Below are 288358 nucleotides of genomic sequence, written 5' to 3'. Positions count from 1 at the left end.
CTTGGCCCTTTCCTCATAGTCTTGTGCTATAGTTGGGTTATAGCCTTCAGGTGAAAGCTATAATTTAGTTTCATAGTAGGGCTGAGTACATTGGATACTTTTTCTTCCATTCCTGAGATACTTTGCTAAGAAGAATATGTTCCAGCTCCATCCATGTAAACATGAAAGAGGTAGAGTCTCCATAATTTTTTTACTTTTAATACAGATGGGGTCTTGCTCTTGCTCAGGCTGGTCCCAAACTCCTGAACTCAAGCAATCCTCCCAAAGTGCTAGGATTACCTGGCTCTTAGTATTTCCTACTTATACACTTTATAAACACTGTACATTTAGGCTAATCAAATTTATTTAAAAGATTTCTTCTTTTTTTAATAATAAATTAATCTTAGCTCACCATAATTTTTTTACTTTATAAACTTTAAATTTTTTAAAACTTTTTGACTCTTTTGTAATAACACAACTTAAAATACAAACACATTGTATAGCTGTAAAAAAAATTTTTTTTTCTGGGCAGCACATGTGGCTCAAAGGGATAGGGTGCCAGCCCCATGTTCCAGAGGTGGCGGGTTCAAACCCAGCCCCGGCCAAAAAAAAAAAAAAATCTTTTCTTTGTATCCTTATTCTACAAACTTTTTTATATTTAAAAAAAAATTTTTTTTTTTTTTTTTTTTTGAGACAGAGTCTCAAACTGTGACCCTGGGTAGAGTTCTGTAACATCATAGCTCACAGCAACCTCAAATTCTTGGGTTCAAGTGATCTCCTTGCCGCAGTTTTTCTATTTTTAGTAGAGACAGCGTCTTGCTTTTGCTCAGGCTGGTCTTGAATTCACGAGCTCAAGCAATCCACCCGCCTCGGCCTCCCAGAATGCTAGGATTACAGGCATGAGCCACCACATCTGGCCATATATATTTTTAAATTTGTAACTTTTAAATGTTTTTGTTGTGAATGAAGACAAAAACATATGCATTAGCCTGGCCTACACAAGGTCAGGATCATCAAGAATCACTAAGCGATAGGAATTTTTTACCACTGCATGTGTGATCTGTCGTTGACTGAAACTTCTTTAACCAGCACATGATTGTATACCCGAAGCTAGTATATTGCTGCATTGGTTTGGGTTTGCTGAGAAGCAGCCCCTGACACAAGTATCTGAGTGCAAATGGTTTATTTGAGAGGTGAAAGAGATGAACAGGGAGCTGGGGATGCAAAACAGACAAGAGCAGGCAGTTAATAAAGGGGTAGTCATCAGCCAGCTCCCACTCCAGGCAACAGGAGCTGACTCTTACGGGGATTTTTGCAGGTACCGGGAGCCCATAAAGACTATACCTCTAAACTCTCAAAAGTAGGGAATTATGTAAATTATAGTCTATGCCCTCCATAGAAAATCATGAAAAACAAACAAAAATAGATAATAGAAGTTATACCCAAGCAATTTTTCCACAACAAATCTTTAACTTACCTCTTCTTTCTCAGATTTTTTTCATAGTGAACATAGATCGCACATTGAATAAGAAGGGTAGGCATTTCAAAAAGGAAAAAGTGCAATTCTAAAAAATATTAAGAAATTCTAAGCCAAATCCTTCTGGAAAACAAAGGCTTTCTCCAATAAAGGTGCCCTAGTTTATCTTTAGCACAAAGGTACAATTTTAAAGGGGGCTGGAATACTTCTATATGGAGAGCTGGCTGATAGGCAGATGTACCTCCCTACCTGTCACCTAAGGAAGCCAGGTATTTGCTGATGCCTGTGAAATTCTGGTTGGCAGTGCTGTTTTTATATTATAGCTAAGAACTCAGTTTTCTGTTGCTAAGTGGTAGGGTTTGGGATTTTTCTAGAAAGGAAAAAAAAAAAAAATCTCTGCCCACTGGCCTGCAACCAAATGGTAAAATTCAGCTGTTAGAGATTCATTCCTTTGGGTAAACATATAACTTCTGATCACCTTTTGTTATCCCAGGATGGGGAGCTACTTCTCAGTGTGCCCCAGTCCGTTTGTAGCACCTGAGAAGCCAAGCTGGGGCCATTTGCTTTACCCTTCACATCAGGCCCATGGCCCAGGCAAGTGGGAGCCTGTTTGCCCAGGCCTTCCTGAGTAGAAGCTTCTGCTGTGAGGAGTGGAGGATCTTGTTGAGCAAGACCAACTGGATGAGCCACCTGCTCATTGCCAATGAAAGGTGGGGTCAGGGAGCAGATTCTCCTCACTGAGACGACGAAACTACGTGGCCCAAGGGAGTTTGGGAAAATCCTTGCTCCTCCATCATTCAAAGGCATAGAGTTCCTTGCTGTTTGGATGGTGGCCATGGTGGCTTTGAATAATCCTGCACAGCCTGAACTCATTTAAGGATCACAATGGGTAAAACTGGAGGGTGAACTTTCCTTCAGGTGTACCAGATAGAAAATCTCTCCGCTCCAAGCTCAGCAGGAAAGCATGGAAAGTGCCTTCCCCTACCAGCTGAAACAATCCAACCTCCCTGCTCCTTCCCCATCCTCCATGGCCAGCCCAAACCTATCCTCTCTTATTGGCATCTTTCCTTCCCCTGTAAAACTATCGATCAAAGTTTGCATTTTTTCAGTGCCTATACCCCTAAATTCTCAAATTTTTTTTTGTTTGTTTGTTTTTGTTCATGTTTTGGAGACATGAACATGTTTTGTTCATGTTTTATCACCCCTGATTGAGTGCTGTGGTGTCATAGCTCACAGCAACCTCAAACTTTTGGGCTCAAGCCATTCTCTCGCCTCAGTCTCCCAAGTAGCTGGGACTACAGGTGCCCACCACAACACCCAGCTGCTTTTAGAGACAAGGTCTCACTCTGGCTCAGACTGGTGTTGGACCTGTGAGCTCAAGCAATCAGCCCTTCTCAGCCTCCCAGAGTGCTAGGATTACAGGTGTGAGCCACCGCGCTCAGCCGTAAATTCTCAAAATGATCTTCATGGAAGGAAAGGATCTGATCAACCATTTCAAACTATTAATGAATTCAAACAAGTATTAATGAATAAGAACAACTTAATGTACTTTGCCAAAGAAATGAATTTCTAACAGCTGAAACATACCATTTTGTTGCAAGCATAAAGTGGGTATAAAGATTTGTTTTGTTTCATTTAATGCCTTTCTAGAAAAATTCTAAACCAGACCACTTAGCAACTGAAAACTGAGTTCTCAGAACATAAAAACAGCCCTGCCAGCCAGAATCTCACAGATACATAATCTATGAAAATTTTGAGACTACGTAATAAAAATAGAAAATATGTATTAAGTAATTTTGATGCTCTCCAAATCATATCATCTCATTTAATCCACTTGCGAAATTTATAAAGTAGGAGCTGTTGTTCTCACCCCCATCTTATAGATGAAGATGCTGTGGTGTGAAGAGGTTAAAAAACTTTCTGGAACTTTCTGAAGCTCACACTGCAACTGGAAGATGGGTTTGAACCCTGAATGTCTAGCTTCAGAGTATGAACCCTTCTACTAGGCATTATTGCCGTCCACTCCCTGTGTACAGACTAGGAAACTGAATCTGCATGGCGTTGCAGGTGCACAGAGTGATGAGTGAATGGCCAAAGCCAGAGTCTTCCTACTTCTTGGCATAGTTCTCCTTCACCAGAAAGCAGGAAGTTCAATTCTCTGAGTCACAGAAGGCAGAAGGAGGCAGGGAGAGCCTGTTAAATACTTTTAATTGGCAGTCAAATGTTTTTTTTAACCATGAAACATTTGTTCAAATGAAATCTTACTGGGTAGTCCAATATATCCTTCAGATAAAAGTGAGTTACTCCGGTGGAAGGTGGGAGAGGACAGCCCAAACTTTAATCTTAACCCTGCAGTAGCCCCAGAGGCCCTTCCACAGAAGCCCTAGCCTTTGAGAAGCAGATTTGGAAAACTCCCTGCTATTGACTGCAGAAATGGTAAAAATGCTAAAGAAGTGGAGCCCATTTATCCCCTCCTAAAACTGGGGCTGGCCTGTGACTTGCTTTGATCAGTAGAATGCAGCGGGAATGACGTCATGCCAGCTCTGAGTCTAGGCCTCAAGAGACTTTGGGCTCTTCCGTACTTGCTCTTGGGGCCCTTCTGCCACCATAGGAACAAGCCCAGGCTGGCCCACTGGATGATGAGGGCCCATGTGGCCCCAGCTATTCTAGCCAAGACCATCATAAGCCAGGCTGACCATGCCCATCTGAGAGCAGCCCAGCCCAGCACAGACCAGAAGGACTGCCCAGCTGGCTGAATCAGGCCAAATAGCTAACTTACAGCATCGTGCTAATGGTCAGTTAATGCTGTTGTTTTGTTTTGTTTTGTTTTGTTTTTTTGTAGAGACAGAGTCTCACTTTATTGCCCTCGGTAGAGTGCCGTGGCGTCACACAGCTCACAGCAACCTCCAGCTCCTGGGCTTAAGCAATTCTCTTGCCTCAGCCTCCCAAGTAGCTGGGATCACAGGTGCCTGCCACAATGCCCGGCTATTTTTTGATGCAGTTTGGCAGGGGCTGGGTTTGAACCCGTCACCCTCAGTATATGGGGCCCGCGCCCTACCCACTGAGCCACAGGCGCCGCCCAATGCTGTTGTTTTAAACTATTAAGTTTGGAGTGGTTTGTTATGCAGCAATAACTAACTGATGCAGTTTCCTAATAGAAAAAGCTCAAAATGATACCATAGACTTCTCCTCAGGTCTCAAAATCTGGGTAAATGGCATAGCTAGGCATCACTCCCCAGAATGTGCCCTAGCTCCAGGCCTAACCATAGCCCCCACCAGTCCACCTATGCCTTGGGCCAGTGGTTCTCAACCTTCCTAATGCTGTGGCCCTTTAATACAGTTCCTGCGGGTTGTGACCCACAGGTTGACAACTGGTGCCTTAGGCGGTAATGGGCAAAGGATAGACATGTTCCCATCTGCCTTTTTTCTAAACCGAATTACAATTGTGGAGGGACGAATCAGACTCCATTACTTGGTTCCAAGAAGGCCACATCTCCATCTAAAGATCTCAGTTCAGAATCCACTTCTGCGGTGAAAGGATGACACACTGTTCCGGACAGGTGCCTCTAGGTTTGTGGCAGTCTCAAAGCCTGGGTTGGGGGCTGGGCGAAAAGAAGGGAGAAGGTCTTAAAAGGTTAAACCTGGCACATTAAAGCTGCTCAGAAAACACCCAAAAAAGGTAAATGAAAATATTCAGCCATAGTGGGAGAAATCCAGCTCTGAGGCCCGGGGTTGATCTTTCTAAGGATCGGGCACGCTGCAAAGCTGTCTCCATTTATTTACTTCTAATTGAAAGCTGGCGTGCTGAGGGTTACTCCACCCAGGCGTGAAGCGTAGCCATCCGTGAAAGATTTCCCAAGACCTCTCCCTCCGCAGAAGCATCCTTCATGTGCTTGAAAGGGAAAATGTCAAGGGGGCACTAAATTAAAACTCGGTTTTGTCTTTGAAAAATAGATTCAATCCTCGGTAGGACTTGGTTGGAGAGATACTAGCATTAGCATAATTTCTCAGTGCATTTTATAGGCCAGTCAGGAAAAAAAAAAAAAGGATGTTCAGAAAATCTACCAGCAAAAAAGGTCTCCTGGGCCCCACATGCTATTTTTCACAGATAGAAACTCCTGGGACTCTGGTTGACAATGGGTGGTTTTCTCAGTGAAATTTTACCTCTTACAGGGATGGTTTCAATACAATTGGTGGTAAATACCATAGAGGAAAAATAAGTTGGCTTGCTTTCAAGATTGTTAGCTATATCCAAGTTCATTAGTCCACTCCCTCCCTCCCCCACTTCATTCATACAACAAATGCTTATTGAATCCCTGTAATGTTCAAAGCCTGTGTTGGCTACCGTGCATACAACTGTATACAAGACAGCTCAGAGCCTACAGTCTACCAGAAAAGAAAGACAAACCAGTAAGTTAACACATGAGGATGCCCTCTGGAAAAACTTCCATGAGTCACTTTTGAACCTGAGCCAGGTAGAGTAAAACTCTACCCCATTCAGCAGGTGCCCATGAAGCAGCAGAGAAAACATGTGAACATGCATGGGACTGCCTGCTTGGGTTTCTGCCTCTCTTCTTAGGCAAACTTTATCATTAGCAAACAGAAGTAAGAACATGGGGCTTTGGATTGGTGTTCGTGCAAGGGCAGGCTTTGCCTTACCATGGATGTACCTTGTCTTGGACAAGATGCCTGACTCTCAGAGCCTCGGCTTCCTTATTGCTAAAATGAGGACAACCGCAGCACCAGGGCAGAAACTACCTGCCTCATATTCATTCCTCCTTTTATTCTTAGGAACACAGCCTTGCCATTACTGAGCACTGCAGTAAGACCAACTAAAAGACTAGCCTTCCTTGTGGCTAGGTGTTTCCACAAGAGCACTCTCCAGCCAATGAGATGTAAGCAGAGTTGTTTGGTGGGGCTTCTGGGAAAGTCTTGTTAAGGGAGATACTACATTTATTGTGCTGGCACTTAAAAAACTTTATAGTCTTGCTCCCTTGTCAGGAATGATGTAGACTTAATGGCTGGAGCTACAGCAGCTATATTGAACCATGAGGTAACCTTGAAGAAAGAACCCCTAACCAAGAAAGACAAAAGGAACTTGAGACTGGTGATCTTGGAGCTACTATGAAGCTCATAGCTGCCAAGCTCCAGGCTTCTTTTATGTGTGAGAAGAATTAAGTATTTGTTAAAATCACTGTCGTTCCTGGTCTCTTAAAAGCAATTCCTAACACAAGCAGTAGTAAGTGTTATTGTGGTAATTGAGTGAGGTCATTCACATAGAAGGCTTAGCACAGTCTCTGGCCCACAGTGAGCTCTTAGTGCTGAAGACTTCACACAGCCATTATACACATGAAACATTTACATTGTCTTTTCAGCTCAGCCTGCTGTAACAAAGTACTACAGACTGAGTGGCTTAAACAATAGACATTCGTGTCTTACAGATCTGAGGGCTGGGAAGTCCAAGGCCAAAGTGCTGGCCTATTGGGTTCCCTAGTGAGAGCTCTCATCCTAGCTTGCAGATGGCTGTGTTCTCACTGTCTGTTCATGTGGAGAAGAGAAAGAACTTCAGCCCCTCTTCCTCTTCTTATAAGGATGCTAATCCCATCGTGGAGACCCCACTATCACGACTTCACCTAAACCTAATTATTTCTCCAAAGCCCCACCTCCAAATATCATCACTTTGGGGATTAAGGCTGCAACTGGGGTGGGAGGACAAAAATGTTCAGTCCACAACATACCTACATAGAGGGTACAAGTGAGTTTGCTTAAGTTAGGTTAGCATAAGTAGGAAATCTCCCGGGTTATAGTTAGAGTCCTGAGAGCTATGATAAGGGGAGATCAGAATACTCAGGCACTGAGAGTCTAATGCAATGTCTGGGGATTGGAGATTGTGCCTTTAACCCACTCTTTCTGGCTGCACTTAGATGGGAGGGTCATTCATCCATCAAAGCCACTTCTAATTCAAGAGAGTAAAACCACAACATCTGATTAAGAAAAAAAGACCTTGAACGATGAAATTGATGGTCAAACCACACATCCATCATGCATATGATCTTTTGCTTTGTAGCTGACACAATAACAATAGTAGGAGACTGCATTGAGTGTGTGCCTGGTGCTGTCTGGGGTCTTACTGAGGGAGTGACTCCGTCAGTAGCCAGCAAAAGCACGGGGCATGCTCAAATTGGGAGCTTTGAGCAGAGCTCAAACAGAGCTCAAAAGAGAGCCCATTTTCTTGTGCGGGCAAGATGGAGAGAAACCACAGGGACAGTGCAGTGCCCCAGGGCACAGTAACAGTGGGGCTGTCAGCCTCCCGGCCAAAGCAACAAGGAGAAAGAACAGGTGCCAGCTCCTGTGGAGAGGGCTGCCTGGCAGGATAGGGCCCTTCATGAGGAAACACAGCCAGCTCACCCTTACCCCATAGGAGTGAGCCTGATCTTAGTTCTCTCCTGCTCCAGCTCCACGTTTCCCACAGTGGGAGACTAATCAGAATCAGAGGGCAGTGAGTCCATGGCTACTGCCTGCTCAACCTCCCAGACACAGAGCAGGGTCAGGAGAGTGGAGAGGGACTCTGGAGGGGGCGCTGGGCTTTATCCATTTCCTCTTCAAAACTACCTTATGAGCCAGGTACTGTCATATCCCCATTTTACAAATGAGGAAACTGAGGTGCAGAGAGAGCACTTATTTAGTTAGTTATTCATTCATTTATTCACTTATTTATTTATTTATAGAGACAGGGTCTCGCTCATTTCCCCAGGCTAGAGTGCCATGGTTCTATCACAGCTCACTGTAATCTTGAACTCCTGCGCTCAAGCAATCCTCCCCCTTCAGCCTCCCAAGTAGCCAGGACTACAGCCATGCCACTCTGCCATTTATGTATGTAATATACATAATTTTGTAAAGAAGTCCTACTTGGGCCCTCTAAAATAAGATGGTAAACTCCTGTTATCCAACTATTCAAAATAAGCTATTTCTATTTTATTTATTTATTTATTTATTTGAGATAGAGTCTTACTATGTCGCCCTTAGTAGAGTGCTGTGATGTCACAGCTCACAGCAACTTCCAACTCTTGGTCTTAAGCGATTCTCTTGACTCAGCCTCCCAAGTAGCTGGGACTATAGGCGCCCACCACAACGCCTGGCTATATTTTGTTGCAGTTGTTATTGTTGTTTAGCTGGCCCTGGCCGGTTTTGAACCTGCCAGCCTCAGTGTATGTGGCTGGTGCTGTAACCACTGTACTACAGGCACCGACCCTCTATTGGGTCTTAAATGCAAGTCTGTATCAGACATTAACAGACATGGCACTTCCACAAGCTGCACATTCTGATTATCTCTGTTTTACTGGTAAAGAAGTAGAGGCTTAATGAGGTTGAACTATGTGACTTCTAGCATCCTTTCAAATTAAATACACTATACTCCCTAATTGAGTGACTATTTAAATCATTACTTTTCACTTATAAGAACAAAACCATAAAAAGTCCCTACCCCCACCAACAAAAATTTGTGCTGAAATAATAAAACTCTCCCGGCTAAAGAGTTACATACCACTGCAGTGAATCCTTCCACTGAGTGACACTAAGGTGGTTGGCAATGGTGAGAATAGCACAAACAGTTGAAAATCTGGGGCAACTATCTTCTGCCCCTCCCAACTTGCGTTCCTGGCCATCACACCTGAAATTCTCATTTTCATTCCTCCTTTGCATCCTAAAGCCAAAGTTTCTAAGGTAAAAAGAAAAAAATTTTCTGGAGCAATGACATCTCACAATGTTACTGGCTGGGGCATAGCAGATATTCTGTTAATAGAAGCCACAGGAACGCCAACTCAAACTAGCTAAAGCTAAAAAGTCATTTTATTGGATAACGACATAGCATAAGACTGGCTTCAGGTAGCAGTTGAGCCAGGATTCAGCTTCCCTCTCTGTCTTGACTCTAATTCCTTGGTGTTAGTGCCATTCTAAGCCTCAAATAGTTACAAAGTAGCTGCCAACAGCCCCTGGGACCACACCCTGCCCAGCATCACATCCCACAGAAAAGCAGGATTCTATTTGTTCAGTAATTAAAACAAAATTCCTAGAGTTGAGTCTCTTGGGGCCTGAACGACAGAGCATGGACCATATGACTACTATGGCCAAGGGTGGTATTTCCATGGTGGGGCGGTGGGTTGACCCTATTCTACACCACCTGGACTGAAATCAGAAAAAGGAGGATCTTATCAGAGCTGTTGCTAAAAGAATAGATGCTGGGGAGAAAAACTGCCCATGTCTACCATGGTCATCAATACCATATCAATAGAGACTGGGGAACTTCTACAGCCCAGAAACTGGCCGCATAGATTCTAAAGTAGTCCAAGCCACCGAAGGATCTGGGGACATGTTTGTAATCTTGTCTCCACTCTTACCCAGCTGTTCCTACCTATCTCAACCTTTTTCCTCACTTTAGAAGGAGGTCATACACGTGTTGCCTTCCAACACCTTTACTTTTCCACACAGTTCTTAGGGAATTCCTTCCCTTGCCCCTCACGTCTGGGTTTAAATGTAACCTTCCTGAAGCCGTTTCTAATAAATTATATATCTCCATGAAGGGAACAGAGTGGCTCACGCCTATAAATCCTAGCACTCTGGGAGGCCAAGGTAGGAGGATCCCTTAGCTCAGGTGTTCAAGACCAGCCTGAGCAAAGCAAGACCCCCGTCTCTACTAAAAAACAAATAAATAAATAAATAGAAAAATTAGCTGGACACAGGGAAGTGCACCTATAGTCCCAGCTACACAGGAGGCAGGAGTATTGCTTGAGCCCAGGAGTTTGAGGTTGCCATGAGCATGGCTGAGTCCATGACACTCTAGATAGAGCAAGACTCTTAAAACAAAACAAAACAAAATAAAACAAAACAAAAAAAACTCCTCACCTTCCCACTTTCCCAAGAATTAAGAGTCAAATGTCCCTCTTTTATGCGCTCACAATACTTTGCACACATATAGCCTTGAAAGTAGTTATTTACACACACCCCTCCCCCATGTTCCACACTGCACACACTCACAACTAACCTGAATAGAAGCTGTGGGAGGGCAGAGATTTGCTTTTGTTCATCTCTGTGTCCCTAATTTGCCATATAACATCTGGGATGGTATCAGAAATGTTGAATGAATGAACACTTTCTATAGCTCTTTACTATTAAACAAAAATCACAACTCTCACTGGAGGTGCTTAGTCAATCCACAGTATTTAGTAAACACCTATTGTGTATACAATGGGCATAAGCAAATTGTGGAAAATAAAATTAAATCAATAAAGAGAAAAGAAATAGTATGCATGTTTTAAATAGAAAAGTTTTGAAATAAAGAGAATGTGGGTTGCATCTGCATTCCTGTGCTCTATCTGCAGGCAGGGCAAAGGGGACCCAAAGGGCTGAGAAACCACAATGATGTCTGGGGGAGGGAATGTACTGGCCTTGCTCGCACAGGTGGAAGGGCCTGGGGCACACCAGGGAGAGAGTCCTGGGCTTGAGTCTTGACTTTGCGCCTTCTCATGGGATCTCTGAGGTTACTCAAGCTCTCTGGGCCTCCTCTTTCTTACTCAGAAAATGGGCACAACCACACCCTAAGCTGCCCAGGCTGCTCAAGCCTCTACCAACCTCCACCAACCTGCCTGCCGTGTTTGACTCCTCCCTTCTTTCCTCCACACCCACAATCTGTCAGTAAGTCCGCCTGCTAAAGCATGTCTAGAATCCCACGTCCCTGCTGCCACATCCGTCTGGCCCACCACTAAGACAAGACCCCCTTGGTGCGCAAAGGTCCTCAGTTCACTCACCATTAGCGAGTGCTGGAGTCAGGACAGCAGGCCCCATCTCAAGTGATTGTCAGCACCTGAGTTGCTGGGGGGGGGGGGGACTCCTACCCTGTTCATTTCAGCAGAAGCATCCCCATCAGTTTTCTTCCTTCTTGCTCCAGCTTATCCCCTCCAATCTCTTCTTTATCCAACCCCCAGGGCAACAATGTGAACTTGGACACAACAATGTGAGCTCAAGTCCTGGCCTCTCCTTCCTAAACTCCAGGGTTTCTCTGTGGCCCCAAAGCTGTCCATGCATGGCCCAGCTCCCTCTCTGGCCACGGCACTCTGCTTCCCACCATCCATTCCCTCAGCTCTCTGCACCTGCGCGAGGTGCTGTGTCTTGGGACTTGGCAGCTGCTGTTCCCTGTGCAGGAGAGCCCTGCTCCCTTTACCCTTGGTGTCATGCAGACCTCAGCTCATTAAGGCCGTCCCTGGCCAGCCATCTAGCCTAAATCAAACAGACCTCAAGCTCTCTGTCACCTTCTTCTTTTACTTTCTTCATACACCGATCAGTACTTCAAACCACCTTATTCATTTGCTTGACTACACGTAAACCCTTTCTTTTCTAAGGGAATGTAAGCTCCATAAAGGCAGGGATGGGATTTGTCTTATTCACCACTGTGCCTCCAGACCCTGGAATAGCACCTGATGCATAATAAATACTTGATAAATATTTGATGTGTGAAAGGAGGACAGAAAGAAAGGAGGGAAGGAAAGAGGGAAGGAAGGAGCACATCTCTGAGAGAGTGATTATGAAGACTCAATGAGCATTCACAAAAATCACTAAGCACAGTGCCCGCTCCTTCAGGAGTACGTAATACATGGCCATGACCACTTGTTATTAGGACGGAAGAATGAGCAGAGCATGCACACTCACACACACACACTCTCACACACACACTCTCTCACATACACACACTCTCACACACACACACACACTCACACACACACACTCACTCACACACACACACACACACACAAAGCAAAAGCAGTGCCCCCTCACCCTGCCTGGACTTAGCTGGCCTCTGAGGAGACTATTCAAAGCCCCTGACTAAGCAACATCCCTCTCAGCTCCTCTGGATCTGATGCTTGAACCCCGTTCAAGCCTTGAGGGTTTGGAGTTCATTTGGTTTTGGCAAACCGTCAGCTTTTCTTTTCTAAGGGAAAATATAATATACATAAAGACACTCACATAACATCTTGAAGATCAAATGGGTCTTGGAAATCTGCATTTTGATGAGTGTGAGAAGCAAAACCATATGGATTAAATTCTCCTTAGATCTCCTAGGGGGGACTGGGAGCGGGGGGCGCAGGGTTAGGGGGTCCATGGAGGCAGAGCCCAGCACAAAGACAGAGCTGGAAGGATAGGCTGAAGTGTGGCAGGTCCTCCAAAGAAGTTTGTTGATCACCTTACAGCTGGCTGAACAGAAAGGGAAATAGGAACTTAAAAATCATTTTTTTAAGCATCTTGTTTTTTTGCTTCTGATTTCCTCTATCCTGTCAGGTGGAGGGTCAAGGGCTTGTTAGTGACCAGCAGAAGGATAGTGGGTTGGACATTAAGTTCGTACAATTTATCCCAGAAAGCAACCTCCAACTTTCTCCCTGAGGAAAGGGCCCAAGATACCTGCTGAAGCCAAGTATTTGCAACCAGGTACTGGGGTGAGTGTTCGTTTTCTTAATGGCCATGGTCCTGTCTCCATTTTGCTGACTCTGGCCACCTGCAGAGGGCAGACTCAAGACACTGGATTAAGCGTGATCATGCTGTCATCTGCTGTGAGAGGTCATCAAGGGGAGCACGTGCATCCAAGTTTCTCACCGAAAACCAGAGACAACACAGCAGCTGTTTCCTTTGTTCTTCTCACCCTGATCTCCAGGGAGCTCACGACACTATGGGCCACCAGCCTGTGTGGTGTGGTGAATGGAGACAGTGATCTTGGAGCCCTTACACTGCCCAGGGCCTGGAATCGTCTTATTTCCTCCTCCCAAGCCACTTCAAGGGAGCTGCTAGTCTTCTTATTTAACACAAAAGGAAACTGAAACACAGAGAGGTTAAGCAACTTAACCAAGGTCATAGTTGGCAGAGCCGGGATTTTTTTTTTGAGACATCTTACTTTGTTGCTCAGGCTCCCGTACCGTGCCATCAGCCTATCTCTCAGCAACCTCAAACTCCTGGACTGAAGCGATCCTCTTGCCTCAGCCTCCTGACTAGCTGGGACTACAGGTGCCTACTACAATACTCAGCTAATTTTTCTATTTTTAATATAGACAAGGTCTCACTGTTGCTCAGGCTGGTTTCAAACTCCTGAGCTCAAATGATCCTCTGGCCTTGGCCTCCCAAAGTGTTGGGATTATAGGCGTGAGCCACTGTGCCTGGTCTAGAGCCGGGATTTTTGAACCAAAGGTTTTAGAGCCTGTACTCCTAGTTCTTATTTCCTTCAAAAATCTATCCTATGCTTTTGGAATCATGCCTTTGCTTTTGATGTTCCATTTATCTAAAAAGCCTTTCTCTCTATTCCTACATTTCTTCCAGACACCTGATGAAAACCTTCTCCACCCTCCAAACCAGGTTTCATATGTCCATGAAGTCTTTTTGGGAACCCCCAAATCAGTTGGGACTTCTGCCCCCTGAACTCCAAATGTTTCCTGCCAGTCTGAGGCTGTCCAGCCCATTCTGCCGTTATAAAGCAGCTTAGCATGACAATTAGGAGCCATAGCTTTAAATGAGACAATCCTGCATTTAATCCCCTGCTGGGACACTATCAATTTACAAACCACACCAAGATTCTTCATCTACAAAAGTGGGAGAAGGAAAGGACCAGTGTGAGCAAGCTAACACCAGCATAGAGCAGGTGTGCCACCCACCTCAGCTATTGCTTTCTGGCTATTCGGGCACTTGTTTGAGCTCCTTTACTTGCCTGTAAATTCTCCCTGGAATTTGAGAGTCACTGATTCAGGCAGTGATTGGATTAGGCATCTCACTAACTAAGTTTAGAGAGGAAGAGAGGAGAGGGGGATGGCAGGTCAGCAGCTGGCAGTGAGCTCAGAGGGAACAAACACAGCCACTGTGGATGGAGCACTTGCCACGTGGCGGGCTTCCCAGAAGGAATCCATTACTATTTAAACCTCACGACAACCCTGATAGGTAAGGGTTGTTATTATCCCATTCTAGAGTTGAAGAAACCGAGGCCCAGGGAGGTTGAGTGACTCAACCCAAAGCCATGTTATTGGTAAGTGCAGAGTCAGGAATCAAACCTAGACATTGTGGCTCCAGGATTCAAGGTTTTACCCACTAAACTAGATTATGGCCCTTCAACAAGGAGATTTTAACAACAAAACAAAAAGGCTGGATTGGTGGGTTTCTGTCAGGCACAAATGTTGGAACAAGTTTGCCATCACTTTCCTGGGAGTTTATCCAATTGGGGAAGTGGTGGGGACTCCCCCCAAAAGGCCTGGGGACTTTATGGTTGAGTATAGACTTGGTAATAAAAGAGGTAAAATGCTAATTAAGGTAGGGAGGCTTCAGGTGAGATCTGTATATATTTTATCATGGATATCCATAATTTTCTGTTTTTTCTTGTAGGACTTGATTTAATGAATACCTCAAGGTGAGGGTAAGCAAATAAGACTAGGGAAAACTTCAGAGGCCTATGTGATGGTGAAACATCTAGTTTCCAAAAGGTAAGGGATCAAAGAAGCCTTCTAAGCTGAGACTAGAGGGTGAGTCAGAGTTGACCTAATAAGGAAGACACTCTGGGTAGGTTCATTCAATAGTCATTTACAAACACCTATTCTGCCTTGTTGTCCTCCACTGTGGAAGCTAGTGTCCCAGCCTTTTTTGAAGCTAGAGGTGTCTGTGAGCCCAAGTTCAGCCAAGGCAACTCCAACAGAAGTCTGTTGGAGGTGTTTCTAGAGGAAAAAAATTTACTTTTCTCGTGAAAGAGACAAATGATTGGCTTAGTCCTGTTCCATTCTTCCTGCCTTGAATTTGGATGTAATACCTGGAGCTGCAGCAGCCATCTTATGACCATGAGGTAACAAGATTGAGACCAAAGAAAATGGTACAGAACCAGCCCTGGCTTTGTCATGCTGCTGAAGCAATGCTACCAGCGATGAGCTGCTACTTGAATTAGTACAAGTTCAGTACTTTTTTTCATCACTTACAATTGAAAACATTTCTAACTTGTACACTAGGCAAACTTGGAAATATAGTTAGGTAGAAAGATGAGCTAAGGGCGGCGCCTGTGGCTCAGTGAGTAGGGCGCCGGCCCCATATGCCGAGGGTGGCGGGTTCAAACCCAGCCCCGGCCAAACTGCAACAACAACAAAAAAAAATAGCCAGGCGTTGTGGCGGGCGCCTGTAGTCCCCACTGCTCGGGAGGCTGAGGCAAGAGAATCACATAAGCCCAAGAGTTAGAGGTTGCTGTGAGCTGTGACGCCACAGCACTCTACCTGAGGGTGGTACAGTGAGACTCTGTCTCTACAAAAAAAAGAAAGATGAGCTAAAATGTTCTAGGCTGATGCTCTAATATATGGAAAAACCTAGAGAAAAGAAAGACAGTGGCATATTTGAAGAAAAGAGAACCAGTGTTGCTGGTGCTGCTGGCAGGTAGCAGGTGCTGGCAGTGGTGGGCAATGAGGCTGGACAGTCACACGGAGGCTATGTTTTGCAGGGCCTTGTGCATCTTATAAGTTTAGAGTTTGGACATTATACCAGTGGGGCACTGTGAAAGGTTGTGTGTGTGTGTGTGTGTGTGTGTGTGTGTGTGCGCGCGCGCGCGCGCGCATGCGTGTGTGTCTAATCAGGACAATGACTGGGATAGTTAAGTCCTCAAAGACCTTCCTGGCCTGAGTTTATTTATTCAGCAAATACCTTACCAGCATGGGAAAATAAATTGGTACAACCACTTTGAAAAACTGTTCTAAAGTATCCCTTCATACCATGATAAACATTCACTACTCTAAAACCTGACAATCCCACCACCCAGTGCACACCCCAAAGAAAGGAATGCACGTGTTCCACCAAAAGATGAGTCCAACCATGTTCATAGCAGCTTTATTCATAATAGCCCAACACAGGTAAAACCCAAATGCCCATCAAATCTAGAAGAGCTGGCTCGGCACCTGTAGCTCAGCAGCCAGGGCGCCAGCCACATATACTGGAGCTGGTGGGTTTGAATCCAGTCTGGGTCTGCCAAACAACAATGACAACTACATCCAAAAAAATAGCTGGAAAGGGCCAAGGAAGGGGAAGGGAGTCGGGAGGTTTTGGTGTAGGGAGGGTAATGGGTGGGGCCACACCTACGGTGCATCTTAGAATGGGTACAGGCGAAACTTAGTAAATGCAGAATATAAATGCCTACATACAGTAACTAAGAAAATGCCATGAAGGCTACGTTGAACAGTTTGATAAGAATATTTCAGATTGTATATGAAACCAGCACGTTGTACCCCTTGATTGCACTAATGTACACAGCTATGATTTAACAATAAAAATAAATAAATTAAAAAAAAATAGCTGGGCGTTTTGGTGGGCACCTGTAGTCCCAGGTACTTGGGAGGGTGAGCCAAGAGAACCTCTTATGCCCAAGAATTAGAGATTGCTGTGAGCTGTGATGCCACAGCACTCTACCCAGGGTGACAGCTTGAGACTCTGTCTCAAAAAAAAAAAAACTAGAAGAGCTTAACTGTGGGCATAGTTCTACAATGGAATCCTCCCCGACAATAAAGAAACACAACCAGAGTGAAAATCAAGGGCTAATGACAAGCAAAAGAAGCCCACAGTGAAGAGTTCTCATGCACGTTGATTTGGGTCCTCTAAGAAGCAGATGCCAAGACTGAATGTCTGAGAGATGTACTACGTGGAACACCAGTGTGGGAAAATGGGGAGGAAGCCAGGAGAGGCCAGGCATTGCCAGACTCTGCCGCAGTTCTGCCCCTTGTGACAAAGAGAGGGACGGAAGGAACATCTACTTCTGTGCAGGTCTAAGGAAGGTCAGCAAGGCCAAGGGTATCCTTGAGCCCAAACTGCCCGTCAGAGGAGCTCTCCATCTCCCAGGAGCAGGCCTAGGCTGTGCCCAGGCTATGGGAGGAGCAGCCTATGGGAAGAATATCCTCACACAAATGCGATGACGGATTTCAGAGCACAGCACAACTGGCCATTGGTCAATCTTCACAGTCATAAATCTGAGAGATGTATCTCCATGGCCACCACAACAGTGAACCATTCCATATATAAAGGTTAACAAAAGGCAAAACCAATGCAATACAATAGGACAAAATCAGGATTGTCATTACTTCCAGAACTGAGCAGGGGTGGGGAGCCAACAAAAAGAGGGCATGAGGAAGTCTGCTGGGGTGGCTGGAAATGCTCAATATTTGATGCAGGTGGCGACTGTATGGGTAGAAACCTTTTGAAATGTCACCTGAGGTTTGTACACCTGTGTACCTCTATGTCAGATGCTGTGCTCAGCCCTGGGCACACAGGAGTGAGGGGCACAGTCAGGGTGCTATCCCTGGGGGACATGCTGCAAGGATAATAACCTAGAACCCAGGGGACGGTGAAAAGGCTGGCGCAGCAGCACTGCCCCTGGGGTGGGGAAGGAGGACAGCAGCGCTAGTGAGCCTGGACACAGGAGACTGTCTGCAGGCGGTCAAGCCCAAGAAACAGTTCTCTAAATACTCTTAAAGAAGAGAGCAAAGCAAAATGACCGACTTGCTAGAAATGAGGACTAGGGATATGAAAGCAAGTCGAGCATCATCAGAGCTGCTTACCAAAGGAAACGTTTAGGGAGAGATCAGTTACAGCAAAATCTTAGCATGACTTCACTGCTGGGACCTCAGGGAGCCCTGAGCCCTGGGAATCACATCTTTCCTCAAGTCAAGCTCATTTCCCTCTGCCCAGCAATCGGTTTCATTTGGTTTAAAGGGATCCACTGGGAAATTATGTCTGATATTTTTCAAAGCCAGAAAGGGACTTCACACCTTTGCTGTGCAGCAGGTACAAGGATGTAGCCTCTCTCAGGGGAGGGAGTGCCAATTAGGGCCAATTAGAATGAAATTGGCCTGTCATTTGGCAGAAATGCGTAACAATGCACCCTGCCCTAGAAAACTGAGGTTGTCTCCTGTGAGTTCATTTGCTCTGAGAAAGTTCCTTATGGGAAAAGTGCTGGTATTGATCACTCCTGAAAAAAGATCAAAAAAAAGAAGCAAACATCCCAAATGGCTTTTGTGTTTTCCTTTGTTTCTATTATCACTAGTTAATTGACACCCATTTTCAATTTGAGACTGTGATGTTGACTGTCAGGCTCTGAAACCAAATATGTAAATATGTATGTGTGTGTGTGCGTGTGTATATACATATATTTTTTTTTTCAAACCAGCATGCTCTCAAAATGTGAGTTCTATGTAGTTTTCCAGAAGGATGAACTATAAATAGAACATTTTACACTTGTCTAACTTTTCCTAGGTTTTTTTGTTTGTTTGAACTGTCCTATCTTTTCAGTCTGTGATAAATGCAAAAAAAAAATAGTTATCCAATAATTTACCATGTGGAGATGGGAGCATAGCTGAGTCCCCTAAGTCAAGTGCTTTAGGAAAATTTCCATCAGGTGTCATCATGCTCTCTGGCCTAAGCTTTATTTAACCTCATTGGATCAATTTGACTCAATTTGACATGTACACACTTCAGGGCATGGTTAGTTTAAAATCAATTATGACTTTATGATTAAGAACCCAAGGTTATAAAACGTTAATATAAAAATCACAAATTATAAAGTGAAAAGTAAAATCTCCACCTAAGGTTTTGGAAAGATCACCAGAGTTATTATGTAAGCTTCATTAAACAAACAAGGTAAGAGTAATTAGGTGGTAAATTAAGTACAGTGGTTTCAAGTGACTTTAATTGAGACAGACCAAACACTTTAATGAAACTAAGGAAGCCAGGGTCCAGCAAGGTCTTGGGCAGGATTCAAATCTGAAAGGAACCTCTCAGAAGTCTGGCAGAAGTCCCCTTGCAGGCAGAGTACCACGGCGCTGTGAGAAGCAACGAGTGGGGTCCAGAAATTGGCCAACCTGCCCTGCATCATAGAGAACAAGGTAAGAACCCACTCTCGGCTGGAGCCGGCAGCAGCCATGTGAAACCATTTTTAGGATGCAATGAAATGTGATTCCTGCCTCCTAGAGTTGTATGGAATTTTTGTCTCCTGGTCTTGGAGGTCAGGGAAGGATAATAAGGAGTATGGAGTAAATTAGCATTTATATTAAAATAACATAATTGTTTTACTTTTAATTATTATGGGTACATAATAGTTGTATGTCCTTATAGGTACATGGGATGTTTTGATACAGGCACACAATGTGAATTAATCAAATCAGGGTAATTGGAGTATCCATCACCTCAAGCATTTATCATTTCTTTGTGTTAGGAACATTCCAGATCTGCTCTTTTAGTTATTTTAAAGTCTACCCTAACTTATTGTGTACTACAGTCACTTTGCTGTGCTGTCAAATATTGTTCGTTCTAGCTAACAATTTGACAATGTTTTTGCACCCATTAACTATCCCCACTTTATTCCCCTCTTCCCTTCCCAGCCTCTACTGTCATTCTACTCTCCGTCTCCATGAGATCAGTTATAAAATGACACAATTAATTAAAATGTTGCAGAGACCTGTCCTCCTATGTACTCCAGAACTGTTCACAATAGGTGATCTACATACCCATCCATGGGTAAGAGGACAAAGAAAATTTGGTACACATACACAATGGAATACTATTCAGCTATAAAAAAGAATGAAATCCCATCATTTGCAACAACATAGGACAACCTGGAAGGTGTTAAGTGAAATGAGACGGGCACAGAAAGACAAATGCTGCATGATCTCACAGAATTTTAAAAGTTGAGCTTGCAGAAGTGGAGAGTCTGTAATCCTAGCACTCTGGAGGACCGAGGCGGGTAGATTGCCTCAGTTCACAGGTTCAAGACCAGCCTGAGCAAAGCAAGACCCCCATCTCTACAAAAAACAGAAAAAAAAGCAGGGTGTTGTGGTGGGTGCCTGTAATCCCAGCTACTAGGGAGGCTAAGGAAAGAGGATCTCTTGAGCTCAGTAGTTTGAGGTTGCTGTGAGCGAGGCTGAGGTCGTGGCACTGAGCAACAGAGTGTGACAGAGTTTCCCGGTTGGAAATCTTACCCCACCTGCACCCAGGTGGAATAAAGCCACTTCCATTGCACAAACCAGACCTCCATTTTCCTTTCGTCTCGCACCTCAGAATAATCTTTCATCTTTGGCTCCATAACCTTTCACTGGGTCATTTGATAAATTAGATATAGAGCTTTCTATTGGTGTGTTCAACTTCTCCATGAAAATGAGGTAAGCACCCTTAATTATCATTCTGTTTTAAAGACTGAAGCACAGATAAGTTAGGTAACTTCCCTCAGGATCACACGAGGAAGAATAAGAATCCGGGTCTGAGCAATTCCCAAGGTCTTCACCTCCACAGGGTAAAGAGGACTCTAGCACTTATTTATCCAGTTTGTGTTGACTGGGCCCCTCTGTCTACTCTGTACCAGGTGTTCTAGATGCTAAAAATCCAGTGTAAACAAAATGGCCAGGTTCCTGCACTCCTAGGGCTTTTCATTCCAGTTACAAGAGACAAGTGATAAGCACATACTTAAACAAAGTCATAGAGTGCCAATGCTTTGCAGAGAATATTTAAAGGAAATATTTAAAGAAAACAAGAGTTCTAACCCTTCCAAGTCACAGGGATATGTAGAGATCCATGTGGAAAAGTCAAATGGACTGAAAAGACCTGGCGTTCTAAGACAAGTTCACCACGGGAGAGATTGGGAGTTATGGGAAAACCGAGTTATTTGAAGCTATGGATCTAGAGAGAATGCTTATATAGATAAGAAGAAGGGGCTCTGAGCTGAGCCCGAGGGCGCTCTGATATGTGGTATTTGAAGATGAGAGAGGGGAGATTTAGCCACAGAAGCAAAGGAATATCTAGTGAGGTAGGAAGAAAACCCAGAGTCTGTGGGTCGCAGAAGCCCGGGGGATAAAGTGACTAGAAGGGGGAATCAAATGGAGCCAAATAAGATAAGGACAGGCATGACCGTTGGTTCAGACAACACAAAAGTCAACACAGAGGTGACTCACGACAGGAAGCACCAGGAGAATCCTGCATTTCAGAAGATAGCAGCATAGAACAGAAATTGGTTCCCATTTCTCCCTAATCAATACCAGGAGCTCCCTAAGTTTTTTTTTTGTTTGTTTTGCAGTTTTTGGCCAGGGCTGGGTGTGAACCCGCCACCTCTGGCATATGGGGCCAGCACCCTACCCCTTTGAGCTACAGGCGCCACCCGGAGCTCCCTAAGTTTTTGTTTAATCAAAGCAGGAAAGGAAAGAAAATAAAAGGATCCTGAATTGATTGAGTTTAAACTGAAAAGGAGAGAGTTTTCTTACAGATGTCATTGGGAAGACCGAAGAATATATAGAAATTAGTTATAGGACTGGGAAACAGAAATAGAAAGTATGTTAAATTCGCTGTGCAACTTGAATATATGGCTCCAAACTATTGTACCTGCTGCTTTGCTATCCAGATCCTCCCAGGAGAAGGATTGGCCTTGGCCTTGGTAGGACCTGCAACAGTGGTACTCAACTGGGGATGATCCCCCAGGGGACATTTGGCAATGTCTGGGGACACATGGGATTGTCACAACCTGGGAGGAGGCTACTAGCATCTAATAGGTGGATGTAGGGGATACTGCTGAACATCCTACAAAACACAGGACAGCCTCCAACAGCATGGACATAGCTGGCCTAAAACATCCATAGTGTTCAAGTGGAGAAATTTTGGTCTATGGGAAGCCCCCGCTAAATAGAAAGAAATTAATCTACCATAAAGTACTAGGAAAGAAAACTAGGAGGCCTGGGTGCAGTGGCTCACCCCTGTAATCCTAGCAATCTCAGGGGTTCAGGACCAGCCTGAGCAGGAGCAAGAGCCTGTCTCTATTAAAATGGAAATTAGCAGGCCTTTTGGCAGGCACCTGCAGTCCCAGCTACTCAGGAGGCTGAGGCAGGACAATCACTTGAACCCAGGAGTTTGGGGTTGCTATGAACTATCATGATGCCATTGTACTCTAGTCAGGCAGCAACAGAGCAAAACTCTGTCTCCAATAAAAAAGAAAACCAGAAGCCTGATTGCCCTGCTCATCTAGCTAACCACCTCCAGCTTAGCTTATGCTGTTGATCAAATTGTAGATTTAGCAAAGGCCAGGGGACTTGGCTCAGCCTCTTACTGATCCTCCAGCGGTGCTCTCTGGGGTGCCCTATATCCCAAGCTCCACACCCCTCTTACCCTGCACCAGGACAGCCTGTGACCAGCCTGTCTGGGCAGTGGTTCCAGGGCTTTCAGATATCAAGAACCTTTTTAATGTCAAGCACTTATACAGGCCTTTACATCTTAGTAGCTGAACTTGTGGCTTCTGTTAGTTGGAGAAATAACTAGAAGCCACCATATCTCCAGTACAACTTGAAAAGAATTGTGAAAGAATTCTTTTTATTGGTAGTATTACACCTAATGCAATAGGTTGGTGTTAATGGCTGACTGGAATTTTTCCTGTTGTTCTGAAATTTCTGCTGATTTCAGCTGAGGATAATTCAATTAGTTAATTAAAACCGAGAACACAGGATATTAACACCCATATTCCAAGTTCGGAGATCTGACTCTGAGAGTCAAAAGGCCCAGCCACCTCCCGTCAGAGCTTTCTTTTAGGGTGGCTGTGTAGGACAATCACCACCCTCACTGTCACTGCCATCCTCACCATTGCCATCTTCAGTATCTCCACCACCATCTCTACCACTATCACCACGGGCACCACTGTCCCCATGGTGGAGAGAGGAAGTCATGTTTGGAGTAGGGCAGCACTTGTGAAGAGAAGCCCTCTCCTTTCCTCTTTTCCCTTAGAAAGAAGTGTGTTCTCACCTTCACAGATAGGAGAGAGAGACCCAGAGAGAACCCTCTGGTTGCTATGGATGAGGGTGATTGGAATTGCATTTCCTAATCAGAGGATCTACTGTGTGACCAGAAAGAGGGTGATAGAATTGGGCTAGAATGGCATAGTGGAGTCCACAAGGAAGAGTCCCTACTTCACTCTAAGTCTCTACTTCCTTTGCTTGGAGGCCCAAAAGTTGGCCACCGAAAATAAATGGGTAAAGATCCTTTATCCTCACACAGAGGGCTATTGTGGCGTCAGCTAGAAGGTACGGTGAGACCTAGGAAGGAACCAGCAAAGCCCAGAGAAGTGCTGGGAAGTGAGCTCCACACCAGGCCAACCACATGGAGCCCCTGGAGATGCCTACAACCTCCCCAACAGGTCCAGGAGATGTGGAGGAATTTCCTCTCCTTCCTGATGGGCCCCAGCTTGAGAAAGCAGCAAAAGGAGGAAAGGGAGAGGTTAAGGGGAAGGGGAGAACATCCTCACTTCCCCTCCAGGCCCCTAGGATCATAGTTCATGCCTGCACCAGGGCAAGGGCAGGAAAAGAGCTTTCAATATAATATGAGACTGAAGTTTTACAACAACCAGAAGATTGGCAAGTGACATTAAAAGCAACCAGAAGACAGCCTAAAAAAAAAACTAAAGCAATGGTTTTGGTAAAGGAACTAGTAAATTATAGAATCTGGCCGAACCACTAATAAGGATGTTTCCCAGTGGAAAATGCTACTGTAGCTGGGGTGAGGGTAATTACTGGAAACAATAAAACCGTTTCTCAGCAGGGCACTGGCTCACACCTGCAATCCTAAGCACTCTGGGAGGCTGAGGCCGGAGGAACCCTTGCGCTCAGGAGTTTGAGACTAGCCTGAACAAAGTGAGACACTGTCTCTACTAAAAATAGAAAAATTAGCGGGGCATTGTGGTGGGCACATGTAGTTCCAGCTACCCAGGAGGCTGAGGCAGGAGGATTGCTTGAACCCAACGTTTGAGGTTGCTGTGAGTTAGGCTGAGGCCACAGCATCTAGCCTGGGCAACAGAGTGAGAGACTGTCTCAAAAATATTGATTTTTCTTATTTATCCACTAAGGCATGAAGACAAACAGATGTAGTCAAGAGCTGCCCAGTGCTGGGCACTGCGGCAGGCATTTTCCGCACATGGCTTCGTCTCATGCTCACACCACCCTGTTTGGTGGCACAGTTAGTGTTCTCAGCCCTATTTTGCTGATTACAAATTAAGGCTCACACCAAAGCCACTAAGCAACTGACAGTTTAGAGATCAAACCCAAGGATCAAACTTAGATTTAAAAATCTAATATTCTAACTGGGACCCTGATTCCCTTAGGATGCCTTATTAATTCAGCAGCAGAAACCATAGCACACTGTCACGCATGTAGAGCTGCAAACTCGACCATGAAGGAACATTTCTTTCTTCTTATTATTTTTTTTTCCTGACAACTGAAATGAATTTATCAGCTCCCCAATCCTGGGAGTGGCAGAAACGAAATCATTCTCATGTAAGAGTTTCCCCGACTCTCCCACAGAATGAGTCCCAGTCCTAGAGGCCGCAGGAGTGCCCAGGCACAGGAGGTGGTGGTGGCTGCCGTCCACTGGAGGCTTCCATGCTCCTTTCGTGGCCTTCCGTCCACCCCAAGTTGCCTAACCAGTCTGTGCCTCAATTTTCCCATTTGTAAAATTAATTCTTTCACAGGGACCAGGCACAGTGGTTCATGTTTATAATCTCAGCATTTTGGGAGGCTGTGGCAGAAGGATCCCTTGAGTCCAGGGGTTTGAGACCAGCCTGGGCAACATATCAAGACTCTGATCAAGACTCTCATCTCTACCCCCCACTCTGCCAAAAAAAATATATATTTTTTAATTAGCCAGGCATGGTGGTGCACTGGAGGCTGAAGCAGGAGGATCCCTTGAGCCTGGGATTTGGAGGTTGGAGTGAGATGTGATCAGGCCACTGTACTTCAATCTGGCTGACAGAGCAAAACCCTGTCTCAAAAAAAAAAATGGCGTAAAAAATAAAAATAATTATCTCATAGGGTTGTTACAGGATTTAAAAAGACAATATTTGGGCAGTGCCTGTGGCTCAGTGAGTAGGGCGCCGGCCCCATATGCCGAGGGTGGTGGGTTCAAACCCAGCCCCGGCCAAACTGCAACAAAAAAATAGCCGGGCGTTGTGGCGGGCGCCTGTAGTCCCAGCTGCTCGAGAGGCTGAGGCAGGAGAATCACGTAAGCCCAAGAGTTAGAGGTTGCTGTGAGCCATGTGATGCCACGGCACTCTACCCGAGGGCGGTACAGTGAGACCCTGTCTCTACAAAAAAAAAAAAAAAGACAATATTTGTTCAATGCTTAAAACAGTGCCTAGCTCGTCATAAGTACTTGACTAAAGTTAACGGTCATTTGGGAGGGTCAGAGGAAGGGATAAAAATGACTCTCACTAATCAAGTCTATTTCTTAGCCCTGGACAGCAGCTTTCAAACTTGAAAACACCAAAATTTTAGCTCTTTTATTCACTGGATTCTGAGGTGCCCTTTCTTCCCCTAGACAATGTAGGCAAATTGTCTGACTTCACAGATTGGGGAGTCTGGAGTTGGGATGTGGTTAATATCTCAAAATTATACCCAAAATGTCACAGGTAGACATTTCTGTTTGAGACTCATGAGCTGCCCTGCAACAACCCCCAAAACATGCACACACCACCTCAATTATCACAATTCACAGGTTAGAATGTCCTGGCATATAACTCTTCTACAATAACTGAGTTTATCCTGCAGCCACATTTATTCACTCTATCCTTATCATGCCTTTGAAAACAAAGAAAAGGCTGAGTGCCCGTAGCACAGTGGTTGCGGCACCAGCCACATACACCAAAGTTGGTGGGTTCAAACCTGGCCCGGGACAGCTAACCAACAACCTAAAAACAGCCTTCCGTCCACCCTGGGACTTGTGGCATTGTGGGGGCACCTGTGGTCCCAGCGACTTGGGAAGCTGAGGCAAGAGAATCGCTTAAGCACAAGAGTTTGAGGTTGCTGTGAGCTGTGATGGCACTCTACCGAGGACAACATAGTAAGACTCTGTCTCCAAAAAAATGCAGATTTGGTTTTCAGCCACCATTTTTTTCTACTAACAAAAATTTTTGCTTTCATAGAAAACTTTCAGCATTTACAAAAGGAGATAGAACAGGATTATGAACATTCATGGATCCACTACCAATTCAGTTTCATCTATCCCCCACCTATACATTTTTAAGCATATCTCAGAGATAAAATTATTTCATTTGTAAACGTCAGCCTTCCCTTCCTTTCCCTTCCCTTCCCTACCTCTGACAGTCTCACTTTGTCACCCTGGTTACAGTGCATGGCATCATAGCTCCAACCTCAGCTGGGACTCCAGTTGCTTGCCACAGCACTCTGCTAATGTTTTCTGTTTTTAGTAGAGATGGCATCTTGATCTTGCTCAGGCTGGTCTCCAACTCCTGAGCTCAGGCAGTCCACCCACCTTGGCCTCCTAGAGTGCCAGTATGTGTTTCTAAAAGCTAAGAATGCTCTTTTAAAACACAGTACCATAATCACAACTTCAATAAAAACTAACAATGATTTCTTTATATCGTCAAATTGGCTTAAATCCAATCAGTGTTCACACTTTCAACAAAACCATGTTGACACATCACAGGGTTAGGGCTCCTAAATCCTCTAGGGCAGAAATGCACCTCTAAAATTGTCTTGGGAGAGCCTGAGGCCTCTGCAAGAATGATTCAGTCCTTTGATTTCCTTGACAGACGAGAATGAAATAGCCAAACCCACCACTGGTTTTGCCGAGAACTCCAAAAAAGACGATCATGTGTCCAATAACCATGGAGACGGATGACAAAAGGAACTTCTGCCTTCCTCCCTTGTTTAGAAGGAGCTTTCAAGAGGCTGTGGGGCACGGAGGGAGGAGGCAGCGGGCAGTGGCACGCACCTGACTCTCGGACCATCAGTGCCCACGACTAACACATGGGCCTCTGGGGGCGTTGGAAGAATCGGAATCTCCAAACTTTTCTTGTTAGTTTCTTCTGATGGTTCAGCCTACAATTTTGAGCTGAATCCAGTGGACTCGGTGGAGGTATTTTTTTTTTTTTTTTAGTAGTGGTAGTAGTAGTAGTATTTCATCCGATTACGATGTAGGTCATTTACATGGCGAGGCCTGTGATATGATTAACCCAAGGGCAATTCCAAGCCTGGACCCTTGAAATGACTGCAGTATTAGATTTGTGGTCTGGAATGTCTTTCCTTTAGGCACCTTCCATAAATCAAGGTGCCGATAAATCAAGAATGGAGTGATCTTGTTTTTATTTTTTTTAATGTGTACATAATGTTCTCATAGCAGATGCTACTGGTGCACTGCAGTCACCCCCTTGGCAGGGCTGCTCCTGCGTCTCTCTGCCCCAGGCTTTTCCAGGGCTGCAGGAGGTGGGCCCGCCTGCAGGCTAGGAGTGCCAGTGACTGGGCAGGGACCTGCTCCTGGGGGATGGGGGGGGGGCAAAGTTGGGGCAGGGTGGGGAGGTGGAGGGGGGAAAGCCCACTGGGCGGGACGTTCTAGACTAGACTGCCCTCCCAAAGTCCCATGGAAGGCGTGCTCTAACTGTCCTCTGGGCCAGTCACTTCATTACTTCATTACCGGCTGCCTGCCCTTGTCTCATTTCCTACTTTTCTCTTGACCTGCAGAGATTACCTCCCCTAGAGGGCCACCTGGGAACCCAGCCCCAGGCAAACCAGGATAGTGGGTCCCCTTACCTCCTACATAAAACACTTGCTCTGAAATCGTACTTGCTTCTGGGCACCTCCACCTAAGGTAATAGACATCTGTAGAGGTGAGTGTTCAGCCAGAGGCCTCTTACCTGGGGACTGATTCTTTGTGAGCTGAGCCCTCTGGAAGTGGATAATGGGGAAGTGCTGGGCTCCTTGGGCATTTGGTAGGAATAAAGATAGGCTTTTCTTTTTTCTTTTCTTTTCTTTTTTTTTTTTTGTGACGGAGTCTCACTCTGTGGCCCTTCAGTAAAGTGCTGTGGCATCACAGCTCACAGCAACCTCCAACTTTTAGGCTTAGGCGATTCTCTTGCCTCAGCCTCCTTAGTAGCTGGGACTACCGGCACCTGCCACAACGCCAGCTATTTTTTGTTGCAGTTTGGCCAGGGCCGGGTTCGAACTCGCCACCCTCGGTATATGGGCAGTGCCCTACCCACTGAGCCACCGGTGCTGCCCACAGATAGGCTCTTCATCAAATCTGTATTTGATAGTTTTACAAAGGACATATATGCCTTTCTTTAAAAAAAAAAAAAGTGGGTTCCCCCCACAACAATTAGCAAACATAATGTTTTATAATTTTTTAGAGTCATTTCATTTAAGTTTTTTTTTAAAGAAGGAAAGAAATTAGGTTAAAAAAAAGATTTTAGCTGGCCTGTAGTCCCAACTATTCAGGAAAGGAGGTGGGGAAGATTGCTTGAGGTCAAGAGTTTGAAATCAGCCTGAGCAACACAGCAAGACCCCTTCTTAAAAATAAATATTTTAATGATGACATAAGGCAACGATTTTCAAATATTTTAAGCCTCTTGATCCTTTTCTGATAGAATCTTACATGGACCTCCAGTTACAACCAAACATGAGTGGGGCTGTAGGACCTAAAGCTGTTATCTGTTTGGCCTCCACAACTAAGTCCTCCCAGCTCCTGTTCTAGGAAGACATTTCTTTTTTTTTTTTTTTTGGCCGGGCTGGAACCCGCCACCTCCACATATGGGGCTGGCACCCTACTCCTTGAGTCACAGGCACCGCCCACCAGCAAGGCATTTCTAAGGAACCCTGAGCATTTTGCCCTTCCCAGCATAAAAACCACTGTTGTAGAGGAATATTTAATGGACTTGAAAAAATATTAACTTTTTACTTTTTTTTTTAGAGACAGAGTCTCACTTTGTTGCCCTCGGTACAGTGCCGTGGTGTCACAGCTCACAGCAACCTCCAGCTCTTGGGCTAGGGCGATTCTCTTGCCTCAGTCTCCCGAGTTTCTGGGACTACAGGCACCCACCACAAAGACCAACTATTTTTGTTGCAGTTGCCATTGCTGTTTTAGCTGGCCAGGGCCAGGTTCGAACCTGCCACCCTCGATATATGGGGCTGGGGCCCCACCCACTGAGCCACAGGCACTGCCCATTAACTTCTTACTTTAAAAACATGTTCTTAAATGAAAAGAACAGGTCAAAAAAAAAAAAAGCACTTAAAGTACTATCTGGATTTTGTGAACAAAATAAATAAATACATGTATTCATGTTCATAGAAAAAAGACTGGAAGGAAATATACCAAAAACATTAATGGTGATTATCTCAAGAGGGCTGGATTACTCTTTTTACTTTATTTTCTGGGCCAATATTATATTATCTCCATCATCTGCATTGCATCTTTTTTTTTTTTTTTTTTTTTTTTAGGCAAACAAAAGCACAGTGCATGATTTCAAGGAGGGAAAGAGCAGGGGGAAAAACGGTTCCAAAGTCACATGCAGTCAGTAGCAGCCTCCACAGTAGACGTTCATCGTCCTTGGGTGCAGATCTAAGGAGCAGAGCCTTTCTCAAGTTTAGAGGATTTAGCTACTGAAGACTTCATAACTCAAGTTGTAGCCTGTCAATTTGGTGCTCAGGGAAGTCTTTGAAGTTTCTGATAATGATGTATGAGCACTGCCTATAAAATAAGTAAAACAAGGAGTAATTCTCCCTGCCCCCCTTGCCATGGAGTGGTTAAGGGTGGAAAGAAGGCCGTACCGCCTACAACTGTGGGTGCAGTCAGCCCAAACTCATGACCAAGGAAGCTTTGAAGAGAGACTGAAGCCTCGCCAACCCTGAGGCCACAGAGAATTACAGTGTTTAAGTCAGGGGTTCCCCAACCTGGCTGCCCAGAGAATCACCTGGGGACCTTATTAAAGGTGAGTTCCTGCCCACCGCCCTACACACACTGATCCTCTGATTTGAGATGTCTGGACACTTACAATCTGCATATTTAACAAGCACATCAAAGGATTCTCATGCATGGGCTTCAAAAAGTTCAACATCACTGTTAGAGTGTGAAATCCAGGAAACTACATTCTGTCTGCTGCTGTAACCCTGACACCATGTACAGAGCCCCTGATTGTAAATATTCAGGGAGGGCAGCCATTTATTGAGAGTAACTCTGTGTGGGATATTTGGTTAAGTGGTTTCATTTCCCTTCACTTTAATCAAAACTCAAAGGAAAATATTTGAATACTTATTTCTAAGATGAAACTGTGGACTCAGAGAGGTTAAAAAACATGCCCAAGTTTGCTTAGAAAGAGGGGCTGACGTCTGAGTCCTGGTCTGAGGTACAAACTCTAGCTGATCATATTCAGCTGTGCCACTTCTAGAATGTTCCATGGAGTTCCTCATCTTTTCCTGGGAAAAAAATGGAATCAGAATTCTTCATTCACATTCCTTTTCTTCTGTCCTCTAATTGCTCCTCCATTTGTCTACACACACACACACACACACACACACACACACACACACACCCTTCTAAGTTTGGCTCACATCTAAAACAACACTGGAATTCCACCCCAGGACATGCTATCCAGAGGTTTATTCTCATACTTTTTTGACTCCTTGTCATAACATGTCTTTTCTAAGCTAGAGGAAACCAATTATTCCTTGATTCAGTTGTAAATCTCTTGCTTACTTGAAAGCAATTGTTGCAAACTAGTCTGAGAAATGTGGCTATTCAAACCATGAGGTGTTTTGGGGATTGCTTTTCTTTGTTTTTGTTTTTGAGACTGAATCTTGCCTCTGTTGCCCTGGGTAGAGTGCCTTGGTGTCACCATAGCTCATAGCAACCTCAAACTCCTGCCTTAGCCTCTCGAGTAGCTGGGTCTACAGGCCCCTGCCACAGTGGCCCGCTAGTTTTTTCTATTTTTAGTAGAGATGGGGTCTCAAATCTTGCTCTAGCTGGTCTCCAACTCCTGAACCCAAGTGATCCACTTACCTTGATGGTGGCTTCCCTATCCTCCAACAATTAGAGGTCTATGAAGGCCACAGGTCTCCCCTGACCAACCAACCAGATGGCATGTTACAAAGAAAACCCTTCTCAGATCAAATTCCACCACATACGGAAAAGCAAACTGGCACATCAACTTTCTCTCCACCTGGAGCATCTCAGCCCTCTCTCTTTTAGATACTTTTATGGCCTCTTTCATGAAGAGTTTAGTCAAGGCAGATGTGCCAACATTGTCAGTGCAGTATTTAGTAACCTGGTGAGGCGGATGATAAAATCCATCCTTTAAAATCTACACACAGGACTGGTTGGACTTCAAGGCCAGCACCTTTCTAAGAGAATAAGCAACGTGTCTGCCTAGATTTGTTTGCAATGCTCAAGTGAGGCAAATGCACCATGAAACATTTCCAGCCACCTACCTTTCCTGAATGCGATTCTTTTCATCAATGAAAAACCATTTTAGAAATCCATTATGCTAATTAACACACCCTTGGATGCTGAGCAAGGACAGATAATTGAAGCACTTACGGGAACTTCCTTTGGAGTGTGGGGCTGTGATCTTTTCAGTGTTAACTAACTAGCTTTCACGGTATGAAAGCTAACACACACGTATGCACACACAGTAGAGTATCTATGCTTTAGGTTTAGACAATACATCAGCCTTCACAGCCACCATTTAATAAGAACTTATGGTATATCCTGTACTGTCCTAAATGTTTGAGCAAAAAGGGAGAATATATCTCATTTAAAGAAACTGAGGCCCAGGAAAGCCAGCTGGGAATTAGGAGCCAGCCTGGCACTAGGGCTGACTTGAAAGCTATCAATCTTAACCACTCTGGGAGGTTAGTTGCCTGCAAGTTCTTCTAGGCCTCCTGGGAATCCTGCCCTGCCCCTGTCATCATCATCAACAAAAAGTTTTCATTCTTGGCTCAAAACTTTGAGCAATAAACAAAATCCCGACCCCGAGAAAGTACTCCACAGCATGACTCCTGAGCATCATTGATTCTGAAGCAGGCTTGAGAATTTCTCCTGCATGACAATGTATTATATGGAGAAATGTGCCAGGCAGCTGGATCGGTGAGCCCACCAAGTTCAGGGGTGGCAAGAACATTAGTGTCCTCGCTGCCTTTCTGGCCTCTGTGTGGGAGTCCCCTTTTCTGCCACCTTCTGTTTGAATTTATCAGCTACCCATGGGGTACAAAGGCTAAAGAAGAGGGCAGCCCACCCTGCCCGGGAGCTGGGGCAAGAACTAGGCCATCGCCATAATAAACTACAGCACTGTCGGGGCAGAAAGGGAGGGGCAGGTCCATGAGGGTGTTGAGAAGTAGTCAGGATCTGGAGACATGATGGAGGGAGTCAAAAGAATTGCTGATGGCATGACAAAGGGCTTACAAGACGCGGAGGAGTCCAGGCTGACTAAGATTGTTGGCCTGAGCCAGGAAGAACTGAGCTCCTGTTGACCACATAGGGAAGACTGCCAGGAATCGGTCTGGGGGAAACAGCTGGACACACAGGGTTCGAGAGGCCTCTTAGAATGGTGGTTCTCAACCTCCCTAATGCCGTGACCCTTTAATACAGTTCCTCATGTTGTGGTGACCCCCACACATGAGGAGTGGTGTCTTGGTTCCTAAGAGCATCAGAAATATGTGTTTTCCAATGGTCTTAGGAGACCCCTGTGAAAGGGGAAAGGGTCGTTTGACCCCCAAAGGGGTTGCGAACCACAGATTGAGAACCACTATTTAGATATTTGTGTTTATTTTCTATTCCTGTACAACAAGCACACTTAGCCGTTTAAAACAATGCCCATGTCTTAGCTCATAGTTCTAGAGGTCAGCAGTCCTGCTCAGGTTACCAGAGGCTGAAACCCAGGTGCATTCTCCTGTGAAGACTCTGAGGAAGAAGCCAATTGCAAGCTTACTCTCCTTGCACTCCTTGCAGTCGTGGGGCTGAGCTCCCTGTTCCCTCTCTGGCTGTCAGCTGAGGGCCATGCTTAGCTTTCGGAAGCTGCCCACAGTCCTTGCCACAGGGCTCCCTCAGTCTCCAAGCCAGAAAGGGTGGGTCATATCCTTTTGCTACCAACCAGATAAAAATCTGCCTTTAAAGGGTTTGATGGGTTTAGATCAAGTCCCCTTGGTTAATGTCCCTTTCTTAGCATAGAGTGTGTCCTAGAATGTCACTAATCATGGGAGTAAAGTCCACTACACTCTGTCTTAGTTCTGGAGATTGAGGTATGCACACCAGGGCGGTGTGTGGAGCCAGAGAATCTTGGGACTTTTCTTAGAATTCTGCCTGTCACTCAGGGGACATGGAGAGATGTTCTTTTTCAGAAACTCCCTGGGCTGAAGGATGGGGCGGAAGGAGGAGGGGCGGAGCCTATCTGGAGCACTGAGGAAAGACATCCTGGCCCTTTGAAGTTGCCCTGCCGAGCTGCCTCCCCAGGCCCCACAATAGGCGAGCCCTGCCAAACCCCCTGCTCGGGCCCACAGGCATCTTGGCTGGAGCATCCCTGCGTCTGGCAGGTGAGTCAACATTTGGCTCCTCTCCTGGGCTTTCTTGGAAAGGGCTGTGTTCCAGGTTGGCAGCTGTACTCACCAGGAAGGAGGAAAGAAAAGAGCCAAGTTCTGTGGGCCTTGCTGCCAGGCAGGACACCTGGGCCTTCTCTCCTTCAGTCCCTGAAAATGGCAGGAGGGAACCCAGAGAGGCCAGAGCAGTAGTAAAGCAGAGTGGTAAACATCTCAGTTTCTGCATCCCTAAAATGGGGGTAGTCATTAGTCACTACCATATAAGGATGTGTGGTAATTGAACAGCTTGTGACCTGTACATCACTGAGCACAGGGGCTAGCATATAGAAAGCATGGATAAAACCTGCACGATGGAGATTATTAACTGGAGGGAAATGCCTGGCAGGTAAGGGTTGTTCAACCAGATGTGATTAAAAAGGAAGAAGGGATTAGGCAAAGAGGTTGAGGGGATGGCCAACCCCTTTTATAAGTAACTCTCATAACATTGGAATGCAAGTTGGTTATTTCTATAATAGCCTATGAATGTACAAAGCCAAGTTGCTAAACCCAAGTTGCATGATGGATTTTGAGTGGGCCACACAATAAATCTGGATATGTTGTTCCCAAGACTACTGCATAGCCAGATAGGGTTTTACTTCCTGAAGAAATTCAGGAGGGAAGGAAGGGAAAGCAAGGGGAAGGCTATTGTGGTCAGGTGTTATGTGCCACATTTGGTTGCAAAAAATGGGAATCTGCCCACACTGGTGGGGTGGGGTAATATTTGGGGGCATTAATGGTGGATTTGCTCCATCCTCTGCACACACCACTTTTCTTTGCTACATCCTGAGGGCCTCTTTCCCTCCCCATTCCCCACCCTCTACCTCTTCAGCAAGAATTGAATGGGTTACTCTGTAGGGTAACAAAGCAAGGACTGCATTTATTCACAGGTAGCACAGTGAGTGAATGAAGGTTGCCATGTCCAGTAGGCTTGCTCCTAGGAGCTGGGAGTTCCTTGAGTCATGATCAAAGCAAGGACAACAAGGCTCGGTGCCTGTAGCTCAGCGGCTAGGGCACCAGCCACATACACTGGAGCTGGAGGTTTGAACCCAGCCTAGGCCTGACAAACAGCAATGACAACTACAACCAAAAAACAGCTGGGCATTGTGGTGGGCACTTGTAGTCCCAGCTACTTGGGAGGCTCAGGCAAGAGAATCACTGAAGCCCAAGAGTTTGAGGTTGCTGTGAGCTGGGATGCCACAGCACTCTCCCAAGGGCAGCATAGTGAGACTCTGTCTCAAAAAAAAAAAAAAAAACAAACAGCAAGGACAAAAAGATCTCATCAATCATGCAGTTTGCAGTGATATGTCCCATGGACAACACCCTTCCTCTGTCCAATGGACAAAAGCCCTCCATGATAGAGAAGCCAGCTGAGACCACTAGACCCACTGAGAGTAGCAATACCATAAAAATAAGGTCTTGTTCCTGCTCAGGGTGGATAAGTTGGGACCAGTTTGAAATTCCCACTGAGGAGGGATCCTGGATATCCTTATTCTAGGAATGCAACAGAGAATCCCAGGGGTGCCCATCAATGGACAATCAAGAGAACCAGGCCCCACCACTGCTTGATAGTCAGTCATCCCTTTTCCCTGTACACACTGGCACGCCCTCTCTACCTTTTTTTTTTGCAGTTTATGGCCGGGGTTGTGTTCAAACCTGCCACCTCCAGCGTATGAGGCTAGCGCCCTACTCCTTTGAGCCACAGGTGCCACCCAAATTGTATACAGTGGGGGGTTTTTTGTTTTGTTTTGTTTTGCAGTTTTTGGCCAGGGCTGGATTTGAACCCGCCACCTCCGGCATATGGGGCCAGCACCCCACTCCATTGAACCACAGGCACCACCCCTCTCTGCCTTCTTAAGAGACTGAACCCTGCACTAAAGTTGCTGCCCCAGTCTGATCCTATATGATGTTTCAGGTCAAGTGCTGAGCCGTAGTTAAATAGTGTCTCTTGGGTTCACATGTTTGAAAGACCCCTTGTCGTTTATCTTTGATACGGTGGGGGGTAGAAGTTCACATGGCACACACAGCTGCTTAGACCTGCCTCTTTCTTCAAGTAGATTTCTTTTGTTTGGGGGGTTTTTTGGGTGGGGGGGGATAGAGTCTATGTCACCCTGGGTAGAGTGCTGTGGCATCTCAGCTCACAGCAACCTCAAACTCCTGGGCTTAAGCCATTCACTTGCATCAGCCTCCCAAGTAGCTGGGACTACAGGTGCCCGCCACAACACCCAGCTAAAAACATTATTCTCTAATTTTTTTTTTTTTTTGAGACATTGTCTCACTTTGTCACCCTCAGTAGACTACTGTGGCATCATAGCTCACAGCAACCTCCAGCTCTTGGGCTCAAGTGATTCTCTGGCCTTAGCCTACTGAGTAGCTGGGACTATAGATGCCTGCCACATGCCCAGATATATTTTTTAGAGCTGGGGTCTTGCTCTTGCTCAGGCTGGTCTCGAACCTGTGAGCTCAGCCTCCCATAGTGCTAGGATTACAGGCGTGGGCCACTGTACCCAGCCTCTTCTAGGAGGTGTTGGGTGACTAAACTCTCAGAGGTGGGTCAAGGACTTGGCAGGTACCCCAAATACATCAGCCACAAACAACTCCCAACCCAGTTCAGATTTTACAAGCTCCATCTGATTCATCATTATAGAGTTGAAATCTAATCTATTACAGAACATTCCCAGGTGGACTAGAAGAAAACTGACCTATCTTTATATCTGCTGTTTCTTTCAGAATCAAATGTTCACTGTTATTTCAAAACTAGGTATACAGAGATCCCATCTTGCAAAACAAAGTCTCTTGTGGTTAATTAAATAATTATCTAGCGTTTATCTTTTCAACGAGTCTCAGTTTTCATAGAGCAGGCTCATTTAACGCAGGGTACACCACATGGGTGTTTCTGGGGCAACCGTGTGTCTCACAACGACCCAATTAATTACAGGACAATTAATGGCCTTGTCCAGGTTAATAGTAAAGCCAAGTGCCACTTGCTGATTCTTCACTTCTTCATTAACTCAAATCTCAGTTGTAACTTTCCACTAGGGCTGTGAGTTCTGACTTTCCTTCATCACCAGATAGAAGCGGAGCAACAGCAGAGGCTGTAAATATTCTGTCAAGGTATGAAGAATAACAACAATAAGGCATTCATATCAGGAGAGAAGATTCATTCATCACGGTTTGTTTACCCTCTCAACAACCCAGTAGATTTGCTGTCACAGTCTCTGGGGAAGCAGCTGGTGTAAGGAAATCAAATTGCGGTGGAAAGAATGTGAGCTTTGCAGTCAAACAGGCCTCATTTCAAATCCTGGCCAAGGACTTCACTTCTCTAATGGGACAAATCTCTGTGGCAGCTCTGACTGGTCAGTGTCCATGCCCTAACCCTAATTAAAGAGTTTGAATATCGACCCTACTTTTTTGGTCCTCAGTTTTTCTTCAAAAAAAATGGAGGAATTATAATACCTACTTCAAAGGATGATTGTGAAGATTACATAAGCTCATGTATGTGAAAGTCCCTTGTATCTAACAGGTGCTCATTCTGTATATCCTTTCCCATTGTAACTGACTTTCTCCAGGTGTGGGTCAATCTTCTATTAACATTTCTCCAATGAGTACCGGTGACTGACCAATTCAACATAAAAAGAATTAATGAGGAAAGCCGGGCTTTCTCCAATCTCCTGAGGAAAAAAGTCCCTCTCAGGTAGGACCTGCCTCAGGCTGGGATCCCTTCCTCCATTCCAGACCTTTCCGTCACTGTGGCAGAGGTGTTTTGTTAGCCCCTAATAAAAAGCCCTTTCCTAAGTAGGGAGAGTCCTCAAAGAACTAAAAGACCTTCCATTTGATCCTGAAGTCCTGTTACTAGGTATCTCCCCAAAAGAAAACAAGTCATTCTACCATAAGGACATTTACACTGCAATGTTTATAGCAGCCAATTCACAATTGCAAAGGTGTGGAAATAACTGAAATAGATTAATAAACTGTGGAGCGGCACCTGTGGCTCAAGGAGTAGGGCGCCGGTCTCATATGCCGGAGGTGGCGGGTTCAAACCCAGCCCCGGCCAAAAACCACAAAAAAATAAAAAAAATAAAAAATAAACTGTGGGTAGCACCTGTGGCTCAGTGAGTAGAGCCCTATATACTGAGGGTGGCAGGTTCAAACCCAGCCCTGGCCAAACTGTAACAAAGAAAATAGCTGGGCATTGTGGCAGCCTCCCAGTAGTCCCAGCTACTTGGGAGTCTGAGGCAAGAGAATCGCCTAAGCCCAAGAGCTAGAGGTTGCCGTGAGCTGTGATGCCACAGCACTCTGCTTGAGAGCAACAGAGTGAGACTTTGTCTCTAAAAAAAAAAAATTAATAAACTGTGATATATGTATACCATATATCACCAATACTATTCAGCCATAAAAAGATGGAGATTTTGTATCTCTTGTAACTACCTATATGGATTAGGAGAACACTCTCTTGAGTAAAGTATCATAGGAATGGAAAACAAGCATCACATGTGCTCAATACTAAACTGAAATTAGTAGATTAACAACTACATGCTCACTTGAGGGAAAAATTCAAGTTCAAGGAGGGGGAAGGGGGCAGATGGTTCAGCAAGTTCCCACCCAAAGGGAACGGTGCCTGGGTACAAGGCACACTTCCTGAGCGAAGGAAACAACTACAACTCGGACTTCACCTTACAAAGGCAAACAACGTGACCTAATCGTGTGTACCCTTATATCGATCTGAAATTAAAAAAATAATAAATGAAAACTTGATCTCATAGGAAAAAAGCCCTGTCCTAATTATGTAGTAATTGAATTTTCAAATTTAAGCTGAACATATGGCCTACTAGGGAGAGGAAAAGGAGAAAGAGAGAGAGGCTACATTTCCCAGCATCCCTTGCAGCTAGGCATGACCGTAACTACATTCTCACCAATGGGACGTGAAAGGAAGGGAACGTATGATTATCAGATCTGAAGCTTAAAATGACTGATCCTCTCTTTCTCCTTTCATACTAGCTGGAATGTGGACAAAGGAGATGGTGAGCCAGTTTCGACCCCACACATGAAGACAACACTCTGGGCAACAAGATAGAAGGAACCCGGGGCCTGGACAACCTCAGACAGTACAGCTGTCCTGGACCATCACCTACTTTTAGACCATTACATGAGAAAGCAACACACTTTTGTCTGGGTACCAACACTGTATTTGGGGGTCTTTTTATTACATTCATTCAGTCTACTCCTAAATAATACATTCGCCTTCCCTTATCAAAATTCATCTTTGGAGTTTTCCTTGAGCAGGAACAATCTGTAGCCAAGATCAGCCTTTAGGGTAGATTGGATTTCATAATCTGGCTGCTTATAAACTGGATCCAGCCCACAGACATGCTTTGGTTGGCTCCTACAGTGTATTTTTTAAAATTTGAATTTGTCATCAACATTTACAAATTGAGAAATTTCACACAAAAATCTAAATATCTAGCTTCTCTTAAGAAATCCAAAGGTCTGACAACCCTGGGCCCACATTCTCGCTTGGCAATATTCAGCTAATGCTAAATTGCCCCTTGAGGTGGGGTGAGTGCATTTCAGTCCACACTGTCGGTGCCCCTGGCAGGTGCTGCTGTGCCGTGGAATCTTGTAATTTTAGGGCCTGATGGCCTGACTTCCCACCTCCAAGGCCTCCTTTGCATGAGGGCTTTTACTGTTCTTCTGGAGCCCTTGGCAGAGGGGCCAGAGAATTAAATTAAAGCACTAGTGCATATTAAAGCATCACAGAAACCCCAAACCAACAACGGGAGGTGACGTATGACAACCCCAGGTCCCCTTACTCAGATGGGCAGCTGAAGGGCCCCTTTGACTCTCATCCCAGAATTAGAGTTCCAGTTGCCCACAGTGGTTTAACTTACTCAAAAAGGGCACTTTATTTACCCGAATCACCTTCCAGATGAACTACAGTAGAAACTCCATAGCTGACCACCTTCCTACACAGACCACCTCCATACGGTGACCTTATTTTCACAGACCGGACATGCACCACATGTGCATATCAGTATCATAGGCTTGGTTCCTGTGACCACCTCTGCATGTTGACCAGTTTGTTGTAGTTCCTTAGGCAGTCACCAATGGGATGAAAGAGAGACTACACTTGCCTTCAAATCCTTGTCTCAGATTCTGCTTCTCTGGGAGCCTAAGTCACTGGTCCTTTGGTTTTCCACGTGATATCAGCATTTATTTTTACCCTACACTGTTATTTTTATCCTGGTAGAGAAATGTTTATCTGAGTTTTTGTTTTTGTTTTTGTTTTGGGGGACGGGGGGTGTTTCTACCTGATGTCGAACCATATTTATATCTAATATTCATTAAAAATGAATAGAAAATTTAAAGATAGACCCAAAGGACAATGTGTTTCAGGAAAAAAAATAATAGGTAAGAATGTCTATCTTTGTGGAAGTAAAGAATATTCCTACATATGTACATCCAAATACTGGTCTGCTTAGTGCCTTGGCGTTATCTGCTGGACCTGCAGCCATTTGTGTTTGTAATCCTTGGCGCACAGAACTGGTAACTCTTGTTGAAACTCAGGAGTCATTAACCCGTTTTGAATGAGGTTGAGATTAGTGAGTTGGCCATCTAGCGGCATGCTGAGAGAAAAAGCAGGAAGACATAAAAGTTTCAATTGGAGGAAGGACCAAAGGAAACCCTGGCACTTGGGCTGGCATGAGGTAGAGGATCTGAAGAGGGTGGGGGTGGGAACCAGACCTTGTCATGATCTTGTTAAAGTCCTTTCCCCCACAACTTCTGCAGGGCTTTCAGTCCACACCCTTCATCAGAGCTTGGCTCTCCTTATATTGACACACCTGTGGGCGTGTCTCTCCTGACTACACGGGAATACCTGGAGGGTAGAAGTTATACTTCACTCTACCCTTTAATCCTAATGGCTGGCAGAGAGCTGGCCATATATTGGATACCTAATAAAGATATGTCTTGAATTTCTGTAGGACTTGAGCAGATCAGAATTGCTGATGTAAGCCAGGGGGCGCTGTAGTGCAATATTCATTTCTCAATTGGAAAGCGCTAAAATGAGTTTTTATTTGTATGTTGCAGTAAAGGGTGTACTAGCTGGCCTCCTGACACTTAGGGCCAATGGCATGGCTTCTTTGAAAAACTAGCTATCTCGTATCTGGTTTATAATCAGCTCATAAGAAAGTGGACTCTGGAGTCAGCCTGCCTAGGTTCTAATCCCAGCTTCCCCACTTACTAGCTGTGTGACTTTAGACAAGTCACTTAACCTCTCTGTGCCTCCATAAAAAAGTGAGAATATAATGAGTTAATGCAAGTAAAGTGCTTTGCTCTGTGCCTGCACAGAGAAAGTGCTTAAAACATGTTAGCTATTGTTGCTTTTGTGGCAAATAATAGGGTTTTGACAAAAACAGAGCCAAGATAAAAAAGTATCTAGAAGGATATGGGCCTAAATACTAACAGTGATTGTATTCAGATCTAGTGATAATTTCCTTTTTTTTTTGAGACAGAGTCTCACTTTGTCACTGTTGGTAGAGTGTGCTGGCCTCATAGTTCACAGCAACCCAAACTCTTGGGCTCAAGCTTGTCTCAGCCTCCTGAGTAGCTGGGACTACAGGTGCCCACCACAATGCTGGGCTGTTTTTAGGGACGGGGTCTCACTCTTGCTCAGGCTGATTTCTAACTCCTGAGTTCAAGCAATCCACCTGCCTCAGCCTTCTAGAGTGCTAGGATTACAGGCCTGAGCCATTATGCCTGGCCTTAGTGATAATTTCATATTCCCCCTTTTCAACTTAATTAAAATTTGTGATTTTTTTTTTTTTTTTTTTGGCCAGGGCTGGGTTTGAACCCACCACCTCCAGCATATGGGACCGGCGCCCTACTCCTTGAGCCACAGGCGCCACCCAAAATTTGTGATTATTTTTGACAATAAAGTTATGTTACCTTTATAATTTTAAAAGCTATAAGAGTAACAAAGAAGAAGGAAAAGAAAGCTGGACTACAGTGGGCTTTGTGAGTCACTCCCTGCTAGCCCCGAGAAGACATTGTAGAGTCCAGGATTCTCTGAAAGCATCATACAGACTGGCTTTGCCTGTGTTCCCCAGATCCCTAAGTCAAGAGTGTTCCCTTCTGTCTTCAACATAACAAAGGAGAGGAGCCCTGAACCAAGTTTTCTACATTCTTAGTGGTCTGTGGAGTCCCAAAAATTCACAGTGCAAGACCTCTTGGCATCCACGTTCTGCACAAGGCAAGCCCACCAGTTCTGTCCAACACCTTCCCCGTGGCCAGGCACACAGCCCCAGCACGAGAAAAGCCAGCACAGCCTTTTCTGCTAGCAGGTAGGGTGTGCATTCATGTGTGCATTCAGTGTCTATCTAATGAGCCTTTTATGGGCCAGGCCTGATCAAGGAATGGGCTGCCGTGAGGACTGAACGCGCTAGTGCTGAGCAATCTACCCCAGGGGTCACGCGAGGGTGGTCTCCTGTTTGCCTCTGGGTCCAGGCCTTGCCCTTCTTCACCCCACTGCATGCCCAGGAGGCCGGCCAGGGACCGGGTTAATGTGCCCGCTTGCCTCTCCCTTCCTGTGGGTTGGATCAGAGGTGACCCTGTCAGGAAAGTGAGGGAGGAAAGGCAGGGGCTGGGGTATTATCATGTCCCTTCCTCTGCTGGACCTGTTCCTCCACCAGAGGTTACTAAAGGTCTCACATGGCTTCCCTACAGGACCCTTCCTCCCCTTCCTGGTGTCCATTCTCACCTGTCCCTCCTGGGCTAGAATGTGGCTACTGTTGGGAGCTGGGGGTCAGAGTGGGGCTTCGCCTCCCCTTATGCTTCCCCATACCCAGACCCTTTGTAAATAAGCTCTCCCAGAGTCATCCTCACTGGGGTGGGCATCTGTCTCCTGTTGGGACACTGCTTGACAGATACTACTAACCCCCATTCCACAGTCAAGGAAACTGAGGCTCAAAGAGGCATATTTGGCTGGGCCCGGTGGCTCTCGCCTGTAATTCTAACACTCTGGAAGGCCAAAGTGGGTGGATCGCCTGACCTCAGGAGTTTGAGACCAGCTTGAGCAAGAGAGAGATCCCATCTCTATTAAAAATAGAAAAACTAGGCTCAGCGCCTGTAGCTCAAGTGGCTAAGGTGCCAGCCACATACACCAGAGCTGGTGGGTTCAAATCCAGCCTGGGGCCTGCCAAACAACGACAACTACAATCAAAAAATAGCAGGGCGTTGTGACAGGCACCTATAATCCCAGCTACTTGGAAGGCTGAGGCAAGAGAATCACTTAAGCCCAAGAGCTGGTGGTTGCTGTGAGCTGTGATGCCACAGCACTCTACCCAGGGCAGCAGCTTGAGGCTCTGTCTCAAAAAATAAAATAAAATAAAAATAGAAAAACTAGCCAGGCATGATGATGCATGCCAGTAGTCCCAGCTACTTGGGAGACTGCTCAAGCCCGAGGGTTTGAGGTTGCTGTGAGCTATGATGACACCATGGCACTCTACCCAGGGCAACAGAGCAAGACTTTGTCTTTTTTGAGACTTCTGTCTCAAAAAAAAAAAAAAAGAGGCATACTCACCCGAGGAAGCTCAGAGGGAGAAGAGCAGCCAGGCAGTGTGGCGAGTAAGTGTCTAAGCCCTGGAGCAGGGTCTGTGACTTCTTCAGATGCCTTTCTCCCTCTAGCTTGGGAGGGGCTGCAGGAAGAATGAAGACTTGGCAGGGAGCAATGCTCGCTCTGTTAGGGGACTCACCACCTGGGCATTTCTACCCTTCCGAGTACAACCAAGTTCAGGGCCAACTTAAGGAGCATTTCAAGGGCCACAGGTCACAGCACTCAGCTATCCGCTTTGGGTCTGGCAACTGCAGCCAGCCTTGTTTGGAAACTCTTCTTCAGGGACCTTGGGGGACTGAGCGGGGCCAAGTACTCTCATTGCTGCAAATCCTTCTCCCCACTTCTCAAGTTCTACTCTCTCCAGGTCCTGCCCACTATTCAGGAATGCAATCTGAAAAAGCCATTCAAACTCAGACTCACTGCATTCACCTCCCACACACATATAGCTGCACACACACATACACACACACAAAGCCCCCTCACACAATCCACCACTACATTTTAAACAAGATCCTACAGCAAATGCTTAAACTCAAAGAATAGTGAGATTTCAAGCACTGGGTAAGGAAGTGATCTGATGGCCTTTGTCCAATCATACCATAAACATGAGTGAACAACCACCCACACACCCCAAACCGGGATGACTTTATGAGTGAAAGGAGGCACTATGAAAAATGAAGTTCAGACAGCTGGAGTAAACATCTGTGTCCCAGGCACACTGTGACACAGGGTCATCCTGCCTACCGTGTGTGGAAGACAACTTTTCCCTCAACCTAGACATTTGACAAAAGAACCACATGTTCCAGAGCAGGGCTCTGGCCTTTCCTGTGCCATGCACCCCACTGGTGTCAGGGAAGTAATGGAGCCCTTTCAGAATAATGGTTTTACATGCACAAAATAAAATTCATAGGATTACAGAGATCTAGCTATATGTCTATCAAAATGTTAAGCAAATGTATAATAAAGTAATGCTAATGCTTCTTTATTAACACATTAAATAATAAGATCTAGCAGTGAGTCTAATTACTACTATAATTCTTCAATAGAGATGACATAAAAGGTCAGTTTCAGGTATCTGTGAGTGTGACATGCAAAATATCTCTTATTTTGATGGGTGACAGAGTCAAAGTCACAATTAATACTATTGAGGGGGATTGATGTCTATATTTTGAACAGAAAGAAATGCTCACGTTCAGTTAAAGGTTAGCAAGTATAAAAAAATAAATAAATCTTTTCCCATCCCAGGTTCTAGTCCTGAAGTAAAAACCCTTTTCCTAAAGGGATCCATGAAGGGGCCATGAGTGTATCCAGATTTACGAAGAGGTGCCCAAGTTGGCCCAGCCACCCTCACTTCCTTCCCTCCCTCAATCCTGCATCAACAGACATTGGGACCCAGCAGAGCAGGGACTTCTGGCAAGAGGGAAGTTGTCAGAAGTGGTAACTATCATCTCCTTCCTCAAATTGAGGGAGGAATGCTCCAGAAGTGCAGTTTGTGGGATGTTGGGTTATTTTTAAGTAAAGCCAGGCAGCTCGTTTCCTGGGTGGACTCCCATTAACAATAGGATTTTCAGATCTATTCTAGCAGGAGCAGAGGAGGAGTGGATACAGGGAGGCAGAGAAAGGGTACAGTCAGCCTGTGCCATGCCCCCAGGATGTTGTTAAGGGACAAGAAAAGGAGACAGACCCTGTGGAGGAAAATAACCCAATTCTGATCATCTTTAGACTTACCAAGGCATAAAGTGCGGCTGGCATTAGAATCACATCTAGGACAACCCCCAAGTGCATTTACAGACATAAAAAGTCATGGGGAGACTTCTTCCTTCCTATTCCTGGGAATATCAATACTCTTCCTCTTAACAGACTGATTACCAGAGACAGAAACACATCAGAATTGGCTGGCTAGACGTCCCCGTCTCTGTAAGGACCCAATTATCCTTCTGGTAGAGACACCAGCTGCAGCCACACCCCAGGGCCTTTAAAAGAAGACAAAGAAATCAAGGAGTATGCACCCCAAAGGACCGCCCGAAACTCAGGGAGCCGTGTATGTGTGACCAGCGGCAGCAGACATCTGGTTCTCCAAGTTACATCTCTGCAGCCCACTTGGTTTCCGCAAAGCTCTGATGGAGAGATCTGCAGATGTTTTATGAAGTCCCACCTTGAACTCATGCAGAAGTTTCCTCCAAAGCCAGGAAAGGTCACTTGGTGGTACAAGCACAGGCACATGTGCAGGGAAGTTAGTTTTCCCAGGATAACCCTTCAGAATTGGAGGCTGGGGTTGGGAGTCAGTGGAGAAGTGTTCCAGGCTCTCCTCCCATCCAAGGCAAAGGCACATTCTGCATTTACAGTGCCCTGCAAGTCACCCAGCGGGTAACCAGCAAACAAAGCACCCTTGGTGGCTTTTCTCTCTTCCTTCTCTCCCTCCCCCTCACGCCTGCTTCCTAGGTCACCTCCCAGATAAACTATTATACCCAAGCCTCATCTAGGAGCCCCAATTGGAGGAACCCCAATTAAGCCTGTGGTTCTTTACATAGTGGAATAATTCAGGCTTCCTTAAAGGGTCCCTGGTACCCACAGCTCCCTGGCAAAGAAGCTAAAAGCACTTGAAAGAAAGTTGGGGAGTAGAGATGGAGAAGAATCACAGAAGGCGAGGAACATCATTGGGAAGTCTAAAATTCACTCGGTTTACAGAGAGCAGAAGCCGGGCTGAGGAATCACTGGAACAGCATGCACTGAAAAATGTGTCTGTGACAGTTGAGAATCTGTCAACTGACAAGAGAGGGCTTTGTGAAGAATAGGAACCTGAGCGGGGTGTCAAGTGGACAGATTGGCCCAATTAAGGGCAGGGAGGCTGGGGAGGCGCAGTGAGTTATGCCACCCTGGCGTGGCCTGTGTGGGGGATCCAGAGGAACCATTTCCAGCAGGGTCAAGACAGTGAGTCCCCGAGGACAAAGAGAAGAGGACCTTGCAAGAGCTGTCTACCCCGTTGCCTGCTCCTGAGGGGGCTTTGTTCCCAGGAGGCAGGGATGAACTCAGCATTTCCTAATGTGCAGTCTGTGGGACACTGATTCTGTAAGACTGTCTGGACAAAAGGGGATTTTGTAGGCAGCCCCCTCTCAGAGAATCATTCATTCACCGAAGTGCTTCTTGAGCTCCTAATCCGTTTCAGGTGTAGGGCCGGACAGCAGGGTTATAACAGTGGACCAGACAGACGGACGACGTTCCTGCCCCAGGAACCTTGCCGTGGGCATTGCCTGTTTTGGAAACAAGCATTAAATAAGTAAACATGGAACTCAGAAATTCTCACTGCATGGTGAGCACAATACTGGACCACACATACTACCCCAGGGAATCCTCACAACTGCCAATGGCGTTAGGAACTGTGTGGTTGTTATTTTGGAGACAAGGACACAGGGGCACAGAAGAGTTGGGTCGATTGGCCAAAGACAAAACAGCAGTAAGTGGTGGAGCTGTGACCCAAACCCAGGCAGGCCAGCTCCCAAGTCTGATTCTGACCTACTATACTTAAAAACCTTCTACATTAAAGGATCTGATAAGTCCTGCAGGCAGGACTGGCTACATAATTTGCAGGACTCAATGCAAAGTGAAAATACACAGCCCTGGCTGGCGGTGAGGAGGTCGTTCTCCCAGGGGGACATCCTCTTCCCACAGGTGCTCCAACCCATAGCAGACACAATCCCTAAGGGGTTGCAACTTTATCGGTACCTGAGTCAGAAGTAGGTGAGAAACCCTTGGCAAGCTTCCTGCTAAGTGACTGTGCCATGGTGCTCCCAGCCATAGAAGGGCAGCTGCCTTGCCCTGACCTGAAATGATACTGGATCCCAGCCTTGTCCTCACCTACACACAGGTCCCTGCAGGAAGCAGAGGATAACAACAGAGTGGGGCCTCCCCTGCATTCCTCCCCTGAATGCCATGGTCTGGTGTCATAGGTGGTGTGGTCTCAGGGAAGGGGCAGTCAATGGGACCCAGAGTGCCCCGGAGAGAGGGACAGGTCACCGAGCCCTCCTAGGGAGATGGGAGAAGAGGGTTGCATGTGAGTTGAGACTCCAGGCCCCGCGACACAGACTTCATTGTTTCCTCAGACTTTATTTGCAGAAGGTACCATTATTGAGGATTTCAAGACAGCAACTGCAAAGCATTAGACTCCAAGTGCAGGCACTTCTGAGCACTGAGTCCTATCCAGCTACACTGGGTGCCCACCCATGAAGCTGGTCCTGCCTGCAGGCCAGAAAGGCAAGCAGAGGTTGAGCTTTGTTTAACACAGTTCCTCATGCTCACTTCAGCACAGAACCCCCTTTGGGATTAACAGTCCACCGTGCAATCATTCCACAGCTCACCCTTTTAGAAATGCTGCCTCTTTTCATCCAAAATTTTTCATGGCCCCATGAATCAGGAAAATCCAGGACTATCATCACATTTTCCAGAGAGAGAAACTGAGGCAAAGAGAGGAAAGCGTTTTACTTGAAATACAGTGGTGGTTAAGAGGCACAAAGACCTCTCTCTCAAACCCAGGCATCCGATGTGCTTTTCCCTCCACCTGACACCCTTCCAGACCTCCAAGATGCTTTTACACGTTCCTTGTTTGTCACTCGGGAGAGGGCTATAATGCTGGCGAATTGCCAGCTCGCAGCCAGTATTTATTAGGAAATCTCCAGACATGCCAGGAAATTACAGACCAGCAAATTAGTTTAGTCATTTCACTAGTTTATTTAAGGAGCTCTTTGCAAGCTCTGCAAAAAGCTCTTTCAAGCACAAGTTGTAGGAAGGGGTGATTTTTTGGTGCCTCGGTGATGCCCTGTTATCCTAAGCATCCAAAGACCTCCTTGGGGAAGAAAAGTCCTACCAGAGGCTCCTTCTTAAAAGGATTTGCTCTGAAAATTTGGATTCAGTCAAAAGGCCACACTCAAGGATCCAGAGGCCACAGGTTCATCACCACATAACATCACCACCCCCTTTAAAGTGTGGCAGCCAACCTCCAAGATGACCTCTGGACCTCCCAGGATCATGCTCTAGTGCAGCCTCCTTCCACACTGAAGAGAGCCCATGCATGAACCAGTAGATTACTGTAGAAATGACAGAGTGTGACTCCTGCAGTTAGGTCACCAAAAGTATGGTGACCTCCACCTTCCTCTCACTTCAATCACTTGCTCTGGGGGAAGCCAGCAGCCATGTTGTGAGGATACTCAAGCAGCCCTGTAGAGAGGTTCCCATGTCAAGGATCTGAGGTCTTCTTCCAACAGCCACATATGTGTTCTAACTTAGCAGTGAATCTTCCAGCCCCAGTCAAGCCTTCAGATGACTGCAGCCCAGGCCAACATCTTAACTTCACCCTCATGAAAGCCAGAACCACCTAGCTAAGCTTTTCTGAATTCCTGCCCCTCCAAAGCTTTGAGATAATAGATTTGTGTTGTTATAAGCCACTATGTTTAGGGCTAATTTGCTACACAGCAATAGGTAACTAGTATACTTTATTAAAAAGTGGTAAATCCGTTAGGAGAGGACTGGCCTTATGGAATTAGATCTAAATGCCATCACATCCTTCAGGTCATTCTCTAGTGGCTGCCACTGTCACTTTGAGATAGACATAGGGGACACGAGAGCCACAGATGTTGAGGGGAGATGGGGAGGCAGAGAAGGAAAACTGGAATCACTGTCTGAGACTTTCAAACAGGATCTCTTGCTGACTCAGGGCCCTTTGAGGGGCAACACAGGACCGCACCCCAGGGGTGAGAAGCAAGCTGTCCCCTGTCAGTGCATTCCACAGCTATGAGTTGTTACCAAAACAATGACGACAGTGATGACTGAGCTCCCTGCATGCTCAGCACTTTACATGGACTTTCTGGGCTTTACCTCAATTAGCCTGATGACTTGAAGCATTAGTCAGAACACATCCATTGTGAGTGACAACCCAAATCAAAGTGACTTAAGCCAAAAAGGATGTTTATGAGCTCATTAATTAAGAAACTCGAGGGGTGTTCTGGCTTCAGAACTTCAGAACTTTGAATCCAGAGTCTCAACCAAGGTAACAAGGTTTTACTCTCACACATGTGCCCTGTTTTCCCCTCTCTGCCTTCCCTACTTATCTCCCAGTTTTTTCTCTTTTCCCAGAAAATTGGACACAAGTCTACATATATATATATACACACACACAGACTTACAGCCCATAGTCTAAAAGCAAGAGACCCTCTCTTCCAATGGCTCATATCATATCTCATGGAGGGACGCTGATGGACCCTGCTTGGGCCACTCCCTTAAACCAATTACTGTGGACGGGTGCAGGGGCACAGTGACTGTCTGGGCAGTGATCCCATGCCACTCCCCTCACACTCCCTTCATCCGGGGGTGGGAGGTGCACAGTGATTGCCAGTGCCACCATGGCCACATGGGATGGTCACTTCCTAATTGATAAAGGTATGCTCAGCAGAGCATATTCATTACTATTAATAACTCATACTCATATTCATAAAAATAATGCATATTCATTACTATTAATACTCCCATTTTACAGATAAGGAAAATGAGGTTAGAGAAGATGGAAACTTTGCTATATCCAGTTGCAAAGCTCTTTTCAGTACTTGATGATAAGCTTCTGACCCACACGAGAAGTCCACATGAAGAATTAGCTCCCTTTCCATAAGCCAGAACAGAAACCTGACCCCAACACAGACCCTGGGATGAATAGCCTATCCACCCCAACTACTCTTTCCCAGCACACGCAGGTCACCGAAGGCTGACCCAAAGATCCTCCCTTTCTGACCCTGACTGCACCAAGAGCCAGGCTGCTGGTGCCGATGCTGAAGATTATACCCAACTGTACCCCTAGGTGAAATCCTTTCATGGAATTGCCCTGTGTTTGGAAGGGCCCTGAACACCTTCCCTGCCCACCTCTCTGGCTTCGTCTCCTCCTTTCTTCGTCTCTCCTTACCCTGTCCTTCCTGCATCCCATGAAAGTCCCTTGTTTTCTCTCATCCCAGGACTTTTTGCACATTCTGTTCCCTCTGTTTGGAATGTTCTCTCTTCTCTTTACCTAGAGAATTCATCCTTCATATCCGTCCTTCAAGGAAGCCTTCGTGCCTTCATAGTCAGGGTGAGTGTCTCTGTTTAGACCATCAAGGAAACTCCAAGCATTCATTGAAGTTATGAGAATACATTTATGCATAGTTTTCTGGTGAAAATCTGTCTCTTCTACTGACAGCTCATTGGAAGTGATCATGTTTCTATTCACCATTCCTAGCACTTAGCCAAGACCTGGCCCAGAATAGACCCTTGAAAACAATTATTGAATAAATGAAATGAAGAGAGAAAGGGATAGTAAGAAGGAAAGAGGGAGGGGAGGAGGGAGGGAGGGAGGGGCTTTTTGTGTCTCAGATTGAAGCTCCATGGAGTAAACCGCAAGTATTTCAGAGACGTTGATTAAACTCTTAAACTAGGATGAACATGTAGAAAATAAAACTGTTACAAGCATTAGAGGATTTACTGGCTGAGCCTAGCTGCTTTTCAGTATTATTTCCTAACTTTCATTTTTCTGAAACCACAGGATGGAAGTCTTGTGGAGAGATGGGAAGTGGAAGAAAAAGAATAAAAGAAAGAGAGAAGGAAAGACAGGCAGATGAGAAGAATGAAATAGAGAGAGGGAGGAAGAGAGGGATGAACAGGGAGGAAGAGAGCCCACACTGACACACTCAGGCCTCGCCACGCCCCAGAGCTGCCAGGCTATGGTCCACGACCGTGACAGGCCATCAGATGAGAGCTGGACAGAAAAGGTGATGCAAGCGATCGGAGGCCCCAAATACGAGGCGTGTTCCGCAGTCAAAATCAAGAACAAAGATCACAGCATCTGTGGGGAGGAAGGAGGTGGACAGAACGGAGCATGTCAGGACCTTCCTCTGCCACAGTGACCACAGAGTCCCCTTGTCACCTCTGAGTCTTCTGGACTCTGCTTTCCCCTTAGGTTATGTTGACAGTGTGAAGGGATATTTATTGCTAACACAGTGAAATGTGGTCTGGAAGTTGGGAATTTCTGCAGCACAATGAATTCGAGTTCTGAACAAATGAACAAGAGCTTGCATTGTTGGAGCAGTTGCTGTGCACGTGGGCTGTAGGCCACAGGGCCAGGGATCTGGTATCTGGCATTTGCTGTCAGCAAGTCACCAGAGGGAGGCACAGACATCACACATGGATGAAGTCCCTGCAAAATCCCCACCTCCCAACTAGGCTTCTGAGAGTCCAAGGGGAATGAAGTACCCACCTCAGTTTTACTATAAAGAATTGTAGGGCGGTGCCTGTGGCTCAGTGGGCAAGGCGCTGGCCCCATATACAGAGGGTGGAGGGTTCAAACCCAGCCCCGGCCAAACTGCAACAAAAACAACAACAAAAATAGCCGGGCGTTGTGGCGGGCGCCTGTAGTCCCAGCCACTCCGGAGGCTAAGGCAAGGGAATCACCTAAGCCCAGGAGTTGGAGGTTGCTGTGAGCTGTGTGATGCCACAGCACTCTACCCAGGGCGATAAAGTGAAACTCTGTCCCTATTAAAAAAAAAAAGAATTGTCAGTGTTTGCGTGGCCTCTGGAGGTGGGGGAACCTCAAGCCAGCATTGGTGCAAGGAGGAGTTGAAAAACAGGTAGGGATGCAAGAGGAAATAATGGACAGAATGACTATGAAAAGAAGGGAAGAATTCCTAAAGTAGCAGCTCAGTGGATGATGTGTCTGGTGAAATGTCTGAGAGAAAAGCTTCTTCACCAACTCCTCTCCTGTGCTTAGGAATTTGTTCCTGTTGGGACCGCTTATTCAATGCTAGAAGTCATGGCCCTTTCTGACAAAAATGGGAAATTTATTGGCTTATATAGCTGAAAGTCCAGGGATTAATTGCCTTCAGGCGTGGCTGGATCCAGGAGCTCAAGAAGTGTCTTCAAGACTGCTTTTCTCTGTCTCCTACACAGTGGCAGGATATCTCCACTCCTGCCTAAACAATGCTTCTTTTTCCAAATAGTTTCCCCCAAATCTCAGGCCTGAGTTTTATTGCTCATGCCTATGACATGAGCCACCCCTGGAACAGGGGATAAGGGGACATTCCCACCCAGACCAGGGTTCTGTTAGCCAAATGCCGATGAATGCTGGTTATGCAGACAAAAACAACACATGTGACCACGGAAGCTGTATTGACAGTCACAAGATGACACCACCCCTCCCCCAAATTTTAAACACAGATTGCTGGTTGCTAGGGAGGGATGCTAAGGTCAACCCACACATTGGTTCTTTTCTGACACAAAGAGGGCTGAGTGGAAAAGATCCCTCTTGGCTGGTCTACTTTAGGAGTTTTTTTGGCAAAGACATTGCTAGAATGCTTTTCACTCATCCATCACTCGCTTTCTCACTTCCTTTTTATCCCTCAACTCTGCTGCCTGACTAATCTTCCCCCCACAGCTCGTAGGGGGAATAGTCCTTATGAAAGTTGCCAATGACATCTCTTTCTGATGAACAAGTTTCCTCCTTTCCTTCCTGGATCTTTCAGGAGATCCTTCTTTTATGAGACAGAGCCTCAAGCTGTCACCCTGGGTAGAGTGCCATGGTGTCACAGCTCACAGCAACCTCAAACACTCGGGCTTAAGAGATTCTCTTGCCTCAGGCTCCCAAGTAGCTGGGACTATAGGCACCTGACACAACGCCCGGCTATTTTTCTGTTGCAGTTGTCATTGTGGTTTAGCTGGTCCAGGCTGGGTTCAAACGTGCCAGCCTTGGTGTATGTGGCCGGCGCCCTACCCACTGAGCTATGGGTGCCGCCCAGGAGATCCCTCTTGAAACCTGCATCCCCATGGCTCTGCCTACATTCTGCACATCCTCCAGCTCTTGTGGCTTCAGTTTCCACCTCTATTGTTTCCAAATCCAGGTTTATAACCCAGACCATTCTGCTGAGTTTTGGCTTCACAAATCTAAGCATCTAACTGAACCTCCACTCAGTCCCACTGGCATCTCAGTTCAGCATGTCCAACACATTGAACTTCTTCTCGGTGCCATTCCCAAGCTTGCTCCTGCTCTAGCATCCCTTGGCTGAGCGTGTAGCACCACCATCCACTCACCTCCCAGAACCAGAGAGTGAGGCCTAGCCCAGCCCCACCATGGGCCAACATTCAGCCAATCCTAGATCCTCCCAGGACGTGACACACCCACTCTCCCCTCCACCCTCTCCTGTGGCTCTGCCTCCCCTCATCTTACACTGAAATCTCTACCAACAATGTCCCCACTTCCTCCTATGCCCTACAATGTCCTAACCATCCTGTCCCCCCACCTGCAGTTAGAGCCTTCAGGCACAAACCTCACTGTGCCACTTCCTCAGTGGGGCTTCCCAGTGCTCTTAGGGACAGGTAAGGCCTCGTTATAACCCAGGCTCTTCTTGCCCCACCAGCCTACTTTCCTTTTGCCACTCAGCTCTCAAACTCTACATTGTGTCTGCCACACGGAACTCGGTGCCTCCCACCTTTGCAAAGGCTGTTCCTTCTGCCTGGGGCGCCCTTCCTCCTGCCTCTCCACTTGGCTTCCTTTCCTCATCCTCCAGGATGACAACACTGACCACCCCAAGACAAAGCTAAGTACCTCTCCCAATCAAGAAGTCACCCAGTTCTCTAGGGAAGATGGTGGTGGTGTTCAGGTTCTTGATGACTAGGACAGTTTCCAAGAGGAGAAGGGAAATCTACGAATGTATTTTTAGCCAATGAAGACTTTCTTTTTGATACTCACATTCCAAACAAAAATGTACTAACTTCTTACCATGAGTCAGCTGTAGCAGTTCTGAACACTTAGGTACAGCAGCCAGGAAGACAGATCCATGCCCATTAAGAGGTCATAAGCTAGTAGGAAAGACAGATACTAAGTAAATAACTTGGCAATTTTTTTTTTAAGGGTAGTCAAGTGAACCAGTGAGAGCAGAGAAGGAACAAAGGAATCTGTAGCTGGTTCTGATCAATTAGTTGTAAACATCACTGCACTCAGATCAGCCTTTTTTCTTTTTTAGAGATAGACTCTCACTATGTTACTCAGGTTGGTCTCTAACTTCTGGCCTCAAGTGATCCTTCTGCCTTGGCCTCCCAAAGTGCAAGTATTACAGGCATCAGCCACCTCACCCAGCTATCGGCAAAATGTAATGTGTCCTATTTCTGTCTTGTAGCAGATTGCATTCTCCAAAGATGGCTACACCAGTCTGTATCTCATTCAGTATGCTCTCTTCCATGTGACTGACACCCCTCCATTGAAGATGTAGGGTCTTTACTTTCTCCTTGAAATGAGATGGACTGGGCTTTGTAACTGCTATGATCCACAGAATGTTGTAGAAGTAACTGAGTAACTTTTTTTTTTTTTTTTAGACAGAGTCTCAAGCTATTGCCCTCAGTAGAGTGCTGTGGCATCACAGCTCACAGCAACCTCCAACTCCCGGGCTCAAGCGATTCTCTTGCCTCAGCCTCCCGAGTAGCTGGGACTACAGGCACCCCCAAAATGCCCGGCTATTTTTTTATTTTAGCAGGCCTGGGCTGGGTTCAAATCCACCAGCCCTAGCAGCCCTGGGGCATGTAGCCAGCACCCTACCCACTGAGCTACCCGACATCGTGTAACTTTTAAGTCCATAAAAGTTTCCACAAATTTTTCTTTCCCTTTCTCTCTTCCCCTTTGGAAGGGGAGAGTCTTACTGTTAGGAAGTATGACCACATGGAGAGGCCACATATAGATCTTGTAGCCAACAACCCCAGCTAAGGTCTCGGGCAAGAGACAGCATCTACTCCTGTGAGTGAGAAGATCTTCAGAAGACCCTTCCTCAAGCCTTTGACCCTCCCAGCTGAGTCCCCAGACACCACGAAGCACAGAGAATCCGACTCCTTTGCACCCTGTTAAATTACTACCTCAGAATCCAAGAGGAAAATCCATGAGTGGTTGTTTTATGCCACTAGGTTTTGGAGCAATTAGTTCTGCAGCCAAGGCAACTATTTTACCCCACTAAGCCTCTTTGCAGAAAAGAATACTGAACTTGAAATAAAGTGGGTGGAATGCATTCCCATCCCTGTCCCCTCCTAGCTATGTGAACTTGGGTATGTCATTTCCTATCTCTGGGTTCTTACTCTTCCCATGTACCAAGCATGGAGATGAGGCTGGATGATTTCTAAAACCCCGGAAAGCTTGAAAATTCTAACAACAGACTCTTTGTGGAATGACCCTATTAAAACCATGTCGATTGATATGGCACGAGGTGAACTTTTTAATTGAAATTTTTGATTTTTTGTTTTATCTTTCTAGGAGGTGAACTCAACTAAAGCCATCAGAGAAGCAAAAGGACTCCTCTAATGCATAATTCATGAAAGGGGAGTGGGTTTGACCTAGCAGATCATTGGGAATAAAAATGCCATAAAAATAAAATATATTCTCTCTCCCCTTCTGCCTCCCCCATCCCTTACACTAGCTAATGGATGAGAAAGAGTGAATTAAACTGGAGTTCAGGTCAAAGGTTTAGTTGATTTATTCCAGAATGGTCATTTCCTCCAGCTGCTGGGTAACAATAGATAGTGCAGATGTTCAGAGTTTTGTCCCCACCCTGAGGTCCCCTGTCCTGAGTGATCAGGTCTCTTTTCTTTCTCCAGGGAGATGACCTCACCTTCTAATGGCCTGCCCAATTAGGAAGCATGTGAGCCTGGCAGAAGACACCTTGTCCGCTTCAAAAGCTTTGGGGAAATTCCCCAAGGGGCCAACCTGTTTCACAGAGGCAAAGGGAAAAAAGAGTTGACAGCCTGTAATTAGTATAATAACCTGTTCAGATTCACCTGCCTGTGATTTCCCCAGCTTGTTCATCCATTCATGTATTCATTCACTCAGGCAACAAATATTTACAGAGCAGCTGTGATGTGTAAGCCCTGGTGACACGACAGGTCCCCCAGAAGGAGCTAACGACTTGTGTGCAAGCGATTGATTAAGGAATTGCTCCCAGGGGTGTCTGACAGGGAGTGGGGGGAGCAGGCCAGGGAAGGGAAGTTACTAAGTGAAGCTTGATTTCAAGCAAAGTCCAGGCTTCAGCTTGATCCTGCAGGAGCTTTGGAGTATAAAGTGTGCCTCAGAGTCTGTCCCAATTTAAAGTAAAGGAGCTGGCTTTCAGACTTCTACACCAGACAAGCTATTAGTAAGGGCTGCCCTGTTGGAAATGCACAACCTAGGCAATTCTGATGGTGCACATGCCAGCCATGTGGCTCCAGTAGCCTGTGGACAGTCCTTCACAAAAAGCCACAGGTGCAGGCTAGTGTAACAGAAGTGAAACAATCCAGAAGCCAGGGGCAGACGTTTTTCTACTCTGGCATCTTTGCTCTATTTACAATATCTCGCCTTATGGCTGCAAAGATGGCTGCAGCTGCTCCAAACATACCATCCTCTTACAAAAATCTCTAAGGGCAAGAGCAACTGACAGGGAGATAGCCCCACCCCTAAAGAGCTGACTTGTCAGGGAGAACGTTTCTCCAGAGGCCTCCAGGATACTTTGCATCATACTCTATTTGGCAGAAGAGCCAATGCACACTTTAAAGCCAATCACCATCAAAAGGGAACAGGATGACCATGAGTGACTTCTGGGATTGAGGACTGAGAATCTTGCCCACCCACCTGATGCTTGATGGGTTCTTGCTAGTGAGGAAGTAGGGAGGGATGGCTTTTGGGTGAGCAATGATCCACGTGTGCCACACTGGCCAATCAGAGCACCCTGCTACCTGAGCTACGGTGATTGGTTCAGGGATGGGCACATTATGGAAGCCAAGCCAATCAGAGTTAAGCTGAGAATTTTGCTGTAGTCACCAGGAGGAAGAGCTTACTCCTTCCTGAAAGCATTTGAGGCAAGAGCTACATGTCATCTTGACACCATGAAAACCCTGAGAATAAAGCCAACACCAAGAGGAAAGTGAAGTGGCTGAAAGAGAGGGAGAGAGATCAAATTTATTATTAGTTTTTTGTACCCTTTGTTACAAATTTGGATGACTAATTTAGAATCCCTGAATCCAGCCTCTCCTGAGACCAAATCTAAGCTTGGGCAGAAAAAAGTCCCTTTTGCTTAATTAAGCTTGGGTTGGGTCTTCCTTTCCTTGCAACCAAAGGATTCCTAAGGGATACAAGTGCTGAACAAGGGAAACCCAGCCTCCATCCTTATGCATTTCACAGTTAAATTCGAGAAGCAGGTCCTGGACAAAGTATCACAAGTATAAATCTGGACTGCAAAGGCCAAGTGCAGGGACTCACAGACCACATCAACAAAGGGGCCAGCCTGGTCTCAGGGTCTGAGAAGTCTCAGTGAAACATGGTTCAGGCTGAGCTTGAAGGGGAAAAGGCTGCATCCCAGCATCAGACTGTGACATTCCCCATGGCTTTACAGTGGTAGCAGGGGACAGGCACTCCCTCTGAGAGCCCCCACTGTTTCCTTAGGACTGTGGGACCACCCTGCAGCTCTCAGGGCTCTCCGACATACCCCTTGCTCTTTCATCCATTCTTCCAACACTCTAATTTGTTCAAAAGCTGCCAAGAATGATTAGATTTTTTCCCCACACTCTTATAAAAGCCTTTAGTTCTGGAGAAAGACTGTGGTTTCTTTCATGTACGGGAGTGTTTTCTTTTCTTCTTAATTTCTTCACTCCCTGTATAAACTGGAGCGGTCAGATCAGGTCTTGAGATAGGGGAGAGGCAGAAAGCACTCCCAGCCAGGGGCAGTGGCCCGTGTAGCTGAGCAGCACCGCCAGGGGAGAAGTTCTCCAGGAAGCACGGACCTCACACTTCCCCAGAGAGAAAAACCACTGGCCACTCTGTTCTAACCTTGCCCAGGGATGTTTGTTCTCTGCTTCATTCGCTGACTCAAAAGGGAGAAGAACTTAGGTCCAAATGCCCCAGTGCCACTCTTTCTTCCTAACTACGTAGTCTCAAGCAAGTCCTAAGAGCCTCAGTTTCCTCATTGCAAAATGGAAGTAATAAATTTTGAGCCTTACCTGCCTCAGAGGGTTTGGAAGCATGGAAGGCAATGCTGTGAGTGAATTGGCAGTGAACACACTCTACTATACCATCGTGGTCTGTAGTCTCAGACCTTCACGTGACCCATTCTCCAGTCCCAAGCACAGGGACCAAACCTCCCAGTTCTCTTCCCTTGTGGTTCCTGACACCCACACCCCCATCTAGTGTCCACCACAACGGCTTCCAGAGCAGGTAGAGAACACATGGCTAATAGGAAGGGTCACTGTTGTGCTTTGCCATCTTGGGTCAAAAGGCTTGTACTCAAGGGCCAATTGCTTCCATGCTGGACACTGACCAATCTGCTCCTTTGAGATCCAACTTCACCTTGATTCCAAAATTGCAGAGCTTCAGTGGGTCCTTGGAGCTTCACTGCTCTAGAAATGATCGTCTTGGCTGGATGTGGTGGCTCGCACCTGTAATCCTAGTGCTTTGAGAGGCTGAGGCAGGTGGATTCCTTGAGCTCAGGAGTTCAAGAGCAGCCTGAGCAAGAGCAACACCCTGTTTCTACTAAAAATAGAAAAACTAGCTGTTCGTGGTGGTGGGCACCTGTAGCTCTAGCTACTTGGGAGGCTGAGGCAGAGGATGGCTTGAACCCAGGAGTTTGAAGTTGCCGTGAGGTATGATGCTGTGGCACTCTCCCCAGGGCAACAGAGTGAGACTGTGGAAAGAAAAGGAAAGAAAAGAATCACCATCACCTTGTAATGTATTTGAGTAATGCCCTTCGAAGCCAACTCCACCATATGTACCCTGGAATTATGCCACCCAGGGTAGGGCACCTGTGAGGTGACATTTGAACATAGTAACTCTACCAAGATTTGAAATCATCATTTGTGCTGGGGAGTGTCTTATCACATGAGGACGGCCATGTAAAGCAGCACCACATTAGTCTTTATAACTAGAGGTGTACGGCAGGGGCTGGTCTTGCCACCAGGTGGCTGGATGGCCATGAGAAATCATGGCCTCTTCTCTTCTCAAATATCCACAGCTTTCAAACTTTGTTTCCAAGGTTGTTTGGAGTCTCTAGAGAGAGGAAGGGGACTTCCAGGGGCCTCTCAACTCTACACACATAGTTACCTTCTCCCAATTCCAGATAGAGCAGTCCCACCTCTTATGTTTTAGAAGTGGAATTCTGAATAAGAGTTCAAAAGATGGGGCGGCGCCTGTGGCTCAGTGAGTAGGGCGCCGGCCCCATATGCCGAGGGTGGCGGGTTCAAGCCCAGCCCCGGCCAAACTGCAACAAAAAGAAAAAATAGCTGGGCGTTGTGGCGGGCGCCTGTAGTCCCAGCTGCTCAGGAGGCTGAGGCAAGAGAATCACGTAAGCCCAAGAGTTAGAGGTTGCTGTGAGCCGTGTGACGCCACGGCACTCTACCCGAGGGCGGTACAGTGAGACTCTGTCTCTACAAAAAAAAAAAAAGAAAGAAAAAGAGTTCAAAAGATGGCTTTCAAAGAAAGAAAGAGAGGGCTTGGCACCCGTAGCTCAGTGGTTAGGATGCTGGCCACGTACACCAAGGCCCGGGCCTGCTAAACAACAATGACAACTGCGACAAAAAAATAGCCGGGTGTTGTGGCAGTGCGTGTAGTCCCAACTACTTGGGAGGCTGAGGCAAGAGAATCGCTTAAGCCTAAGAGATTGAGATTGCTGTGAGCTGTGATGCAATGGCACTCTACCGAGGGTAACATAATGAGACTTTGTAGAAAGAAAGAGAGAGAGAGAGGAAGGGAGGGAAGGAAGGAGGGTGGGAGGAAGGGGAAGGACAATTAGGCTAGTGGGTTGTCAAATCCCATCTACTTTCTACACGTGACAACTTACCTACAGCTGAGAATCACAGATAATGTATTTGCTCTAATGACTTCAAGGAGACATAGTTTTTTCATAGCTGATATGGAGTAAAGAGACAAAAGGATCAGCTATTTCTTAATTCAAAACAATGCAAGTGTCTCTGAGATAAAAGATTAAAAGTCTAGGCACTTCACTGTACACACACGGACTGCCTGAGGAGCTTGTTAAACATCCAGACTCCTGAGACCCCAAGCTGTCCGGGCAGTGACGGCCAAGGCAGACTTGGAGCCAAGTACCAGAGCTAGAGTCCCGTCCACCACCTGGCAACTCTGTGACTGGAGCACACTGGTTCACCTCCCTGTGCTCAGCTTTCTCATCAGTGAAATGGGTATAATTATGCACACATCTTAGGGTTTGTGAGGATTGTGTGAGTTAGTGAATGTATAGCACTTAGAACAACAGCCAGCACATGGCAAGTGCTCAGGGAATGTGAGAAGCTGCATTTTAACCAGTAGTCCTGGTGATTCCGATGCAGCAGATCCATGGGCCACATTTTAAGGACCTCGACCCCACAGGAACATGGAGCGGCCTTCATAACCTGCCAGTGCCTCCTTCTCCTTTCACAAGAAGGGAGGAGTAAGGCACTTTTATGTCTGCCATCTGCGTGTCTGAAGAGGCAGTAGCTATGTCTCTCTCAAGTGGAAATGGCTGGTTATTCCAATTAGACATGGACTACATGCTAATTAATCCCCCCAGAATCAGAAAGGTCAGAGAGATGGAAAGAAAAATAAAAAACTATAAATAACCCCCAAACCCAGAGAAAACAACTAGTAATGTGCTGTTTCTATGCCTACACACAGAGAGAGAAAGAGAGGGAGAAAAATTTTTTTTTACCTTAATCATCCTTTTCCCTTTAAAATATGTGATAGCACTAGGAACATCTTTCCATGTCAATAAACATAGCCCTGTGACATTTATTTTAATGCTGCTCACTATTCCAAAGTGTGGACATAATGTAATCTATTTAGCCAAACCCTAATTGTCAGAGGTTTAAATTATTTCTTTTCTTGTCAGACTGATAATTAACGATTCCAGGAACATCTGAGTCACACGTTCCTGTGGCACCCTGCACGCTTCCTTCAGTAACAATGAGCACGTGTTCACATCGCTCTATGTCGGCCTCACCTGGAAGGCAGAAAGCCCTGTGCCTGCCTCACCCCACCCCGCCACCCTCTGCATAACGGAACACTTAGGAACCAACAGGGGCTAATGCTCTCAGCCCTCTCTGCAGTTAGCTCTGAGTTTAGGCAGCTAATTAACCTCCAGAGGCTTGGGTTTTCTCATCTACAAATGGTGATGTCGATAGTGGCATCGCGCCACTCACTGAGCAAGTTGCCCCGAGCAGGCTATGTTTACGTAACACGGGTGAAGTCTTAGCACAGTGCCTAGCACCTATTATGTCTTAGTTGCTTACAAAGGCACTTACCAAGTATTTAGCAAACTCACATGTAGGGCCTTAATTCTTAAATTCATACACTTCTTTGATTCATACTATAATTTATCCTCCAGAAATGTTGGACCACCCACAAAATATAACCATCTGATTTCTCCGCCCCATTACAAACACAGCAGGGAAATTGGAGCGAATTGGTCCCTCTCTTTGATGAGATGGGGGACCTGGGTCATCATAGCAATTGCTGGAGGCCATTTGTGTACCACTGTTCTGAGTCACGTCCCTCTAAGGAAAGAGGGAGACAGTGATGTCCATGGGGCAGAGAAGCATCCACCCTCTCTTGCTCTGTGACTGCACGGAGTTAGACTTGCCTGGACATTGGAGTCAGGTCTGCCCAGGTGCATCACTGGAATACTTAGGCATCTCTATCCTGGACCTGCAGACCCTGTGCCTGTGGGCAGATGGTCTCTCTTGGAGAGGGTAGGGGAAACACCCAGAACCAGCTGGTGGCAGTCATCCCTTCCCAATGGGGACAGATTGGGTTCTGTGCTGCTGATCCTTTGGGTGCCCCAGCAATGGGGGTCCAGGCTTCCTTCTGGGCCTTTCTCTTGTCCCAGCTGTGACCAGCTGTGTCTGTTTTTCAGCCACCAATGTCTAATTCCAGGATTACACTTTCTAAATTGATGTAACATAATATCCAGAGTGTAAAAGCGTTAGCCTTGCTTCCAGCCATGACGCATGGGCCATCTCTCCAGAGGCTGACAACCACATTCAGCTCATGCTGGGGCAGGGCCCAAGTGCTCTCTCTCATGACACACAGCTCCATGAAAAGTGAGGGAAAATCTTTGCTGAGAGGTATAAACTTTATGGCAACGTGTTTTCAGCTCCCAAGAAATTGAAAAATCCATCCTGGGTCATGTTCTCTCAATGTGTAGAAAGGATGGGGCGGAGGGGCATTTCTTCCAGGTGCTATGACATTTTCTCCTCAAGGTTTCAGAGCACATTTAGGGAAGGGTATTTAGGGGTCAGAGAAAGAAAATGAGCTTTTTTTTTTTTTGAGACAGAGCCTCAAGCTGTTGCCCTGGGTAGAGTGCTGTGGCATCACAGCTCACAGCAACCTCCAACTCTGGGACTCAAGCAATTCTCCTGCCTCAGCCTCCCAAGTAGCTGGGACTACAGGCACCTGCCACAATGCCCAGCTATTTTATGGTTGTAGTTGTCATTGTTGTTTGGCGGGCCTGGGCTGAATTCGAACCTGCCAGCTCTGGTACATGTGGCTGGCGCCTTAGCCACTGAGCTACAGGTGCCGAACCAAAATGACCATTTTTTAAAATGGAGCTATTTTTCATTTCTGCAGTGACTTGACACCACAAAATAATTTCAACCCACAGAAGGGCCTTTTTTTAGGACTGTTTTAAAATTTCTTTCTCATCTGAATAATAATATCTTCCTGAGATTGTTAAAAAAAATTAGGCACTGAAAGAAATCTAAAAAAAGCAATTATTAACAATTAAAATCATAACAATAATCATAGCTATCATTTACGAAGCATCTAATATACACTAGTTTCTGATAATGTTCATATTCATTAAATCTCAATATGACCATATCTCAATGACTAAGGACATATTTTGTTTTTGTTTTTGTTTGGAGGGTTGCCCTGTTGCCCAAACTAGAGTGCTGTGGCACAATCATACTTCATTGCAGCCTTAAACTCCTGGGCTCAAGCAATCCTCCCACCCCGGCCTCCTGAGTTGCTGGCAGTACAGGCACGCATTGCCACATCCAGCTAATTTTTCTTTTGTTTTGTAGCAACAGGGCCTCTCTGTTGCCCAGGCTGGTTTTGAACTCCTGGCCTTGAGCAGCCTTCCCACTTCAGCCTCCCAAAGTGCTGAGATAATAAGAGTGAGCTACTGCAACCAGCCATATCTGTTTTGTAGATGAGGAAACCAAGCTTAAAGAGGCAAAAACAATTTGATCCAAGTTGGATAACATTTTCCTAACCTCTTTTTATTTTTTTTCTTTCTTTTTTTTTTTTTTATTGTTGGGGATTCATTGAGGGTACAATAAGCCAGGTTACACTGATTGCAATTGTCCTAACCTCTTTTTAAAATGTGCCTCAGAAAAATATACACATTCTAAGTAAATAGATGGATTGATTTCACCAAGTGAACACATCGTGTAACCAGCATCCCAACCAAGAAACAGGATGTCCCTGCCAGCCTCCAGCAGCCCCTATCCTGCACCACCTCAACTCCCTAATTTCCAGGGGTGACTACAACCCTGAATTACACCATCCACTTGTTTTGCCTCTTTAAAAACCACATCAATGGAATCACACAGTATTTACTCTCTTATTTGTAACATCCTTCCCGCAGCATCGTGTCTGTGAGGTTCAGCCACGTTGGTGCGTATAGTACTGGTTTCTTCATTCTCATTGCAGCATCAGAGTCCATAGTTGATGAGCATGTGGGTTGTTGCTGGTTGGTGGCTCCTGCAAACGGTGTAGCTATGCACATTCTCGGGCATTTCATTTGGAGCACTTAGGAAACATTTAGCTTTCCAAAGTGGTTGAATCAGTAAGTGCCCCCATCAGCCACATATAAGAGCTCCAATTGCTTTATTGCACCATTAAGACATGAGATTGGTGGCCAGGAGTGTGGTGGCTCACACCTGCAATCCCAGCACTTTGCGAGGCTGAAGCTGGAGGGTTTCTTGAGGCTATGAAGTCAACCCCAACCTTATGCAACACATCAAGTCCTTGTCTCTACAAAAAATTCTATAAATTAGCCAGGCATGGTGGCACACATCTGCAATCCCAGTTACCTGTGCAGGAGGCTGAGGCAGGAGGATCACTTGAGTTCAGCAGTTTGAAGTTGTAGTGAGTTATGATCGTGCTATTTCATTCTAGTCTGGGACACGGAGTGAGACTCTGTCTCAGAAAGAAAAAATGATGGATTGTCTATTTTTTTGTTTTAGCCATTCTACAGGTGAATGCTGAATAGAATTTAGGTTGAGGAATGGCTGTAAGACCCAAATGTTTCCAGCTTACTGCCTCACCTGGTGCCTGGTACTTAGTGGGTCCTCAGAGATACTTGTTGAATTAATCGATGAACGGCCCCAAAGCTCACAGTGGTTCTTCTACACAATTCGGCTGTTGCACCCGCCTCAGTCCCAGACCCTTCCATATCTCAGGCCCCCATCTCTATAAAACCACTCAGCCAAACTGCCTTATGCAACATATTCCATCTCTAAGACTGAGAATCAGGAAGCCACTTGTGAGCTATAGACTGTGGAACGCAGGCATAGCTTGCAGAGAGGGGGTCCCAGCCTGCTGACCAAATCAAAACTCCACGACTCTCCCTGCACCCAGAAGATCAGCAGCAAATGTTCCCCTCAGAGCAGGTGTCACTGCCCCCACCATTAGGGTAAATCCCTGGAGCAAAAGGAGAAAAGAAAAGCAAGAAGGAGGTGGCGAGAGCAGCCCCATGCATGTGCGCTAACCCATCCAGGACAGAGGCGGTGGGAGGTGACTTAGAGACAGAGATGAGCATCTTAATTCCCACGCCAAATGTGTGGGTTCACCAGGGCCACTTTTTCAGAGAGAATCACATAAATTACCATTCCATTCTGTTTTCTTCTATTTTTTTTTTTTTTTTAAGAGACAGAGTCTCACTTATTATCACCCTTGGTAGAGTGCATGGCATCACAGCTCACACCAACCTCCAACTCCTGGGCTTAGGTGATTCTCTTGCCTCAGCCTCCTGAGTAGCTGGGACTACAGGTGCCTGCCACAACACCTGGCTATTTTTTATGTTGCAGTTTGGCCGAGGCTGGGTTCGAACCCACCACACTCGGTATATGGGGCCAGCGCCCTACCCACTGAGCCACAGGTGCCACCCTCTAATTTTATTATTTATTTATTTATTTAGAGACAGAGTCTTACTATGTTGCCCTCGGTACAGTGCTGTGGAGTCACAGCTCACAGCAACCTCAAACTCTTGGGCTTATGCAATTCTCTTGCCTCAGCCTCCTGAGTGTGCCCACCACAACACCTGACTGTTTTTTTGTTGCAGTTGTCATTGTTGTTTAGCAGGCCCAGGCCGGGTTCGAACCTGCCACCCGGTGCATGTGGCCGGCGCTGTAACCACTATGCTATGGGAGCCGAGCCACCATTCCAATTTTAAACGCCTTCATGAGAACAGTATTTAAGTATTATTAAGATAATCCTATTCCTTGGGAAAGAGAGAGTGGTCCAGGGCCTACTGTTCTCCAGTGTACATGCCCTGAGGACTTTTTCATTTTGCCCCAAAGCCTGGGGAAGAAATAAGAACAGTGGAAGTTAGCATTTCTGAGGGCTTGCTATGTACTAGGCCCCACCCCAAGCACTTTGCTGGAGTTACCTCATTTAATTTCCCTGAAATCCTACAAGGCAGCGACTGTTCCCATCCCCCATTTAAAGGATACTGGAGCTTAGAGAGGTCATCTCCAAAGATCCTAGAGCTAGTTAGCAACCCTTAAGGGAAGAACTCAAAACTTGGTGTTCCAGTTATCTACCATTGTGTCACAAATTGTCCCCAAACATGCTGATGTAAAACAACCAGAATTTGGGCAGAATCAGCTCCAGGCAGCGTTGACCAGGGTCACTTTGCAGTATTCAGCTGGCAGAGGGGTTCAGCTGGAGGGTTCAGGATGGCTTCTCTCGCGTGACTGGTGCCTCGTCAGGGAGAGAGAGCTGAGACTGTCACCTGCAGCACCCTGGCACAATCCCTCCAGTGATGCCTCCAGGATGCCTTACACCTGCCCGTGGCGGCTCAGGGCTACCAAGCGACTCCAGGAGAGAGCAGGTGGAAGCTGCCTCAGGCCTTGGCCCACAAGCCAACAAAGTATCACTTCCAACTCTGAGAGCACAGCCAGATTCAAGGGGAGGGGATACAGCTCAGCCTTTCAATGGGAGGAGTTTCAAGAGTTTGTAGCCATCTCTATCATGGGTCCTTTTTGTTTGATTCTGGAGCCAGCAGTCACAACCACAAACTTACACTGCATCACTGACCATTGTTGAGTAGATCCTCTGTGCCAGGCACTTCACACACGTACATATCTTGTTTTACTTCTTAAAGAAAGGAAGAGAGAATGAGAGAGAGAGAGGGCAGGGAGGGGAGGAAGTCTAGGAGGCATATATTTCCACCATTTTATAGATGAAGAAACTGAGGCTTGGAGAAGGGAAGTGTCTTGTCTGAGATTTCATGGATAATGAGGGTCACAGTCAGGATCAGAAGCCCCTCTTCTCTCCCTCCTTCCCACCCCCTGCTCACTGGCAAGTCGGCAGTTACATAACTTTCTTCCCAGTTCCCAAAGGTCACCCAGGGTGTGTGAAGGGTGTCTCTTGGTCCTTCACCCTTGCTTAAAGATACTTCAGTTTCCAAAAGGGATCCCCTGATTCCTTCTCTCAGGGGCAGTTCTGGGGGTCAGCTCCAGTGGCAGAGAAGGGTCAGCTCCGATGGCAGAGGTGATCCTCTTCCACCTGTTCACCCTGAGGCCCACTTTCCTCCAAAATGCTCTGCAGGGGATATTGAAACTATCAGGTGCCACTCAGAAACAAAAAATACATACTCATCCCAGCGGCTCTCCAGTGCAGTGGGCAGCTGTGAAGACACGCACGCAGGCCCCAGAAAACGGCTGACTAAAGCTCGGAGCCCTGGGCACACGACCCCGTATCCCTCACCCAGGCAGCGCTGTTTATTGCGGTAATGTGTCAGGGTGGGTAACAGGAAGCGGGCAAGGAAGGCTTAATTATAAAAAGCAATCTTTTCAAGACACTTTAATTCCCTCAATTTTTTTCCTGACAAGAACTCACACATGTACACAAAAATGTGAATTTAGTTTAATTTTGAGCTCTCAAAATTACTGCAAATGTGATTACTTAATCCCCCTTGGTTGAATCTTAGAATTTCAAAAATTTCTTACTGATTTTCTTTTGCTGGAGGCAGAATAGCAAGGAGATTGAAAACGTGGCTTCCAGAGACAGCCTGCCTGCTCGGCCATCAGGGGCGGGGATGGGCAACTTATTTCCAGTGCCTCAGTTTCCTCATGTGTCGCTGGGGGGGGTTAAATGAAGCAAACATGAAAAAGAACTTAACACAGTATCTGATAGTTACATACTAAGTGTTCATGCTTACTAAATATTAGCTAGTTCCATATCTTAACTCATTAAAGTAGCCCAAACAATTCAAAGTATCTAAAAAGCCACACACACCACACGTGTGTGTGCATGTCTGAGTGTATACATACACACACACATGCCTCTGTCAACCATTCTTAAGCATTCTAATTTTTATAAACGTATTTTATATTTATTGTGTAAAATTTTTTAAATATAGGAAAACAGAGAGAAAAAATAAATACCGCCTATTATCCAACTATCCACAGACAAACATTTTTTAACATTTTGGCCTATATTCTTCCAGGTTTTTTTAGTGAGGATAAATATATATCTTTTTTCATAAAGTACTTGCTTTTCTATATTTTTTCTTTTTCTTCAGATTTATTGACGTTGTATAACTTTTTTCTATACACTAATAATACATCATAAATACAGTCGGATGTCATTAAATGTTCCTGGATGACATTTTACTGAGCAGCTGTGCAGTCTTCCATCTTCTGGATATACTATTTTTTATTTATGTGATCTCCTGCTGATGGACATTTAGGTTATTTCCATCACTTTTTGTGATACTAAAACAATACTGAAATGAAGATTATTAAAAATAAGCTAATGTGTGTTTCCACGGTCTATTTCCATACTATAAATTCCTAAAAATAAAATTTCTGGGTTAAAAGTTCTGCACATTTTTAAGGTTTTATATATAAGCCATAGCATCCTTCAGAAGGAATATATCACTGCCAACAGCAGTGAATGAACATTCTTCTCCCCTACATTTAACACTCCTGAGCATTCCTTTGCTCAATTATTTTAGTGAGTTTTTAATGATCACCTATTGTTTTCTAGGCACTGCTGGAGATGACTAAAATAAATCTTTTTCCTCTCTATGTTCCATCTTCAAGGATTTCCTGTACTCAACTCTGAGAATATGGCTTCAATCTGGCTCTTTTATCTTTGTTGTACTATCAGAGGAATGGGACTGTCTGGCCAGTGGAACAGAGTTGGAGACACAGCTTTAGTCTCTGAGTCTGCAAAGGCCCCACTCTTTCTGTCTCTTTACAAGCATGTGCCAGTCCTCACACCTCTTCCTTACTATTCTGTGTCTGCTATGCTTTGATCTGCTCTTCTGGTCCAAGTCTTCTAAGACTTAGTGTATGCCTAAGTGTATGGCAGGAGCTGATAACCCAGCCAAGAAGAATAGTTCAACTCAAATATCAGCTTGGTAGATCAGAGGTGATAACCTAGATTACTAGATTGAGAAGGTTCTGAGGCTATGTTTGAGCCCCGTTGAAAGACTGCTGTGTTTGATTAGTGATGTCTGCCACAGATACAGGAATGGAAAATTGTAGTATGTATGCCTAAAGATTCTGTCATTTACTCCACGTCCAGGATTTAGCCACCCTTAGGACTGATCCTTCCGGGTTCATGTGCCATTTTCCTGTACTTCTGCTTTATTTTGCTCCTTTCTTCTTCACATTTACTCCACTTGCTTTCTCTTCTTTTTGTTTTTGTACTTCACACACATTTGTGATTTCTATAAATCTTGTGTTTTCTCCAGATTGCATCTTAGCTGTGTGAAGCTTGCCAAGAGAGCTCAGTCTGGTGCTCTTTTTCTCCTTGTCTGTCCCCACAATTCATCAAGTTTACCCGCTCTGTGTTACCAAAAGCTGTTGGTCATAAACAACATTCCCTGGGCCAGCAATTCATTCTTGATGAACTGGCCACAGGAGGGGCTGTTTCTCTCAGGAAGCCCCACCGTTTAGGCATGAGAGACCTGGGTCACTGATAGTCACTAGGAAACCACCCCCACAGGAAACAAAGCACATCATTTATGGAGCCTTGTTCATGTTAAAGCATTCCCTAACGGTACTTCACAAGCTCTCAGGGACTAATGAAATGTCGCTTTTGGAATTAACTCCATGCTACCCCAGGCCTATGGATGGCAATTGAAACACTTAGCCTTAAAGGATTAATGGTTTTTGGGCATAGTATTACATTTTCCATTAACAACCTCCATTTGCTGAGCACTATCAATTGGACATTGTGCTAAGGGCTTATGCGCATTACCTCACTGAATTTTCCCACTAGTCTGGAAGTTGGTTACTATCATTCTCCCCATTTCACAGACGAGAAAAGCGAGGGTCAGGAATCTAAGTAATTTGCCTAAGGTTAGACTCTGGTAGGAAGTGGAGAAGCATTGAGCTGGGTCTCTGAAGCTCTGTGCTATATAGTAGTGAATACAGTAAATGGCTCTTTGGGCTCTTTGACATCCCATGTACCCAGCAAAGAACCTGGAAATGAGGAAGATAAAATTGCCTTCTGGAAGTAAAACCACAGTTAGTCCACAATGGAACAGATCAGCAAACTGCAAAGTGGTTCTAAAGAGATATCCTGGTTCCTAGGCCTGTGACAATGAAAATACTAATGCATTTAAAGAAAAAAATTGTGTCTGTCTGATAGAGACTCGGCTACTGGAGGAAGCCCTCAAAAAGGACCTCAAAGGCTACCCACTCAAACACTATCCAGGAGAAAGACAAATACTCCAACGTGTGCTTGCCTAACTGGCATGTCCCAGTTAGGCCTATTCATTTATTGAACTATTATTTATGGAGCAACTACTGTGTGTCAGCCCCTGCACTGGGCACTGTCCTGGTACCTTTGACTATGTCCTAGTTGGGCAGATGGAGGCAGATTCCTCATGCTTTAGGGCCTGGACCCCTCCCAAGAACCCTAATAGAGCGTTCGTGTGGTCCCTTGATTTTGTAAAATTTGCCAGTATAACATACTTCATTGGCCACAGTTAAGTCTACCGCCTCCACTTTTATTTCTTCTCTGTATTTACGATAAATATTCACTTTTGTGCTGACTTAATTTTGTTCCTCTGGAGGCAGCCCCTGGAACAAGCATGGGACTATGGCTGGCTTATTGGGGAGGTGCAGGAAACATCGGCTGGCAAGTGGGGACACAGAGAAGGAAGGACAGGCTGCCAGCAGTGGCTGCGTTAGGGAGCCGGCGCCCACTGTGGGCACCTGTGGGAGACAGGATGTTTTACAATGTAGATTTTATTATTTAGCTATCAGAAATCAGATCAGGAGACAGTTGCTGTGGAAAAATTGTCTTATATTCACAGCTCCCAGGAGGAGGGGTTCATGCCCTGGCATGGGCGCCACCTGGAAAAGCACTAATGTTTGCTGGGAGGCAGAAAACAGGAGCAATGCATGAGCCAGAGCCTTTATTGTGGTTTCCATGAGAAGCCTCTGCCAAGGCAGGGTAAGCAGGTTTAGGGTTAGCTAGTTTGAACACCTCAGCAGGCTCCAGGGCATAGGGAGGATCCCTGGTTGTCTGGTACTTACTTGGTCCTGGGGCAATTATGCTAGCTGGATAGTGGCACCGAGTGTCAGAGCTTAGTAATGCAGTTGGGAGGTCTGGGCTCTGGATTGGCTGATTTGCATTTGAAAGGCACCAGTGGACACCAGTGGGCTGAGTTGTTCAGGATCTCTAAGAATTGGCTGAGCCTGGGAGGGGCAGCCCCTCCAGGGTCAGCAAGACCTCAGATGTCAAAGCATCAAAAATATAGAAAATAATGGCGGAGTGCAGTGGTTCATGCCTGTGATCCTAACACTTTTGGGAGGCCAAGGTGGGACGATCATTTGAGGTTAGGAATTCAAAACTGGCCTGAGAAAAGCAAGATCCTGTCTCTACTAAAAATGAAAAAAAACATGATGGGCGGTGCCTGTGGCTCAGTGTGTAGGGCGCCGGCCCCATATACTGAGGGTGGCGGTTCAAACCCAGCCCCGGCCAAACTGCAACAAAAAATAGCTGGGCATTGTGGCAGGTGCCTGTAGTCCCAGCTACTCGGGAGGCTGAGGCAAGAGAATCACTTAAGCCCAGGAGTTGGAGGTTGCTGTGAGCTATCACACCATGGCACTCTACCAAGGGCAACAAAGTAAGACTCTGTCTCTAAAACAAAAAGAAAAAGAACTGTATATTGTATCATTTAGATATTGATCTCAGTAAAGAATATAAAAAAAAATCAAATAGGCTCGGCGCCTGTGGCTCAAGCGGATAAGGCGCCAGCCACATACACCTGAGCTGGTGGGTTTGAATCTAGCCCAGGCCTGCCAAATAACAATGACAGCTGCAACCAAAAAATAGCCGGGCGTTGTGGCGGCTGTAATCCCAGCTACTTGGGAGGCAGAGGTAGGAGAATCGCTTGAGCCCAGGAGTTGGAGGTTGCTGTGAGCTGTGATGCCACAGCACTCTACCCAAGGCAACAGCTTGAGGCTCTGTCTCAAAAAAAAAAAAAAATGATTTGGGTATGGTGGTGGGCACCTGTAGTCCCTGCTAGTCAGGAGACTGAGGCAGGAGGATCACTTGAATGCAGGAGTTTGAGGTTGCTGTGAGCTAGACTAAGGCCATGGCACTCCAGCCCAGGCAACAGAGGGAAACTGTCTCAAGGAGAGGAGTGGAAAGCGGAGGAGAGGAGAGGGGAGATACAGAAAGTATATAGACAGTATATAGATAGAAAGTAAAAGTAAAGATACAGAAAGTAAAGTCATGGTTAAAATACTAGGCAGAGCACACACCTCAGAGCCATCCCAGCCAAGGGGCAAAGGAGTCAGTGGCAGAGGGCTGGGGGTGTGGGGAGTTATCTCGCAGCACTTTTGGTGGGCACGAGGCTGAGGAAGCTGCTGATTCTAGCTGCTGAAGTGTCTGGAACATGCTGAAGGGCCGGAACCTGTGGAATAGTGGTGGTGTACAAATAGCCCTGCTCCCTGTACCTAATTTTACACTTATACTTGTATATTCATTTTCATAAAGAAGCCCCCCCCCTCCAATTGCTTCCAACCCTACAAAACTGGATCTACCCTTATGGGAAGACAATTAATACCTGAATGTTATAGGCTGAATTATGTCCCCCTCAATTATATATATTGAAGTCTTAAACACCCAATCCCTTGGAATGTGACTGTATTTAGAGGAAAAGTCTTTAATGAGGTAATTAAGGTTAAATGAGGTCATTAGGGTGAACTGTAATCCAATCTGACTGGTGTCTTTTCTTTTTTGAGACCGAGTCTTACTCTGTTGCCATGAGTAGAGTGCCACGGCACCATCATAGCTCACAGCAACCTTAAACTCTTGGCCACTTACTAGCAGTGGGAGTTTGCCTCTTGTGCCTCAGTTTCCTCATGAGGAGTTTGCCTCTCTTGCCTCAGTCTTCTGAGTAGTTGGGACTACAGGTGCCCTCTATTTTTAGTAGAGATGGGGGGGGGTCTCACTCTTGCTCAGGCTGGTCTCCAACTCCTGAGCTCAGACGCCACCTCCTTAGCCTCCCAGAGTGCTAGGATTGCAGGCATGAGGCGCTGCACCCAGCCTGACTGGTGTCTTTAGGAGAGGAACTATATTTTTTTAAGTTCTTCTTTTTTTAAATTTCAGATTAATATGAGGGTACAGATGGCTGGGTTACATAGCACTTGTCAGGCAGAGAGTCCAAGTTGTAGTTGTGCTCCTCACCAAAGAAGTACGCCATAGACCTTTACATTGTGCCTGTTAGGTGAGAGCACACCAGTCCCCTCCCTGCTCCCTCTTCCCCTCTCTCCTCCCCATGTTAGAGTTTAATTGGTTTTCTATGAGAGGAATTCTAAATGCAGACACTGAGGGGAAGACGGTGTGGGGGCACAGGGAAAAGGCCAAGGAGAAAGGCCTCAGAAGAGACCAGTGCTGCTGACACCTCGATCCTGGACTTCTCACACCCAGAACTGTGAGCAAACACATTTCTGTTGTTTGGTCCTTTATGATAGCAGCCCCAGCCAACTAGCACACTGGCAGAGATCTGACAGGCTGGGCTCCTTACCAGTATTGGAGAACTTCTCCTGGCTAAGATCTGCCTCCTCTGCAGCCTTGGGGTCATCTTGCCCCCATCAAGCAGGGCCCAGGTCGATGGGGGCTACAGCACTCTGGAGGGCTTGAATCCCTCCTAAAGGGGCCGTGGCTCTCTGCCTCAGCTGGCTTTTCCCAGATCTTCTGGGTTCCCAAAAGCAGCCAGAAATCTACATTCTATGTGAAAATTCCCTGCTGTTAAAAGGTGATAATGAATTCAAATTTTTCCCCAAAACCCTCTTCAAGCCAAACAAAACATTTCTGCAGGCGGGACTAGGTTATAAATCCAAAGTTAGTAACTTGAAGCTGTATTTCTTCTTTGCAAGGAGCCGCAAAAGTCCGGTGTGCTGGACATTTCTATTTCTTGTAGTTGGTGAATCACTTGGTATTGACTTAAAAGCCAGAGCAACCCGGGTTAGACATCCCAGCTCTGCCACTTCCTAGCAGTGGGAGTTTGCCTCTCATGCCTCCGTTTCCTCATGTGGAAAGCTGAGACGAGGGGCAGGTGAGCTGTGCTGGAGGCATGGCCTGTATAGAGATAGGTGTGCAGTGAGTGTCCGGGAAGTGGCAGCTCCTTGTGTCACCCACATCCATCCTTCCTGCTTGGTTGGCTGGTGTCAGCCTCTCAGGAATGCTGCTCCTGTCAGGACAAAGACTTGGGGCCTGGGAGGCCTGTGCAGGCCTGACCCTACGACAAATGAATCACAAGGCAAATATCTCCTGGCCATGACCATGGCCGGCCATAATCCTCTCTGGGGATGGCCTGACCTTGGCACAGTCTCCTCTCTGATGTCTGCACACTGGAATAGATGACTGTCGGATTGGTCTCATGGGTCGATGAGGCAGAGGGTTAAGATTCCTTCCCTGGGAAGTCAGGTGCCTCATTGGTGTCTATCAGGGCCACCCTAATACTCACTTCCCCAGCATTGGTTCATGCTGTCCAAGGGCTCCAAAAAGATCCGAGGGTCTGCCATAGACTCACTACACCACGCACATTTTTAATTCCCTTCCAGCGCATCAGGACAGGAAGACATTCTGCTAAGTATCCATCCCAGGGAAGGTGACACCAGTCAAGCTTAATTCCATACACCCAGACCCCGTTCCTAAAGGTGAGTGAGAAAGGATGAGGGGAGGCTGCATTTCCCCATTTTGCACTTTTCATAAAGTAAAACTCATTGTTGGGCTGGGGAATCCATCTGAGAAAACAGTGCAGCTGCAATGACCATGTTTTGACATGGAACTGGGGGAAGAGGTGGCCGTTAGACCTCCCATGAGTGTCTAGTAGATGGGAAACGGCACAGCCAGGCTGTGGAACGAGAGGCCTCCCTCCTTGCTTTTATTTCCTTGCCACGTGAAGACTGCGAACAAACTCTCAGAGCCTCGATTTCCTTCTCTTCAAAATGGGCAGACAGTAATGCCCACCTCGCTGAGAAGGTAAGAGGAACAGGGAGAAAATGTGAAATGCTTAGTTAGCACAGGGCTGCACTCAGTTGCTAAAACATGCCAACCCCAAGCTAAGCACTTTACATGGACTAATTTAATCCTCCCAGCACCCCATGTTCAGATTCTCTTGGATTGTTTTTCTCTCTCTGGCTGATGAGGTTCTGGGAAGGACAATGAACATCTCTGTGCTTTTTCTATAAAATTATTGGGTAAGTTTCACCATATGTTTGCAGAGCAGGACAGGTCCAAAAGCAGTGTTTAGGAGGAACTGATGTTTCCAGGAAAGACAGGAGTGTAGACAAGATGTGTCTTTAATCCCTGCTTCTGTGAAGGAGCCTGATGGCATTAAGCAGGCCAGGTGAGGAGGCTCACGCCTATCCTACGACTCCAGGAGGCCAAGGCAGGAGGGTCCTTTGATATCAGGAGTTTGAGACCATCTGAGCAAGAATAAGACCCCATCTCTACTAAAACTAGCTGGGCATTGTGGCAGGTGCCAATAGTCCCAGCTACTCAGGAGGCTGAGGCAGGAAGATCCTTCAGCCCAGGAGTTTGAGGTTCCTATGAGCTATGACACCAGGGCACTCTAGCCTAGGCAGCAGAGTGAAACTCTATCTCAAGAAAAAGAAAATCAGGCCGGGCGCAGTGGCTCATGCCTGTAGTCCCAGCACTTCAGAGGCTGAGGCAGGTGGATTGAGACCAGCCTGAGCTAGAGTGAGACCCTGTCTCTAAAAATACCTGGGCACTGTGGCTACAGCCTATAGTCCCAGTTACTTGGGAGGCGGAGGCAAGAATTGCTTGAACCCAAGAGTTAGAGGTTGCTGTGAGCTATGACGGTATGACACTCTACTGAGGGTAACTGAGACTCTGTCTCAAAAAGAAAGAAAGAAAAAAATAATCACTGTAACAATTCAAAACATTCCAAAAAAAAAAAAAGACAAAGTATTTACAGCATGATCAGACAATCGAATCCACTAATGGGTGGCTCAGGGAGTTCCCAAGTCTCTTTGTAAATATTTCCAGTATTCTGTAGATGCTGCACTGAATATTTTTCTTTATTAACTTGCTAAAACTTCGTGATGGTTTGCAGGGATGGATGCTTTTTTTAACCCCAGGAGATACAGCAGTGATTTTCAACTACTGTGCCGTGAGAGGATCTTAGGTGTGCTGTGAAAATTTTTAAAGATCATTAATTAAATTATTATTAAAAAAGTTCAAATCACAGTAAGTATATATATATTATCAACATAATTTAAGTGTGTTGTGGAAGTTTAACTATAGGTTCAAGTGTGCCATGAGATTAAAAAAAAAAAAGATTGAAAAACACTGATAGAGGAAGGAGCTGAGACTCCAAGTTACCAGGCGATTTGGCCACAGACACAGCACACAGAAGAAGGTCCAGGCTTCAGGCACATCTAGGCCAATGCCTAGAACACAACCTTGTTCTAGTTTCCCAAAGCTGCAGAATCTCCCAGAGTCTCCATCCTTTTACAAACCTTCCCTCTTTCTTCTCCTCTAGCACTAACTGGCTAAAAGAATAGGTACAATAGAATCAACCTCAGTTTTAATACAGTGTCCTTGAGCCACATATAAGCTGTGTGATGACCTTGAGTATATCTTTTTGGCTTAAGTTAAAAAAAAAAAAAAAAGGTGTGTGTGTGTGTGTGAGAGAGAGAGAGAGATTTAAAGGTATGCATGATTGCAGAGTCCAGGGACACACTGGCTTTGAGTCAGCTCCCCCCTGCATGGCTGATGGCTTTATTTCCAATGTTTGGTCCCTTCTAGGTGGGTTCGCCCTCATGCTGTCAACAAGGCTGCTCTGCATTCTCCCAGAGGTCTGTCAGGAAAGTGCCCTAGTTCTAGCTGCCCAGCGGAAGCTGTGTTATGTTTCAGGGGCTCTAACGGGGTCACGACACAGCCTGAACCAATCCTTGCAGTGAGAGGATCTTGATAAGTTGATCAACTTAGACCAAGTTATGAGCTTTATATCTGGGCTGGGATAGAACCATCATCTAAGCACATTTGCTGACAGTAAGGACAGGTTTGGGGGTGATGAAATTAAGTAATGAACAAAGTCTGAATGAATTCTAGATATGCTTGACCAAATAGCAATCTCTCTGTGTACAATGGGGATCATGATAGTATCTTATTATTTTTTTTTTCATGATAGTATCTTAATGCTTGGGCTACCATAACAAAACACTATAATCCAGGTGACTTAACAGTAACCTATAGTTGACCCTTAAACAAGACAGGTTTGAACTAGGCAGGTCCACTCATACTTGATTTTCTTCTATTTCTGCCACAGCAGACCAAACCCTCCTTTTTTTCCTCCCCAGCCTACTCAACATGAAGACAAGGATGAATCCTTTTATGATGATCCCCTTCCACTTAATGAATAGATTTTCTCTTCCTTACAATTTTAAAAACATTTTCTTTTCTCTAGCTTACTTTAACAATATAATATATAGTACATGTAACATACAAAATACGTGTTAATTGACTGTTTATGTTATCAGTAAGGTTTCCAGTTAACAGTAAGCTATTAGTGATTAAGTTGGGGGGAAGTCAAAGTTGTACTCAGATTTTCAACCGCATGGGGGTTGGTGCCCCTACCATAGCTGTTCAAGGGTCAACCATATTTCCTAGAGTTGTGGAGGCTGAAAGATCAGGGTACCTGCATGGACAGGTTTTGGTAAGGGCTTTCTTCCTGACTGGTAGATGGCTGCCTTGTTATGGTGTCTTCTCATGGTCTTTCCTTGGTGTGTATGTGGGGTGTTGCCCTCTTCTTACAAAGGCGCTAATCCCACCAAGAAGGCCCCACCCTCATGACCTCATCTAATCTTACTTAACTCCCAAAGGATCCATCTCCAAATGCCATTACATGGGGGTTAGGGCTTCAACATTTGAATTTAGTGGATGTAAATAGCAGATAGCATCTGCCTTATTTAGTTGACATGCAAATTAAATAATATTGGCTGGAAGAAGTAGCTCACACCTATAATCCTAACACTCTGAGAGGCTGAGGCAGAAGGATAGCTTAAGCTCAGAAGTTTGAGAACAGTCTAAGCAAGAGAGAGACCCCTGCGGCTACTAAAAATAGAAAATTTAGCCAGATGTGATGGGTGCCTGTGGTCCCAGCTACTCGGGAGGCTGAGGCAAGAGGATCACTTGAGCCCAGGAGTTTGAAGTTGCTGTGAGCTATGATGGCACAGCACTCTAGCCTGGGGCAACAGAGTGAGACTCTGTCTCAAAAAAGAGAGAGAGAAATAATACCATAAAATTGTAGCAGTATTTGGCCCTTAGTAAGCACAAGTTGATAAATAATAGTATATAGACTATATATGAGGGGGAGGTTTCTTCTTTTTTTATTGAGTACAATAATATTCACCCGTTTTAAGTGTAGAGTTTGATAAATTTGGTCCTTGTACACATTAGGAGGACCAAATGGAGAGGGCTTGTTCACGTTAGAATTTCCCGTAAGTTGCTTTTCAGTCAAACCCTCCTCTAACCCCTGCCCCAGGCAACCACTTATTTTTGTCACTACAGTTTTGGACTTTTGGGAAATTTCCTATAAATGGAGGGAAAGGGAGGAAATGGTGTATTGTTTACGATGTATTACAATACATTGCTTACAATGTGCGAGGCACTACAAACAACCTCTAGTCTAATTATAAATGTGTATATGCATCTATATTTTCATTTAATCTTCATAGCAAACCTTGTGGAAATTACTAGCATTATTTTTGCTCTCATTTTTTTTTTGGCGGGGTAGGGGAAGGGTCTTGTTCTGTTGCCCGCACTAGAGTGCAGTGGTGTCTTCAAAGCTCACCATAACCTTGAACTCCTGGGCTCACATGATCCTCCTGCCTAAGCCTCCTGAGTAGCTAGGACTACAGGTGCATGCCACCATGCCAGGCTAAGTTTTTAGGTTTTCTGGGTTTTTTTGAGACAGAGCCTCAAGCAGTCGCCCTGGGTAGAGTGCCATGGCATCACAGCTCACAGCAACCTCCAACTCCTAGGCTTAGGTGATTCTCTTGCCTCAGCCTCCCGAGTAGCTGGGACTACAGGTGCCTGCCACAATGCCCCGCTATTTTTTGGTTGTAGTTGTCATTGTTGTTTGGCAGGCCAGGGCTGGATTCGAACACGCCAGCTCTGGTGTATGTGGTTGGTGCTTTAACCACTTGAGCTACAGGCGCCGAGCCAAGTTTTTAGTGTTTTTTTAGAGATGGAGTCTAGCCATGTTACCCAAGTTGGTATTAAATTTCTGGCCATAGCAATCCTCCCACTTCAGCCTCTCAAAATAGTGGGACTACAGGCCTGAGTCACCACACCTGGTCTATTTTCACTCTTTAGGTGGGAAAACTGCTGCACAGAGCAGGTCAGGTCTCTTGCCTGAGGTCTCACAGCTAGTAGATAGTGTGCTAGGACTTGAAGCCCAGGAAGCCTGGCTGTAGGGTCATGACTTCGGTCTCTGTGCTCAGCTACCTGTTCAGGGTGACACTGCTCCAATAGCATGGTGTCCTGACCCAGAAGGGTACTAGAGCTAAAGACACCCTCATGTCTCTCCTTGCATAACTAGAGCTCTCAGTCTTTATACCTCCCTCCCTCCTCTGCCCCCGCTATCCCCCACCTAGCCAGCCTCTGACCTGACAATACTCTTGAGACCCCAGGGCAGGACGGCCCAGCCTGTCTCTGGCATCAGGCACTGCTTTGCCACCTCTGTTTCTCATCCTCTTCTCCAGCAAAACAGAAACCCCACACTGCTTGTTGTTGACTTAAGTGTGTCCCTCTTAATTCATATGTTGCAGCCAGTCCTAACCCCCAAATGTGACTGCGTGATTAGAAGTAGGGCCTTACAGAGGTAAGTAAAGGTAAATGAGGTCATGAGGGTGGGGTGCTAATTGAATAGGACTTGTATTCTTATAACAAAAAGAAAAGACATCAAGGAAATGTGTATACTGAGAAAAAGCCATATGAGGAACACAGCCAGAAGGCAGCCATCTGTAAGCCAAGAGGAGAAGATATCAAACCTACCAACACCTTGATCTTGGACTTCCAGCTTCCATAACTCCAAGAAATCAATTTCTGTTATTTAAAACTACCCCATCTGTGGTACTCTGTATGAAAGCCTTAGGCAATGAACACACCACCAGACATCTGCTCCTTTAGGGAGGAAGCAGGCCTGGCCCCAGCTGGGAGAGACATACCTCGGAAAGGAAAGGTCTGAAAGGAGGGCCCTTCCTGGAAATCTGGCCTGGCAGTGGGGACTGGGTCAGATCTCTGGGGAAACAAAATCTCATTAAACTAGTGGTGTGCTGTTGCTGGCTCCTACATGTCCAAGAATTGATTATAAAACTGGGGGGAATTTTGCAAGCTGGTTATTAAACACAGCCATTATTAAAAATTAAATTATAAACACTTTAACTAAAAACATATTAAAAATAAAATCCTTTCTATATGCTACCAAGGTTGTTTATAAATAACTACTACGTGTCTATCTGCTGCATCTGAATAGTGGCACACTGTATACCTCTGGGCTACTTTGCACCTCTTCCCAAATCCACACTCGGTGGCATCACGTGCAGAGCTTAAAAATTTCAAAGTAGGAGTATTTACAGCAGAGACATTGACAAACACTACAAATTAAAGCATAAGCTATCATTGTTGATAATCTAGACTTATGAAAGTGACAAAGAAAAAAATTTTTTGAGACAGAGTCTCATTTTGTCACCCTAGGTAGAGTGCCATGGCATCATAGCTCACAGCAACCTCAAACTCTTGGACTCAAGCAATTCTCTTGCCTCAGTCTTCCAAGTAGCTGGGACTACAGGTGCCTGTCACAACACCTGGCTATTTTTAGAAATGGGATCTCACTGTTGCTCAGGCTGGTCTCGAACCTGTGAGTTCAGGCAATCCACCCATCTCGGCCTACCAGAGTGCCAGGATTATAGGCATGAGCCACCACGCCTGACCTAGTGACAGAGAAAATGTTAACAACGAAGTGTGTCATGTAGCTGTTACATTATAAACAGCACAAACAATTGAGAAAATATTTCTCCAGTATTCAAAAACAATTATTCAATTCTGCAGAGAAGTCATCATGCCATTGATGAACGAGTGAAGTCCTGAGATGTGTTTCCGTCGTCTCATTGTCATCTTACCCTTTACCTCGTAAGCAGAAGTATCGACCAACATTCATGTCAGAGCTGCACTCGTTTGTCAGTTGCTACTATTGGGTGGCTACTGATTTGAGCGGCAGGCAAAAGTCAACAAAAGTATCTTGTGAAGATCCAATTGGCTATGTGGAATTTATAAGAAAGAGAATTGTATATTCATCATTTTAAAATTGTTTTTGTGCATCAGTAAAATTTACAATAAACATACAGTGTAACCTCTGTAAGTTGACCAACCAAGGGATTGTAACAGACTGGTCAGCATTTGGAGGTGGTCAATGTAAGGAGGTAGGCCTCCTATACTGATATGTACATGTGGTGCATGTCCAGTCAGTGAAAATCAGGTCAACTTAAGGAGGTGGTCAATGGAGGCAGGAGGTCAACTATGGTGGTTCTACTGTATGTAAGAACATCCACAATGGGCGGCGCCTGTGGCTCAAGGGGTAGGGCGCCAGTCCCATATGCCAGAGGTGGCGGGTTCAAACCCAGCCCCGGCCAAAAACCAAAAAAAAAGAACATCCACAACATTAATATATGTACCATTTTTTGGAGAGGTATTTGTTAAACATTCACCAGCACACCACTGCATTAAACTCTCCCCATTTGAAGAGACTGGGGCCCAGAGAGCAGAAATGCCTGCCTGAGTAACATACTCAGGACTTCCCACTCCCACCCCACTCCTCCTACCCTCCTGCCTCTTCTCCCCCATCACAACCCTCCTAGGGGAACTGCAGAAGGACAGCCTAGTGACACAGGAAAATGTTTCAGGGGTTTAATCATCTTTGTGACTAAACTCCTCTGGGTGCCATACAAACAGCTACGCCATAAATCCCAAGAGGTGCATAATTTCATGTAAAGTTAGACATACAGTAACTATACAATGAACAATTCCACTCCTAGGTATTTACCCAAGAGAAGTAAAAACATATATCCACACAAAATTTGTATATAAATGTTCATAGCAGCTTTATTCCCAGTAGCCAAAAACTGCAAACAGCCCAAATGTCCAGCAACAAACGCTGGATAAACAAATTGTGGAATATCCATATAATAGAACTCCACTCAGGAATAAACATGTATGAATCTCAATAATCACACAAAAGACCCAGGCTATATGATTAGACTTTATGTAACTCTCTAGAAAAGGCAAACATATAAGGACAGAAAACGGATTAGTGACTGCCAGGAACAGGGGACAGACTGCCATAGGGAATCGTTGGGGTGCTGGTTACACATCTTGCACTCAGTGATCATTTCCTGGGTGTACCTACTTGCCAAAACTGTGCATTGAATGTGGGCGCATTTTATCATATGAAATTTACACTTCAACAAGATTAATTTTAAAAGTACTAGATGTTTAGCCTCGGGCAAGTTATTCAACTTTTCTTGGCTTGTTTCCTCTGCAAAATTTAACAATAGTCGCTATGTTATGGAGATTAAAGGATAGAATATGGACAAATTTTTAAAACAGTGCTAGGCACATGAGTGGGCACAATAGTACAGCAGTCCCTCCCTTAACCAGGGGATACCTCCAAGACCCCCAGAGGATAGATACCTGAAAACCCAAATGTACTGAACCCTATGTATACTATGTTTTTTTCCTATACATACACACCTATGATAAAGTTGAATTTATAAATTAGGCATAGTAAGAGATTAACAATAACAACTAATGGCTTGGCACTTGTAGCACAGTGGTTACAGCACCAGCCACATACACCCAGGGTGGTGGGTTCAAACCCAGCTCAGTCCAACTAAACAACTGCAACCAAAAAATAGCCTGGCATTGTGGCAGGTGCCTGTAGTCCCAGCTACTTAGGAGGCTGAGGCAAGAGAATCACTTAAGTCCAAGAGTTTGAGGTTGCTGTGAGCTATGACACCATAGCACTCTACTGAGGGTGACATAGTGAGACTCTGTATCAAAAACAAAAACAAAACACAATAATAACTAATAATAAAATAGAACAATAATAACAATATGCTATAACAAAAGCTATATGCACAGGGCCTCTTCCCCGCTCACACAGCTTACCATACCATACTCACCTTATTATCAGACTGTGGTTAACTGAAAGTAACTGAGACTACAGAAAGTGAAACCTCAGATAAGAGAAGACTGTACCAGTCCACATTCCTTATTGGTTTTCATTAAACTATAACCACCCCTATCACAGGTATTCATTCACCCAGAAACTATTTTTTTATTTTTATTTTTTTGGATATTGTGAATAATGCTTTGAACATTGATGTTCAAGTATATATCTTTTGAGTTCTGGCTTTCAATTCTTTGGGGTATATATTGAGAAGTTGAATTGCTGGATCATATGGTAATTCTATTTTTTTTTGCAGTTTTTGGCCGGGCTGGGTTTGAACCGCCACCCCTGGTATATGGGGCTGGCGCCCTATTCCTTGAGCCACAGGCACTGCCCCAGAAACTATTTATTGAGCATCTACTACATCCCAGGCATTGTTCTAAGCACTTGAAATATACAAGGAACAAAACATACAAGGATTCTGGTGTTTCCATACTATTAGAGGAAGATAAACGATAAGTGGCAGAGATAATTTATAAGTTTATTATGTAGTATGTTAGAAAATAGGTGCTACAGAGGGAAAAAGAAGAAATGACTAGGGTTATTGAAAAGAGGTGTCAGGTGTAGCGGCTCACACTTGTATCCTAGCACTTTGGGAGGCTGGGGTGGGAGGATCACTTGAGGCCAGAATTTTGAGACCAGCCTGGGCAACACAGCCCTTTTATAAAAATAAGAGGGTTCAGGGCTCACACAGGCTGGAAGTTTAAGCAGGATGGCCATGGTAGACTTTATTAAGAAGATGGTATGTAAGCAAAAACTTGCAAGAGGCATTCAACAGATTTATGAGGAAAAGAAAGAAGGAAGGGAGGTAATTTATAATTTTTCTGTTTCTTGCAATTTTCTCTGTTTCTCAAGAAACAGAGAAATTGTAATTTCCCAATTCTCTGTCAATTTCCTACAGGTAGCTGAGCACTAATTCTGCATGGGGAGGGGTCCTACTCTTTCTGTTATCCTATTTATCAGTTCGAATGATGTCATTCAAGCATAAACACTGAGAAAATAACGACTGAAGTAAAGAATGCTTGCCAAGCACACGTGGGCATATTGCTGAGTTTGAGGAAACACCTGGATTCAAAAGTCACCTCAGGCCAGGTGCAGTGGCTCCCACCTGTAATCCTAGCACTCTGGGAGGCCGATGTGGGTGGATTGCTTGAGCTCAGGAGTTGGAGACCAGCCTGAGCAAGAGTGAGACCCCGTCTCTACCAAAAATAGAAAAACTAGCCAGGTGTTGTGCCTGTAGTTCTGGCTACGTGGGAGGCTGAGGCAAGAGGATCGCTTGAGCCCAGGAGTTTGAGGTTGCTGTGAGCTGACACCAGAGCACTATAGCTTGACACACAGAGTGAGACTCTGTCTAAAAAAAAAAAAAAGAAAGTCACCCCAACCACCTACTAGCCCAGTGGCCTCTGGCAAGTCACTCAACCTCTGGGAACCTCAGTCTCCCACCTGCAGCGAGGCCAGCACAATCCCTTTCTAAATGCTGTGAGGATTGATGGAGATTACATAGGCACATTCCAGCATAAGCCCAGGGGAACCAGGAGCTGCCTTTCTCCCAGAGATCCCATCAGGTCCCTGCAGCTGCCTAGCTTTTGTGTCACCTCATTGCGACTAATTACCGGGCTCCTCTCCACAGGCCTAGCGCTGTTGTTTCTCTGTCCAATTAGCATGTGCACTTTCAACACTTCTCCAAATAGATTATTTTAAATTCATATTTGATAATTGATAGAAATGGATACTAGGATCCCCTCCCCCTTCTGAAGCACTTTAACGAAATGGCCCATCTTCTTCCTGATCCTTGCAATGGTTGAGAAGCAATCAACCCCAAGGCAGAGCTGGGCCTCCTGGGGAGACCCCGGAGAAAAGAATCTTTATAAAACATTTTAGTTGAAAGTGGGGTTCATTAGTTTAGATCCTATTACAATAAATTATCATCAGTCTCTCTAAATCTTAACAAAATGGACCCTGCACTGATTACAGTCCCATGTGTTTGTAGAAAGACAAATAATCCTGCACTTAAGCAACAGTGGGCTGGTCCTCAACCAAACCTGTTATTTTTCCCAAGAGGTAAAGTCCCCATTTGAAGGTAAAAAATGGAGCTTGAGTGTCTTACTTTTCTCAGGAGAGTTTTAACACTGATGTCCACAGGCAAATCTAATCATGGTAGTTGCCTTCTTAAAACTACAGTTTTCGTCACACTTCAGAGAGAGTTCTGTCAAAGAATAATGTCAAGAAGATAAAAACCCAACTCTTAAGCTAATACAGAACTAACATGTGTCAAACGTTCATTTAACTCCTTAATGAGAGCCCCAGCAGGATGGTAAGGCTGGTTCTAAAAGCATTTGATGACAGGGGCTTTATAAAGTCCCTGAGGAGAGTGTTCCAAAATAAGTTTTAATTTTTTTGTTTGTTTTTTGAAGTTAGAAACAAAACTGACTAATGGCCCTCAGGGAGATAAAGCCATAACCTCTGGGGTTATCCCCCTCACATAAAACATGTCCCTCACCACAGGACACCTATCTACTTGTGACTTCATCAAGGTCAGTCCCAATCAGTAAACAGCAAAATCAAACAAAGTACGAGCTTCGTGGAGAATTAACTAACCCGTAGGTGGGCCTGGTAAGTAACGTTTTAACCTGACATGGAAAGAAATTGTAGTCTTTGTTTTTGTCCTATTTCTAAGTCTTGGATAATTTTTTTTAAACAGTTCTAAATCTTTAACAAAGTTGACAAAATCCAACCTGGTTCCTTCCTCTGCCCCATCTCGTAACTCCGCCTCTGGTGACAAGTGACAAGTTCCTCCCCAACTTGGGGCCACCAGCCTCCTCTTCTTCTCTTTAAAATCTCAGCTTAAGTCACTTCCTCCGGGGAATTTTCCTAAGCTTCCTAGACTAGGTCAGATTCCCTTGTAAACACTCTAAGCTGGCCTTCTCTTGGCACTTGCTACAAGTTTGATTAACTACTTCATTGTGTAATTAGTTGTTGAAAGTCTGGCTCCCTAACTGGAATATAAACTCCCTGAGGTAGTTGGTGGGTCTGTTTTACTCATCATTGCACACCTGGGGCCTAACACAGAGGCTGAAAAAGAGGGGAAGGAAGGAAGAGCTGTGTCTTTCCTGGCTTCTAAGACCTATGGCTCTGCAGGACATAGGATCCTTGCACTCAGGGACCTCACTGTGCTCAGTTCTAGCCAAGAGCCTGCCCAAGCCATCCACAATCCAGGAAGCTCAGGGGAATACAGGTTACCAGATCCCCAGGACACCAAACTGGGTGTGGGTGGGGAAGGCTGTGAGCCACATTCACTCTGCACTCACATTTTGCTTGTCTCTTGGAAAGGTTTTTCTTTTTTATTTTTTTGAGACAGAGCTGCACCCTGTTGCCTGGGGTGGATTGCTGTGGCATCCTAGCTCACAGCAACTTCAAACTCTTGGGCTTAGGTGATACTCTTGCCTCAGCCTCCAGAGTAGCTGGGACTACAGGCGCCTGCCACCACGCCCACTAGTTTTTCTATTTTTAGTAGAGATAGGGTCTTGTTCTTGCTCAGGCTGGTCTCCAACTCCTCAGCTCCACCTGGAGCCTTGGCCTCCCAGAGTGCTAGGATTACAGGCTATGAGCCATCACACCAAACCTCTTGGAAAGTTTTTACACAGATTTAAATTCAGTATCAACATTCATATGGTAATAATCCAGAATTTTCATTTCCTCTAGAAAAATCATTGGGTCCAAGAGGCAACACTTGGCTAGAGCTGAGGAAGCAGCTATTTTCTAAGGCCTCCTTGCTGACGGCAGTGGATCACAGCTGCTATGTTGGTTTCCTTGCCCCGGCCCACTTTGCACTCATCTCCCTGGTGTGGTAGGCAGCATCTGAGTCTTTGACCTTTGCGCTCAAGTCACTAATGTGGTCATCAAAAGGAAACATGATGCATCATTACTTTGGTTGCCCCTAAAACATTCCCTGCCCACCCTCACGCTGCTGATATTTAATAATGTCCCCCCTGCTTTCAGAACTCACCAGGAGGGGGTCCCCATGCATTGTGAAGAACTTAATCGTGTCAGAAATCTAACTGAATTGTTGCTGAATGACTCACTGTCGTATTTCTCAGTCCCCTTCCATGTAGAACTCTCCAGAACGTGCTCTTAGTTTTGGTGGAATAAAATGCTTTTCTCTCCTCAAGGTCTCTTCTGCCTTATTTCAGTAGCGGGTAAGAACTCTGGAGCCCATTCATGTTTTTTTCTTAAGCTTTGTCTACCCGAACTTAAACTCTGAGCTCTTTGGTGTCTAGTTTTCTGGCAACTTGGACAGTCTGTTTACTCTGTTCTGTGCTTCCCCTTCCCTTTATGAGAATCATTCCTCCCTGTCCAGAACCCCACCCTTATTTCGGAGCAATTAGGATGCCAAGTGTGACCTGGTCCCACTGTGGCCATAGCTGCTGGTCCAGCAATGGATTCCTGGCCCAAGCCAGGCCCTAACCCTTACCTGGGGCATGTTGGAACTGAGAGATGCATCACCCTGGAGAGGCCAGACCACAGCAATCAAGTTCATAAAACTGAGAAGCAGTTGCCAGCTGAGTTCCACCAAGTGGCCGGGGACTCAGTGCAGAGCAAACTTGAGGTGGGAGTGGAGACAGCACCCCGCTGCTTTCAAGCCCAGGCCTGTTCCTGTCTGTGGCTTCCCCTGAGGCACCTCTGCCCTCTCTTAATAAATGCCTCCTTTTGCTTGAACTACTTCGAGTTTCTAAACTTTCTTAATTGGTAAAGGAGATTATATTATTTGCCTGCTTAAAGTCCTCAAAGGTACTTAACACATTGCTGACCCATCATGAATTACCCGTAACACAGACAGTTTCTGTGTAAAATTGCCGGTCCATAATGTGTTGAAATGTTAGAGGCGCTAAGTGATTCCGTATTATAAGTAGCTAAGAGATGAGGAGGGGAGAAAGAATAAAACAGGTTGAATCTGGGGTAACTGGGAGAAATGAATTGGGGAACAGCTGCTATGTTAACACATTGTTGACAGGCAATTTTACGCAGAAACTATCCGCGTTACCAGGTAACTCCTGACTGGTCAGTAATGTGTTAAAAATTGGGCACTTTACCACGTGGAACAAGGCCCCATGTGCTCTGGCTTCGTCCACCTCTCCATAACTGGCCTCTCCTCTTTTCACTCTCTCCTCTCATCCTCCTGCAGCCATGACAGCCTTCTCACTGCTCTTCCAACTCTCTGAGCCCGGGGACCTCCAAAGCCTTTGCACAGCCTTGTGTGCCTGGTTCCTCCTTGTCACCAACTCAGAGAGAGGCCTTTCCTGTGCCCACCCACCCTGAAGCTGCCCCCACCCACTCCTCCCTTTCACCCCATTCTGCTTATTTTCTTCTTCATCATCATCATTCTGAAATTATCTTGTTAATTTGTGCTTTGTGTACATCCAAGCACCTACAGGTGACCTCTGAGAGGTCACAGCTATAAACCAGCAGCAGCACAGCGCCTGGTCCTCGGTAGGCACTCAGTGGATAGTTGTCAAATGAATTCATTTCCATGTTGCACAAAGAGTCCCACTTAAGACATCAGGTGTCCTTAATCTTGCACCTCACTCGGTTCTTGAGCTGTGCAGTCTTTGTGTTACTGGCCTTTGTTCTTGATGACAGACCCCTCAAGGGCCTTCTGGAGTTGATAGAAAAAAATCAAGAAGATGTACTTATTTAACAAATACTACATGTTTTTAAGCGCTTTACACATATTATTTAATCCCCCCAACAACCACATAAGGGATAAGCAAGCAGCATTGTCATTTCATGTCACAGATGAAGAAATGGGCTGACAAAGGCAGAGCAAGGGCTCCCACCCAGGGAGTGACCTTCCAGCAGGACAGAGCTTGGGTCTATGACCTCTCAGCCAGGCTGCCTCCCAGGAGGAGGGGCTGGGGGGAGATAAGATGCATCTCTCTCACTCTTACATCTGGACTTTGAGCAGGATCCAGGAGTGTCTGATTAGGACCGTGACAGATTGCAACCAGACACCACAGGATGATTGAGGGCTTTCTCTAATCACACCAATTGCTATCAATTACTGTGCTGGCCCCCGGGCAGCATCTGTAGGATTTACACCTCATTAGATTGTTGGTACCGAATGAAGCAACGGGGTTCTGTGTCCCCTCCTTCAGGAACGGCTTGTGTTACGAGCAAAACCCTTAAAGGGTAACTGGAAAGGAGAATCAAAAACCTCAGGGAACAACAGCCACCTACCAGCTGGAGGAAACAAACCGCTCTCACTGAGCTCAGAGATTCAGCCCGAGACCGAGCAAAACTGCAGAACAGCTGGTCCCTGAAGGGCTACTGGGGAAGAGCTGTGAGTTCAGGGTGGTGGGGATTCAGCAATAGTGGGAATTCAGCTGTGTATGGGGGGGGGGGAGGCAAACATGGCTTGAGGCTCCCCTGTAATTTGCACTGGCCTCTCCCCATTGATAAAAATGCACGAGCTTGTGCCACAAACACAATCTGTAGCCCCCAGTCAACCCAGCAGGGCCTCTCTAGAGCCTCGCTCTATTTCTGGAGCAGTGCCCAGATGGCCACTCCTGTCCCTGCCAGACAGCGCTCCTGAGGTCCATAGGATAAAAACAGGAAGGTGAGAAGCCAGGAAACCTGGATTTCCTTATTGGCTTCCTAAGACGAAGAGGAGGAAGAGAAAGAGGCAGAAAATGAAGAGAGGTCAAAGGAAATGGACCATGACCACGTCAATGCCAGGAACAGGCCCCAGATTTGATTATAAAGTACGGAGGCTTCCAGGGGTGGTGTTTGAGCATAGCGATTTTTTTTCCACAAGCAATCACAAACCAGCCTGCAGGATGGCAACTGTACAGGTGGATGCCTGAACTCCTCCCACAATTGCTGAAAGGGGGAGAGAAGCACAGTCCCTTGACCTTGTTGGATGGAGTGGAATAGATATCCTGGAAATAACCGAGTCAGGCTCACATCAAGGGTGCCTGGGGTGGGCACCATTGCCACCCTACTCAGATCCCCTCAGCACATACTGTGATCCAGGAAGCTCGCCAGGCACAAGCTTGACCTTGTAGGAAAGCATTCCTCTGGCCATGAGAGCATGCTCAGCATGAGTGCCAGGCAAGCGGGAGGAACCCCCAGGAGCAGCCCTCACCAATGGTGACATAGAGGGCATTGGGGTGACTCGGGGTGTGCTCCTGTTTTCCAGGGGGCTCCACTGGACGATGCTCTAGTTGTCCAGTGACAACACACCCTGAATGCTTTGCTTCCTCCCCTGTCTCACTGCCCCACCTTCCTACTAATGCTTCCTGGTGTCACTTCCCAGATAAAAACACTCACACTCCGTAGAAAGAGGGACGGAGGGAGGAGGGTGGGGCCTTGGTGTGTGTCACACTTTATGGGGGCAAGACATGATTGCAAGAGGGACTTTACCTAACAATTGCAATCAGTGTAATCTGGCTTATTGTACCCTCAATGAATCCCCAACAATAAAAAAAAAAAAAAAAAAAAACCACTCACACTCCAATATATCTCTCAGGATCTGCTCTCCGTCTGAGCTGTCTGTCTCAGGGTCTGCTTCCAGGAAAACCCAAACCAGCAGTGCCTTTGGGCAATTTATTAGGAAGCACCCCTCAGGGTGAATGGGGCTTCAAGTGCACAGGGTTTGGCATGCAACCCTCCCCAGGTCCGACAAATTCCAACACCAGGGTACAAAGAGGCAGTGACAGGTGGGCTGGATTTCAGCTCTCGGCGGACTCCTCTGCTGGACATCTATGCCCTACACAGAGGCCCTGAGGCAACCACAGACACATTCTCTCTTCTCCAGGACTAATCTGAAAGGATCAACAGACCTACTCCAGAGGCACACGGGAAACAGACCTCCAACACGAACGCCTCCAACAGGCTCTGAACATTTCCTAGGGATTCAGGGAGGGGGCTGGGTGTGGAAGAAAACAGTGCAAGGTTTGGGGTGCAACTGATCTGGGAGTTCAAATCCTTCTACCATGTAATCATGGTGTGACTTTGGGTAACTCATTTCACTTGCCTGAGGCTTCCATTGCCTCAGCTGAAAAAGAGGGAACATAACTGCAGTGGGTACAAGCTAGGAAGCAAACAGCGTGGCTGCAGTGCCTGGCAGGGGAAGCTGCTTTTTCCAGATCCTCGTCACCTCTGCACCCCAAACAGCCTGCCAGGTGCCCCACCCTGCCAGCCTGACCGGGACCCATGGGCATGAGTCTTTGAGGTTCTGTGACACTCAGAACCAGATCAATGCTGAGCTAGTGTTGGATTCTCTCTGCTGCTGAGTGCTCAAGTATAAATGTTAAAGGGAAAGGAAGCCAGCTGACTCAGGTGCTGGTGACAAGGCTCACGTCCCATCTGTTCTTCCCCTCCCCCACTTCAGGTTAGGCAGGAGAAACAACTCCCTGACCACTCCTTGCTGAGTAAACTGATGCGTGAACCAATAACCCCTTGAGAGATTCCTGTGCCAGGGGAAGGCACTGAGGCTGCTTCTTTATTTCTTGACTCTTGTGCTGGGAGGGTAAATAGTACACAGCTCTCCCTGGATTTCTTAGCAGTTTCCACTGGATGTTAAGCTGCCCCAGATTTTCCTTAACCTGGAGGTGCATTTAAATACGAATGGAGGGCCTCCTTATCTATGCAAAACCCTGCCAAGCTTATTCTTTCACCCAGGGGAAATCACCAGTGTGACCTGTGAGAATTAAGATTCTTGGTGCCTGGAGCTAGGGACCATGCGTCTCCAGCCTCCCCATAGCCAGTCTGTTTCATCCATTAGGAACAAACACCCACAGCCACATTATCCAGGTCTCACAAAAAAAATTGGAAAATAGGAAAAATAAAAGGTATTGGCTTGATATAGTTAAAGAAAAATATGCAAACTCAAAATCAACAAATAATCAAATGTTTATAAAATATTGGGTCCACTTTGTCCATTGTTTAGTTCAGTTTTCATTAAAATGTTATTTTATCTGAAAACAATTTATGAATCGGTTACCTTGCTTTGTAAGAACTCTGGAGTTCACAGAGAAAGCACAGGTGATAGTAAATTGAAGGAGTTACTATTCGTAGTCAAGTAAGTTCAAAAGCAAAATTCTAAAAATTCCCCACCATGTATTTTGATACACATACATATGATGCAGGTGCAGTGTAACGTTTGATACATAAGGTAAGATGAAGCTTCTGAAAGTAAGAGTCCCTGGGACCAATGAATATCCTAAAATGTCCCTGAGGAACTCTTTACCAGAGAATACACCCTCTTTGAGGAGGTCCCTGTTTTTCTTCCTAGGGATGCTGATTTGAGAGCCAGTCACTGGCCCCTGTAGACATACACAAAAAAATTCCTATTATTTCAGGGGAGGGAAATGACCACTTTGTCTCTTAAAATGAAGAAACTTCATGACCAGCAACTGGCACACCTTCCTCCTACAGATTTGTCACACCTATTTCCTGCAGAGATGTCGGGAAGACTTTTCTAAGTCTCTGGCATCTCACTGCCATCTCTCCAGGGAGCATGTGGAGTGCAGAGTCCTTCCAGAATGGTCACCACCAATGTGCTAGCCATGGAGGCTGCTCCCAGCTTCCCACGTGGGTTCTCACAGGCTGCACCCACCCTCTGAAAGGCCCTTTTTCCCCAAAGCCACTTCCCACCTGATTATGGCTTCTGTCAGCATCTTTAGAGCAAGAGGTAGCTAGGGAAATCCCCACACTGAGAGCATTCCTTAGATATTTGTTTTCATGCCACTTCAAGGAGCGAGTTGATTTCAAATACACACTTTAGAACTGCCTGAGCTTGCCTCATCTTTTCTCCAATTAATGTAAAAGGCTCAGGGCAGCCGTGTTGCCGCTGTGAGGAAACCCTGTGCAGGCCCGGCTCAGAGATGCCCTGGGCAGCTTCCAGGCCTAGAGAGGTGCCAGCAGCACCAGCTGGGGACAGATAGGTGCTGGGTTTGTCAATGAATAATTCACATTCTTAGAGGGCCCTGCTGATACTTGGCATCAAGAAAGGTTCTTTCTAAGCCCCGCCAGTGTGCAGGCAGGTGGGGGTTCCCTAGCAGAGGCTGGGAGAACTTGGGGGAGTGAAACTGAATCCACAGACTCTGCTTCTAGGCACTCAACTGGCATCTCCAGCAACTCCTGAGCTGCCCTCCCAGGCAGAGAGTGAGTCATCGTCAGCATCACAAGCCATGCTGCCTGGCCCCAGAGGGCTGTTGGCTGGGACATCTCTCCCCTCCTCCTCACAAAGCTTTGCTCCTGGCTCCTCTCCACCTCTCAGTTCCAGCCAGCACTTAGGAAGCCGCTGCCAGTCACATCTCACAGAATCACAAATTCACAGAAATACAGAATTCAATCCAAAAAATTTATATTGAATCTAGGATGTACCAGGCTCTATTCTGGTGCAGAGGTACAGCCTACACAGAATAACTACAAACCCAAATTCTCATGGAGTTTACATTCTATTGGATGTTATCACTGTAAACCAATATGATCTGGTCTCCCCTGGTGGGAAAAAAGGTATAAGGGATTTAGCATTAGCTCTGAACCTAACACAGTGCTGGGAGCTTTGTATGAGTCATTTAATTCTCTTCCCCTTGGCCAGGCATGGAGGCTCATACCTCTAATCCTAATACTCTGGGAGACCAAGGCCAGTGGATTGCTGGAGCTCAGGAGTTCGAAACTGGCCTGAGCAAGAATGAGACCCTGTCTCCAAAAAGCATTGGGCATTGTGGAGGGCACCTGTAGTCCCAGGTACTTAGGGGGAGGCTGAGATAAGAGGATCACTTAAACCCAAGAATTTCAGGTTACTGTGAACTATGATGCCACAGCACTCTAGCCAGAGTGACAAAGTGAGACTCTGTCTCAAAAAGAAAAAAAAAAAAAATTCTCTTCCCCTTCACAATCCTTGAAAAACAGGATTATTGTCCCAATTTCACAGACAAAGAAACTGAGGCCCAGGAACATTTAGTAAGATGCCCAAGATCACAGAGATGGTAGGTGGTAAACCCCGATCCGTTTTCTAAGCAGGTGACGTTTGTCCTTCACAAAATCTCCCTATTCCTGCAGCCCACATTATTAGCTTCCCTTTAAAATAAAATACAAGCTTGGCTGCTAAGGCCAACATTTAGTAAGTTTGTGTGCTTGGACAGAGGACTCAGTCTTCTCTTCTGTAAAATGGATTGACAGCACCCACCTCCCTGGTTGTAGTAAGGATTAGATATCAGGTTCACAAAGCCTTTTGTCCAGAGCCTGGTGCTAAGGTTCATAGATGTGAGCCATCATTAGGAGCTATAGTACCTTTAACCTTTGATATGAATAACTGAGTAAGGAGGAAATGGTAGGTTATAGCTAGCAAATCATCCCTAATAAAAGAGAATGAAAGCGTACTAACTAAGGCTTATAAAAGAAAAATATGTTGGGCGGCGCCTGTGGCTCAGTGGGTAGGGCGCCGGCCCCATATACCGAGGGTGGAGGGTTCAAACCTGGCTCCAGCCAAACTGCAACAACAAAAAAATAGCTGGGCATTGTGGCGGGCACCTGTAGTCCCAATTACCAGGGAGGCTGAGGCAAGAGAATTGTCTAGGCCCAAGAGTTGGGGGTTGCTGGAGCTGTGACGCCACCACACTCTACCGAGGGCGACAAAGTGAGACTGTCTCTAAAAAACAAATAAATAAATAAATAAAAAGAAAAATATGTTTGCTGTGAACATTATATATGTGTATATATATATATACATTTTTTTTTTTTTCGAGACAGAGTCTCATTCTGTTGCCCAGGCTGGAGTGCAGTGGGATCAGCCTTGCTCACAGCAACCTGGGCTTAAGTGATCCTCTTGCCTAAGCCTCCCAAGTAGCTGAGACTACAGGTGCCCACCAGAGTGCCCAGCTAGTTTTCCTATTTTTAGTAGAGACAGACGTCTTGCTCTTGCTTAGGCTAGTCTCTAACTCCTGAGCTCAAGTAATCCTCCAGCCTTAGCCTCCGCGAGTGCTGGGATTATAGGTGTGAGCCTGCTGTGAATTCCCGGCCTGCTGTGAACATTGTAAATGTAGTAGGTGTTCAACATGTTACGGCATTTTGATATTTACTGTCATGACTTTAGGATACAGGCAAGATGAATTCCACATTGTCACAACCTGATCCTCCATCCTAGGGGCCGAGTCTGTGCTGCCCGTGCTGCCCACAGTGAGAGCTGCCAAGTCTCGCTGTAAGGTGACACTGCCAGGTGTGGCTTCTCAGTGGGGCCCCTGCCAGTGTGGCTATGCTAAGCATGTATAAATGTTCTGGGTGCCTTGTTGAAATATCGATGGTCTAGAAGTATAGTTGTATTAAGCTTAGGCAATATTTCACCATCACAGCCCTTTGCTTTCCTTACCTATGAAAAAAGCCACCAGGTGACAGACCATCTGCTCCCCTTTACAGCCTTTCACCTTTTGTCTGTGTATCAGAACATCTACCAATTCAGTGGGTAGCTCATAATTCAGTGGTTGTGCCACAGTGGGACGGTTCTTCGGGGCCTTGGGCGTGCTCATTCACATGCCTGTAGTTGGCTCCCGGAGCAGCTGGCTAGTCAAGGGGCCCCAGGCGGGATGGCTCATCTCTCATTACCCAGCAGGACTGAGATTGTTCATATGGTCTCGCAAGGGCTGTGAGAGTGAAGACACATCTCACTGTGCCAAAGTCAGTCACTCAGTCCAGGGTCAGTGTAGGAAGGCACTGAAAGTTACATGGCAGGGGCTGCAGGTACCAAGGTGAGAGACTCAAGGTGCCAAAGTACCTGGTAAAGTCCAAATATGGCTCAGAACATGCTTGGCTGATAGTGATCAAACTCTACCCAGTTCAAATTAAGCAAAAAAAAAAAAAAAAAGAGAGAGAGAGAGAGAAGAAAAGAAAAAAAAGAAGAAAAATGCATTTCATTGGCTCGGATGACTTCTGAAAGGTGCAGGGTGGAACAAGCCCTAGGGATGCCTGCATGCTGAGCCTAAGAAAATGTTGTCAGGCTGGGCATCATGGCTCATATGTGTAATCCTAGCATTTTGGGAGGCTGAGGCCCAAGGATTGCTTGAGGTCAGGAATTTGAGCATAAGACCTTATAGGAGCTTGTAAGCTAAAGTTAAAAAAATTGTAGCAGACTGTGGTGGTATGCTCCTGTAATCCTTGGTACTCCAGAGACTGTGCCAAGAATCTGAGTTACAGTGAGCTATGATCATTTACTGCCCTCGAGCCCAGGCCCTGTCTCTAGATAGATAGATGATAGCTGGATGGATGGATAGATAGATAGATAGACATATAGAGTTGTCAAGTAAATCAATCCCTCTCTCTCTTTCTCCCTTCCTGCTTTCTTTCTTTCTTTTCCTCCTTTTTTTTTTTGTTGCCCTGGGGAGAGTGCCGTGGCATCACAGCTCATACCAACCTCAAACGCTCGGGCTCAGGCCATTCGCTTGCCTCAGCCTCCCAAGTAGCTGAGACTACAGGTGCTAGCCACAATGCCTGGCTATTTTTTGTTATAGTTGTCATTGTTGTTTGGCAGGCTCAAGCTGGATTTGAACCTGCCAAATCTGGTATATGTGGCTGGTGCCCTGGCTGCTTGAGCTACAAGCACCAAGCCCCTTCCTGCTTTCTTATATGAGATTTCTTTTCCAGAAAGGGTCCTCCCATGGTTACACAGATGATCATTATCTCAAAAATAGCTTCCTTTCACTTTACCACCTCTGGAAGAAACAGCATCATTTCTAATAGCTTTGGCCAAAGTGCTGAGGAGGACTTTGATTGGCCAGGTTTGGGATATCTGGCTGCCCTGACCCAATCACTGTGGTCATAACAGGATACTCTAATTGGCCAGACCTGATCCATGGGTCCGCCCCTGTGGTGGGATTAGTGGAGTAGTATCTGCCCAGCCACACAGGCACTGAGCAGCAGTACCACAGGGCGGGGCAGGAGTGGTCTATCAGAGGATGCCAGACAGCATGCCTACTGAGGTCCAGGCCCTCAGGTGATTCTGGGAAGATGCTTGAGAAGACTAGCTTTTTAAAAATGCTCAAGAAAAGGCTCGGCCCATAGCACAGTGGTTACAGTGCCAGCCACATACACTGAGGCTGGAGGGTTTGAACCCAGCCCGGGCCAGATACACAACAATGACAACTGCAACCAAAAATAGCCAGCATTGTGGCGGGCACCTGTAGTCCCAGCTATTCGGGAGACTGAAAACCCAAGAGTTTGAGGTTGCTGTGAGCTGTAATGCCACCACACTCTACCAAGGGTGACATAGTGAGACTCTGTCTCAGGGAAAAACAATAAAAAAAAAGAATAAAATAAATAAAATGCTCACAAAAAAAGACAGGAGAAGACCTTTTCTCTCATTCATATAAGTGCTCATGGCACACAGGAAGCGATCCCAAAGTAGAAGACCACGTTATACCATCCTCTGGGAAGGCATTTCCGGTGAGCTCTCTACTTCTTGGTCAAAAATAGACTCCACTGAGATAGACTCGACTTGCCATATTACCCATACTCTGGCCTGGTCTCCATCTTTTGTTACCAGGAGGATCACACATAAAAAGGGCCCCAGCTTCTGTAAAAAAGATCCTAAAGCAAAAACTCACCAGTCCTAGTCCTTGGAATGTTCAGATGTAAATCACTTCCCCACCCTAGAAAAACAAGTGTGCCCTTGGATGGCCCTGTGAGAACTTCCAGCAGGCTTACTACAAGACGCCTCTGCCGCCTTGCACAGATCACCTTCTCACAAGGGCGTGCAAGCACAATAGCCTCATCCCTCTTACCCTAGCTTCCCCCAGACACTCCCCAAGCAGGACACGGAAACTCTGGGCCAGGCACCAAAAATGCTACTGAACAGGTATCCCTAAATCCCTTCTTCTAAACCAGGGGTTGGCAACTTTTTCTGTAAAGGGCCAAATGGTAAAATATTCTAGGCTTTGTTGGCCAATGGGCAAGATCAAGGCTATTAGTTGGGTATTTATATAACAAGAGAGAAAAGAAATTTCCACAAATTATTTTCAATTGTTTTTTTCTTCTTCTTTTTTTTTAATCTTAAGTTCGGAGGCTACACAAAAAGAGGCAGTGGGATGGATTTAGCCTGTGAGCTAACTCAGTCCCTAAATTGTCTAGTGGAAACAGCCACAAGGTGAACGGTATTTATACTGGGAAAGGACTGAAAAGGTAAGAGACTCAAAATCATAGCCTCAGACGGGGAGAGGCAGGAAAGCTGTGAGGGCAGAGTCTGAAAGAGAGTTTAGGGAAATTTGGAGGAGGAAGTGAGTCTTTGGGGGCAGTAGCTATAACAAGAGCGGGACAGAGAACAAGAGAGTAAGAATAAAAGGAAAATTTTACAGTACAGTGGTCATCCTTCTGCATCCATGAGGAATTGGTTCCAGGACCCCCAGGATACCCAAATCCACTGATGCGCAGTCCCTTACCCATATGTGTAAAATGGCAAAGTAGTTGCATATAACCTGTGCACGCCTTCCTGTGTACTTTTTAATCAATCTAGATTATTCAGAATACCTAATAAAATGCAAATGTTATGGAAATAGTTGTCCTACTGCAGTTTTAGATAATAAAGGCAAGGAGGAAAAGTCTGTGTTTGTTCAGTCCAGATGCAACCTTCCATTTCTTTTTCTGGATTTTTTCCATCTATGGCTGGTTGAATTCAGGAACGTAGAACCCAGGGATTTGGAGGGCCAACTGTATTTTCTGTGCCTTACAAATGGAGGGCAGAGGCTACCATAAACACTCAGTTGCTTTCAATTATTGTGAACCCTGGATTGATCTTTTTCTCTCATTCATTTTCTTTAGAGTCTCATTACCTGTCACCCAGGTTGTGGTGCAGCAGCATTATAGCTCACAGCAACCTCAAACTCCTGGGTTTAAGTCCATTCTCCTGCCTCAGCCTCCCAAGTAGCTGGGACTATAGGCACACTGTCCTGTCAGCTAATTTTTCTATTTTTTGTAGAGACAGGGTTTGGCTCTTGCTCAGGCTGGTCTTAAACTCCTGGCCTCAAGCAGTCCCAATCTTCTCTCCCTCCCAAAGTGCTAGAATTCTAGGCGTAAGCCACTATGTCAGGCCTCCCTCCCTCTCTTTTAATGTGACACAATGCTGAATCTGCACCAAGTGTAGATGGCTTTCTGTGGGTTCCAGACATGCTAAGCAACTGATTCTCTCACCCATCACCTCTCTCCACCTGAGCTGTGCAGCCCCCACTCTCACCTTCCTCTTCTCAACCAACTCCTGATCATCCCTTTTCTGGGAGATCTTCTATGGCCCACTCACTGAGCCCTCCACTCCTAACCCACTCTGTATCCACTTGGGGAAAATCCTAAGCGTTTCTTGAGCTCCTTGCTTTAAAATGGGATCACCTTCCCGCCCCTGCTGAAAACGAGGCCATGTAGAAAAAAGGCCTTTGCAAATTGTATAAGGGCTAGCTAGGCGCCTGGGAGCTGGTTTTGGCATTCGGTTCTAAGAAGGATTTATTTCTGTCCTCTCCAGGTGAAACTTCAATGCCCCCAGAGAGCCAGGTCTCCACGCAAACAGAAATACAATGTTAACCGGGGTGTGTGTAAAACAGCTTGTGAGTTAGGGATTTGCTTCGTGTCAAACAATTCTAATCAGCTTGGGGATAGGGGGTGGGAGTGGGCTGACTTTTCTAGCAAAGTCTCCTCGTATTCCAGGAGATTATTTTTATGTGTCAGGAATTTTTCTTTCTTTCTTTTTTTTTTTTTTGAGACAGTCTCACTTTGTCGCCCTTGGTAGAGTGCTGCGGCGTCACAGCTCACAGCAGCCTCAAACTCTTAGGCTTAAGCGATTCTCTTGCCTCAGCCTCCCAAGTAGCTGGGACTACAGGTGCCCGCCACAATGCCCGGCTATTTTTAGAGACGAGGTCTTGCTCTGGCTCAGGCTGGTCTCGAACCTGTGAGGTCAGGCAATCCACCCGCCTCGGCCTCCAAGAGTGCTGGGATTACAGGCGTAAGCAACCTCGCTCGGCCTTACATCTCTGGAAATTTTGAGCGTCTCTCCCTCCCTAGACGCTTCCAGCCCCTACCTTCCGTAGCTCAGCTCAGGACTTCATCTGGAACTTCCTCCTGTGAGTTTTAAATAAAACAGCCCCCGCAGTTGACTGTAATTAAACATACACTCCATCCAGCTCGGCGTCTGCACCTGCCGCTGGGAGCCGCTTCCTCCGGACACCTGCGCCCGGCTGCCCTCGCCCGCCGCGCGCACGCGCACTGGCCCGCCCCGCCCGCGACCCCCGCGGCGCCGGAGGAACAGATGGAGCGATTATCCCCCGGGTTCCGCCGGGAGGCCCCCGCCGCCCCGGGGAGCGTTCTGCGGCGGTAAGACACATAATTAGACGCGTCAATGGACAATGCTGCGGATTAGAGGGGGTGGGTCGCATAACCGAGAACAGGCTTTACGATCGATCCGCGCTCACGCCCACCGCCGCCCGGGAGGCCAGCGGCCGCTGGTACGCACACGTGGCCACACCGCGTGCCGGGTCTCCACACCCACCGAGGCATCCGGCCGGTACAGGCAGTGACCTCACCGTCCACCGACAGTCCCTTCACCCTGCCCCAGGAATGAACCAGGCAAGAAAAACCCACCGGAGGCCTTGGGGGTCTATCCCCTCCTCTCCTGAGGAGCCAGGTGTGACCTGGAGTGACTCCTGCCACCTCCCCAGGCTCTACAAGGAACAGCATTTAGCGTAGGTAAAGAGCACGGACTGCAGAGAAGTGAAGGTCTTCCAGTGGACGACGCAGCAGATTAGGGCAGGGAGGACTTGCCTGGCCCACGAGTGGTCTGAGGTGTGCTAGTCGATCTCAAACCCTGGCCTGGTCTTCTGTAGAATGGAGGCAGTCTCTGCCCTGCTGGCACTCGTGGGGCAAAGTGCATTTGAGCTGAGCTCGCTCAGGGCAGCTCAGATACCCACCATGCGTCAGTTTGAGCCTCTGGGAAAAGAAGCCAAGATAGAAGTGCAGTGTCTGGGAATGACAGAGGGAGAGGAGACAGGAATAGGCAGGGAGGGCCTTGGGCCAGGAGGAGGGCTGACCTGTGCTAAGAGGGGAAGGAGGCCCAGCAGGGAGAGCCCACAGTGCAGCACAGATGGGGAAGTGGGTGGGAGTCCAGGACAGGGCTGTCTGGGAGAGGGGTCCTCACTGGACAGCACTGGCCAGTCAGTAGCCAAGAACAGCCTGGGGAGAGAGTGTGGCCTCAGTGTAAACGCCAGGGTGGATCCCATAGCGGAGGGGCAGCTGCTGGAGCTGTCAGCTCACCACTCGTTAGCAGGCTCGCTCTGGAAAAAAGAGCTGAGCTGTACACGCGGGAGGACGGTGGTAGTCAGTAAATGGAAGCAGACATTTATCTGTTAAGTCTGGGTTTTGAGCTACCACAGAATCCGAGGACATTTGCTGGGGAAGCTGGGACACGTAATTTCTTTTATGACAGATGGTGACAAGAAAGGAGATGCTTGCAGGGGCTGCTGGCCTTGAGACATAAGAGGTGTCCACATTGACAGGGATGAAGTCAACACTGAGGATGGTAGCAGGGAGGCTGGAGACTGGGACTGCTGGAAGGGCGAGGTGGGGCCCAGAGCTGCTCTTAGGACCTCAGGGCAGCAGTGTGGGAATTTCACTTCAGAGGAATTTGACTTACATCCATGGGGCTGCATCCTCTTACCCAGCCACTCTCCTTTCCACAATCAGCTACTGTCTTACCTTTTCTTCTGTATCTTTCCTCCACTATGCAGATTCTTCTAATTTGTATTTCCTCACCTTACTAAGTTGAGGTTGAAGTCTGACTCCAGCTTCATGGGTTTACTCAATGCATCTCTCACTCTCAACAACTGGTGGGGGCCTAAACCTTTCAACTATTCTCAGTTCAAATTTCTGACAGCAGGAATTGGATTATCCCAGCTCTTGCCTACTTAGACACCCTCAGAGAAGCTGGGCATCAGTACTTACTAAAAGTTTTTTAGTTGGTCCAAAAAAACTGGTGCAACCAGAGAGAAGAATCCCTGGATTAGTAAAGCTTTCTAGGCCCACAGCCTGCCCTTTGGTGAAGTTCAAGCCCAATCCAGTCAGCTGAGAGCCCCATGGTCTCAACATGCTCAAAGCCACCTCCATCAGCAGAGCTTTTATCTATAGAAGGACTGAAGTGGAGACGGGCCCCTGCATGACATGTGTAGGACAAGACAAGACTAGCAGCACTTAATACAATGCAGTGGCCCAACAAATATAGTGTAACAACTATTTCCATAGCATTTACATTGTACTAGGTATTATAAGTAATCTAGAGGCGATTTATTTATTTATTTTTTGTTGAGACAGAGTCTCACTATGTTGCCCTTGGTAGAGTGCCGTGGCGTCACGGCTCACAGCAACCTCAAACTCTTGGGCTTAAGTGATTCTCTTGCCTGAGCCTCCCAAGTAGCTGGGACTACAGGCACCCACCACAACACCCAGCTATTTTTTCTTGCAGTTGTCCTTGTTGTTTAGCTGGCCCGGGCCAGGTTTGAACCCGTCACGCTTGGTGTATGTGGCTGGCACTGTAGCCACTGTGTTACAGATGCCGAGCCAATTTATTTATTTTTGAGACTGAGTCTCACTTTGTCGCGACCAGTAGAGTGCGGTGGAGTCATAGCTCACAGTAACCTCAGACTTTTTTTTTTTGCAGACAGTCTCACTTTGTTTCCCTGGGTAGAGTGCTGTGTCATCACAGCTCACAGTAACCTCCAACTCTTAGGCTTAAGCGATTCTCTTGCCTCAGCCTCCCAAGTAGCTGGGACTACAGGTGCCCACCACAACTCTTGGCTATTGTTTTTTTTTTGTTGTTATGTTGTTGCAGGTGTCGTTGTTTAGCAAGCCTGGGCTGGGTTTGAACCCACCTGCCTTGGTGTATGTGGCCAGCACCCTACCCACTGAGCCACAGGCACTGCCCAACCTCAGACTGTTGGTGATTCTCTTGACTCAGCCTCCTGAGTAACTGAGACTACAGGCTCCGCCACAATGCCCAGCTATTTTTAGAGATGAGATCTCGCTCTTACTCAGGCTGGTCTTGAACCTGTAAACTCAGGGCAATCCACCTGCCTTGGCCTCCATAGTGTTAGGATTACAGGCACGAGCCACTGCGCCTAGCCTCTAGAGGCGATTTAAAGCATATCGGAAGATGTTCATAAGTTATATGTAAATAATACACCATTTTACACAAAGGACTTGATCATGGGTGGATTTTGGTATCCACAGGGGTCCTGGAACATTCAATCCTCTATGGATAGTGAGGGACAACTATACTGCTTTTAAAATAAACCATGCTGCTATAACGAAGTGAGGAAGAGCTACTGAGGAAGCACCTAGAAAATCTAAGCATCTGTCCTTGGCAAAAACACTACAAAACAGGAATATCTTGATTAACCAAATTTACATTTGAGAGCAATTGCTTCCAATGCAATAAGAATAAATGCAGTTATGAAAAGCCATACTTTAGGTGGTTCTTCAGTGACATGGGAAAATATTCATGACCTCACATTAAGAGAGAAAAAGGCATATAAAATGTATGGTTCTAATTTTGTTTTACAAACTCACATATACACATGCATTTGCACAGAAAAAAAGACTGGAAATAGAGATGCTGAAAAGGTAACTGGTTCTCAGGTGAGAGAGTTCTTCTTGAAGCTAAATGTGTTCAGTTCAGAGGACTGATCTTTATCCTGAAATAATATCCTTGTACTTTGGGAACATTAACAGGCTTTTATGAAGGAATGGTTTCAGCAGAATACTGGTGGGGTTGAGTTACTGATGCATATGAGAAATGAGAAGTGAGCAGCCTAATGTCAGCATCCTCTGCACCCCACCCTGTTTGTTTTGTTCCTAATTTTAATTTTTGCAGAAGTCTGAAGGCAGAACTCTGCACTAGAGGATAGCGTGGCAGGAAGCTCTTTCCTGCTCTCATCCCTCCAACTTTCCTTGGATTCGAGACTCTTCCAGATCGTGCCCTGATTCACTGGGATAGTGCCCACCACCTCAAGGGATGCTGCCCAGAGTGGGGACTTTATAGGTTTCCTGCCAGCGTTAGGGACCACTGGGTGGAGAATGCTGGGAAAGGGCTGGGGGGGGAAGGCAACAGGAAAAGACAGAACACGTGTGCCTATTAGGCCTAGAGATGAGAATGCCAGACTCGGAGAAGGAGGAGGAAAGACACGATTGATCTTTTTGATTAGAATGCTGGCATAAGTCATGTATAAAATACAAGAGAACCCTTCAGACTTTAGACTTCACCTTACAAACTCAAAAGGTGTGACCTAATCGTACATACCCTCATATTAACCTGTAACTGAGAACCAAGACTTGTGAAACAAAGGAAAACAAAAAAGAGCAAAGTGGCCTTGTATGCTGATTGAGGATTGCTACCCTGTTTCCCCAAAAATAAGACAGTGTCTTATTTTAAGGTGTGCTCCCAAAGATGTGCTAGGTCTTATTTTCAGGGGACGTCTTACCTTTCCTGTAAGTAGGTCTTATTTTTGGAGGATGTCTTATTTTCGGGGAAACGGGATAGGTATTCATTCAAGCTATTTAGTCAGTTAATTTGTTTTATTTGGTTTTTCTTTCAACAAGTGTCATTTAAAGGTGTTCTGTGGATAGAGTTGTGTGGGATCCAAAGCTGAAACAGGTATGCAAAGTTGAGATACGAAGTTGAGGTTTGTGTTCCTGTGAAGGAGCTGGGAGACATGTACGTTCCCAGCAGGGAGCAAGGCATACCCTGAAACCGTTATATAATAAATTGTTCTAGGAGCTCGGAGCGGGGAGGGGATTATTTCCAGCCTGGAACAATGAACAGTGACCTCCTCAAGGAAGTGAGGAAGTGGCATTTGAAAAGGGCCCCTAGGGATGAGTAAAATGTAAACATGCCAACAGGAAGGAAGAGGAAAAACCAATACAGGAGCAAACACATCAAGGAGAGAAAACACAAGGCAGGTGAGGGAAACATACCTTCGATAAATATTTGTGTATTATGAGCAAAGGAACAAAGTTCTGCAAGAGGCATTGGGTTGCAATGGGGCTACTGTTTTCAAGGGGCTTCTGGGCTAGAGGTCGAAATGCTGGAACTTCAGTACTTCAGGCCAGCTGGCCCTGGCCAAGGGACTGTAAGCCGGGCTCTAGAGTCTCAGCTATGCTTGCTGATTCTTCCCCTGAATGCTCACTCCAGTAAGAGCAGTCAGGAAATGTCTCCCTGGAAATAGCTTCAAAGACCACAGGTACCACTGTGAGCGCTTAAAATACCAGAGATAGAGCATTCACAGCACTGCTCCCAGCATGTTTAAGGTGTAAGCAGCAATATCCTTCCCATAGGTAAATCCTTTCTGTTGTTGTTTTCTTCTAAGTGCTTGGGTATCCAATCCCACATTCATCCTTTTCCTCTGGCTTATCTTTTCATGACTTTGGAGAGTAGTCTTCCTTATCTAGGAAACAAATGGCCTCCACGGAGAACTCAAAACAGCAAAGTCATTTATCTGTTTGACATGTGTTTGCCTGTTTGTTTTCTCCCGCCTTGAGACAAGAGTTGTGTCAACTGTGCGTGGCTGTGCCCCCATCACTTGAGAGACATGAATCAATTTCCCAGCTGCATTTATCACTTGCTGCCTTAAATCAAGTCTAATCAATGCTTCCTTCATTTGGTATGGATTGAAACTATATATAACACACTCAGAAAACAGGCAAGAAAAGCAGCAGATCACAAAAATTCCACCGGGGATTTAGATGGAATGATGTTAAGGAAACATTTGCAATCTTTGATTTGCTTTAATGCAGACCCTTGACTAAACAATCACAGAGATTTGTGTTTATGAAGCTTAACTTGCATTTATCAGACATGCAGTGACATTACATGTCAGATCATTTTATACAGGGGGATTTCTGCATCTTTAAAGATTTTATAATTAACACATTCTGAGGACTTGGTGTGTTTTAAATAGTTTTACTCCTATACTAAATTATTAACTCATTTCTATTTCCTTTAGAGGGTTCTGATTTGTCACCATTGATTATATGTAGGTCAACTTCCAGTTACAACATACATAAAAGAATAAAAATCTTTTTATAACAACTTATCCAGGAGTCCCTCTGTTTTATAGTAATCTTTAAAAAGGACTAAGAAAACTTGACTCTCCCTCTACTCCCCCTCATTCCTGGTAATAGAATTTGATCCTCACATCCAAAGTGGATTTTTCATTAGCAGGTGTGAAAACCGCTCCCCAGCTGTCAACCAATTTAGAATGTGGTAGGGAGCGGTCCTGTCTCATTTGTAGATTAATCTTGTGCTACTGAAAGATGATACCAGCTTAGATACTAGCACCTAAAACCAATGATGCCCTCAGCAAGGCCCCACATTATTCTTCAAGGATAATGGGAGAGACAGAACTAGAAAAAATAGGTCAATAATAATGCAAACCTAGAATATGAGGCAGTGTTCTGATTCATGGGTATAATTAGTATTTTTATCTAATCTGCTGAACTATGTAGACTAACCAATAGCCTGCCTCTGAAGTGATTACTGGGGCTGACTCATTTTCACAGGGCTGGCTCCCCCAGCGGCCTGTTAGGTAACTGAGATGTCAGACAATAACAACAAACCCTTACCTTGGTTTAATACTCCCCAGTTTACAAGTGTTTTGAACATACCATCTCATTGTACTGTAAGATAAGCAATAAAAGCAGTTCTAGTCTCATTTTTAAGATGAAGAGTAAGGTGCAAAGTCTGGCATACCTTGCAACCTGGCCACACCTGAGCCTTGGCTCTGAAACTCTACTCCACATCTCCTCAACCCGAAAAAGCCTTCGTTTTTCCAACTGTGCCAAGACTAGGCAGTCACAGGGGTCTACTCTCTGTTTTTCCTTCAACTTGTTTTTGTTCTCCCATCATCCAGAGTTTTTTGAAAACTCACGTGGTTATAGATCACTAAAGTGGTTTGGTGAGTTGTCTGTTAAAAAAAAAAAAAATAGACGGCACCTTTGGACATGTTTTGGGTTTCAGACCTAACGTAGTGTAGTGTTCTTACGCCTACCCTAAACAAAGACAGAGTAATGTGATATAACAAAGCTTCAACCTATGTGAACAAAAGAGGGTAAAAGAAACGCTGCAGACATCAGACACGGAGTCTGAAATTAAGGCACTCACTCACATTGTCTTTAATACTCATGAGAGTTGTTTAATGATCTCCTTGGCTTTGAGGATATCTGGAAAGGATCACGTTTGCTCATTCTTTGGGGAAGGGAGTAATAGGTTTTTTCACCCAAGACAAGTCTCCCTGAAGTAGATCCTGTCAAGATTCCTAAAGACAGACAGAAATTAAAAGGAAGAAAACTTCTGTGGCTTTCACCTTTTTTTTTTTTTTAAATTGATGGTCCCTTACTGGTCCTGCTTCTATGAGTGGCTGAGAACAGAGGAAAAGGGAGGAGCTGTCTCCACAACACTCCATTTATACACAGACCTAAACGCACAAGCAGAGTCACTGTTGTGGTTAGAAGTTGACAGCACGCAAAGGGATGGAACAGGTGAGAAATAGGGGTGTTGTTACAAAAATACAGCCCCCCCTCAACTGGAGTACCTGAGGGGATCCTGGTTTGCTTCATCCCAAGAGAAATCAAACAGTCAAAAGCAGCTTGGAGGGGTGACACCTGTGGCTCAGTGGGTAGGGCACCAGCTTCACATACCAAGGGTGGTGGGTTTAAACTCAGCCCCGGGGATTAACAAGCTGTGGTATATGTATACCATGGAATACTATTCAGCCATTAAAAAAAATGGAGACTTTACATCCTTCGTATTAACCTGGATGGACGTGGAAGACATTATTCTTAGTAAAGCATCACAAGAATGGAGAAGCATGAATCCTATGTACTCAATTTTGATATGAGGACAATTAATGACAATTATGGTTATGGGTGGGGGAAACAGAAAGAGGGAAGAAGGGAGATGGGTGGGGCCTTGGTGTGTGTTACACTTTATGGGGGCAAGACATGATTGCAAGAGGGACTTTACCTAACAATTGCAATCAGTGTAACCTGGCTTATTGTACCCTCAATGAATCCCCAACAATAAAAAAAAATAAATAAACTCAGGCCCGGCCAAACTGCAACAAAAAATAGCTGGGTGTTGTGGCGGGCGCCTGTAGTCCCAGCTACTCGAGAGGCTAAGGCAAAAGAATTGCTTAAGCCTAAGAGTTGGAGGTTGCTGTGAGCTGTGACGTCACAGCGCTCTACTGAGGGTGATAAAGTGAGACTCTTGTCTCTAAAAAAAAAGCAGCTTGGAGAGGCCAGCACATCAGGGATGGAGGGACGTGGGGGCTGTTTGGCAACTGGGATAAAGGGATTGCCCTTCCCCTGCTGGGATCCCCCAATCCTCTGGTCTGGCAGAAGGGGGCAGCCTGCAAGCCCCAGAAGCAGGTCTGGGGCTGCCAAATGCTTGAGCAGGGGGTTACAGGGGAGTTAAAGGCTTGCCGTCCAGGGGACAACAGCACTGCCCCCAGCTTCTCTGCCAAAGTACAGTGGTCCTTGACCTCCTCATAGCAGTTTACTTGTAATTCATGCTTGATCCCTGTCAGATTTAGGGGCCCAGAAGATAAACATGACATCCTCCTCTTGTTCTTCTTGGTCTCATAGGGAAGCATCTTGACAAAGATGGTGTAGGGGTCCCCAACATTCAGGCCCACATCGTCTACCAGGATCTCCTTGTCCTCCTCCGGGCCAGTGTTCTTCTTGCCCTCACTCTGGCAGAAGAGCACATACTTCCTGTGCGTGTTCATCTCCCCAGGCATTGAAGGCTTGTGCACTATCCCATCGTTCAACACCTTGATGATGCCATCAGAGGCAGCCACACCAGAGGCCATGTTTCTGGAAGTGAAAGGGTGATGGCAAGAACCAGAGCCAAGGACAGCCACTGCAGCTGCTGCCGGGATCGACACTAAGCTTTTAGACAAGACTGGATTTGCTCAACCTTGACTTTAGCGAAAGGAAATGAGGGGAGTTACAGGTGATACTTTTTCAAACTGGTTTCAGGTAATGTATTTATACTACTGAGGGGAAATGCATTTTCAATGGTCGTAAGAATTTGGAAACTCTGGGGAGCCTGAGAGAAATCTTGAACACATTTTGACAAAACTGTTACAGTGTTCAGGAGTTAACATGCATGCTAAATGGCACAGTCACCCACTATCCTAGTTACAGAAACTAGAATTCATATTAGAAATACAGATACTCACAACCTTTATAAACCCAAAGTAAAAGGGATTATACTCTTTCTTGAAATAAAAATATACTACTGAGGTCTATCGTATTTCCTTTCCTTTCCTCACCAAAGCAAATTGATTTATCTCATTTGTTCATTCATTCAACAAATATTTATGGAGGGCTTCAGAGTGTGGGCACAGATGATTAAGTAACAAGACATGACACAGATCCCTCTGCCCCAGCAGCTTAAGCTCAAGTGAGAAAATTTACATCTATAATATTAACGGACACTTACACTTCTAGTCCAGATGGAGTAATAGGGACCAGATTTGTTCTCCCACCTGATACAACCAACAAAAACAGCAGCGATAGATGAACAATGGTTTTCAAGACACTCAAAATGAAAGAGAGCGATCCCGAGGGGAAAGGAAAAAACAGGTAAGTCCTGTGACTGCCCTACCTACTTACTACCTTGAAAGACAACCCAGGCACAACCCAGGGGATGCTGCAGACTTGGGGAGACCAAGGCAACTAATGTCTGCAGGACAGGATAGAAATCCAAAGAGGAGAAAGAGTCCTCCTCTAGTATTCAAGAGAGTATTTAGTGATGAGGGCTGGGGAAAGAACCATCCAGAAAGATTGGAAGGAGCAGTGCTCAGCACTCATACAGGGAAGAGTGCCTCCTTCACTCAGCCATACTGAAAATACCCCTAAATTGTAGGGCACAGGGAGAACACTTGGGAACATCAGCGCTGAGGAATAACTCATCCTAGAATGAGCACTGCTCTGGAGTCACACTATTTCCAAGCCACTTAGCTGCACTCCCAAAACAAAGCTAAAATATATCTGTAAGAATAAATATCTAGCATCCAACATGGTAAAATCGCAATGTCTGGCAGCTGATCAAAGATTACAAGGCATGCAAAGAAGCAGGAAAACAGGACTCATGATGAAGACTATCAAGAATTTATAAAGAACTCTTAAAATGAGAAACCAAGAAAACAAGTAACACAGCTTTAAAAACTGCCGATGATGTGAACAGATAGGTCAAAAGATAAGTAGATGACAAGCATATGAATAGATGTTTGACACTGTAAGTCTTAGGAAAATGCAAATTAAAAACCTCAACATCTCTGCACCTATTGGAATAGTTAAAATTTAAAAGACTGACTAGATCAAGGGAAGACAAACATATGGACAACTGGACCTTCATGCACTACTGTGGGGAATGTAAAATGGTACAGCCATGTTGGAGAGCAGTTGGGCATTTTCTTAAAACATTACGTATACACCTACCATATGGCTCAGTCATTCCACTCCCAGATATTTACCTAAGAGAAATGAAAGCATATGTCTACACAAAGACTTGTACACAGATGCTCATAATGCTTTATTTATAACAGCTTCAAACTGGAAACAATCCAAATGTCCATCAATAGGTAAATGGACAAATCTATTCAGTGAAATAATACTCAGCAATGAAAAAAAGAAAACCTGACACATGCTACTAGGAGTGAATCTCAAAATAATTATACTGAGTAAAATAACCTGACCAAAAAAAGATGCATATTGAATAATTCAATTTACATAACATTCTAGGAGATGCAAACTCACATACAGCCCCGGCCAGAAACTGCAAAATAATTAATTAATTAATTAAATAAAATATTAAAAAAAAAAGAAAAGAAAGTAGACTGATGGTTGCCTGGGGGTTGGGGACAAGCGGACAGGTGGGAGGAAGGAATAACAAAAGCACAGGGGGAGACTTGGGGACAATACTTGGTGTACACACATGCCAACATTTATCACACTGTATGTTTTAAATACATGCAGTTTATTATGTGTCAAGTATGTCTCAGGAAAGTTAAAATGAAAATATTAATGACCTCTACATTCTAGAGACTCTAGCAGTAGAACAATGTATTATCTCCATCTAGACCTTTAAACTTTAAAGAAACAAGTTACAACAGGAAACCAAAAGGCATAAACATTAGCTCACTGAAAAACAGTGCTGTACAGTTATCCCTCATAGTCTGTGGGAGATTGGTTCCAGGACTCCCAGCCCTGCAGAGCTGAAAATCCTCAGATGCTCAAGTCCTTAATATAAAATAGCATAGTATTTGCATATAACCTACCCACATCCTCTCATATCTTTTAAATTATCTCTACACTATTCATAATACCCAAATACAATGGAAATAGTTATAACTATTAAATTATTATATATATATAATTTTTTTTTTTTTTTAAAGACAGAGTCTCACTCTGTTGCCTATGCTTGAGTTCCTCAGCATTAGCTAAGCTCACAGCAACCTCAAACTCTTGGGCTCAAGCAATCCTCCTGCTTCAGCCTCCCAAGTAGCTACGACTACACATGCCTACCATGATGCCCAGCTAATTTTTTCTTTTAGTAGAGATAGAGTCTCGCTCTTGCTCCGGCTGGTCTTGAGTTTCTGAGCTTGAGCAATCCTCATGCCTTGATCTCCCAGAGTGCTGGGATTCCAAGCGTGAACTGCCACACCTGGCCTGTTATGCTGTATTGTTTAGAAAATAATGACAAGGATAAAAATGACTGTGCATGTTCAGTACAGATACAATTTTTCCTTAAATATTTTCAATCTGTAATTGTTTGAATCCACAGATGAGAAATTCACAAATATGAAAGGCCGACTATATATACTAAGAAAAGGCTTGGTGCCTGTGGCTCAAGAGGCTAAAACACCAGCCACATACACCTGAGTTGGTGGGTTCGAATCCAGCCCAGGCCCGCCCAACAACGACAGCTGCAACCAAAAAAAAAAAATTAGCAGGGCATTGTGGCAGGTGCCTGTAGTCCCAGCTACTTGGGAGGCAGAGGCAAAAGACTTGCTTGAGCCCGGGAGTTGGAAGTTGCTGTGAGCTGTGATGCTACTGCACTCGGGTGACAGCTTGAGGCTCTGTCTCAAAAAACAAACAAAAACATACATATATATATATATATACGCACTAAGAAAAAATACAAAGTGAAAATAAGAAATTCTAATTCAGTAAATAAAACCAAATGAGATATCCTCTACAACGAATAAAACCACTTAGAAAGTCAATTACTTGGAGCATCATGGCTGTTTCGTTCTCGCATAGTGCTATGGTTTACAGCAGTGGTGCCCTCAGGTTCTGAAACCTGAACCGTACTCTTCAGTTGTTCCCCAAGCTCCTCTATCAGGGACCCAGAGACTCCAAAAGCCCAGGAAGAGGCAAGTGGCTTTTCCTGACCAACATCAAGCCTCTGGACAGCTGTGTTTCTGCACATCCCGCCGTCATCAATATGCAGGGCACTACTTTCCTCAAGAAAAGGACCTAGCAAAGAATTGACTGTCTCAGGCTGACTCTCTTTGAGCTCTTCTTGTTCTGAATCTGAGTCTGAGTCTTCAGTTCCAGATGATGGGGTGCTGTCTGATTCCTCTGAATCGCTTGCCTCTGAACTGGAGCAAAGTGTCTGCTGCTCGGAAACTGACTGGGCTGCTTTTAATGCAGTTTCTTCTTCCTGGACAAGAAGTGCTGCTGCCTCCAGCTCTTCCAGTTCTAATCCCAGCTGAGCTTTTGTAAGGGAGACTTCCCTTAAGGCTTCTGCAAGGGCTGCCAACTTTTTGGACCTTGAAAAACATTTTAAGAAGAAATATTAGGACTACTCATTAATTGGCCTGGGGGCAATAGCTTCAGAAAAATAAACAAAATAAAGTTAAATTCATACTTCACACCATGATAAATTCAATAACAGATCAAAGATACATATGTAAAAAATGAAGCTATTGAATCATTATAAGGAAACACAGATTTCCTTTATGACTGTAGAATGAGGAAGGCCTTTCTAACAATGACTCAAAATTGAGAAGCCACAAAATAAAAGATTGGTAAATTTCAACTAATAAAAATCAATGTTTGGGGGGCCAAAAAAAAAAAGAAAAAAAAAAAACCATGAAGTTGGGTGGTGCCTGTGGCTCAGGAGTAGGGTGCCGGACCCATATACCGGGGGTGGCAGGTTCAAGCCTGGCCCTGGCCAAACTGCAAAAAAAAAAAGAAATCATGAAGTCGAGGACTAAAGCAAAATTAGAGAAAATATCTGCAACTCAAATCATAAACCACAGCCTAATTCTCTTTAATAGAGTTCTTAAAAATGGATGTAACAATCTAACAGAAAAATGGGCAAAAGATACAAGCAGATAATTTTCACAAAAGGAAATACAAATGATTCTTTTCTTTTTTTTTTTTTTGTGGAGACAGAGTCTCACTTTATGGCCCTCGGTAGAGTGCCATGGCATCACACAGCTCACAGCAACCTCCAACTCCCAGGCTTAAGTGATTCTCTTGCCTCAGCCTCCCGAGTAGCTGGGACTACAGGCACCCGCCACAATGCCCGGCTATTTTTTGGTTGCAGTTCAGCCGGGGCCAGGTTTGAACCCGCCACCCTCGGTATATGGGGCCGGCGCCTTACCGACTGAGCCACAGGTGCCGCCCAAATGATTCTTAAATATATAAAAAGACATTCAACTTTAGTCAGAAAAAAGAAATACAAATTAGGCTCAGTGCCTGTAGCTTAATGGTTAGGGCACTGACCACATACAGTGAGGCTGTCTGGTTTGAATTCAGCCTGCGCCTGCTAAACAACAATGATAACTGCAACAAAAAAACAGCCAGGCGCTGTGGCGGACACCTGTAGTCCCAGCTACTTGGGAGGCTGAGGCAAGAGAATTGCTGAAGCCCAAGAGTTTGAGGTTGCTGTGAGCTGTGATGCCACAGCACTCTACGGAGGGCAACATAATGAGACTGTCTCAGAAAAACAAAACAAACAAACAAAAAGAAATACAAATTAATGCTGTAAAGGTAGATTTTTTTCATCTATCAGATTGGCAGATAGATATTCAAACATTTGATAACATTCTTTTAACAACGCTGCTGAGGAAAAGGTGCTTTTATGTATCATTGGAGGAAGATTAAAAGGCTATAACCCCAATGTAGGAGAGCCTGGCAATAACTTTAAAAACTGAAAATGCACATACCCTTGACCCAGCAAGCCCCATGTCTGGAATTGAAACACACATAGCACATATGCTGCATGACATAGTTCTGAGGTTATTTACGGTAACAATATTTCTAATATGAGCAACCAAATGTCCTTAATATGAGACTAAATAAGTTATGGCATAGCCATACAAAGGAATGGCCTATGGGAGTTATACAATGAATGAAGCTCTCCATGGGCCGATTCAGACATATTGTTTAACAATAACCAAAGGTATACCGTATGTATATATAACACATTCACTTAAAAAAGAAACCAGAAAAGATACAGAAATAAGTATTTGTATCTGCTTATATACTTCTCAATAACTCTGGACAATAACAGGAAACAATAACTTATGTGGGGAAGAAAGGGTAGGAACTGGAAATAAGGGGTTGATGGAGGTTGATGGGGACAGGGAGCCTCTGCGACACGTTGTTTTATTTTTAAATCTATGTGAATGTAATACTTGCTCACAATATTACAATATACAAAACTGGGGGAAAAACATATCAGAAAGCAGCAGGGAATGCTTTTCCTCCTTATTAAAAAACCTTTTTATATTCTTTCATAAGATTTCTTTTCTAAATTACCTGCTATGGGCAGCACCTGTGGTTCAGTGGGTAGGGCGCCAGTCCCATATACCAAGGGTGGCGGATTCAAACCCAGCCCAGGCCAAATGGCAACAATAGCCGGGCGTTGTGGCAGGCACCTGTAGTCCCAGCTACTCAGGAGGCTGAGGCAAGAGAATCACCTAAGCCCAAGAGCTGGAGGTTGCTGTGAGCTGTGACGCCACAGCACTCTACCCAGGGTGACAAAGTGAGACTCTGTCTCTAAAATAAATAAATAAATAAAATAAAATAAAATAAAATACCTGCTAGGTTTGTAACATTACATTATATTTTTGTAACATTACAATAAGCCTTTCCACTATTAACTTCTGTGCATATAATGGTATTTGCTTATTTGTTTGTTCTTTAGAGACAGGGTCTCACTCTGTTGTCCAGGCTGGAGTGTAGTGGCTATTCACAGGCACAGTAACAGCTCACTGCAGACTCGAACTCCTAGGCTCAAAGATTCTCCTGCCTCAGCCTCCCCAGTAGCTGGGACTAGAGGGGTACATCACTGTGCCTGGCTGATTTTTAAATTTTTTGTAGAGATGGGGTCTTGCTATGTTTCCCAGGTTGCACTCAAATTCTTGGCCTCAAGTGATCCTCCTGCCTTGACCTCCCAAAGTGCTGGGATTACAGGTGTGAGCCGTATGTCTGGCTCTTTTGTTTTTGTTCCCAAAAGAACCATCATAACACAAACTGTATTTCTCCCACAACTATCTCTTCATTATTCTAAAGAGGACAACCTGAATGTGACAACTGAAAAAAGGTGGCAATGAGTGAAAATGGAAAGCATGCTGACACAATTTCTATGCTTCTGTGATTTCAAGGATGAAATGACTGTACATTCAGTGGCCTTGAGACAAACTGGATGAGGGTGAGTTTACAAATTCATTTGTAAACATATAACCCATCCCATAATACTGGGCAAATGAGGCTTTATTTCAGTGGAGCTGATGTGAATGGATGGTGCAACGGGAAATAAAGAGCAGAGATATTTTCATCTGAGTGGCCAATGTACCTGAGACCCTATTTCTCGAAGTATTTAGCACAATAATGAGTTTGTGCAGGAATGGGCCCCCTGCCCCTGCTGCCCCTTTATGTGTAATTAGCAGCAGTGGTGGATGGGTGGGAGGCACAGTGGGTGAATGAGGAGAGCAACCACCGCTGATGGGTAACTCCTCTTAAGCAAGGGAAGCCCTGGGTTTCAGTGCCAGAATTTCTGGAGTGTTTAGAAAAAGGCTAGGGTAAAGAGGAAAACCAAGGTGAGATTAGCTGGAGTCAATTCGCCAGCTGCTACAAACCCTGGTTTAACTTTTATCAGATTGAGACATTTAAAAAAGTATAGTTATGGAATAAGATGGTTGCAACATCATTTGCATCCACGTTCAAGATAGTTGTAGATGACATCCACTGTAATTTTGAAACGCTGACTACGAGTGATAAAGGATTTGGCCAGAGCTGAAGACTCAGTTTAGTGCATCTCTGGCCCAGGACCCAGACAGCCTAAGAACTAGTTCACTGCTCCATTTCTCACTGAAGGGGAGTTCTCTCTGGGTAGTGACACACAGCTTTAGAGGATAAAGAGTAACAAACCTGGAAAAGAGACAATGCCTCCTATTAACCAACACTATTAGAAATAAAAGTTTAAAATAAAAGCTTTTACTTCAATGACTACATTATCTCACTTTTAATAGTCATGATGAATACTTTTTATTTTTTTTTCATTTTTTGAGACAGAGCCTCAAGCTGTCACCCTGGGTAGTAGACTGCCGTGGCATTACAGCTCACAGCAACCTCCAACTCCTGGGCTCAGGTGATTCTCCTGTCTCCGCCTCCCAAGTAGCTGGGACTACAGGTGCCCGCCACAATGCCTGGCTATTTTTCTGTTGCAGCCATCATTGTTGTTTGGCGGGCCCGGGCTGGATTCGTACCTGCCAGCTCAGGTGTATGTGGCTGGCTCCTTAGCCACTTGAGCCATAGGAATACTTTTAACAATATACAAAGCAATGATGTTCCACAAACATCACTGCACTTGCTCCTAATGACCGCCCTGTGAATATTTTTCATTATTATTTCTACATTACAGATGAAGAAACCAAGGTATGTAAGGGCGAAGACCACAGCTAAAGTTCACCCAGCTAACTGGGAACAGTCAAAACTAGAAACCAAAGCCTTGGGACTCCAGGCCCCTCCACCACAGGGCCTCCCATGAATACAAAGGCTCTACAAAGTTTCATTTTTTTTTTTTTTTTTTGAGACAGTCTGTCTTGTTGCTTCAAGCTACAGTGCTATGGCGTCAGCCTAGCTCACAGCAACCTCAAATTCTCAAACTCTTGGGCTCAAAGTGATCCTCCTGCCTCAGCCCCCTGAGTAGCTGGGAATATAGACGCCCACCACAATGCCTGGCTAGTTTTTCTAGTTTTAGTAGAGATGGGGCTCTCACTCTTGCTCAGGCTAGTCTCAAACTCCTGAGCTCAGCAATCTACCTCTCACAGCCTCCCAAAGTGCTACCCTGTTTCCCCGAAAATAAGACAGTGTCTTATTTTAAGGTGTGCTCCCAAAGATGCACTAGGTCTTATTTTCAGGGGACGTCTTATCTTTCCTGTAAGTAGGTCTTATTTTCGGGGAAATGGGGTAGGATTACAGGTGTGGGCCAGTTCCATTTCTTAAGAACACACACTCCACTTCTTTCCAATTTGACTTCTACTCAACATCCTCCGGAGGAGCAAGTTCCAACTCGCACAAGGCCCAGAATCCTCCAAAGCTACTGTGACTAGTATCTGCAGCTTAGTAATGTTAAATGAAATACACATCTAAGTTTTAACTATAGAAGTTTAGAAAAGGAGATAAAAATTTGAATTATTTTTGTGACTATTACCGAACGTATTAGATACATTAATTCTCAAGTTCCAACTATTTGGATCTTCATTACAGTTTCAGGCTGACCTCAGAGAATGTACCTCACAAATAGCAGGACTAGAAATTGTCATGTGTAAGAGACAGGAAAGTGACAAGCCCTGTGATCCAAATAGCAAGTCCCGCCTATAACCAAATGATGTGAATGTTTAACCTTCAGGAAAGTTTGTTTCTCACTTTTAGCATTAATATATTTATATATAATGTGTGTGTGTATGATATATATATATATATTTCATATCTGATCCTTCACCAAGCTGATTCTTTTCTATTTCTTACTATCTCACTTTTGCTACCTCAAGCTAGCTAATTTCCTGAATTAATATTAAAGTTCTGATTGAAACTTTTCAGTTTATGGAAGAAGCATTCCTGAACTCTCTCCCTAAAGAATGCTAGGATAAAAAGAGATTTAAATTTCAGAATAGCATGGTGTAGAATGTGACCCATAGCCTGAGAAATGAAAATTGGATTTGTTTTTATTCAATTATTTTGCACAGATATTCTAGTTATCACTATTCCCTAAATTTACTCTTTGGGGGAAAAAACTAAGCCATGAAAGAGTAGTTATTTTGTTGTTCAACTGATACAATTAGACCTGGTCCTAATCTGCCACTCTTTGTAAACTCTGGAATTTACTCCATATTTAAAACAAGACAATTGGATCATGCAAAGTCATATTTAATAAATCAAACTCAAAACAAGTTTTTCTTAGACAGTTACTGGAAATGCAATCCCACCATTAACTAAAAACAATACTTTCATTCTTTTTACATTTTTACATACGTGAAAGAATATCCTATTTGGAGAAATTTTCTTTGAATCAAAGGTTGCCAAAAGTTACAGTAAATGTAACTACTGTGTAAGAGTACAGTAACAGCAGAAAGTACATGCCTTTACCATGTTGATATAAAATTTCCTCAATTCTTTTGCATTTGGTGACTTAGTTTAGGAGGGAAAGAAGGGATCCATGGCTAAAACAAAATGCAAAAGGAGCCCTGAAATGTAGTGGGGAGGGGAACTAGGTATAAATGGAAAACACACATCCTGTTTCTTGTTGTAGTTGCATCTCAAACTATCAATCAACTTTTCACCACTTCCTCCAATAGTAGCGCCACTATAAATCTCATAGTAACTGACTAGGTTTCATTTCCTCTTCCCAAACCTACTAGCCTGCCAGGCATGACATACTGAGACTAGAGCCAGCAACTGATAATGCAGGAAAAGACTCCAGTGAGGCAATTCTAGATATTTCATACTGGATGTTTCCTGACTAACTTGGCCTTTTAATTTCATAGCATACCACACACACAATCTCAGGTTTTAGCTGGGGCTAAACAGCACATCAACTTTCTTTCTTTCTTCTTCTTCTTTTTTTTTTTAAAGAGTCTGGGTCTTGCTAGGTTGCCCAAGCTGCAGTTCAGTGGCTATTCACAGTACAATCATAGCCCACCACAGCCTCAAAATCCTGCCCTCAATCAATCCTCCTACCTCGGTCTTCTGAGTGGCTGGGACTAACAGGTGTGCGCCATCCAGCCCAACTTTAAGGTTCTTTTTAGAAGGCGTTTATGGTAATCATACATTATCACTCCTGTCTAGTGGGGGCAAAAAAAGGTTCCAAACTATAAGATCCTCTGCCAAAAACACATTTATGTGGCCTGATCTAAAAGATAATGCATGCTAGTGAAATTCCTATCTTCAATCTTGAATCTGCCATGAGAAATAAATACCAACTGATCCACAGATGAAAACAGAATTGTATGTTCTTACGCCTTGGTGGTTTTGTTTTTTTTATTGTTGGGGATTCATTGAGGGTACAATAAGCCAGGTTACACTGATTGCAATTGTTAGGTAAAGTCCCTCTTGCAATCGTTTTTTTTTTTTTTTTTTAATGCTCACTTTTGTTGCCCTGAGTAAAGTGCTGTTGTATTATCACAGTTCACAGCAACCTCAAACTCTTAGGCTGAAGTGACATTCTTGCCCCAGCCTCGTGAGTAGCTGGGACTACTGGGGCCTGAGCCTGCCCCCACGCCCAGCTAATTTTTCTATTTTTGATAGAGATGGGGCTTGCTCTGGCTCAAGCTGGTCTCAATTTCCTGAGCTCAGGTAATCCACCCGCCTCAGCCTCCCACAGTGCTAGTATTACAGGTCTAAGCCATAGTGCGTGGCCCTGTGTTTTTGTTCTTAACAGTGAAAAACATTTCCAGTTCAGTAATTAAGAAACTATTAATTTAACACAGAGAAGATGGCAAGATAAGAGTTACTTAGTGGGGCGGAACAAGATGGTAGACCAGAGCTCTTCTAGAATGACTGGGAAAAAAAGAGAGAGAACCCAGCTATATCTGGTGCAGGGACCTTACAGAGTCATAGCTCAGGGAGCACAGTGAGGAGGTGGTGAGCTGGATACAGCATATGATCCAAAGTGGTAGAAACCTGACAAATTAGGCAAGTGATTACGACCTGCTAGTATCAGCTGGCCCCTCCCATAGAGGTTCAGGATGGGAGGAACCCTTTCCAGAGTTTTCAATTGTTAGGGAAGCTATGCGTTTAGTGAAAAGCTTGAAAGAGTGGGTGGACTCGAGCAGTATCCAATAACCAGATTTGAATGACAGTTGGACTTGCCATAGGTTTGGTGGCTGGCAAGGTCACCAAACTTGTTTTTTTTTTTTTGTAGAGACAGAGTCTCACTTTATGGCCCTCAGTAGAGTGCCGTGGCATCACACAGCTCACAGCAACCTCCAACTCCTGGGCTTAAGCGATTCTCTTGCCTCAGCCTCCTGAGTAGCTGGGACTACAGACGCCTGCCACAACACCCGGCTATTTTTTTTGGTTGCAATTTGGCCGGGGCCGGGTTTGAACCCGCCACCCTCGGTATATGGGGCTGGCGTCATACTGACTGAGCCACAGGCGCCACCCACCAAACTCGTTTAGTGGCCTGATCTAAAAGATAATGCATGGCTCAGTGGCCAGAGGGCTGTCATTGTGGGAAGGTCAGGAGAAGGGCTTAGCTGGGACCTAAAGCACAGCCATCTTGATTCTGCCTGCCGGAATCAGAACTCCACTCTGGACAAGCTGAGGAACTCCTACACACCATGGAGACCTATTCTCAACATTGACCATCACAATAGACCATCAGCAAAATAAACACCCAGAAGCTAAAGGTCAAAACTTGGCTTCCACAATGGCACAAAGGATAAAACTACACAATGAACTTTCACAAAATACGATGAATAGAACTCCACCACATTTACCAGTTCTCTCAATAAATGGCAATGTACTGAATTCACCACAGAAGAGGCATGGGCTGGAGTCAGTAGGGCATGGTGGCTCCTGACCCTGAAGGATTCTTGTGAGCTTTAAGATCCCAACATTAGGGATTAGGCAAGGTCTGAATGCTGAGGAAACAATCAGGAGATCAACAAAGGCAACTAAGTTTGGAAAAAGGACCATAGAGATTGCTGGCTGTGCCATCTCCTAAAATAAAACCACAGTGCCACCTGGTGTCCCGACGACATATTGAAACATGTTGTCATCAAGAGCAAGGACTTCTGTTTATTTGGCCACAAGGAAGAGTTTGGCTTTGCTCAGGCTGAGTTCAATTCAAGACCTAAGCTCTGAGACAAGGTAATTTGAAGCAAAGGAGGACAAGGAGGTGAACAGGAAGAAAGAACACATGAGGAGGAACCAACAGAAAAATCCGGGCAACATGAAAAACCAAAACAGAGAAATCCCCCAAGGGACCATGAGGAAGCTCCTGCAGAGGACTCCACCTATAAAGAATTAATGGACTTGACAGAAGGGAATTTAAAATATGGTAATATGGGAGGTATCTGTAGCTCAGTGGGTAGGGCACAGGCCACATACACCTAAGCTGGCGGGTTTGAACCCAGCCCGGACAGCTAAAACAACAAAGACAACTGCAACAAAAAAATAGCTGGTGTTGTGGTGGATGGCTATAGTCCCAACTACCTGGGATGCTGAGACAAGAGAGTCCCTTGAGCCCAAGAGTTTGAGGTTGCTGTGAGCTGTGATGCCTTCGCACTCTACCTAGGGTGACAGCTTGAGATTCTTGAAAAAAAAAATATGGTAATAAAGACAATACAAAAAATGAACGAGACAATGGAAAGACAGAACCAAAAGTCAGATGAGACACATGTAGAATATAGAAGGGATATTGTAAAGCTTAAGGAAATGAAGGAGACAATCAGAGAATTTAAAATGTAGTAGAAGCTCGGCATCCATAGCACAGTGCTTACGGTGCCAGCCACATGCACCGAGGGTGGCGGATTCGAACCCGGCCTAGGCCAGCTAAACAACAACAATAACTGCAACCAAAAAGTAGCCAGGCGTTGTGGCATGTGCCTGTAGTCCCAGCTACTTGGGAGGCCGAGGCAAGAGAATTGCTTAAGCCCAAGAGTTTGAGGTTGCTGTGAGCAGTGATGCCACAGCACTCTACAGAGGTGACATAGTGAGACTTGTGTCTCAATAAATAAATAAATATATGCAGCAGAAAGTATCAAAAATAGGTTAGACTATGGAGAAGAAAGAACCTCAGAGCCAGAGGTTAAGTTTTCGAGTTAACCCAGGTAGTTAAAGAGCAGAAAAGAAGAGAGAGAAGGCATAACAGGCACTGAGAGAACTATGAGACTCTGGCAAGTGTTGAAACATATAAATAATAGGAATTCTGGAAGGGGAAGAAGATTGTCCCAAAGGAATAGAAGCTCTAGAGACTATCATAAAAGGAAACTTCCTAAATTTTACTAAAGACTCCAATACACCCCTTTGAGATGGATATTGAACCCCAGGTCCTCTCAACTCAAACAGAGCCTGTCCAAGACACATTGTAATGAACCCGTCCAAACTCAAGATGAAAGAACTAATTGTGCCAGCAGCCAGGCATAAGTGCAAACTGACCTACAGAGGCAGAGCCATTAGGATAACAGCAGGCTTTTCAACTGAAACCTTCCAAGCCAGAAAAGCATGGTCACCCACCTTCAACATTCTTGAACAAAACAATTTTCACCATAGAATTCTTTTTTTATTTAAGTCAGTTTCACCTTGTTGCCCTTGGTAGAGTGCCATGGTGTCCTAGCTCACAGCAACCTCAAACTCTTGGGCTTAAGTGATTCTCTTGCCTCAGCCACCACAATGCACAACTACATTTAGAGACAAAGTCTCACTCTGGCTCAGGGTGGTCTCAAACCTGTGAGCTCAGGCAATCCATCCTCCCAGGCTTCCCAGAGTGCTGGGATTACAGGTGTGAGCCATCGTGCCAGACCTAGCCAAGAATTCTGTATCTTGCTAAACTAAGCTTCAAAATTGATGGAGAAATCAAATCTTTTGTGGATATACAACCACAACTGGACCAGCTCTACAGTTAACGCTGAGACCTATTCTCAACATTGACCACCACAATAGACCATCAGCAAAATAAACATCCAGAAGCTAAAGGTCAAAACTTAGCTTCTACAATGGCACAAAGGACAAAACTACACAATGGACTTTCACAAAATACGATGAATAGAACTCCATCACACTTATCAATTCTCTCAATAAATGGCAATGTACTGAAGAGGCATGGGCTGGTTGACTGAATAAAAAAGCATAAGCCATCCATATGCTGTCTCCAAGAGACACACCTAGCCTTGAAGAACAAATCAAGACTCAGGGTTAAGGGATGGAAAACTGTATTTCAAGCTAATGGAAATCAGAAGAAAGGAGGGATTTCAATCTTATTTTCAGACACAAGTGGCTTTAAAGCAACTAAAGTTTGGGCGGCACCTGTGGCTCAAGAAGTAGGGTGCTGGTCCCATATGCCAGAGGTGGTGGGTTCAAACCCAGCCCCAGCCAAAAAAATAAAAAATAAAAATAAAGCAACTAAAGTTTAAGACAGACAAAGATGGGTACTTTATACTGGTCAAAAGAACAACACAAAAAGATATTTCCATTTTAAATATTTATCTACCCAACTTAAATGCTCCCAGATTTATAAAACAGATCTTGATGGGTCTGAGCAATATGATATCCCTATGATAGCCAGGGACCTGAACACCCCTGACAGAACTGAACAGATCCTCTAAGCTGGAGACTTGAACACCCCTCTGACATAACTGGACAGATCCTCTAAACAGAAACTAAACAAAGATACAAAGGACGTAAATATGACCCTACAACAAATGGGATTAATAGACATAAATAGAACACACCATCCCAAAGCTAAAGCATATACATTTTTCTCCTCAGCCCATGGTACGTACTCCAAAATTGACCACATCCTAAGTTGCAAATCAAATCTCAGCAAAATTAAAAGAACAGAAATTATACCTTCTATTTTCTCAGACCACAAGGTAATAAACATGGAACTCAACTCCAACAAAAACATTCATCCCCACACAAAGACCAAGAAATTAAACAATCTTATACTAAATGATAGTTGAGTTGAGGAAGAGATAAACAGGAAATCATCAAATTCCTCAAAAATAACAACAATGAAGACACAAGTTATCAAAACTTGGGGGATACAGCATTCTTTTTTTTTTTTTTTTTTTGGCCGGGGCAGGGTTTGAACCCGCCACCTCCGGCATATGGGACCGGCGCCCTACTGCTTGAGCCACAGGCGCCGCCCGGGATACAGCAGTCTTAACAGGGAAATTTATCACATTAGATGCCTATATTAAAAAACCAGAAAGGTAGCGCATCAACAAACTCATGAACCATTTTATGGAATTGGAAAAAAAGAACAATCTACTCCCAAACCGAGGGGAAGAGAAGAAATAACCAAAATTAAATTAAAGATTAATGAAACTGAAAACAAAGGAATCATTCAGAAAAATTAACAAAACAAAAAGTGGGTTTTGTGAATAAAAAATAAAATTGATAAATCTTTGGCCAGATTAACTAGAAACAAAAAAGTAAAATCTCTAATAACCTCAATCAGAAATGATAAAAGGGGCTGGCTCGGTGACCATAGCTCAATGGTTAGGGCACCAGCCACATACACCAAGGCAGGCAGTTTAAACCTGGCGTGGGCCTGCTAAACAACAATAACAAGAAAATACCCCGGCGCTGTGACAGGTACCTTTCGTCTCAGCTACTTGGGATGCTGAGGCAAGAGAATCACTTAAGCCAAAGAGTTCGAGGTTGCTGTGAGCTGTGACGCCATAGCACTCTACCCAGGGTGACATAGTGAAACTCTGTCTCTGAGAAAAAAAAAAGAAAAAGAAACAATGGAGGGGAAATAATGACAGATGCCACAGAGATACAAGAGATCATCTCTGAGTACTACAAGAGAAACTCTATGCCCAGAAATTGGACAATATGGAGGACCTGGAATATCATCCTCTCCCTAGACTTAAGAAATAGATCTCTTGAACAGACTGATTTCAAGAACTGAGACTAAAGAAACAAGAAAAAAAATCTCTCAACAATAAAAACAATCTTATACTAAATGATAGTTGAGTTGAGGAAGAGATAAACAGGAAATCATCAAATTCCTCAAAAATAACAACAATGAAGACACAAGTTATCAAAACTTGGGGGATACAGCATTTTTTTTTTTTTTTTTTTTGGCCGGGGCAGGGTTTGAACCCGCCACCTCCGCCTGGTCCTTAGCCAGGCGTTGTGGCAGGCGCCTGTAGTCCCAGCTATTCGGGAGGCTGAGGCAACAGAATCGCTTAAGCCCAGGAGTTGGAGGTTGCTGTGAGCTGTGTGAGGCCACAGCACTCTACCGAGAGCCATAAAGTGAGACTCTGTCTCTACAAAAAAAAAAAAAAAAAAAAAAAATTCCCTGGTCCAGATGGCTTCACACCAGAATTCTATCAAACCTTCAAAGAAGAGCTTATACTCATACTGCAGAAATTGTTCCAGAAAATTGAGAAGGAAGGAATCTTCCCCAACACGTTCTATGAAGCAAACATCACCCTGATGCCAAAACCAGGAAAAGACCCAACTAAAAAGGAGAATTTCAGACCAATTTCACTAATCAATATAGATGCAAAAATTCTCAATAAAATCCTAGCCAGTAGATGACAGCTACACATTCAAAAAACAGTCATCACGATCAAGAAGGTTTCATCCCAGGGATGCAAGGCTGGTTTTAACATACCACAAGCGCATAAACGTAATTCAGCATATCAACAGAAGCAAAAAGAAAGACCATATGATCCTCTCAATAGACGCAGAAACAGCATTTGATAAAATTCACCATCATTTTCTAACTAGAACACTTAAGAATACAGGCATAGGTGGCACATTTCTGAATCTGATCAAAGCCATCTACGACAAACCCACCACTGATATTATACTGAATGGCATAAAACTGAAAGTTTTTCCACTTAGAACCAGACAAGGTTGTTCTCTATCTTAGTAGTAATAAGCCACTACTATTCAACACAGTGCTGGAAGTTCTAGCCAATAGAATCAGGCAAGACAAGGAAATGAGAAGACAAACTCTCCCTCTTTGCTGACGATACGATCTTATACTTTGAGAACCCCAAAGACTCAACCACAAGACTCCTAGAAGTGATCAAAAAATATAGCAATATCTCAGGATATAAAATCAATGTCCATGAATCAGTAGCCTTTTTATATGTCAATAACAGCCAAGGTGAGAAGCTAATCAAGGACACAATTCCCTTCACAGTAGCTTCAAAGAAAATGAAATACCTAGGAATATACCTAACAAAAGAGGTGAAGGACCTCTACAAAGTAAATTATGAAACCCGAAGAAAAGAAACAGTAGATGATATTAGCAAATGGAAGAAGCATACCATGCCCATGGCTGAATCAACATTGTAAAAATGTCTATACATCCCAAAGCAATCAATGCAATCCCCATTAAAACACCATCATCATATTTCAAGAATTGGAAAAAAATAATTCTTCATTTTGTATGGAACCAGAAGAAACCTGTTATGGCCACCGCAATTCTTAGTAATAAAAACAAAGCCAGGGCTATTACCTTACCAGACTTTTGACTATACTACAAGGCCATAGTGATCAAAACAGGCATGGTATTGGCACAAAAATAGAGACACTGACATTTGGAACCAAATAGAAAACCATGAGATGAAACTAACCTCTTACAGCCACTTTATCTTTGATAAACCAAGCACCGGGGGAAAAAAATAAATGGCTAAATAAACGGTGTTGGGAGAACTGGATAACCACATGTAAAAGACTAAAACTGGATCCATACCTTTCTCCACTCACAAAAATTGATTCTAGATGGAGAAAAGATTTAAACCTGAGGCATGAAACAATAAAAATCCTCGAAGAAAATGTGAGGAAAACACTTGGAAGATTATGGGCCTGGGGAAAGATTTTATGAAGACCACTTCCGTGGCAATTTCAACAACAACAAAAATAAATAAATGGGAATTAATTAAACTGAAAAGCTTCTATACAGCTAAGGAAAAACAACGAAAGCAAATAAGACAACCTTCAGAATGGGAAAAGATATTGTCATTTTATAAATTGGACAAAAGCTTAATAACTAGGATCTATAGAGAACTCAAATTAACCAACCAAAAAAGACCCAACAATCCCATATATCACTGGGCCAGAGACAAGACTAGAACCTTCTCTAAAGAATACAGACGAATGGCTAACAAACATATGAAAAAATCCTCATGAAAAGTCCCTAATCATCAGAGAAAGGCAAATCAAAACTACCCTGAGATATCACCTAGCCCCAGTAAGAACGGCCCAACTCACAAAGTCACAAAGCTGCAGATGCTGGCGTGGATGTAGAGAGAAGGGAACACTTTTACATTGCTGGTGGGACTGTAAATTAATACAGCCTTTTTTGGAAGTAAGTAAGGAGAGTCCTCAAAGAACTCAAACTAGACCTTCTGCTTGATCCTACGATCCCATTCATTACTAGGCATCTACCCAGAAGAAAAAAAAAATCCTTTGATTGTAAAGACATTTGCATTAGACTGTTTATTGCAGCTCAATTTACAATCACCAAAATGTGGAAACAGGCTAAATGCCCACCAACCCAGGAATGGATTAACAAGCTGTGGTATATGTATACCATGGAATACTATTCAGGCACTAAAGAAGATGGAGACTTTACATCTTTTGTATTAACCTGGATGAAGGTGGAACACATTCTTTTTAGTAAAGCATCACAAGAATGGAGAAGCAAGAATTCATTGTACTCAATTCTAATATGAAGGCAGCAGATGAGCTAACATGAGGGGGCTGAGAGGCAGGGGAATGAGCAAGTGTGGAGAGGGGAGGAGGGAGGAGGATGGGGGTCATGGTGTATGGCAACCTCTTGGGGGTGGGACACAATTATAAGAGGGATTTTATCTAACAAATGCAATCACTGTAACCTAATTCTTTGTATCCTCAATGAATCCCAAACAAAACCAAAAAAAGTTACTTAAACCATATTCAGTTTGGGCCAATGAAATAACTTTTCGTCTAATTTCCTACTGTCCTTTACAACATTTTGTGAGTCTGGGGTCTGAGAAATAACATCTAGTCCACAGATCAGTAGAATACTTCTTTGAAAACTCCCTGTATTAGTTTCCTAGGGCTGCCGTTAACAAACTACAACAAATTGATAGCTTATAACAACCAAGATGTATTCTTTCACAGTTCCTAAGGCTACCAGTCCCAAATCAAGGTGTTAGCTGGGTTGGTTCCTTCTGAGGGCAGACTCTCTTCCCTGAATTTCTCTTAGCTTGTGGTACTGCTGGCAATCTGTGGTGCTCCTCGGCTTGGAAACCATCACTCCATGCTCTGCCCTGTAGTCACAGGTGTTCTCCTGTGTGTCTCTGATTTCATGTGGCCAACTTCCCCGTGTGTCTCTCAATGCCTCTTCTCTTCCCATAAGGACACCAGTCATACTGGGTTAAGCGGGCACCCTACTCTACCGTGCCCTCATCTTAACCAATTGTATCTGTAATGACTCCATTTCCAAATAAGGTCATATTCTGAGGTTCTGGGAAGAACATGAACTTTGGAGGGACACTATAAAACATAGTACACCCACTATAAGTGTAACAGATAGTGGAGATGCTCATTAATGGATAATTAAGACCAGAAAAAAAGATCACAACTTTACCTTTAAATCAAACTACAAACTAAAAGAAAAGCTGATAAAACATCGAGAATGTCAACATATAGGTCATAATTGCAACCATGCAATAATTCTCAAAATAAACAAAGAAAAAACCAAATACTAATTGTATTTGTACTTGTTCTAACAAAAGTATAGGACCATCTAACATTCATCACTTCATGATGGCTTTTCTGGAACAGAATTTTTTTTTTTTTTTTTTGAGACAGAGTCTCACTCTGTCGCCTTGGGTAGGATGCTGTGGCATCATAGCTCACAGCAACCTCAAACTCTTGGGCTTAAGCAATCTCTTTCCTCAGCCACCCAAGTAGCTGGGACTATAGGCACCAGCCACAATGCCCAGCCATTTTTTGGTTGCAGTTGACACTTTTGTTTAGCAGGCCCGGACTGGGCTTGAACCCGCCAGCCTCAGTGTATGTGACTGACACCCTGCTCACTGAACCATGGGCACTGAGCCAGAATAATAGAATTTTTACAAAAAATAATCAACAATATCATCAGTTTTCTCAAGGCACTCTTCATCATGTGATGTTCAAACCAATCCTCTGATATTCAAAAATACTTTTCCCCAATTTCACTATTATTGTAGAGTTCTCTTCTTCAATTATTAAGTAATCCCATATTTCTAAGCTTCATGGTCAGTGGTTCTGTGTGTGGTTCAAGCACATCTCCCACATTACTTTCATTGCCTTTGTGAAATTATTGATCTTTTATTCAATTTGCAATTTATTTGCACCACACAATATCAATGATCAAGAGGTTAAAAACCAAAAATACTGGCAAGATGCTGGTGGGAAAGATGGTACCACATAAATGTGTTTTTAAAAGTGAAAAACATTTCCATCCCTGTCATTAACAATCTCTTTGATCAAGAAGCTATATAGGAAATGATATGCTAGATATACTGGAATGGGTATAACATTTATTAAGTGGCTTATTAGTGAATATTTTTGTTTTGAATATCATTGCTTCCCTTTGTCACATTCTAAGTGCAGAAGCTCAAATAACGAATTATTTGGAAAGAAGGGCTTCCTGTGTGACACATATATGCATAGGTGGCTGTAATAGAAAGATCCACTGAAAGCTCATTCTTGCAGGGAGCACAAGAACCATCTACTCCAATCCTTCCACTTCATAAATGAAGTTGGTCTGACAGGCTGCTTTGATGCAGCTTGAAAGTTTGTGTGACCTAAATGGAAAGAATTGCAACTGGATGTTAATCCCAAAGTTCCAGGCTCACAGGGCTGTTCTCACCTGCTCGCTTTCAACTACCTACATGGTAGTTGCTGTGACAGTAATAGAAATTATTTAATCTTTGAAAAAGACAGTTGAAACTTTCAGTGCTATTCAATTCCTATGGAGAAAACAGCTTGACTGTGATGTACTGAGTTTAGAAAAAATGCATTGGGAGGAGACAGAAGCTAAAAAGCAATCAGTATCGAGCCATTCTTTAGGGTCACGATAGTGACAATTTCCCAAAAGTCCCTGGCAGAAAGTAACTTTTGTCTCTTTTTTTTGAGACAGAGTCTCACTCTGTTGCCCTTTGTAGAGTGCTGTGGCATCACAGCTCACAGAAACCTCAAACTCTTGGGCTTAAGCAATTCTCTTGCCTCAGCCTCCCAAGTAGCTGGGACTACAGGCACCTGCCACTATGCCTGGCTAAACTTTTGTCTTCTTGAAATGTTATCAAGACAGTGTATCAAGACTAAGAAAAAGAATTTTTGTTTTTTTTTTGAGACAGCGCTTCACGCTGTTGCCCTAGGTAGAGTGCTGTGGCATCACAGCTCACAGCAACCTCCAATTCCTGGGCTTAAGCGATTCTTTTGCCTCTGCCTCCCAAGTAACTGAGACTACAGGCGCCCGCTACAACACCTGGCTATTTTTTTGTTGTTGTTGTTGTAGTTGTCATTGTTGTTTGGCAGGCCCAGGCTGGAATCGAACCTGCCAGCTCTGGTGTATGTGGCTAGTGCCTTAGCTGCTTGAGCTACAGGTGCCGAGCCATAATAAAAAGAAAATTATAGGCTCGGGGCTGGTAGCACAGTGGTTATGGTGCCAGCCACATACACTGAGGGTGGCAGGTTTGAACCCAGCCCGGGCCAGATAAACAACTGCATAGCTGGGCGTTGTGGCAGGCGCCTATAGTCCCAGCTACTTGGGAGGCTGAGGCAAGAGAATCGCTTAAGCCCAAGAGTTGGAGGTTGCTGTGGGCTATGACGCCATGGCACTCTACTAAGGATGACATAGTGAGACTCTGTCTCAAAAAAGAAAAAGAAAATTATAAAATAAACCTATATACTCTTTTATGAAAATAGCCTATTATAATATTCTATAATTATATTATAATAATTCTCAAGGCAATTCCAACAATTCTACAATTATGCCATTGTCTTTTTTTTGTTTGTGTTTTGAGACAGAGTCTCACTTTGCTACCCTGGGTAGAGTGCTGTAGCATCATTATAGCTCAACACAACCTCAAACTCTTGGGCTCAAGTGATCCTCTTGCCTCAGTTTTTATATTTTTAGTAGAGATGGGGTCTTGCTCTTGCTCAGGCTGGTCTTGATCTCCTGAGCTCAGCAATCCACCTACCTTGGCCTCCTAGAGTGCTGGGATTACAGGCGGGAGCCACTGTGCCTGGCCTGCCACTGCCTCTTAAAAAAAAAGTTTATAGACTTGGGCGGCGCCTGTGGCTCAGTCGGTAAGGCGCCGGCCCCACGTACCGAGGGTGGCGGGTTCAAGCCCGGCCACGGCTGAACTGTAACCAAAAATGGCTGGGCATGGTGGCGGGCTCCTGTCGTCCCAGCTACTCGGGAGGCTGGGGCAGGAGAATCGCTTGAGCCTAGGAGTTGGAAGTTGCTGTGAGCTGTGTGATGCCATGGCACTCTACCCGAAGGGCATAAAGTGACACTCTGTCTCTACAAAAAAAAAAAAAAGTTTATAGACTCTGGTCCTAGTGCTTAAGAGGATAAAAATAAATATTCATTAGCTCACAAATACATACACATACACTGCACTACAAATCCCCCCCAAAGGGAGAGGGATACAATTTTTAAATGTCTTTAAAACAAATAGTCAAATTATTATGGCAAACAGATATAATAAGAATCAGCCACCTCTGAGATTCTGTGTAAAGGGACTGAAAGGTCCCTCATGGCATCAGTAAATAGAGGCTGCTCACCTTTCCTAATTGCTGTGACAGGTTCAGTTCCAAGTTCATAGTGAACTCATGTACAGCAACCCTATGAGATAGGTACTGGCATTACCCTTGTTGGAAAAATAGAAAAACTGGGCCAGAGAGGGGTAAAGAAATTGTCATACCATCACAAAAAAGCAACTCCAAAGGCCCCAAGCAGAGTACTTTACATATGTTAATATGCTTATTAACTCACATACAGTTTTCTCTTGCTTCACAATTATAACAAGAATCACTTGTTTTAGTTTTCAAATGCTAAACAGATGCCTATATGTTTTAAAAAATCCTGCATCGGACAGGGGCAAGAGCAGCTGAGCTGAAGGTGAGCAGGCAGGCTCTGGCTCCAGTGGTTCCTTTTGAGAGCAGTCCATACATAAACACATACATACAGGTACCCACACACCCACTTTTAGAGCAAAACTAATGACTTCAGGTTAAAAAAGAATTGCTATGGCAATGCAATACTGAAAAGAATGCCTCTAGGAAGATTTAGCTAAACTCAGAGAAGCCATCCTTGGCCTTATTGCCAACCTCCACCTTTAGTGGAAGGGTGAAGAGATAAACGGGCTAAAAAAGGTACAATGTCCATCAAAAACCGTTCCATCCTGCCCTTGAAACTGCCTAACATTTACACCACACCTGATCAGATTCCCAGAGATGGAAAAGTGGGTCTCATAAATTGGCCACATTTCCATCTACTCCACAGCAGAACTGCTTTTGCTGAAACCTGCTTCGCTGTGATCCAAAACGACGGCATTCAGGGCTGATTTAAAAAACAGCCCTGTAAAACTCTTGAAACTGTGCGACTCACAAGGTCTCCCCTTCCATACTAGCCGTTAGGAAATTCAAGTCTGTGACCCACGCACATGACAGAATGTACCTGCAGCTCTTTCTTGCCTGCTTTCATTTTGTTTCTACCCTTTCCCTCCCTTCTTTTATCTTCACCTTTAAGTTATGCCATCTTGTTTTACACACACACACACACACAAAGAAATGTTTTAAATAATTTCTAGTATAAGGCAGGGAATAAAGAATTTAAGACTGAAACCAAATAGCTGGTTAAGTAAAAAACGAAAACACCTTTGTTGGATAGAAAAGGACCTTTAAAACAGGGAACACGAGTATCAGGCTGAGACCGAGCACTTCAGTCCATCTTCTGACAATATTTCTACATTTCATCCATGTGAAAAGGGCAAATGGTGTTTAATGATATAGTAGTTTGACCTATTAAATGTTCAGATAAAATGACTGTTTGGGTTCAATTAAGCTAAGTGGAGGTCAATCACTAAGATAGGGACAGTATCACTATACAGGTGGCAGCAGAAGGAAGGTACTGTAGATTACGCTGTGTCCCCCACAAACACATGCTCAGGTCCTAAACCCTAGACCCTGCAAATGTGACCTTACTTGGAAATGGGGTCTTTGCAGATATAATCAAGCTGAGGTCATACTGGATTAGGATGGGTCTAAATCCGATGACTAGCACTTTGGAAAAAAATGCTGTAAAGACACAGGGACACAGAGACAGCAGATGCCACATGACAATGAAGACAGAGATGAGAGGAATGTCGAGAGCTGCCAGCAACTGCCAGAAGCCAGCAAAGGGGCCATGGAATAGATTCTCCCCCAGAGTCTCTAAAAAAAACATTTCTACTGATACCTTGATTTTGGAATTCTAGCCTCTAGAACTATAAGAAAATAAATTCCTGTGGTTTATTTTATTTTTTTATTTTTTGAGACACAGTCTCACTATGTTGCCTTCGGTAGAGTGCCATGGCATCACACCTCACAGCAACCTCAACTCTTGGGCTTAAGCCATTCTCTTGCCTCAGCCTCCCGAGTAGCTGGGACTACAGGTGCCCACCAAAAGGCTCGGCTATTTTTTTGTTGCAGTTGTTTATCTGACCCGGGGCTGGGTTTGAACCCGCCACCCTCAGAGTATGTGGCTGGCACCGTAACCACTGCGCTACAAGCGCCAAGCCAAATTCCCGTGGTTTAAATCCACCCAGTTTGTGGTAACTTGTTAAAGTAGGCTAATACAGAAGGACATGCAGTAATCAAGATCTTTAGAGCAGAACACAAGTTAGAGGCATTTCATAAGTCCCCCAGTTTACAAACGAGAAGGAGGACATATATCATTTAAAAAATACAATAGCAGGCCAGGCGAGATGGCTCACACCTGTAATCCTAGCACTCTGGGAGGCCGAGGTGGGTGGATTGCTTGAGCTCACAGGTTCGAAACCTGCCTGAGCCAAAACAAGACCTCATCTCTAAAAATAGCCGGGTGTTGTGGCAGATGCCTGTAGTCCCAGCCATTCAGGAGGCTGAGGACAGAGAATCGTTTGAGCCCAAGAGTTTGAAGTTGCTGTAAGCTATGATGCCATGGCATTCTACTAAGGGTGACAGAGTAAGACTCAGTCTCAAAAAAAAATTAAAAAAATAAAAACAAAAAACACAACAACAATAGCAAGGCACAGAAAAGTCTTTTCCACATAATAACATATGAGGGGGAATAAACTGGTTTGTTTCTAATTCCCTTCCAAACCTAAAAGCTATGGTTTTACACTTCTGCGTCATGATGGTGATATTCCTATTAAAAGCCTGCAGTGGCTTCAGAAATAGAATAAAATCCAAACTCCACAATGAGAACAAGACCCTGTGAGACCTGGCTCCATACATCCCCCAGTGAGATCACCCACCATTCCTGTCCAGGTCACTGCTCGCTGGCTCCAATCAGTGCCCTGACACTTCACAAAATTCTCCTCTTAAGCCCTTTGTGCTTGTTTCCTCCTGGAATGCACAACCGCAAATCCTCCCATGCTGGCTGACACGCATTGAGAATTCAGCTAAAACACTATCTTAGAGAGCCCGGCTACAGCGCTCTAGTTAAAGCAATGCTTCCCAAGCTGATCCACATCACAGAACACACAAAAAACAGCATCTGCCCGGCAGGGCGCGTGGGTAAACGGACCAGGCTGGCCCACATCCTACCTGCCATCTTGAAGGGTGAGGGTTTCCGTTTACCCCAAACTCTCTGTGGTGCCAGGGGAGCACCAGCTGGGACGCTCTGCCCTCGGCCTCCCACAACTCATACGAAGACTCGCTGCTACAAACCTTAGGTGTGAGGAGAGTTCTGAGGTCTAAAGAAGTAGAAGTCCTAGCTACATTTTCACAGCATGTGCTTTCCACTTCCTTATCTTGAAAACAGAAGAAAAAATGACCCCGTCCAAATTTTTTGGCACACTCTAGAAAGACTAGCTCAAGTGACTTCATGTGTTTTCTTTATATACTTGTTCTAAATGCCAAGTTTTTCCTCAGTTACAAAATATAAAGTGTGCACGCTATGTTGCTTTCACAGACAGACAGGAAAATACTCAAGTGTTGGCATGTCTGCCGTGTTGATACGCACAGGCTAAAGCGTGCAGTGCGCCACATTATGATGGGAGGCAAAAACTTCCAAAATTCAGAATATTTGTGTAGTCACTGCTATCCCATGCAGTGAAATGTCTTCTTAAATGCATGCCACAACGATATGAACTGATTAAACCAGAACCATTCTATGAACACAGTGGTTATTCACAGGCGTGTTCACAGCCCACTGCAACATGAACTCCCAGACATTCCTCCTGTCTCAGCCTCCCGAGTAGCTGGGACTACAGGCATGGGCCTCCGCACTAGTTCCATTTTATGATTTCTTAATGCCAGTCTTGTTCTACAAAATCAGAAAACAATGCAATGTCTGCTGAATTATTAAACGGCTGACATGTCACAAAAACTCTGCCTCCTCCCACTCACTCTGAGTCATGGTTAACATATCTAAAGAGAGTGTGAAACCTTTGTTTTCCTAGGAAGAAAATGGGGACTGCAATAGAGAGCAGTTATGGTACAGAGAGCGTTTCACAAAGGCCAGTCACAATGCTGAGTGGCCGTCTCCTGTGCTGTACCGTCCCATGGTCTTAAACAAAACAACTCCACACTGTGCTCATCAGTACAGCTCACTAATTTAATAAGGATAAATATTTAACTTGCCTTCCCTTTGCGAGAGAGCTGAGCCTAGGAGCTGCAGCATTCAACATTCAAGAGATACTTCCTGAATGCAGGCCCTTGTTGAAAAAGGGAGGGCTGTGTTGTGGCAGGGAGTCCCAATGGCTGGGCCTTAGGACTGATTAGCAAAGACCAAGAAGTAAGTGCTTAGAAACCATGCCCATGTGTAATCTAGTCACATCCCACTCCCCTAATATCCTCTCGACCTGGCTACATTACCAGCTGTGTTCTTTTTCAGAGCTGAAGGCTCTCATGACAATTTGCCAGGAGATTTTTTATTTTTTAGGAGATTTTTTTTTAAGGTAACCTAAAGAGACTTAGGAGTCGGAATGCTCCAAAAATAATCATGTTGACTGAATAAAGCCACACAAAAGAGGACACACTATGTTTATTATCTTAATTATATAAAGTTCAAAAATAGGCAAAGCCAATGGCTAATGACAGAAATCAGCAAGCACAAAGGGGTTCATGGGGTGTCTCTAAGGCACCATTCCTGATTGGGGTGGTGGCTACACTAGGTTTTACCTTATCAGAATTCATTATTTATATACTTATAATCTGTGCATAACTCAACAAAAAGTAAAAAAAAAAAAAAAAAAGGACAAGAAAACATGAGTCCTGGGAAACAAGTCTCAAGTGGAAGAAAGTAGAGTCCAAAGAAGGGTGGACAAGATCACAGCGCCGTCTCCCATTTCCCCTTGAAAACTGCCAAAATAAGGATTTCTGAGGGAAAAAAAAAAAAAAAGAATTTCTGGCTGGGCATGGTGGCTCATGCCTGTAATCCTAGCACTCGGAGAGGCCGAGACGGGTGGATTGCTTGACCTCAGGAATTCCACACCAGCCTGAGCAAGAGCAAAATCCTATCTCTACTAAAAATGGAAAAACTGAGGCAAGAGGATTGCTTGAGCTCAAGAGCTGGAGGTTGCTGTGAGCTATTATGTCATAGCACTCTACCCTGGGTGATAGATTGAGACCCTGTCTCAAAAAAATAAAATAAAATAAGAATTTCTAGTATTTTTTACTTTAATACTGTTTCTAAGTCTCTTTATCTTATCTAACGAAAATCTCAACGTGAGCCACCAGGAATCTTTGTGTCACTTGTATGAATATTTTAGTAGATGTGAGCAATTTTATGTAATTTGTGTACTACAGAGTACAGCTTATTTTCTCAAAAGAAATAACTTAAAAAAAAAGATGGGCACAAAGATTTATAAGACCACATTCTACAATTACAATTAAAATGTGTACTAATAACAAAAGAAAACCCTCCCCCAGCTAGGAAGTCCGCAGGTGCTTCATTCATTGCTATCGTTGTTGTAAGGCAGAAGTGGGGAGGCTGGCAGAACGCAGGAGCTCGGGATTATTTTACTTCACTTTTTGGCAATTTGGATAATTTTTCCTAATAAACTCTTATCCGTGTACCTGTTGACACCTATGTACATAGATACAACAGACTCAAAGTATTTATAATAAAAATCTTAGGGTTAATCAAATGGTTTCCTTTCATTATTCAAGCTTCCCATTCATAAGAAGAGCTTTCTGAGCACTATTTATACTTACCCTGGGGCTTTTAACTCTACATGTTGTCCCCTCAGGAGATGTGCCATCAAATTATGTCACTTCATTTTACTCTTTATCAGCCACAGATAACCATTTATGCCTCTAGATGATTCTTTCCTAAACCCTCAATTTCCTCAAGTAAAATTTCATTTTCTTTAATTTTTCTTGAGACAGAGTCTCACTTTGTTGCCCAGGGTGGAATGCCATGGTGTCATAGCTCACGGCAACCTCAGTCTCTTGAGTTCAAGCAATTCTCTTGCCTTTTTTTTTGTTTGTTTTTGAGACAGAGTCTCATTATGTTCCCCTCAGTAGAGTACTGGGGCATCACAGTTCATAGCAACCTCAAACTCTTGGCTTAATCAATTCTCTTGCCTCAGCCTCCCAAGTAGCTGGGACTACAGGTGCCCGCCACAACGCCCGTCAATTTTTTTTTCTTGTTGTTGTAGTTGTCATTGTTGTTATTTAGCAGGCCCAGGCCAGGTTCCAACCTGCCAGTCCTGGTGTATGTAGCTGGTGCCCTAATCACTGAGCTATGGGTGCAGGCCTTCTTTCTTTTTTTCTTTTCTTCCCTTTTTTTTTTTTAAAGATGGGCTCTTGCTCTTGCTCAGCCTGGCCTCAGGCAATCATACCTGCCTCAGCCTCCAAGAGTCAAGTAAAATTGCTATATAAAATCCCTAAATTCTATTCCAAAATATAGAAAAAGAAGGAATATTACCCAACACATTCTATGAAGCAAACATCACCTTGATCCCCAACCAGGGAAAGACCCAACAAGAAAAGAAAATTATAGACCAATATCACTAATGAATATTGATGTTAAAATACTCAATAAGATCCTAACAAACAGAATCCAACAATACATCAAAAAAATTATACACCATGACCAAGTGGTATTTACCCCAGGGTCTCAAGGCTGGTTCAATATACGTAAATCTATAAATGTAATTCAACACATAAACTAAAAAATAAGGACCATATGATTCTTTCAATTGATGCATAATACCCAGCATCCCTTCATGATCAGAACACTTAAGAAAACTGGTATAGAAGGGACATTTCTTAAACTAATAGAGGCCATCTACAGCAAACCCACAGCCAATATCGTATTGAATGGAGTTAAATTGAAATCATTTCCACTTAAATCAGGAACCAGGCAAGGTTGCCCATTGTCTCCATTGCTCTTTAAATTGTAATGAAAGTTTTAGCCATTGCAATTAGGGAAGAAAAGGCGATCAAGGGTATCCACATAGGGTCAGAAAAGATCAAACTTTCACTCTTCGCAGATGATATGATCGTATATCTGGAAAACACTAGGGATTCTACTACAAAACTCTTAGAAGTGATCATGGAATATAGCAATGTCTCAGGCTACAAAATCAACACCAGTAAATCTGTAGCCTTTATATATACCAACAATAACCAAGCCGAAAAAACAGTCAAGGACTCTATTCCTTTCACAGTAGTGCCAAAGAAGATGAAATATTTGGGAGTATACCTAACAAAGGATGTGAAAGATCTCTACAAAGAGAACTATGAACTTAAGAAAAGAAATAGCTGAAGATGTTAACAGATGGAAAAACATACCATGCTCATGGCTGGGAAGAATCAACATTGTTAAAATGTCCATACTACCCAAAGCAATATACAATTTTAATGCAATTCCTATTAAAGCTCCATTGTCATATTTTAAAGATCTTGAAAAAATAATACTTTGTTTTATATGGAATCAGAAAAAACCTCGAATAGCCAAAACATTACTCAGCAATAAAAACAAAGCAGGAAGAATCACGCTACCAGACCTGAGACTGTACTATAAATCCATAGTGATCAAAACAGCAGGGTACTGGCACAAAAGCAGAGAAGTAGATGTCTGGAACAGAATAGAGAATCAAGAGATGAATCCAGCTACTTACCGTTATTTGATCTTTGATAAGCCAATTAAAAACATTCAGTGGGGAAAAGATTCCCTATTTAACAAATGGTGCTGGGTAAACTGGCTGGCAATCTGTAGAAGATTGAAACTGGACCCACACCTTTCACCATTAACTAAGATAGACTCTCACTGGATAAAAGATTTAAACTTAAGACATGAAACTATAAAAATACTTGAAGAAAGTGCAGGGAAAACTCTTGAAGGAATCAGCCTGGGTGAATATTTTATGAGGAGGACTCCCCAGGCAATTGAAGCAGTGTCAAAAATACACTACTGGGACCTGATCAAACTAAAAAGCCTCTGCACAGCCAAGAACATAGTAAGTAAAGCAAGCAGACAGCCCTTAGAATGGGAGAAAATATTTGCAGGTTATACCTCCAATAAAGGTCTAATAAGCAGAATCCACAGAGAACTCAAATGTATTAGCAAGAAAAGAACACGTGATCCCATCTCAGGGTGGGAAAAGGACTTGAAGAGAAACTTCTCTAAAGAGGATAAACGCACAATCTACAAACACATGATAAACGCACAATCTACAAACACATGAAAAAAAGCTCATCATCCTTAATCATCAGAGAAATGCAAATCAAAACTACTTTGAGATACCACCTAACCCCAGTAAGAGTAGCCCACACAACAAAATCCCAAAACCAGAGATGTTGCCGTGGATGTGGAGAAAGGGCACACTTCTACACTGCTGGTGGGAATGCACACTAATACGTTCCTTCTGGAAGGATGTTTGGAGAATACTTAGAGACCTAAAAATAGACCTGCCATTCAATCCTATAATTCCTTTACTAGGTTTATACCCAGAAGACCAAAAGTCACAATATAACAAAGACATCTGTACCAGAATGTTTATTGCAGCCCAATTTATAATCGCTAAGTCATTGAAGAAGCCCAAGTGCCCATCGACCCATGAATGGACTAGCAAATTGTGGTACATGTATACCATGGAATATTATGCAGCCTTAAAGAAAGATGGAGACTTTATCTCTTTCATGTTTACATGGATGGAGCTGGAACATATTCTTCTTAGCAAAGTATCTCAGGAATGGAAGAAAAAGTATCCTATGTACTCAGCTCTGCTATGAAGCTAAATTATAGCTTTCACATGAAGGCTATAACCCAACTATAGCACAAGACTATGGGGAAAGGGCCAAGGAAGGGGAAGGGAGGCGGGAGGTTTTGGTGGAGGGAGGGTAATAGGTGGGGCCACATCTACGGTGCATCTTAGATTGGGTACAGGCGAAACTTACTAAATGCAGAATACAAATGCCTACATACAGTAACTAAGAAAATGCCATGAAGGCTATGTTGAACAGTTTGATGAGAATATTTCAGATTGTATATGAAACCAGCACATTGTACCCCTTGATTGCACTAATGTACACAGCTATGATTTAACAATAAAAAAATTAATGAAAAAAAAAAAAAGAAAATCCCTAAATTCTGCCACAAGTTGACAATACCTTATCTGAAATTATTGGACCAAATTGAGCTTCAAAATTGCTTTTTATTCTTTTTTTTTTTTCAGTCTCAATTTTTATTACTCAAAAAAACCCTTCATTTTCTTATTTAGCTTTCTGACTCTGTGCTTGTGCCTTCAACACTTTCACAACGATTTTCTGCTCCTCAATAAGGAAAGCACGCTTGATCCTGTCACGAACAAATTTAGCACACATGGAACCACCATAGGCCCTGCTGACATGTTTTTTTGTTTTAGACAACCTCATAAGAACTTTAGGTCTCACAGCGCGAACCCCTCGAAGTCTGCCTGGGCACACGCCACATGCAGATTTTGGTGTTTTCCCAACCTTCTTGGTATAAAGGTAAACAATTCTGTTACCAGGGGTGCGGGACAGCCTGGTTTTGTTAGAGGCTATATTGTAGGAAAGCCTACGACGGTATGTCAACCGCTGCACCATTTTGAGTGCCTCTAGACAGCGTCCGTGGAAGAGTGCTTTTTATTCTTGTACTTTAGAAAGGCAGTAATTTATGACCCAACACTTCCAGGAGAATCTTTTAATCAAATACACCAATATTTCTTAAGTAAAATGTATGTCACTCCAAGATTGTAAATACCCTCGTCTCACTAAACAAGTTATGTCAGTCAGGTTTTGCTGCCAGTTGCCTTAAAAATACTTCTGTTCTGGCGGCACCTGTGGCTCAGTGAGTAGGGCACCAGCCCCATATGCCGAGAGTGGTGGGTTCAAACCCAGCCCCGGCCAAACTGCAACAAAAAAATAGCCGGGCATTGTGGCAGGTGCCTGTAGTCCCAGCTGCTTGGGAGGCTGAGGCAAGAGAATTGCGTAAGCCCAAGAGTTAGAGGTTGCTGTGAGCCGTGTGACACCACGGCACTCTACCCGAGGGCGGTACAGTGAGACTCTGTCTCTACAAAAATAAAAATAAAAAAATACTTCTGTTCTCAGACCTTTCTAGATTTCAGAATTGTGGAAAAGGAGCTATGGACCAAAACCAGATGTAATGAGAGTTCATGGCAGCTTTTCAGTTCAAATGCCTAAGACTTTGCATAAGTCTTTCAACAAAACAGACTGCCTACTATGTGCTAGAATTTCAATAACACTGACCACCAACTATGTGCTAATATTCACCACTGGTGGATGTAATGTGAAATCAAAATGTAGTCTCTGACCTAAAAGACCACATAATCTCAGTGTGTGGTGGGCAAGGTGCAAGCTGTGATACCACAGTGCAATACATGTAAGAGAGCATGAGCCAAGGGCACTGAGACGAGAGTTTCTATGCACATATAATTCTAAATGAAAAATCTCTCTATCTTAAAATGAGGGGAAAAATTGTTACCCAAATCCTAATTCCCAGGTTGACTACTTCGATGCTTTCAAATTTTGGGAAGGAGCAAGATGGCAGCTGAGTTACAGCTTCCTTGCAACTGGGCATAGTGAGACTGGGGAGAAAAGACTCCAGGCATCTCTGGCTGGTGGGATCTGCCCAAAAACATCCCTTTGGGGACACAGGAAGTCAGCAAAAGAGACTTCTGGACCCCATGAAGAGGACAAAAGCAGTGGAGAACTGGCAAGTGGTTGAGTGTGTTCATTTGGTCTAATCCTGGTGGCAGCTGTAAGTACACCAGCAGTGAGATTGCAAACTGGAAAGGCCTTACCTGTGAGCTGTTTTGTTTTGTTTTGTTTTTTGGACTTGGCACTCAGTTGAACTACCTTGGGAGAACTTGGGCAAGTGCAGAGGACTTTAAGCGTTCTCTAGGGCCCCAGACTGAGCCGCTGAGCCAAACGGAGCTAATAGTGTACAGCTGTGGGCCATGCAGTGCCATTGTGGGAGATCTGCCCCGCAAGCTCCACCCTCAGGGTCCCAGGGCAAGGATCCGGCAGGAGCAAGTAATCTAGTGACTGAGCAGCCTAAAGGCGAGGACTAAGACACCTTACAGCCTCGGCCCTCAGGGGCATACAGTGAGAATGGTTTTGGCACACAGGGTAAGTAGATAGCCACTTCAGGAGTGAAAAAAAAATCCTAGAAACATTAAAACCAGTCCACAGCAAACCCCCTCAAGGGACGGTGAGGTAGCTACCACAGAGGATACCACCTATAAAGAAATGTTGGAAAGGACAGAAAGGGAATTCAGAATACAGATGATGAAAACAATGAAGGAAATGATGGAAACAATGAAGGAAACTGCTGATAGTGGAAAATAACCAAAAGGAAATCCAAAAACAGAATCAAATAAGAGATGAACAATATGAAGAATATAGAAAGGATATAGCAGAGCTGAAGGAACTGAAGCAGTCAATTAGGGAACTTAAAAATGCAATAGAAAGTATCAACAACAGGTTAGACCATGCAGAAGAAAGAATCTTCGAGGTAGAGGACAAAGCGCTTGAGATAACTCAGATAGTTAAAGAGGCAGAAATGAAGAGAGAGAGAGACAAAAAAAAAAAAAAGAAAGAAAGAAAGAAATGAAATGAAGAAAGAGAAAGCAGAACGTTCACTGACAGAATAATGGAACTTTATGAAGCGTTCCAACATACGAGTTATAGGTATCCCAGAAGGGGAAGAAGAATGCCCCAGAGGAATGAAAGCCAGACTAGAGAATATTATAAATGAAAATTTCCCAAGTATCACCAAAGATCCGACACACTCCTTTCAGAGGGATATCAGACCCCAGGTCACCTCAACTCTAACAGAGTTTCTCCAAGACATATTGTGATGAACCTGTCCAAAGTCAAGACAAATGAAAAGATTTTTTAAGCTGCCAGGAGTAAGTGCCAGTTGACCTACAGGGGCAAATCCATCAGGGTGACTGCAGACTTCTCTAATGAAACTTTTCAGGCAAGAAGGCAATGGTCGTCTACCTTTAACATACTTAAACAAAACAATTTCCAGCCCAGAATTCTATATCCTGCTAAGCTAAGCTTTAAAATTGACAGCAAAATCAAATCATTTACTAATATACAAACATTGAGGAAATTTGCCACAACAAGACCAGCTCTACAGGAGCTCTTCAACCTGTTCTACACACTGACCATTACAATGGATCAACAGCAAAGTAAAAACTCATCAATTAAAGGACAGAACCTAGCTTCCACACTGATGCAAAAGATAAAAGTAAGCAATGGACTCTCACAAAATAAGATGAATAGAACACTACCACATTTATCAATTATCTCAATAAATGTTAATGGCTTGAATTCCCTACTGAAGAGGTATCGATTGGATGACTGGATTAAAAAACATAAGCCATGAATTTCCTGTCTGCAGGAAACACACCTAGCTTCAAAATCAAATTAAAACTCTGTTGTTAAGGGTTGGAAGACAATTTTTCAGGCAAATGGAATTCAGAAGAAAAGAGAAGTTGCAATCTTATTTTCAGATACATGTAGATTTAAAGCAACTAACGTCAAAAAAGACAAAGCTGGTCACTTTATAATTGGTCAAGGGAAAAATACAACAAGAAGACATTTCAATTCTAAATATTTAAATGCTGCCAGATTCTTTTCTTTTTTAGAGACAAAGTCTTACTTTGTCACCCTCGGTTGTAGAGTGCTGTGACATCACAGCTCACAGAAACCTCCAGTTCTTGGGCTTAGGTGATTCTCTTGCCTCAGCCTCCCAAGTAGCTGGGACTACAGGCACCTGCCACAACACCCAGCTATTTTTTGTTGCAGTTTGGCCGGGGCTGGGTTTGAACCTGCCACCCTTGGTACCTGGGGTCGGTGCCCCACTCACTGAGCCACAGGCACCTCCCAGCTCCCAGATACTTGAAACAGACCTTACTCAGTAAGAGCAATATGATATCCTACCACACCATAAAAATAGAGGACTTTAAAACTCCTCTTACATAGCTAGACAGATTGTCTAAACAGAAATTAAACAAAGATATAAGGGACTTAAATGAGACCGTAGAACAACTGTGCTAGATAGATGCATATAGACCACTCCATTCCAAAGATAAAAAATATACATTCTTCTCATCGCCCCACGGAACATTCTCTAAAATTGATCATATCCTAGGACACAAAACAAACAGCAACAGAATCAAAAGAATTGAAATTTTACCTTGTATCTTCTCAGACCACAAGGCACTAAAGGTGGAACTCAACTCTAACAAAAACCCCACACAAAAGCATGAAAATTAAACAACCTTCTGTTGAACAACAGCTGGGTGCAGGAAGAAATAAAACAGGAAATCATCAACTTCTTTGAGCAATGAAGACATAAGCTATCAAAACCTGTGGGATACTACAAAAGCAGTTCTGAGAGGGAAATTTATTGCTTTAGATGCCTACATTCAAAAAACAGAAAGAGAGAGCATCAACAAACTCATAAGCCATCTTATGGAATTAGAAAAAGAAGAACAATCTGAGCCTAAACCCAGCAGAAGAAAAGAAATATCCAAAATTAAATCAGAGATCAATGAAATTGAAAACAAAAGAATCATTCAGAAAATTAATGAAACAAGGACTTGGTTTTTTGAAAAAGTAAATAAAATAGATAAACCTTTGGCCAGACTAACTAGAAACAGAAAAGTAAAATCTCTAGTTACCTCAATCAGAAATGATAAAGGGAAAATAGTAACTGATGCCACAGAAATTCAAGAGATCATCTCTGAATACTACTAGAAACTCTATGCCCAGAAATTTGACAATGTGAAGGAAATGGATCAATATTTGGAATCACACTCTTCCCCTAGACTTAGCCAGGAAGAAATAGAGCTCTTGAACAGACAAATTTCAAGCACTGAGATTAAAGAAACAATAAAAATTTTTCCAATAAAAAAATGCCCTGTAGCCGGGCGTTGTGGCGGGCGCCTGTAGTCCCAGCTACTCGGGAGGCTGAGGCAAGAGAATTGCTTAAGCCCAGGAGTTGGAGGTTGCTGTGAGCTGTGTGAGGCCACAGCACTCTACCGAGGGCCATAAAGTGAGACTCTGTCTCTACAAAAAAAAAAAAAAAAATGCCCTGGTCCAGAAGGCTTCACACGAGAATTCTATCAAACCTTCAAAGAAGAGTTTATTCCTGTACTGCAGGAATTATTCCAAAAAATTGAGGAGGAAGAAATCTTTCCCAACACATTCTACTAAGCAAACATCACTCTGATACCAAAACCAGGAAAAAACACAACTAAAAAGGAGAATTTCAAACCAATTTCACTAATGAATATAGATGCAAAAATTCTCAACAAAATCCTAGCCAATAGATTATAGTTTGTCATCAAAAAAGTCATACATCATGATCAAGTAGGTTTCATCTCAGTGATGCAAGGCTGGTTTAACATATGCAAGTCCATAAAAGTTATCCATCATATTAACAGGAGCAAAACCAAACACCATATGATCCTCTCAATAAATGAAGAAAAAGCATTTGATAAAATCCAGCATCCTTTTCTAATTAGAACACTGAAGAGTATAGGCATAGGTGGCACATTTCTTCTTCTTTTTTTTTTTTTTTGGTTTTTGGCCGGGGCTGGGTTTGAACCCGCCACCTCTGACATATGGGACCGGCGCCCTACTCCTTGAGCCACAGGCACCGCCCTAGGTGGCACATTTCTGAAACTGATCGAAGCTATCTATGACAAACCTACAGCTAATATTTTACTGAATGGAGTAAAACTGAAAGCTTTTTCTCTTAGAATTGGAACCAGACAAGGTTGTCCTCTGTCACCATTACTATTCAACATAGTGCTGGAAGTTCTAGCCAATACAATTAGGCAAGACAAGGAAATAAAGGGAATCCAATGGGAGCAGAGGAGGTCAAACTCTCCCTCTTTGCTGACGATATGATCTTATACTTAGAGAACCCCAAAAACTCAACTACTAGACTCCTGGAAGTCATCAAAAAATATAGTAATGCCTCAGAATATAAAATCAATGTCCACAAGTCAGTTGCCTTTGTTTACGACAATAACAGTCAAGATGAGAGGCTACTTAAGGATACAACTCCCTTCACCATAGCTTCAAATGAAATACCTAGGAATATACCTAACAAAAGAGGTGAAAGACCTGTATAAAGAAAATTATGAAATCCTAAGAAAGGAAATAACAGAGGATATTAACAAATGGAATAACATACCATGCTCATGGCTGGGAAGAATCAACATTGTTAAAATGTCCATACTTCCCAAAGCAATCTACCAATTCAATGCCATCCCTATTAAAATACCAACATCGTACTTTCAAGACTTAGAAAAAAACGATTCTGCATTTTGTATGGAACAAGAAAAAAACCCATATAGCTAAGGCAGTTCTTAGTAATAAAAACGAAGCCAGGGCATCAGCATACCAGATTTTAGGCTGTACTACAAAGCCATAGTGGTCAGGACAGCATGGTACTGGCACAAAAATAGAGACATAGACATCTGGAATCAAATAGAAAACCAGGAAATGAAACTAACATCTTACAACCACCTAATCTTCCATAAATCAAACAAGAACATACCTTGGGCGAAAGACTCCCTATTCAATAAATAGTGCTGGGAGAACTGCATATTCACATGTAAAAGACTGAAACTGTACCCACACCTCTCTCCACTCACAAAAATTGAGTCAAGATGGATAAAGGTCTTAAATTTAAGGCACGAAATAATAAAAATCCTCAAAGAAAGCATAGGAAAAACACTGGAAGACATTCATGGGGAAAGACTTCATGAAGTCTGGGGAAAGACTTCATGAAGAAGACTGCCATGGCAATTGAAACAACAAAAATAAATAAATGGGACTTAATTAAACTGAAAAGCTTCTGTACAGCTAAGGAGACAACAACCAAAGCAAATAGACAACCTACACAATGGGAAAGGATATTTGCATATTTTGAATCATACAAAAGCTTGATAACTAGCAGGGGTCCTCAAACTATGGCCCGCGGGCCACATAAGGCGGTGTGATTGTATTTGTTCTCGTTTTGTTTTTTTACTTCAAAATAAGATATGCGCAGTGTGCATAGGAATTTGTTCGTAGTTTTTTTTTTATAAACTATAGTCCGGCCCTCCAGCGGTCTGAGGGACAGTGAACTTCCCCTGTTTAAGAAGTTTGAGGACCCCTGAATTTAGAGAACTCAAATTAATCCACATGAAAAAAGCCAACAATCCCATATATCAATGGGCAAGAGACATGAATAGAACCTTCTCTAAAGAAGACAGATGAATGGCTAACAAACATATGAAAAAATCCCTAATTATTAGAGAAGTACAAATCAAAACCACCCTGAGATATCATCTAACCCTAGCAAAAATGGCCCACATCACAAAATCTCAAAACTGTAGATGCTGGTGTGGATGTGGAGAGAAGAAAACACTTTTGCACTGCTGGTGGGACTGCAAACTAGTACAACCTTTTTGGAAGGAAGTATAGAGAAACCTCAAAGAACTCAAGCTAGACCTGCCATTTGACCCTGCAATCCCATTACTGAGCATCTACCCAGAAGGAAAAAAATCCTTTTATCATAAGGACACTTGCACTAAACTGTTTATTGCAGCTCAATTTACAATCGCCAAAATGGGGAAACAGCCTAAATGCCCACCAACCCAGGAATAGATTAACAAATTGTGGTATATGTACACCATGGAATACCATTCAGCCATTAAAAAAGATGGAGTCTTTATATCCTTTGTATAAACCTGGATGGAAGTGGAAGACATTATTCTTAGTAAAGCATCAGAAGAATGGAGAAGCAAGAATCCTATGTACTCAATTCTGATATGAGGACAATTAAGGACATGGAGGGGGTGGGGGAAGGGGAGAGCAGACAGAAAGAAGGAGGGAGGGATGGGGAAAGGAAGAGCAGAGAGAGGGAAGGAGGGAGGGGTGTGGGGCCTTGGTGTGTGCCACACCTTTCGGGGGCAAGACATGATTGTAAGAGGGACTTTACCTAACAAATGCAATCAGTGTAACCTGGTTTCTTGCACCCTCAATGAATCCTCAACGATTAAAAAAAATTTTTTTTTCAAATATCAAATTCTTTGACAGAAATAAAGAGCATTTTCTTTTTTTTCTTGCCCCTATTGTGCTGCTGGTCCCTCCACCGACATTCAGTTGCCTATAAGGTAAAGTTAAGCCTCACTATTCATGCATTCTGTATTTGTGAATGTCCTACTTGCTAAAATTTATTTTTAACCCCCAAATTATTATTTATAGTGCTTTTGTGGTCATTTGAGAACATATGCAGAATGGTGAAAAATTTGAGTTCCCCAAATCACACGTTCCCAGCTGAGGTTGTACAAGGTGACAACATTCTGCCTTCCTGTTTCAATTCTCTAAAAGATGTCCTTTACATGGACTATTTAGTGGCGTGTTTTCATATTTTTGTGCTTTTCTTTTTTTTGTTTTTTAGAGACAGAGTCTTACTTTGTCACCCTCGGTAGAGTGCCATGGCTTCACAGCTAATAGCAAGCTCAAACTCTTGGGCTCAAGCAATATTCTCTTGCCTCAGCCTCCCAAGTAGCTGGGACTACAGGCACCTGCCACAACACCCGACTATTTTTTGTTGCAGTTTGGCTGAGGCTAGGTTCGAACCCACCACCCTTGGTATGGGGCCAGTGCTCTACTCACTGAGCCACAGGCACCGCCCTTTTGTGCTTTTCTGTCGGTGATTTCACTGTTTTAAATGACCCCCAAGCATGGTGCTGAAGTACTATCTAGCATCCCTAGTGGAAGAAGGCTGTGTTGTGCCTCACAGAGACAAGTTTCGTTCAGACCTGAGTTATAGTGCCAGGCCTTCAGTGCTAATGAAATAACAATATATATTAAATAAGGTGCCTTTAAACAGAAACACACAGGTTATTACTTGATCAGTTGTGACCAAAAACTCCTAAGAACCTAACCTGCATTATTCCTAGGAGCAGTGGGGTAGAATTCCCTCATTTAGTGTTCACAGTGATGTTATTGGCCATAAACATGTCAATCAACAAGAATGGAGTGTACCACAGTAGTGGCTCTGGGACCACAGAGTGGGGACAGCCATTTCAGGATTGGAACAGGGGAAGGAAGAAGAGAGCAGGGAGAAGAAGCAGAGAAGTTTCTAGATAGGGAGTGATCTAAACCACAACTTTCTTAAGGAGAGAGAGAGGAGGCAGAGAAAGTTCTAGAAAAGGAGTAATCAAAACAGAAATCTTCCTAAGGACTACAAGGAGCGAGGCAGAGGAGGAAAGTAGGAAGGGTTTAGTGGCACAGGAACTGTGCAATTGCAGTACAGGGCATCCGGCCACAAACTAAGACTGCAAGGCACACTGACCCCATTCCACAGGACTAAATATTCTATCTTGGAATGTGGTCAGGAGAGACGCATGTAAGATCATCTATTTACAGAGTCCCTGATTATCAGAAAACAAACTCCAAAATGTCCATAGTTTGGGGTCTATTTTTTTCCCATCACTAAAAACCTCTAAGATATTTAATATGAGAACATGGTGAGCCCTCAGAGTGAATCAGATGCTGCCACCTTGTCGTTGCCATAAAAATGCTTTGAATCCTGCCCCAGGTCCCTGACAGGCCCAGATTGATGTGAGGTTCTGCGCTGACTACACAGAACCACCTCTCATATGTAGGGAAGAGGCTTAAGTGTTCAATGAAGCCTCAGAGAGCCTTGTAAATCAGTCTTGACAAGTGTTGACAAGTGATTTTTGACAAAATCAAAATCAGAAGAGGTCGAGACCAGAGTGAGCAAGAGTGAGATCTTTTCTCTACTGGAAAAAAAAAAAAAAAAAAACTGGTCAGGTATCATAGCAGGTGCCTGTGGTCCCTGCTACTCAGGAGGCTGAGGCAAGAGGATCACTTGAGCCTAAGTTTGAGGTTGCTATGAGTTATGACACACTGGCACTCTATACAGAGTGACAGAGTGAGACTGTCTTAAAAAAAATCAAAATTGGGAAAGGCTGGTTTTCTTAATGCTTGCTTATGCTATTTTAAAAACTACTTAAACTGAAGTGAAAAGCATCTGTCTACAAAAACATTCCTAAATCAAAACGCCAAATATCCAAGGAGGAATTTTTTTTTTTTAGAGATAGGGTCTCACTTTGTCACCCTCAGTAGAGTGCGGTGGTGTCACAGCTCACAGCAACCTCCAGCTCTTGGGCTTAGGCAATTCTCTTATCTCAGCCTCCTGAGTAGCTGGGACCACAGGCGCCCACCACACGCCCAGCTATTTTTGTTGTGGCTGTTGTTGTTGTTGCAGTTTGTCTGGGCCCGGGTTTGAACCCGCCACCCTCGGTATATGGGGCCGGCACCCTACTCACTGAGCCACAGGTGCTGTCCTCCACTGGGGATTTAAAAATATTTTTTTTATAAAGGCAATCGACTTCAATGGCTAATACTTAGTTTCCTGCCTTGATAAAGCCTTGCTATTTGAAGTATAATCCCTTAACCAGTAGCAGCATACTAGAATTTGTTAGCAACACAGAATCTTAACCCCTACCCCAGATCTCTGAATCAGAGTCACTTTAACAGACTCCCACACAAAGATGTTCAAAAACTGCTAATCCAGAGAGTTCTGACTATGCTGAAGTCATTATTACCACCTTATACTTTTTCGACTCTCAATATTATGGACTCTTGAGTCTAATCAAAACCCTAGAGGGATGGGAATGGTGGGAAGTTCCTCCCATCCCTGAGTAATTGTTGAGGTGAAGCATTTGCTGACTTCGCATATTCTGAAAGAGCAGCCCAACACTGCCCCATCCTTCTCTCATCCACATCATGAACAGGAACCTCCATCCCACATTCGCTCACTCATCTCGGCTCCAGGTAAAAAGATGCAGGAAGCCTTTCTCTGAGGGTTCCTCGGCTCAAGAGTTCTCCCCTTTGCCCCTCAGGTAGGCTAGATAGAAGCTGAGGCCCACTTTCAGAAATGTTTTATCTTACAACCCTGACTCAGCAAAGCTCAAGATTTCTGCCCACTCGCTGCCTTCCTGTGCACAACCTTCAACTTGCACAGGGACCTCTCCTAAAGTCAGGGTCCCTGCCCTTCCTGTCCGTTCAGATGCCACCACTGGCCTTCCTCCCCAGGGTTCTGCCTATTACCTCATCTCTTTCTATGCCACCAGCCTCCTCCAAGTAGCTTCTACGGCCAGAGCTCACAATGCAGCAGAACAGCATTTCTTACTCAAATATTTAAGAAAGTACGACATGCCCAGGCACTGAATAGACCAGACTCTTGTGCTCATGGAGCTTATCCTCTTGTGTAAGAAAAGACAGACAATAAACAAAAACTAAGTAAAATACAGAATGTGCCAGATGGTATTAATGCCATGAACGAAAAACAGAGCTGAGAAGATGGCCAGGCAGCACTTGGGCCGGGGAGGTTCAATTTTTTGAGTGTTTAGAAAAGTTTCACTAAAAGGTAACATCAAGAACCACAATGAACAGCCCAAACTGTGGGATGTCGCTTATTCTTGCTTTCAGCTCTTCCATTTCTTCCTAGATTAAACCACCAGTCATTAAATTTAGTGTAGGACACATTTTCATCCCCTTGCTCCCAGTCCTAAAAGCCACCTTGATGGCAATTCTTATGTAGTTACTGCTAGTTACACACCATGTAACCACACCTAGATGACTACTCTGGTACTGCCCATCCACCTCGGCCTCCAAGCCCCACCTGCCCAGGTCCATACTACACCATCAACACTGATTCTGGTACCCAGCCTGTGCTGTCCCACGTACAAGGAAAATGACAACAGTTTAGTAAAATTTTAGTAAAAGAGGAAAAATATTCTCTCCAAGTCAGACTTTTATGTTATTTTATATTCCAAATACAAACTAGACAAAAATTATTTGAGGGCTCAGGAATGTATCATTCTACAATGAACTTACCTCTTCTAAGAACTATGTGGGAGATACCACAGGGCAGGCCCATGCTCCACTGGGAAATAGGAGTAAAGACCTCAGCCTCCCCAAACCCCTAGCCCAGGTCTGCCAGGGGCAGCAAAAGCACAGGTCTCTTTAAGGATTCTGTAAGCCACTTTGTCAAAGTCTACACAACCGCAAACTAAAAGAACCCGATAGAGAACTGATGGAGAGTTGTCCAGTAGAGCTTCACATGATGACAAAAACACTATATAGCTGGGCTGTCCCACAAGGCAGCCTCTAACCACATGTGGCCACTGAGTACTTGGAATGTCACTAGCATGACTAAGGAACTGAACCGTGAATTTTATTTAACTTTAATTAATTTAAATGAAAATAGCCTCATGTAGCTATCCATACCAAATCAGACCACACAGATTCTAATGTAAAGCCCTAATTTATTTGACAAAGATGAACCTAGAGAACTTCAGTGGCATAGATAAAACCACAGGGCTGGCCACAAACTCCAAGTAATAATCCTCCACATTGGCATCAGACTTGAGGGTTTTCAAATTGCTTTCCTATGCACGAGCTCATCCCTCCAATTCTTTCATCAGCCACATACACACAATGATGCTCAGAGGCAAAGACTTGCCCGGTACCACAGGGTTAATCCCTTGCAAGCCAGACCTCCTGATGTGCAGGCCCACCAGGCCTCGATGGCTCACACTCTGAAGCAGGGGCTACCACCTGGGGAACTGAAGAGTTTATTAACTACAAAAAAGTTGCACAAGATGCTGGAAGATGGCACTGCCCAGCAGACCCACTGGAGAACCTGTTCTCTGTCAATAGACCCAGTCCTTGACGAAACATTTTTGCAAATTATGTCTATGAGGATCACTTTAACAGGTTGGGAGCTATAATTTATCTATTCTATTAAAATATTTGATTATAGAGATCATGACCAGCAACAATTAGGGTACAACTAGTTTTTTGGACACCTCTTGAAAATCCTATGTTCACTCTGTCCTCAAGACTTACAGGCAAAAACTCTTCTATCATTAAAACTGAAGAGTTGCCAATGTGTCCTAATCAGACCCAAATTACTATCTACAAAAATCACAGATTACTAAAAATAAGAATGAAAAAGAGGCTGTGAGATATTATTTTACTAAATATAGGAATACACAGTACAACTTAAACCTCGCAGTCAGATGGCTTCCAGAACCAAACCTGTTGGCTGCCTACTATTTCATGTTTCTACATGAACTGGATACACAAGCCTAATTATGGTTTGATTTAAACGATGTTATTAAAACGTTTCCTGCATGAGACCAGAGATATAAGCGCTTTTCTCCTTTCATTCCTTGTCAGGGAGTCTGGGCAGATTTTTCTTGGGGCCACCTCACTCCACAGAGACAAATCCAGCCCTGTAAGGAGCAGTTTAGAAAAAAGCAGGGAATGCTGTTGGCAGGTAGCACAGAGCATAGTGGCTTTGATCACAGCTGCAGATCCCACCTGCTTAAAAAGGCAGCCGAAATGATAAACTCTTCATTCCCTTGCTCAAAAACACAAGAAATCAGCAGAGAGAAGCCGACAGGGAAAACATTACACAAATCGCTGACCCTGCTGCAGGCGGAGAACTGCCTCTGCTCTGCTTTGATTTTCCAAAGCCTGAGCCTGGGGGAGAGGCAGTTTGACTTTCTTCTTTCCTATCGCTCCCGATGGCAAGGCACATTCAGACAGAGCCTGGAGGAATACCAAGTGCAGAAGAAAGGGAAATAAATAAACAAAAGGAGAACACAGACTAAAATCGTGGAGAAGAGCTGCCATCAGCAGCCAGGAAGAAAGATCATATCCCTAGTCAAAAGCAACTCAGTTGTGCAGGTTTTTGCTAAAACACAGAGCTGGGAGCTGTGGCCGTGATCTTTGTCATGCTGTTGTCCTGCTGAGTGAGGCAAATAAGCATGTGCTATAAGGCTTACTTACGCATTTTCTAATCCTATTGTTTTGTGGGTGTCCAAAGAAGAAAACAACAACAGAGTGGCCATCTGAGTTGTGAGGGGAGTTGGAACAGAGCAATGCATGACCAGCAGTTTTTTTCCTTGACACAAACACGTACAGATTGTTCTCTGCTTTACAAGCAGCCTATTTGCTGCTTAATGGTCATCACAGAGTGCTTTTAGAACAGGCTTCAAAATGAGCCACCAGGTCAATGGTGTGTACCTCAGTCTGCTCTCCCCTGAGCACTCTAGAGCCCTGCTGCAGCTTCCAGAATTGATTCCCCTCTGATGCGGTTGCTGCTGCCATCCAGGTGCCACATGAGTCAGGCGCCCTGTATTTGCTGGGCATTTTGCTAGGTCCTAGCAAGACAGAAGTGCACAAAAACACATGGCTCCTGCTTGCATGGGGCCTGCAGTTTGGTGGGAAGAAAGTGCAGGATCCTTTGATCCAGTATCAGAGCCCTTACCCACTAGGCCAAGGCCACAAACTGCTGCCTTCAGAAGCCAGACAGATGGCGTTTAGCAGGCAGGTGGGGGTCTGTGGCAGAATGGAGAGCACTTGTCCCACATAATGGAGACAGCTGGCCCCAGCTCTAGCCAATTGTTACCATGTGGGGATGTGGGCCCAGCAACTGCCAGAACTTCCATTATTACAAGAGCAGCTGTAAATCCAGACTTTTACATAAAAATCTTCCAATTTTTAAGTGTTGACAACCAATTTAAAGTCTTTAAAAACTTACTGAGAGCCAAATGTGACCAAAGGGCCACTTGCCTGTAACTCTTAGATCTGCAGAAATAGTTCCATCTCCCCAATGCCTTAACATATTCTGTATATCCCAACACAGACCCTTTCACCAGTGTGACCAGTTTGCTATTGCTTCCACACTCTGCACAAACTGAGATGTGTCCCTGACTAGCATGTCTCCCCCTTTCTGTGCCTAGTCAGATCACACCCATCTTTAGTTCTCTGTTCAAGACCCCTACTCCACTAATCCTTGCAGACCAACTGGGGTTCCTCTTCTCTAAGTCACTACATTTCTTATAACTGGATCACTGGCAACAGGACGGCAGTTCACTCAGTAGTCCTGTGATTGTCCCCTGAGCATATTTAGTTTTGCTCCCAACCAGACTAAACGATTAAAGCTTAACAACAGAGAACACACTGGCTACTTTGCCAAACATGTAGCCTCTACTAGGAGGTCATGTGCTCTGGAAGACAATGGAGGACCAACTGACCACAGAAAGGCAGTTAAGAGGCTCAGCCTCTGCAGTGAAATAGCCCTGGGTTACATAATCTCTCTGAGCCTTAGCTTCCATATTTGTAACCTAGGACAATAATAAAATGAAGGCATAATCTAAATTTCTATGGTGCCTGTGCGATCAAGAGAAAGACAATATATATAAAGCCCTCAGCACAATGCTTGCCAGGCAGTAGCACTTCTGAGCACCTGATTCAACCACTGCTATTGTTATCAAGCATTGTATGTATCAATGGGGCTGTGTTCTTAGCAAATATTATTGATCATTTACTCTATCTTAACATGTTTTAAATAAATTGCATGTGTAGCTCATCCAATTTTCCTAATTCTTCCCCATTTCATGGATAGCTGAAACACAGAGAGTTTAAATGGCTTGTCCAAGGCCAGACAGAGCAGAGAGCTGAAGCTGCCATCTGGCCCGAGTGCCCATACTCTTAACCATAGGACTCTACAGGCTCACTACATTTCTAATGGCTGGGAACAGTTTTCTGATCCCAGTTTTCCCAAATCCAAAACAGGATTTGGCTCTGTGAACCAAAGCTTAACATGACAGAATGATCAAGGCCTGGCCTGGGCCAGACTACAACTCTTTAGTTCCTGAAAGGAGTCAGCTTCTGTTTAACCAAGGGCTGTCAGTTTGTTGTTCAATAAACTAAACATGATGAGGAAAAGAGAGAAATGCCTAGAAAGTACCATAAGATTATAGCTATTATCATAGAAGGCAAAATCTGTGCTATAGATTAATACTAATGACAAAGGTGTTTTGCTCATCACAGAAAACAAAAGCTTGAGAGGAAATCAGAACAGTATGTCCAACCTCCAACATCCGCAAAAGACAAGCCACACCCATCTTGCAAAACTTTTGAAAAGGTGGAAAAGGAAAGTGATGAACCCATGGATCATGAACTGTAGAGAGGTAAGAGATAAAATGAGTGATTCCCGGGAAGGTACTATGGCTTCATGAAAGTGATGCCATCCTATGGGCTAGCCCAAGCCTGGGAGCCCTGTGCAAAGATTGTGTCTATGTTTTAACAAGGCATATGGCAATGTCCCATGGTCTCTTTCTGAGCAAAATACAGAGCATGGGGCACATGATTATACAGCTGCCTGGACTCATATTTGACCTTACAGGCGAGATCAATTTCAACCTAAAAGAAGGTATCTAAGTGAAAGAGTGTAAAGTTCTGAGCTCAGCCTTCCTCATTCAACATTCTATTCACTGTCTTAGGTGAAAAGATACAGTGATCATTTTAAGTCCATGTTACAGAAGCCGTATCTAATTCTTCTTCAGTTCCCCAGTGCCTGGTCTTGGGGCTTAGCATACAATAAATGCTGCTCCAAAAATGATTGCTGATTAGATTTTAGAAGTCAAGTTTACAAATAGTGTTGCAAAATTAAAAAGATCCGTAAATAACCGGGGAGGCAGATTCCAATTCCAAACTCATTATAATGGGTAGGTGAGAAACACTGAATCCAACAAGGTGAAACACAACAAGGACAAATGCAGGTTTTCAACAGCTAGTACAGGAGAGAATTTATACTTAGAAGAAAGTCTGAGACAAGGATTCTATGAGTTTCAACTAATCATAAACTAAAAATAAGTACTAGGTTAAGGTTTCTAATGATAAGCAGATGACTGACAATGTCATAGCAACAGCTCTTTTCCTGGTTTCAAGCAATCCTCCTGCTCAGCCTCCCAAGTAGCTGGGATGACAGGCACCCACCACCACGCCTGGCTAATTTTTTTCTATTTTTAGTAGAGGCCAGTCTTGTTTTTGCTCAATTTGATCTTCAACTCCTGACCTCAAGCGATCAGGGTGAGCCACCGTGCCAGTCTTCAGTCTACTTTAAAGGAGAACCTTTAAACAATCTAGGCTGCTTTAGAAATAGAAGGGTTCTCTTATTTGTTAGTGAGTTTGAGATACCGGAATCATTCATGCCAAGGCCATGCAAGTATACAGTGGCAACAGGGCAGATGGAATTAATACTCAAAAGAAAGGCTTACAAAAGAGATGTTGCCAGTCTTGTCCATTTTCTAAATGGCTGCATTGCAGATGATCTACACCAAAAGTGATGTCAGTGTTTGTTTCAAATCTTAAAATGGAGATAATTGTGCTGGGGTCATTAGAAATAGCTTAAAGCAAAATTTGTGGAAGAGAAAGTGGAATGCACAAAGGCAACGAAAAGTGGGAGTTCACAGCAAATTTGGGAAATGGTGAGTATCGCTACGCGGCAGGAGAGGGAAGAGGGTGCCTGACTAGCGTGAATGAGGGATAAAGTTCAGAAGATGGGAGATGGATGCAGAGGGTTTTGAACCCAGCTCAGCTCAGGCATTTGGGCTTTTAGGAGAATCATCGAGAACTTCTGAGGAATGCACTAATGATCCAAATGGCATTTAGGAATTGTTTGACTGTAGAAAAAGAACAAGAAGGGGAGTGAGATTCTGATAGCAAGGAAAATAGTACACTCTGGGAAGAAATGAGGAAATATAGGCCTGAACTCAAGGAGACCTATAAGACCAGAAAGAGGGATTTATATTAAAAAGATGGGAGAGGAAGAATGAAAAGGACTAGTGATCTATTCAATGTGGAAGAGAATCAAAACAGAAACATATGACTCAGAGAACCCAAACATGTCAACCTGCATAATGACAAGACCAAAAGAACCAAAAACATCTGAAGTCACAACTGGTTCCCAACTACTGACTGAGCATCACCTTTACATCATATGTTCAAAGCATTAGTTTTCACACATACAAGAAATAAGATTTTGTAATAATATTTAAATTTGCTGGAAACCAGTCACCAAAAGTTTATTGAAGAAATGCTTACAAAAATTAAATCTTCCAAGGATAAAAGGATCACACGTCAGGCAAATACTAATCAAATAAAAGCTGGGACGCCATGTTAACATCAGAGGAAACGAGACTGTAAAGGCAAAAAGAATTATTGGAGATACGGCGGCACCTGTGGCTCAGGGAGTAGGGTGCGGGCGGATTTGAACCCGGCCCCGGCCAAACTGCAACAAGAAATAGCCAGGTGTTGTGGTGGGCACCTATAGTCCCAGCTACTTGGGAGGCTGAAGCAAGAGAATTGCCTAAGCCCAGGAGTTGGAGGTTGCTGTGAGCTGTGATGCCACAGTGTTCTACTGAGGGAGATAAAGTGACTCTGTCTCTGAAAAAAAAGAATTATTGGAGATAAAAAGGGCTGATAATAAAAATTTTACTTTTACATAATAAACATTTTAATTTATCAGGGAGATATAACAATCGCAAGTTAATAACTGCAAATATAACATGCCTCAAAATAAAAAATAATGACAGGTCTACAGGAAGAAAGTGACAAGACGTCTAACAAAGTAGGAGATTTTCACACATCTCTTTCAATTCAAAAATTGACAGATGGAACAGACAAAATAAATCAGTAAGGATATAAAAAACTTAAAACAGTCCAACTGACAAGTTTCATTCAATGGACACAGAACACAGTAGCTAACAATTAGAAAATAAACATTGCTTTCAAGAATAACATTTTAAATTCATGAAGATTGACCACATGCTAGACAAAAAATTACTTTCAACAAATTTCAAAAGATAGTATAATTCTCTGGCAGAAATGCAATTAAGGCAGACATCAATAATAAAAATATTACTATAAAAATCCATATATTTGGAAAGCAGAAACACATTTTTAAACATTTCATGAACAAAATCAGAAAATATGGAAAAGAAATAGTGAAGAAAATTCACTATTTCAAAACTTACGAGATGCAGACAAAGCAGGTACTTCGAGGAAAACTCACAGTCTTGAAGAAAGGTTCAATGTTAATGATTTACTGTATCTATGCACATTTAATTAAGAAGTCAGAAAAAAAAAAAGGCACAATAATCCTCCCAAATGTGGATAGAATAAATGCAAGAAAGTTATAAAATAGAAGACAAACGTAAATAGAGAGGACTGAGAGAACATTATTAGTTCAAATATTGCTTTTTTGATAAGCTAATCAAATATACAAAATTAACTTAAAAACTTGCAAAATTAACTTAAAAATAAGAAACAGCACAAATTTAGGAAATGTAGAAAATAATTACAGATGCTGTGGGGAAGAAAACAGGTAAGAGTAAATAAAAATAACTATTTCAGAAAGTTTGAAAATTAAGAAGAAATAAAGTTCCAGAAAAACAACCTATCAAAGTTTACACAGATAAATAATCAGAATAGTCTTATGACAATTAGAAAATTTGAGTCAATAGTTAAAAACCTTCCCACAAAGATAGAAAGCCAAGATGTCTTTTCTGGTGAATGCTACTGAAGCCTTAAGGGATACACCATTTCAATCTTGCATAAACTATTAACATTTCAGAAAACAGAAACAACATACTTCCCAACTCATCTTCTCAGGCTGGCATAACCCTGATAACTGAGGAGAAGACTTTACAAGAATGGAAAATTATAGGCTAGGCCAATCTCTTATCCCCCTTCCCACAGTGTGAAGATGTGCATGCATGCACACACACACAGTCTGCAAGATAAATCCAGCATCATATTTAAATAATACATCATGATCAAGATGGCTTATCCCAGGAAATGCAAGCCTAATTACAAAGTTAGAAATTTTATTTTTTTTTAATTTCAGATTAATATGAGGGTACATGAAATTGTTACATTGTTTACATTTGTAAGGTAAAGTCCAAATATAGTTGTGTCTTTCACCTAAGAAGTGTGCCATATACCTGTGCATTGTACCCAGCAGGTGGAAACTTATCAACCCTCTCCCTGCTCCTTAAATTTAATTGAGATTTTTTTCTCATGTAGGCCTGTAGTTGTTAATCTACTAATTTAGTATTAAGTACATGGGATGCTTGTTTATCCATTCCTGTGATACTTCATATGAGAGAATGTTCTCCAAATTGTTCAAAGTTATTACAAAAGATACAAAAAAATAAGTCTTTTTATGGCTGAATAGTATTCCACAGCATACATATACCACAGTTTATTAATACATTCCTGTCTTGTGAAGGGCACTTGAGTTGTTTCCACATCTTTGTGATTGTGAACTGAGTTGCTATAAACATTCGAGTGCAAGTATCCTTATAGTAAATTGACTTTTTTTCTTTGTATAGATACCTGGTAATGGAATTGCAAGATCAAATGGTAGCTCTACTTTTAGGTTTTTGAGGAGCTTCCATACTTGTTAACATAAAAGGCTATACTCGTTTGCAGTCGCACCAATAGTGAATGAATGTTCCCTTCTCTCCACACTCATGCCAGCATCTACTGCTTTGGGATAATGTGATGCGGCCCATTCTCATGCAGGATAGATGAGATCCCAAGGGGGTTTTAATTTGCATTTCTCTAATGATTAGAGACAATGAGCATATTTTTCATGTGTTTGTTGCCTATTTGTCCTTGTGAGAAAAGATTCTGTTCTTGTCTATTGCCCATTTTTTAATGGAGTTGTTTGCTCTTTTTTGATTTCTTTGTAGATTCTGATTATTATCTCTTTGTCGGATCATAGCATGCAAATACTATCCTCCATCCCCCCTCCCTTTTTTTTTTTGTTTCTTTAGACACTGAGAAAAAGCTTTGGAGCCTTCTTCCATTCTGAAGGTTGTCTCTTTGCTTTGCTGATTGCATCCTTAGCTATGCAGAAAGAAACATTTTAACTGGATCAGGTCCTATTTACTTATTTTTGTTGTTGCTGCAATTGCCAATAATATCTTCTTTATAAATTCTTTTCCTAGGCCAATAAGATTCAGTTTCCACACACATTCTTCTAGAAATTTTATTGTTTTCTGTCTTAGATTTAAATCTTTTATCCATCGTGGGTTAATTTTTGTAAATGGCAAGAGGTGCAGGTCTAGCTTCAGTCTGTTACATGTAGCTAAAAAGTTTTCCAAGCACCACCCATTAAGTAAGGATTCTTTTCCCCAGGGTCTGCTTTTGTTCATTTTTACCAAAAAGATGATGATCTGGCAATCTGGTTTCAACTCTAGGTTCTCAGTTCTATTCCACAGATCTATGTATGTCTCTTATTTTTATGCCCATACCATGCTGTTTTGATCACTATAGACTTGTAGTATAGCCTGAAATCTGGTAATGTGATGCCACCAGACTTATTTTATAGAATTGTGTTGGCTATTTGGCGGGTGGTTTTCTGGCTCCATACAAAATGAAGAACTATTTTCTCAAGTTCTTCAAAGTATGACATTGATATTTTAATGGAGATTGCATTAAATCTGTAGATTGCTTTGGCCAGTACAGACATTTTCACAATATTGATTCTTCCCAGCCATGAGCATGTATGTGATGCCATTTATTAACAACCTCTGCTATTTCACAGTTCTCTCTGTAGAGATCCTTCAAGTCCTTTGCTAAATATATTCCAAAGTATTTCATATTCTTTGCTGCTACTATGACAGGTATAGTATCCCTGATTTGATTCTCAGCTTGCCTGTTGTTGGCATATATGAAGGCTAACTGATTCATGAACATGGATTTTATATTTTAAGACACTGCTGTATTTCTTGATCACTCCAAGAAGTCTCATAGTTGAGTGCTTGGGACTTTCCTAGTATAAGATTATATCATCAGTAAAGAGCAATAGTTTGACCTCCTCTGTTCCCATTTGGATATCCCAGCTATCCTTTTCATACTTGATTATATTGGCTAGAATTTCTAACACTATGTTGAATAGTGGTGGTGATAGTGGATATCCTTGTCTGGTTGCAGTTCTAAGAGGAAATGCTTCAGTTTTTCTCCAGTGATATTGGGTTTGTTGCTGATGGCTTCTATCAGTTAAAGAAATGTCCCATGAATGCCAATTTTAACTGTTCTTATCAAAAAAGGATGCTGAATTTCATCAAATGCTATTTCTACATCTATTGGCAGGACCACATGGTCTTTGTTTTTACTTATTTATGTGGTGAATTATGTTTCTGGATTTGAGTATAATGAACCAGCCTTGCATCCCTGGGATGAAGCCCATCTGGTTGTGATGTACTTTTTTGATGTATAGTTGAATTCTGTTTGCTAAGATTTTTATTAAGTGTACTTTGTGTAGACCCATAATTCTCTAAGAAACATTTTCTGTTCTTACTCTCCCCTCCATCCCTTCTTTCTTTCCCTCCCTCTCTTTCTTATCTATCTATTCAGACAGAATCTCACTGTTATCTATCTATCTACCTACCTATCTATCTATTAAGATAGACTCTCACTGTGTTACTCAGGCTAGAGTGCTGTGGCATCAGCCTAGCTCATACCAAACTAAAACTTCTGAGTTCAAGTGATCCTCCTGATAGCCGAAACTACAGGCACCATCACAAAGTCTGGCTAATTTTTCTATTTTTAGTATAGCCAGGGTCTTACTTTTACTCAGGTTGGTCTTGAACTCCCAAGCTCAAAGAATCCTCCCACTTCTGTCTCCCAGAGTGGGAGGATTACAGGCATGAGCCACCACACCTGCCTTTTCTACCTTTTTAACTGACTGGGTTAGCTTAAGAGCATTGTCTTCAAGCTCTGAGATTCTTTATTCTCCATGGTTTAATGTGCTGTTGAAACTTTTTACTGTTTTGAAACTCCCTGAATGACTCCTTCAATTCCTTAAGCTCCATTATATCCTTTCTAATTTTGTCCAGATCTCTGGAGACTTTGTCTTATCTTTCGTTCTTTTCTTGAGTCAATTTTTCGATTTTCTCTTCGGTGGTTTTACACTTCCCCTTTAATTACCTTCATCATTTTTGTCATTCATAATCTGAATTCCATTTCTGTCATTTCCATGATTTCCTTATAGTTGGGATCTTTTGTGGTAGCTGCATTGTGATCCCCTGGAGGAGCTAATCTATAATAATTTTTCATAATGCCAGTGGGTTTTTTGTTGGTTTCTTCTCATGTGTGGTTTCTTCTTCTTTAATTTCTTCTCCTACTGACATCTATCACTTCTTCCTTCTTCCTTTTGATCTTCTTTGCCCCTAGGCTTTGAGGTTGAAATGGCCATGGCCCCCCTAGGTAACAGAGCCTCGAGTGCCTGATTCTGGCTCACATGCCATCTACCACCCTCATCTTGTCACTGAAGGGTTTTCCCCAGAACACTCAGTGCCCTGCCCAAAGTAACAGGGGATCCCACCTAAGGCCAAAAGGTGAAGAAGGGCTTTCCAGAGCACCAAATACTCAAGTCAACTTACAACTTACCAGTGGAGTTAGAAATTTTATAAATACCATTCATTACGTTAATAGCTTAAAGGAGAAAAACCTTAAGATCATCCCAAAGGATGAGGAAAAAATTAACAAAATAAAATTCAATAACCAACTAAGATTTAAAAAAAAATTGTTGCAAACTAAGAATGTTTGCAAACTAGACTGCAGCTGGTCAGTGCGGATTCTGTGGCACAGGAGTGAGGAGAGGACGGTCAGCTGAGAGGGAACCACACCAGAGGGGCGGTGTCCCGAGTGGCAGAGCAACAGCCATTTTTGGCAACAATAGGGCTCACTCCCGGATATTCTGAAGCCACACCCCCTGTCTCCCTGGGCAACCATCTTCTCAGGTGGCAACCACCACAGAACAGATCTGGGATGGAAACACAGGTCCTGTGAATAAAGGGTTTGCCTGAGGTGGTACCGGCCTGGGAGGAGCGTGGGGACTAAAAAACGCACACGCAGAACCGGGAAATTCCCAGGGCAGGGCTGATCCAGAGGACCGCTTTACTGAACCCAAGACACACCCAGCCCTCAGGGGATCGTCAGCCTATAGACAAAAGGAAGGCAGGAGGCTAGAACTGACAGCTAACCGAATACAAACCTGCAAGAGCAAAGACAGGGCCTGAGGTGCAGGCTCTGGGAACTCAAAACAGCTTCTCTTCTGCAGGGGAATTTAGCAGGAACAGAAACAAATTCCCACAAGGATATGGTGGAGCTTAAGGAAATGAAAGACAATCAGGGAATGTAAAGATGCAGTAGAAATTATGAAACATAGGTTATACCATGGAGAAGAAAAAAATCTCAGCGCTAGAGGATAAAGTTTTCGAGTTAACCCAGGTAGTTAAAGAGACAGAAAAAGAGAGAGAGAAGGCAGAACAGGTGCTTAGAGAACTACAAGACTCCATGAAGTGTTCAAACATATGAATAACAGGGATTTCTGAAGGGAAAAAAGATTCTCCCAAAGGAATGAAAGCCCTATTGGAGACTATCATAAATGAAAACTTCCCAAGTTTTCCTAAAGACTCCAACTCACTCCTTTCAGTGGGATATCGCACCCAGGTCATCTCAACTCAAATAGAACCTCTCCAAGACATAGTGTAAGGAAACTGTCCAAGGTCAAGATGAAAGAATAAATTCTGCAAGCAGCCAGGCATAAACGCCAAGTGACCTACAGAGGCAGAGCCATTAGGATAACAGCAGACTTTTTTTTTTTTTGAGGCAGAGTCTCACTATGTTGCCCTCAGTAGAGTGCCATGGCATCATAGCTCACAGCAACCTCAAACTCTTGGGCTTAAGCAATTCTCTTGCCTCAGCCTCACAAGTAGCTGGGAGTACAGGCACCCGCCACAACGCCCAGCTATTGTTGTTGTTGTTGTTGTTGAAGTTCTCATTGTTGTTTTAGCTGGCCCAGGCCAGGTTTGAACACACAAGCCTCAGTGTATGTGGCTAGCACCCTACCCACTGAGCTACAGGTGCCACCGAAAGCAGACTTTTTAACTGAAACCTTACAGGCCAGAAGAGCATGTTCATCCACCCTCAACATTCTTAAACAAAACAATTTTCAGCCCAGAATTTTGTATCCCACTAAACTAGACTTCAAACTTGATGGAGAAATCAAACCTTCTGCAGAAATACAAGCACTGAGGAAATTCATCACAACAAGACCAGCTCTACAGGAAATGCTTATTTTCATCAATGACTATCACAATGGATCACCAGCAAAGTAAACACCCAGAACATAAAGGTCAAAACTTAGCTTCCACAATGGCACAAAAGATAAAACTACACAATGGATTTTCACAAAATAAGATGAATAGAACTCCACTACACTTATCAATTCTCTCAATAAATATCAATGGACTGAATTCACCACAGAAGAGGCAAAGGCTGGCTGATCAGATAAAAAAAAAAACCCACGGGCGGCGCCTGAGGCTCAGTGAGTAGGGCACCAGCCCCATATGCCGAGGGTGGCGGGTTCAAACCCAGCCCCGGCCAAACTGCAACAAAAAAATAGCTGGGCGTTGTGGCAGGCGCCTGTAGTCCCAGCTGCTCGGGAGGCTGAGGCAAGAGAATCGCGTAAGCCCAAGAGTTAGAGGTTGCTGTGAGCTGTGTGACGCCACGGCACTCTACCCGAGGGCGGTACAGTGAGACTCCGTCTCTACAAAAAAAAAACAAAACAAAACTATACTTATTTTCAGATATAAGTGGATTTAAAGCAACTAAAGTTAAGAAAAAGATGGATATCTTATACTGGTCAAAAGAACAACACAATAAGAAGACATTTCAATTTTAAATATTTATGCACCCAATTTAAATGCTTCCAGATTTACGAAACAGACCTTGATTGGTCTAAGCAGTATGATATCCCTTAACACCATAATAGCCAGGGACTTGAACACCCTTCTGACAGAACTGGATAGATCCTCTAAACGGAAACTAAACAAAGATAAAAAGGACTTAAATGTGACTCTACAACAAAAGGGATTAATAGACATATATAGAACACACCATGCAAAAGCTAAAGAATATACATTTTTCTCCTCAGCCCATGGTATGTATTCCAAAATCAACTACCAAGGATACAAATTAAACCTCAGCAAAATTAAAAGAATAGAGGTTATATCTTGTACTCAGACCACAAGGCAATAAACATGGAACTCAACTCCAACAAAAACGTTCATTCCCATACAAAGACTTGGAAATCGGGCGGCGCCTGTGGCTCAAGGAGTAGGGCGCCGGTCCCATATGCCGGAGGTAGCGGGTTCAAACCTAGCCCTGGCCAAAAACCAAAAAAAAAAAAAAAGAACCTGTTTGGGCGGCACCTGTGGCTCAAAGGGATAGGGCGCCAGTCCCATATGCTGGAGGTGGTGGGTTCAAACCCAGCCTCAGCCAAAAACCACAAAAAAAAAAAAAAAAAAAACTTTATTGGCTCAAAGACTTGGAAATTAAACAAACTTATGCTGAATGATAGTTGGGTTCAGGAAGAGATAAAAGAGAAAATCATTAAATTCCTCAAACATAACGACAATGAAGATACAAAGTTACCAAAACCTATGGAATACAGCAAAAGCAGTCTTAACAGGGAAATTTATCACATTAGATACCTACATTTAAAAAACAGAAAGGTAAGTGCATCAACAGACTCATGAACCATCTTACAATATTGGAAAAAGAGAACAATCTACTTGAACTCAGGGGAAGAAAAGAAATAACCAAAATCAAATCAGAGATTAATGAAACTGAAAACAAAAGAATCATTCACAAAATTAACAAAACAAGAAGTGGGGTTTGTGAAAAATGAAATATAATCGATAAACCTTTGGCCAGATTAACCAGAAACAGAAAAGTAAAATCTCTAATAACCTCAATCAGAAATGATAAAGGGGAAATAACAATAGATGCCACAGATACAAGAGATCATCTCTAAGTACTGCAAGAAACTTAATGCCCAGAAATTGGACAATGTGGAAAAAACCTAGAATCATACTTAATCAAGAAGAAATACATCTCTTGAACACACCAATTTCAAGAACTGAGACCAACGAAACAAGAAAAAATCTCCCAACAAAAAAATGCCCTGATCCAGATGGCTTCACACCAGAATTCTAGCAAACATTCCAAGAAGAGCTTATACTCATACTGCATAAATTATTCCAAAAAATTAAGAAGGAAGGAATCCTCCCCAACACATTTTACAAAGCAAACATCACCCTGATACCAAACCAGGAAAAGACCCAACTAAAAAAAGGAGAATTTCAGACCAATTTCACTAATCAATATAGATACAAAAATTCTCAATAAAATCCTAGCCAAGGGCGGCACCTGTGGCTCAGTTGGTAAGGTACGGGCCCCATATACCGAGGGTGGCGGATTCAAACCCAGCCCCGGCCAAACTGCAACCAAAAAATAGCCAGGCGTTGTGGCGGGCACCTGTAGCCCAGCTGCTCGGGAGGCTGAGGCAAGAGAATCGCTTAAGCCCAGGAGTTGGAGGTTGCTGTGAGCTGTGTGAGGCCACGGCACTCTACAGAGGGCCATGAAGTGAGACTCTGTCTCTACAAAAAAGAAAAATAATAATCCTAGCCAAAAGATGACAGCTACACATTAGGCACGTGGGTGGCACATTTCTTAATCAGATCGAAGCCATCTATGACAAACCCACAGCTAATATTATACTTAATGGACTAAAACTGAAAGCTTTTCCACTTAGAACTGGAACCAGACAAGCTTGTCCTCTATTGCCACTACTATTCAACATAGTGCTGGAAGTTCTAGCCAATACAATCAGGCAAGACAAGGAAATAAAAGGAATCCAAATAGGTGCAGAGGAGGTCAAATACTTGCTCTTTGCCGATGATCTGATCTTATATTTAGAGAACCCCAAAGCCTCAACCACAAGACTCCTGGAAGTGGTTAAAAAATACAGCAATGTCTCAGGATATAAAATAATGTCCACACATCAGTAGCCTTTGTATACGCCAGTAACATCCAAGATGAGAAGCTAATCAAGGACACAACTCCCTTCACCATAGCTTCAAAGAAAATAAATACCTAGGAATATACCTAACAAAAGAAGTGAAGGACTTCTACAAAGAAAATTACGAAACCCTAAGAAAAGAAATAGCAGAAGATAATAGCAAATGGAAGAAGCATACCACGATCATGGCTGGGAAGATTTAACATTATCAAAATGTCTGGACTACACAAAGCAATCTACAGATTGAATGCAATCCTCTTTAAAATACCATCATCATTCTTTCAAGAATTGGAAAAAATAATTCTTTGTTTTGTATGGAACCAGAAGAAATCCCATATAGCCAAGGCACTTCTTAGTAACAAAAACAAAACTGTAGGTATCACCCTACCAGACTTTCGGCTATACTATAAGGCCATAGTGAACGAAACAGCATGGTATTGGCACAAAAACAGAGACTTTGACATTTGGAATAAAACAGGAAACCATGAGTTGAAACTAAGCTGATCTTTGATAAATCAAGCAAAACACATACACTGGGGAAAAGAATGAATGGTTCAACAAATGGTGTTGGGAGACCTGGATAACCACATGTAAAAGACTGAAGCTGGACTTGCACTTCTCACCATTTACAAAAATTGATTCAAGATGGATAAAAGATTTAAATCTGAGGCATGAAACAACAAAAATCCTCAAAGAAAGCGTGAGGAAAACACTTGAAGGTTATCCGCCTGGGGAAAGATTTTATGAAGGGTACTTCCGTGGCAATTGCAACAATAACAAAAATAAACAAATGGGACTTAATTAAACTGAAAAGCTTCTATACAACTAAGGAAACAACAACCAAAGCAAACAGACAACCTTCAGAATGAGAAAAGGTATTTTCATACCATAAACCAGACAAAAGCTTGATAACTAGGATCTATGGAGAACTCAAATTAATCAACAAAAAAAGACTTAACAATCCCATATATCACCGGGCAAGAGACAGGAATAGAATCTTCTCTAAAGAAGACAAATGGGTAATAAACATAAGGAAAATGCTCCTTGTCCCTAATCATCAGAGAAATGTAAATCGAAACTACCCTGAGATATCACCTAACTCCAATAAGAAGGGTTCACATCACAAAGTCTCAAAGCTGCGGATGCTGGCGTGGATGTAGAGAGAAGGGAACACTTTTACATTGCTGGTGGGACTGGTGAGACTACAAACTAATACAACCTTTTTGGAAGGAAGTATGGAGAACCCTCAAAGAACTAATTAGATCTCCCATTTGATCCTACAATCCCATTACTAGGCATCTACCCAGAAGAAAAAAAGTTCTTTTATCATAAAAGATAGTTCAAATCAAAAGTTCTTTTATCATTTGCATTAGACTGTTTATCACAGCTCAATTTACAATCACCAAAATGGGGAAACAGCCTAAATGCCCACCAACCCAGGAATGGATTAACAAGCTGTGATATATGTAGACCATAAATACTATTCAGCCACTAAAAAAGATGGAGACTTTTGTATTAACCTGAATGGAGGTGGAACACCTTCTTCTTAGGAAAACATCACAAGAATGCAGCAGCAACAATTCTAATATGAAGGCAGTAGAAGGTGGGGGACAGGGGAAAGAGCAAATGGGTCACGGTGTATGGCACACCTCTTAGGGGCAGGACACAATTATATAAGAGGGACTTTATCTAACAAATGCAATCAGTGTAACCTAATTCTTTGTACCCTCAATGAATCTCAAACAATGAAAAAAATAAATAAGTGAATAAATTAAAAAACACAGAAAAAAAGAGAAGTGTATAAAGATTAGAAAGGAAAAAACTAAACTGTCATTATTTGCATTTCTATTGCCTATACAGAAAACTGAACAGAACTACACATAGGAGATAACAATAGAGTTTAACAAAGTAGATAGATACAAAGTCAATATTAACATGTGAACTTCATTTCTACATGGTCATGGTCGATGATGGAATGCACACAACAGTGGTCCCATACTATCATAATAGTGCACTTTTCTACTTCCAGATGTGTCACAACTCCCTACAGTCTTCAGCACAGACACATGCTGTTCTGGTTTATAGCCTACAAGCAATACCATCTAGCATAGGGGTATAGTAGGCTGTACAATACAGGTTTGTTGAAGGACACTTGATGATGTTCGCACAACGAAAGCACCTAATGACACAATTCTCAGACCATATCCCCTTTATTAAGCAACACGTGACTGTAAACAGTCAGCTTGCAAATAATTTTTTTAAAAGACAACATCAGTAATAGCAACCAAAATATAAAGTAATAAATCTAGCAAAAAGATGTGTAAGACTTTTTTGGAAAAAATTTATAAAATTTTATTGAAAGACATCATACCATATCATTGGAAAGAGAGTACAAGTTTTAGCCTCTCCAAACTAATTAAGAGATAGAAATAATTCCAGTCAAAATGTTCTTCATAGAATTTGACAAGTGGAATCTGATTTACGAAGCTATAGTAATTAAGAAAGTATGATATTGACATATAACAGACAAGTAAACCAGGGGAACTGAACAGACAATCCAGAAACAGAGCCACACGTCATGTAAACTTGATTTGTGACAGTGAGCACTACAGGACATATAGGGAGAGAAAAGACTATTTAATAAACAAAACCAGGATAAGTTTGTCCACATGGGAAAAATGAAACTGGATCCCCTATCTCATAACATTAAAAAAAATCAATTCCAGGTGGACTAAGGACTTAAATGCTAAAAGCAAAAGAACAAAAATTTTATGAGATATTACAGGAGAATGTCTTTATGCCATCTAAATCATAAACTTTCTTATACAAGAAATAAAAAGCATACCCAGAAAGTAATAGATTGATAAATTCTACAACATTAAAATCAAAAACTTGTTTGTAAAGACACTTCAAGAAGACTGAAAAATAAACTATAAATTGACAGAAAATGTTTTGCAATGTAATGAGGGCCGTCTGGAAAGTATCCAGCTATCATTAATACTACTTTTCATATTACTATAAAGTAATACTTTCTGTATAGCCCTTGTATTTAACCAATAAAAGATTAGTATCCAGAATATTGGAAGAAAGAAAGCCCTATTGAAAAAATGGGGACTACAAGCGATATTCCACAGCAGAAGAAATACCAATTACTTACACATATGTGAAAAGATGCTCAGCTTCACTAGTAATCAGGAAAATGCAAATTAAAATTATAAGAGAAATTTTCACATGCCTTCAGATTGTCAAATGTTAAAATTTGAACAAAATAAATGCTGGCATGAAGGTGGAATCAGGGAAACTGTCACACATGGCCAATGGGAGTAAAAGTCGAAGTTGGTACAACTACTCTGGAAAACAGTTTAATACTACCTAGTGAAGTCTAACCTCAGACTGTCCCCCAAATCCTGGTAATTCCATTCCCAGGTATAGGGCTTACCCAAAAATTTGCACAAGTGCACCATAACACACAAACAGTGACGTTCAGAGCAGTATTTCCCTAATAACCCAAACCAGACCAGACACCCTGGCTACATTCTCAGCCTTATCTTGACCTCTCCCACCAACACACACAGTCCCTTTCTCTGTGTTCCAGACACCCCTGCCTTCTTTCAATTTCCTGAATACAAAAATGCCGTCCTGCTACAGGGCCTTTGCACATGATGGATACATTTTCCTGAAGTCCACTACCCTTCTCAAGTTAGTCCTCTTTGTATTTCAATATTCAAAGCAAACATTTCCCCCAGGGAATCTTCCTCTAATAATCTCCTTCTATTCCCCTACAGACTAGGTCAGCTATTGCCCTCAAGGCTGTGCAAATCTTTTCTTTTGCAGCACTTAAAATGTTTTAGTTTTTGTTCTTCATATGTACGGGATGTGACTAAATCCTCTTTCTCCATTTGACCATTAAGTTCTATAAGGGCAAGAGCTATGTCTGATTTTTGTTTACCAAAACATAGACCCAGTTCCTTTGCACAGAACTTTGAACAGTATGAACTCTATTTCCTGAATGAATGGATTGATGAACAGATACTCAAAGTCCTAAAGCAGACACCATTTAAAAAGCACCTTTATGGGCGGCGCCTGTGGCTCAAGGAGTAGGGCGCCGGTCCCATATGCTGGAGGTGGCGGGTTCAAACCCATCCCCGGCCAAAAAAAAAGAAAAAAAAAAAAAAAAAAAAAAAAAGCACCTTTATTACTATTGAGGATAATAAGACCCCAAAAGATATGAAACAAGTCAGTATCTCACGTAACTCTCACTCTCAAGCTTCAAAAAGAGAGCCCATCTCATATTGGGAGGGAAATCTTTGAAATAGTGTGATTTAATAGCTGGATGTGGTGGCACATACATGTAATCCTAGCTACTCAGGAGCTTGAAGCAGGAGGATTGCTTGAGCTCAGGAGTTCGAGGCTGCAGTTAGCTATGATCATGCCACTGTACCTCCAGCCTGAGCAGCAGAGTGAGATCCTATTTCATAAATAAACAATTATTGTTTTAAAAAGAATGAAATAGCATGATTAAGAAAAACATGTTACATTGATCTATACAGCAGAAAACCTGTGTGGTTTTGGTTTAAAAAGAAAACTGTTCTCACACAAACCTACAACAAGGTTGAATCTTTCTGATAAGAGGTAAGATAAGCTTAGAACTTACCACGTGAAAATTTAGATTTGAAGTATGCATCTGAAATTGTGGGCAAAATAAAGCTTCTGAAACCTAAGTATGTGTGATGCTGCTGTATTCAAAAAACAAGCTTCACAACTTGAGTTTTGAAAGCTGACTTTCATGATTAAAAGCATCTCATATAGATTCTTTATTTCATACAGCTTAAGTAAAGTCCTTTCAACTGCTGTGTCCATTAAAACAAGTAGTAGGACATGTAACAATTGTAGTTTTAAACATCAAGTTGAAAGTGAAGTCAGTTTCTTCCAGTAAGAACTAAACCTTTATTTTCCTGGAGCATTAGGATACCCTAAGGATAGAAACAAAATCTAAATTAACTGGTAAACTTACCTGGGAACACAGAGTACTTAATGCTTTATGTGAAAAAGTGTTTTATTCTGGGCGGCGCCTGTGGCTTAGTCGGTAAGGCGCCAGCCCCATATACTGAGGTGGCGGGTTCAAACCCGGCCTCGGCTGAACTGCAACCAAAAAATAGCCAGGTGTTGTGGCGGGCGCCTATAGTCCCAGCTACTCGGGAGGCTGAGGCAAGAGAATCGCTTAAGCCCAGGAGTTGGAGGTTGCTGTGAGCTGTGTGATGCCACAGCACTCTACCGAGGGCCATAAAGTGAGACTCTGTCTCTACAAAAAAAAAGTGTTTTATTCTTTGCTTAAAGAAAAGTATCTTTGGGTCCCAATAAGGTTATGAAAAATGACATCCCCTGGTCAGGCACAATGACTCACACCTATAGTCCTAGCACTCCGGGAGGCTGAGGCAGGGAGATTGCTTGAGCGCAGGAGTTTGAAATCCGCCTGAACAAGTGACACCCTGTCTCTACTAAAAACAGAAAAACTAGTGGGTGTTGTGGCGGGCTCCTATAGTACCAGCTATTTGGGAGGCTGAGCCAAGAGGATTTCTTGAGTCTAAGAGATTTAAGGTTGCTGTGAGGTATGATGCCACGGCACTCTACCCCGGGTGACAGAAGACATTTCCAGAGAATTATGGGTATATATCTGCCCTTGGTTTATAGAACAAAAAAAAAAAAAAAAAAAAGAGTCAGAGAAAAGATAATCAGCAGAAGGGACATCAGTTTGCACAATTCACTTTGTCATTTAAAGTATACACATAATCATAAACCTGGATGTAAAGCGATGCGTCATCCACCACTAGACTAAGGGCAGGCCACCTGAACAAAAGGCAGACCCGCCAGGCTATCAGAGCTGTGCACTGTCGCCTGATGTGCTGCTGTGTAACTCAGGGAACACATACACATCAAAGACTTCCAATGACACGGTCTCTTCTTTCTACGCTGTAATTTTTATATAAATAACAAAATGGTGAACAAAAAAAAAACGACACTCTACAGTAATATCAAATTACTATTTGACTTAAATGCTAATTTCATATTTGAGAAAACTCAAACAAGCACTGCTGAATTATCTAATTATTATGTTTATTTCATTTCATTCGAGGTATAAGGGCTCTCTTTTTTCAATCATAGTCTGGCCTCGAACACAGACCACCACACTTTTCACTTAATTCACTTCCATAATAGTCTGTTATGTTTGAGAACAAAAATTTTAACAAGCATTTATGGTAAGTTCTTAAAATGCATATCTGGGGGAGAGAATCTATGTTCACTTTAACATATACCCCCAAAAGTATAAAATAGAAAGGGTCCCCTTGAGTCTATAAAATATAACTTTTCTTAACATTAATACTTTTCCGTCTGAGATTACGTTCCGTGAATATATCCCTTTAATTCAAGTGAGCCACTTTAATACATACAGCTTTATATACACTGCTTTTTTCAAGTAACCTTTCCAGTTACGATTTTTCTTTTCTTCTTCTTTTTTTTTTTTTTGAGGCAGTCTCTCTCTGTCACCCTGGGTAGAGTTCTGTGGCATCATCGTAGCCCATAGCAACCTCAAACTCTTGGGCTTGAGCAATTATCTTGGCTCAGCCTCTGGAGTAGCTGGTACTACAGCCATGTGCCCACTACACCAGGCTAGTTTCCAGTTAAGATTTTTCATGACATATCATTGCTTCCTAAACAACAATTTCCAATTAACTCTCCCAAACACTGGGCTCCTTGATGCAGAAATCTGACACTGATCCTATCCCCAGCCCTGAGGACAATGCCTGCCAGAAGCAGGTGCTTAACACCTTTTGGATTCAATCAAACTCTAAACAGACAAATGACAAAGAACAGAAATATTTGTAACTGAACTATTCAGATAAACACAGTTTGATTTGGGACACTAAATTCATTCATAGGTACCTAATCATGGGCAAGAAGATCAAACTGAATGGCTATCTATGATATCCTTCAATTCTGTCACAGATCACACAATCTGTCAGATAATCTGGAAAGACGATGGCCTGGGGAACATCCCGGAATTGTAGAGGGGAGCACCTTCTTCCTTCTCTTCATTCTGTCTCTAGACATGGAGACAACACATAGATACAAGCCCTGAAAAGGTTAATTTTTGAGTCTGATTCCTCAGGGAAGCTGCTTGACAGCCTCAGTGTCACACTCTGGGCCAATATCGCCAAGTAGGTAACATGCAGGTGATCCCACCATCTATATATCCAACCATCCAAGCACCCACACACCTCTCTCTCACACACTCTTCCAATCCATTTTGAATTTCCCCCACCTAGGCAAATAAACATTCTCCAAAAGCTGCATGTTCCCTTTGTCATTTATCTAGATACAGAATATCTGTGTAAGTGCAAATGTCCTTGTTTTGTGACAAGGATATAAAGAGTAAAACATACTGACCGTCCTACAAGAGGGTTTATTATTTTTACCTCTTCTTACACATTGTGTAACCCCCGTCTGTGCTCACAGCACACAGGTGAGGAGGCTGGGCAATGGTTTACTCTGGCAAGGGTATACTATGAGAGCCCAGAGAGAAGGGCACATCTTAAATCTATGTCCAGGCTCATAAGTTTAATAATGTGTAAGAAGAGCAGAAAAATACTTCTTTCATTGCTTTTTAGTGAATTAGAAAGAAAGTTTTCAATGCAATGAGCATTTACCAAGTGTCATTAGTAAGTATTAGGCATTTTGCTAGGTGCTGGGGTACCAAGTAGAATACGTGGTAAGATCTCTGTCTTCCAGCACATGAATAGTTCAGATTTCTCCAAGTCCTTTTACCTTGGATTTGTAATTAACAATGAAATCACAAAACTAACTTGGTAAATGTGGAATGTAAGTGTCTTGGCACAGTAAGTGAGAAAATGCCAGGAAGGCTATGTTAACCAGTGTGATTAAAGTGTGTCAAACGGTCTGTGAAGCTAGTGAATGATGCCCCATGATCATATCAACATACAAAGCTATGACTTAACAAAAAAAAAGAAGAGAGGAGATTAAAGATGGCGGCTGAGTAACAGCTTCCCTGCAACTGGGAACAGCAAGTCTGGGGAGACAAGACTCCAGGCATCTCTGGCCAGTGGGATCTGCCTATAATCATCCCTTTGAAAATACAGGGAGCCAGCAAGGGACTTCTGGACCCCAAGAGGAGGACAAAAACAGTGGAAAACTGGCAAGTGGTTGCGTGTGGTCGATCAACTTAATCACGCCAGCAACCGTAAGTACAAGCAGCAGCGAGACTGCAAACCGGAAAGGCCTTACCTGTGAACTGTTTTGGTGTTCTTGGACTTAGCACTCAGTTGAATGGCTCTGGGGACAGCTTGAGCAGGAGTGTGGAGAACTCTGGGCATTGTCTGGGGCCCCAGACTGAGCCACTGAGCTGGGCGCAGGAAGCCATTGTGAAAGAATTGCCCCGGCAAGCTCCGCCCTCAGGGTCTCAGAGCAAGGATTCGGCAGCTCAAAGTAACCTACTGACACTGCAGCCTAAAGGTGGGGACTGAGCTGCCTTACAGCCTTAATCCTTAGGGGCAGAGTGAGACGGTTTTGGCACACTGGAGCCTTGGGCTGTTGCCCTGGGTAGAGTGCTGTGACGTGACAGCTCACAGCAACCTCAAACTCCTGGGCTTGGCGCCGCCCAGACCTCCATAAGAGCTGTGCAGTGACCCCCGACCGGTGACCCGCACCCACTGGGCCTCCACATTCCATGACCAGGAACTGCGGAAGCGACGCAACCCTGCATCCTCCCTCCTGTGTCCTCCCAACTTCCACACTAGCCCGTTCATCTGGACAGGGACTCTGGTAGCCACGTGCCCTTTGGAGCCCTCCCTGCCTCTGCGCAGAGCTCTTCTCCTGGCCAGAGACTGCTGGAGCCTTGGGCTCTCTGTGCCAAAGTCACTGGGCGCCTGGCACTCCCAGAACCGTGCGCACCACCCCCAGCCCTGTTGTTGGACCCGGCTGTGTCACAAACCGGAGCTGCTTCCACAAGCAGAACTCCCTTGCTAGAGCAGCCCCAGAGGAACTACATGGGGTCACTCCCTACAAAGATCCAGCAACAATAGAGTGATCCCACTGGGGTCTAATCTTGGATACAAACCTTCCCAACTCTGAGGACAGCCAGAAGCAATCATGAGGCAAAATCAACAGAAAAACTCTGGCAATATGAATAATCAGAGTAGATAAACCCCCCCCCAAGGATCAATGGGGCAGAAACAGCACAAGACCCCATGCACAAACAAATAGCTGAGATATCAGAAATTGAATTCAGGATCTGGATAGCAAATAAGATCAAATTAGAATTCCAAAAGTTATCTCAAGAATTCAACAGATTCAAAGACCAAATGACGAAAGATTTTGACACAGTGAGACAAGAAGTTGCATCCGTCAAAGATCTGAGAAACACAGTAGAATCCCTCAGTAACAGAATGGAGCAAGCAGAAGAAAGGATTTCTGATATTGAAGACGAAGCTTTCGAACGCTCCCAAATCCTCAAAGAAGAAGAGAAATGGAGAGCAAAAACAAACCACTCTCTCAGAGAGCTCTCGGATAATTTGAAGAAAACCAATATTCGTCTCATAGGGATTCCCCAAAAGTGATGAAGTGGCTTCACAAGGCACAGAGGCTCCTCTCCATCAGATTATGAAGGAGAACTTTCCAGACATGCCAAGAGATTCCAAAATTCAGATAGCAGACAGTTTCAGAACTCCAGCACAACTCAACCCAAATAAGACATCTCCCAGACACATCATAATCAATTTCACTAAAGTTAATATGAGGAAGAAAATTCTGAAAGCTGCCAGACGAAAGAAAACCATTACCTACAAGGGGAAGAATATCAGAATAACTGCAGATCTCTCTGCTGAAACCTTTCAAGCTAGAAGAGGATGGTCATCGACCTTTAATCTCCTAACACAAAATAACTTTCAACCCAGGATCCTGTACCCAGCTAAACTGAGCTTCATTTATGACGGAGAAATTAAATATGTCAATGACATTAACAAGTTGAAGAAATTTGCCACAACTAAACCAGCTCTCCAGGACATTCTTAGACCCATCCTCCATGAAGACCAGAGTAATTCTCCACCACAAAAGTAAACCCACCCCAAAAATTTTTGATCAAATTTCAACTTCCACATTTGCAAAAGGAATAAATATGTCCACCGGTCTCTCGAAAGGCTTATCAATACTCTCAATTAATGTGAATGGTTTAAATTGTCCTCTAAAGACGCATAGGCTGGTGGACAGGATACAAAAACTCAAGCCAGATATCTGCTGCATCCAAGAATCGCATCTTACATTAAAAGACAGATATAGATTTCCAGGCAAATGGAAAGCAGAAAAAAGCAGGCGTTGCAATCCTGTTCGCAGACGCAATAGGTTTTAAACCAACCAAAATAATTAAGGATAAGGATGGACACTTCATATTTGTTAAAGGTAATACTCAATATGATGAGATCTCAATTATTAATATTTATGCACCCAACCACAACGCACCTCAATTTATAAGAAAAACTCTAACAGACATGAGCAACTCGATTTCCTCTACTTCCATAGTAGTTGGAGATTTTAACACCCCTTTAGCAGTGCTGGATAGATCCTCCAAAAAGAAGCTAAGCAAAGAAATTTTAGATTTAAACTCAACCATTCAACATCTGGACTTAAAAGACGTCTACAGAACATTTCATCCCAACAAAACTGAATACACATTCTTCTCATCAGCCCACGGAACATACTCTAAAATCAACCAGATCCTAGACCACAAATCTAACCTCAGCAAATTTAAAAAAATAGAAATTATTCCTTGCATCTTCTCAGACCATCATGGAATAAAAGTTGAACTAAATAACAACAGGAACCTGCATACCCATACAAAAACATGGAAGCTAAACAACCTTATGCTGAAGGATACATGGGTTATAGATGAGATTAAGAAGGAAATCACCATATTTTTGGAACAAAACAACAATCAAGACACGAATTACCAGAACCTCTGGGATACCGCAAAGGCAGTCCTAAGAGGGAAATTATAGCACTGCAAGCCTTCCTCAAGAAAACGGAAAGAGAGGAAGTCAATAACTTAATGCAACATCTCAAGCAACTGGAGAAAGAAGAACACTTCAACCCCAAACGCAGCAGAAGAAAAGAAATAAGCAAAATCAGAGCAGAATTAAATGAAATTGAAAACAAAAGAATTATACAACAGATCAATAAATCCAAAAGCTGGTTCTTTGAAAAGATCAATAAAGGGCGGCGCCTGTGGCTCAGTCGGTAAGGCGCTAGCCCCATATACCGAGGGTGGCGGGTTCAAACCCGGTCCTGGCCAAACTGCAAGCAAAATATAGCCGGGCGTTGTGGCGGGCGCCTGTAGTCCCAGCTACTCGGGAGGCTGAGGCAAGGGAATCGCTTAAGCCCAGGAGTTGGAGGTTGCTGTGAGCTGTGTGAGGCCACGGCACTCTACCAAGGGTCATAAAGTGAGACTCTGTCTCTACAAAAAAAAAAAAGAAAAGATCAATAAAATAGATAAACCTTTGGCCAACCCAACCAGCAAAAAAAGAGTAAAATCTCTAATTTTGCCAATCAGAAATGGTAATGATGAAATAACAACAGACCCCTCAGAAATTCAAAAAATCCTTAACGAATACTACAAGAAACTCTACTCTCACAAATATGAAAACCTGAAAGAAATCGACCAATACCTGGAAGCACACCACCTACCAAGACTTAGCCAGAATGAAGTGGAAATGTTGAACAGGCCTATATCAAGTTCTGAAATAGCATCAACTATACAAAATCTCCCTAAAAAGAAAAGCCCAGGACCAGATGGCTTTATGTCAGAATTCTACCAAACATTTAAGGAAGAACTAGTACCTATACTACTAAACCTCTTCCAAAATATCGAAAAAGAAGGAATATTACCCAGCACATTCTACGAAGCAAACATCACCTTGATCCCCAAACCAGGGAAAGACCCAACAAGAAAAGAAAATTATAGACCAATATCACTAGTGAATATAGATGCTAAAATACTCAATAAGATCCTAACAAACAGAATCCAACAACACATCAAAAAAATTATACACCATGACCAAGTGGGATTTATCCCAGGGTCTCAAGGCTGGTTCAATATACGTAAATCTATAAATGTAATTCAACACATAAACAAACTTAAAAATAAAGACCATATGATTCTTTCAATTGATGCAGAAAAAGCTTTTGATAATATCCAGCATCCCTTCATGATCAGAGCACTTAAGAAAATTGGTATAGAAGGGACATTTCTTAAACTAATAGAGGCCATCTACAGCAAACCCACAGCCAATATTGTATTGAATGGAGTTAAATTGAAATCATTTCCACTTAGATCAGGAACCAGGCAAGGTTGCCCATTGTCTCCATTGCTCTTTAACATTGTAATGGAAGTTTTAGCCATTGCAATTAGGGAAGAAAAGGCGATCAAGGGTATCCACATAGGGTCAGAAAAGATCAAACTTTCACTCTTCGCAGATGATATGATCATTTATCTGGAAAACACTAGGGATTCTACTACAAAACTTTCAGAAGTGATCAAGGAACATAGCAATGTCTCAGGCTACAAAATCAACACCCATAAATCTGTAGCCTTTATATACACCAACAATAACTAAGCCGAACAAACAGTCAAGGACTCTATTCCTTTCACAGTAGTGCCAAAGAAGATGAAATATTTGGGAGTATACCTAACAAAGGACGTGAAAGATCTCTACAAAGAGAACTATAAAACTCTAAGAAAAGAAATAGCCGAAGATGTTAACAGATGGAAAAACATACCATGCTCATGGCTGGGAAGAATCAACATTGTTAAAATGTCCATACTGCCCAAAGCAATATATAATTTTAATGCAATTCCTATTAAAGCTCCATTGTGATACTTTAAAGATCTTGAAAAAATAATATTTCATTTTATATGGTATCAGAAAAAAACCTCGAATAGCCAAAACATTACTGAGCAATAAAAACAAAGCAGGAGGAATCACGCTACCAGACCTGAGACTGTACTATAAATCCATAGTGATCAAAACAGCATGGTACTGGCACAAAAGCAGAGAAGTAGATGTCTGGAACAGAATAGAGAACCAAGAGATGGATCCAGCTACTTACCGTTATTTGATCTTTGATAAGCCAATTAAAAACATTCAGTGGGGAAAAGATTCCCTATTTAATAAATGGTGCTGGGTAAACTGGCTGGCAACCTGTAGAAGATTGAAACTGGACCCACACCTTTCACCATTAACTAAGACAGACTCTCACTGGATAAAAGATTTAAACTTAAGACATGAAACTATAAAAATACTTGAAGAAAGTGCAGGGAAAACTCTTGAAGGAATCGGCCTGGGTGAATATTTTATGAGGACTCCCAAGGCAATTGAAGCAGTATCAAAAATACACTACTGGGACCTGATCAAACTAAAAAGCTTCTGCACAGCCAAGAACACGGTAAGTAAAGGAAGCAGACAGCCCTCACAATAGGAGAAAATAATTGCAGGTTATACCTCCGATAAAGGTCTAATAACCAGAATCCACACAGAACTCAAACGTATTAACAAGAAAAGAACACGTGACCCCATCTCAGGGTGGGCAAGGGACTTGAAGAGAATCTTCTCTAAAGAAGACAGATGCAAGATCTACAAACACATGAAAAAAAGCTCATCATCCTTAATCATCAGGGAAATGCAAATCAAAACTACTCTGAGATATCACCTAACCCCAGTAAGAATAGCGCACATAACAAAATCCCAAAACCAGAAATGTTGGCGTGGATGTGGAGGAAAGGGCACACTTCTACACTGCTGGTGGAAATGCCCACTAATACGTTCCTTCTGGAAGGATGTTTGGAGAACACTTAGAGACCTAAAAATAGACCTGCCATTCGATCCTATAATTCCTTTACCCAGAAGACCAAAAGTCACAATATAACAAAGACATCTGTACCAGAATGTTTATTGCAGCCCAATTCATAATTGCTAAGTCATGGAAGAAGCCCAAGTGCCCATCGACCCACGAATGGACTAGCAAATTGTGGTACATGTATACCATGGAATACTATGCAGCCTTAAAGAAAGATGGAGACTTTACCTCTTTCATGTTTACATGGATGGAGCTGGAACATATTCTTCTCAGCAAAGTATCTCAGGAATGGAAGAAAAAGTATCCAATGTACTCAGCCCTACTATGAAGCTAAATTATAGCTTTCACATGAAGACTATAACCCAACTATAGCACAAGACCATGGGGAAAGGGCCAAGGAAGGGGAAGGGAGGGGGGAGGTTTTAGTGGAGGGAGGGTAATGGGTGGGGCCACATCTATGGTGCATCTTAGAATGGGTACAGGCGATTGCACTAATGTACACAGCTATGATTTAACGATTAAAAAAAATACTTTTATTAAAAAAAAAAGAAAAGGGGGCTTAATAAAAAAAAAAAAGAAATCACAAAACTATTCTTCATGCAATCACACATTTTGAGATTAAAGCCAAATTATATCCCAATCCCAGACTTAAGATCGTCCATTTCAAATTACATTCTTTTTTCCCCCCTCAAAATGAGAGTTGGCTTTTGTTCGTTAATGTTTTAACACATAAGAATAACACATAAGAATCTTGAAAACAAAACTTAAATAAGGTCAAGTTTTTTGTGCCCAAGAGAAATGTAATGCCATCATGGCAAGGCCTCCCATTCATAAGTTAGGCTTCTTTAACATCCCTGGGCAAACAGAACACACAACTGAAAGCAGGCAGGAGCATTTCATACCTGACATAAAATCTCAAGCTCCTGCAGTTGATTTTCCATGTCTTCAACTTCAATCAAGCAATAGTCAGAGAATGACAAGAATCCCTGAACCCCAACTCTAATTTCCTGGCAGAGGCAAGCCTTCTGCTTCTCCAATTCAGGCTTTTATCTTGAACTCACAAGCTCAAGCAATCCACCTGCCTTGGCCTCCCATGAGCCACCGCGCCTGGCCCAATTTAGACCTTGAGAATAGAAGTATATGTTTCACTTTGGAAATAAGAATGGTTATTCCATGAAGCAGTGGGCTATAAGCTTCTGTTTAAGTACTCCACCAGTAAAAAAACATATAGTAGGGGCGGCGCCTGTGGCTCAGTCGGTAAGGCGCCGGCCCCATATACCGAGGGTGGTGGGTTCAAACCCGGCCCCGGCCAAACTGCAACCAAAAAATAGCCGGGCGTTGTGGCGGGCGCCTGTAATCCCAGCTACTCGGGAGGCTGAGGCAAGAGAATCGCTTAAGCCCAAGAGTTGGAGGTTGCTGTGAGCTGTGTGAGGCCATGGCACTCTACCAAGGGCCATAAAGTGAGACTCAGTCTCTACAAAAAAAAAAAAAAAAAACATATAGTAGATACCCACTGAAGATAATTTTTGCCAGCAATTTATATGTTAAATACTAATAAAGCTTAACTTAAAAAATAAATAAATAAATAAAAATAAACATAGATAGCCTATTATAGTCTTCCTATACTCCAAAAAGATTGTTTTATGTATTCCCTAGAGTTAAGTGGACCTCTCTAAGGAAGCCATAGCAATAGAAAATTAAGAGAACATATACAAAAATCTAAATCAAATTTTTAGATTATAAAACTTTCTAGTAAAGAAAGACAAACAAAAAATAGAAAACAGGATCTGTTTCATCAAAATATTAATTTGTCATTTGAGTTTAACAAAACTGTGACACTCTCATGAGAGAAAGATAATAGAAACATACAGCAGCTAACGTTTTGCTTTAGTTGAAGTCTTCTAAAAGGTCACGTTAAATGAAAATCTAAAACTGGACCAGAAATTTGCTGATATCCACACATTAAGATATGTTAGTCAAATTCTCTTAACACTCCGCCAATCATCTATATTTTTTTGAAATAAAAACAATTTCCTGGAAAGCTATTTAAATTGAGACCAGCAAAAGAATCAATGATGGAAAATAATCTAAAATAAATGTCATCTGAATCACTTAAAATCTGAAAATATACCTCAAGGAGGTCCTTTTCCAACACTCTGTGCCCAACATATACACTCCATAGCTCTATTTATTATTTTCCCAGCTTCTATTTATTCAAGAAAGTAGTCAGGGCAGGAAATGGGACAAGTCAAATGATCACAATCAATCTCATCACCTTCCCGACATGCTGTGAGTGTAATTAATCCTCTATTTATTCAGGGGACTTCACACCCCTTACATTAAGGCAGCAACTCCCTGCTGGCTTCAGTTGAGATAATTATGTTATAACAAGGATTGGGTTTCAATCATAATAGACAGAAGAAAAAGGAAATTGTACTTGAAGTTGTCAGTTTTTTAAAAAAGCTTTTTTGTGGTTCTATTCAAAGGACGCTCTTGACAAAGCTCTCCTTAAACAGAGCACTTTCTAAGTACGATAACCACACGTATGCCACATTAATCAATGTAAGCCTCTTCTCTGAGTAAGATGTTAAGACAATTCAAGCACATTGAAAATTTTCTGTGAAGCGGAGAATACTAGTTTACAAAACCTGACTAAATCAATCACCACCTGAACTCACTGTGGTTGCCTCCAAAGAGAATCCTCCAAAGACTTTTAAGGTATAAAAATACACAAGAACAAGGAAGTGAAGGAAAATACCAATTTGCTCACTTTGTCAAGGGTCATGGCTCTAACAAGCCAAAACTAAGGACCACAGAAGTCTGTAGCCAACTACCAGGGACTAAAACGAGAAAGAACAGAGACTAATCTCACAGCCACCCAGTCACAGCTATAAATGTGCTGGATACACACCATACTGCTTAGAAAAAAGGGGTGGTGCCTGCGGCTCAAAAGGAGTAGGGCGCTGGCCCCATATACCGGAGGTGGAGGGTTCAAACCCAGCCCCAGCCAAAAACTGCAAAAAAAAAGTAAGAAAGAAAAAGGCATAGTATTTTCCATGCCTATTCATTTGAAAATGATTATCTTTTTTACAAGAACTCCTATCCACACTTTCTCCTCTAACCTCCTCCTTTATGAAAATATAACATCTTGCCCAATTTATTTTTATAAACCTCTATTTTTATCAATGCCTACAATCAATCATAAAGCCCATGGTACATATATAAGTAAAAATGGTAAGTGAATTACATCTCTAAATTTTTTTAAATTCTAAAGTACAGCAAACCTATTTTTTCTTTTCTTTCTTTTTCTTTTTTTGAGACAGAGTGTCACTATGTCACCCTTGGTAGAGTGCCATGGCGTCACAGCAACCACAAACTCTTGGGCTTAAGCAATTTTTTGGTTGCAGTCGTTATTGTTGTTTAGCAGGTCCCGGCCAGGCACAAACCTGCCAGCCTCGGTGTCTGTGGCCAGCACCCTACTCACTGAGCTACGGGCTCTGAGCCACCAAAATTATTTTTTCTAGGTCCATCATTAGAATCTGTGGTGGCTCACACCTGTATTCCTAACAATTTGGAAAGCTGAGGTGAAAGGATTGCTTGAGGCCAGTTCGAGATCAGTCTGAGCAACACAGAAAAACATAGACCCTGTCTCTACAAAAAATAGAAAATTTAACCGGGCCTATAGTCCCAGCTACTCCAGAGGCTAAGGCAAGAGGATCACTTGAGCCCAGGAGTTTGAGGCTACCATGACCCATGATGATCCCACAATACCCTAGTCTGGGCAACAGAGTGAGAACCTGTTTCAAAAACACAAACTCAAACCCAACAGATATATAATTTTTGTTAGTTTTTTCAATATATTTAGTTATAGAGAGTATTTGCATTTTTACAAAAGGTTATTTTAATCTTAAATTTGTAGGAACATTTGTAATCCTATGATTTATTGGCACATTTCTTGTGAGAGAAGTGTAATGAAGAGCAACAGGCCCCAGTGGGCATTGCTGAACAACTGGTGATAAGGCAAAGAACCATTACCTAAATCCTTTCTATGTGAAACCACAGTGAATGTGTGCAAGACAAGGGATACTGGCATGTATTAATCTTTTCTTATGGATATAAACCCCACTTTCATCCAGGATGAATTTGTGGATTTAATTAAAAATAAACAGTAAAACTAAAGAGCAACCTGACATGCCAAAATAAGCACCTTTCCAAGAATGACCTCAATCCAAGGGAGGTTTAACTTATTTGAAATTACACACAATTGTTTCTTGAAATTTCTACATGCTAATCGTTGGCAACTAATGTAACATTTAATGCTTTACCATTTGTCAGTGAAGTAACTTTCCTTACAAAAGTAAAACCACCTGAGTGTCTATCACTTTGCATGTTTAGCAAAGTGATAATCAGATGCTCAGACTGTGTTCATACAGACGCCTGACATCACCTTTGACACTGTAGATTATCATAATCGGTGACACCAGTGGTAGAAGGTGTAAGGGCTCTCCCCAGCTATGGCTCAAAATGGCTTTGTGAGATTACAATGTCCGGATGAGGTGGATGCATGCCCCTTCCCAGCCTCCAACTCTTCTCTGAGAAACGCCACTCACACTGACAAACCAGGCATCTCTGAGCACTGCTTTAGCTGGTACCCCTCATCCTGCTATGTCTAAGGCAACTGGATCAGGAAAAGACACCATGCTGTGCTGAGCCAACCACATTCTCCCTCCTCTGGAATTACAAACAAAGGGCTCTAGTCTATCTCTACTGAAAATAAAGACGTAAACTCTGAGCTAGGGAGCAGCCATCCTCCTCCATGGACACAGAGAGCACAGCTGCAGTGACTCGCAGAAAGAAGCAAGACGAGTGACTACATGCCAGACAGAGAGCAAACTGCCTCCTAGGGGGCCAGCTGTACTCTCGAAATCCAGGTGCTATAGTCTCAGCTATTCCAGAGGCTAGCTTCTTAGGTGATAACCTGTTGTAACCTAAGAGAACCCCTCAATGTTATTGTATGAATGAGTTTCTCCTATGTAGCCAACTGGCAAGAATTAGTCAAGAGTACTGACAGCCTCCAGCACACAGACTGGAGAGACAGGATTTCTTATTTGGCCCTATTACTACCACATCATAACTCCCAGGCTAATAACAGATTTTCCTATTTGATAATAAAGGGTTACTACAAGGATAAACTATGATGCAAATACAAAAAGCCCCTAACTTGTTCTTGCCCTTCCAAAACACCACAGCTAGAACCAGGAAACCTGTTCACAATGCTGCATACAGGTTTTCCTTGTCTATTCCTCTGCGTGATATTATCTTCCCAGCCTGGAATGTATCCATTCCTGACTTTTATTATAATCATATGGGTAAAACAGCCCTAGGCAATCACAGAGCATTTTTTATGTTTTGCTATTTATTCATATTCCTTCTTTGTCCAAATTTTTCTATACATAGTATACATCTTTTCCAGCTGTTCTCCCAATGTTCCTGGCCACTTCTTTATAAATACTCCTTTGAGGCCTCAAATCATCATTTCTCAAACTGAACTCCTGGCCAGGCATGGCAGTTCATGCCTGTAATCCACAGCACTTTGGGAGGCTGCAGCAGAAAGATCCTTTGAGCTCAGGAGTTTGAGACCAGCCAGAGCAACATAGCAAGGACCCCATCTCTATAAAAAATATAATAAAATAAAACTGAACTCTTTGGGCGGTGCCTGTAGCCAAAAGTGGGTAGGGTGCCGGCCCCATATACCGAGGGTGACGGGTTCAAACCTGGCCCTGGCCAGCTAAAACAGCAGTGGCAACTGCAACAAAAATAGCCTGGCATTGTAGCAGGCACCTGTAGTCCCAGCTCCTCGGGAGGCTGAAGCAAGAGAATCGCCTAAGCCCAATAGCTGGAAGTTGCCGTGAGCTGTGACGCTACAGCATTCTATTGAGGGTGACAAAGTGAGACTCAAAAAAGAAAAAACAAAACCTGGGCGGCGCCTGTGGCTCAGTCGGTAGCCCCATATACCGAGGGTGGCGGGTTCAAACCCGGCCCCGGCTGAACTGCAACCAAAAAATAGCCGGGCGTTGTGGTGGGCGCCTGTAGTCCCAGCTACTTGGGAAGCTGAGGCAAGCGAATCGCTTAAGCCCAGGAGTCGGAGGTTGCTGTGAGCTGTGTGAGGCCACGGCACTCTACCGAGGGCCATTAAGTGAGACTCTGTCTCTACAAAAAAAAAAAAAAGAAAAAACAAAACCTGAACTCCTCATCTTCTGTCCTAATTTACACCCTCTCCAATATTACTGAATCTTGGCAAATGGTCCTTCATTGTTCCACTTAAATGGCCAATCAAAACCTGCGTAAATATAAAACAGGCTACAAAGAATATGTGTAGTTATTATTTCCACTGGTTTAAAATGAATCAGAAAACTACTAGAGGAAATACTAAAATATTAATACTGGCTGAATGAGATGAAGAGACTCGCTGCGTCATATGACCAATGAGAAGTAGAGCTAGAACATATCATAGCTCATTCTTTTCTATTCTGGCTTATATAAAAAGGTATAAACTGCTACACTTTGAGAAGGTCAGAACGATCACTGCTACTGATGAGGGCAGCTCACTAGCAAAGAACCAGGGGGAAATCTTATATTGAATATAGCTGAAAATATAAAAAATAAGTTGAAATGAAATTTTTTTGTTTTGAGACTCAGTCTCATTTTATTGCCCAGGCTAGAGTGCTATGGCATCAGCCTACCTAACTCACAGCACCCTCAAACTCCTGGGTTCGAGCGATCTTCCTGCCTCGCCTTCTGAGTAGTTTAGAGAATATTGGGGCTACAGTCTCCCACCAACATGCCTGGCTAATTTTTCTATTTTTAGTGGAGATGATGTCTCATTTTTGTACTGAGCTCAAGCAATCTTCCCAGCTTAGCCTTCCAGAATGATAGGATTACAGGTGTGAGCCACCATGCCCAGCCTCAATTCACAATTTTTTTTTTTTTTTTTGAGACAGGGTCTCACCATGTCACCCTCAGTAGAGGGCTGTGGCATCACAGCAACCTCCAACTCTTGGGCTTAAGTGATTCTCTTGCCGTAGCCTCCCAAGTAGCTGGGACTACAAGTACCCGCCACAACACCCAGCTGTTTTTTGTTGCCATTATCAATGTTGTTTAGCTGGCCCAGGCCAGGTCTGAACCTGCCACCCTCAGTGTATGTGGCTAGCGCCATAACCACTGTGCAAAAGGCACTGAGCCACAATTCACATTTTTTAAAGTGCTACTTTTTTTTTTTGAGACAGAGTCTGTGTCACCCTTGCTAGAGTGCCGTAGCATCACAGCTCACAGCAACCTCAAACTCTTGTGCTTCAGTGATTCTCTTGCCTCAGTCTCCCAAGTAGCTGGGACTACAGACTCCGGCCACAACACTCAGCTATTTTTTGTTGCAGTTGTCATTGTTGTTTAGCTGGCTGGACTGGGTTCAATCGAACCCACCAGTCTGGGTGTATGTGGCCAGCGTCCTACCCTCTGAGCTACCAGAGCCACCAAGTACTATTTTTTTTTTAACAATGAAAAATGTTTTCTTAACCTGCTCTAATATGTATTCAATTCAACTAAAACTTAGTGTACTTACAAGGAGATACTGGGCTCACAAGGAGATACTATGTGCTCATTCATGTGGACCTTACAATTTTAGAGGGGGAAAGAGATCCGCACCTAGATTGTAACAATACGAGACAGGCACACACCAAGAGAATGTTTGCTGTAGTAGGTACCACACTCAAAACTTCTGATAGAGCAAATAATGAAAAATACTGGGAGCACTCTTTCAGAAAAACAATTTGCAAAGTCTGTAACTCAGAATAAGAATCCAGGAGTTTAATAGCCGGGCATTGTGGCGGGCGCCTGTAGTCCCAGCTGCTCGGGAGGCTGAGGCAAGAGAATCGCTTAAGCCCAGGAGTTGGAGGTTGCTGTGAGCTGTGGGAGGCCACGGCACTCTACCGAGGGCCATAAAGTGAGACTCTGTCTCTACAAAAAAAAAAAAAGAATCCAGAAGTTTCAGTCTTTAAGATTTGCAAATATGCTGTACAAGACACAGATTATCCTAAGACAAAAATAAAAACCTAGCACTAAAGCAAAATTTATGATAGCTATTGCTATAACTTCATTAATTGGACACAAGAATAGCTTTGTTACCTATATTCCAATAACTTTTTGCCAAAGGAAATGTCTGACTATAAAAATAGTTCATTGTGATATTCAGAATTTAGCACTTGTCTGGTATTTCAAATAAAATTTTACAAAGTTTTTATTATTATAACCAGAAACATCAAACGTAGACTTAAGGATAATATACAACTACTTTCAAATATAAAAATAAGATGCTGTGGCTTGGTGCCCATGGCCCAGTGGTTACAGCACCAGCCACATGCACCAAGGCTAGTGAGTTCGAACGCAGTCCAGGCCAGCTAAACAACAATGACAACTGCAACAAAAAAAATAGCCGGGCACTGTGATGGGCACCTGTAGTCCCAGCTACTTGGGAGGGTAAGGGAAGAGAATCACTTAAGCCCAAGAGTTAGAGGTTGCTGTGAGCTGTGACACCATGGTACTCTACCAAGGGCAACATAATAAGATTCTGTCTCAAAAAAATAAAATAAAATAAATGTGCTGTATTTCACTGACAAGTTTATGAAAAAGAAATAAATCAAGGTAAACAGTGAGGGGAAAAAAATATGTTATAAAAATCATGAACACACACTACAGTATAATTAATTTAGAGCCAAAAATAAAGATGATACTAAAAAGCTGAATCATGTTGTACTTGTAAAATAAGGATGAAACTAGAAATCTTAATAAATATTAGATAAAGAAACAAATGTTTTATCTTACAGGGAGCGAAAAATGGCTGGGTTACAGTTAAATTTTAACACACAAAGTAAAAACAACAGTCTGTTCAGGAAAAGCAAAGTTATGTTCAAATTGGTGAAGTTAAGAAAACAACTTTACAAAGTAATTTGAAGAATCCTTGCCGGTTTCTCTTTCCTACCTTACCCCCTGATATATTACCTCTTTTAAAAAATTACTATTTCTACAACAATTACTAAGAACCTAAGAATTTTGCTTCATTTCCCACAACTTAAAACCAAGAGAAAAAAAAATTTAAGACTAAGTAAGATAATCACCACATCAACTTTAGGGTCTATATCCTTCTACTTCAATGAAATACAATCCTCTCTAGTTAATAAGGAATGTCACTGGGCGGTGCCTGTGGCTCAAAGGGGTAGAGCGCCGGTCCCATATGCCGAAGGTGGCGGGTTCAAACCCAGCCCCGGCCAAAAAAAAAAATAATAATAAGGAATGTCACAAATAGAGAAACAGGCATTCATGGAAATGGGACCCTGGCACCAACTCAATACTCATTACATGTTTATAAAATCCTCACCATTTTCAAAAAAAAAAGAAAGAAAGAAAGAAAAAAGAGAAAACAAAACTCATAAAGACTATTTCAATTTAATTTTATTATAAAAATGAAAGTAACAACAGGAAATGGCAGCAGGGTATTTGATAAGCTCAATTAGGAGGAGAATCAAATGAAGTGATGACATGCCATTATGACCTCAGGGGTTAAAGATTCAATTTTCCATCTGGTGAAATCTACATTTCCAACACAAATGCTGACACCACCTGCTGTATGTTTTTAGGTGTTATCTTGAGCAACCCCTAAGCATTTTCCATACAACAGGTATAGCTTCTAGTTATTTTCGTATTTCACTCTGCAATATAATTGCTTCGCCATGAACAAAAATAAAAAATAAATTCTATACGACAGCTCATTCATAAGAGGCATTAAAATCCATGCTGAAGCCTTTACTTACCAATCATGGTAATACTAAAAACATCATGATTATTTCTCTTCCAAGTCACGATTGATATCGTGCAATCATTTTCTACAGTACTTAGGAATCATTCCAATTAAGAGCTCTCTTTATATGCTCTTAATTAATAGCCTCTTACTACAGAAATGGATAATTTGGCCATGTCTAATAATAATCAGATCTAAAGAACTCCTTCATAAAATGCAAATTCACTACATTTTAAAATTTAATGGTTAATCTCCTGTGTTTTCTTGATTGAGGCAATAGCAAATGCTTTTTGAAAATTTTACATACCAAGCACATGCTGAAGCCCATTTGTGAGGGTTCAGACTCTTAAATACGTGTGTTATAAAGACTCTACCAGGCTCTGAAGACTGTATTTTTCATAATATGAACTCTATAAGCCAGTGATTAGCCAGTAAATGTGCAGTTCTCATTTGGATTAGATTTGAGTAGGTTTGTATATTACGATGTTTATGCACCTAAACAAGAATGCACATAAATACACACTCATACCCAACTGTAAGTAAACAATAGATACAAGTTCAAATATTCAGTCTTGAGATTTCATATTGGACAGTCAATAGTAAGGCAATAAACACAACTGTCTGTTTTAATAACTATTTTCCAGGCAATACCAATACCCATTTTTTCAAACAAAAGTAACTTTTCACCATCTATACCTCCTTCCCTAAGTTAATAGTTCACCAAACTTCCTCTGTTAATCAAGTTACTTTTTAAGTGTTTGGTAGCTAAATGGATTTTTTCTGTCATTAAAATTTATTCCCCTGGGTGGCGCCTGTGGCTAAAGGAGTAGGGTGCCAGCGCCATATGCCGAAGATGGCGGGTTCAAACCCAGCCCCAGCCAAAAACTGCAAAAAAAAGAAAAGAAATTTATTCCCCTGGTTATTTCACTTTTTTCTTTCTGGGTAAATAGGTGTTTCAGAAATGTAAGCATGTAAACATTCGAAAGTGACTCAAAACTTACTTGGCTTTCTGAATCCATACACAGTAGTCCGAGATATAGAGATCATTTAGAATATATGCTGGGTCATTCTCTTGAAAAATTTTGTGAATATCCAGGAAACACTTTAAAACTGCACTTTTACCTGAAGGAAATTGAAAAAATTCCTTATGAAAAAAATCTAATTTTTAAAATGACAAATTCAGATCCTGAAAGGTGATTCATGTAAAGTAGCACAGAGATTTAATGATTTCTTAAGAATAATTTTAACATTCCTTTAGTGCATGAAAACTTACCAATCCTACTACATCCAAATGCCTATAATTCTTTCCTTAAGAATTATAAATAATCTTTATATTCTATTGTTATAGCTGATTAATTGTAGTCACCACAAAAACACTATGAAATACAATAGGTCAATTAAATGAAAGGGAAAAAAGTTTTCCAAACTAAATGAATATTTAAATGCATCATAACTAATTAGATAACGTTCTTCTAATTCAACTTTTCAAAATGACAAGGAAAATTATATTTTAATTTTAAACTTTTTTATTTCTTATGTCAACATTTCTCATTAAGGAATTATCTACTACCAAATTTTTTCACCTTGAAAAACTGAAGAAAACTCGATTGAACACTGAAATATCATTATCACTGCTTCAGAAATAAGTTGACAAAAATCATTTGAAAGAAAGCTATCAAATATTAAAGTCTTATCCTTACATAATTTCTTACTTACAGTTGTTAAATGAATTAATTTTAATCCAATCAAAGTCTACAAAAGAAACCTTTCACAACTCAATGATTCCCCTGGTGTTCCAAACTTCATGCAACACGTCTTCTTCCCTGAAATTAACTATGAGGCAAATTACTAAATCTAAAGTAGTACAACCTCCTGTGAGACACAGCATTTTCAATAAGCTGTTTTATTCTTATCTTTATAGTTCTGATACATGGAGATAGTGTATGTATGTTGAGTTTGTGAAGATACTAGATATTCTTTCATCAATATTTCCCATTTCACTTTTAGATCTTGAGATAAAAGAATCATGAGCAAGTGGCGCCTGTGGCTCAGTGAGTAGGGCGCCGGCCCCATACACTGAGGGTACAGGGTTCAAACCCGGCCCCAGCCAAACTGTAACAAAAAAATAGCCAGGCATTGTGGCGGGTGCCTTTAGTCCAGCTACTTGGGAGGCTGAGGCAAGAGAATCGCCTAAGCCCAGGAGTTGGAGGTTGCTGTGAGCTGTGACGCCACAGTACTCTACCAAGGGCAATAAAGTGAGACTCTGTCTCTAAAAAAAAGAAAAAGAAAGAAAGAAAGAAAAAAATAGAATCATGAGCTAGGTGATAATATCTCAAGATCCCAAGACTGCTACCACTAAATTTTTAATGTAATTAACACTAGTAAATAAGTTTCAAAAGTTAAGTAGATACTTATGTTTTATTCGTGGTTAATCCCTAATACCTAGAACAGAACATTGCAGCAGCAGGTTTGGATTTTACTTTTTAAGAACAAATTATACAGTAATCGCCCAGTGTAAACCCTTGCAATGTCTTTTGATAGTCTCACCAAATCCTGCTGTTTTTTCCTTAGAAATGTTCCTTGTACCTGCCCTGAGCACCTATCCTCATTCATACTCTTATCCTTTCATGCCTAGATTAAAAAATCTCCTTTTTCCTCTTTCAGATTCCAGACTCTCTCCCCTCTAACACACATTTTTAATGTATCACTTTTCATTGAGTCCCTGCATATGCTTTCAAGGGTTTCTATGGACTTGTTTCCAAGCCTTTGTCCCACAGGGGCCCTCTTTCTTTTCCACTCCACTAGTCTGCGGTCAAGGTCTAGTTCAAGTCTTTTCCCCTTCAGGAAGACCTGCGCTGACTTCCCTAAGTCATCAGGGTCCTTTACTAAAAACCCTGCAAAGGAAAGCAGTGGGAAGGAAACTCAGCCAGTCTTCCCCTGTAACCTTCCCTGCTCACTTCACAGAAGGAGAAGCTGAGGCTCCAGGATGAGTAAGATACGGTCACTAAGTTGAGGGAGTAGGATATAAATTCCACCCTTACTGGCTCCAGAGGCTCTCCACTGTGCCGTGCCACCTGTATGTTCTTGATCCATTCGGTCTCTATCATATTTTTATTATTCAAGAGCTAAGTAGGTAATAACTCCTTGAAACTAGAGGCCATGCCTTTTTAAAGAATATTAACTATGTGACTTCCTCATATGTGGATGGGAAGAATGCCAATGAAAGCTCCATTGCCAAAGTATTTGTTAAGAGAAGTAAATAATGAAAATACAAGATGTAAAGTTCACTTGGTTAAGTCAAGGTTAGAGCTATGACTTATCAAAATGGCCCAGGTTAGCTATGTGAAATTATTAGTGTGGATCACCTATTTTAATTACATGGTAATATTGAAGGCAGAGTTTGATGAAAGGAGGAAACAGAACCAAAATTCACAGACCTGATGAAATCAAGTTTGCCATGGTAGCCATTCTCCAAAAAAAAAAAAATCAAGGAAAACCTAACTAACCCATAAGAATTTTTTGGATAGGGCGGCGCCTGTGGCTCAGTGAGTAGGGCGCCGGCCCCATATGCCGAGGGTGGCGGGTTCAAACCCAGCCCCGGACAAACTGCAACCAAAAAATAGCCGGGCGTTGTGGCGGGCGCCTGTAGTCCCAGCTGCTGGGGAGGCTGAGGCAAGAGAATCGCGTAAGCCCAAGAGTTAGAGGTTGCTGTGAGCCGTGTGACGCCACGGCACTCTGCCTGAGGGCGGTACAGTGAGACTCTGTCTCTACAAAAAAAAAAAAAAAAAAAAAGAATTTTTTGGATAGTTTTAATTGTTACAGAGAAGACAGTAAGCATGTGACAACTGATTTCTTTTTTTGCTTTCTTTCTCTGTTTTTTTGGGGGAATGGGGGGGGGAGACAGAGGGTGCAGAGGGAAGGATTTAGTACAACTTTATAACCATTAACCTAAAGTTTTGAAAGTTTATCATAGGTCTTTATCAGAAAAATAAACCATTTTCTTATAACTTGAATAAGCTTCTCCACAGCACGACACCTTCAGAATACTGCCTGCCAAGGTCTTGTGTCTTATAATTAGTTTGATAGAAAATGCAGGATTTGGAGGAGAACACTTGGCTGGAGCAGATGGGTCACACAGGGGAAAAGGGTGATTTCAGTGGAAGTCAAACAGCAACAAGGAGGGGAAACAAATGCGACCAGACCAAAATGAGCAAGAGGACCTGAACTCAGATGGGAGCAGTAGGGATAAAAGGCCTACGGAGTTCAGGTCACATATTTAATAACGATCTACAGCTTGCATTACCTAATAAAATTACACACAGCTTTATTTAACACATATCTCTACAGTGAGGTAGGGTGCCCTTTTACCTGGTAAATATTCCAACCATCACACACGCAAAAGTAAAAGAACAGTAATGAAAAGAAATGTCAAATAACAAAGAAAAAATGTCAAAAAAAATAATTAAATTTAAAGAGAAGAAATTATATTAAATTTGCATGTTCTAACCACTATCTCCTATTTTCTTTTTTAAAAGAAAAGAAAAAAAAATACACACACACACAAAAAAATAAAAATGGCAAACACATATACCAAGATGCTAATAGTCTCAACATTCACGGAGCAAATATGTAAGAGCCTGTTATGTGTCTGGCATTATTCTACATGTGGGAGTAGTTTCTTGTCCTTTTTTGCACTTTCCTCTAATTTCATAATTGTCCACAAGAAACATTATGTTTAACAAAAAGACATATTTGACTATACAACCAACCCGTAAAATACTGACAGATGAATGTTACAAATTTTAACTCCCATATACAATTGTATTTTTGAACAACTGAAGAGCAATATTTATAGCAGGTAATTTTTAAAAATCACATTCAGAGCAGTTTTGAAAGGGAAAATTATGCGCTCTCTTCAAAAGGTGGGTTTTAATTGTCAGCCTTATTCAAACTACCTTCATCATATGCTATGTACGTATATGACAAAATACGGGCCAAGATAACTAAGCTACTGCAATTGACAATCTGGAATTAAAAGTACATTAAAACCATCCTCCCCCTGACAGTACATATTATTACCCCAAGGTCATATTTGATCTCCTTTGTTCTGATGATATCAACATGGATGATTACAGCATCACAGCCAGGAGACTCACAAGCATGTGGCAGGATTTTTTTAAGTCTCTTTTATACTAACTGCTCTATCAGACCCTCAGCATTGCATCTAGCAACTATCAGCAAAGGAAAAAACTGGCCCTTGTCTAGGTTGTCACATGGCCAGTGGCCCGAAACCTATGGGGACTCAAAAGTACATGGATCCTTTGGGGCTTTATCCAGATGTGGGCTCATCACACATCATATAGGCATAAAAAATTGCTAAGGCTCAAATCCAAGACATTTATTTCTGCTCAAAGGCACTTCAGGAAAGTGACCATTTTCAGGAGTACACCGCCTGGTTCAAAGTAGAAAAAAAAAGGTACCTTACACAGTAACCACAGTGACTATTTTCACTGCAGAAAGGCACTAAACAGCTCTCTCTAGGATGTTCAATCTCCTGAGGGTTAGGGATTCTCTAGGATGGACTTGGTGGGATAAGCCAACCCTATCTATGAAAGAAAGGCTCTGAGACCAAGAGCTCACGTTCATTCACAAAGGTGGTCTAACACTAGTATCCTGGTATTATAAGTGACAATTGGCATGAACGTTTTACTTCAGAGAAAGACTAATGATGACACAGAGAAACATAATGACAACAGAGAGAAAATATGAGTGACAGTAACAAGTAGATAGGCAGGAAATAAGACTTAACATATTCCCTGGCTTTTCTTTAATGGAAAGTTTCTCCAGTTTTCCTTTACGAGAATGGTAAACTAAGAACAATGTGCTTTCCTGTCTGGACAGATGTTGCATCTCAGGTTAATATATCTCAAAACAAAGATAAGACTGAGCTGTTCCGTCCAATGACTATCTGAAATCCTTCTATTAGCAGAGAAGGTAATAATCTCACTGACAGACCAGCTCATGGTTGGAGACACTTAAGAAATGGTTCCTGTCTCTAGGAGATGATCAGGGAAGTGGATGTTTTTGCTGGCTAAAAGCCAGCATAGGAAAAATAATATAAATTGCTAACTCCACACAGTAAGACCTAAATTTCTTTTCAACTGTTGGTACATTACAGCTCCTACATGGCTTGGTTTTCTGGGTATCTAGTTCTATACCCTTTAAAGTTTTGAGCTACATGAGACAAAAAGCCAAAATAAGTAAACAAAAAAGGAGTGGTTATTCAAAGTACATAAAGGAAAGCTCTGCTTGGTCTTATTTGTAAAACCATCTCAAAATAAAAGCTAATATTACTGTCATCGTAAAATATGTAACTCAGTAAATATCTAGCCATAATTCTGGCATTTTGATGAGACCACGTTTATCAAAAATGGTATCAATTACCTGTATTTTAACATCAATTTTCATAGGTCATTTAACCATAAAAAGGGATGAGGCAATCAAAAGAAAATCAAATGGGGTAATTTCCTTCAATAGCTGGCCCTGGTAGGAAGCAGATTAAAGTCAAATCCCTAACAACTAACACAACACATACTCATTAAATTTAGCATTAAGAAAGCTGCATGGTCTATGTAAATTTTTTATCCTCAAATTCCTCAGATGCCATTTAAGCTTTTACATTTCTTAAACATAATAAGAAACACATACTTGAAACAATCGGTTACTATTTTGAGCACAAATTTATAGTCCTATGTCAATTTAAAAAGTATTCTTTGGGCTCAGCACCAGCCACATACACCAAGGCTGGCGGGTTAGAACACAGCCCAGGCCAACTAAACAACAATGACAACTGCAACAAAAAATAGCCAGGTGTTGTGGCAGGCGCCTGTAGTCCCAGCTACTTGGGAGGCTGAGGCAAGAGAATCGCTTAAGCCCAGGAGTTTTATGTTGCGCCCAGGAGTTTTAGGTTGCTGTGAGCTGTGACACCATAGCACTCTACCCAGGGCAACGTAGTGAGACTCTGTCTCAAAAAAAAAAAAAAGGATTCTTTGCTATTAAAATGACATATATTATCCATATAATGACAAACAAAATTAACATGAAATAAACATACACTTTGTATATGTTACCTTTGCCTAGAAGGCACACCCTCTATTCAACCCCTAATTTACCATCTAAGTCCCAAATCTTGCATTAGTTCTCAGAACAGAGGTTCAATTCTTTCCCAAGCTGGTTAGGGTTCCCTCATAATAGCTGGCATACCCCTCTCTTATAGCAGTACTATAGTTTGAATGTGTCCCCCAAAAGCATGTATGTTGGAAACTTAAGCCCCAACATGGGAGGAAAATGGGATGGGAGATGGGGACTAATGAGAAGTGTTTAGGTCTTGAAGGATTTAGCCCATCATAAACAGATTAATGCTAATTATATAAAAGGACTTGGGGCTACGAGCTCTCACCACGTGATGATTTCTGCCATGCTATGAAACAGCAAAAGGCCTTCACCAGATGCAGCTCCTCAGTCTTGAACTTCCCAGCCTTCAGAACTTGAGCCAATAAAATTTCTGTTCTTTATAAATGAACCAGTCTACAATATTCTTTTATAGCAATAAAAAATGGACTAGGACAAGCAGTTAGTAGCTACCCACCTGCTCTGCACCAGCTATACACATTATATCATTTAACCCTACAAGTTAAGTACTTTCTTCCTTATTTCATAAATAAGAAAACTGAGAACCAAGAATATGAAGGAGTTCGCCAAGATCACAGCTAGAAAGCAACAGTCAGGATTTGAAAATAAGTATGTCTGACTTTTAGGGACTATGCAATAAATACGGTGTCAGTATCTATCACCTTTCTGTGGTGAACTCCTTGATGGGAAAGAACATGACTCTTCATCTTTCTTCTCTCATCTAGAACGACATCCAACAAATTATATGTTCCTGTTCCATAAAGGCTGGCTGTGAATCTACAGTCTGGAGTACACAGAACCTAAGTTTAAACACACCTGGACAAATTGCTCAATTAACATGTACTAGTTATAACATCTTTGTGGCCTAAGTTATTGCATTGTAACAAATGTGAAGTATATAGTTTGTTTACTCCTTCCCTTATTATGCCTATTCCCTGAAGAGAAAAGAATGTTGCTATACCAACTTTCTTACATCACTATACCATCAAAAAATTCAAATAATGAATGTAACTCAATATTCCTTTTTGCCTTTTCTGCTCTAATAATCTCTGCAATATTTGCTGGTTTGGAAGGACAGCCCTGACATTAACCCTATCTTCCTTAAATCAAACTATCAAAGAAATGGTTGTCTCCGTTTAGAAATGCATGCACAGGCTGGGCATGGTGGCTCACACCTGTATCCTAACACTCCAGGAGGCCAAAGCAGGCAGATGGCTTGAGCTCACAAGTTTGATACCAGCCTGAGCAAAAATAGCTGGGCATTGTGGTGGGCGCCTATAGTCTCAACTACTTGGAAGGCTGAAGTGAGAGGATCATTTAAGCTCAAGAGTTTGAGACTGCTGAAAGCTACAACGCCATGGCACTCTATCAAGGATGACAAAGTGAGATTATGTATCAAAAAAGAAAGAAAGAAATACATGTGCAAATGTTATTAAAATTGCATAATGGAGGTATAATTAATTTCAACTTCTTTGGGCTACAAAGTGTAACGCATCCAAGTTCAAGGAAGAATAATAAAAACAAAAATTCCCATCTATACAATAAATAGAAAATAGAAACGTTAAGAAGCTGAAGCAGCATGGAAAAAAGCTCTTTGAAACAGGTGCAATCTACTGGATTTTTTTTAAACCTTAAACATTGAAAACTTCCTAAATTTGTGGGTAAAATTTTCATTTTACTATTCCATTTTAAGAATACAGCATGAGGCCAATTTCAGTGGCTCATACCTACAGACCCAGCGACTCAAGAGGCAATAGTAGAAAGATCACTTGAGTGGAGGAGTTGGAGGCTACAGTAAGCTATGATCATGCCACTGCACTCCAGTCTGGGTAGCAGAGCAGAGATCCTATCTCTAAGAAAACTTAAAAACAAACAAGCGGTGCCTGTGGCTCAGTCGTTAGGGCGCCGGCCCCATATACCGAGGGTGACGGGTTCAAACCCGGCCCCGGTCAAACTGCAACCAAAAAATAGCCGGGCGTTGTGGCAGGCGCCTGTAGTCCCAGCTACTCGGGAGGCTGAGGCAAGAGAATTGCTTAAGCCCAGGAGTTGGAGGTTGCTGTGAGCTGTGTGCGGCCACGGCACTCTACCGAGGGCCATAAAGTGAGACTCTGTCTCTACAACAAAAAAAAAAGGAAATCACCAAATTTTTAGAACAAAATGATAATGAAGACACAAATTATCAAAACCTGGGGGATACTGCAAAGGCAGTCCTAAGAGGGAAATTTATAGCATTGGAAGCCTTCATTAAGAAAACAGAGAGGAGGCCAACAATTTAATGGATCATCTCAAGCAACTGGAAAAGGAAATATATTCCAACTCCCAACCCAGCAGAAGAAAAGAAATAACCAAAATTAGGGCAGAATTAAATGAAATTGAACAGCAGCGCCTGTGGCTCAGTAGGTAGGGTGCCAGACCCATATATGGAGGGAGGTGGGTTCAAACCTGGCCCTAGCCAAACTGCAACAACAACAACAAAAAAAAACAATAGCCAGGCGTTGTGGCAGGCACCTGCAGTCCAAGGTACTCGGGAGGCTAAGGCAAGAAAATAGCCTAAGCCCAGGAGTGGGAGGTTGCTGTGAGCTGTGTGATGCCACGGCACTCTACCAAGGGTGATAAAGTGAGACTCTGTCTCAACCAAAAAAAAAAAAAAAAAGAAATTGAAAACAAAAAATCATTCAGAAGACCAACAAAACAAAAAGTTGGTTTTTTAAAAAATTAACAAAATTAATAAACTTTTGGCCAACCTAACCAGAAATAGAAAAGTAAAATCTCTAATATCATCTATGAGAAACGATAAAAGAGAAATAACAACAGACACTTCAGAAATTCAAAAAAATCCTCAGTGATTACTACAAAAATCTCTACTAACAGAAATATGAAAATCTGAAGGAAATGGACGAATACCTGGAAGCATGCCACCTTCCTAAACTCAACCAAAAAGAATTAGAAATCTTGAATAGACCTATAGCAATCACTGAAATAGCATCAACAATACGAAATCTCCCAAAAACAAAAAGTCCAGAACCAGATGGCTTCGCATATGAATTCTATTAAACCTTTCAAGAGGAACTAGTACCTATATTATACAACATTTTCCAAAGCATAGAAAAAGAAGGAATACTTCCTAACACATTCTATGAAGCAAATATCACCCTGATCCCCAAACCAGGAAAGGATCCAACAAGCAAAGAAAATTATAGACCAATATCATTAATGAATATCAATGCAAGGATCCAACAAAGAAAGAAAATTATAGACCACTATCATTAATGAATATCGATGCAAAAATATTCAATAAGATCTTAGCAAACAGAATTCAACAACACATCAAAATAATTATACACCCCAATTATAACCTAAGAACATGGGGAAAGGGGAAAGGGAGGGGAGGGGGGAAGATGGCTAGAGGGAGGGTAATTGGTGGGACCATACCTACGGTGCATCTTACAAGGGTACATGTGAAACTTACTAAATGTAGAATATAAATGTCTTAACATAATAAGTAAGAAAATGCCAGGAAGACTATGTTAACCAGTTTGATGAAAATATTTCAAATTGTATATAAAACCAGTGCATGGTGCCCCATGATAGCATTAATGTACAAGCTATGATTTAATAAAAAAAAAAAAAAAAGAGGGCGGCGCCTGTGGCTCAGTGAGTAGGGCGCCGGTCCCATATGCCGGAGGTGGCGGGTTCAAACCCAGTCCCAGCCAAAAACCACAAAAAAAAAAAAAAAAAAAAAAAGAAAGAAAAAAAATATTATACACCATGATCAAGTTGGTTTAACTCAAGGGTTACAGGGTTGGTTCAACATATACAAATCTATAAATATAATACATCACATCAATAAAATAAAAAACAAAGACCATATGATTCTCTCAATTGACGCAGAAAAAGCCTTTGATAATATCCAGCATCCTTTCATGATCAGAATTCTTAAGAAAATAGGCATAGAAGGGACAATTCTTAAACTGACAGAGGCCATCTACAGCAAACCTACAGCCAATATCATATTGAATGGTGTAAAACTGAAAACATTTCCACTCAGATCAGGAACGAGGAAAGGATGCCCACTGTCTCCACTGCTATTCAACATAGTAATGGAAGTCTTAGCCACTGCAATCAGGGAAGAGAAGGCAATCAAGGATATCCAAATAGGGTCAGAGGAGATCAAACTCTCACTCTTCACTGATGATATGATCCTATACCTAGAAAATCCCAGGGTCTCAACTTCAAAACTCTTAGAAGTGATCAAGGAACATAGCAACGTCTCAGGATACAAAATCGATACTTACAACTCAGTAGCTTTTATATATGCCAACAACAGTCAAGCTGAAAAAACAGTCAAGGACTCTATTCCTTTTATAATGTGTCAAAGAAGGTGAAATATCTGGGAATTTACCTAACAAGGGACATGAAAGACCTCTATATAGAGAACTATGAAACTGAGAAAAGAAATAGTTGAAGATGTTAACAAATGGAAAAACATACCATGCTCATGGCTGGGAAGAATCAGCATTGTTAAAATGTCCATGCTACCCAAAGCAATCTATAGATTTAATGCAATCCCTATTAAAGCACCACTGTCATACTTTAAAAAATTTGAAAAAATAGTACTTAAAAAAAAAATTCTGACTAATTCTTTGAAATCAGTTTAGTTTCAAATCGAAAAAACTAAAACTGCAGAAAAGAGGAATCCAAACAAATAGGAAGAAAGAGAAACTGAATACCTCAAATAGTCTTTTTTTTTTTTTTTTTTTTTTAGAGACAGTCTCACTTTATGGCAGCTCACAGCAACCTCCAGCTCCTGGGCTTAAGCGATTCTCTTGCCTCAGCCTCTGGAGTAGCTAGGACTACAGGCGCCCGCCACAACACCCAGCTATTTTTTTTGTTGCAGTTCAGCCGGGGACCAGTTTGAACCCACCACCCTCGGTATATGGGGCCGGTGCCTTACCGACTGAGCCACAGGCGCCGCCCAAATAGTCTTAAAAAGAAAGAACAAGCCCAATCCTACCACTTAAAGAGTTCCTTTGGTGATCTGAAAATACTGATAAGTAGGTCAAGGTCAAAGGAGAAAAACTAAACCCTTTGAAATCCTCCCTATATTTCAATACGTTTGCCCACTGCTAAATAATCTTTACACTGGTAGTACTAAGTTATGCTTCTTCCCATTTTAACCAATGGACAGTAATATTATTTACTAAAAATGTTAGATAACTACATCTACATGCAAGTTTAATTTATATGAAAAAGTTACATGAAAATTTTGACTATGAAATTAAGATCTTAGAATTCAGTCCCTGATCCTAAAAAGCCAAGCAAGGATCATTAAGAAGCTACACACAAATAATCTGATACAGTTCTTAGCGAATTTCTCCAAGAAGTAAAAATATAATAATTGCAGCTGTTCCACTGTAGACCCGTCATGTAGCCCAGTTCTTACTTCTTGTATTACTTTTTAGCTGCTTGGTACTTTGGTACTTAATCTGATTCTGTTTCTACATGGACAAAATGAGAGGGATTTCTTAAGAATTACTGCCAGAATTAAATCAGATAATTAACACAGAAGTATTTTATGTACATAAAGAGGACATCAAACTATACAGGATCAAAGTTCCTAGAACCCCTTTATTGGCCTGTACCCCCACTACATGTGAAGCATTTGTCCACATACTTCCTTTTTTTTTTTTTTTTGAGACAGAGTCTCACTATGTCTCCCTTGGTAGATTGCCATTGTGTCACAGCTCATGGCAACCTCAAACTCTTGAGCTTAAGTGATTCTCTTGCCTCAGCCTCCCAGGTAGTTGGGACTACAAGCATCTGCCACAAAGCCCAGCTATGTTTTCTGTTTTTATAGAGATGGGGTCTCCCTCTTCCTCAGGCTGGTCTCGAATTCATGAGCTCAAGCAATCCACCCACCTCCGCCTCCCAGAGTGCTAGGATTACAGGCGTGAGCCACCGCGCCCAGCCAGTCCACCTATTTCTTCCTTCCTCCCCAACAAACTGTGAGTGCTCTGTGTCACACCACATTGCCTGTCCCCAACCATACAGGGTCCAGGCAATAATAAGAGTCTCCTCTCTCTTCTGTGCTGCTAGCTGTGTCCCCTTCAATGACCTTGTGCTAAATATTACTGCTGTATGTATCTGATTTCATGAGCCCATCACAGGCTCAACACCAAACTCTTCAGTGGTTTATAAGGCCTGATTTCTCTAGCAAGCCACTATAGACTCTTACACCCTGTTCCAACACACCACCGCCCCCCCTTAACTACTATCCCTCTTCACATCCCTGGCCTCCAAACAAACTAGAGGATTTGCCATTTCTTGGACATGGAACTCCTTTATTTTCCTCTCCCTCATTTTTTTGCCTTCTGCTTTCTTGGGGAATAACTGTAAAGGTTATTCTTTCCTAAATCTATATCTTCTTTCCTAAATCCTACATAAATCCTACATGTTCTTTAAGTGATGACTACCACTATACCTCACCCATAAGGCCTATGCTGTTTGCTTCTTCCCTGTCAACCCTCTCTTCTCCCCCCTACTAACAAAACCTATTAGGGTCAGAGTGAAGTGTGGTACTAGAGGTACCGAAATCCTCTAACTCAGTGGTTCTCAACCTTCCTAACGCCGTGACCCCCTGGGGTCACCACAACATGAAGAACTGTATTAAAGGGTGGCAGTGGCATTAGGAAGGTTGAGAACCACTTGTCCCCACCACCCTGACCAGGTTCTGGCTGACAACACTAACAATACAAAGTAGCTCCAAGAAAGGTAAGGAATCTGCTTTTTATTTTTTTTTTTTTTTGGTAGAGACAAAGTCTCACTTTATCATCCTTGGTAGAGTGCCGTCAAGTCATAGCTCACAGCAACCTCCAACTCCTGGGCTTAGGCGATTCCCTTGCCTCAGCTTTCCAAGTAGCTGGGACCACAGACGCTCACCGCAACCCTTGGCTATTTTTTTGTTACAGTTTGGCTAGGGCCAGGTTTGAACCCGCCATCCTCGATATATGGGGCCGGTGCCCTACCCACTGAACTACAGCCTCTGCCAGGAATTTGCTTTTAAAAAAAAAAGCTTTCTGGTGTGCTCTCACCTAATAGGTACAATGTAAGGGTGTATGGCACACCTCATGGGTGAGAGGCACAACTACCACGGGGACCTAACAAACACTGTCACCTAATTGTACCTTTATATGAATCTGAAAAAAAAAAGAAAGTGAAGGGGGAACAAAGGCTGCCTGGTGTTAGCTACATTACACAATCCAGGACATCTGCTCCCTGCCTCCCTTGACTAGCCTTGAAATAGGGTTGAGATTTGGTCTCAAACTGGGATTGAAGGAGCAGAAACCCAGTGCAAATCCTCATCGCAGCTAGAAACTGGCAGGTCCAGGAGGGCATGAAGAAGACAGCAGGCACTTAGCCTGCTTTGCAGCAGAGAAGGAAAACTGGGGGCCCTTCCAGACTGGCTTGGACTCTCAGAAATGCCTGGCTATTTTTTTGTTGGAGTTTGGCCGGGGCCAGGTTCGAACCCACCACCTTCGGTATATGGGGCTGACACCTTACCCACTGAGCCACAAGCGCCGCCCAACTCTAGGATTCTTTAACAGTATTATTCAAACTCTTTTACTTCTTTGTTTATATCTAAACTTTTGAAAATTTTACATTAAAATCATTACTTTCTTCTTTAAAAAGAAGTCCCTCAAACTGGCAGTCACACAGCAGCAATAGTAGGCTACAGAAGAGCCCTTATCTCTCCAGTTCACACAGGCCTCATTACTCCGTTTTTTTTTTCACACCCTACCATCCCTGTCCTTATTCATTTACCCTCTTGAGCCAAGCAGGTATCCCAGTTTGCTGTTCCTAACGTGGAGGAGTCTACTCGACTGTGAAGCAACTAGATTGGACACATCTCATCCTGTGGGAAGGAGAGAGAAAACAGCTGAAAGGACCCACTTCAATGCTGGGCACTATTTGGGAGGGAAAGCAGCCAAGGACCTTGGCTCACTACTAAACCGCTATGTACACACCTAAGGTAGAGGAGGTAAATTTTTTCTGTAAAGGGATAGAAAGTAAACATTTTGGCTTTCGCAGGCCATATGATTTCCGTGACAACTACTCAAGTCTGCCATTATAGCACAAAAGCTGCCACAGTAATACGTTAGTGAATGAGCATGACCATGTCCCAGTCAAACTTTATTTATAGACACTAAAATTTGAATTTCATGTAATTTTCGTGTTTTTTTTTAATAGAGACAGGGTCTTTTCCATGCTGTGCAGGCTGGTCTTGAACTCCTGGGCTCAGAAGATCCCCTACCTTGGTTTCCGAAAGTGCTGGGATTACAGGCATGAATCACCTGTAACGAATGATCACATGAATCACCCTGCTCATATAATTTCCATGTGCCACAAAATACTATTTTTCTTTTAATATTATTATTCTTTCTTTTTCTTTTCCTTTTTTGAGACAGAGTCTCAACATATTGCCCTTGGTAGACTGCCGTGGCATCATTGCTCACGATAACCTCAAATTCTTGGGCTTAAGCAATTCTCATCTCAGTCTCCCAAGTAGCTGGGACTACAGACACCTGCCACAACACCTGGCTATTTTTTGGTTGTACTTGTCACTGTTGTTTGGCAGGCCCGGGCTGGGTTCAAACCCACTAGCTACGGTATTTGTGGCTGGTGCCCTAGCCGCTGAGCTACAGGCGCTGAGCCTGTTTTGTTTTGTTTTTTTCTTTTTTTGAGACAGAGTCTCAAGCTGTCACCCTGGGTAGAGTGCCATGGCATCACAGCACACACAGCAACCTCAAATTCTTGGGCTCAAGTGAGTCTCTTGCCTCAGCCTCCCAAGTAGCTTTGACTCCAGGTGCCCGCCAGAACGCCCAGCTATTTTTTGTTGCAGTTGTCAATTGTTGAGCCCAGGAGTTTGAGGTTGCTGTGAGCTACGCTGACGCCATGGCACTATAGCCTAGGAAATAGAGTGAGACTCGGTCTCAAAAAAAATGAAAAAAGAAAAAAAAAGCAAGAACCAAGTCATAAATATCCTTATAACTCCACTGATTCTGTTAAATAAATGCCTTACACCAAGAATGGGCTTGATTCACATCTGTTGAATAAATAAATGTCTGCCACTTGTTATATTTCAGTATTAGCTTCTTACTTAAATTCTAAATTACATAAATATTCAGTCAAGATTGCTTAACAACAAAGATAGGTTCTAAGAAATGTGTCTTTGGGCAACTGTGTCACTGTAGACATTGTGCACCCGAGCTATATTAGATAGCATATTCTTCCTGGGTTACAAACCTATACAGCATATAACTGGACTGAATCCTATAAGTAATTGTAACCCAATGGTAAGCATTTGTGTTTCTAACATATCTAAACATAGAAAAGGTTGGCCAGCACAAGGGCCACTTTGGGAGGCCAAGACAGGAGAAATGCTGAGGCCAGGAGTTTGAGACTTTCCTGAACAACAAACTGAGACCTCATTGGTATTTTTAAAATACTTTTTACAAATAAATAGAAATAAATAGAAATGATTATAAAAGGTATAGTAAAAACATGGTATTATAATCTTCCGGGACCACCATCATATATGCAGTTCATCATCGACCAAAACATCACTAATGCTGCACACAACTATAATACTTAACACGTTTATCAGATAACATATAAAGTATTATTCAATTTATTTCATCTAGGTCTCAATATTAACATAAACTAGGACCTTGATTCATTAAGATCAAATAAAATGTTTTCTCTTTATTCCCCCAAATTTGTCTTAAATAAAGAGAATTTTCTGCCTTTATTCTTTTACTTACAGAAAGTAGATTTAAAGTTACTTTCATAAAGATTTAGATTCTCAAAATGGACTTTAAATTTATTTAAAGAGGCACTAATTATAGAAGTAGTTTTTAAAGCCATACATTCAAACCATATGACTAACCTCCAGGATTTTCTACATTGCTTAGCTCATAAAATGCAGAAATTAACAGAACCTACCTCAAATAGTATAGGAAATACAATGTAGATTTAAATTATATATAATGTTTAAGAGATCAGCTGATTTTGAACCATCATCCATTAGTAAGCATTTTTATACATCTCCAATTTTCAAAAAACATTACATTTTAAAATATTTAGTGACTTTTTTCTTTGAAGCCGAATAGTCATAAGCTGTTAATCATCTGTGGCAATTAAAAGACAATTATTTGTAAACCATATAGGAAATCCTGCCCCCTACAGTGCATTTTAAGAAAATGAAGAATTCTTTTATATAAATAAAACTCCGAAATTTTGAGATCAAGCTAAACACTGTTAGTGGTTAACAATATTCAGTGATTAACAGGAGTATGAGGAGGAAACGTATTCTAGGAAGATGACTGGAATTTGATTTCTTCCCTCTACTATGTCCATTATGCTCATATACAATATCCTTCTACATCAGTGGTTCTCAAGCTTCCTAATGCCGCAGCCCTTTATATACTTCCTGTGGGTCGAGACCCACAGGTTGAGAACCGTTATTCTACATGAAAGTATACATGATGTGTATACACACACACACACACACACACGAGGACTAACAAGTTTGTGAACTCTTCTTAGAAAAAGTGCTACATATCTCATTGCTGAATATCACTAAGGTCACCTTTGAAGCGCTCCCATTGGGAAACTGTGCACCGATACCAGCTACTAGTCCACCCTTCAAAGCAATTTTGGAACGCTTTCTGGAATGACCATCAGAGTTGTTTCCGTATGAAAGTGTAACAATTAAGTTCATTAACTTGCCACTGTGTGCTTACCTGGGCAGTACTGTACAAACAACTCAGTGAAGTTTCATTATCTTGGCATGTCAGACGCATCTCACGCTGATTTACATGTGGTGGTATCGCTGAGTAGCCTTCATACTGTTGTTGTGCTTTTGTGTGCCATACAGTGACGATAGCTCTGATGATCATTCCAAAATTGCTTTGAAGCGGGGATTAGGCACTGGCAGGGTGCATAGCTTCCCAAGGTGAGTACCTTGAAGGTGATACTCAGCAATGAGGTATGCAGGACTTTTTCTAGGATGAGTTTGCGAACTTGTTAGGTTTGCACATATATAAACTCACAAATGCTCTGAGGATAAATAATTCATATGACTGGAAAGAATGTGTCCATCAGGAGATTGGAACATAGACTTGCACTTTAAGGGGAGATAAGCGTAAAAGGAATTTTCTTTGTCTCGCAAAATGAGAACCTAGAGGGAGCAAGGCCAAGCAGCGTCAGTCCCAGGTCCACTCTCCCATTCAAACCCGCAGTTGCAGTTCTCAGGAGTTAACTCTACTGTCCTCTCATTTTCTCTCCTTTCTTGGATTACTTGGTATGTAAGTGGTCAGCAAAAACAGGTACAAGCTCTACTTCAATATTTGACTTTAATTCTGTGCTCTTTAAACTTCCTGAGAGCACTGCAAACGTTCCATTCCTAGAAACATTTATTGCTATGGGGAATTAAGTAGGAAACAAAAATTCAAGAATAATTTAGAATATGAGGAAGAAAATCAAAAGACTACCATTTCCTAGCTGTGGAGTAGGGAATTGAGAATATTAAAGAAGTAGAGATACAAATTTTAGTGACCAGCTAACTCAAAAAAGAAAGGAACAGGAACTATCAAATAGTTTAAGAGGTGTAGGGCAAATCTCAGGACCTGATAGCACACCAACTTTCCATCATTTAGTTCCAACAAATTTTCACTGAGGAAACTGTCCCATTCCATGAACTTCCTCATGCTATTCACTCACAATGTGTAGAACCAAATACTCCCATACCTCAAATCTCCCGGCCAAAATGAAGCTTTCAATGACCCCTGGTCATCTCTTTCTTTTTCAAACTATTTAGTATTATACTTAATGTAAATTTCTTTCTTATAAGGTACTTACCACTGTCTACTGTGTATTTTAAATGCTTTGTTTTGGTTTTTAAAGAGACAGACTTGCTATTGCCCCAGCTGATCTCAACTCTTGGCCTCAAGTGATCCTCCAACCTCAGCCTCCCAAAGTGCTAGGATTACAGGCTTGACTCCTCACGCCTGGCCTATTTTATATTATTGATGGACATCTTGGCTCCCCTGCTAGTGCACAGACTCCCCAAATGCAATACACTCATCCAATCTGTCTTTCCAATTGCTCTTCATGTTTACAGGGTGCTTTGCACAGAATAGCTTTTGAGGAGATATTATTAAAATATCTGTTGAATGAATCAATTAATAGCTGAACTCATCCACCATTTAACAAGTACTTGAGAGCCCTTAAAATATGATAGGAGCTAAGAACCGAAAGTCAAATAAGGCAGAGGCCCCTTTTGGCAGGAGGTTACATGGGTTAAATGACTTAATCATAGGTCAGTTTCCCTGGCTTTCTATTTCCACTCTCCTTATTTCTCTTTTGAGATACTCGTTTCAAATGCAGTTTTTCTGTTTTAGAGGGGTCTTTTGAGACAGCATCTCAAGCTGTCACTCTGGGTAGAGTGCCATAGCATCACAGCTCACAGCAACCTCCAGCTTAAGCCATTCTCTTGCCTCAGCCTCCCAAATAGCTGGGACTATAGGTGCCTGCCGCAACACCCAGCTATTTAGGTTGTTGCTGTTGTTGCAGTTGTCATTGTTGTTTTAACTGGCCTGGGCTGGATTCGAATCCGTCAGCCTGGGTGTATGTGGCCAGCGCCTTACCCACTGAGCTACAGGCGCCACCCTCAAATGCAGTTTTTAAAAACCCTGGTAGCTATGTAATTCTGTACCCCTCTCCCCCTTTAGAACAAATGTATCTCCAGGACTCAGCTCAACACTCAGCACCTTGACAGGGCTTATTGAACAAATCTCAAAATTGTTTCACGTAATGTAATTAAAGAGCAAAAAGTTTTCATTTTTCTTTATTTTATTTATTTTTTAGAGACAGAGTTTCACCCTATTGCCCTCGGTAGAGTGCCGTGGCATCACAGCTCACAGAAACCTCCAACTCCTGGGCTTAGGTGATTCTCTTGCCTCAGCCTCCCTACCCTGTTTCCCCGAAATAAGACAGTGTCTTATTTTAAGGTGTGCTCCCAAAGATGCGCTAAGTCTTATTTTCAGGGGACGTCTTATCTTTCCTGTAAGTAGGTCTTATTTTTGGAGGATGTCTTATTTTCGGGGAAACAAGGTAGTAACTGAGACTACAGGTACCTACCACAATGCCCAGCTATTTTTTGTTGAGGTTTGGCTGGGGCCGGGTTCAAACCCACCACCCTCGTTATATGGGGCCGGCGCCCTACCCACTAAGCCACAGGCACTGCCTGGCAAAAAGTTTTTAAATGTCCAGAACCGGAAAGTCATAGAAATTAAATAGAGATAAATGTCAACATTAGAAAATCACAGTGATTTCATCTTTTAGTTTTTAAGTTTTGCAGTATTTCCTGAAGGAGCTAAGGAAATTTTGTCCCCAAATATGACTCCTTGGTATAAAGATTTTGAGTTAAATGCCATTCATAATCAGGAAGCACTGCATGAGGCCCTTCCTCCATCTACCTAAAATCTGCAGGGCTGCAGACTTCCTCATCACATGCTAACAGACCTGGCCCCAAGGTCATTTGAAGCACAATACCTGTCTCTAGGGTTAATTTACAAATCAATCTGTTCCCCTCCATCCACATTCCCCATCCCTGCAACCACTTGGTGCACCTATACTTTCCATTCTCCCCTCTCCCTTCCAAAAGTCGTCTATAAAGGTCTCTGACCATCACTGGGACTTTCTGTAATCATCTTAATGATTCCCCCCATGCTCATGGTATTTGGAAATAAACCTTTCTCTTATCAATCTACCATAATTGTGAGTTAATCTTTCAGCCAACCAACCAAAGGGAAAAGGGGAAGGTTTTGCTGTGATTCCTACACTCCTCTACAATTCAATTTTTAAAAAGCATTTGCTAAAACTGCTTCTGGAATAAACAGAAATTTAAGCATTAAAGAGAAATTTACCTTTAAGGTTTCATCAGAACTCAGAGGTCAAAACTTGCCCTGCCTCAGTATCTTAAACACCCATTTTTTTTAAAAAAAAAAAAAAAGAGAAGACAGCTCCAAGCCCGGTGGTTGGTGCCGTAACTCTTCTTCCGTTCTCATTGATCTTCTTATTTTATCTATGGAAGAGGTTAGTAAAGCAATAATTTCTGAAAAATTGATCATCAAGCCCAGTTAATGCTGATATATAAGGGCTATTAATTATCTAAATTAAAACCAGCTTTTAATTCAGGATGATAACCGGACTGCTGAAGCCTGCCAGGTAGCTACTATTCATCAGACTTGAAATGATATAGAAAAATAGGTGTCTGCTAGCCTTAAAAACAAAACAACTGATTTTGTGTGTTTCCTTCTTCTTTTTTTTTCTTTTTTTTTTTTTTGCGACAGTCTCACTATGTCACCCTTGGTAGAGTGCCATTGCGTCACAGCTCACAGAAACCTTAAACTCTTGAGCTTAGGTGATTCTCTTGCCTTAGCCTCTCAAGTAGCTGGAGCTACAGGCACCCGCCACAACACCTGGCTATTTTTTGTTGGAGTTGTCATTATTGTTTTAGCTGGCCCAGGAGAGGTTCGAACCCACCAGCCTCAGTGTATGTGGCTGGCACCATAACCGCTGTGCTACGGGCACCAAGCCTGATTTTGTGGGTTTTCATTAGCCAAAACTTTTTTTTTTTTGGAGACAGAGCCTCAAGCTGTCACCCTGGGTAGAGTGCTGTAGCATCACAGCTCATAGCAACCTCCAACTCTTGGGCTCAAGCGATTCTCTTGCCTCCGCCTCCCAAGTAGCTGGAACTACAGGTGCCCGCACGACACCCGGCTATTTTTTGGCTGCAGCCGTCATTGTTTGGTGGGCCTGGGCTGGATTCGAACCTGCCAGCTCAGGTGTATGTGGCTGGCACCTTAGCCGCTTGAGCCACAGGCACCAAGCCCACAATATTTTTCGATGACAACTGACTAAATAGGTATTATGCTTTCCACAAAATGATAAATTTAAATCTGAAACACAGGAGTGAAATGGTTAAGAGCCCAAACATTAAAAAAAAAAGTCACGGCTAAGGCACCAGCCACATACACGTGAGCTGGTAGGTTAGAATCCAGCCCAAGCCTGCCAAACAACAATGATGGCTGCAACCAAAAAACAGCCTGGCTTTGTGGCAGACACCTGTAGTACCAGCTGCTTGGGAAGCGGAGGCAGGAGACTCTCTTGAGCCCAGGAGTTGGAGGTTGCTGTGAGCTGTGATGCCACAGCACTTTATCCAGGGCAACAGCATCAGGCTCTGTCTCAAAAAAAAAAAAAAAAAAAGTCACCCTTTTTAAAGGAAAATCACAACATGTACAGAAATAGGGACGGCAGGATACCTGAATCCTAAGTATTCATCAGCCATGTAGCAATGGCTGCCTGTAGCCAACCTGGTTTCAGCAGTACCCTACCCATTTCCCCACGACCCACTCTAGATTACTTTAAAAATCCAGGCTTCATATAATTTCATTTGTAACTAGTTCAGTACAAATGAGGGCACAGACTTTGAGTTACACAGACCTGGAGTGAAATCCAGGTCACTACCTTTGTGACCCTGGGTTACTGACTTAACTTCTTCAAGCCTTTCTTCTACCTGCAAATCGTAGTCCCTGCTTCATAGGATTGAAACATGAGTGAAAGGAGATAAAGCATCTGAAGAACTGAGCTTCGCACTGGCACACAGAAAGTAGCTAATACACACATACGGTACCTATGGTTATTATTACCATACTAGCATTATTATTATTTTTTGAGACAGAGTCTCATTTTGTTGCCCTCAGTAGTGTGTCCTGGCATCATAGCTCACAGCAACTTCCGACTCTTAAGCTCAAGGGATTCTCATGACTCAGCCTCCTGAGTAGCTGGGATTACAGGAGCCTGCCACAATGCCGGGCTGTTTTTAGAGATGGGGTCTCACTCTTGCTTAGGTGGTCTCGAACCTGTGAGCTCAGGCAATCCACCTGCGTTGGCCTCCCAGAGTGCTGGGATTAAAGGCGTGAGCCACCACGCTTGGCCTTAGCATTATTATTGAGACAGAATATTTCTGACATTTCCATCAAAGCTCCAAAAGACAAAATAGATATCAAATATCCCCATATTATAAAAAGAGACAGCTCAACGCTTATAGCTCAAGCGGCTAAGGCACCAGCCACATATACCAGGGTTGGTGGGTTCAAAACCAGCCTGGGCCTGCCAAACAACAATGACAACTATAATCAAAAAAATAGCCGGGTGTTGTGGCAGGTTCCTGTAGTCCCAGCTACTTGGGAGGCTGAAGCAAGAGAATTGCATAAGCCCAAGAGTTTGAAGTTGCTGTGAGCTGTGATGCCATAGCACTCTACTCAGGGTGACAGCTTGAGGCTCTGTCTCAAAAAATAAATAAATAAATATATAAATAAATAAAAAGAGATGCTATCCTTTATGCTAAACTTGTAGACAAAGTAACTAAACATGATTTGTAGTTCATTGCCCAGTATTTACCTCCAAGATTGTAAGGGTAAAGAGGTCCAGAGAAACCCCTTTGGATAAAATTGGTGGAATGCTATGGAATTTCCTACCACCCTCCCTGGGTCAGGGAGGAGGTGCTTTTCTGTCACCTTAAACAGAGAGGAATAGGGTTTTAAGAGAGGCTCTAAAGAGAGCACAACCTGCTTGCCCCGGACATGGTACTTCACAGGGTAGAAAGACTGGTTTCTGACTAGTTAGCAAGATGCAAGAAAGAACAAACAGCATGGGATGACCAAGTGGGGGCTGTGTCCTTCCCCCCTCCTTCCCTCCCTGAGACACACCTGAACAGGGGAAGAGGTTTCCTCCTTTAATCAAGTTCAAAGAGGACATTTAAAGTAATAAAATCAGCCCCCCTCCCATAACTAGAGGAGGTGAGAGAATTTTAATGTAGCCTAAAGTGATAGAAAAAGTTACAGAGCACATATTTTAGGAGGCTTATATATTATATGACACAGGCAGGATACATATTCTATCCAAGAAGGGGAAAAAAATGATCCTATAGAATGAGCTCAAAGGGGGAAGTAGAAGCAAAAATTAAGTTATTTTCCCTCCAGCCCATCGTGTTCAGCCCTACGAATGGGCGCAGAGTGAGGATTACCTTGCACAGATTAATAAAATGTAGATGTCAGTACAAACACTCAGTAAATTGTATGCTGCTCAGTTGTCATCCCTTTTACTGTTATTTTCAATTGACTAACAGCACCTAAGAGATGCTTCTTCTCCAAAAGAATGAAACAAATAACAGGCAATAAAAGTCGTTCAAGAACAGAGACAAGAGGAAAAAATGGGAGAGTCAAGCATCCCGAGATCACTGACTAGATCACTGAGGCAGAGCGCAACTCCTGCTCAAAGGTCTTTTGTTAAGCACAGTAAGAGTACTTATGGGGGCAAAGCAGGATTTTCTGCCCTTCAGGAGTCTGGTATAAACATAACAGCAAGAGAAGAGATACACACAGTCTTCTGGAGGAGGGGACTTAAAGGGAGAAGCAATACAAAACTGGAAAGGGCCAAAGGCCTAGTAAAGAACCCTCGTAAAGGCTACTATGAAGTCAGATAAAGCAAAGCATGGCTCTTTGAAAACTCAAGATCTCAGTCAATCCGTTATAATGAAGCATTCCTACAATAGTTTAGGATGGTCATTCCATTTAAGATTATTCTTCTTTGGGGGAAAAGAATTACCACTACTTCGAACTATGGAAGCACTACATAGAATAAAAAATATAAACACTGTGACTGCAATTTGAATTATATATAAGTAGGCATAAATTCATTCTTGGAAAAACATTAAATGCCAAACCAGAGCTACCTCTACTTAAACTATGTCCAAAGAAACGAGCCTCTTCAGGAGCAATAATGTCCTCCCTGTGCCATCCACCTGTACAAATATAGGTCACAATCCTCACCCAGGGCCTGTCAGCCCCATAACTTCTGGCATGAATTCTAGACAACCCAGCCCTGTTTCAGCACTAACTAACCACAACCCAAATTAATCACAGAACCCATAGTACATGGTGTACAGAAGCTTCACATTCACTTTTTGCAGAGAGGCTTCCAGTGTGTTGCTTCAAGTTTTCTGTTGCTGTCATAACACAGCTGATTAAGACTATTCTTGTCAGAGTGATTATGAATAAAAGTTAAGTCTCAAATTCTGACCTACTAAAACTTTTTGGATAATTGATTACAATGTAAGCCAAAGCAATCAAATTTATTTTTGGTTACACAATCATACAACTGATTACTTTTTGAATAAGAATCCAGAGAACTAGACCACTTCCCAGAATAAAAAGTAGCAAGTAGTAATTTCTATGTGTGAGAGAGTCTGAGAGTGAGACTGAAAGAGAGTGTGTGTCGGTGTGTGAGTAAACACAAGCATGGGGGCTCTGCCACATTTTTTCCAGCTGAGCCATGATATAAGAAAAAATCACTATACATCTATGAATAATGCCTAGATAACCTAGCGCAATGTAAAAAAAGGAATGAACTGTGACGTAGGACCTCAAGCTCAACAAGAAGTCATTTATAGTAGATTGATTTTCCAAGGTAATTTTAGCAATTCAAGAAATATCTTAGATGGGAGGCAAGAAGAAATGCCACATGGAAAAAAATAAAGCAGTCTGTAAGTTAAAGAAGATGGATTTCTCAATGACAGTAGCTCTTTTATCCTATAATCAACAATCCTTCAAAATCAAATGCAGTTAGTCTAAAACACTATATGAATAAAGAGGCATCTTTCATTTAACTGTAATTCATTTTTACAACTATTGTCTACTTTAATAGACTTTACTTCAAACATGACACCCCCCCCATAAGGCCACAGGTTACACAGAAAGCCAAGTACAACCGCTGAGGTAGGAAGAGTGCCTCTCTCTTTAAAGCTAGTGAAGTCACCTAGAGGAGACAAGAGCTTCCTTTCTCATTATTCTGAAGTCTAAAAAGTAAGCTCCCAGAAATACTTTTAGAACTAAAGACAAAGAAATGATGAGACTACTAGAGGGAGAATACACAAAATGACCATAAAGTAATAAAAGTGACTTTTAAATAAATGTGCTAGGGCTCGGCCATCTGTGGCTCAAGAGGCTCAGGTGCCAGCCACATACACCTGAGCTGGCGGGTTCAAATCCAGCTGCCAAACAACGACAACGGCTGCAAGCAAAAAATAGCTGGGCGTTGTGGCAGGTGCCTATAGTCCCAGCTACTTGGGAGGCTGAGGCAGGAGAATCGCTTAAGCCCAGGAGTTGAAGGTTGCTGTGCGCTGTGATGCAATGGCACTCTACCCAGGGTGATAGCTTAAGACTCTGTCACCAAAAAAAAAAAAAAAAAGGTGCTAGAACTAATACATACAAATGGATACTGCCCCCTTCAAAGTCATTATCTTGGAAATAACATCCTATTGTTATGGGCACTTTGAAATTTGTTTCAGTGCCTAGAATTTTCCAAGTCCTTAAAGTTAACAAGTATTTATCTTTTCAGGCTGAATTCAGCAATAATCAAAAGTCCTCAAAGTAGTTGTGCTTTTCATTGGAAAACCCATCCTGACATCCCAAATCTAGGATGTGTTTTCTCCTAAATGATCCCTGTATTTCCCCCAGTAGAGCACTTTTCTCTCTATTTGGAACTGCTTACTTATTTATCATCTGTCTCTCTGAAAAAACTGTAAACTTTGTCAGAACAAGGAATTTATCTCCTTTACTATTAAACCCACAGTCCTACCACAAAGCCTACAAAATTATAAGCATCCAAGAAATACTGAATGATGCACTTTACTGTAATATAAAAAGGTCTGAAATATGGGGTCTATTTTTTCTATCTACCCTCCCTACTCCACTCAGAAAACAGTATCCTACCTTTGTGTGATTATACACCGAGGTAAGGGGCCTATTACCATAAAAAGGGCTGGATTAGATGATTTATTTACATATAGAAAAAAATGAGGCATAGTTAGATTTATTCACATACAGAAAAAATGAGACAGTTGGATTTGTTTAAAAAGCAAAAATCATGACATCTTCAGACTAAAAACTTACTTTTTCATTCCCAAATTTGCAAACACAATGGTATCTTACCCAGCTGCAGTATCTTTATAGTGTCTTTGTAGGCCTTCTTCACCAGCTTGAAATGGCGATAAAGTGGGTAGCACAAAACTCTTCTTCCAAAAGATACCATGATCTCATGAACGTTAGTCCACGTCTGTGAAGTGTCATTTTAATAGGAAGTCATTTCCATAAAACATGTTATGCAACCAAAAGCACACAATGAAATAAAAACTTGTCTCAATTAAAAAATAAAAACTACAAATTTGAATCATCATAAAGTCAAGTAGGATAAATATAAAACCATGAAATGATTTTTTTTATAGCTTGGAAAATCTTTAATTACAGTCTTTTTAATTTTTCATATAATATCAACATATCACAAATGCTCCTTTAAAATCACATATACAGTAGGGAAGAATTAAAAAGCCTTAAGAATTACAAATAAGAATTAAACACATGGCATTAACAAAATACAGAGGCACATAAAAGACATTTTTAAATAATCTATGCTTCATATTTTAGTCTCTTAGGGTCATTCAAGATGGCATAGATCAAGGACGCAGAAGCCTTTAACAAAAGTAGGTTCAGTCTCCCTCCTTTAAAAATAATTTTTCCCCCTTTGGGCATGAGTAATATAAGATTATTTACCTGACTAATTTGCTTTTGTTCATCAAAAAGAAAACACTGCAGTACTGACTTCTAGAAAAAAAGCTGTTTTATCTTCAATGGTATCAAACTGATACATTAGCAATTCAAAACACTGAAAACACTAGCAATGAAAATGTTCTACAAAATTGTTTTGTAACTAGTTTGGTAAGCAAAGCATAAAATATAAATCACATGTAAACTTAAAATATAAAATTAAAACCAAGAGAGGAAGATAATCTCCATATATATTAATTCTTTTCTTTTTTTTTTTTTTTTTGGTTTTTGGCCGGGGCTAGGTTTGAACCTGCCACCTCCAGCATATGGGACTGGCACCCTACTCCTTGAGCCACAGGTGCCGCCCTATATATTAATTCTTAACATTATAAGAGATCTGATTAAGAATACTGACTATTTGACAAAGAATTGTTTGCATTTAGAAGGAATTTTTAACTTTTAAAAAGTTCTAGCAAAAAAACTAAATACTTCTGAAAGCTTAACATAGGTATTAACATGTCTAGCAATTCTAATTATCTCAAAAACAAAAATTTCAAAATAAAGTCATAAGTAGGCAAATTTTCATGTAGACTGTAATAATTATACTATGAAATTATCTAGTCACCAACTACTTTCAATTTATTAATAAATGCAATAATTCCTCTATTATACACTGATTGTGGCAATATGAGGAACTCAAATGAAGCCTGGAGAGTAGCCCTTCTCCATCTTTAACATGATACAAATCACCTGAAGATCCTACTAGATTTTGATTCTGGCTCCGTGGGTCTGGGATGAGACTCAAATCCTATCTTCCTAACAAGCTCCCAGCTAATGCTGCTGGTTAAACTATTAGTCTGTGGACTATTCTTGTAAGTAATCTCTGATAAATGTTTCAGTTCCTATTTACATATAACCTATTATTTGAACAAAGTGATGCCATGAAACCACCTGGATTTTACAACTTAAAAAATACTAATCATCTGGCGGCGCCTGTGGCTCAAAGGAGTAGCACACCGACCCCATATGCCAGAGATGGCAGGTTCAAACCCAGCCCTGGCCAAAAACTGTAAAAAATAAAAAATAAAAAAATACTAATCATCTTAACTGATGATACAATTATAAAATGCTTAAATTGATAATTTTTAAAAAGCTTTGACCTTTAATCACCATTTTGATGTACAACAGTTTTTCAAAACTAATTGAACATAATCCCCTTTGATATTTTTTGTGAGATCTATACGACTATTATTTTCTAGAAAATGAGAGCTCCAATAGCGCAATCTGTTAGTGCATGGTACTGATATTTTCTAGAAAATGGATATAAACATAATTATTATTATACTAAGAAAGTTATCAAATTTAACCACATTAATTTTAGGACCTAGGATAAGTTATTTAAGCTATATATTGTTTTCTCAAATATAAAACTATCAATACTTACCTCTCCCACTTACTGAGAGGAATAGGTAAAGTAATACAGATTAAACATGTAGCACAGACTCTGCCAGTCCATTGTCACCTAGGTTTGCTTCCCATCTTTGAGTTCTGAGCCCCAATACACGCCAACTTTCAAAAATACCTCCAACTCCATCCTTCATTCTCCCCTAGCTAACCATGTCCCCATTCTTTCTCTAAAGTGTGTTTCCCTCCTCAACTTCCAAAATAACTGGCTATGGCCGGGTGCAGTGGCTCACTCCTGTAATCCTAGCACTCTGGGAGGCTGAGGCCAATGGATTGCTTGAGCTCACGAGTTTGAGACCAGCCTGAGCAAAAGCAAGACCCTGGGCTCGGTGCCCATGGCACAGTGGTTACGGTGCCAGCCATATGCACCAAGGGTGGCGGGTTAGAACCCTGCCCGGGACAGCTAAACAACAATGACAATTGCGGGCGGTGCCTATGGCTCAGTGGGTAGGGCACCGGCCCCATATATGGAGGGTGGCAGGTTTGAACCTGGCCCTGGCCAAACTGCAACAAAAAAATAGCTGGGCACTGTGGTGGGGACCTGTAGTCCCAGCTACTCGGGAGGCTGAGGCAAGAGAATAGCCTAAGTCCAGGAGTTGGAGGTTGCTGTGAGCTGTGACGCCACAGTACTCTACCAAGGGGGATAAAGCAAAACTCTATCTCTGGAAAAAAAAAAAAAAAAAATCAATGACAACAACAACAAAAAATAGCTGGGCGTTGTGGCGGGCACCTATAGTCGCAGCTACTTGGGAGGCTAAGGCAAGAGAATCGCTTCAGCCATGAGTTTGAAGTTGCTGTGAGCTGTGATGTCACAGCACTCTACCGAGGGCGACATAGTGAGACCCTCTCAGAAAAAAAAGTGAGACCCCATCTCTACTAAAAGTAAAAAAACTGAGGCAAGAGGATTGCTTGGGCCCAAGACTTGGAGGTTGCTATGAGCTATGACGCCATGGCACTCTACCCAGGGTGACAGCTTGAGACTATCTCAAAAAAAAAAAAATAAAATAAAATAAAATAACAAAATAACTGGCTTCATTATCGTAACTTCATTAAAACATGTACAATAAAAAGTTTTCACTTTTAAAAATTTAAGGAACTGCCTGAATTAACCAAAATGAAGTAAAGACAACAGAAAAATAACTCTGAACAAATGCTAAATAAACAATTGCAACTGGAAATCATACCTCAAACCAGCACAGTGTTGAACTCAGTTTTCTGATGTTCCATGCAGATTCAACCTTTGTTTGTTTTGGAGAAAAGAATACCATCACACAGAGATAAAGTCATTTAAGAACAGACCAAATCCATCCATACATTTATTTATTCAGCCAGTATTGAGTAGTATTAAACTAGTTAAAAAGTGTTCATAAGTATAGAGAAGTGATTGTTTATTACTAATAATGTAGAGACTCTCCAAGGGAAGTTTCTGTTTACCTTCCTTGGGATTTTATAAAATACAACTTTGCTACTGGTAAGAGTCAGTAAAACCAGAGTACCAGAAGACAAGAACAAATAAGCAAGGGCTTTGAAACAAAAATGTAAATCAAAGTGATGTTTGCTCGATTTCTGTCCTTCTCAATTAAGTTACTTGTCTCCCAAACATTTTATTAATATAAATGACCTTGATTCAAACTGGCCAATGAAAAGAGTACCTATGGGTTGGAACTTTTTGACTGTCGATAAAAAGGGAAAGACCAAGCCAGTCAGGGAGTGCGGCCATTTGGAATTCTTCTATGCCATAAGCTCCTGGCCAGTAAACAGTAAATAAAGCCCTTCCTCTTATTAAAAAAAAAAAAAAAAAATATATATATATATATATATGTATTTTTATATATATATATAAAAAACACCTAGCAAAGAAATCAAAGATAACGTGTAAGTGATGTCTGTGGCACTTAAAAAGCTGCTAGAGAATTTGACCTTTTAGAGAAGGCCTTGAAATTGCAAGGCTTCATGATTTCAAATATAAGAAAACAAGAATAAAAAATGGCGGGCAGCGCCTGTGGCTCAAGGAGTAGGGCGCCGGTCCCATATGCAGGAGGTGGCGGGTTCAAACCCAGCCCCGGCCAAAAAAAAAGAATAAAAAATGGTGAATTTTATCAAGTACATACAACTTAAACACCCTCACTCATCTTTTCAAGATTCAATAATATGAAGCAGTTTTTTTGCCAAAGAAAACATTTTTTCCAAGTACAGTGTCTTTAAAAAATAAGTGGAAACAGAAAATATTTCAGAAACAGTGTACCCTTGACACAGTCTATAATATTCATCTTACAGAGGCAGATTCAAACGCCAGAATCACCTTAGACATTTTCAGAATCACGAGAAGAAAAAAATTGGCACATGCCAAATTCTAACTCTAATACTATGTTAAGAAAGCAGATTAAATAGAATATCCATTATGGCCCAATGTAAATACACATACACACATGTGCAAAAGGAAAGCAATCGGGAAGAGATACATCACCGTGTAACAGTGGTTATTTTTGTTTTTTTTTTTTTTTGTAGAGACAGAGTCTCACTTTATGGCCCTTGGTAGAGTGCCGTGGCCTCACACAGCTCACAGCAACCTCCAACTCCTGGGCTTAAGCAATTCTCCTGCCTCAGCCTCCCGAGTGGAACAGTGGTTATTTTTGATGGCTGAAATTATAGGAAGTTTACAGTTATTTTCTTCATGTGTGTGTTTTCCTTTATAATATGATTTATTTATGTAATTCAAAAAAGGAAAGCAAATATTTCAGGTCAAAAATAACCCTTTGAGTGAGGACAATTATAAACAGCTGCAGGGCCACGCTAACTAGAAAAACATTTTTCGGTTTTCCAATCTTTTTTTTTTTTAAGAGACAGAGTCTCACCCTCGGTAGAGTGCTATGGCATCACAGCTCACAACAACCTCCAACTCCTGAGTTTAGGCAATTTTCTTGCCTTAGCCTCCAGAGTAGCTAGGACTACAGGTGCCTGCCACAACACACGGCTATTTTTTTGTTGCAGTTTGGCCAGGGATGGGTTTGAGCCCACCACCCTCGGTATATGGGGCAGGTGCCCTACTCACTGAGCCACAGACGCTGCCCAGTTTTCCAATCTTTTTAATATACAGGGATATAGGGGATATATCTCCTATTTAATATACAGGGATATAGGTAAGAAAGAAGGTTAGCTCATTTACAAAATCAAATATGGTTTAAGAAAAGATATGAGAAGTCCATAGTATTTTTTAAAAGGTCATTTAAGAAATAATTTACTTTACAAAAGGATTTAATTTTATGATTCCTTTAAATACCAAAAAAAGATCCGATTCAGGTTTTTAAAAATCTAATTTACAGTTTTTCAGGACTATACCTACTGTATAAATTGAGGGACAATTACAGGTATACTAAGATTCCCTTTTGTTGCAAAATGCTATATACTTCCCATCGGCTGACTGATGGTTAAGAGAAAGAATATATGAGTATGGTACCCCTTTGCCAATGTCAAATTATAGAGCCTTCTCTCTTTAGCCAAATGAGATGAGAGCTCAGGATAGCCTTCCACTCTCCTCTCAGCTTTACTCCCTTAAACTTCCTTGCAGAGATCAATGCCAAAAGAAAAGAGAAAAAGACCAAACAAGCATTAGCATGCATACTGGTTCCCACCCCCACCCTCCCCACACACACACCTCTGCCTGGGGCAATCCCTCAATAATACTCCCAACTCTAGGGAACAGAGTTGCTGCTTTAAGGCAGTTTACTTATCACAATCATCTATGCTGACATACAGAGACATACATGCACTTACGTTCCTCTCTCCTTCAGTGACACAAGTTTCATAGCAATACGCCAGAAGGATATCAATCAAACCGTAGTATGCCTGACTACAGGCTCTTTTGTCCAGCAGGTAAGATTTATTGACAAATTTCCGTAACTGACATTTTTCTTCTTCAGAAAAAGATACTAGAAGAAAATGTGTTTAAAATTATTCAGTTTTGTAAAACTCCCAATGTGGAAGATTTGTCAAAATCTGAATTTTGATTACAGAAACTAAAAGTTATTACTGCATAACTCTGGATATATAAATAACTTCTTTTTTTTTTTTTTTGTGGTTTTTTTTTTTTTTTTTTGGCCGGGGCTGGGTTTGAACCCGCCACCTCCAGCATATGGGACCGGCGCCCTACTCCTTGAGCCACAGGCGCCACCCTATAAATAACTTCTTAAGTAGACTTCACAGTTTTATTAAAGACTATGCATTTGCTCAAACTTTGGTAGGGCTAAATAAAGAAGAATTTTTTAAACAATATCTATTCCTTATTTCCAGCCTCCCCCCATCACCTTTTTACTATACTGTTCTATATTTAAGGCATCTAAACACCAAAGTTACTGACTTTAAAATTAAGATAATACATTTCAACAAAAAACAGATAACAGCTAAATTAAAGCAGTCTAAAAATTAAAAATATTCACTATCCATTTTGAAAGTTCTATACCAAGAGAAAAAAACTGTTCTCAGACATTAATCAATTTTAAAGGCATAGCATTTATTTTTTAATATTCTCTATCCATACAAATAAAATTTTACATATGACCATATCACACTTGGGGGAAGAGAATGCTTCTTTACAACACAGATCCTTTTTCTCATTCTTCTTTTGCTTGGCACCTTCTCTCCAAGAGATTCAACTGCTGAATCTTCATCAACAGTTTCCCCTACAAAAAAATCTACCATAGTTTTCTCTACACCCATGTAATCATATACAGACACCAAAACATACATACTAGGGAGTTTATAATTCCCACCTCCTGCAAAGAATTATGTCATTTTCACTATCTAGCCCCTTTCATTCAACAATACCTCTAGCAATTCCAAGTCAAATGCTATATAGCTAATTTTTGTAAAGTAGTATAATATTCCAAGGCGTACCATGCTCTATCCAACCACTCCCCCTACTGATGGACATTCATTTTGCTTCTAGTTTTCAACCACTGCAAATAATGCTACAATAAATATCTTTGTCATACATCCTTGGATACTGGAGGCTTTATTTCCATAAAGTAAATTCTAAAGAACGGATTTACTGGGTCAAAAAAGTACATGTATTATAAAAAGATACTTTACTTAAAGGCTATAATAACTCTCCTTTCTAACAGTCATGGATAAAAGTTCCTCTTCCTACATATACCCTCCACCTCCTAGCAAAAAACAAAATTATTTTCCAGTTGTTTCTAGTTTAATGACTATAAAATGACTATGGTAGGCAAAACTCTAACATGATCCCCCAATGAGTTATATCACTGTGTAGTGATGGAGCTTGTGACTTGCTTCTGTCCAGCAGAACATGGCAAAGGTGATGGGACAGTCACTTTCATGATCACACTCCATTATTAGCACACTGGAGCCAGGGACTCTACTTTTGAAGAAATAAGATGCCACAAGGTGAGGTGAGAGGGCCCATGAAAAGACTATGTGGCAGGGACCTGTGGTGTCCTCTAGGATCTGAGAGTAGCCTCCAGCTCACAGCAACAAACTGAGGACCTCAGTTCTACAGCCACAAGGAATGGAATTCTACCAATAATCATGTAAGCTTAGAACAGCACCCTGAGTTCCAGGAAGGAACACAGTCACCACCATCTGTAAAAAATAATAAAAACTTCAAAAATTGACATCTTTAGCTATAGCCTTGTAAGCCCCTAGGCATTGGACCCACCTAAACCAGGCCCAACTCCTCTCAGAAACTGTGAGATCATGAATATATGTTGTATGAAGAAAAAACAAAACGTGGCATATCATTGCAACTACACTAAGTATTTCTCTAATTGCTAAACTTTGAGCATTATTTCATAGGTTTGTAGACAATCCCGATTTGCTCTCCTGTCAATTACCCACATGAATGTATTTTGCCCAATTTTTTCTACTAGATGGCTCATCTTGTCAAATTAAGAACTTCTCTGTATATCATCTCTCCAAGTCTACCATATATTGACCTTGCTTGGTACCCTTTGTCATTGAAACACTTATTTTTTTATGTAGCCAAACAGGTCCATTCTTTTTCTAAGAGATTCTGGATTTATAGCCTTAATTTTCTCAACCCCTGAGTTGTACATGAAGTCTCTTTAAGATTAAATTTACTATTGGGCGGCGCCTGTGGCTCAAGGAGTAGGGCACTGGTCCCATATGCCAGAGGTGGCGGGTTCAAACCCAGCCCTGGCCAAAAACCACAAAAAAAAAAAAAAAAAAAGATTAAATTTACTATTCATTAAATAGAAGTGGATCCTTAGAAAGGTCTTCATCCTTGTCATCTTCACTGAGTAGGCTGAGGAAGTGGAGGGTTTGGGCCTGCTGTCTCAAGACGTGAAAGAGGCAGAAGAAAACCCATGTATATAAATGGAACACATGCCACAGTTCAAACCTGTGCTGGCAAATCCATTTAATAATTTAATAATTTAATTAAGAAGATAGATAAATGGGGCATTGGCTGTCTCATGAAAGGACTCATCTGTAGATCCCTTAAACTAAATAAAAGCTCTCAGCTCACTTTAAGCAATTCAACTTAAGGAAACTGCAGAAAGGAACATACTGCAGTAAGAAAGCGGCCCTGGCCAAGTATTTTAAGACCCCTCGCATTTAGCAGGAAGGTTTGAGACAGTATTCCCGTAGGTACAGTTTTTGAGATGTTCTTTAATTTAACTAATAATAGAGAGCCAGGTGTTCATGATGCTATATAGAGATAAGTCTTTATGTCCTGGTTGACTAATAAAGACCTCTGTTTCCAAAGTAAGAGCGGCCAACACCATTCAGCAACACGTCAACTGCATGTACACACCTTCATTCTTGAGAAGTACTTCCTGCATATGCTTAGCGATTTCTGGAGGCTGGCCCCAATAACGTAGGTTCTGATGTTGTACCACCCACATGTAAGTGTTTCATATATTCTAAGTCATTTTCAATTAACTGTATACATCTTACGAGTCTACTTAAATGTACTTTTCTGAATTCTTAGATGCTAGGTCCTGCAAGCCTTTTCCTAAAAACAGAGCTACCTTTTCCTGAGCACTTTTAAGTTCTGTTCTGGCCTACTTAGTTCATTAATAATACACGAATATATTTAAAATGAAATTCAAGCAAAGAAACTAGAAATGATGAATAACAATAACAAAAAAAACAGGAAATCACTAGAGAAACCAAAAGTCTGGGCTCCCTAAGGCCTTTTTTATTAGAGGTATAAATCATATCACCCAAAGGGGAACTTGGGAGGTTTGCTCACAGTCGGGTCTAACCTAGCAGCAGTACTGGAAACAACCGCAGATGTAGTGCCAACAATACTTGGATGATTGCCACCATGAGTAACATTTGTCAAGCATTTGTATGACTCAGTTACACTACAGAGCAGCTTTGTTATATAGTTCACAACATTTCAGCTAATTATACTTCTAAAAATAATCTGCAGTCAAACAAAAGCCAGCTAAAAGTACAATACATTTGGCCCTAGCCATCAAAGCAAATGGCCCAGGACCACCTCCCAACATCAAATATTTTTGAGGACCACAAATGGACTCCGATCAAAATAGAAAGATGTCAGTGAGGTAGTCACTTTTTCTCCGAAACATTTTTAATTTTGTTACTTTTAAATCCTCTTTTCTTCTCTAAATTCCCCTCCCAAACATCCTATTCTTGTCTAGGTCAACAATTATATCATCCCCAAGCTGGCTCCTCTCAGAGTATTGCACATCTGTCTATTCCACCATATACTTATTGGAAACAGATCAAGGGAACCAGAAGAAAATATGCTGCATTCAAACCTTCAGCCTAAATGGGTAGCCCTGCAGTGCTACAACTTTCAAAGCTGACACTGACAGTTATCTCTACTAACACTGAAGGGCTCGCTAGTGCCAAACAGGATGTCCCTGCTAGGAAGTTCATTGACTATAAATGTTATGCGGTGTCATAACAAGCAATAACGTGCCAAGACTCTTGGGCTGAGATTAACCACCGAAAGACAACATGGGAAATGCGGTACCACTATCCTCATGAAACCAGAGCTCAGGGGAAGCATAGCATTTAACACTTCCATTTACAAGCCTTTGGGGAGAAATCTCTAGGTCACTACAAAGCTGAAGAAAGTCTCACTGTTTAACTGTTTATCAGGGCTCTGATAAAAATGACAAGAATCATGACGAAGGCAAAGACAGGGAACAAAGTTCACCACCAAAGATTTATCTGGAATTCAAAACAATGCAGGTTAATATTTGGGGGGAGGGGTCTGTTTGTTTGTTTGAGATGGAGTCTCAAGCTGTCACCCTGGGTAGAGTGCCATGGCATCACAGCTCACAGCAACCTCTTGGGCTTAAGTGATTCTCTTGCCTCAGCCTCCCAAGTAGCTGGGACTGTAGTCCCAGGCGCCTACCACAATGCCTGGCAATGCCCAGCTATTTTTGTTGTTGTTGTTGTTGTTGCAGTTGTCATTGTTGTTTTAGCTGGCTTGGGCCAGGCTTGAACCCACCAACCTCGGTGTATGTGGCCAGCGCCCTACCTACTGAGCCACCGGTGCCACCGATGCAGGTTACTATTTTATGATGAAGGAAGAATCAGAGGTACACTGCGCACCTGCGCTGTTCTAACTACCTGGCTGTATCTGATGAGGGAGCCTTACAGAGACAACAGAGGAAGAAGGCCAGAGAGACAAAGAACAAAGAAGATAACAGGAAAACATACAGCAGCATTGGGTGCCATGGGTAACAGAAAACGTAAAAGCTTATTTCTTGGTTTATTTCTTTTCACCTATATTTTAGCCTGGTTTGACACAGTTCAACTATTCAACCAGTTCTGAGTGTGTTCTGAGTGTCTGAGTATCTGAACCAGAAAGAAAATGAGAGAAAAATCTTCCTAACAAAGAACTTTTCTTTAAAGCTTCATAAATGTACAAAAATTGTAATTTCACAAAGAAGCCATTCAATTCCTGGCTCTCCTACCATCAACTTTACATTACATTACAAATGTAGAGTACCATTTACAATATGCTAATAATTTTTGTTGTTTTTGAGACAAAGTCTTACTATGTCGCCCTGGGTAGAGTGCCATGCAGTCACAGCTCACAGCAACCTCCAACTCTTAGGCTTACCTCAGCCTCCCAAGTAGCTGGGACTATGGGCACCTGCCACAACACCCAGCTATTTTTTGGTTGTAGTTGTCATTGTTGTTTGGCAGGCCGGGGCTGGGCTCAAACCCGCCAGCTCTGGTGTATGTGGCTGGCACCCTAGCTATAGGCGCTGAGCCAATATGCTAATAAGTTTAAACACCTCATCTCTCTCAGTCCTTCCAACAACTCTGAGGTTGGTACAGGGTGTACAACCTTAAGTTGCACAGTCACACTGCTAGCATGTGGTGGAGCAAGGAGTCACAGCCTAGCCCCTTATGTAGCTCATACCTATACTTAACCTAACTGGCATTTTACAAGAGGTACGTTCTGTTCAACACAGCTCAAGTTCTTCTACCTTAGATCACATGCCCTTGCTATTTTTAAAGGTGATTTTTAGAATGAATCACCATAATTGCTTAGCAGACTATGACTGCTCTTGACATACCAGCCTGACTATAAGCCATGGGTCAGATGAAGGGTCAGGAGGAGAAGTGGTTAAAAGGATGCACCAGCTTAATCTCCTGTTAAAATGACACAGAGAGAACTAACTCAAAGCATTAGTGACACAGAAAACTGGACCAAGAACAAGCCATAGTTTATCAAAGTAGAACAAAATTAGAATTTAAATCAAAGGTAACACCTTTGATTTTTAGGGCAACTAGCTCACCCTGGTGGACAGAATACTCAACTTCCCAACCACCAATTTTCTCTCACACCACTTAATTAAAATACTGTGCTAAACTGGAGAAAGTGATTCAAACCAGTCAATGTCCTAGATGATTTAAGTTTGTGCAAACTTTCTGAGCAGATCTACACAGTATATGCATAGTATATACAATATAAACTGTGTTAGCAATACTATACCTGAAAACTTGTTTGTATAATGTGGGAAGTCTCTGATAACTTCTTAAACTTAAGTCAAACATAAAATCCCGCATTTGTGGAAAACAACACTAAATGGTAACAAAACTCATTGTAACTTTCTGTTATGCAATTTGAACCCGGCCCAAGCCAGCTAAACAACAATGACAACTGCCACAAAGAAACAGACAATCCCTTAAGCCCCAAAGTTGGAGGTTGCCATGAGCTGTGATGCCACAGCACTCTACCGAGGGCGACATAATAAAACTATGTCTCAAAAAAAAAAACACAGCCACTGCATTGCTATGCAAAGAAGAAAAAATTTGTGATGCAATACAGACCTTATAGCTATTTCAGATTGAGTGGTCAAAGGTAACTGTATTATTTGCAACAGCAGAAAACTGCAAATAACCCAAATGCCCATCACTCATGATAAAAATATACAATAGGAGCTCGGCACCCATAGCACAGCGGTTACGGCAGCAGCCACACGCACCACAGCTGGCGGGTTCAAGCCCAGCCAAGGCAAGCTAAACCACATGACAACTACAACAACAACAAAATAGCCAGGCGTTGTGGCGGGCATCTGTAGTTCCAGCTACTTGGGAGGCTGGGGCAAGAGAATCGCTTAAGCCCAAGAGTTTGAGGTTGCTGTGAGCTAGGATGCCACGGCACTCTACCAACGGTGACAAAGTGAGACCCTGTCTCAAAAAAAAAATACACAACAGGAATAGTAGGCAGTCATGAAAAGCTTCAGGGAGACGTGCAAATGCCGACATGGAAGAATCTACAAGCCTATTCTACAAACGGAAACCAGTGAGGTAAACACAGGGTATGTGTAAGTCTGTATGTACAAATTTCTTAAAGCAAATACTGAGATGTGGGAATATATATTTTTAAAACACCCTAAAACTGTTAACAGTGATTACTTTTAGAAAGAGGAACTTGGGGTGGGAAGAGTCTATATTCTATTTAACATTATTCAGAATGTACATATGTGTGTATTCCTTTCATTTAAACATTGAAATTTCATTTTTAATATATAAATGAAAGCCAAATCAGTATGACAGAAAACTTGGGCCTCCTATTCTCAATCTGTCTGAAGCCGTTATAATTCTAATCTTCAGATCGAATATACCAATCTTGCATTTAGAGAAGGTGGTAGTAACATGCCCATGTAAGAAAGAACTCTGTGGGTAACGTTTGGCTTCATGCTAATTATGGCACAACCATCTCTTGTGGCTCATAAAACTCCTCAAGACAGAGAGAGAAGGAGGGAGGGGGTGGGGGAAAGGAAAAGAAAAGAAAAGAAAATAGTGACTAATTCTCACATAAGTTGGATTTAATTTTGACCAAAGTACATTATTTAAACAACAATTTTTAATTCAACTTGTTGACATGTTTAGGATATTGCATCCTCATTTATAAGTGAAATACATTTGTAAAAAACTCCTCAGCTCAGCTTTCATTGGAAAAAGATGGCCCGTCTGCTATCTGTGAGGCACAGATACAAGGACAACCATTCCTGCTTCCTTATAAAACCACTTGTGAAAAAAATCAGGCAGGACATATCAAATTCATTCAAAAGAGAAAGGGAATGAGAATTAAGTCTTTTCCCACTATTATTAATACTCAAATGTCCCCACCACAGAGGAAGATTCATACCTCTCAAGCAGATTATTCAGAAATTACAAATGTCCTATGTGTCACCATCTCTACATTTACATACACATAGTAATTAATTTAATTTAATAAATTTAAAAGAACGCCGATGATGTTAAAGGTAAATATACTTCAAAACAATTTTCCAACACAAATAAGTATAATTAGTTTCCAGTCAGGGATGAAGACTTAATTTCCCAAACTAGCAATCCAAAATTGTATTTTCACATTATGAGGCAATTTTAGTTATACACTTAAGAAAAAGAAAGACAGTAAACGTGGTATACCATGAGATTTTAGAAGGAAATAAACAAGCCCAATTTTAAGTTTCTCACCTAACGCAGCATGATTTTCTTGCTCCTGACTCTTTTCCAAAACAGCCATCATTTTTGAGTGTGTGTCAGTCCACCAAGGATGATACTTCAAAATCTGTTCAACCGCCTCATCTTCAAAAAAGTCAGCTCTGGGATAAAGAAACATCGAATGGGATTGTTACAACACAGGATTAGGCTAATTTTTGTTTTTTAAAATTGTTTTATAACTCATCCTTTATGCACTAGAAATACAAGTTGTTAACTCAAAGTGCATTTTGAGGAAAGACTGAGCACTGTATTTACTTTCTTCATGATTACTAATCATCATAAACAAAAGGAAGGATCTGATTTAAGGGGTATTTGACATTTCTGATCTCTTTAAATAGAAGGTATAAAGAAGACCGGCCTTTCCATGAAGCCCCATCCCATATTCAGTGGTGGGGGAAAAGCGAATCTGAACACAATCCTGGACTGAAACCTAGCACTTGGTTTTCAAGTACCACGGATTTTGGTAAGACTGTAATAAAGGGAAAGAATTTCTCTTTTTCTTGTTTTTTTTTTGTCGAGACACAGTTCTACCCTATGCCCTGAGCAGAGGGCAATGGCCTCGTAGCTCACTGCAACCTCAGACTCCGGCTGTGGGCAGCCTGCTGCCTCAGCCTCCGAAGCCGCTGGGATTATAGACGCTTGCCACGGCACCCAGCTGGGTTTTTCCACTTTTTTCATGAGTCGGGGTCTCACTCTCGCTCAGACAAGCCTCGAACTCCTGAGCTCAAGCAATCCTCCCACCTCAGCCTCCCACAGTGCTGGGATTACAGGTGTGAGCCACCGCGCCCGGCGGGAAAGAATTTCTCAACTCCACCAGTACAGAAAAACAAACAGATGAACAGGAAATTCAGGTTAACTACATCTCCACAAAGAGGCTATACACAGACACACATTTCCTACTAAGATGCGATCTATTTTACTTAGCTATTTTAATCATAACAGTCCTTTTAAACTATCGAAAAAGATAAAAGCAACCACTATAGAGAACAGAAAACTACTTTTCCTATATTCTACTTTCGCCATTTTTTTTTTTTCTAGAGACAGAGTCTCACTTTATCGCCTTTGGTAGAGTGCATCCCAGCTCACAGCAACCTCCAACTCCTTGACTCAGGTGATTCTCTTGCCTCAGCCTCCTAAGGCGCTGGGACTAAGGCACCTGCCACAACGCCCAGCTATTTTTTTGTTGCAGTTTGGCCGGGCTGGGTTGGAACCCACCACCCTCGGTATATGGGGCCGGTGCCCTGTCCACAGAGCCACAGGCACCACCCTACTTTCTCCATTTTTAATTACAAAAATAACAGCTGTGTTCAAAATATCATCTTTTACCTAGGCAATAATAATATTTATATTTCAGTTAACTAGAAACTGAAGGAATTGGCTGCTTTGATAAACTGAATTTCCTAGCCGACAGTTTTGTGATCTTAGATACTTTTTTTCCTTTCTACTGAGGTACTGAAATCTTTTTTTTTTTTTTTTTTTTTTTTTTTTGTAGAGACAGGGTCTCACTTTATGGCCCTCGGTAGAGTGCCGTGGCCTCACACAGCTCACAGCAACCTCCAACTCCTGGGCTTAAGTGATTCTCTTGCCTCAGCCTCCCAAGTAGCTGGGACTACAGGCACCCGCCACAACGCCCGGCTATTTTTTGGTTGCAGTTAGGCCGGGGCCGGGTTTGAACCCGCCACCCTCGGTATATGGGGCCGGTGCCTTACCGACTGAGCCACAGGCGCCACCCGGTACTGAAATCTTTTAAAAATTAGAAAGATCACAGGTAACCCACTGAGTTCTTTGCATGTTCTAGGCCTTGCATTAAGAGCCTTGTGTCCATTCTTTCCTTGAATCCTCATATTATCATTATGAGCAGGAAGTACCAGTAATACCCTCATGTTAAGTGAGTGGAAACTGAGTCTTACAAAAGTTGTATATCTTGGCCAAGCTCAGTGTATGAGTAAGAAGTGTGGCCAGGATAGGGACTCATTCAAGTCTTACTTCAGAACCCAAACTCTTAACCAGCATAAATATTTCATTTTTATGCATGAGGAAACAAAGTACATATTGTATAAAACTGAAATGAAAATTCTTAATAATAATTCTTGTCAGGTACACAAGGTATGAGACTAGGACGAAGTAGATACTTTATAAACTCATCCTGCTAAGTCTACTTTCTCATTACCTATCTCTTTTTCCCTGAAGTGAAGGAAAATTCTTTTGAATTGAGGTTCTACTGTAGACTCATTCACAAATCCAGATGTCATCTTTTACCTAGGCAATAATAAATTTCAAAAAGGATAAGCAATAGGAGTAAATGGCTAACATGGTAAATAAGTCATTCATTCAACACAAAGTATTGACTTTGGGCCAAGCTCCATGTTGGGCAGTGGGTGCCACTGCTGACAAGACACTGACCGTCCTGGCCATCACTGAACTTGCAGTCCCCTGGGAGAGTCAAGTGATTACAATACAGCGTAACACTATGACATGACAGAACAGGATTCTAGGGTAAATAAAATTAGCATGATAGGCAAGGACTCGGGGGAAATAATAACAGTTGAATGATAATTAACAGTTAACCTGACTAAGAGGGGTAGGAGAGAGTAGTATGGGCTGAAATAACAGTTGGCAAAGGGCACATTTAAAGAGGAAAAAAAAGTTAAGTGAAACTGAAAATAGTATGTTGCAATGACAATAACCTTATAAACTATGCTTAAAAATCTGGAGGACTTTTATCCCTAAGAACAACCAAACATTTAAAAGCTTTTTACACAAGGGAATCACAGTGTGTTTCAGAAATATCAATCTTACTACAGTCTGGAAAATGATTTAAAGGGACAAACCTGGAAGAGCAGAAATAATGGCAGCCTAGAAGAGAACAGTAGCAGTGAACATGGACCAAAGTGGATGGATCTGACCTACAGTTAGAAGACAGATAGAACCCGCAGGCTGTGGGGCTGAGGAGCTAGAGGAATCAAGGATGACACCCAGGACCTTGGCCTGGACAACAGGGATACAGGAAGCTAACAGACATAAGCGGGACTGATGACTTCTGTTTGGGACAGGTTGAGTTTAAGGTACCCTTTAAGACGTGTTAAAGAGGGACTTTATCTAACAAATGCAACCAATTCCTTGTACCCTCAATGAATCCCAAACAATAAAAAAAAAAAAAGACATATAAAGACCTGTCCAACGATTAGATGGACATACAAGGCTGATGGTTGAGAGACACATGGAAGTCATGAGCATTTAGACCAAGAAAAAGGACTGAATTGCCCAAGAAGAACTAGCACAATGAGAGAAAAGAGCCTTGGACCCCGGAGCACTGAGGATTCTTTTTTTTTTTTTTTTTTTTTTTTATTATTATTTTTTTTTGTAGAGACAGAGTCTTACTTTCTGGCCCTCGGTAGAGTGCCGTGGCCTCACACAGCTCACAGCAACCTCCAACTCCTGGGCTTAAGCGATTCTCTTGCCTCAGCCTCCCGAGTAGCTGGGACTACAGGCGCCCGCCACAACGCCCGGCTATTTTTTGGTTGCAGTTTGGCCGGGGCCGGGTTTGAACCCGCCACCCTTGGTATATGGGGCCGGCGCCTTACCGACTGAGCCACAGGCGCCGCCCAGCACTGAGGATTCTTAATGCAAAGGCAGAAGAAGAAGAACCCATCTGAAAAGAGGCTTGGTTTTTCCCATGGAGACCATGATGGGCATGGGGTGGGAAAAAGAAAAAAACGGGCTTGATAAAATGCTACTTCTACCAGTTCCACCCACCTCCCCACCAACAAAACTTCAAACTGTTCGAGTGATTATTCTGAGTAAAATTTTGCTAATAGTAACCTAAGCTGTATAGGTTTATTCTTTAACTTGTCCATGAATTAAGAGTTGCAGGAACTTAGGTTGACTAATGTTCTACTCTTCAGAATAGATTATTTTCAAGTTTGTAAATGCCATTACTGCAACAAGCATTCAGTGATGCCCTCTATGTGCAGCATCAGGGAGGCTCAGCACCGGCCCTTAAGGACTACACAGGTGAATGGGAACCACGCACACCAATATAGAATGTTATAAAACAATGTGGCAACAACAAATGAGCCATAACAGGGGATGCTAAGGACAGCTTACCAGCCTAAGAGGGAAGGCACATGGGGGTGACAGCACAGCCCAGTCCAAAAGGAGAAGTAAAAGTTACTCAGGCAAAGTGGGGCAGGAAGAAAAATAGCTAGCAAAGAGATTCCATGAGTAAGAGGGAGTCTATGGGAAGAGGCGTGGTACAGGCAGAGAAACAAATATTCACTGTTGTTACAGTGTAAAACGTGGGCAGGGGGTGCCAAACCAGGCCAGAGAAGCTATAGGGGTAGGCGGGGTCCAGATCATAGTGAACTTTCAGTGGCACACTAAGGAGTTAGGAGCTCATGCTTTAAGCAAAAGAGCACCAAGTATGGGGTTAAGCATATTTCCACTTTCAGTTACACATAAGACATACAGGTGGTTTTATGGTTGATGGATGTGATGAAGTGCAGGCGGCAGGTAGTTAGATGAGTGCTGCACTAAGCCAGACACGGAGGAGGACCAGAAATAGACGGAGTGAAGGAAACACTACAGAGATAAATGGTACAACTTCAGGATTGATTGAATGTGTAGGATAAGAAAGAAGTCGAAGATGAATCTCAGGTTTCTAACTGGGTGATTGGAGTGAAAAATGGAGCACTTAACCAAGTGAGAAAATTTAGGAAGACTTTACAGGTAAAATGATGAGTTCTGGACATGTTGAAACATCAGGAGTCAGTGGGATGCCCTGTCACTGTCTAGACCTTTAATCTGCTTTTTCTTCACAGCATTTATCACAATGGAAATAGTGTCTACTTCCCCCACTAGAACATAAGCCCCATGAGTACAGAGACCCTGTCTTCACTACACAATCTTTAGTGTCTGCAGCACTACCTGGCAAGTGGTTCATCAAACAAATGTTTGTTGGATAAATAAATGCATAAATAAAAGAATGAATACATACCATTTTATTCTAATGCTCTCTCCTAAGATTAGTGTTTTGAGAAGAGAGCTACCTCAGAAACATGCAATCTTGCTACCACCTTGCAATTACTATACAGTGTCTTAAGGTCTACTTAATAAATCCAAAAGCCTCATCGATACACCATCTTCTTTAACAAATTTAGAGCAATGAAAAATTATCATAATTTAAAATGGCACCCAAATGACATAATATCATTTTTGTCCCTTTTTTTTTTTTTTTGTAGAGACAGAGTCTCACTTTATGGCCCTCGGTAGAGTGCCGTGGCCTCACACAGCTCACAGCAACTTCCAACTCCTGGGCTTAAGCGATTCTCTTGCCTCAGCCTCCCGAGTAGCTGGGACTACAGGTTTTGTCCCTTTTCTTACCTCACAGATGTTTAGAATGCTGACTAAATTCTTCTGTTTTCTCCCAAATAAAAAAACAGGCAAGACTTTACAAAATGGTTAAGGTAAAAAAAATATGCCAACAACTAAAAAGTAAGAAGAAAAAACCCAATAGTCTCAGCAGGAAAGATATGAAAACTTGCCTGTAATAAGCAAAAGAAAAAGGACCATTAAGGAACGCTTCAAGATGTTGTCAACGTATTTTAGCATAAAAATAATGCCCAAAAGAAATTATAAATCGCAAGAAATGAAAAACCAAAACAAATATATGTTTATGGATTATCCATGACATGCCCACATTGTGCTGGACTGCAAAACATACAGTAACATCCAGATTTTACAACTACAAAGGATTTTTTAAACAGTAACAATCCAAAGTCAATTATATATGCCTTGGAAATGTATAAATTTGTCTTTACAATCAACCAACTTCACTGTATTCTGCTCCAGCTGAAGTTAACATCAGTTTTTTTCAAGTCCCCCCAAATCCTGACAACACGAGGCAACATCGTGACTTGTAAGGACAAGTTAACAACTTAAAAATAGGTAATATTACACTAATGTATTATATATTGTATATTACATGTGTGTACTACATTTACATGTATATACGTAATATAATACATAAAATTATTACACACATGGTAGATAGTAATTTAAAGTGAGCCTTTTTTTCTTCTCTGTTTTAACTGCTAACAACAAAAAAAGCAGTGAGTTAAAAAAATTTTAATTAAAATTTAAAATAACTTTACTTGCACTTCATTTAGTATTAACACATTTGGGTGAGTCAGTCAGCTACTACAAATAATGAGTAATGAATAACACAAAAATTACACTTAGGGCGGCATCTGTGGCTCACTGAGTAGGGCGCCGGCCCCATATACCGAGGGTGGCGGGTTCGAACCCGGCCCCCACCAAACTGCAACAAAAAATAGCTGGGTGTGGCGGGTGCCTGTAGTCCCAGCTACTTGGGAGGCTGAGGCAAGAGACTCGCCTAAGCCCAGGAGTTGGAGGTTGCTGTGAGCTGTGATGCCACAGCACTACCGAGGGCAATAAAGTGAGACTCTGTCTCTAAAAAAAAAAAAAAAAAAATTAACTTAGCCAAAGCTTTAGTGGTACCAGAAAGTCACAAAGAACCTTCTCCTCAGGACTCTTGCTCTCCTCGTTTAGCCTGTGACTAAATTCAAACCACTCCTATATGAAGAACTACTCCCTGAGAAATAGAAAGAACATTCCATGCATACTACTGAAGAAAATGAGCTTCTCAATAAAGAAACACAAAAGATGGAGGAAAACAAGGGCTGCTTATAATATCACACTTCTCACTATAAATTCCAATTTCCTAATTCTCCCAGGCCAGAGTTATTCTTCTAGTTTTATAAGAGAGAAGATAGGCAGTTCTACTAATTAAGCTCCCTCCCATTTGAAATTTCAGTCTTATAAAGCTCATTCTGCTTTCATGCTAGCCTGAGAAATTTGCTGACAATGAAATTTTCGCTTTAAATATTCAGCATGATTTTAAATGGGTTTCTTCAAATTACTCTTCAGTGGACCTTTAAAATCACAATTGAAGAGATAAAGGTAATTAGAAATGGCAACGTAAATGGAGTTAAATCTCCCAGATGTCCTCCAAAATAGAACATATCCTGCTCTTACCCAGTTTCCCTTAAGACGCTGAATAGTTCAACCACTTATCATTACATGTCACTCATTCCATTTGCACATCACAAGATAGATTTCTGCCATTCCAATTAGTACCCTACTGTGTCACAGGAGATAGACTGTTAATCACAAGAGCAACAGCAGTTAAACTGAAATAGTGTACATGAAAAGGAAATACAAAATGACAAATGGAGAGTCTCTTTTCAAGTCCTGGCCAAGCTACTCAGTAGTACTGTGACCTTGGTTGGGCAAGTCCCTCAAACTCCTTTCCTCGTCTGTTGTGAAAACGGAATTAAATATCTCATGAGAGCACCGAATAAGCTGCAGGCACTATAGGAAGAAAAGGGGATATGATGATTAGTTGTACAGGCAACAGTATAGCAAATGTCGGTCCAGAGCTTGGGAAGAACAGTAATTGATACACACAACAGCCTTCTCCACATATCCTAGCAGAGCCAAGTAGTCATGAAGGCCAGATGACCACCTTTGGAAGAAGTGCAGCTGTCCCGGCCAATGGGAGACATCACAATCTCTCCCCAAGTGACCATTTACCTATCTATTAATTAGACAAGTTCCTTATGCAAATATAAGCCTGACTGAAACACATTATGGCTAAAAACACAATGAATGCAGGAGGGAAATATAGCAAAACTTAAAATTATATTCTACCACAAAGAACAATTATTTGCTCATTTGAAACATATCGTTGATTACAGGTGCTTCTGGATGAAAGCATTATGAAGACCCTGGATCAGCCAAGAAACACAATACTAGTAGATTTAAATTCTTAAAGAAATTGATACATACTTCCATTTAAGTATACCATTAATTACAACAAAAAGCTTACTTTAACAAAAGTATAAATATTCTCATGAATTCAGTGCCCTGTTTTTAAGCCTGGCAAGAAAAAAACTTTAAAAAGTGTGTTGGTAGAGTTCTCTGTTGCTGAGATGAAGAAGCAGTACCTTAAAAAGATCACAGAGGTGTGACATGCGTTGAGTCAAACATCAGTTAAGGTTTTGAGCCATCAGTAACTTCTAGATTACAAAATGTACATGCCCAGCATATTTAAAAAGGCTCAGTGCCTGTAGCTCAAGTGGCTCGGGTACCGGCCACATACACCAGAGCTGGCGGGTTCAAATCCAGCCTGAGCCCACCAAACAACAATGACAACTACAACCAAAAAATAGCCGAGCGGAGGCTGAGGCAAAAGAATTGCTTAAGCCCAAGAGTTGGAGGTTGCTGTGAGCTGTGACACCACAGCACTCTACCCAGCTTGAGACTCTGTCTCAAAAATAAATAAATAAACAAAAGGCACTCAAATTCTTTTTAAATAAAAGTCAAGGCTCAGAGCCCATAACGCAGTGGTTAGGGCACTGGCCACATGCACCAGAACTGGTGGGTTCAAACCCAGCCCAGGCTTGCTAAACAACAAAGACAACAACAACAACAACAACAACAACAAAATAGCTGGGCGTTGTGGCAGGTACCTGTAGTCCCAGCTACTTGGGAGGCTGAGGCAAGAGAATCACTTAAGCCCAAGAGTTTGAGGTTGCGGTGAGCTTGATGCCAATGGCACTCAACCAAGGGCGACAAAGTGAGACTCTGTCTCAAAAAAAAGTCAAGTATATTATTTAATCTTCAAAAAAACTCTATACTTACAGATAATGATCAGGATCAAATTTGGCCAGCTCAGCAGCCAGGCGTTTCTGCCGTCGTTCAGCTGCAGGAGTGAAATCTGGATCCTTAATATCAATAACATCACTTAATTCATCCTAAGAACACCCACAAAAGAAAGAATAATTATTATCTTTATTTTTAGCATTTAAAACTCAAATTGTGCACAAAATGCCAAACCACAGGAAGAATCTAACTGATCTGTAAACCATGACAGCACTATGACACTGAGATTCCAATCCAACAAACACTTGCTAAGCACCTACGACCACTGCTAGGCCCTGCTGGACTCTTTCACATAAAGTATCTCATTTCATCCTTATCACAAACAAACCAGCTGACATGTATACATCAAGGCTATAAGAGTTTACCATAAAAATCAGAATAGGGGAAACCCCTGCAAGCAAGCAGAAACATTCACTTCAACATTCGTTTCCCCATGTCCCCTTAGAGATCTGAAGTTTATTAAAGAAAGTGTGGCTTGAGGGTGGCGCCTGTGGCTCAAGGAGTAGGGCACCGGTCCCATATGCCGGAGGTGGCAGGTTCAAACCCAGCCCCGGCCAAAAACCACAAAAAAAAAAAGTGTGGCTTGAGTATCAGACACGGACATACAGACTTTTCTTTATTCCTATATACTGGCTCAGCTGGTCCCAAAGAAAAATCACCATACAGATAATTTATATAAATGCTTGGGAAAAGAAGTATTTTGGATTTCAGATTTTTTCAAATTTTGGAGTATTTGCATTAAACCAGTTCAGCAGCCCCTAATGCAAAAGCAAAAAAACCAAAATCTGGAACACCCCAAATGATTATTTCCTTTGAACGTCATGTCAGCACTTACAAATTTCAGATTTTGGAGTATACTGATTTCAGATTTTCAGATTAAGGATATTCAACCTGTGTAAAACTATATGTATAAAACTGCATACATTGGGGTGGTGCCTGTGGCTCAGTGAGTTGGGTGCGGGCCCCATATACCACGGGTGGTGGGTTCGAACCCAGCCCCAGCCAAACTGCAACAACAACAACAAAAAAACAAAACTGTGTATGTTGTATTTTGTGAGCCAATTTAAGAATTTTTAAGGGCAATTTTGATGTACAGTATATGACTGAAAAACGTAAAAATCCAATCCTAAATAACAATCAACCTTATGGTAATTGCTTTTACCTAAATGTATACATATTGATAGGTAATGTTTCCCAAGTCACATCCTATCGAATACATATTAGGAAAACTGCAGAGGATACCATAGGTCTTTATCCTTTTGATCAGAACTGTGAAGCAAAGAAACCCTATACAAAGCAAAATATTCCTAAAACTGTGCCTTTTATTCTTTCTTCCACCTCCCATACTACCAACCCTAAGTGAGAAGTATAGAAACTGGAAGAAGCTTAGAGAATATTCGCTGAAAAGAAATCAAGGGAAATAACTGGTAAAGAGTTGTGGAGGCAAACTGTTAAGACAGGTTTGTAAATGGAATTAGGGATTTGTGCTTAACAAGCAAGTTGAATAGTTGATGACTGTAATGCAAAATCACAATAAACGTGAGCAGTGACGAATCAGTAAGGGAGAGACAACGATAAAGCCTCCCACATCATCAAAATTTTTGTATAATAATAAAAAAATTCTCTCATCCCCACCATAATCCATTTAGTTCACTAACAGCAATGATATTTAATGTAAGCATATTCTAATACAATGAAAGGATCCACAGACCTTATTTAGAAATTACTAAAACATCTAGAACATCTTAATGCTTCCAATACAAACATTCTGGGCAAAAATCAAATTATTTGCTGTTCTCAAACTTATAAAAATTTGCATTCCAAGAGTACCTTTAGACTTTCTGAAGATGGGAATGGAATGTTCTTTCCTATTAGAAATAGTAGTTAGATTCTCATAGCAGCCCACAAATTTATGCAATTCATAATAAACTTGAAATAGAGTATCCATGATACAAAGAGCTTAACAAGCATGCTGCAGAGTTTCCACGGGAAACAATTTCAGAATTCCACTCACTTCCCCAAGCAGTGCAACCTGGCTTCTTCATCTCTTCCTCCACTTCCTCACCTGCCTAAAATGAGCTCCACCAGCCACAGGACTGGGAAAGGGCACTGAGAAAGGCCTTTGGGGAGAGAAGACACTGTCATGTACTTACAGGACTAGCCTCAGCTAGAATACTATGAGAGTCGTTTCCAGTCCATAGACTCCAAATCCCCACCCAACTACCTAGAATCACCCCCTTTCTTTCCTGCTTCTAGCCCCTAACTTTCCTAGCTGGCAGACTCCCTCCCCCCACTCCACCCCCCACACACACTCACTTCTAAAATCAGCTAGATGAAGAGTGACTACGGAGTTAGACAAACTTGGATCTAAAGCTCAGCTGCAGTCTAATGGAGCAGACCCTCCAAACCCCAGCTTCCTTCCTGTAAAGTGAGCCTAGTGACACTTCCATCATTGATTGCCCTGAGCACTAGTTTCCTCTTGCTTGCTTCCCTCATGGTAACAAACTACCACAAACCTGGTGGCTTAATACAACAAACATAAAATTCTCTTACAGTTCTGGAGGTCAGAAACCCCAAAACTGTCTCACTGGGTTCAAATCAAGGGTTGCATTCCTTTCCAGAGGTCCTAGGAGAGAATCTGTTTCTTTGCCCTGTCCACCAGCGGGTTTGTCCTCATTCCTTGGCTTATAGCCCCACCTCACAATGCCGCTCCTTCCTGGGCTTCTAGCACCACATGCCTTCTTTCTTTTTCACTTTTACCTTCCTCTCAGAAGGACACTGTGATTAGATTAGGCCCACATAAATAATATCGGGTACTCTCCCCATTTTAAGATGCTTAACTTATGGCTTGGCGCCCACAGCTCAGCGGTTAGGGCACTGGCCACATACACAGAGGCTAGTGGGTTCGAGCCAACGACAATTACCACAGAAAAATTGCAGGGTGTTGTGGTGAGCACCTATAAGTTCCAGCTACTTAGGAGGCTGAGGCAAGAGAATCACTTGAGCCCAAGAGCTTGAGGTTGCTGTGAGCTGTGAAGCCATAGCACTCTACCAAGGGCGATATAGTGAGACTCTGCCCCCCCCCCAAAAAAAAGATATTTAACTTAATCATATCAGCAAAACGCCTTTTACCAAGTAAGGTAACCTATTCATAGGTTCTGATAAGCACGAGGACCTCTATAACACAGGCAGCTGGGGAATTAAATAACATAATACAAGTAAGGCACAAGCACAGTGCCTACCACATTCAATGTCGGTTTCCTTTCTCTCTTGCCCTTTCCACCGCTGTCCCCTGTTACTCACTGGCAACCTCCTAAGGAGAGTACAGGAAGTATCAGTTCCATGTGTTTGTTCTTAAGTTGGAACAGCTACATTTACCTCTGTCCTATAATAGCCTCCAATGATAAGTGCAAATTGTGTATCAGTTGGGTGTTTGTTAACTCAGGGACTTATTTTAACAGCCTCCATTTGTAAGTGCAAGTTGTATGTAAGTTGGATGGTCGTAACTCAGGGACTACCTATACGTACCCTCCCCCCGCTTTAGTCTCCTCACTTGCTACCAACAACTTAAATAAAGAGGATTAAAATGTTCCACATCACCATTTCACCTGGACCAGATGTAAAGTCATAAATGGGGTAAAATCTGTGAGTCCTCATAGAGCCCACATTTCACAGAATGAATAGACTAACATGACCCCATGATTTCAAAACACAAGCACTTAGAATAGACGTAGAGTCTTACCACAACTCTGCATAACCCAGCCCTTCTTGCTCTCTGATTTGTCTACCTTTTCACCGTAGCTCAAATACACTTGAGCAACATAGTAGACAGACTCCTTTCCATTTTTGGAACACATCAATTCAGTCCCAACTCTGAGCCTCTGCATTTATAGTGCCCTTCTCAGCATTTAAAACTCAGTGCAAATGTCACCTTCGCAAAGTGACTTTTGTTGGCTATCCCCCTAGCCTCTCACATCATACCTCCTTTTCCTTCACCTATAACTACATCTCTTTATTCATTATGTTCTTATTCCTTGTTTATCTGATTCCTTCTGTCTCCCCACGACAATGTTCCTTGAGGGCGGGGGTCTCATCTACCTTCTTCGCGTATACCTACCACTAGCCTGAAGTCTGGTATTAAATCATTTATTCAGCAAACAGTGCTTGAGGACCTGCTGTGGGCCAGGCCCTGCTCTGGGCGCTGGAGTGGAGATCCATTAATAAACACATAGCCAACATCTCCACTCTCACAGGAATAAAAACTGGCCACTACGAAGGCAGCTCTCTTTCCTTCCTACCTCCACCTTCCCAGCCTCCAGACTCACGGCCTCCACATAGTCATATGCACACAGCAGAACATGGATGTTCACAGCAGTACAAGCCCCACCCAGGCCTGAACTATATACACAGTCATATACATTGGCCCTGCTCAAATTGGACCCTAAAGAGAAACTGGAAGAAACTTAAAAGCAAAGTTACCTTGAGGTTTAGAAGTCTCAGGCTTCGATCAACCAAAGGAAAGGAAGAAAAGAGGATGAGAAATGTTAAACCACAGAAGGAAGAAAAAGGATTCCTTTTTTTTGTTGTTGTTAAAGAATCACTAGGGCCACTTGTTATTAGAGCTATATAAAGATGGAAAGTGCCAAGAAAAGGTCATGTAGGATTTAAATCAAGCTTATGTAAACTTAAGCATTGATAAGACAGAAACATCCAGAGAGAAATGAAGAAATGTGTGTGCATCTGACTTGTGGGTCTCCTGGAAACAATGGCCTCAAGTCCTCTGCTGTAGCCAGGGGAAGGAAAGGACCAGCAAGCCTGGCGTCCTCTGGCTGCTAGAAGCAGCAGTCCCAGGAGCTTGCTGGGTTGGTGCCCAGAGACTCCAGGATTGTTGCTGCTGGCAGGCGCCACTGCCAGAAGCTTCTTGTGAAGCCCTGACTCTGAGCAGCCGGGAGCTTGTGTGAAGCCCTGACTTCGAGCAGTCAGGGCAGTTTTCCAAAGGCGCCCTGGTGGCTGGCAGCAACTTCAGAAAGGAAAGAAAGAAGTGGGGGAGGTGTATGGGGAGTAGAAGGAAGAACGTTAAGAAAGAAGGTTTCAGCAACAACATTTTTATTTTCTTCTCATTATCAGTAATAAACACAGAAGTTCACAAGCAAGCCTTGTTTAAAAGGTTGGATGGATAAAAATTGAAAGACTCCTGTAAAAGGTTAAATAAAGAGAAGATACTTGGGTGTTGGAAGTACGGATTCTGAATGATCTTTTTTTCCCTTCCTTGTATTATATTTTTATAATACAATCTATATTGCATTTATCATCAAAGAAAATAAAGCCATTTTTCATATATGGGAAAGAAAAAAAGAGGCTGTAATAATACCGGTAAAATATGAGAAGCCAATGAAACTTTACGAGTATTTCTTCACCCAAGGCAGAACTGGAGAAACTAAACTCATCAGAAAATACTATATGAGAAATGGAGAAGCTGTAAAACTATTTTAAATTAGAGGAGATGTTAAAATCTCATATTTGTTGATAATCATTTCAGTTTCTTCCAGGTACTCTATTCATAGAAAAAAAGGTGATATTATTAGTCTTACTTGCTCATTCAGTTTTTAACTACTTGCTATGACTGCTGTAAATACAGCAGCTATAAATGCAAAAAAAACTCTGCAAATAATACCAAATATGTAAGAATTTTGTGGCAATATCTCATAAAACATATCTACTTTTTTTTTTTTTTTTGATACAGAGTCTCACTCTGTTGCCCTGAGTAGAGTGCCATGGCATCATCATAGCTCACAGCAACCTCAAACTCTTGGGCTCACAGGGGTCCTCAAACTTTTTAAACAGGGGACCAGTTCACTGTCCCTCAGACGATTGGAGGGCCGGGCTATAGTTTAAAAAAAAACAACTATGAACAAATTCCTATGCACACTGTACATATCTTAGTTTGAAGTAAAAAAACAAAATAAGAACAAATACAATCACACCGCCTCATGTGGCCTGAGGGCCATAGTTTGAGGACCCCTGGCTCAAGAGATCCTCCTGCCTCAGGTGGGACTACAAACACCTGCCACCCACCACACCCGGCTAGTTTTTCTATTTTTAGTGGAGATGGGGTCTCATTCTTGCTCAGGCTGGTCTCAAACTCCTGAGCTCAAGCAGTCCACCCACCTTGGCCCCCCAGAGTACTAGGATTACAGGCGTGAGCCATCCACACCTGGCAAACATATCTACTTTAACACCCTAAAGAGGGTATCCTTGAATTCTTGAGATCTTGATTTACATTTGATTTCTGGAAGTTTGATCATTTCCTAATTGTTAAGGACACCACAGCCCTTAAATTTAATTCATGTAAGAAAACAAAATTTTCTGGGCGGCGCCTGTGGCTCAAGGAGTAGGGTGCCAGTCCCATATGCCAGAGGTGGCAGGTTCAAATCCAGCCCCAGCCAAAAACCACAAAAAAAAAAAGAAAACAAAATTTTCTTTAAAGACTACATTTGTCTAGGGTTTGCCTACTAGTAAGATATTCATATGTAGTAGTGATGATACCAGGATGAAATAGTAATATTGAGCTGATGCACACAAAGGGCTCAGCACAGGGCTATCCAAATCTCCTCAGAGCTTTAGGATCATAGTCTGTTTCAGAATTCCGAGGGGTAACATGTACATGCACCATATTTTATTTAACCCCCTTTAGAAAGTCTGGGGTGGCATCCCATATCCAAATACATTACTATTTCTGCATCAACATTTTTGACTATGCACACCAAGTGGGACTAAAAAATTAACTACGAAAAAACTTGGGCGGCACCTGTGGCTCAGTGAGTAGGGCGCTGGCCCCATATACCAAGGGTGGGGGGTTCAAACCTGGCCCCGGCCAAACTGCAACAAAAAAATAGCTAGGTGTTGTGGCGGGCGCCTGTAGTCCCAACTACTTGGGAGGCTGAGGCAAGAGAATCATCTAAGCCCAAGAGCTGGAGGTTGCTGTGAGCTGTGACGCCACAGCACTCTACCTAGGGCAACAAAGTGAGACTCTGTCTCTAAAAAAAAAAAAACAACTCACATTAGCTGGGTGTGATGGCTCACCTAGATAATCCCCACATTTTGGGACAGACTGAGGTGGGAGAATCACATGAAGCCAGGAGTTCCAGACAGGCCTGAACAACATAGCAAGACCATGTCTTTACAAACAATAGAAAAATTAGCCAGTGATGATGGCAAGTGCCTATAGTCCTCGCTACTCAGGAGGCTGAGGCAGGAGGAACTCCTGAGCCCAGGAATTAGAGATTGCATTGAGCTATAATGGTGCCACTGCATTCTAGCCTGGACAACAGAACAAGACCCTGTTTCACCACTTCAGTTTACTTTAGGTTTTGCCACCAAATTAAATATAAAAAAGCATTTAGGGCTGGGCATGGCAGTTCACATCTGTAATCCCAGCACTCTGGGAAGCCAAGGCAGGTAGATCAGCTGAGCTCAAGAGTTAGAGACCAGCCTGACCAAGAGCAAAACTCTTGTCTCTAATAAGAATAGAAAAACCTAGTGGGGCATTGTGGCAGGCACCTGTAGTCCCACCTACTCGGCAGACTGAGGCAGGAGAATCACCTAAGCCTAGGAGTTCAAGGTTGCTGTGAGCTGTGTGACACCACGGCACTCTACTGAGGGTGATAAAGTGAGACTCTGTCTCTAAAAAAAAAAAAGAATAGAAAAACCAGCTAGGCATTGTGGCAGGCTTCTGTAGTCCCAGCTACTTGGGAAGCTGAGGCAAGAGGATCTCTTGAGCCCAAGAGTTGAGGTGACCAAGAGGTATGACGCCATGTACTCTACCCAGAGTGACAGAGTGAAAATGTGTCTCAAAAAAAAAGTATCTGGTTTTCAGAACTTTTTGTAATCCCAGTATTACACATACAGAACTATAAACGAGTAGTATACTATTTATGTTCACAATCTTTAGAGCTGTCCCTCATGCTCAGCTTTCTCCCCCTACATTAGGGCGTATGCGTTCAAATTGTTTAGAAACGTAATGTTCATTCAATTAAAGTTTGAGAGTTTAATGAATTTAGACTATGAAGCTACATGCTCGGAAAAACAAACATTAAATTCCACTGCTTCATTCTGATGAAATAGAGCAATGTAATCAGAAAGGGATAGAAAAGATGCGCCAGGCTCGGTGCCTATGGCTCAAGCGGCTAAGGCACCAGCCACATACACCTGAGCTGCCAGGTTCGAATCCAGCCTGGGCCTGCCAAACAACGACGGCTGCAACCAAAAAATAGTCGGGGGTTGTGGCAGGCACCTGTAGTCCCAGCTACTTGGGAGGCAGAGGCAAGAGAATCGCTTGAGCCCAGGAGTTGGAGGTTACTGTGAGCTGTGATGCCACGGCACTCTACCCAGGGCGACAGCTTGAGACTCTGTCTCAAAAAAAGAAAAGATGCGCCAAATACACTAGTACTGTTTGATTTTATTAAGCTGGGAAATAGATATCTAGGTATTTGATGTATTAGCTAAGACATTTAATAAGATAAAAAGAATATTTCATGGCAATTTTTTAAAAAAATCAACCTAATTACTTATTTAGTGAACATTTTCAATAATTATAAGAATTTCTGGGCTGGGCACAGTGGCTTATGCCTGTAATCCTAGCACTCTGGGAAGCTGAGGCAGGTGGATTGCCTGAGCTCACAGGTTCAAGACCAGACTGAGCCAGAGTGAGACCTAGTCTCTATAAATAGCCAGGCGTTGTGGCAGGCACCTATAGTCCCAGGTACCTGGGAGGCTTAGGCAAGAGAATTGCTTAAGCCCATGAGTTTGAGGTTGCTGTGAGCTAAGACGTCACAGCACTCTACCAAGGGCGACAAAGTGAGACTCTGTCTTAAAAAAAGAAAAAAAAAAAGTTCCTGAGCCTCAAGAAAACTTTTAATCTGAATAATATACAATCTGTACTTCACCTGTGTGACATTTACTATCATCCATTTCACTTATAGCTTTAGACCAGCAAGCCCCAAGCAGTCTGACCACAAACTAGTTCTCAGCCAAACAACTGAGATCCATTCACTATAGTTTGTGTTGTAGACAAAACTGACTCTATTCTAACTACCCCAGAGATCACCAGGGAAAGTGATCAGGCAGAGAGAACATGGGTAGACCATAATTCAGCAGAAACATGCTAAGTTTTTAGAAGGAAAGCTATTTCATCAGCATTATTTTCTCTGAAGTAAATTCCAATTTTGTCCTCATTTTATGGTTTTCAAAGGCAGGAGTGCTTATAGCATTCTCAGTTTTCATGTGCAGTATCTCCTTAAATTTTCAAAAGAGATGAGCACATTTATTCCACTTTACAAAGAAGTGATAAAACTTACTTGTGGTCAAATAACTGTCTTGGTATCCCAAATCTAAACAGAGCTAGAAGTGGGGCCAAAACCTGGGTCCATTTCAAATATATCTTTTTTTTTTTTTTTTTTTTTTTTTTTATTGTTGGGGATTCACTGAGGGTACAATAAGCCAGTTACACTGAATGCAATTGTTAGGTAAAGTCCCTCTCATTTCAAATATATCTTACTATAATAAGCCACATCCTAAACAGGCTTGATATTCTCTATTCTAGCAGGGACAATGCAAAAGATATGCTCCATTCCTGTTTCTTACACTAAAAATAATCTTTAGATTAAGACTCCAATGCAGTGGTTTACGAATACTTTGATCACATAACATTTCAGGGGACACGTTTTCTATGCAACATTGTATGTACAGATAATCCAAAATCTCTCCTCTCCATTTCAGTCATTTCAGTCTCCCTATATAACCTAAAATGTAGTAGACTTGCCCACGCTGCATGAGGAAGAGAAAGTAGTATCATTTTCTTTTATCCTAACTGACAAATAATCAGATTTTAATGAAACAGTACAGTCAATCTCCATCAAGAACAGACAATGGTGACTACTGTACACCAAGAAATGAACAATTTGGGGCAGTGCCTGTGGCTCAAAGGAGTAGGTGCCAGCCACGTATACCAGAGGTGGTGGGTTCAAACCCGGCCCCGTCCAAAAAACTGCAAAAAAAAAAAAAAGAAATGAACAATTTGATCTAGCCACACAATCTAATTCTCATGAGGAACACGCCATCTCATTTATGTATAAAACAGAAGAGACACACTCCATAAGTATGTGATCTTTCATTTGTCATAAGTATAAAACATAAGGCTTTCCAAGAAGCATGAGGAGAGATAGAGTTTTGTTCACGTCCAGAATACTGAATGAAGGGGCGGAAAAAGAAAGCCACAGGACATCTGTCAGAGCAGTGAGGCTAGGCAGAACAGCCAATGTAATAGAAGAAAAATGAACATTTGAGTATTGATTATGAGTAAGGAGATGTGCTCAGTGCTCTAAATACATCATTTCCTGAAATCATTGTAATAATAAAAAAAAAAAAACACCAAGCATAAACAGAACTAAAATTAAAATAGCCAAATGAGAAAACCTTATATACGAGGATCTTTCAGAAAAACAACATACCTGTAACCGGTGAACCACTCCTGATCGTAAGTTCCCAAATCCATAGTGGCACTCTGGATTTAAAGCACTTTCTGCTACCTCTTCATAGGGTATTTGTTCAATTTCCCAATCAAATTCTTCATCATCATTTTCTACTACTTCCTCAGAAACCCCAGAAGCACCTAAACGTGTTAAATATTAATTTTGTTAAACTATTAAATTTCCTAGTTACAACTAGGGAAAGAAAGAATACAGAAAAAAATGAATTTATATGTCATGCACCATAAGACATGTTCGACAATATTCAGGGCTCCATTATTCATGACAGCCCCCAAAACAGAACAATCCAAAAACCCAGCAATAGTAGGAAGTGTAAAAAATGTGGTACATTGATACAATGGAATATTACACAGCAAGGAAAACAAACGGACCTCAGCTACAATGTGGATAAATCTCACAAAAATAATGTTAAGTGAAATAAGCCAGACAAAAAAAGAACACACAACATATGAATTATGCTTGCAACTTAAAAACAGGCAAAATAGAGGACAGGGGTTAACTTGGACAGGAGACAAGACAAAGTAACTGGAAAGAGGCACAGTGTGGGATTTCAGGACAGTGGAAAAGTTCCATTTCTTCACCTAAGTCATGTTCACTTTATTTTTTATTTTTTGTTTTTTTTTTGTTTTGAGACAGTCTCTCACTATGTCGCCCTTGGAAGAGTGCCATGGTGTCACAGTTTACAGCAACCTCAAACTCCTAGGCTTAAGCAATTCTCTTGCCTCGCCTCCCAAGTAGCGGGGACTATAGGCGCCCAACACAGCACCTGGCTTTTTTATTATAGTTGTCATTGTTGTTTAGCTGGCCTGGGCTGGGTTCGAACCCGTCACCCTCGCATGTTGCTGGCACCGTAATTACTGTGCTATGGGCATCAAGCCCATGTTCACTTTATGTAATTCATTGAGCTATACTCTTCTGATCTTAACTCAAAGAGGCTAATATTTTGCCAAAGGTAAAATGCTATTCTAATTAAGCCAAAAATGTGGCTAATCTCCTGATTCCACAGTTCTTTATATCTTTTAATTATAACCTCAACTGAGCTATTTTCATATCTTCACATGACTTATCACCTAAAGTAATTTCTTTCATTTCCTATTCACTATATCCCATTTCTGCTACAAACACATAAGCATTGTAGATATTCTCATTATCTGTACTTCCTTCCAACTGCAGTAAACATACCTATTTCTTCCACAAGTGGTTTTGCCGTCCTGGATTTTCTTGGTGCCAGAAGAGCAGTTAGTAGGTTCAGCCCCTCAAAATGCTGGCCAGGAGTTTCTTTGGGCAATCGAATGGTAAAAATTCCTTGAAGATAAATTTATTTTATGCTTAGATTAAAATATTCAAAGATTTCACTAATATACGTAAGTAATTACGTGTATTTATCTCGGCAAACTTAATTCTATTTCATAGAGTTCCAAAATTATGCCATTTTACAAAGTTAGTAACTACATAAACAAGATAGAAAAAGAATCAAATAGGGTTTTTCAGAAGCTGTCACTTCTATAAAAAATTAATCTGTTAAAGCCACAAAATGCTTACGAAATACCATCTTCATCTATGGATAATGTTAAAATCCAAGTCAGAGATTTTTTTTTTTTTTTTGCAGTAACAGTGTTTTCTTCATTCATCCATCAGTTCAACAGTGACACCCACTGGGCACAGAGGAAGGGGCGCCCCTCTCTGGAGGGCCAAGGAGGCCATTCAAGGGGCAAGGCCATCCTATTACCAGTCACATCATGGGATCACAGCAGAGTTCAGACAGAACAACCTAAAACTCTGCAAAAGACACTTTTAAAAAACATGATCGCTTGGAAAAATAAATTGCAACAATTTTCAACTTCATGCAAATTGAGGGAGGAGAAGAGTGCATAATGATAAAAGGTACAGCTGAAAAAATAAACATGATTCTACTTGGGTGGAAGAAGTTTGTCTTCAAAATCTTGACGGCCATGCTTCCCCAGCTGTCAGCCTCCATTCTCTGTTTTCCTTTCCTCCCCTCACCGTTCTCCTCCAAGGTTCCTGGGAAGGGAACAAAGTCTTTGGCCTCAGGACGTTGCAGGATGCAGCATGGCACACAAGCTCACACTGATGGAAGTCATGGTCAGATGGGGCCAGGGGCCTCAGGAGTGGGAGGGGCGGGCGGCACAGCACCCCTGGACGGCGCCTTCATGGTGCAGGCTGGGGATGGCCTTACTGTGCGTCACACAGTTCTGTTCATTGAGCAGGTTCGCCATCTTGTCGGGCAACCCGTCATGCAGCTGCGTAAGAGTCAATTCAATTTTAGTATTTTCACTGTCTGAAGACTGAGGGGTTTTGTCCATCCGGGATGCCATCAAGGCATTTTGGTATTGCTGTCTTGAGATCTTAACAAACTGAAGGTCAGAGAGGGCTCGCACTGAATAATCAGGGATGTCGACTTGGAGGAACGACGAATTGAGCTGGTTGTTGCTGCTCTCCAGTGTTGGTGTCACTGCATCAATCCGGTCACTTCGACTGAGAGAATCTGAGGGATTCAAGCCACATGGGCGAGGAGGTGACTTATTTTCACCTGAAGAGGCCGTCAGGGCCACAGCGCAGTAGTAGAAGGCGCTTGCTTCAAACTTCATACCTTCTTTCCCAGCTTCTACCCTCACCTTCCCCTGCAAAATGAGAAGGAAGTAGTCTACGAGTTTGTTGCACTGGTAGAGTAGTACTCTGGTGCCTTCTTGTTCTTCTCATCATACTTCAGCTCCTGGATGGCATTGGGGTGCTTTAGCAGCCTGAGAAGGATCTTCTCTGACATCTGGGATGGGCTCAATGCTTCTACTTCTGTTGCTAGGAAACGGTGCATGGCCAAGAGGAGCTGTGGTGATTATTTTAACCTTCATCTTGCTGTCTGTCTGCTTAAAGGCAGAAAAATCTTGCTTTCTTTCACAGTGGGCTACTTTCTTTTTCCTTCTGTTATCTGTTTCATCTAGAATCTCAGATCTGATGATTTCTTCAATCATTGGCAAGACACGATTGCAAGAGGGACTTTACTAACAAATGCAATCAGTGTAACCTGGCTTATTGTACCCTCAATGAATCCCCAACAACAACAAAAAAAATCCAAGTCAAAGTGGCCAGGTGTGGTAGCTCACACCTATAATCCTGGTACTCTGGGAGGCTAAGGCAGGTGTATTGCTTGAGCTCAGGAGTTCCAGACCAGCCTGAGCAAGGGCAAGACCCCATCTCTGCTAAAAACAGGAAAACTAGCTGGGAATAGTGGTGGGTGCCTGTAGTCCCGGCTACTTGGGGGCTGAGGTAAGAGGATCACTTGACCCCAGAGTTTGAAGTTGCTATGAGCTACGATGCCACGGCACTGTACCCATGGTGACAGAGTGAGATTCTGTCTCAAAAATATATATAATAAAAGAAAATCCAAGTCAAAACTTCTTAAAATCAATTACCTGACCAGGAAATAGTTTAAAATTAATTAACAGTTACTAACCATATATATTTCTAGACAAGAAGAAAAAAATCAGAATATTTAATGCAACGGAGAATGGTAGCAGTTCTAAAAATATAAATAATCTTAAATAAAGCCACCCTGGCTTGATAAGATTTCTTTTATGTCAAGAGATATAACTGTGAAGTCAGACTCAAATTCTACATACTTCTTTTCTTTCTTCTTGACTGGGTTTATCAACTTCATCTAAGCTTCCTTGGGAACTTAATGCATTACTTACTCCTCTCACATTTTAAAACATCTTATGTCCTTCTGTGAACTAAACTGTATTCCATTATGTCAAATACAACTCAATCCAAATACTTCCACACAGACAACCTTCCTTAACGTCTGTATACTTTTAAAATTTGATAACTTTGTTTCAACATGCAACTTACTTACAATTAAAAGGAGATTTACAAACCTAGGAAACCATTTTCATTAATACTTCATTATCACATAAATGACAGACACTGTGGGTAACAGCTTTGTTTGTTACATTCTTTCATCCTTCCCTTAACCTAGTTCACTGAGGTCAATAAATATTCATTCGAAAATCACACTAGAGTATATATAAAGTAATCATTTTCCAGATCCAATGACAAAAGAAGCCAGGAGTTTCTATAAAAGGAAAATAAATGATTTCATGACTAGCTGAATGAGGGGCTTATCAATCATGAAAAGAAAATTCATTTAGCCTTTAAATGCCACCCACAGATGGTTTCTCTCTCATCTACCTATTACTAAAATTCAAGTTTGAAAATCGTACAGGAAAGATTCCATTAAAAATCTTATAAATCGGGGTGGCGCCTGTAGCTCAGTTGGTAAGGCGCCAGCCCCATATACCGAGGGTGGCGGGTTCAAACCCGGCCCTGGCTGAACTGCAACCAGAAAAAAAAAAATCTTATAAATCATCTACATTTTTTACCATCAATCATCTCACACGTTCAAATTTTTACTTTTAAACATCTACTAAATATAGAAGTACTGCTAGGAAACGGAACCAGAGTATTGAACTAATTTAATTTTACATTGTAAAGAATATTGTGAAATACATTAAAGAAAAGAGAAAATTTTAATTGGCAAAATATCACAAATTACAGGCACTGGACATTCAGAAATCAGAAAGAGTGACAGGCTTGGCACCTGTAGCTCAGTGGTTAGGGCACCAGCCACATGCTCTGGGGCTGGTGGGTTTGAACCCAGCCTGGGCCTGCTAAACAACAATGACAACAACCACCCAAAAAAAGCCAGGCATTGTGGCAGGTGCCTGTAGTCCCAGCTACTTGGAAGGCTGAGGCAAGAGAATTGCTTAAGCCCAAGAGTTTGAGGTTGCTGTGGGCTATGACGCCATGGCACTCTACTGAGGGCAACATAGTGAGACTCTGTCTCAAAAAAAAAAAAAAAAAAATTAATAAAATAAAAAGGTCTTCACAGTATCTTGAAAGATTTTATTATGTAGATATACTGACATGAAAACCCCAAAGAAAAAGCTAACAAAAATCTCAAAGGCAATACCTTTATCTGCATCATAGGACCCTTGTTCACTTCCATTTTCAACAATTCTTCCAGGAAGGGTCAATCTGCAAATTTAACACAAGATCTCATGAAGTCCTTAAATTACAGTATAACATAAGTGACCATTAATAATGGTATACATTTACCCAAGAAAATCTATCAACCATTTTGGCACAGTGGATCACCTATAATCCTAGCACTTTAGAATGTTGGAGGCTACTTTGACAACAGGAGTTCAAGACCAGCCTGAGCAACACAGCAAGACCATGTTTCCATAAAAAATAAGAAAATGAGTCAAGTGTGGTGGCATATGCCTGTAGTCCTAGCTACTTTGCAGACCGCAGCAGGAGGATCACTTGAGCCCAGGAATTTAAGGTTGTGAGCTAGCCCAGGCAACAGAGTAAGATCTTATCTCCAAAAAACAGGGGGGGGGGAATCTATCATCATTTTCCAAGGGAAATTCCTCAGCATTTCTTTTACATTTTAACAAACTAAATAAGTTAGATTCCTTCTCCAACTAAGAAGCAGAAATTAGAGATGATTCATCTTTCTATTTGAAAAACTCAGGCACCATTAAAATAGATACTGAAAAAAGAAAAGTCACAGTAAATATTAGTTATCACTATTATTATAGTAGTATGGGTTGAGCATTCCTAATCTAAAAATCAAAAATTTGAACTGCTCCCAAATATAAACCTTTTTGAGCATTAACATGACACCATAAGTGGAAAACTCCATACCTGACCTCAGGTGACAGAGTGCAATCAAAACTGTTTCATGGGGTGGCACCTATGGCTCAAAGGAGTAGAGCGCCAGCCCCCTATGCCAGAGGTGGCAGGTTCAAACCCAGCCCTGGCCAGAAACTGCAAAAAAAAAACTGTTTCATGCACAAAATTACTAAAGATATTACATATAAAATTACCTTCAGGCTATGAGCATAAAATATATATGAAATCTAAATGAATTTGTTTAGATTTAGGTCCCATCCCCAAGATATCTCATTATTTATCAGCAAATATTCCAAAATTCAAAAAAAAGCCAAAATAAGGATATTCAACTTGTACTTTCCCTTTATTAATGAATTAAGCATTATTTATATATCTGGTGCCTTACATGGCAGGCACTCAACAAAAGTATACTAATTGGCTTCCAGTAAAAGAAGAAAAAGCCAGATAATGGGAAACCAGAAATACAAAACCAGTTACTTATATCAGGTGAGTTACTACTTATTTAAAAAAGGGAGGGGGGAGCAAAAGTGTTGTCATCAAATCTCATTATTATTATATAGGAATTTCCTCCTGTTTTCTTTTCTTTTTTTTTTTTTTTTTTTTTGAGACAGAGTCCCTCAAGCTATTGCCCTGGCGTCATAGCTCACAGCAACCTCCAACTCTTGGGTTCAAGCGATCCTCTTGACTCAGTTTTTCTATTTTAGTAGAGACAGGGTCTTGCTCAGGCTGATCTTGAACTTGTAAGCTCAAGCTATCCACTCTCCTCCGCCTCTCAGAGTGCTAGGATTACAGGAGCGAGCCATTGCACTTGGCCTTTCCTCCTGTTTTGTACTAAAGGAAATGAAATTATTTCCCTTCTAGTTTTACTCTGGTTCAGTCTTCCACTAAGGCCCCCTGAAGAATTTTTCTAAAACAGAAATGTGATTGTCACTTTTCTATTTGAAAAAGCTTCTATGACCACCTGATGTTACCTAGATAATTTAAACTCATCAGTAGGGTCTATCAGCCCTACTCTATATCTATACTATTCCAAACTTAAAATTTGACTTTCTTTTCCTCTCTTGCCCCCACCTTGCTTCCTACTAAATATAATTAAAAACAAAAACACTTGGCAGACCCCAAAAGGCCCAGGGCTTTACAACATGGCTGCCTTTGACACCAATGCTTCCTGGAGTTATAATACATTTTCACAAAAGAAGATCCCTTCTAAGACCATAATAAGGAGTCAGTTTGTAGATAAATTAGTTATAATGGTTACAAACACTACCATTATATCGGAATCTGAATCAAGTTCTAGCTCCGCCATTTAACAGCTGTGTAACTTTCTTTAGACAACTTCAAGAATCATAGCACCTCATTTGTAAAAAAGGAGAAATAACAGTATTTACCTAAGTTACTGTGAAATTAAAATGACAATGAAGAGCTCAGTGGCTGTCACAGTAGGCAAGCATTAAGCAATTGTGAGCTCTTATTTACCAACTCTCCTCTCCGAAATGCTTTACAAGCATAGAGATAAATTCTTACTACATAGGAAATCATATCTGTTTTGTAGATCTGCCTTCCTTGCTAGACTCAATTCCTACAGGAGAGGACTGTAGCAAATTGTACTTCCAAAGACTGTTCATCTCACATTTCCTAATCATGGTGTCTATATCCCCTTAAAATTCAGCAGGATCGGGTGGTGCCTGTGGCTCAAAGGAGTAGGGCGCCAGCCTCATATGCTGGAGGTGGTGGGTTCAAACCCAGCCCCAGCCAAAAACTGCACAAAAAAAAAAAAAAAAATTCAGCAGGCTCTGAGGCTGCTTTGATCAATACGATAAACCAGAAAAAACACAATGTATAAATAGGGCTTCCACATAAGAATTTGGAGGCAAGCAGGACACAAATATTCAGTCCACAGAAATGGGTAAATAATAAAACCTACTTTCTAGAGCTGTGCTAAAAGCAAAGGAGATAACCCATGGAAAGCACTAGCCTGGGGTAGGACTAGGAATTCAATGTTTGTTACCACCATTATCATCTTTTGCCTTAAATATACCCTACTCAGAAAGGCTTTTCCTGACCACTGAGCCCGTTTTATTCTGTATCAGTACAATTCTTTCTCTTCATTATAACACTTACTATAATACAATTTGTTGTTATTGTTGGTTCATTGTTTTTCTTTCCCCACTAGAATGTAAATCACACGGAGCACAGCCCTTGTTGAGCACTATAATCCCAATAGTGAAACCCAATAAATAAATCAAAGGGATAAATGAATAAAGAAAGAAGAAAGTGCAGTATATCCAAATAGATAAGTTAAGTCACCGTCTAAAGGAAATCTGAGCACAACTGGGTTAAGCACAGCAAAGGAACCAGCTTGTCTGGGGGGAAGGTTTGTATCACAAAAGTACTTGGCCAAGAAAGATAGGCTGGAGCTACACTTGAGAAAAATTAGGAGAACAGATCTAACTTAGTCAGAAAGGGGAGGACGAGGGATTGGTAATGTTTTAGGTAGAATAATATGGCAGTGGCCTCTGTAGAATTGGGCAACAGCTAAAAGTAGTTTTAGTGCCCATATCCAAGCATTGCTGCCAAAGTTAAATAAAATAACGCACTTAACGAGACTGCTTACACACTACACTGAAGGCGATCAGTGTCAGCTGCTACTACAGTAGATATGGTTCTGCAAGGAGAAAAATCTAAACAGACATGTGGTGGCGGCCCCTGACTGGGACTTAGGAGAAACAACTTTGGTTTTAAGCGATGAAACCAAACCGTGAAAACAGCAGACAGAGGCAGAAGAACTAGGCTCTCAGGGGTCAAAAGGGCCAATGAAGGTGAGACTTTCAGGAAGTAGGGAGCGGTCAGCCAAGAGCTGAAAAAACAAAAGGTGCACTGGGAAAAGTCAAAAGGACTGATGGGTCAGGAAGTCATCGAGCATGTCAGCGCAGCATCCCCGGGAGAAGAGGCTGGGAGAGCAAACACACACAAAGAAAAGAACAGAACGAGTAAGGAACCGACGAGAACCAGGGCGACAGAACAGGAACTGGGAAAGTGACACGGTCCAAACGCCACGTTTTTAAAGTGCTTCTTTAATGTAGACTCCAGAAAGCTTTAAGAAAGGAATGGGCTTCTGCAGCATTTGCGACACGCGCCAGGAAGAGGTCACTTCCTCAGTACCAGAAGCAGTTAAGGGAATCTCGGGGAAAAGGCGTTAAATCCAGAACTGCTCTCTCGATCTTTCATCCTCCCTAAAAAAGCAATTATCTAATGAAAGAACAAATGCGCTCTTCCTACCGCCAAGCGCCCAGAACTCGCCTGAGAAAGTATGGCTTGGCGTAGAACTTGAAATCGGTCCCCTCGAAATAGACGTCGAACTCGGAGACCCGAGCGTAGGGCACGCGGATGGCGATCGTCAGGAAATCCGGGTCCTGGCTGAGGTCGAACGCGGGAGTCAGCATCGCCAAGCCGGACGCAAGTGCCGGAGAGCTCGCTCTCACAGCCGCCGCAGTCCTGGCGCTTAAACTCTCCAAGAAGTCTCCGCGCGCCGAGACCTGTTCGGCTGGCCACCACGCTTCCGGTTCGGGGCGGAAGTGCTGGCGAGGGAGACAGGAAGTCCCGCCCCACGCCCATCTCCATGGAGACGAGACGCTGTTAAAGATGAAGTGGAGCTTTCAAAACCGCTAGGAAGGGAAAGGGCGTGGCGAGTGACCCTAGGACGCTGGAGTTCAACCTAATGGGGATGACTTGGAAGAATCCAGACAAATGGGCCCACCCTAGTCCCTCTAAGCCGCTTTCGAGGCTCCTTTTTTTTTTTTTGAGTCAGAGCCTCAAGCTGTCGCTCTGGGTAGAGGGCCGTGGCATCATAGCTCACAACAACCTCTAACTCTTGGGCTTAAGCGATTCTCCTGCCTCTGCCTCCCAAGTAACTGGGACTACAGGCGCCCGCCACAACGCCCGGCTATTTTTTTTTTTTTTTTTGGGTTGCAGCCGTAATTGTTGTTTGGTGGGCCAGGCTGGATTCGAACCCGCCAGCTCAGGTGTATGTGGCTGGCGCCTTAGCTGCTTGAGCCACAGGCGCAGGGCCTTTTGAGGCTCTTAAAGGCTATTTTAACAGCGCTGGATGTGCAGATAGACGTGTGTTTGAATTCTTTCCCGGCCACCACTTCCCGCAGACTTTAGGAAAGTTACACAATCTCTCTTGCTTCACATATCTCTTCTGTAAAGTAAGAATAATACTAGAGTCTAGCCCCATAGAGATGCTATGAGGATAACATGAAATTATGCATGTAAAACTCTAACAATGTACCAGGCAAGTTGTCGAGTTGTCAGTGCTCAATGTGTTGAAGTCACCGCAACAGCCACAACAGCGCCGTTCCTGTGGTTTTCCTCAATTCTCACCCGCCTTGTCAACAGTTCTCCTTTACCGTCTTGCTCCTCCCCCTCCTCCTTCTCTTCGTCCTCCTCCTCCTTTTTCCACCCGGTCTCTCCTCACTCTTCCCACTTCTCCTTTCCAGCAGCTCTCTCCCCCATTCTTAATCCCTTATTTAAATATGTTTCTCTCATTAACAGTCTGCCCATCCTACTCATCTCATCTAATCCGCTCTACAAACTTCAAAATAAAACTGGGCTCTGAGAAGTTAAGCAATAAATACACTTCACAATGATCAGAAATCAGAACGTTTGAGGATAAAACCGTGTCAGTGCCTTCACTGACGTCTCTCTGTATTTCCCTTCTTTCCTTTTTTCTCACCTCTCCTTACACTTGTCAGGAGCCAACTTTTCTTTTTCCCCCGTCTTCCCTTTATTTTCTCCCTTTAGCCTGTGCTCCTCCTACTCTCCCACTAGTCTCCCACCTCCCTTCCCCTTGGACTTCGCTGATCTTATTTCTTGTTATTCCACCAGTAATACTGCAATTGTGGTATTTATTCCCTGGTTTTAGATGTTGGTGGAAAAGGAGTGAAAGTCATCTGGTAGGACACTGGAGATAACTACAAAAGCCTTTTCAACATCCAATTTTTTTTATGACTAGGAAACTGGCTTGAAACTTCATTAGCATTCAGAAAAAAATAGTAAGAGGAGCTAATATTAATTGAATACTTACTATGTGCCAGCACTGCAGCGAACCCTTTATAATGATTACATTTCCCCCTCCTAACAGCTCTATGAAGTAGGCATTGTATTAATATATTCCTACGACTCTCCTAGATCACACAACCAGTAAGCTGCTCAATGGGAATTGAAACCAATGTAAATACGATTCCTAAGCCCAGCCTATCAGCTACTGGACATTTGACTCAATATTACTACCTACTTTGTTTCACTTTCTGAGCATGCCTGCTTTAGACCATACTGAGCCTTACAAATAATAGACACTCAATATTGACAGTGAATCAGTGCCAATTTGGAATTAGTAAAGCCCTCAAAAGGTCCCTTGACATAGACCTTTGACTAAATTATTCCAAGTTAGCTTCTCTAGAGAGAATCTTTACATCTACCATGGGACCTCATTCCTGTAGGTCATAGCATTAATATTTTTAAATTATTAATGCCAGAGAACTCGCTGAAACAAGCTATGCTAGGAAACTCTAGTTGAAAGCACTTTACAGAGCCGTGCATTTCCCAGGTTCTTCATTATGCGCAATGCACATGTGCACACACATAGGATTCCAACACAGAAAAACAGACTATATGGTTCAGTGCTGCTGGCATTTATAAGAAATATATATTGTGATTCAGTGCCCATAGCACAGTGGTTACGGTGCCAGCCATATACCAAAGTTGGTGGATTCAAACCTGGCCTGGGCCAGCTAAAACAATGACAACTAAAACAAAATATAGCCGGGTATTGTGGGTGGGCGCCTGTGGTCTCAGCTACTTGGGAGGCTGAGGCAAGAGAATCACGTAAGCCCAGGAGTTTGAGGTTGCTGTTAGCTGTGATGCAACAGCACTTTACTGAGGGTGGCATAGTAAAACTCTGTCTCAAAACATATATATATATATATATACATATATATATATACTGCATCGAAAAGAAGAAAAAATATATATTGCATCTTTTGCATCACAAAATACTGATAGTTACAACTAAATACAAGATTTCCTTACTTGGGAAGTTCTTGTTTTTTGCAAGCAATAGTTCTCTTTTTGCATTTCTGGTTTTTTTTGTTTGTTTGTTTTTGTAGAGACAGAGTCTCACTGTACCGCCCTCGAGTGGAGCGCCATGGCATCACACGACTCACAGCAACCTCTAACTCTTGGGCTTACGCGATTCTCTTGCCTCAGCCTCCCGAGCAGCTGGGACTACAGGCGCCCGCCACAACACCCGGCTATTTTTTTGTTGCAGTTTGGCCAGGGCTGGGTTTGAACCCGCCACCCTTGGCATATGGAGCCGGCGCCCTGAGTACTCACTGAGCCACAGGCGCCGCCTCTCTTTTTGCATTTCTAATCAATGTAAATTATACGAGTTATAAATTCATTCTTCTTTAGAAAATATAAAATTTACTTTGACAGCCATGCAAACTTGGTATTCTCTCCTGCTTCACCAAAGGTAACTCTTCTAGAGGGTTGGGGGGCCACAGGGTGTGGCACACCTCTTGGAGATGGGACAAAGTTATAAGAGGGACTTTACCTAACAAATGCAATCAGTGTAACTTTGTTCTTTGTACCCACAATGAATCCCCAACAATAAAAAAAAAAAAAAGATGTAAAAGCCACTTGAATCAAAAAATTGTGTCTGAGGCTCAGCATCTGTAGCCCAGCAGCTAGCGCAGGGGACACATACAGCAGGGCTGGTGGGGTCAAACCCCATCTGGGGCCTGCCAAACAGCAATGACAACTACAACAAAAAAACAGCCGGGCATTGTGGCAGGCACCTGTAGTCCTAGCTACTTGGGAGGATGAAGCAAGAGAATCTCTTAAGCCCAAAAGTTTGAGATTGCTGTGAGCTGTGATGCTACAGCACTCTACCGAGGGCAACATAATGAGACTCTGTCTCAAGAAAAAAAATTGTGAATGGGCATTTTTTTTTTTTGTAGAGACAGAATCTCACTGTACCGCCCTCGGGTAGAGTGCCATGGCGTCACACGGCTCACAGCAACCTCTAACTCTTGGGCTTACGCGATTCTCTTGCCTCAGCCTCCCAAGCAGCTGGGACTACAGGCGCCCGCAGCAACGCCCGGCTCCCGCCACAACGCCCGGCTGTGAATGGGCATTTTAATATAGCAATTTATTACTTCCACTAAAAAAAAGGTAATTCTTCCAGCTATTATTGAAAACCTTGCTATGTTTCTCCATCCATTTCTATGTATCCTGTTACTTTATGTTTAGAACCATTTTTTATAGGCACATTATTACATTATAACTCTGCAACTTGCTTCTTTTTTATATTTTGGTACATTTTTGAGACATAGCTATATTGATTCATAGATCCAATCCATTTTTATTTCTGAATACAGACATCGTTTGAGAATAATGACAGTATTTCATCTTAGCCCCTGTTGGATGGGGAAAATAGTAATGAAATTCTTGATAATTTTTTGAGAATTCAAAGATTGCTATTTTTTTTCCTCTTCCATTGTCCTGAGACTTACTTTTGGGTAGCCTTTCACTATTTTAAAAATAGTTTTTTCTCCAGAAAGTAGAAGGGAAGAAGATAGAAAGGGGAGGGGAGGGAGGACATGGGAGGAGGGAGGGTATTTGGTGGGACCTCACCTAACGTGCACGATGCAATGGTACATTTCAAAACTATTAAGAAATGAGTATAATTGTGATGGATGTGTTACTTAGTTCAATGCAAACATTTCACATTGTATAACAAAGCAGTACCCTGAACCCCATAAATGCATCAATGTACAAAGTTATGATTTAATTAAAAATAAATAAATAAAAATAGTTTTTTCCATAACCAACTTACTGAGGACAAGTATGTAACCCATCATCTTTAATTGCATTAAGTAGTCCCTCTCTGGCTAACAAACATGATCGTGATCCATAAGATTCAAAATTAAATCTTAAATTTAAAAATGGCTTTTATAAATAATTCCAATTATAACAATTTTATCTTTATTACCGAGTTCTATTATTAGAAGTTTTTTAATGGTGAAATACTTCTTGTTTCCAGAAGGTGGCATGTGTATAAGCAATTAAAACATCAGGAAGAGTAGAGTTTTAACTGACATCTGAAAATAGCTTCCTGAATAAGCCATTTATAGCTCTAGTTCATTCTCTGAGCCATGCTGGGGAGGTGGTAGAATATTAAATATTAAACAAATATTATATAGTATAGTGCAAACTATACTTTAACCACCTTTATTATTTTGGTATATGTCTTTTCAGACTTTTATAGGATTCAAAAAGTACCGGAAGATTTTTTTTTCTTTGAGACAGAATCTTACTCTGTAGCCCTGGGTAGAGTGCTGTGGAGTCACAGCTCACAGCAACCTCAAACCCTTGGGCTTAGTGATTCTCTTGCCTCAGCCTCCCAAGTAGCGAGCACCCTCCCACAACACCTGGCTATTTTGTTGTGGTTGTTGTTGTTGTAGTTGTCACTGTAGTCTGGCAGGCCCGGGTTGGGTTCAAACCTGCCAGCCTCAGTGTATGTGGCTGGCGCCATAACCACTGTGCTACGGGCATCAAGCCAAGTACCAGAAGATTTTTAAACACAAATTATGTCATACTCCATATTTTCCTTTCTTCACTTAACGTAGTGTTACAAGATTTCCATTTGACTAAATTCAACCTTGGTAGAGTGGTGTCATGTAGCAGCTCACAGCAACCTCAAACTCTTGGGCTTAAGGGACTCTCTTACCTCAGCCTCCCAAGTGGCTGGGATTACAGGTGCCCGCCACAACGCCCGGCTATTTTGTTGTTGTTGTTGTTGAAGTTGTCATTGTTGTTTTAGCTGGCACAGGTAGGTTCCAACCGGCCAGCCTCCATTTGTGTGACTGGCGCCGTAACCACTGTGCTACGGGCACTGCCTCATTTGACTAAATTTTTGTCAAGAATGTATTTATGGGCTTAGAGCCCATGGCCAGTGGTTAGGGTGCCGGCCCCATGCACCGAGGCTGGTGGGTTCGAACCTGACCCGGGCCTGCTAAAAATAGCTAGGAGCTGTGATGGGCTCCTGTTGTCCCAGCTACTAGGGAGGCTAAAACAAGGGAATCGCTGGAGCCCAAGAGTTTGAGGTTGCTGTGAGCTGTGAAGGTGACATAGTGAGACTCTGTCTCAACAACAACAACAAAAAAAGAATATGTTGGCAGCGCCTGTGGCTCAAGAGTAGGGCACCGGTCCCATATGCCGGAGGTGGTGGGTTCAAACCCAGCCCCGGCCAAAAAAAAAAAAAAAAAAGAATATGTTTATCCATAACTGTACCCTTTATGGTTATTAGTATTGTAACTAAAAACAGAACTAAAACTGATGGTGATTTAAGAGAGGGAAAAAATGAAACTAATACTAGGATCATAAATATAGATCACAAAATTAGAATAAAAGTTAGAATACAAACTACAGAATGCCTTTTGAAGTTTGAAAAATTATGTATCCTTTTGTATAACACTGGTAAATACAATGGGACTAGATATCCTGAGTTTTACAATTCTCAGCTATAAACTGCTTCTATGAGGGCTTGGATAAATTCTTGGATAGTGGCCAGATAAATACAGGACTACAAAGGAGGTTTAAGGGATAGTCACAACAGGATATATACTAGTCTGACACTGATGACATCTCTAATGTTTTTCAAACCCCTTTGGTTTAAGAACAATGATTTTGGTCCTTTGCCCCAAATCCTTCAGCCCATTCAAGTTACAGTTGTTAGAATTAAACTTGTTAAGAAGCACAATGTTAGCAGTAACAGCACAGTAATGGATATTTCAGGTTATTATTTAGTCCAATTCAAATTTTACTCAAAAAGTTCTGAAAAAAATCCCAAATAGCTGCACCTGACATCAGAGTGTCGTTGTTGTTGTTTTACATTACAGTGTTTTTAACAACATTTCTGTGCAATGTACCTAAGGGCTTAACAACATATATTTAAAGATGCTAGTCCTATCCCATTAAATGAAATGCAGGATCATGTAGGCATTCTAACCAAACAGCACTTTGAGCTTCCTTTGTTGTTCAACATCGTGTTTTTAAAATACATTTGCACAGGATGCTATTTTGATGCCCTGCCCAGATGCTCTTTATGGTACCAAGAGCCCATCTGTCACTAGCAGTGGCTGCTGTTACTGGCTTGTCACTGATGCCTTCTCCAAAGAATTGGCCTGGCCCAGGGTTTCTCCACCCTAGTATTTGGGGCAGGATGATTTTTTGTTGTAGGAGGCTGTCCTGTGTTTTGTTGGATGTTTAGCAGCATCCCTGCCCTCTAATCTCTCAATACCAGTACCAATACCTCTAGTGTGACAACCACAACCATGTCCATACTTTTCCAAGGAGACACTTGTTTCTTAGGGGACAAAATTGTCCATGGTTGAGAACAACTGCTCTAGATTGGTGGAAGCTTACAGGAAGTAATTACCACCACTACCCAACTCTCAGGTACACAATCATGAAGGAGGCAGTGACTGCGTTGTGACTTATGCTCCAAAATCCCTTATAGGATCAGGCCATTACTAGATTTTCCCCAAGTCCATATATTTCTCTTCCCTTTCCCTCTCCTCTTTCAATTCTTCCCTAATAAGTTTCTCAAGATAACCCTCCCTCAACAAATCACATGCATCAAAGTCCCTCAGATTCTGCTTCTAGTGAACCTGACCTATGACCACATCTTGAGGAGCCCCTTAACAGTCTTTACACTTCGGCAAAATTACTAAAGTGTCTACAATATCCATGGAGAATTACCTGCCTCAAGTTTTAATCTTACTTTTTAAATTTTTTATAGTCTAGTTATCCTTAACTTAATATTTTCCTTGAGTCAGAGTGAACATGGTTTTTAGTCCTTTGTGCAGAAATTATTTCAGCACATCCCTTTCAGCTTCAAAGATTGTAGTGGGATTACAAATTGGTATGTCTACCTTGAAAAATTGTTTGGCACTAACTATTAAGGCTAAACATACATATGACAGAACACCCTGAAATTCCTCTTTTTGATGTATAACAGAAATGAGGGGGTTAATGGTCCATTAAGAGATATATGCAAGAAATGCATTATTCATAACAGTCAAAATTAGATATAATTCAAATGTGCATCAAGAATAGAATGGGCAAATTGTGGTATATTCAATATTGGTATACAGCAATAAGATGAATTATTGCTGTATATAGCAACTATATGAATCACATAAGCATGCTAGGTCAAAAAGGCCAGACCCAAGAGAGTCTATAATAAATACTTTCGTTTGTATGAAGTTCAAAAGCATAAAATGTCAGGGAATGGTCATAGACGTGAGAATAGTGATTACCTTGGTAGGAACGGTTGTGGACTGGAAGAGGCCATGAGGCAACCTGTTGCAGAACTGGAATTTTGTTTTATATCTTGGGATGGGGATTACACAGGTGTACACATGTGTAAAAACTCATAGAGCTGTATATTTAAGATTTGTTCACTTTATGTAATACCTCAATAAAAAGGAGAATCTGCAGATGCCAGGACAGCAATCAGAAGACTGCAGATGCTGGGCAAGTCAACTATGCTGGCTTACCCTTAACTGGAGGGAACTGCCTAGTCCAGAGTTACAGAGGGCTAATATGGATACAGAGACCTTGCTCCTTGCCTCAGTATGAGACAACTCTGAAAAGTCTTTTAAATACTGAAGAGGAAAAAATAAGCCATCCTAGCCACTCCAGAGCTCCCTGTAGAAATGGCAGAGGCCTTGGTTGTGATTGTTCTGTCTAGTCCCACCTCCAATTCCTATAGGTGTAGCTCTAAGAGCATCCCCACAAAGCCATCTGCACTCAACTCTCCTTAGAACCTGTTTCCAGGAGTTCAGGCCTAAAATACCATCTGTGCTACACGTCTGTCCTTCCAAATAGACTGGGATGCTGACCTTCCTCTCAATATTGAAATTCACAAAGTTGGGCATCACATCCTCAGCCTGCTACCATGGCCACCTACAAGCTGGTGCTGATCCTGCCTGGCAAGAGCACCGGGACCTGGAGAACTGCTTCAGCAGCTGGACCAATGCTGACCTCACTGCCCACCTGAGCCCAGTGGGCCACCAAGAGTGAAGCATAGAGGGCAGGCGCTGAGAGATACTGGCTATGAGTTTGACATCGGCTTTATCTCAGTGCAGAAGAGAGCAATCAAGACCCTCTGGACAATGCTGGATGCCATTAACCAGATGTGACTGCCTGTGGTGAGGACTGGGTGCCTCAATGAGTGGCACTATGGGAGTCTGACCATCCTCAATAACGTTGAAACTGTGGCCAAGTGCAGTGAGTCCCAGGTCAAGATTTGGAGGCATCCCTATGATGTTCCTCCCCTCCCTGTCCCCTACTCCTCTGATGGAGCTGGACCACCCCTTTTACAGTAACATCAATAAGGATCATAGGTATACAGATTTCACTGAAGACCAGCTACCCTCCTGTGAGAGTCTGAAGGACACTATTACCAGAGCTCTGCCCTTAGGGAATGAAGAAATAGTTCCCCAGATTAAGGAGGAGAAATGGGTACCGATTGCAGCCCATGGCATTGACAGCCTGTGGGGTATTGTCAAGCAACTGGAGGGTGTCTCTGAAAAGGCTATCATGATCTATGAATTGGACAAGAACTTGAAGACGATGCAGTTCCTGGGGGATGAGGAGACCATTCATAAAGCCCTGGAAGCTGTGGCTGCCCAGGGCAAGGTGAAGAAGTGAAGGGCAGCAGATAGAATACTGCCCAAGGAACACCCCCTCCTCATGCCTCTGCACCTCTCCCCTGCACATGTTACACTGACCACATCTCAAGGTGTAAAGCTGTAGCTGCAGATGGGAAGCAGAGCTCCCATTTCATCTTCGTCATGATTTTTCTCCTGCGCCCACTCCCTTTATACAGTCTACTGTAGTCAGAATAGCACCTCTGGAGTCCAGGTTCTCCACCCTCTTCACTGGGGGGTCTTAAAGCCATGAGTTTATCTGTACTGTCAGTCCAAGCCAAGGGAAGACTACTCTTACCCAGGAGTTGAGAGGTAGGTAGTACAGGTTTCTGCTAGTGCTTTGTTTACTAGGGACCTCTTTGAGCAGGCACTAGGGAGGAGCCATGTAAAGGCATGTCCATTGAAGAGAAGCAGGACAAGTGTCTTTGCTCCCAGGAGCCAGGACCTCACTGGTCTGTCAGAAGATGTATGAAACTTAACATCGCGATTACCAAACAGCTGTTTGTTTCCTTCCTGACCCCAGAGGAGCTGGCTCCAGAAGGTTGGGATCAATCCTGAATTAAGTCTGTGCTGCATTTACTTTTACAAAAAAAGAATACACAAATAATACAAAGCAAAAACTCTACTAGGGTTTCTAGCAGCAGTTGAAATAGTCCCACATGGGCGGCACCTGTGGCTCAGTGAGTAGGGCGCCGGCCCCATATGCCGAGGGTGGTGGGTTCAAACCCAGCCCCGGCCAAACTGCAACAAAAAAAATAGCCGGGTGTTGTGGCGGGCACCTGTAGTCCCAGCTACTCGGGAGGCTGAGGCAAGAGAATCGCTTAAGCCCAGGAGCTGGAGGTTGCTGTGAGCTGTGTGATGCCACGGCACTCTACCAAGGGCCATAAAGTGAGACTCTGTCTGTACAAAAAAAAAAAGAAAGAAATAGTCCCGCATATGGTCGTCAGAAAATAAGCCATTCCTCACCCCAGCATGGGATAAGATCCTTGACTTCTAGTGGGTAGGAATGCATCTTGCTGTAGATTTTAGAATCTTTTCCTGGCCTGTTTTGTGGCAGTGAAATGCCTCTTGGTCATGTCCAAGTCTGATTTCACTGTCTGATTTCAGAATCATGCTCTTCTAGTTGCTTAGCCCTGCCATGTGGGTCCAGTACCCATTTTGAGCATAACTATATTAATCAGTATAATTAAAGGAGTGATGTGCAATTAAAAAGAAAAAAATCCACAAAATTAACTCTATAGCCTCTTTCTTGATTTTCCTGCAATGTTATCTCTCGGTGTTTCTTACTGAGAAGTCGTAAAGCCACGAGTTTGCCTGTACAGTCATGCACTGTGTAGTGATAGGGTGCGTATTTCATTCAGCAACAGAACCCACATGTGAAAATGATCCCTTGAGATGATACCATATTATTCCTGTAACTCCTATATGTTTAGATACATAGATTCTTATCATAGTGTTACAACTGCCTGCAGTATTCCCTAGTGACATGCTACTATACAAGTGTGTAGCCTAGGAGCAAAAGGCCATAGCATTTAGCCCAGATGAGTAATAGGTTATCCCATCAAGGTTTGCGTTAAGTACACTCTGTGATGGTCATTCATTGACAAAATTACCTAACAATTCATTTCCCAGAATGTGTCCACGTCGTTAAATGATGCATGACACTTTAAAAATCCATTGCCAGGACTCATTGCATCTTCCTGAATGCTTTTTGATTATTACTTTTTTCCTAATTCCTCATTAAGTTCACAAAATGCCTTTGATTATTGCAACCACCCCCAAAGAAGACAAATCTTGTGGGAGGAAAAAAACAAACTATGAACTCTAAGTAGGAGAAAAATAAGTCCTCCTGCAATTTGAAACTATTTCCAGTGATTATATGTATTGTAAAGTCATTACAGCCACTTCTCTATAAAGTTAAAGTAGCATAACTGCCTTGTTTTATACTGTTTTCCCAGAAGAGTTCACAATAGTTGCTTTTTTTCCAAAATAAAGATAAATCCTTTCAACCAGATGCCCTAGTGTTTAAAATACGGCAGTAATTACATTATTGTCAATTACGCATAATCAAAACACAGCTTTGGCTCCTTCCAATCTTCTCTTTTTGCTCCATTATCCACTCTGGTTCTTGCATATTCCCTGCAAGTGTTCATTCATCTTTCTGTTTACTCAGACTTCTTCCCCTACATTGACATTTTCTTTGTTTCACATCAATGTTTTTGCCTCAGACATTTTGTTTATTTACACTTGTTTTTCATGGTCATTTTAGTATTTAACAGCCTTTTGGTTGTGATTTTTTTAAATGATAATTCATAGCCAATTAGGTATATTATCTCTTTAGATAAGACATGAGGAAACTAACAAATTTAGACTAACATCTTCCTGGCTTCAGAAGACTCCAGCCAATAAAGCATCATTATAGTTTATGGAATATATATTTTTTCCCCTTCAGAAAACAATGCTTGGGTTCTTTCTTTTTCCTCTGGGAAACACTGCCCAAAAATCATAGTAAATTTGTTGTATAAATTAAATCAACAGCAATAGCTTGCACTTATTGTTTGCTTATTATATAGTGGCCTTTTCTTAAGTGATTTGCAACCAGCATCATAATTTTATCTCCCATCAGTTTTACAAGGAAGAGTGTTATTATATCACCAGCACCAACACCATTGTGCAGATGAGGAAACTTAGAAAGGTTGAGAGATTGCCCCAAGTCACATAGCTAATAAATGATGCAACCAGGATTGGGACTCCTGAGCTATAAGCTGATCCTGCCTCCAGCCTATTTTCTACAAAACTCCTGCTTCTATTCTTGATTCTCTGGAAAGAGAGGAGAAGGAGAAAGTGAGATTATAAAAGATGAAAGAAATGTTCTAACTTCAAATAATTTAGACTTTTAGTTATGAAGAGAAGACACAGAAGGGATAATGGCCTTGGTAGCTGGTTTCTGAAGATGCCTCTCCTACAAAGAGCCACCATTCCTGCTAATTACAGCCTAGAGTGGCACCTTCCTGGGATGAGGCTGGGTCGGCCCTGTGAAGCCAATGGAAGGGACAGTATCTGACTTCTGAAGGCCAGGTGTCGATGCCCACTGTGGGCACCCTGTCCCCACGCAAATAAAAACAGCTGGGACACAGATTGAGGTACATGCCTGCAAGAGGTGGGCTTCCCAACATTCCATGGAGAGCCCCGAGTAACCTCTGTCCTGGCCTTTCATCCAAGCATTATGCAAGAGGTGTGAGGAGCCCACCCACTGGAGCTGCCTGCTTCGTGATCCCTATGTGCTCTTTCCCCAGAGGCTGGACTCCCACCTTCTTGCAGCACAAATGTCTAGGCTTCAACACCTTCTTGCTGACCAATTATCTCATTAACGCATGCAGTTGCTTGAGGGCTTGTCTCTGGGATGCAAAACGTCTCCTTGCAGTGGGAGATTGTCTTGCTCCCAGCGCCTCCCTCAGGAAAGGTGGCCGCTTCTATAAGCCTGGTGCTCCGTCTCCTACACCAGGTCCTAAAAGGCCTTCCTGCTTCCACCCTGGACTCTGGGAAACTGTGCTCTGAGGGAAGCCAACCACAGTTGTCATAATCTACCCGAAGACTGCCATGCTGTGAGGAGGCCACCCCAGCTGTCTCAGTCATCTCAGCGTAGGCACCATTCCAGTGAGTACAGAGCCATTTTGGACACTCAAGCCCCAGCAGATGCTACAGGCAGAAGAACAAAGCTGACAGCCAGAAACAGGCCTCCAGGCTCAAGGCCCCATCCCAGCCACCCAGCCCATGTCCCCTTTGTGTCAGATGAGAGATAATACATCCCCAACTGTGCCCAACCTGATTCTGAATCCACAAAATAGCATAATAAAATGGTTGTTGCTTTAAGTCAGTAGATTTGGGGGAGATTTACAATGCAGCAATTGATAAATGGAGCTGCCGTTAAAAAAGAAAAAGCAGTGTGTACAAAATAATGTCAGAGAGATCCAGACACAGGGAAATGCTTGAGGGGTGGAACAGTTAGAAAAATCTCATTTCTGATAAGAAAGTCTGCGCCTGAGCAAAGGCTCTGGGGAGAAAAATGGGGTAGAACCAGGTCATCTTATCTGATGTGAAGGATACGGGACCTGAAGCTATGAGCAATGGGATTGGAAAGGAGTCTAGGGCAAATTGCTGAAGGGTGGTGAATGCCAAGGAAAATAACTGTACAATGGAGCAGATCTATAAAAATCATTTAACACAAGCCACTTATTTTGTTTAACAGACGAAACTGAAACCACTCAGAAGACTGAAGGGACTCAGAAGACTTCCCCAGCTGGTTGGTGGGAGAGGTTAATTCTCAAGGCCAAGGTGTGGTCTTTCCTCCAGGGTTAGGGAAGCAGGATCACTGTTCCGTGTCTGAATCTAGACAGGCATTCTCCTCTGGCATTAAAAATACTGTGGGGCAGGCGGCGCCTGTGGCTCAGTGAGTAGGGCGCCGGCCCCATATGCCCAGGGTGGCGGGTTCGGACCCAGCCCCAGCCAAACTGCAACAGAAAAATAGCCGAGCATTGTGGCGGGCGCCTGTAGTCCCAGCTGCTCGGGAGGCTGAGGCAAGAGAATCGCTTAAGCCCAGGAGTTGGAGGTTGCTGTGAGCCGTGTGATGCCACGGCACTCTACCCAAGGGCGGTACAGTGAGACTCTGTCTCTACAAAAAAAAAAAAAAAGAAAGAAATACTGTGGGGCTCGGCTCCTGTAGGTCAGTGGGTAGGACACTGGCCACATACACGGGGGCTGGCGGGTTCGAACCCGGCCCGGTGCCTGCCAAACAATGACAACTACAACAAAAAAGTCGCCGGGTGTTGTGGCGGGCGATGTAGTCCCAGATACTTGGGAGGCTGAGGCAAGAGAATTGCTTAAGCCCAAGAGTTTGAGGTTGCTGTGAGCTGTGACGCCATGGCACCCTACTGAGGGCAACATAATGAGACTGTCTCAAAAAAAATTTTTTTAATAAAAATAAATAAAAATACTGTGGCTTACCCATCCTAAATACCTGTACAGAAGGACACTGCAGTGTCTAAAGCTGGATTCTCTCATTTTGGCCTGGTAAAGTCTCTATGGACCTTTCCTCCTCCTCTCCCTTCATATTAAAAACAAAACAAAACCTCTAAACCTTTTAGTCCCTGAACTTTCACCAAATTCTCCATTAAGTTTTTTTTTTTTTTTTGAAGAGACAGGGTCTCACTTTATGGCCCTCGGTAGAGTGCCGTGGCCTCGCACAGCTCACAGCAACCTCCAACTCCTGGGCTTAAGCGATTCTCTTGCCTCAGCCTCCCGAGTAGCTGGGACTACAGGCACCCGCCACAACGCCCAGCTATTTTTTGGTTGCAGTTTGGCTGGGGCCGGGTTTGAACCCGTCACCCTTGGTATATGGGGCTGGCGCCTTACCGACTGAGCCACAGGCGCCGCCCTCTCCATTAAGTTTTTAAAAACAACTTTATTGAGGTATGATTTACATTTCATCATATTCACTGTTTTCAATGTACTATTCAGTGACTTTTTTTAGTATCGAGTTGTGCAATCATCAACATACTCCGGTTTCAGAACATTTCCAGCACCCTAATAAAATCTCTCCACCCATTTATAGTTGACCTTTATTCCCACCCTCAGCTACAGGCTACTAATCTAATTTCTGCCTCTATAGATTTGCCTTTTGTAGTTTTCTAGAAATTACGAATGCAGTCATGCAACATGTGGTATTTTGTGCCTGGCTTATTTCACACACAGAACAGTGTTTTTGACGTTCTTCCACATTGCAACATGTGTTAGTAGTTCATTCCCTTTTATTGAGAAATAGTATTCCATGGTATGGATATACCCTATTTTGTTTATCCTTTTACCAGCTGAAAGGCATTTGACTCAATTCTACCTTTTTAGCTATTATGAATAAAGCTGTATCTATTAAGTTTTAAAAGTAGTAAGCATTGCTTAGTAAGAGAAGTCACCTTAAAGAAGTTTTGTTTTTTCCTGATGGAATTGCTTATTAAAATGAAAAAATATAGAACATGAAAAAGAAATTTGTCATTCAGAGATAACCACAATGTTAAGAACATTCTACACTTTTATCCTAAGCAAATACGATTTTTCCCATATAGTAAGACCAAACTGTACATACCTTTTTTCTTCATTTTTTGCTTTCAATTGTCTTTCAATTGTCTAAGTTTGAAGTTTTTTTCTTTTATTTATTTAATTATTTATTTATTTAGTAGAGACAGAGTCTCACTTTATCGCACTCAGTAGAGTGCCACGGCGTCACACAGCTCACAGCAACCTCCAACTCCTGGGCTTAGGCAATTCTCTTGCCTCAGCCTCCCACGTAGCTGGGACTACTGGCGCCCGCCACAATGCCTAGCTATTTTTTTGTTGCAGTTTGGCTGGGGCCGAGTTTGAACCCACCACCCTCAGTATACGGGGCCGTCACCCTACCCACTGGGCCACAGGCACTGCCCTAATTTATTTATTTTTTAATTGAGACAGAGTCTCGCTTTGTCACCCTCAGTAGAGTGATGTGGCTTCACTGCTCACAGCAACCTCCAACTCTTGGGCTTAAGTGATTCTCTTGCCTCAGCCTCCCAAGTAGCTGGGACTGCAGACACCTGCCACAAAGCCTGGCTTTATTTGTTTTTTTTTTTTTTTTTTTTGTAGAGACAGAGTCTCACTGTACCACCCTTGGGTAGAGTGCTGTGGCGTCACATGGCTCACAGCAACCTCTAACTCTTGGGCTTACACGATTCTCTTGCCTCAGCCTCCCGAGCAGCTGGGACTACAGGCGCGCGCCACAACACCCGGCTATTTTTCTGTTGCAGTTTGGCCAGGGCTGGGTGGCTGGGTCCGAACCCGCCACCCTCGGCATATGGGGCCGGTGCCCTACTCACCGAGCCACAGGCGCTGCCCCTGTTTTTTTTTTTATTATTATTACTTTTTTTTTGGTAGAGACAGGGTCTCACTCTAGCTGTGGCTCTAGGCTGTTCTCAAACCTCTGAGCTCAGGGCAATCTACCCACCTTGGCTTCCCAGAGTGCTAGGATTACAGGTGTGAGCCACCATGCCCAGCCTATAAATATTTTTGATGGCTTACTTTTTTTCTTTTTTGAGACAGAGTCTCGCTTGGTCACCCTCTGTAGAGTGCTGTTGCATCTTAACTCACAGCAAACTCAAACTCTTGGGTTCAAGTAATCCTCTTGCCTCAGCCTCCCAAGTAACTGGGATTACAGGTGCCCACAACAACACCCGGCTCTTTTTTAGAGATGAGTGGGTCTTGCTCTGGCTCAGGCTGGTCTCGAACCTGTGAGCTCAGGCAATCCACCCGCCAAAGCCTCCCAAGTGCTTGGATTACAGGCGTGAGTCACTGCGCCAGGCTGATGGCTTATTTTTAATTAATGTTGTCATAAAAATAATCTTTCTGTCAGTAACATTTTATTAAATCGATATGCCATAATTTGTTTATTAGATAATTCAGTGACATCCAATTTGTTTGCCATTATAAACAACATTGACTATTAGTATGCTCACAAAAGCTATCTGCACCAAAATCATAAAACTATTTCCTTCCATTTTTTTCAGTCCTCTTATGGTTTACGGTTTAATTCAACTTTTTATTATATCCTGAATGTATTTTGGCATGTATTTACCAGAAATCTATTCTTGAACATCATTTTTTACTGCACAGCACAGATTAACATCAGCCAGAATGTTTTCTGGGTTTTATACTATTGCACCAAGCTACTCTCGTACGTCAGTAGCATCTTGGGTTTTTTTGTTTTGTTTTGTTTTTTGAGACAGAGCCTTAAGCTGTTGCCCTGTGTAGAGTGCTATAGCATCACAGCTCACAGCAACCTCCAACTCCTGGGCTCAAGCAATTCTCCTGCCTCGACCTCCCAAGTAGTTGGGACTACAAGCACTCGCCACAACACCCAGTTATTTTTTGGTTGCAACCATCATTGTTGTTTGGTGGGCTCCAGCTGGATTTGAACCCACCAGCTCAGGTGTATGTGGCTGCCGCCTTAGTCGCTTGAGCCACAGGCGCTGAGCTAGCATCTTGTTTTAATTATTCTTGCTAACTAGAACATTACTACCACAGAGCAACATAAGTCTTCCTTCAACATTACTTGTTTCAAATTATCCAGTTCCAAAAGAAAAACCACAGGACATCTAATTTTAGATTATTCTGGAAATATTTGATAGAATTTATACATTTTAATAGCAAACTCATGGGGGCCTGATGCAATGACTCACACCTGTAATCCTAGCACTCTGGGAGGGTGAGGCAGGTGGATTGCTTGAGCTCAGGAGTTCAAAATCAGCCAGAGGCAGAGTGAGACACCTATCTCTAAAAATAGCCAGGCATTGTGGTAGGCACCTGTAGTCCCAGCTACTTGGGAGGCTGAGGCAAGAGAATCACTTGAGCCCAAGAGTTTGAGGTTGCTGTAAGCTGTGATGCCACAGCACTCTACTGAGGGCAACAAAATGAGACTGTCTCTCAAAAAAAGTATGTTAAGTATGAACTTTCACAAAACTCAAATATGCAAAGAAAGTAACTTTGATTTTCTTTTATCTTTTTTTTGAGACAGAGCCTCAAGCTCTCACCCTGGGTAGAGTGCTGTGGCATCACAGCTCACAGCAATCCTCTAACTCCTGGGCTTAAGTGATTCTCTTGCCTCAGCCTCCCACGTAGCTGGGACTACAGGCGCCTGCCACAAGTAGGGCTATTTTTTGGTTGTAGTTGTCATTGTTGTTTGGCAGGTCCAGGCTGGATTCGAACCCGCCAGCTCTGTTGTATATGGCTGGCGCCTTAGCCGCTTGAGGTACAGCTGCCGAGGCAGGAACTTTGATTTTCTATCTCTGGATTTAATTTTTTCTCTCTAGTTTCAGTTTACCAGTAAATTCATGATGAATTTAATCATTTCTATTTTTCCTCACTCTCTTTGGGGTCATTTCAAGAGATAAAGAGTTCTTCCATTCTGGGGCGGCGCCTGTGGCTCAGTGAGTAGGGCACCGGCCCCATAAACCAAGGGTGGTGGGTTCAAACCCAGCCCCTGCCAAACTGCAACAAAAAAATAGCCGGGCACTGTGGCGGGTGCCTGTAGTCCCAGCTGCTCTGGAGGCTGAGGCAAGAGAATCACATAAGCCCAAGAGCTGGAAGTTGCTGTGAGCCATGTGATGCCACGGCACTCCACCGAGGGCAGTAAAGTGAGACTCTGTCTGTACAAAAAAAAAAAAAAGAGTTCTTCCATTCTGCAAGTAAAATAATGGCAACCAGATAAGCTGTTCTAAAAATGGGAATTCAGATGTAAAGTTAATTAAGAGAGCAAAATAAAGTGTTATAAGTTTAAAGAAAAAGAAAAGAGTCCTTCCCTTCCTTTTCAATTCTCCCCAATGTGTCAGTGCATTTCTAGGAAGTTTTTCAAGAATCACAGTGTTGAGTAAAGTGGGTTGGGCCTGAAAGGACATCTGGGGACTGAGACTCCCACCCACATGTGTAAGTGTGAAATTTCAAAGTTCACTCTGATTTTCAAGGTGATATTTGTCACCTTAAAAGTAGGAGCCTAGAACGTACATTATTTGAAGTGCTTCGTTTGGCTTATAACTTCTAAATATTTAAACATATGGTAAACGGCCTCCATTTGTACTCTTGCCTCAGACTCTGAAAATACTAGGGATGAGAGTGATAGGATACTAGTGCACCGCAAACTTAAAACCCTCCCGAGGGCACAGAAATTTGGCCAGGGGAGGCTACTTCAGGGTTTCTCTCCTCTAAACATGTCTGCTATCCTCTGCACCTCACTGTTCTTGCTCTGCAGGCCCAGGGAACACCTGTGAGGCCGCTACCTCCCAGGGCTCCGGCAGTAAAGCTGATTCAAGTGTCCTCGAGTCTCAGTTTCCCCCCAAATAGCTGGAAGATCTTTCATCTCACTTTGGGGATTAATCCTAATGTCTCTTCTGAAATTACAATGGACTAATTGACTCACTATCTTGTGACGTTTAAAACGATAATCTTTTTTAAATTTAGAAAAGCATGGCAAACGTACAGCGTGGTGAATTATCACAAAGTAAACATGCCCATACCCACCACCCAGATCAGGAAATAGAACACGATCATTCCCCAGAAGCCCTCCCTCCATCCCCTTTCCAATCACTACCTTTCCCTTTTCCCAGAGGAAATAAACAATCTGCTAATACCAAACATGAGTTTGGCCTGTTTTTGAACTTTTTACAAACAAAATAAGACATAAGACAGTTCGTACTCGCTTGTGTCTGGCTTCTCACCCTCCATGTTGGGTTACTGAGTTCACCCACAGGTGCACGCACCAGGAGCTTATTTCATCTTACTGACACGCACCAGCAGCTTATTTCATCTTACTGACACGTAGGATTTTGCTGCATGAATATACCACTAGGTACCCATTCTATAATATTTTTGTTGGGCATTTGAGTAATTTATAGTTTTTAAGTATTATAAATAAATCTGCCCTGAGCTTTTCTTTTATTTATCTTTGATACATTTAAGTATGATTTCTATTAAATGTGTATTATACCTAAGAGTGGAATTTCTGGTCATAGAGTATGCACATGTATACCTTTAATAGATTTTACAAAGGATTTTTCAAAGTGGTTGAACCAATTTACTCTCCCACTGGGAGTGTATGAGCTTTCCTTGCTTCCCAGTCCCACTGACGCTAGATGTTATCAGTTTTTTTAATTTTAGGTATTCTGGTAGAAGAGTCAACACAGATTTTGCCTCCAAGTATTTTATTATGAAAATTTCCAAGCACACAGAAAGGTTTAAGGAAATGGTACTGTGAGTACATGTAATATATATTTAACTAAACTCTTAAATATTTAATATTCCCATTTATCTTTTTTTTTTTGAAATAGAGTCTCAAGCTGTTGCCCTGGGTAGAGTGCCGAGCTCAAGTGATCCTCTTGCCTCAGTTTTTCTATTTTTAGTAGAGACAGGGTCTTAATTTTTGCTCAGGCTGTTCTCGAACTCATGAACTCAAGCTATCCATCCACCTCGGCCTCTCAGAGGGCTAGGACTACAGATGTGAGCCACTGTACCCAGCCAATATTCCCATTTATTATTAGCTCTAGATTCTGTTAAAAAAAAACAAAAAAAACTCTAGATTTGGTTAGGAAAAAAAATCAATATTTCTATACTCCTTCTGAACAAAACAAAGATCTTAACATTTTTACTTCCCTCTGAACTAAACCCATTCCACATTTGTAGATGTTAGTCACATCTTAATCATAAACCTCCTCCAAAATAATTTTTCGTAGTCATTTTTAGATTTGTCACCGTATATTTTGCCATTTTCTTTACTCACCACTGCTTCTTGCCTCCCACTCCTTCTTGAGTTCAATTTTTTTTAAGTATGTTTTTATTACTTACTCACTAAGTGCCTACAGATGATTTTTAGACTTTGCGTGTCTTCAAGTGTATATTTGGAGAGGTCAAAGACCAAAAATAAAAGATTATTTCGAGACACGAGATGAAAGGAAAACCGGATCCAGGCTCTGTATGGGCAACCATGGCCTTTATTCTGCCCTCATGAGGGTGAGCTGAGTTCAAGAAGGAAGTCAGCACATGGGTCAAGATGGAGGGGGATTTTAAAGGTTAGGAAGGTGAGAGTCGGGACATTCCCTTTCCTGGGTTGGACATCTGTTGGAAGGGTAGGGGTTGGCCCATTTACCTTTCCCAGGTGGGACATCTAGTGGGGTAGAGTAGGTGAGGGGTTGACCCATTCACTTTTCTTAGGTGGGACATCTGGCAGGGGAGGCTAAGGGCTTGATTCTTTTAGGCAGATCCACTCTATTTGGGTGGGTTTGATCCTATCATATTTTACCCTTTGTATTAGTTTCTTATTGCTGCTGTAATAAATTACCACCAAGTTATTGGCTTAAACAACACAAATTTATTCTCTTACAGGTCTGGAGGCCAGAAGTCTGAAATTAGTTTCAATGGCCTAAAGCCAAGGTGTCATCAGGGCTGGCTCCTCTGGAGGCTCTTGGAGAGTCCATTTCCTTGCCTTTTCCAGCTTTTGGAGGCTGCCTGCATTTCTGGCTTATGACCCCTACCTAGAACCACTCCAACCTTTTGCTTCTTTCATCTCCTTTTACCTTTGAGCAGAGTCTTACTCTATTGCTCTAGGTTAGAGTGCTGTGGCCTCAGGCCATGTCACGGCAATCTCAAATTCCTGGGTTCAAACCATCCTGCCTCAGCCTCCCAAGTAGCTGGTACTTTAAGGCGCCCATCATCGTGTCCAGCTAATTTTTCTATGTTTATTAGAGACCAGGTCTCACTCTTGCTTGGGCAATCTCGAAGTCCTGAACTCAAGCGATCCTCCTGCCTCAGCTTCCCAGAGTGCTAGTATTACAACCATGAATGACCTCGCCTGGCCTACCTTTAACCTTCTTGATTCTCTCTTACAGCAATCTTTGCTGGCCAGGTGCAATGGCTCACACCCATAATCCAACACTCTGGGAAGCTGGGGAGGAAGGATTGCTTGAGGTCAGGAGTTGGAGACCAGTCTGAGCAAGAGCAAGACCCTGTCTCTACCAAGAATAGAAAAAGTTAGCCAGAGGCTGGGCGTGGTGGCTCACACTTGTAATCCTAGCACTCTGGGAAGAAGAAGTGGCTGGATTGCCTGAGCTCACAGGTTCGAGACCACAGGGAGCAAGAGTGGGACCCTGTCTCTAAAAATGCTGGGTGTTGTGGCGGGCGCCTATAGTTCCAGCTACTCGAGGCAGGACAATTGCCTGAGCCCAAGAGTTGGAGGTTTCTGTGAGCTGTGATGCTACAGCACTCTACTGAGAGCAACAAAGTGAGACTCCGACTCAAAAAAAGAAAGAAATCTTTGTGATTACTTCTACTGACATTCTGTTTACAATAATTTAACTATCATCTCTGATGACATCCACTTTCTCTACCACGCCCCTCACTGCCTTCTGGGCCATTATCTGCAGCATCTTTTTTTTGTTGTTGTTGTTGCAGTTTGGCCGGGGCTGGGTTTGAACCCACCACCCTCGGTATATGGGGCCGGCGCCCTACTCAATGAGCCACAGGCGCCGCCCAATCTGCAGCATCTTTAACATCCACATTTCTACCAATAGTTAAAGAAAACCTAGGCTTTCCCTATCACATGCTTCAAAAGTCTTCCAGCCTCGCCCCACCCCACTTCTCCACCCTTATAGTGTGTGTGATTAACTCTGTTTCTCTCCATGTCATCTCACAATACTTTCAAAATCAATCGGTTTCTAACCAAGAAGCAAAAGCAAAATCGTTCCATTCCACAGTGGATTTGAATGAAAACTGGTGATAAAATCAGGTCCAACTCAAAGAGGAGACAAAAACCAAGCCGGGTCTATAAGGGATTGCACATGAGATGGCACACATAATTATGCTGTGTCAAGGTCACTATCATCTTACCATATCAAGCTGAAAATGTCATCAGTTAGACAGTCAGCCACATGTCATTGGGAAAATGATTTTTCTCTTTGTTTATGTGCTCTGCACTTATTAGCTGGTTTGGTAATAAATGTGTGAAATCTCTTGCTTGAAAAAAAAGTCTTGCAGCCTCAACCCATCCTCAGTCCTAGAATCTATATGGCATTTGTTACCTTTATCCCCTGTAAATTGAATGATAGTTTGCCAGGGCATAGAAGTTTAGGTAATAGAAGTCCATTTCCTTGCACATTGAAGATTTTAGTCCACTGTCTTATGTTTATGTTTTAACCTGGTGAGAAAGCTGCTTTTTAATCCCTTGTAGGTATGCAGACATTTCTCCTTGTTAATTTAAGGGTTTTTTTTTCCTTCATGTTCTGTAATTTTTTTTAAATACTTGTAGGCAATGCTTTCTTTTGATTTATGTAGCAGTGTTTGGACCTCTTTATACTTTTTCTTTTTCTATTTTTTTTTTTCTTTTTTGAGACAGTCACACTATGTTGCCCTCGGTAGAGTGCCATGGCATTCCAGCTCACAGCAACCTCCAGCTCTTGGGCTTAGGTGACTCTCTTGTCTCAGCCTCCCAAGTAGCTGGGACTACAGGTACCCGCCACAATGCCTGGCTATTTTTGTTGTTGTTGCAGTTTGGCCGGGGCCAGGTTCGAATCTGCCACCCTCAGTATATGGGGCCGGCGCCCTACCCACTGGGCCACAGGGCCGCCCAGCCATTTCATTCTTTTTTTTTGGCCTTGGTTGGGTTTGAACCCGCCACCTCTGGCATGTGGGGCTGGCGCCCTACTCCTTTGAGCCACAGGTGCTGTCCCATTTCATTCTTAATATTGCTCCGTTGTCCTCTGGTTTTTACTCTGGAACTTCTAGGTTTATTAAATCTTGCCCCTCTATCGTCTTTGTCTTTAACGTCTTTATTTTTAATATTTCTATACCTCTTAATTTTACGACTTCATTAACTTCCTTATATCTATCTCTAATCTTTTCTAGTTTTCTCCTCAGCTATTTTTTATGTATTATTTAACCTACAAATTGTTTCTAGTTTTAATTATCACATATTTTGTATTTTTAAAAGTAAGGCTTGGCGCCGGTAGCTTGAGCGGCTGAGGCGCAGGCCACATACACCAGAGCTGGCAGGTTCGAATCCAGCCCAGGCCCGTCAAACAACAATGATGGCTGCAACCATAAAAGTTATACATTTGGGGGCAGGGACTGTGGCTCAGTGAGTAGGGTGCTGGCCACATATACCAAGGGTGGTGGGTTCGATCCGGCCCCAGCCAAAAAAATAGCCGGGCGTTGTGGTAAGCACCTGTAGTCCCAGCTACTCGGGAGCCTGAGGCAAGAGAATTGCCTAAACCCAAGAGCTGGAGGTTGCTGTGAGCTGTGATGCCACAGCACTCTACCGAGGGTGACAAAGTAAGACTTTGTCTCTTAAAAAAAAAAAAAAGTTACACATTTTTAAATTTAAAATGAAAATCTTCCCTGTCCCTTTGGATATTGGATAGTGTCTTGCACCTACAGTATAGCTTTCAGTTTTCAGAGGGTGTCTTGCTCTGTCACCGAGGCTGATGACAGTGGAACCATCATAGGTCACTGCAGCCTTGAACTCCTAAATTCAAGCAATCCTCCCACCTCTGTCTCCCAAAGTGCTGGGATTATAAGTGTGAGCCACTGGGCCCAGACCTCATAGTTGTAAGGAACTACTGGCCTTCCAAGGCCTGTACTATCTGAGGGCTGTTCTCTGTAGTTTGTTTTTCACACTCACTCTTGCTTATCATGGCTTTTTTCCTTGTGTATTTTATGGTTTGGGATTAGGAAATCAAATTTTTTAATTTTATATGTTAAAATTCCTTGAAACATAATGTATTACTTTCCTAGGGCTGCCTTGGTAAATTACCACAAACTGAATGGTTTAAACAACAGATTTGTGTCCTTTCACAGTGCAGGAGTCAAAAAGTCTGAAATCAAAGCGGCAGTAGGGTCAATGCTTCCTCTGAAGGCTCTAGGGTCAAAGCCAAAGCCACTCTTGCCTCTTCCAGCTTCTGGTGGCTCCTGGCATTCTTTGGTTTGCAGCACGACTCCAGTCTCTGCACCCATCTTCTTGAGGCCTTCTTCCATTTAAGTGTGCCTCCCTGTGTCCTCTGCTCTGCTTATAAAGATAAGGATATCAGTCCTGAGGGCCCACGCTAAATCCAGGATGATTTCATCGTGAGATCCTTACTTAGTTACATCTGAAAAGACCCTATTACAAAATAAGGTCACATTCTGATAGTTATGGGTAGACATGAATTTTAAGGAGACACTATTCACCCAATACACATAGGCTTAAATGTGTTTGGCTAGTGAAAACTTGTTTTTCCTTCTGGAAATTGAAGGAACTACCAGCTTGGAACTGTTTTAACTGAATGTTTTGGATTGGATTTTTTTTTTCAACTACAGAAGACAAACACATGCGAGAGTGGATTGTTAAGAATTCTCAAGTCACTTTTTTTCCCTTTCTCCTCCTCCAAGAAACGCAGTTGACACAGGCAATATTTCTCCCATCTGTGAATTGAATCATTATTGTCAGGGGTCCTCAAACTTTTAAACAGGGGGCCAGTTCACTGTCCCTCAGACCGTTGGAGGGCCGGACTATAGTTTAAAAAAATAAACTATGGGGCGGC

General features: G+C 42.6%; 2 protein-coding genes and 2 pseudogenes across 3 annotated transcripts; 1 reads left to right on the top strand and 3 right to left on the bottom strand.

Moving 5' to 3' along the window:
* Positions 1-100774: 100774 nt before the first annotated feature.
* LOC128591299 (cofilin-1-like) lies at positions 100775-109709 on the bottom strand (annotated as a pseudogene).
* Positions 109710-111087: 1378 nt separating this feature from the next.
* SHQ1 (SHQ1, H/ACA ribonucleoprotein assembly factor) lies at positions 111088-262992 on the bottom strand. Of its 2 annotated transcripts, XM_053599049.1 has the most exons (11): positions 262723-262992; positions 258716-258780; positions 254911-255033; positions 253690-253850; positions 243161-243273; positions 234410-234537; positions 226220-226374; positions 223630-223683; positions 220370-220493; positions 194063-194183; positions 111088-113342 (listed from the first exon to the last, which is right to left on the bottom strand). In XM_053599049.1, exons 1-11 carry the CDS (start codon positions 262884-262886, stop codon positions 112790-112792), a joined length of 1761 nt encoding a protein of 586 aa, XP_053455024.1. In that variant the 5' UTR covers positions 262887-262992; the 3' UTR covers positions 111088-112789. The 2 variants fall into 2 exon arrangements, with proteins under 2 accessions (XP_053455024.1, XP_053455025.1); XM_053599050.1 differs by lacking the exon at positions 254911-255033.
* Positions 141635-142028, bottom strand: LOC128591520 (60S ribosomal protein L34-like). Its single transcript, XM_053599056.1, has one exon. The coding sequence runs from the start codon at positions 142021-142023 to the stop codon at positions 141670-141672; it is 354 nt and encodes a 117-aa protein (XP_053455031.1). The 5' UTR covers positions 142024-142028; the 3' UTR covers positions 141635-141669.
* Positions 262993-271468: 8476 nt separating the features above from the next.
* Positions 271469-272223, top strand: LOC128591519 (phosphoglycerate mutase 1-like; annotated as a pseudogene).
* The last annotated feature ends 16135 nt before the right edge of the window (positions 272224-288358 follow it).

Source organism: Nycticebus coucang, chromosome 8 (assembly GCF_027406575.1).
Source record: "Nycticebus coucang isolate mNycCou1 chromosome 8, mNycCou1.pri, whole genome shotgun sequence".
NCBI classification, from domain to species: Eukaryota; Metazoa; Chordata; class Mammalia; order Primates; family Lorisidae; genus Nycticebus; species Nycticebus coucang.
This window is presented reverse-complemented; position numbering and strand designations above follow the sequence as displayed.

What these genes read in the sequence shown, in the direction of transcription:
- SHQ1 (XM_053599049.1), bottom strand. Translation starts at nt 262,886, where the DNA reads ATGCTGACTCCCGCGTTCGACCTCAGCCAGGACCCGGATTTCCTGACG. An exon ending in TTTGATCCTGATCATTATCT is followed by an intron (nt 234,538 to 243,160) that starts GTAAGTATAGAG and finishes TCTTTATCCCAG; the next exon opens with AGCTGACTTTTTTGAAGATG. An exon ending in TATAAAGATACTGCAGCTGG is followed by an intron (nt 194,184 to 220,369) that starts GTAAGATACCAT and finishes AATTTCCTTCAG; the next exon opens with GTAAAAGTGCAGTTTTAAAG.
- LOC128591520 (XM_053599056.1), bottom strand. Translation starts at nt 142,023, where the DNA reads ATGGTGCAGCGGTTGACATACCGTCGTAGGCTTTCCTACAATATAGCC.